Source organism: Lepisosteus oculatus, chromosome 6 (assembly GCF_040954835.1).
Source record: "Lepisosteus oculatus isolate fLepOcu1 chromosome 6, fLepOcu1.hap2, whole genome shotgun sequence".
In the NCBI taxonomy this organism is placed as follows: domain Eukaryota; kingdom Metazoa; phylum Chordata; class Actinopteri; order Semionotiformes; family Lepisosteidae; genus Lepisosteus; species Lepisosteus oculatus.
This window is the reverse complement of record NC_090701.1, coordinates 57,422,739-57,676,662: the sequence shown is the minus strand read 5'-3', so window position 1 is coordinate 57,676,662 and position 253,924 is coordinate 57,422,739. Positions and strand designations below refer to the sequence as shown.

The window sequence follows — 253,924 nt, the reverse complement described above, 5'->3', positions numbered from 1 at the left end:
GCTTTAACTCCTGTTCGCTGTTACTATTCTTTATTAAGCTTTACCTGTCCGCTAGTGAACCACTGTGCAAGACCTGTGTTCAGTGTAACTTCGTCTGCAGGTCTAAGTGGACCGTGAGCAGCCCTGCGCAGGCGCGAAAGCTCTCTTCACACATCAGGTAGATGAGTGTGCTGATGACTGAGCAGGACGATCTTTGAACTGGACAACCTCTGGCAGATGCCACAGGTGTAGGTTAATGGGAGGGTCGGATTGCAGATTTCCTTCATTCCTTTCCTTCCTTTTCTCATGTTTTTCTGCCTCCAGGGGAAGACAATTTTCCTTGAAGTAGGATGAGCCTTCTCTACTTTCTCCCATTTTATGGAATCACATGTACTACACATCTTAGTGTTTGCTTAGAGGAGTTTCCTTCTGGCCCCCCTATGTCTTTTGTCCTTGGCTGAGGTGGGACTACAGCAGTTGTTGTGTTAGATATACATTAGGCAGGGACACAGTGTCCTGTTCACTGTAGCTCGTGTTAAATAATCAACACTTCAGCACTGGTGGTACTGGTGCCAGCAAGGACACTGGCACTCATGTGACCGTCCTCCCACTTTCACAGTATCTTTCAGAAATAGCACTGTTGATGGGGATTCTGGACTTTTGCGTGGTTCTTAAAGGCCACTCATCTTCACTCAAGATGAAGCTGGCACAACAGATCCCACGGTCTGATTTTGGTTGAGAAACAGAAGGGGTGTTTGTACGTCCTCCTCAACCTGTGGATTGACAGCACAATCACAAGCATTCAGGAGGTGAAGGTGACTTTAGTTTTAGCACAAATTTGAGCGAGGCAGAAAAGCTCCATCTAGTACACCATGCAATAGTCATGGATAAGAAACTGGAGGACTGCAGGACCTACAGAGAGTGCAGCAAGTAGAGCTGTACAAACCCTGCTTGATTTGATGTGAAGGATAGGAGGCTGGGGGCAAAGACTTAGTGTCACGGGAGCCGGTACTGACTCCCGTGAAGTGCGTATTTGGGACCCTGTGCAGACGGTATCATCCTGAAGTGACTGGAGAAGGGCTACAGGGAAAACATGGTGAGGGATGGAGGGGATGGCAAACGGGGGGCGGTGCCGACAGTGATCAGGTGCACGGGGGGAGCGCAGGCAAACAAATCCAAAACTGTCCAAGGGGGAAACCCGGGCGCAGTCCAAAATCCAAAACCGGGTGATCTATCCAAGACGAGACAAGAGTAAAAACCTGAACAGGATGTAGGACTAGGAAGTTAGAAATGGAATGGCGAGGCCAGGCGCTCCGAGCCCCGGACTCAGCTGGTCAGGACGCCGTTCGGAAACCTTTGCCTTCAAGCCGCGGGCGTAGGGCGACGTCAACCAGACATTTCCTAAACTGTCTCCCAGGATTCCTAGATTAATTGGATCGAGCATACTGTCCGCGGTTGAACAGTTTGGTCGATCCGATAAAGGCGTCAGACAGCTCCAAGCCTCACAGGGGCAGTGGAAGCCCTGAGGTACAGACAGGGAATGTGGGGGCAGGACGGTGGGCAGAGTCGGGGCGTTGGAACAATTCTTAGCACAAGTAGAAATAAGCATTCTTAGATATAAGCGTGCTGGTTTGTGTCACAGTTCTAGCTTAGTGTTAGGTGCCACACAGAGCAGCTGTTAAGTCTCAGTGGGTGGTCTTATAGAGTAACTGTGGTTGTTTAGCTAATTCATCAGGATCATTCTAGTCTCTTTTTTCTATCACCTCTCTCTGGTCTGTGACGGTCTTACTCCCTCAGTTTTCTCACTGAATCATTGTCGCTTCTTACTGGCTAAGTTCCCCTGCAAGACACCATAATAATCACATTTAAAATAACAAAATACATACAAGTAATTATTTTAAAAACCAAAATAAAAAAAATAATTAGATTGGTCATTAGAATATTTCGGGCTCGTAGACATTTTTAAAAGTATGCTTTTTGAAGAATGAGATAGTAATTATGACTGATTTATGTGTTTGTAATATGAAATAAATGTTTCTCTATTCTCTGTTTTAACACCAGTGAATGGAAATAACAACACTTGAAAAATGGCTGTAATCTATTGAAGAGCAAATAAAGATCACACAGGAATGTTCTGGAGCACAAAAATAAAACTACTAAATTAACAAATGTCCTCATGTTATAAAACATATAATTTGATAAATGCCTGCATTGCTGAACTCCTGAGTCTTTCATCAGTCAGTTATTGAAGATAGAAAGGAATGCACAAAACTGAATGAGAGCTGTGCACACAGACAGACGTCACATGCAGTGGTGCTGGGTCTATGAGGCCTTTTCCTTCTGACGGCTCAGTTTGAAGCTTCCAGTAATTTTCATTTCACTTCGGCATGGATGCTCTCCTTTGGGTTTTTTATGCTGTTTTACTCCTTGATTTTTGAAATAATTGCATTTTTGTTCACAGTGTCTGGGGGGGTTGTTTCTCTTCTTTTGAGTAGCAGTTCACAAAATTAAAACATCTTCTCCCTTGACTCTCAAGCTGGGTGAGTTTGATCTCTGCCTCTGGCTTGGCCTTGGATGTAGCATGAGCCTTGTCATTAAAATACATATTTGCAAAGTGAACCTTCAACAACAGATTTGCGATGTTCTCCTTCATCTAATTCTCCATCTCCGTCGTTCTGAATGAGACAATTATCCATGTTCATTTCTGATTTTGAAGCAAAATTTCAGAAATTTTTAAGAAAAAGTTTCCTTTCTTATAATTTAGAATTTCAAGTTTTCTATGAACTGGTCCCAGTTATCGGTGTAATTTCTTTGGTATTTTAAACAAATTATTTTGAAATCATTTGCAAAGTAAACGTTACAAAAATTATTCTGTTTTTCTGCATTGCTCTCATTTTTGAAGGGATGAAGGCAGCGATGAATATCCGCATATTTGGATATGGAATATGGAATGCTGCTGAGAAGAACAGCTTTTACTAGAACGACACGATAATAGTGAACTGCACCCAATGCTTCAATCTGCAGTGGCGTAATTCCTAGTGCATGAGGCTTTGCAGTGGGATTTATGAAAGAAGCTGTCATTACTAATAAAGCTGTCAGAAGGCAAACACATTGCAGGTGGGGGGCAGGAGTCATGAAAACAATCATGGTTTCCCAGGTTCCACGGCTTCACCCATGACCTGTTTGTAGACAGCTCCGAAGAGCGCGTGACATCAAAGGCGGCCCAGTGGCAGTCTAATCGGGTTCTGTTCCAACAAACATGACGGTTTTACAGCAGAGCTCATTCACATTCTCAGTATCAATGAGTCATATTACAGTATGTACTGTATAGAGAGCTAGAGGCTTGCATTCACGCCTCTGGATACATGCCAGTGAATTATGGTTTCATGCAATTAAGAAATGTTCCTATCATCATGTGGTGTTTTACAATTAATAATTAATTATGATTAATAGCCTTTATTTTCAATAGCGTCTTCCACGGTGCTTTCATTTCAGTTTTTGATTTTAAAGAAAATTTTAAGCAGCAGAGAAATCAGGGTATTTTGGGCTTCACAGCCTTTCTTTAGAATTGTAATGGAGTTATTCTGAAGAGAACTGATTTATATGTTTTTAAATTCTCTGACAAATGTCAATCTACAGTAACTAACAACAACAGTAATTAAGTAAGTGCAGTTACAGTAAGTAATAGAACAACAACAAGAACAACAATACATGAAAAAATAATGTAATATAAAGAAAAATAAATAAAGATTAGACAAGAATGTCCTGAAATAAGCAAAAGAAAATAAAACTAAATTTTCTCACCCCATCAGGTAGTGTTTTGGAATTTGGAATAATAATACTCTTTATTTTATATCCTTCACGGTACATCATTTGGGGAAATACAAATTAATACACTAACCTAAACAGGAAGAATATCTAGTTTGTAAAAATAAGTTTTGGGAAGTAATGGGATTTGACAGTGCTGACTGATATGTGCTGTGAGGTCATTCTACAGTCTCGGAGCCTCGTACTGGGAAGTGAAAGCACACTAGAGACCAAAGAACACAAATTACTGTATGTGTAGGTGTGGAAGCAGTCAGCAATTCACTGATGTAGTCAGGAGCCAAAATGTTCAAGCTGTTAAAGGTATTATGAACTTTATTCTCATCGCAGGGAGTCAGTGCAAGGAAACCTAAAACTGGCGCATTCACTTTCTTCAACTCCATTAAAATCTGACGAGCTGAGTTCCGAGAATGTTGCTGCTTGTTAAGGACGTGTGTGGATACACCAAGCAAGCGCTGTGTTACAAAATCATTTCAGCTGCCCCTCCATCGCCGCAGGACTCTTAAGTGTTAAAGCTGCAGCGTACTGGATGTGCTCGGCAGGCTGGAGCGCTGGGTAGAGCCTGCGGGCGGCTTCTCTTTTCTGTGGGGTGGCAGCTGCACCTTGGCCGACACACAACAAGACGCAAGTGAGACCCTTGTTTTCCTTGGAGCCAATGAACCAGCCAGCATGCCCTAGGACTGTGAGAGGAAACTCGGCACCTGGAGGAAACCCTTGCAAACAAAGGGAGAACATACAAACTCCACACAAGTAGCACACAGAGTCGAACCCAGAACCCCAGTGCTGTGAGGTGGCAATGCTAAGAACCACGCCAACATGATTTATTTGTTCACTTGGATAAAACAAATAAAGTTCTATTCAAAACAGAAGGTGACAGTGTTTTTATCTGAGAAATCAAAAGGTGTTAAAACCTCCTTTAATTTTGAACTCCAGTGGATTGTACAGAACTCAAGGTCTCAAACTCTGCAGCCCAAGTACTCATGTCCCGTTAGACAACCTCACCCTGGACTCCCAGAGGGGGAACTGGAGGAGACGAGAATAGCCATCACGACATCCGCTTCTGCAGATAAATCCTGACTCTGTCTCCCAGAGATGGAGGACGCTCATTGAGTCACATTACATGTAATTTATCAACCCTCGAAACCAACATTGTCGCTTGATTCCACACAATTCTGCAGGCTGTAAATTTTACACACTAATATACAAAAGTGGTTTGTAGGACGTTAAAGATGGAGCTAATTAATCACAGTGACACTGGTGATATTCCCTTGTAATTCCAGATACACACACTATTAGATACATACTTTGTATAGACAAGCACGCTGTGTGTTTGTTCTAAAGGCTTTTCTAAAGGTGAAAAATAATAAATTTTACGTAGTTCCAATGCATTACATTGAGTATGATGTTTATCATTTACTATGTACTATAGCAGTAGCTCCTTGCCTGGAGAGATTATCTAGGAGTGATTTCTATTAATCTGTGTAATATGTTTACATAGATTGAAGATAATGTTCAGAGTGCAGAAGGAAGCACTTATTTGGAGAGCTTGTAATAATGGACTGGGGCCTTATCAGTAGGATCTGAAGAGCACTCTGGTTTTGCGTGTCCTGATATTTTTTTCACTTTGCAGTATTGTTACTTAGCGAGGTAAGAACTTCCTCTTCTAGGTTTTTAACTGAATTTATTATAAAGAAACTTTGATCTGGGATACACTGAATGTGCACTTTCCTTCTTTCTTTGAAAAATAAAAACATGTGGATATTTACTCACCAATGAACATACAGCAAATGCTAGAATGGGTAAAACGTTTAACAATGTCATAAACATTTTCTCTAATAATATGCTATAACAATGAGCATTATAATCCTTATTTAATATAGCACCTTGAACACATCATCTCAAACACATAATCTCAAAATGCTTTACAACCAAACAAAGCAAAAGCAACAGAGATGCATACACACAAATTCATACAGCACAATCAATGGAAGTAAAGTCCAATGCATAAAAGTGAGTTTTGCAACTGGATTTGAAAGTGCTGGCTGACTGGCAAGAAGCTCATTCCACAGCCTTGGACCAACAGAGTGGAAAGCTTGGAGCACACAGCTTCTGGCCAATTTTTTGGCTTGAAGGCTGGTAGGTAAAATAAACAGATTGGCCAGTGTCCCTCCATTTCTGTTCAGGTTTGTGCCCAGGAGGTTAGTATAGTGGGCTGTAATTTCAAGGGCAAGGGTGCATAAATGAGACTGATCTGTTTTCTTCCCAAGCCACACAACCTAAAATGCCACCAAGGGCTGAATTTGTAAAGCAAAATGAAGTCTTCAATATTAGCTGGCAGAGGCCTGCTTACTGATGTCCATCCGTCCACTTTCGAACCCCCTCATGCAGTTCAGGGTCACGGGGGGCTGGAGTCTGTCCCGGCAAGCAACAGGCACCTGGTGGGACAGACACAGACACCTGGGACAAAAACCCACATGAGTATGGGAGATCATGCAGACTCCACACAGACAGCAAACCCCGGGGCCCCAGCACTGTGAGGCAGCAATGCTGACGACTGCACCATCAATCCACCCGCCTACTGAAATAAGACCGCCAAATGAATTGAGGAAGTAAATCTGAATGAATAGATCTGATGTTGGGAAACTTAGTAGGACAGTGTGCTTTATGACTAGAAACCAGATCCCCCAGATCAAAACACAAGGCTGCATGATCTGGGATTCCCAGCTCAAGAACATGCAGGTTACTAACTGGCAGACCACAGGTCAGAACAGGGACCAGCATGTGTCGTTTGTCAAGAGTGGGCATATTCACATGCCAAGTAATGCAATGCATTTTTAAGACCTCTGAACTCTGCCTGAAAAGAAGAGCTTTTAAAGTCAACAAGAATCTGTTAATTTCAGATATGGGAGTTTATATCAAACTGTGATTTCAAATTGGGAGGTTATGCTAGAATCATATAGTGCACAGACTTGTGCAATATTGTGTTACCTGATAGACACATTAAATATGGCACTGGACTTGAATGAGTTCTTTTAGAGCAGCAAGCAGAATTATACTGATATCAGGAATGAAAGATGTCATATATGGACATTTAGTATAAAATAATTGCTTTTGTCTCAAACAGGGAGTGTTGAATTATATAGTGCAAAAGGCTCTGAAAGCTTTATCTCATGTTGAGGTTGCCAAGGAGCTGTATTGACAATATCTCTTGAGAGGGATGGATCAGCAAACTGTTTACTGTAAATGTATTACACTGAATTAGACCCTGGCCTATCAAACTAATCTTAATCCTACTGCACTAATCTTAAATTTAGTATTTTATTTCCTTATGTTTATGTATCTGGATCAAATATTATTAGCATTCACAGAAGGATGATTCTGTACACATAATGGAAAAAAATGTCTTTCTCGCATTGCAGTAGGTTATGTAGAACGAATATCACATTTTTGTTGCAGCTTTCCAACCAGGGCTTCCGAGATGCACTATAAAACTACCTTTGCCACAGCACCAATCTGAAACTGAAACGGAAACTGAACGTGAAGATAAACAGGCTAATAGATGTGTGAAGCAATAATTCAGCAAAACTAAACAACGGAGATGATGAAGTATGAATTTTATGAGACAGAGATTAATCGAATCCCATTACTGCTTGCGATATGGCAGATATTTATCATTTTCGAAGCATTCTTGGTGTCCTCAATGGCAGCTCAGCTATTGCTGGACACAGGCACCCACCAGCACATCAAAAGGTACGAGACGATTTCGGGAATGCAGGTTTTCAGGCTGCCAGAGAGCAAATAAATGCCCGGCTCTGTGAGGTAAAAGACAACACGTTGGCTGACGGAGGCGAAGCTATTTGTCTTAATAAATGACAGGAGGGGTCTGGGCCCGGGTTTTGTTTGTGTCTCTGTCTGGCCAGCGCTGAGCTCGCTCAGTGCTGAAGGGGCTGGGCCACAGGCCGGCGGAGGTGAACCCGGGCCCACCCGCTGGCAGGTCACGCGTCCAGGGCCGACGCCGACCCAGCCCGCTGGCGCAGGAGGGGCGCACAGAGGCCTTGATGGGCCAAGCCGTTGTTTATCCACCCTTTTTATAGGACAGAAAAAAAGTCTACTTGATGGTACTCGCTCCTCTCACTTAAGAGCCTGTTAAGCACTGTTTGGTGATTTATGGGTTGTTGTCAAACACAAAACATTCCACAGATCGGCTTCACAGCACAGCTCAGCGATAACCCGGCTACTTGAAGCTTTTCAGAGGCTTCAAACCCGAATGGATAAAGCAGTCTCGGAGCCTCACGAGATCTTGGAGCATCCTGCAAAGCAGATGCCGCAGGAGGCAGACAGGAGAGGCTGGATACACGCATGAGCCTTCACCGTCCTGCAGACACCACAGATAACAGCTGACTCCTTCAGGAAAATCCTCTTGTCAGCAACACCTATTTATCCATAGTTGTTGTTGTTTGAAACTAAGAAATATCAATTAGAAATAATTAATATTAAGAAAAATTAATAGTTGTATGTGACAACAGTCTATGTGTTGTCATTTTTCATACTTGAAAATGCTTTCAAAACCTATGTGTACCTCGGTCTTTTGCGTCCAGGCTTTCACACTGGTTACAGCTGCAGATTGTACTGATAATATCTTGGCGATTACGGCTCAGGTCGAATATGAAGTTAATCATAAATTTGCCAGTGAGAATGTATCGTCTTAAAACAGCCTTACTTGCAGCAGCAACAACAACAAAGATGCTCAGGTCTTCTGTAGCGAAAGTCTTGTCTGAAATATGCTGCATATACAGTAGTTAGTGTGTTTAACGCAGCAGCTGCGTGTCTTGCGTTGTGTTAAATCCAGGCGTGATCACAAATAAAATGATTCCCCTGGCCATCGGGTGGATTGATGCGTTAGGAAGGGTCCTGTTGGAAGTTCTCAGCGACCTCTCCTTGCTTTATCGCCAGCAGCCCCACGCAGAGCGCTTTCTCCTGTTGGTGTCTCTCCTCTGCCAGGCTGTGGCGGTCAGGCGGAGGGAACTTCCCGACCCGTCGGGATTAATGGCAGTGCCGAGTGTGTCGGAGGAGCCCTGTCCGAGCCCACCCACAGACCCAAGCGCTCACATCAAACGCTGTGCGCTGGGTGATGTATGCCGGCAGCGCAACAACACTTTCAACTGTCTCTCGGACTAGAGGCAGCGAAGAGCAATCAAAGGATTTATCCTTTTAAAGATGAAAGCTGAGAGTCGTTTGCCAAATAAAGAGTCACTTGGCTACTATTGTAGGCCGAGCAGAGGCCGGCTCTTTAAGTGTGGTTTACACAAAGAAAGCCGCCGAGGTGCCACAGTGTAGCGATTTTAGCGTGATTTGTCATCCCTGACGGCTCTCCGCCAAACAGCAGGATTAGACGAGCAAGCCGCCAGAACATTGTGCGCCATGTGGAAACGAGACGCTCATGTACGTGGTGACACGTGTGAGAAAACCCAAACAGAGGACGCTTTAGGTGCAAGTATGTTAACTTATTCTGGGGTCGGAAATGTAGAACTTTAACTGGAACAAAACATTAAAAGTTTAACGTTTTGAAGAAGAAGAAGAAGAAGAAGAAGAAGAAGAAGAAGAAGAAGAAGCACAAACGAGATAAAAAAATTTAAAAAACATTTTTCCATATCCATGTGTGAGTCTTTTTCCCTTAACATTTCTTCCGTGCTCCCTGTTTTGGGTATATTTGATGTATGGTTTCATACACAGAACATCTTTGAAAGAATTAGAAATACATGAGTAGAAAAGAAAACTCAATCTCGTCATCTGAATATTTGTTCATTCTGTCTGGGAATCAGATGAGATAAGCATAGTGTCAACACTCTCCACTCCATCAGGACGTACAGATCGTGGATAGACTAAGTGCTTAGTAGTGAGATAAATAATAAATAGATTTAATGTCATATTTTTTAACTAGTAAAATATGACAATAAATACACAGAGGGCATGTAAATATAAATGCAAGACAAATTATAATGAAAAAACCGTGGAAGCTAGAATCTGTTTCACTGTCACACCGAGTGTTAGCAATATCACCCCCCACTGACGGTCTAACGATATTGCTTTTTAATTCATGCCAGTATGGAGATCTCACACTGAATTTCCAATTACACACCGCAGTTGACTGTGGGACATTATGTGGGCATGAAAGAAAATCTAAAATGGTAAGATAGCAGTAGGTTTCTCTACCTAACTGGCACGCTTACCAATGTAATTACTCCCTCTTGTGGTCTGTTGCAGAGCGAGAAAAAAAAACTGTTTAAAAAACAGAAAAGAATTTTGAATTTTCTTTTTTTATGTAGTCAAACATCATTCCTTCTCTTGCATTCAGCTGTTTTGCTCTCTCTGGCTACCAAATGAAGGCCTATAAAGAACTGCTTCCTGACCCTTTTAAACGAGATGTTTAAGGATACTTCTTTATACAGTATTTTAATTTTTGCAAGAGATCCAGGATTGCTTTCTGCATTCTAGCTTTTGTCTCATACGAAATTAAAATATATATGAAAAAAGAGGGCAGCAGATAGCATCATTAATAGCCTGCCCTCCAGGATACAGAAATACTAGGCCCACTGACTGACTATATACTGTACATGGACTCCTGTATCGTGTTCATCAGTCCGCTGATGTACTTTCAGAATAGTTGGTCCAGAGCAAGAAATTACATTACTTTTCTTACCCTGGAACAGAAACTACTCCACATTAAACAAAAATGACTATAAATTAAACAAAAAGAATGATGGCAGATGGAAATGTCAGTCATGTGGAGGCTGAGGCTAGCGTGTAAGGGAACGGACCTCTCTGCTGCATCATCTTGTTTTCCATCTGGACACATTTTATTCATATAGGGCTTCGCAGTGACTACTGTGAGCTGAGGCTATATTTGATATATTTATTAATATTTTCTGTTTATAGTAAAACTAGCTTGTTCATTTTAAAAAATAAAATGAACTACACCTTGAACTTTTTCTAAATAATAACAGTATTTTCATTGTAGAGGGCCTACATCATTTACCATCATGTCCCTTTTAATTAAATACAGTAAAAGCTCATAATTGATTGAAAATACAATTTAAAGGTTGTCTGGGCTGTAATGATTAAAATTTCAGTGCCGTAGTCCTTATCTCCGCCTACATCCCCTCCTCATACTGCTGTTTTCATCTTTCCAATAACTTTGTCTGCATTAAAAGCCAACTGAATCACTTGCTGAAGGGAGAAAGAGTAACATAAACAGAATTGTTGGGAACCTGGGAAGTTACCAGTTTATGCCTTTCCTAGAAAATATTTGAATTTTATTTCTTGTGAGAGAATCAGGAAACAGGGTGGATGTTTGACCAGAATGGTTTGTAAAACTGTCAAGTTCAAACTGCGCAGAATTAATCAAGTTGTTATTCCCTTGTTTTAGTGCAGCAATTATGGCATTAAAAGCCATTTTATGATATCGTGATTGCATCTTGGGGTCTTTGCACTGGATTGTGTCTCTATATAAATATGGGGGTGGAGGGGAAAGAAAACATTCTCTGCTGTTTACCTCAGTATGAAAACATCGATATTTATTTTGTGGGAGTACATTTCCACAGGCGGGAATAAGGTACAGTGCTGGATGATTCTCACCACCCAGCAGAGTGGGTCCTGCAGGAGCAACTCCACTGGTCTGTCAGTTGCTCAGGCCACAGGAAGTGATGTCTTCACAGCTGAGTCATGTTTCAGCACCGGTTAAGTCTCGTCTAGCTCTCACAATGGAGAACGGATCCACAGAGTGTGAATTACAGTATATTGTAACGCTTACGGCCGACAAGCACTGTGTGTAAGAGCCGGCGTACCAGAGTGGGTGACGTCACCGCCCTTCCCTGTGATAGCAGGACCATAGCTTCTGGGCTGTGGAGAGATCTCTCTTTAGCTCACGGGGCTAGGTCGCTGCAGAGAGACGCGGAAGTCCCGGGTTCGAGCCTCCAGTCGGGATGGGGCCGACCAGATGCGGCAAGGGCGCCCACCTGAGCCCCCGTTGCGTTACAATATTTACCCAGGTCTCTTTGTCACAGTTTGTTCTGTGTAATAGTTATTTCTCCCCCTGCATAACCAGCAGCCAATGTATTGAATGTCTTCACTGCAATTTCTGCTTTTGCCTTTATATCCTTAATTAATGGGACTTACTGTAAGCAAGTATTGAGCAGCTGCAGGTTAAAATACAGTATTAAGTCCATAACGAGCAGGGACGTGTGTACTCTATGTAGAGTTTTTCTCATCATGGTTTAGGGAAAGAGGTGTACTTAGCAAATAAACACAGGAGAGACAGAAGAAGACAATCTGGTACATGTAATTTGGCTGCAAGCAGGAAATTGATTAGAGGATCACATCCTGCTGACTCAGTTATTTGTTTTCAGTACTGTGATCTAGATTAGTTGAATGGCCTCCTCCTGTCTATAAGATTTCTTATATTCTTATTTGCTTAGTGAGCACACACATAAATGCCAAACCTATGTAGTTAAAAGGGAGTTCACATTTTATCTTGTATTTCCACGGCTGAAAGACATCAATTTTGAACTATCAAACATATTCATTCCCCTAGCCTGAAGTATAATTCTTCAACAGATTGTCTAAAATCAAGTTCAAGTTGAATTTTATTGTCATTATACTCATACACAGGTATATGGTATAACGAAATGCTATTTAGCTAGTACTCAGATGGTAAGTAGTACAAAAAACAACAACAATACAATTGTATAAGAAATGAAAGACAGAGACAACAGGCAATGTGCAAAACAACAAGTAACAGGTAATGGATTTGGATACATCCAATAGATCAAATGAAGAAAAGCAGATCTGAAATGTCTGGATGGAAGCCTAAAGGTTTAGCAGCTGGCAGTGAGGGTGGAGAGTTTAGACCCAAATTGCTCTGAGGAGTAGTTTGATTGAGGGTGACAAAGAGGTAACTAGAATGTAACATCTCAACAGGGAGGAGCTGGCCTTATGAGAAAAGGTTACTCACTTTCTATAGCTTGGCCCCACATAGAGCTCCCCCAGGAAATGGTCAAATCCCGATGAAGAGTCTGAAAAGGGAATTGGACATTCTGTGCCACATCAGACCATTTCTTTCCATCCCGTTATCCCAGGCAGGAGTCCAGGACACTGGGCAGGTGAGCCCAAGCTGTGGAAGAGGCAAGGGCTGAGGCCGACCTGTGGCTGCAGGTGTCTGGGACGCAGGTAGAACGCCCAGTGGAGTCGGGATCCCAGAGCCAGCGCCAGGGCTCGACGATGAGGTCCAATGCCACGGGCCTGCAGGGGGGGATGGGGCATCAGCAGTCAGGCGGCTTCCTGCACGAATTTTTGGGAACCTGGGAAGTTACCTGTTTGTGCCTTTCCTAGAAAATATGTGAATTTTATTTCTTGTGAGAGAATCAGGAAACAGGGTGGATGTTTGACCAGAATGGTTTGTAAAACTGTCAAGTTCAAACTGCGCAACTGTGGACAGAGGGAGGGAAAGAGATGAAACAATGAAAGGACACTGCTGTTTTAAAGGGGTGCTAGGTAGGATGCCTGATGATGAAAACTGATGAAAAAGATAAAGCTGAAGAATTAACATCACTCTTGTGTGGTGTATGTGGCCTGCTGTCTTGGGCACAGCTCTAAATACCTATTTGCACATACTAGACAAGCAGAAAGTCCAGCATACCACAAGCCTACCACAGGTCTGGTGTTGAGGGCAATTTAAATGCCTTGGAAGTCCTGAGTATTAGAGTTAGAATTACATTCTCATCTCACACTGAGAGACTGTGCTAAAAATCAACTGAAAACACATTTAACATGAGTTTTAATTTTGGTGTAAATGAGGCTTACAGTGAGTAAGGTATGTTCTTGTAAGTTTAAATAAATCATTACAATTAAGTAGATTTAAAAAACAAATATTAGGCTACTGTCCACTGAAAACCAACAGTGCATTACAATTAAGAATTAAAGGTGTTATCTCATATTATCCCCTCTGACAGTACTCCTAAAGGAGAACTGTGACAAACACACACACTTCACACTGTCACAGTATATCGACCATGAAGACAGAACTCACAGTGAACTAGAATGTAAGAGCTTTAAGGCCCAACATAATTCCCAATGAAAGACTGATGACTGATATGTCTTCTCTTTATAACATTACATTTTTCTTTAATGACAGGAATTTTGTGGGTTAAAAGTTTGCGTGGGACACTGCTGTTGTACCCCTGAACAAAGCATTCCACTCAGATTGCTCAACTAACTATCCTGGAGAAGGAATGGGTCTCCAGTTTATTGTAAATGAAAATTTGCACTCAATGAGAAAGAAAGATATTTAAAAAAGTGCAAACAGCTCCTAATTGAACTGAAGTATTTTTTTTGTAGTGAGGAAAAATCAAGGACAAATGCTTTTGCCTCTGTTTCATAAATAATAGAACAATCAGTACTTTAACAAAGACGTTTTGATGGCCATATTTATGAGAAAAGGTTACTCACTTTTTTTAACCGATATCTGAACTCTAGGAGCCGTTTTTGGGTCACTGTGTTATCAAAACATTCGTGGTGCAAGTTACAGTATATTGTTGTGTGCAGAAGAACTGCTTCAGGAAGATTCAGAGACTCAGCTCGCAGACTTCTGGGAAAGGCCGTTTCCCAAGGAATCTTACTGAACAGGGAGGCAGTGATTTCCTAGCCTGGAGTAAACATTATCCATCAATGCTTATTCATATATTCCAGGGTCAGTGCTGTGCAGGAGCTGTGCTCGCAGTGCCAGGCACCTGTTGGTGCGGGGAGGCTGTCAAGCAGCCATAAACCCACAGTCAGCCTTGATGACTGCTTGGAGTGCAGACTGTAAATAATAAATGTGCTTTTTTTTCTGAGGCTGGTGAGACTGGGAACGGTGTGAGAGGGTAAACAGAATGAATTACACTGGACTTATATTACAAACAGGTGGTGGCATGCGCTCACATAGAACCGAAACCCGTTTACTTGTTCTTAAATGGAATTTTATGGGACTCACTGCCCCCATTGAACTGAAACTGAGGTTCAAAGTTCAATACCCTATATAAAGACATACTGTATAAAGGGTATACAGTGTATAGAAGCATATAAGTAATTTTTAAGGCACATAAATATATATTGAACCCAAAGACGTGTAAGTATACAACCTACCTCTAGATGTGTGCAAAAATTGGAAAGGTGAAGTAATTGCTAACCTATTTTATCAAACTGTTCTAAATGCGACTTTTATTGTGGTTTCTTAACTGAGGATTAGTCCAGTAACTGTCCAGCAGTGGATGTTTAAGAAGGGTGCAAAGACAAGTACAGATATTGTAAACCTGTGTGTCTGCCTCTTGGGAATAAAGCACAAGTTAAGATCCTGCAGCTTGACTCTCACGGGGGGCGTCGGGGGGCATCTGAGGGGAGCAGCCCTGACCTGAGAAACAGGCTATGGGTTGACCCCCGAGCCTGCTCCGTTTATTGAAGAGCAGAGCTGGTGGTGGGGCTCTGAGCACAAGACAGGCACAGGACTACCAGTACCGGGTGAGCTTTCAGAGGGCTCCTTTCAGAAATAAGAACTACTAGTTGATCAATAACTTCTCTTCCCCCTTTTTTCCAGAGACATGCGCAAACTTTGTTTTTGTTTTATAGCTTATTAAAATGCGTTTCCCTTCTAAAATAATTTGTACAAATATTTTCTGAAGTACAAAATTCAGTACTAGTCATTACCTTTGTTTTTAGCCATTTATCTTAAGTTTCATTCTTTAAGAACACTAACAAAAAAATGCATCCCCACGTACTTTATACCGTATGCTCTTGTATTCATGTGTCTTATTCAGAAAAATATGTTTGCGGCATAAATGTATAAACAAGCATCATATGCGTAACTCGAATGGGTCCTGTGAATGTATAAACTATTAAATAATGCTTAACTGTTAAAAAACAGTTACTATATGAAGAAGTGTTTTTTTTTTTAGGAAAGGAAATTTGAAAACAAAATGAAACAGCCACTCGTGTTGTGAGTGATTCATATTTATGATTGGTTTTCTTTCACACAGGTGTGTCTCTCCCACGGCTTCCCTTCAATATACCCAGCAAACATGCCAAACTTCAAGATGACGGTTGTAAAATTTTAAATGAGCGCCTGTTTTCCATTCCCCATTTAGAGATAATTTTTTACTATAAATATTTCCTGGAATTGTTCTTCCATTGCGCCATTCCTATACGCCCAAAACAAATGAATTAAATAAGTGAAACAGAATGAAAATAATCCTCCCTACTGAAGAGCTTCCAGTGTTGCAGACCTTCACTGAAAAACTAAATCTATTTATATGAGGCTGGAACTGAGGGAGGTTACAGTTCACTTCTGTGAGCTAAAAGTGTGTCTCATTTCCTTTATGTGCCTCTGTGACAGCGTTGCAGTTTACAACCACTTTTGTAATGATTAATTAAAGCTTAATTGCCAGCATAGAAGCCCGACATAGGTATAAAATGAAAATACAGACAAAGGTTGTATTCATAAAGAGTTTCCAGTCAAATTGCACCACTGTTCGTTTTCCACGGAGGATGAAGAAAATAGCTACATCAGATTTGATGCAAGATTTGTCACAGTGTTACTCAACATGTACTAACTTATCAATATAAAGTGCATCATGGGACACTTTATAAGACATTATTGTGATTTTGTGTGGAACACATTCATTTTGTGTTTATAGGCCGCCTATGTCCTAAAATATATGCTGGCAACATTCCTATTTCCCTCACACTTTAAATCCTCTTTTTAAGATTCGGGATGAATCATAAAGCCTTGGTGTTTCAGGCTTTTTATGAATCATCAACGAATATTTCTATGAAAATTGTTCAGGATTGTAAATCATCAAAACAGTAATTTATGATGACCCAGTAACTAACACTGATTGTTACTAATGTTTTTCTAAAGTTACTCATATGTTTCTGGACTGTGTCCAATTCATAATATCAGAATTGTTTTTTCTCCGTTTGAATGACTTGGAACTGTTTCACTTGACTTGATAAGACTTATAACCGTCTGCCTATTGTGTCCAGGGACACCTTTAAAACTGAGAGGCCTGGGCTTCTCAAGGGCGGTTTCCTGATTAAATGAATAAATGTGAAATCGAACAGTGCGGGTCTGTTTATTGGATCACTGACAGCAATGGGAAGTAGAAAAATCTTAAGAAAAGCTAAACCTGGAAGGAAGTCTCAGCAAGCTGCAAAACCCCAGCCTAGCCCAGCCCAGCTCGGAAACTGAATTCCACCCTCACAGGGACTCCGGTTCGAGTCTGTAACCTCCCTTACCCTACGTCTTGCTCTTCGCCTCCAAAACCTGCACCCTTCACCTGGCTCCCACTGGTACCAGGGCCATCGCTCCGCCTCCTGCCCGCTGGTCACTCCTTCCTCTTCTGGCAGCCATCCCTGACTTCAGATCTCTCCAGCCCTTTTCCATTACCTCTCTGTATGCCATGTGATACAACCTGCTCCCTGCTGCTGTTGGCCTTCCTTCTCCCTTGGCCTGCCTCCAGGGGCCCCCAGCACATCTGCACTCCTAGAGCCTCAATGCATGTCCTTTCTGTCTCTCCCTTGCCCTTTCCTTGGTCTTGCCGGGTCTGCTCTTTTCCCTTTCCCTCTTTCTTCTCTTTGCCCACCCCTGGGTGTCCTGCCCACTGCACCACAGCACTGCTCCTGCAACGTGAGACGTGTCTCATCTCTTTCCCTTCCCCACGTGCCTGCTGTGGGCCTGCAACTCAGTCCATGTCAGATCAGGGCTCCTTGTTCACGAGCCCTGCCACCCCCTGTGCCTCCTGCACTTTCTCCCCCATTTGGAGGCTGGCCCCCTGTTCCCAGCTGGCGTCCTACACGGTGTGGCGTCCAACCTTCTACTCCAGCCCTTTCCACATGTGATCCTGGACCACTTGCCTAGTGCACCAGTCACCTGCCTACATAATAAATGTTTTGCAGTCATTTGGTTTAGAGTAGTATCTCCTTTTGCCCTTTTGGGCTCCTCCTTGTAATCTGCGTCATTGCTTTTTACTGGAGCTGTACATGGAACCAGGCTCCATAAGCGATGCAGTCCTGATGCCAGCTCTTCCCTGTTCGGCACTTATATTCCAGTAACTTTTTTGTCGCCCTTGGTAGGCGGTAGGCTGCAATCTTCAGAGCATTTGGCCCAAACTCTCTTGTCTCACTGGTTGGCTTGGAAATGATGCTAAGGCTTCCATCAGACCTTTCTTCTCTCGTTTTCTTCATTTGTTCTACTAACTGTATGCTTGTTCATATTCTTTTTAAATTTTATACCTTAAGCGTTCTGCATTTCTGTTCTGGGGTCCAGCTGGCTTCTTTAGGTGGTTCCTCTTACCTTGTTGTGGTTTTGTTTTCTCCCACCCCACCCCAGCTTTGCACCTCACCCTCTGCTCATGGCCAGGCTGTGGTCCTCTCAGCACCGGGGAGATTCGCCAGTAAAACAAACTAATTAAAATCTTGATTGTCCAAAGTACTAAAAAAGGAAAACAAGCATGATTAGAGTATTGGCTAAATGTAAGGCTTTCGGAGGAAGCTGATAATTGCACTTCAAACAGGACAGTGCCATTGTAAAGAGAACTACTCCCCAGCAATGCTGTATGCCCTGAATATCCAAAAAGTCCCCACCTAATTCATTAATAACCTCCACTTTTTCAGATAAACTTGTTTTCTCAATTTTATATAGTAGCCTTACCCTATAATAATATTTTTATTTACAAAATTAGTCCAGCACAGACACCCTTGGTATCTTCTAAGGCACCCTTGGAGTTGACATAGTCCATATATTCCGTATATTCCTGGTCCACACATTCTGAAAAGCATCACATAATAATAACACTACAGGTATAATGTGCGCAGTTTTCCCTCTACCACAATGCCATCCCGCGTCTCGCAGTGCTACACCATAAGGCTGCCCTGCCTGCAGTGGACGACCTGAACTGCTACTGAAAGTATCTCCTTTGAGATGACTTCAAGATCAAAAGTGTTGTTGATCTCACATCTGCTTTACATACTGAACAGGTTTTCAACCCTGTATTCAGAGTTGTTGGAATGCCTGTGTTAAAATTAACGCGGGTTGTGCCAAGTACTGATCATATATAAAGGACTACATGGCTTGAATACATCCTGCCACACATTTTGCTTGTGACTTTTAAACAGAAACGTGTCCACTAATGATTAAAAGATGTCACAAACTACACATGCACAGGAAATCGAAGCTTTGGCAGCCTAGTGCTTGTCTTGAAATGCAAGATGAAATTTCTAAAGGTTTTAGGCAAATGATGCCTAAAAGAGGAAATTGTTAAATATTTCTTAGAGAGGTTGCACACTAAAAACAAGGTTGAACGGATTAGAAAAAACTAGCATATATCCCTGTCATTACATGAGGAGAAACCTTTTTATTGGTACTATCAGTGAATTAAGGGCATGGAACCCATTGTTTGACTTCATTTAGAGTATGAAAGCAATATTTTTGATAAAGGAAGATACTAAGGGGAAATCGGATTGTCTTTAGATAACCTTCTTGTAGCTGGACAAAGGCACTGTCACATTGTTAAACTACACCCCTCTCTTGACGTTGACAAGATATTCAACTTTATTATATTTGCTCTTGGGAGGTACAGTGGTGCAGCACTTAGCGTTGCTGCCTCACAGTGCTGTGGCCCGGGGGTGCTATTGGTGTGGAGTTTGGTTTGCATGTTCTCCCCCTGTTCATGTGGGTTCCCTCCAGGTGCCCCTATTTCCTCCCACTGTCTGAAAACCCAACAGTAGGTTAATTGTCTTCTGGGACAGCTGGCCCTGATGTGAGTTGTATCTGTGTGTGCTCTGTGATGGAATGGTGTATCCTGCCTTGCTCGTAGAGATAGGTTCCAGCTCTCCTGCGACCTTGAGCTGGAAGAAGTGGTTAGAAGATGGATAAATATTTAATCTTGCATTTTTGTACCATTTTGGGGATACCATGTTAGATTGTTACCCAGAGTTACTCATGAATATCAGTTTAAAAAGTCAGGATTTGTTTTATTTTTTTAAGAAGATGGTAAAAAGCAGATCACTGGAGCTGTGGTTTTAATTTCTCCCGTTTTTCCCTGTGGTTTACACACTCTAAGTTTACAAGTTGTTTGTATAATGCTGCTCAAGACTACATACCTCTTTTTTGTTGAGAACAAATTAAAGACCACATATGCTGCTGGGACCACGTTGCTATTGAGATCAACAGTGTCGCTTGGGTGACACAGACAGACGGATCTCTGCCTCGGTGTTTGTCCAACCACTGTTACTTCCCATCCTGTCATGCTCGCTTAGAAATCTCTCATGTGTCTATAAAACAAAGCATTGTGAACTGTACTCAGAGGGAAATGAATGGGGTTTGGTATTTCGTGATTTAGTGAAGATCATTGGTTTTCTTGTTTTATCATATTTTCAAATAATACTGGCTTATATCTCACTTCAATTTGAGGACATGGTACACAAAATGACCTTCCACAGTATAAAGTAATAAAGTATTTTCCATCCTGAATCAGGTGAATGAGGATGTGTTCTGCACTTTATCACTTTATCTGTTACTCTATGAGAAAATGCCCTGTCCAGAATGCTTAGAAAGATCCACTGCAGTTTCTCCTGCCAAAATATTTTTATGAACTGTATGTAATGTGGGCTAAGGGCTTTTCATTGAAGGATTAATTTGGTGAACTTTGAAGGTTCAACGTCTGACATCACTCAAACCATCCATTCTATCCCTAAAAAATGAGTTGAATGTTTAAAAATAGTAAATCTCACACTTAGAGTCTCTGACATTTTTCTTATTGTGGCTATTCCAAAAATCTACCTCTGCAAATGATTAAAATTACAGGTTTGTAAAAGCTACAACGTAAGAACTTTGGACATAATGCCATTTTCATATATTCTGCCACACTGTATCTTATGTGTATTCTTTATCTCAATATGTCATTACTTACACATTCTGTTTTAGTTTTTATGTCACCGAAAATTAAATAAATTTAGTATCCAAATGGTAATAGGTTGTATACTGTATGAACTCTTATCCTGTGATGGATTGGTATCCTGTCCAGGGTGTTGTCACACCCGCTGCTAATCGGAGTCCTCCACACAGACGGTCTTGCCCCAGTCAAGCACCAGCTGGGGGCAAGCCCCGGAAACACCGCCCATCTAACCCTCCATCGGAGCGGAGCACAGCGATGGCACTGTGGCTAAGGACCTGCATGTTACTGTACGTCACGCCCCCGGAGAACTCGCCACCCTTAATCAACTCCTTCACATTCCAGTGCAGTTTCCAATGAACTAATCAGACACACCTTCTTCCACCTGCCTGCTTAAACCAGCCTGACCCACCACTCCTTGCTCAGTATTGGGTTTTAGCCAGCTGGAGCTGCATTGTTCCCTGTTCTGCAAGATTTCTAGGTTTTTGGCTCTGACCCCTGGCTTTGTCTCTGACTTCGTCTTCTGGATCTCGACTTGGTTATTGTGGATGTACTGGTTTTTGTACTGTACCTGGGCTGACCTCCTGACCCACTTTTTTGGATAAACTTGTGCTGCTACTTTCGAGTTCAGAGGATTCTGCTTAGGGTCCTTCTTCCACACTGTAACACTGAGCCTGTGGCTGGAAGGTTCCCGGTTCATATCCCCCGGCCAGCAGAGGAATCCTACTCCGCTGGGCCCCTGAGCCAGACACTTAACCCCAACTGCTCCAGGGGCGCGTATAAATGGCTGACCCTGCGCTCTGACCGCAAGCTTCTCTCTCCCTGTCTGTGTGTCTCATGGAGAGCAAGCTGGGGTATGCGAAAAGACAAATTCCTAATGTAAGAAATTCTATATGGCCAATAAAGTGATCTGATCTTATCCAATCAGAGGGCCTCACTTGCTGACACACCCTCCACTTCCAAACCTACTTAACCCTTCTCTGTTCCACTGAACATCACTCGATATTTTTAGCTTCTTTGTAACTTCTTGCCTCGCTTTGATAAGCCATTGGATCTTGCTTTTGGAGACTCGAACCCGGAACTCACCTTTGACCTTGATTTCGTCTAGCGCTTTGGATTTGTCTGCCTTTCTCCTCCTGCTTTTCCCTGCCTTGCACCCATTGAATGCTGGGATAGGCTCCAGCTCCACCACCCGTGACTTGACGTTGGATAAATCAGTTAGAAAATGGATGGATCGAATAAATGAATACGATAACCATGCACTAATATTTAAACCTTAGTTATTGGTCACACCCAATAACTAACCAAATTCAAGTAAATTCAAGCAATTCAAGCAAACATACCTGCAGTATTACATTTCCTCTCTTTTGAATGAATTTACACATAAGCACATGGCTGTTGTTTGTGTTGTTGATAAACAAGCACACAAAGAAAGGAGGGGATGATTTAAAAGGGTAGAGACAGTTGTGTAAAGATATTTCCAGTGCAAGAGCAAAACACAATTAACCTAATGATAGACCCTTACTGTGCCTGACAATCACAGAGGAGCATCACCAAAAACCTCCTTTCTTCAGCTATATCCTGATCTTTCACAAGTCCCTGGATGGCTTCTGCTGAACAGAGTATTTCAGTGCCGTGCTTAATGAAACCATTCAGCATTAACCTTAGCTGGATCATCCTGAATGGGGATAGTGAAAACAGATACAGCCAGCAATCACTGTGCTTTTCAAGAGCAAGCAGCCAAGCTGTCCGGCTGCCCGTCTGTTCCTCCTAGCAGAAATCCATTCTCCCTTCCACGCTGTCTGCCAGAAAGTACAGCGTTAAGCCTTTGACTGATCGTCACCAGAGACAGACGTGACAACTTCACATTTCACCAAAGTAGTGGCGTTGTTTCAAATCCGAGAACGAAATCACAAAATCCGTTGACCTGAATTTTTTTTCATCTTCACGATTAGACACATCTTCACACTGTGCAGGTTAAATCGCTGTGAGTGTTTGTTTTTATTTTAACAAAGGCTGGGCTTTGAAAGCTCAACCTGTAAGAGCTTCATTGATTAATAACCACTCTCTGACCTCCACCACGATGATGCATGCTGCTACTGGCTGTCTTCTGCCCCTTGATATCCTGGGGAAACAGGAAACCTTTGGAGGCCTCTGTATAGTTCCGGAGGATTGCATTGCACTTCCAAAGAGCAGAGTGTCGCCTTCGTTTTTTATTTTAATTAAAGGAAGACTCAGCAGTGTGAATAAATATGACCCTGTACTTCAATTATTTAAGACGGATATAGTTTTGCTCTGTGCAAAACTATTAAGATTTCAGCGTTACATTTTTAGAATTTTTAAAATGATGAAGGGCATCAAGGCAAACATCCAATCCGTAAATCTTTCTGTTATAAGATGTTTTTTTTCCTGTTTCACGGACGTGGGGGGGGTTGAGGGTTGTTTGTGAATAAATGTGGAGGGCACTGTATGCACTCCAACAACAAAATTTCAATGTCATTGTTTTAAATGTTGTATTCTTTTGAAATTATGCATTAATGAGCATATGAACAAAATACATACTTTTTGCAAAGTAACAGTGAGGTGCTTTTTTAAAAAGTGTACACAGGTGTGGATGTATTTGTCTTCCTAGATAATTGCTTCTTTGTTGTCTGCCAAAGCGTTATTTCTGTGTGGATGGGATCGAGTGTGAATTGCCTGCCTTCTGCCGGGGCTGTGCTGTTTGTCTCTGGGCTCTGCGAGCAGCCCTGGGAGAGAGGCAGGATGAGGGAGCGGGGCTGTCTCAAGGTCAGACACAGTGCGCGAGAGGAGACGGCGCGCTGTTCCGCCAGCTGGGCTCAGCCCCTCCAGCCTTGAGCCGCCCATGCTGCGTCAGCTTTACTTTATCACTCCTCAACTCCCTTTCCCCTTTGGCCCTGCGGAGTGCAGGTTATACACTTACAGTAGGTGAAAATGCGCACTAAATGTGTTTGAGGTGTTGTGGCATCCTGCTGGGGGAACTTACATGTGTCTTAGTTTGGATCCTAGGGTTAACAAACACATTATTACATATTACATATGTGATTGAAGACTTCACAGCTAAAATATTTTTTAATGGTTACACTTTTATTTCAGGGGTAAAGATATCTATAATATTTCTCGTCTAGGCTGTGCTCACAAAGGAATAAACAGCAAATTCTGCTGTCCTATTAGTTATCATAGCCTGAGCTGATCACATCTTTGTAATGTTTTTCTGTCACAAATGTTTTGTGCCTTCAAGAGCTGTAAAGAGTGCCAAGTATAATCATTTTTGAGTGATTTAATGCTTGCTGATACAAGCATAACCTTTCACAATTAACCAAGGCATAACTGAATGAGGGCAAAACATTTTCAAACAAATCAGCAGGTGTATGCATACTGTAGTAAAAAAAGAATTATTTTGTGAACTGTAAAAGATACATTTCTTGCCCAAATAAAACCACGAACGTCCTTTAGTGGAAGCTTTTCTTCATTTTTTTCCAGATACAAGTCTATCTGACCTTGTACTGTACCTTCAGAGCAGATCTATATTAGATTTGGTGGTACACTTGGTATGGAACAACTCATAGTCTAGTTTTAACCTTCAGACATACGTACAGTACCTGCTGTCTCAAATGTTGCTTTACAATTCCCTCAGAGGTACATGCTGTGACGGGCTGGTTTTATCCTCCCAGGATTAACGGCCTGGTGGATGACGGTGTTTTCCGGCCAGGTTTTGCCTCCGGAGCTGCCCTGCAGGGTGGGTTGGATGTGAAGAGAGGCTGGATGACAAGTCCCCCCTCTTGCATGCAGGGCTTCTGTGTTATGGAGGACACGGGCTTTGAACTGTCTCATTATTTTTTGCATTGAAATTACTTTAAAAAAAATTACTTTATTTTTTATAGCTTCATTTTACCACATGCAGCTACTGAGAATAAGTTTTTGCATGGGAAGACAGCCTCTTACATACAGCAGAGCGTGTACCAGCATCTTAAAGTATTTTGTGCCAGTAGCATCCCACCTGGGATTTAAACCCATGACCTTAAGAGTCCAGAGCCCCTAGGAAGCACAGACTCCTGATCCCTGTCCTCGGAAGAAGACACAAGGCCAACTCATGCTAAAATTAAACAATTTGGCAGTGAAAGCATGGTTGATAGGAGAAACCAAAAAAATCTATAGAAAATCCCAAAATATGAAAGATATGTAACTATGTAACCATTGGGCGGTCTGGTGGCTCTGTGGCTAAGGATCTGTGTCTGTGGCTGGAAGGTTGCTGGTTCAAATCCCATGGCTGGCAGAGGAATCCTACTCTGTTGGGCCCCTGAGCAAGGCCCTTCACCCCAGCTGCTCCAGGGGTGCTGTATAAATGGCTGACCCTGTACTCTGACCCCCAGCTTCTCTTCCTGTCTGTGTGCCTCATGGAGAGCAAGCTGGGGTATGTGAAAAGACAAATTCCTAATGCAAAAAATGATATATGGCTAATGAATTGATCTTATAAGTAAGCAGGCCAGACAGCCTCTTGATTTTGCCTTGCATCGTAGATCTACCTTTGTGTAGCACGTATGAAATGGCCCAGAGCTCTATGGTCAGCTCAGCTCTTGGTCACATGCCAGCATCACTCTGCTGTTCCTGGTTACTTTCTTACTGTCCTTCTGCTGTCTTCCTCCACCACCAAGAGGGTCTCCACTGGTTCTCTTCCACATCATCCTGCTGTCTCTCCAGTTACTGTCCTCCTACTCCGCTATTCTGCTGGGCCTCCATATATCTTGTCTTTGGACACTTATCCACCTTGTGTCTGGGTTTACAGTACGTGACTATAAATGAACATTTGAAAACCACTTGAAGCCATTGCTGTAAAAGGACATAAAGTTAAAACGAGAAGATGGTGAGTAAGTCTGGAATCTAATATTCTCCAGAGATTAAAGTTTCTTTCTCAATATTTACATATAGGGTTATAGGGACAGCACTGACAAAAAAAATAAGAGACTAATTTTATTAATTATATTTTTTATTATTATATTTTGTTTATTTTATAGTAGCAGTGTGAGACAGCTACTGTTAAAAAATGCTTTCGTCTTTGTATTTAATTTATGTATGTTTTCCTTCAGTATCCCTTTCAGTACCTTCTCATCTTCTGGTTATGTTTTCTGAAACAACACACTTTATAAATATAGTGTTGAAGAAAGCGTCTACAAAATTAATCAGTTATATATACAAGTTAGTAATGTAAAGGATTACATTTTAAAAGTAGCAACAAGCTTGAGGAAAATACTTTAAAAAAGTAATCAGATAAAGTGATTCAGCATTTATGCACTTATTATATAAAGTAACACATTGCTTTATGTTGAAGTGCATTACATATGATTTCCCTCAGCTTATCAGTTAACTGTTTTACACCAGTTCTTTCTAAGAAGATGGAAACATGTCCTGTATGTGTCTTCTAATACATCACGATGAGGTTTTCAGTTCCCATTCGGGGTCAAGCGCTGTGTGTCGACTGGTGTCTTGTGTGGTCCCTGTTCAGTCTAGATGAGGAGAAGACATTTTGTTGACTGGAATGGGACTATCTACAGGCTGTCCTAGAATGCTTTGAGTTTGATCATTCATGTATTAACAGTACCTGTGCCCAGTACAATAATACAGTATTCCCATAGCCAAGACATGGATATGCCCCGTAGTCCACAGTGGGCAGAGCCACTCAGCAGAGCTGTCCGGTGCCACTCTCATTGTCTGTTCCTCTGTTAGCTCTGCGGACTCAGGCTACTGGACACACATGGGTTCAAGATCCAGCAACATGTCTTCACTCTGGGATTATAATACACTGCTGTTTCTTTCTGATTGTTTAATGTTTTAGGATTGTTTAAGTTTTTAAAATATATATATATAGTGCTTTTGGTAGGCTCTTTGGACCTGAAATAAATTAATCAAAATCGGTCCTAAAGACTTTTATTCCTCCTGCTCCCTTCTGTCCCATGTTCCTATTCAATCACAGTTCTGGTGAGTCCCTAGAGTCCAGAAAATTCATGAAGAGAACATGCTCAAACCATTTTTGACTGAGCAGTCTTAATATGCCATTTTACATGGTTGGATCTCCATTATATAACTAAAGGTACATCTCTGTATTCTTTTCTTATTTCTATGATCCCCATGTTACTTCTACCACAACACCTAGAACAAAATCATTGTATTACGACCAGTTTCATTTGGAAGGAAATTGGCCGAGCCTATTGGTGGCTTGGCTGTATCTAAAATGTTAATTTTTCGGGCCGGTTTCCGGAAAAAATGCAAGCGTGTATTTATTTTCTAATTTTCTTAATTTAACGAATCTTCCTTAATTGAGATGACAATCAAATTGATCTTTAGCACCTGATAATGTAATGGTTACTTGGAAAATCTGCCAGATAAGGTTGCATGGACAGCCTCTCTTTTAATGATCCACAACTATTTCAAACTACTGGATATTTTGAGCAGCGGCTTTCTTGGCAGCCACCCGAATTCTCACGAGCTTTCACAGATGTGGAGTAATTTCCTCTGCTAATTCTCAGCCCTTGTACTACGCACCCTGACCCGCAAGAAGTGTTTATAATTGCGGTGACAATGGCTTGCTCTCATTCCTGATCTCCATCAATTTCCCTTTACAGTCAGACTCCGTTCAGCCCATTGTGCACGGAGGTGTCTGCAGGACCCTGTCGACCGGATCGAGTCTCCTCTGTCCTGCATCTCTTCTCTAAGTTGCCTTCACCTGGGGTAGAGAGCTTGACAAGCTGAATGGCAATCCTGATCACAGTGAAGTCTGGGACAATTCTCCCTCTTCCTCCAGAAACCTACATCACATTAGACTGCTCCTGACACTTCCGGTCCTCCAGTGTGTTCAGTTCTTACCATCATATTTTTTGGGGATATATAGTGATATTGCACATACAGTATGTCTTCTGGATATAACTGCTGTGGCTTTCCTGCTGAGTCTCTCAAGTCACTTTTAACCTTCCGGCACAACGTCTCTTGTCTCCAGGTCTGACTGCTGCCAGAACAGCTATTTTAGGGTTGGTCAGGGCAGAGACTGAGGTGCCCTTCAATCGCACTTGGGTGCATTAATTTGCAGACAGTGCCCTCATCGGGCAAAGTATTTATTCTTCAGCTGGACCACACCCCTTCCTCTTCTCCTGCGGTTTCGTATGCAGTGCCAGTCCAGGCCTGATCAGAGATGCAGTCTCGGAGATCCTAGAACGTTCTCCTCCGAGAGTACCTGCTCGGTTCAGAACTAGCACAGGTGTTCCTCCATGTTACCCATCTCATCGCACCTTCCTGAAGACGACCGCACTCAATAACTGAAAAAGTGTGTGCTTTATGTTCATTTTAATAAACGGTCCTTATTTGCCGTGCAGTACTGTGTTTATTTTTCAACATTTCTGTAGACTTGCACCGTGGTAAGGAGTTTTTTGGTATCTGCTGAGAATTCAGGAACGTATAAAGAGGTCCTTTTTGTGAAGACCCAAAAACTGTGACAGTGTCCCTGTCCAATAACCCCCTTTTCCTGTTTTTCTCTTTGTATTTTTATATGCCTGATATATCTTCAGGTTTTGTTCTCACAAATTAATAAAACTTTGCTAAGAAATCTGTTAATAGTTAATCCCTTACATAGGTAAATTGTTACTGTATTGAATTGCTCTTAAAAGCTAGGTCTAGGCCTTTGGGTTACTGTACATGTATCAGTGTTACAGAAATTGAGTTGTTTTTCTTGAGACAAAAAATCATGATTTTTTTCGTCTGTTGCACAAGAAAAAAGAATAATCAGAGAGAGACCGAAATGTATTAGGTCATGAGAATTGTTCTTACATGCTGTTTTTTTAAAGAATGGAGGAACATAACTCAACATCTACACGTACTGCTGTGATTAGGTCACTTCTATTGACTTGAGAAGCAGAATGATGAATATACGGAGTTCGATTTTTTTCCCTTTTTTGTAACAGGAGAACAAATGAGCAAATCCTAGTGGATAGCCATTGTTCAAATAAGCATCCCGTGTCCTTCTGGGAATTACTAGTGAAAAAAAAAAACTCCAGTCGGTAACTACAGCTATTTCTGGCTGTTGAAATTCAAAATAAAGACGTGGTCCCGTTCCCTCGTGGAGCTTGTTATTTTTCTAATGGCTCAGTAACTTGGCAGGCGGAGGACAGGCAGTTTCCCACTTAACCTAACAGCCAGGAAAGGCCTCGCAGCCTGCAGAGGAGACAGGCTGACTGAGCAGCCAGCAGTCAGATCCACTGCAGATAAGTTAATGTACGTAAGTGGCCACGACCCTCTGCGGCAGGACACTGACCAGGTCCTGTCAATGGGAGGACGAGCGTGGGCCCGCTGTGCAGCCCTGACATGCACAATGAGCGCGAGCCGCAGAAGGGAAGACCTCTTGGAGCCAGGGTTTTCCTCTACAACCGCCGCTCAGTCCTGACACCTCCGACTCGGCCCGCTCGGGTGCCTGATAAACGCGCCGGCCGGCGGCCTGATTGTCCTGGGCTGAGATAACTTCCCCTCTGCGGAGCTCGGTTGATTGGCGGAGGAGGGCGGGGATCAAAACCCGCCGCCTCTGGAACAGTGTGGTCACTGTTGCTACCCTTACAACAACAGACCAAAACAGCATCAGCATGTTTTTTTGGCCCTCTTTGTAAAAGAAAGCTGATCAGGAAAGGGGGTTGGGGGCGGGAGGAGGGGGGGTATACAGTACATGTCTCTCACCTTTGCCATCTTTGTGAATGTAAAATGAAAAGCTAACATTGACATTTATGCGGATTGAAGTGGGCTGAAGGACAGGTTTGATTCTTCTCCGTCTCGCGTGTGTCATTGACCCTGCCGGGCTGAATCGCCGTCAGGAAGGGTGAAATATGTGCAGCTGTGTTAAGGTTAAGAGTAATGTCCAGTGTCTGGCAGTGGATAGCATGACTTGAATGCGCTGGCTGCTTTTGTTTTCTGTGATGTGTTTGCTTTTTATTGTAGGTCAGATGGGAATAATTAAATTTGAAAAAAAAAAATACAGATTCTCTTTCAGGATTTGTGGCCTTTAGTTTAAGTATATGATGTCCGGTAGAAGGTGAGTCTTTTCTCTTGTTTAACCAAAAAAATAACAAAACTTTAAAAACAGGCTCTAATGGCACTCGGCTGCATACGCCTTCCCTAATGTGCACATCAGTAATTGCTACAGTTTTCCGAACGGTACTTCTTAGGTTTATATAATCCTGCTCAATATAGGCAATGAAACTGGAATTGACTGTGTACTAAATTAACTACTGATAGCACTGTTCACATCTATTTAGACATATGTACATTTAAAGCCATGATAAGGCTGCTTTGCACTTTTGTGCTGGTCTGGTTTTCAGGCAGGAAAACACGGTACTTGGTTTTACAGATCATCAGGCTAAACCATTAAACACGAAACGTTCTGATTTTTTCCCACTTCATTCAAACGTCTCGATGGAAACCTGACCCACGCGCATTTTTTCTGGGCTCTGTCAGTGCGCTGACTGCCCTTCTCATCATCAAGCAGGCAGAGGGTGTGTACACGCAGATCTCAAAGGATTACAATATAAAAATAGCGGTGCTTACTTTTTGAGGAAATATTTTGGAGGTTATAGAGGTACATCACCTATAAACCAGTTACCCAACAATGTTTTAGTAAACGGCTTATGCCCTTCTGCCAGCAAAAACACAGCCATGACATCCACAGGGTGCTCGTCAGGTTGTAGATGCTTGTCAGGCCTAAGAGCATCCTGGATCCAGCATCTTCAGTTCTGTGCTCTTTACCAATGTGCCAAGTCGCACAATCAACTGCTTGGCTTCACCAAAGTGGTGGGGGCTCCTGGGGACTGGACAGATTAAAGAACTGGCAAGACTTAAAATGCTTTAAAACCACTGGAATTGCACACTGTTTGAAGTACTGTATATCTAAATGCACTTTCCAAGTGTTATCTCCTTCTGAGAGGATATATTTAGAAGGGTGAAACAGCCTACACACTGCATGGCTCCCCGAAAAGTACAGGGCAGCTGGGAGGAGCAAGGTCACAGAGTCTTAGGAGTATCTGTGTACGTTCTCCCAGTGAGTGCACTGTTAGACTAAGAGTGGCTTGACATTTTGAGTCATGGAAGTGTGCTTTTGAGCATTCCATTTAGCGCTCAGAGTGAAAAACAGGTTTTGTAACCAATAGAAAAAATATATTCAGATTTGCTTCTGCTAAGAGACAGATTACATTGTCATGTCAGTGTTTCTTTGCATTTATTCATATCCTAGAATGCTACACCCACAGCTTATTCTGGGACAGGGGTTTATCTATCTGATGGTTTCAGCTACATTCGGGAAGTGTGGAGTGGTATTGTCACGGTTGTAGTCCCTCCCCCTTAAGGGCGCTCCGGTTCTTTCACTTCCGTGTTGGTTTTGTGCACCTGCCCCCTGTTCCAGCCTCCCTATTTAAGCCAGACACTCACTCTGTTCCGGCCTCTGCATTGGCTCCCGTACCAAGCGAGACCGGGACCTGTAGCACCTGGTCCTGTTCCCCCCTTGGTCCCCCCAACCCTCCACCGGATCCCGCTCTGGTTTTTAATCCTGTTTGTCTTCGTCTCGGATAGACCACCCGACTCTGGACTTTTGCCTCGTCTTGGATTTCCCTTTGGACTCTGTTTTGGACAGTTTGCCCCACACTCACCCCCAAGAACACCTGCGCACCCTGTTTTCATTCCTGACCCCTGCATGCTTTTTTCCCCGTGTTTTCCTCACTCATCCCCGGATTGTGTCGTCTGCATAGGGTCCCAAAAGAATGCTTTCGTGACAGGTATAAAGGGATAAAGGCAGAAAAAAGCAATCAATGAAAGTACTCAAGGTACAGGAATCACCGTGAATGCAGGGCTGAATCATAGAGTCTGAAGGGTCAGTTTGGGACACTACACAGACGTGGTGTTCCTAATATGGATGGTGTTAGAAAAAAATAAAATTTAATTAAAAGTTAAAAAATGAATAATTTCATGCCCCTTTAATTAGGGCAAAGATTTGTTGGAACGTATATGGCAGCCTTCCAAGCATAATTTTAATTTTCGATTTGCTGTTTTTCCTAAATCTATAGTACTTCAGTCTAATTAAAAAAAATATGCTTCAAGTGCTAAAAACTAAATGTTTTCTTTTATCTTTTCCTTTCCTCTATTGTTTCCTCTTAGATTTATGCCTTTGAATTTTACAAATACTTTCAGAAAATGAGAAGCGAATTTTGTTTCGGGGCCCAGCACTAACTCTTTGGGAAAATGGATTTAATCATTTAAATACAGTTTAATACAGTTATACAACTGCTTTCAATGTATTACATGCAAGGTGGAAAGGTCTGATCTCCCCTGAGCTTAACGGTGATGTGAGTTGGAAAGTAACAAAAAGAATCTAAAGATGTTAGCATAGGCGGGGAGAATAAGAGTTACATGATATACAATATATGACAAAAGAATTGTTTCTTAATGTTGCATAATTAATAATGTTCCTCTAGGATCAGTTTGAATAACACATGCCAGGCTAATCACAAGATTAACTGATAAATGTCTATACAAAAATGTGCATCTAACAAAAGCCCACCGGTTCACAGCTACCCCTGTGATAAGAGCTCTGCACAGGACATACTCTGCTTCAGGTTTAAGAATTACCCACTAGTTTAAAAGCAAAATCTCCTCTGTGCATTGGGATTGAAAGACTCAAAAGGCTTGCTAAAAGTTACAAAGAAATGTAACAGATTCCAATGTAGAACTCATGAAAGACTGCAGTACTACAAATATTTATTTTTCTTAAGGGTGGTGAGGGGAAATCAATGACCATTTTCTCTTTGAGTTAATATGTAAACGGAAAAGCTTTTTCAAGCCTTAGCAGATATGCTGCACTGTTATCACTGCTGGATCAGCATTGAGAGTATAGCTGATATCTTTTATTAGATTAAATAAAAATGAGCCAAAGAACTGGCTTAATACACCACTTTGCCTTTCCTTGCCTCACTGCAAGCAAACGATGAACTCTGTAACGTGCTCCCTGTCCCACCTCAGTGGAAACACATTACATCCACTTTAATTTGAAAAACAAATCTGTGATGTTGGATTACAGATGTGTAAAAGAAAATAACCTTTATTATACTGGATGCAATTTATCTCTCATCCAAGATCTCTTTCTTTTCCTTTAATAAGATAAGATCACTTTGTTGGCCATATACAATTCCTTGTATTAGAAATTTGTCTTTTCACACACCCCAGCTTGCTCTCCATGAGACACACAGACAGGAAGAGAAGCTTGGGGTCAGAGCACAGGGTCAGCCATTTATACAGCACCCCTGGAGCAGCTGGGGTTAAGGGCCTTGCTCAGGGGCCCAACAGAGTAGGATTCCTCTGCCAGCTGTGGGATTTGAACCAGCAACCTCCCAGCCACAAGCACAGCTTCTTAGCCACAGAGCCACCCAACTGTTAATGCAATAGTTCATATGATTCAACACCCGTCCCAGAGAGGAATTTTATACTGCACTGTTTTCTTATTTACACTTATTTCATGAGTTTCTACCATCCCCCCCTAAAACTCCTACATTTTGCAAGCTGCCAAGTTTGCAGATTCTTAAGGCATGACAGTTCAATCTAGACATTAGATTCCAGCAAGAATAAAGCAATTTAAAGGTTGCAAATTTAGGGGAAGTTTGCAAATAGGTATTTTTTTATGGCTCTAGCAGTTTTCAAATCTTGAAGCCCTCCTTCTAAAACCCAGTGACAACTTTGTATGTGTTTTTCTGCAAATCTCCTGTTCCTGTTCCTTCTGGGTAAAGCTCTGTTTAGGGGACGTCAGTTTTCCCTTTTCCATATCCTCCTGTCAATGTATTGCTTTTGAGTAGTTGTCTGGATTCTTTGTTCACACCTAGCAGCTTTCTGAAGGAAGCCTATTCTACTTTCACACAGTCTCAAAGAGAGATTCCAGCGGACAGGGGCTTGCTTTGGAAATCCAGTTCTTTTCCCAGATGAAAAGTAGACATGCGTTTGATCCACCCTGACCTAGAGTAACTGCAGGTCTTCCAAATTAAAGTCAGTTTGTTAGTGAAGATGCATGGAGCGAGTTCAGAGGGTGGAGTGAATGAAGAACATGAATCAACAGAAGGTGGAAAGGGTAACCCTGGTCTGGCAGGGAGTGTCAGGCTGGAGCGACAGGGTGAACACATTGCATGAGACAGAACAGATGTAAAAAAAAAAAGGTGATGTTTACCAAAGGACCAACGTGTCTCACTTTCACCAGCGTGCACCTCTGATAAAACACAATCAGGTCTGCCTGACACCAGCAGGACTCCAGTCAAACAAGACAGCGCTCCAGTCCACACCAGTTCTTACAAGCAGGCTGCTGCTCGTGGAAGGAACACATCTATTACGTATTGCCATGCTGAGAGGACAGGGCTGATTGATTCAGGGAGACCGGGTGGAGGAGTGGCTATCCCTCTGGTCCCAGAGCAGGAGTACGGGTTCAGTTATTAGGGGCTCTTGTGCCCTTGAAGGAGGTAGCTTGCTCGTGTTGCTACCTTGCTGTGCAAAGGGGTCTGGGTATTCTCCAGGTCAGGACTCTACCGGAGAACTTTGCTCCCAACTGATGCAACTGATTAAACAAACATCCACTTCAGTAATTTTAGTTAATTCACAGAAAGTATTACCTGCTCCTTTATTACCCTCAGAAGAGATACAGTTGTTAAATAAGTGCACAGAATATTTATTACACTTAACAGTGGATAACATTGCAAGACATAGGGTGGGGTGCTGACATATATATTTAACTTACCGAAGAGCTAAAAGTTTGAAAAAATATTATGTATTTTGACAATACATAAAGTGTATTTTCTTGGGTTGCAACAAACTCTGTAAAAATTACTTGGACCTGACCCATATTTAAAAAATATGTGACAGGAGGTACTGTAGAATTGTGTTTCTCCAACAACCATAATCATGTGCCACGTACTAAATCATTGCGGTGTATATATGTCAGTGTCTATGGGCAGTGAAGTCTCTTAAGCTCCTATACGTTTTCTTAAAAGTAAATGTGCTGCTCATGCTTTATCTTATCACAAATAACTGTTATTATTATAAACCTGGCGCTGGTTTTTCCTCTTCCTCTTCCTGGTGCTCTCAATGCACTTGCTTTGCTTTCACAAGACCTCAAGTGAAACCGTCACTCGTGGCTCAGTGAGGTCTTTAACTGCATCACATACAATAACATGTGAGAAAGCGGACAGGTGAAAGGAAGCCATTCAATCAGTTGGCCTCAGTTGGTTGCTAATTCCTAAGTGCCTTGAGGGTTTCATCTGGCAAGCAGCCAGGAGATCTGCTTTAGCAGTTGGGCTGGCTTGCTTATTCCACACTCCCACAGTCCTTTCAGCCAAAACAGTGTCTCCGGCTATCAGATTTAGATGCATTTCACCTTAGTTTCCACTTATATCCTCTAATGTATTTTGCGATTTTGATTCTGAAATGGTCCGATGGGTTGACTTCGTCAGTGCCTTTGAGGATTTTGAATACTTGGATGAGAGCCCCTCGTAGGCTTCAAGGCTCTTCTTGTACTTTCAGCCTGTCAGCGTTGGAAATTGTTTCAAACGAGGAAATGTGTCTGCTTGCTCTTCTCTGGACTGATTCCAGAACAGCAATATAGTGAGCAAAATCTTACATAATGTTCTTAATAAGCTCTTACTACTGCAGAGCATGATTTCAACATAACTGTGATGCTGAAAATTGAAAACACACCACTAGTGCCCAGAAAACAGTGTAGTAAGTGTGTTTTATTTATTGGCAAAACATAAAATGGCAAGAAGACACAAAAACGCCCAAAGCAAGAAAAAACCTTCAAAGACTTCAAAACCAGTGAAATGGAAAGAAGAGGTTCGGTACAGGGATGGTGCAAAGTGAAGTGAAACACCACACAAACAGTCACTGTCACCTGAAAATAAATCCAGCCCAAGACTCAGGAAATACACAACAACACACTAACCCTTCTCACACAGAGTACTGCACAAACCCTCTGAAAATAGACTCCAGTCCACTTCCACTCCGATCACAGTGAAACACAGTGCTCCTCCCTCTTGCTCCAGCCCTGCCAGGTACCCAGCCAGGCCCTGCCCTGTACACCCCGTTCACATGCACTACCGAACAGGTGAACAGGTGAACAGGTGACAAAACAAATACTGTACAGTGCTCTCCCTAAGTCCTGGAGCACCATGGCCAAAACTGTTATTTCTGTGCCCGTAGCATTTCATAGCGCCTCTCAAAGAGCTTTGAGAAGCCACCTTTAAAGCCACTATAGAAAGTAAAGTTGACTAATATTTGTTATTTGTGGTCTATTACGATTCAGTATAAGTCATAAGTACATTCATAAGCATAGGTTTGATCATATTAGACCAAAAACATTTTTGTTCAACACAGTGATTCCAGCAGACCATAACTACTGTGACTTTTAAGTGAAGTTTAGAATGTAAAAGTCCATATCTGTTTGAATGTTCCTTTGATATAACAGCTGCCTGAAGCTCACCAAATTCTTCGTGAAATCATTGTGATGCTTCACTGCTGCCACGTTGAGTTCAGCATATGAAATAGTGCTCAATTGGGTTTAAATCTGGAGATTAACTTGACCGCCCGAAGAACTTAAACTTTTTTTTTGCCCGATAAACACTTTGGTCTTTGGTTGTAGGTTTTGGGCTTCTGTAAACTTCATGGTCCTACTACCGTCATCTGTTACAGTGATCAATTAAGACACATAAGGCAGCTCCAGAGGTGGTCATGGAGGCCCTGGCTCAAAAAAGAGCTGGAGTTCTTAAGAGCATCCGACACTTTTCAAACGGTATCTGTGTCTGTGATATGCAGATCTAGTTACGCCACATAAACTATTTTGTGAAAATTTGACAAGTTGCCTATGAAAATCTCTATAGGGGAATTAATATAAAGAGAATATGATTAAAGATATGAGAAAAAAAACTGTTTCCAAAAATGTGTTCATATTTCTTTTGTATTCCCCCTTTATTTTTAAAGTTGCGAACTGTTGCTGTTGTTGTCATCCATAGATACTGGTTTTTCTATATGTAAAAAGCAGTATTAAAAGTCTCTTTTAGACTTTACAGCCCTTTCAGCACTAAGAAACAGCAAGAACAAATTCATTCTAAGCAATGAATGTATCAGTATATGCCGTATACAGTATGTTCTCAGGGAATTTTATGTTTGTGACATCAGAACTATTATAGCATCTCACTACACACACACAGAAGCAGTAGAACTCATTGTAAAGTGCAAAACACTTGAGCATTGTGGTAAAATTCAATTGTGAAATGCACAAAACTCATTTCAAAGACTCTTGCAATGGTATGAATGGATCATGAAAGCATTTCCTGAAGACGGGTTTCCAAAACCCTATGAAGCAACAATGGTCTGAATCCTACACTCGGTGATTTAGAAAGACGGCCAGAATGATTTAATGTAAAAGGAGTCTGATCTGAGAAGAGACCTTCCTTCAGTCCACTGATCAAAGAGCTGCAAGGAAAGTTATGAAGAGCGGGAGTCTGAACGAACATCAGCTGTCTGAAAGGACTGGCTGACCTGTAGATTCTTCAGGCCGGAGGCCATTGAATAGGAGATGTGGTTGGGAAATGGGGGAAATCTATTCTGGGCGACCAAATCAATTCTGTAATATGTGACTGATGCAGTAAATCATTAACAGCATGAAGATTTTAATGAAGCCTGTTTTTTTGTACCATTTAATGTTTTTGAGGAAATGTACTTTCTGCTCCTATTATAGAACTGAGGAAGAATGTTCAGATCTGTCCACTGGTCTACATAACAAATACAGATTGTGCTCAGAGTATCACTTACCTACATTTTAAGGGTGGTTAGTTGTTTATTTGTGGTACTCTCATTTATATTACTGCAAATGGATGGTCCCAGTTTAAGATGGTCTGGTGTCTCTAACTTTGCTATTGGATTGTTTTTTGTTTATGAAAGTCACATCAGCTCTGGTGGAATGTAATCTAAATTAGCTCTGCTGTTCAAAGAATTTAGTGTCGATTTGTCTATACCATAAAACTGAGTGTGTGCCACCTTATGATGTTTCTCCACCCATCCAATTCCTAACAGCTTTCGCCAGTAAAGGTTTGCAAGGGAGCTGGAGCTCATTCTGAAAAGCAACATTATCGTTTTGCACCTTACTGGCTAAAATTGAACACAATGTTAATAAGTGATTTTATAAATGTTACAACTTTCCCATTGCCTGATATAAATTCTTGTGTTCATGTGTTCCATGTTGTTACGTCCCAGTGTGTGGTCTGTGTGTGTTTTTTTTTATGTTCCACACTGTTGACCCTTGATTGTTCTCCCTTCCCCATTGGCCCACCATTACACCACACTTTCTGTATGACATCGTGATCAATTAGCTTATCAGCCAATCAGAGTGCATCTTATTCAGGATATAACATGGAGGTTTTCTGAAGGAAAGAGCCTTTCTTTTGACTTCCGTCCTGCTTGGTTTTGGTTATCCCTTCGTTTCGCTTTGCTTTTGGTTATTGCTTCGGCTTTGTTGGTTTGTTGTTTTGCTTTGTGTGTATTTTTGTATAGCTTTGGCTTTGTTGTTTTGTTGGTTTCTGTTTCTTTGTACTTTTGTTTGTTTGTTTGTTCATCCTTGTTTTTGGTTTTGGGTAGTCAGTGGAGGTTAGCTAGGGTGTTGAAGACGCTGAAGACCGTGTGTTTCGGGTTTTCTTTTTTTAGTCAGGGTTAGCTTTCCCTCACCTTCCTAGCCAGCTCCATTTTGTTTGTTATTTTCTTTTCTTTGGCACCACTCTAGTTCCTTACCCTTGTTATCACGCTTCCAGAACCCACCTGCTTCCAAAAGAATTATCCTAAATGTTACACCCCTTTACCCCTAGACACTTGGGGTCGTAACACATGTGATAACTCTGCTCCTCACACCTAACTGAGAGCAGTGGTCTGAGGTGGTGAGGGGACCCCAGGAAAGCAAGCTGGCAGGAGCTGTCAATACATAAGCAAGGTTCATAGCTGGAACGAACGATGAAACCGAAGACGCAGAGACCAGACACTGACACTGTAAGACTGAGCCAGGAAGTGATGCAAGGACTGGTCTTAAATATCCTGCTACTAATGAGGTAAGTCATCGGATGAATTATGCGCAGGTGGAACTGATCTCTTCAGCAGAGTGCATAGTCACGGCAACTGGCTGATAAAGTTGAGTACAGACTCGGCCGGTTGCCTTGGAGCTTCTAGCACATTGTCCAGCATTCTGATGGAAGTGAGGGTGACATTCTAACATTTTATTGGCCTTTCTTATTGCATACCTACATTGTCTAAGAGATGTAAACAATATCAGCATAATCCAGGGATTTGTACTTCATGTATTGTAATGGACACATTACAAAAGTAGTTGAGGTGGGGAGCTGCGTCAGCATGTGTAGGCTGCAAAGGAACAAGTAACAGGTTTATTCTGGGCTGAAAAGCGAAGAAAAAAAACACAACGTTTCGGCTGTGGTGCCTTCTTCCTCACATTCTAAGAAGGCTCCACACCCTAAATGTTGTTTTCTTTCTTCTCTTTTTAGCATGGAATAAACCTGTTACTGAATAACTGGGAAACAGGCTCAAGGAAACATAAGAGGGAGAAGCAATACCTAAAGTTAATGGACTTCATTAGAAACTTTTGTTAACTTGGTTTGGAAAAGATACTGAAATATGTTCCACGAGAAGTTAAATAATGATTAGCTCAATATAGGTTTAATGCATATCGTCATTAGCTGTAACTGCAGAGCATATTGAACTCTGGGTTCCTTCATTTCGGCACAGCAGTCTCCTCTGTCAGAGCCGCAGCGAGCCTTGCCTGATGAATAAGACAGGCAGGCGGATTAGGAGACGACGAGACAAGCCTCCCACAACACACGTGGGACATGCAGTACACGTCAGTTCGCACATTGGTTTGGAGAATTGTACGGGAGGCTGCGGCTGGGCCATGACTCCGATGAAGAACCAGCCTGCGTGGGAGGAAGTCTCTGGATGGATTAGTGTTCCAGTCACCTGTTTCTCCCAGGCGTGTGCTCTTCCTCAGAACAGCCACAGAGGAGGGGGACTGTTCCACCCACCAGGCTCATTTCACTCTACTCCCCTTTAGTCACATAACTTGTGCCGGGTGACCTGAGACAAAACCCCAGTGAGGACGAGCGTGACCTTCGTAACGTTGGAGACTGCCGAAAGGACACTATAGCTTAGTTCATCCAAAATAAGATACCCGTTTTTGTCAGGTGGGAAGAAACCACAACCCAGGGACACTGGAATACAAGCAAACTCAAACTCAACTGAAACCAGTATAAGAACACGGGCTCTTAAAAGTGTTACAAAACTTTGAAAGGTTAGAATGTGTCCAGTCTTGAGAGTAATATTCAATATTTACTTTAATAAATATAGAAAATGTTTCAATTGTTTTCTTGGAATTATTTTGTTTTAGTTCTTTAATTCGGGAAAATAAGTGTCACAAAGCGTTAATCAGGACCCTATGCAGACGGTAGAATCCGGAAGGGAGTGAAACAGACACGGGGAGGAGACGACGAGGAGCTGGGCAGGAAAGAAGAACGGGGGGGGGGCGTGTCGATGGTGCACTGGTGCTCGGGGGGGGTGCGGTCCAGGCGAACAAGTCCGGAGGGAAATCCAGAATATGCACAAATCGGGTAATCCAATCCAAGACGGAGACGACAAAAGTTAAAAAAGGAGCAGGATCCGGCGAAGGGTCGGGGAGAAAAAGAGGGAAGGGGACCAGGCGCTCCAAGCCCTGGACTCTGCTGGTTCAGGACGCCGATAGGAGGCCTGTGCCCTCGAGCCGCGGACGTAGGCCGACTCGGTGGTAGGCGGGCCTCCAGGCGGCCGTGTTCCAATCCAGAGCCCGGAACAGAGTGAGCGTCTGGCTTTTAAGGTGGGCTGAATAGGAGGCAGGTGCCCAAAATCAGTTAAAATGTGAAAGAGCCAGAGCGCCCTTAAGGGGGAGGGACTATAATCGTGACAAGAAGATTTGGTTTGGTTTATATTCCCAAATTGTGAACAATATACTATATTTTAAACTATGTTTAGGACATACTGTAGGACATCATTATCACTAGTTGTTTTCACCTTTAATTTTGAAGGCAGCTAAGAGGCTTCTGTCTTTTTAACCTTTTTAGCACTTTTTTGTATTTTTTTGCTGGAATAATTACAAATACTTTGATTTGGATTTGTTTAATTATTTGTGACCTTAATAATATATTACTTACTATTCTTGTCGCCATTTTTGTTACTATGAAAGCTTGGCACCTTCTCTGGTAAATGGTACAGAATATGAAAGTGTTTAACAAGTTATAAACTATCATTGTTTGACATAATCAACACATCTTTATTCTTTGTTACCATAAAAAATAAACACTGAAAATCTATCCAGTGATTGTTTGCACATGATATACAGTATGTCTAGTACTATAAACTAACTGTATACTGGAAGAGACAGAAAAAATGAAACATACAATTGACAGGATAGTTAATCCAAGTTCTTATTCAAAATCCTCCTCCTGTGTATATCTAAATCTATCTGGGTTATTAGTTACATCATACAGCATATCTTACATACAACGTATAAAACCTATACAGTTCAAATGTATAATTCTACAAAATCCACATTTTGTGTTACTTTTTATAAAATCCATCATTTATAGATTTTACCCTTCCACCCTGCCCTGCCAGAACATACTGTACAGCAACAAAATTCTAAAGATTAGTAATCTTATTAATTACTACATTTAAAAACAAGTTCAAGTAGGTAGCTGTGTCAGCATGCATAGGCTGCAAAGGAACAAGTGAAGATTTATTCCATGCTGAAAGGAGAAGAAAAGAGACACAATGTTTCAGCTGTGCAGCCTTCTTCAGGTGTGGAAGAAGAAGGCTCCACAGCTGAAACATCATGTCTCTTTTGTTTTACAGCATGGAATATACCTTCACCCGTTCCTCTACATTTAAAAATATTTCACTCTTAAAGTATATCTCCTGAGAGCTGCGTTTTGCTTGTGCATATGACTTGGTTCATTTTTTTTAAACGACACTACCTACGTCTTCTTAGCATGAATACTGCCATGTGGATGAAGGCTTTCATATTGCATTATACAGATTGCATATTACATTGTATTATGTTTTATTGTAATACATTTATTGTATTTGTAAAGCAATGTTTTAAACAGTGTTGCAACACACTGACACATGTAAAGGATAGGAAGCATGATTCCACAGTCACATTATTTGTAAAGCACTTATAAGATTTGATTCTGAAAGGTGTGCTTCATGGTGCATCAGATTTGCATAACACAAATGGCGGGCAGTGTTACCTGTGGTTATAGCAATACAGCTCCAAATATAAGTGGCCAACCTGGGCACTATTTTGTATATTAAGGAAAACAATTTGTGCATCAGTATTGCAAGTAAGAGATAATGCAGCACAAACCAGGTTTGCAACAACACGTGTTTCAAGCATTGTGGAACAAAGAGAGAAATAAAAATCATAACATTAATTTGAAGGAATTCATATACACCCATTTCTTACCATGGGACATGCTTCCAGTACTAACCATACAGCAAAATATGAGTACCTGAAAAAGAAAGTTTTAAGGGCCATCTGAATTCTTAATCTTACAACGTGTTTTGAATTTAGGTGGCTAATCTCTTCCTTCAAATATCTTGTGTATATTTGGCCCCAGGAACTCTTTTTTAGATTTTTACAATTTGACAGAAAGTATAACACTTGAACTAAATTGAGCTCAAGAGGTCAAGTGCAGTAGAACCATCTGCATTCTAGCAATATGCAGGAGACAAGTTGGGACATCAATGGGAAATATATTGGGACATCTCCTTATTTGAACTTGTATGCCACAATATGTTGTATTAACTAAGATATACTTTCAATTTGTGAAAAAAACCTTTATTAAAAAATTAGAAGATTATTCTCATCACACATTAATGACGCAGTATGAATTGTTGGCGTCTGGTATAAATCTGCTGGCCCCTCATAAAAGACAGAGGGATTATTCTCATATTTGTTAAAATGTTAATGCTTTATTGTTGTTAGCCCCAGGCTTATCTCAATGCCAAATTTATGACAATTCTATCATGTGAAATGAAAAAAAACTTGTTGAGAATCTGAGGGAGTCAGGAAGGAGACCGATTTCAGGTTGCTGAAAGCTCTTGCAGAGTTGTTGGTGTGGTTGCTTCCAAAGCAAACCAAGTTTGAAGTATCTAGTGTGACCTTTTCAACTGTGATTTCACTGATAAAAAATTCTGACCAAAACTAGAGGCAAAAAGCGTTGGAGTCAGTTTTTGTCTTTCACTAGAAATTTCAGTATTTTGTCTTTTCCCGCACTCCTATTAAGGGAAAATTCATCCAGTGTTTTTTAAAAAAATATTTAGCAATTACACAATGAATGCTAAAAGAACTAACAGAAAATTGAAGAGGAAATAAAATCAACTTACATGTGGTGTATAAGGCACAACACAAAAATCGATTTCACTTCTAAGGCAAAACTATAGTGTGGCCTCACATTTTCACATTGGATTACATCAGAAAAAACACCTTTGTATTCTTAGCATGGAATGATTTTCATTTTCTAGGCAAAGGGTTATGTCGGTAACATCTCAATTCTGATATTCTGAATCTTAGTCTTTTACTAAGGCTAAACAAAATCTAATCAAACTTAATTAATACAATTTTACTAAGAAACCTTCTTTACTTTGGTGGTTATAAACAAGTATGGTAATCTTTGCTCTCCACAACCCCACTGATACAATGTTTTAAGTTATTTAGCAAAACCTGCTAATAAAGACATGAGTGAGTGCACTGTTTCATTAGGTTTTTTCACTTTTACTTCATCTGGTGAATGTTTTTCTACAGGATTGCTGAAGGTGAAAGATACAGTGAGACTGAATTGCTGTTTCTTGGCATATGCAACTAGGTGGTGGTACAGAGTGTATCCATTGTGCAGGAGCTATCACATCATTGGGCACAAAGGCTGAACTTATGGTTGGCGAGTGGCTGCTCAGAAGCACTCATGTGCAATGTCTTCATACTGTATATCTAAGACTACACATACACATTTTGAAATGCCGTTCGACAATTACTCAATGTTTTTATTTAAAAATGATTTTTCGGCAGAATTTGCTACTTGTCAAGCCCGTACCATGGTGTGAACGCTATGAAGAGGAATTGAGGGTGCATTTTGAATCCCATGACTTTGTCACGGTGTGGCAAAGAAGCTGAGTAATCAGTCTGGCAGGCTGGACGAGGGGGCCCTTTAAGAGACAGTCCAGGGAGCTACTCTGTGTGCTATTGGCCTTGGACTAATGACAATGTGAGAAACAACTCTGACTCACTGCCAGTTTGTCTTAAGTGCGGCTAGAATTATTGGAACTAAAGCTGCTGAAAACACATTATCCTAGGCTATGTGCTTGCTATTCTCACATTATTTATGTTTTCCTGCATGTGAGTATCTGTTTTTTTATTTAACAATAACACATGAAGGCTTTTATTTTTTCCGTCAAACAATACATGTCGTCAGCACAGAGACTGCAGTTAAAACCTGTTCCCCCCCTAATGCAGTTCGCCCTAGTTTTCCGATTCTGCTCGTGACACTTTCATTTGGATATGCAAATCCATCCAGATGAACTGCGGCGGTGTGGAGTGTGGGGGGTGTTTGCTGAAAGACGTATAACAACGGTTAGTTCTGCCAGGAGACGAATCCCCTGAAGTTTTTGCTGGGGCACATTTGTTTCACACACATCGATGCACCCGTACTGCACACACACATAATCACACATCTCCATAATGCGTTTCACTAGGTAGAACAACACAGGCAAATGAAGTGTCCTGAAAGGATTATGGGGTGGAACCCTCTTGGTTGAGGACTAGCCTCCTGGACAGGGGACAAGGAGGCTGGGACCCCCCCTGCAGAGTGAGGGGAGACCCAGGGGCAGCTGCAGAGGGAGAGATTGGGTGCAGATGGGATGCAAAACACGTATGCGTGGGAGAGATGGGGTACAGGTAGGTATTTATAGTGTTTTAGGGGAGGAAAGGACGTCGGGAGCGATTTGCTAATCGCTGACAACTGAGTCTGATTGAACTTGGTTGCTGTCATCCCTCCCAAACTTTCATTCCAAACTCCATAACCTGGAGTTAACGCGTGTCCCTCAATACTTTTACAGTCTCAATCTTTTTCTTTGCTGTTTAGTTGTGGTAGATAACGTTTAGCTAATTGACACAGAAATCTAGAACGGTTCCTGTAGAGCACCTGCCCTGTGGCTATTCCATCTCACTCAGGTATTTATTAAAGTATTTATTGGTAAAATTGTGTATCCTATCTTCACTTTCATGTACTATCATCTTATATTTTGTATATGTGTTATTTGTGATCTGTACGGTATCTCTGTGGTCTCGGGCGCACCACAAAAAAACTCCCAACAACGACTTCGAATTTGACAGAAGAGGTGGTGACATCGGTGTGAGCCACTCGTAAAACCTCACAGATCTGAAACATGTCTCTTTCTGTCGAGGACCCTTCAATGTTTAATCCCTGTGGGCCTGCGTCACATCAGTAAAGGTGTTGGGTGAAAGAAGCTTTTGTGTGGAGGTTTGCATGGCAAAGCAGGTCCCTGCGACAGTGGGAAGCTGAGCGGGCAGCCGCAGCCCGCGGTTCGCGCGGAGGGGGAGAGGGAGCAGGGCTGGGAAGGGTTAAGTGCTGAGCGGCTGCCGGGCTGGGGCTCGGCAGGTAGAGCAGACAACGAGGGAGGAAACCGCGAGGCAGACCAGAGACACCCCTGCGCGCCGGGCCTGAGACGTGAAGCCGGTGTCGCCGCTGCGGAACAGACACACCATTCACTCCGCGGCGTGCTGGGAAACCACAGAGCAAACACAAGCCAAGCGTCCACGGCCACCGAGGGGAACAAAAACGAACAAGTCCAGGGCCGCGGGCCCCTGCGGTGGCTGGGGGGTGTAGTGCGTACTGTTCCCCAAAGGTCCCCGGCCTGAGCGCAACAGCTGGCGCCGCAGCTCATGGGAGTGTCATCTGCAGTTTGCAGGCGATCAGAACATCTGCAGCTGGACAATAACCAGCCAAACTGCACTTCTGTAATACTACACGCAGTACACCAGATGAATGGTTATCACCTTGGCAAAATGCTGCTCTGACTTTCATTGTTTTCATTATTTTGTTGTGTTTTATTTTTTTTAAAAGCTGGAATTAGGAACACAAGATGCATTTATAGCTTCACCAGAGGCCTAAACAAATAACCTTGTTTGACCTACAAACATTCAATTACAGTTCCTCATAAATACAAATTTAATACCTTTAAGGTTGCTTTAATGCACACATTGATTGATTAAGAAAAAGAAAGTGGAAAAAAGAGAAAGTGTGTTCTTTCATGTGTGCCAGAACTACAACGGCTTTGTGTGCTTTATTCTCCAATGTTAATCCCAAACCTTTAATGAATGAGGATGACTTGCCCTGAACCCTACTGGAAATACAGCGGTGATGATAATCCCTGCAGATGGATTTTTGGGTCTTGAAGTACACTATGTTCTATTTTTTAAAGATTTTGAACAGGCTAGCATTTCTTTCAAGCCACATACTGTACAATGAGTGTATGCTGGAGATATGCAATGGCAGTGTGAGACTGGTGGACACGAAAAAGATATGATGTCTCCTGGAGCTCCATCACTTTGCCACTCAGAGACCTGGGGCTACTGATACACGGTAAAGCCAGGCAGGGTGTCAGCCAGCCCTCAAGTTTGACAAAGTTTTTAAACATGTACACTGAAAACGTCTGACGCTGCAAAGCTAGTGGTGTACAGTATAGTTCAGTTGGTCTTACTTGTTAAAATTCCCCTTCAGACAAATATTTTACTTTCTTCTCTGTACCCAAGGTCTTACAGTACCCCCCCCCACCAAAAAAAAAAAAAAAAGCTGTTATGAGTCCCTGGATGTGTTTCGTTTTTTATGTTCCTTTTGTTTTCTGAAAATAATCCTCTTTTCCAAATGTTTGCCAAGTAGCTTCCAGGAAAGAACGATGCCTTCCTCTTCTTTTTGGCCTGCACGGTCCTCTACACAGACTTTCGCGTCCCTGTGATCAAATCCAAGCTTTCTTCGTGTTTTTTTTTTTTCCGCGTCCACGGTAAACATCGCCCACAAAACCATGATACCGGCAGACATCCATTACCTGAGTCACATTGCCGGCACAGACCACACATCGAGTATTTACACATCACACTTTTTAAATACACACTGTGGATGCATTGAAATGTCTTTGTTGTTTTCTGGGTACAGATTTTTCTTTGCGGGGACGAGACGACGTTGGTTCCATCCTTCCCCACCCCCCTCACTAATGAAATTATTCCACAAGGAGGTTGTACGCTGACTGATTCGAAAACATTTAGCTAAAGTGCTTCTTGAATGTATCACTGCCGTGTTATCTTGGAAGCTGTCAGCTGAGACTCCAGAGTGGCCCGGCTCTGCTACTCTCACATCCCCAGGGATTTCGGTCTCACAGCAGGAATGTGGGCTAGAGAAACCGGCTCCACACGGCCCTCCACTCACTTACCTACAGTCAAGCAGCGAAGGGTCCCCGAAGGACTGTCTTCTGAAGCAAGTGTCCCGTAAGTAGTCGGAGGTGGCCAGGCTAATTATTCACCAGCCATTGATGCCGCAGAAGCCGTGAGACCCCTGTGCTGCAAGGCCAGCTGAGGGGTCCTCTAGAGCCAGAGGAGCTGCCCCGTCCTGAGGGTTTTGGATCAGGAAAAGCCTTATTGTGACAGGTGCTTCACAAAGTGATAACCGGAAAGCTAACAGCAAAGGGGAAAGTTACTGATACTGACGCAGGGACCAGGCGCAGGCACTGGAGTACTCTTGGCACTTGTTTTCTGAATCCATAAGCTTCTTCCAGTTTCGGGTGTTAAACGCTTGCTGCCACTGAGGTCTGCTCCAAAACTGCAAATGGATCCCCAGCTGTACTTCTGTACTTCGCCATCCAGCCCAGTACAGAAGTGAGACGACCCCAGCAGCGCGGAGACCACACACACCTCATGCCGCGGTCACTCGCCATCCACCGGTGTCTGTGGAGATATGGAACCGCTCGTCGTCTTCCCACACACAGGGAAGTCTGCCTCCTGACCTGCTGTGGCCTGCGTTTCAACCCCTTTGAGGGTGTTTTATGAGCTAACCACTTCCTATAAACTCCTGAAGCTGACACACTTGCCCTGATCTGCTGTCTTTAGTGGTGCACTGACAATCATGCCCCTTGTTACACCACTTACACCAGACATCCTACAAACAGGACCAATCCTCATACTTTACTTTAAAAAGAATGGGGATATAACCTCCTATTAAATTTCAGTGATACTCTCTGGATGCATTCTTTAAGTGTTTTACACGTAACACACTTAATCCATTCTGAGAGCACTGACCTGTACACCAAGTAAACTTGTTATGTAAGGAGCCTATTAACCTTCCCTGGGATTTTGAGAGTATTTGAAGTTTTCTGGTCCTGTGTAATCAAGGTTTTGACCTCTCGTGCTTCAAAATTTCACATTTGTTTAATCTAAAACCATAATATTGGAATGATATAAACCAATCTCTGGCTTTGTGATGAGTGAACTATTAACTTTACAGGCCCAAGCATGAACACAGACATCGACAGCTGGGGATCCATTTGCAGCTTTGGAGCAGACCTCAGTGGCAGCAAGCGTTTAACACCCGAAACTGGAAGAAGCTTATGGATTCAGAAAACAAGTGCCAAGGTACTCTGAAATCTACAGAAAAATGACATGTCTTATCATGCCTGCAATTGCTTTACCACTATATTCTGCTGATTTTTTTTGTTTTAAGGAGGAAAACAGCCAGTCTAAGACAGAAGCCACTTATGCACATGGTTTTAAAAAATAACATTAACACCGCAGCTCCTACTGTACATCATACTGAAGACACCTACAATAACATTGGCTTGAAGCAGTATCAGTCAGTAATGTATATGTTCACCATTACTCTGTTTCTCTGTTTTTCAAATTTGTGGTATAAAAAATTACTTATAAGACAGGGAATGCTCTCTGCACATCCACTTTAGCAGAAATAGTTCTTGTTTTTGTTTCTATTTTAAAGTATGCAATGTGTTCAGTGCAACAGTTTTTAAAAGTAATAAGATTAAACAAGTGGTAGTCCTCAAAGCTCTTCAAATCTCAGGAGTGCACTAGAAATCTGAACTAATTTAGTTCTGATGTAGGGCTCAATACTTATATACTTTCTCACCTGTTGGTTGACATTCAACTTCTTTCACATGTTAAAGTTCTTATAGTGTATTAAAGATTTGATTAAACATTAATTGAAGAAAATTTGTATATGTTTGAAATTAATCAAAATGGGATATCTTTGGTGAATACTTTTGCAAGGATTAATTGATTTTTTAAAACAAAACTTTTTGTTCCCTTTCTGAGTGTTATCATAACATTTTAATATATCTGAGAGAGTGCATATTGTTTAAATGTCCTTTTCAGATACCCAAAACACACCAGGAGTTTGTCTAGTGCTGCGCATCTATTTATATCTGACGAGCCTATGTTCTTTTGTAGTTCAAGTAGGGAGCTGCGTCAGCGTGCGTAGGCTGCAGAGGAACAAGTAAAGGTTTATTCCCTGGTGAAACGCCTGGAATGCATTGAGTCTTAAATGAATTACTAAAAGTCTGATCAGTGGCTGGAACCATGAGCCGCAAACAGCCATATTAAATGTGATGTATCGAGGCTCTACTCAAGATCACTACTCAAGGTCTAAGTCTTATGACCATGTCATCCTTAACGTCTAATTCTTTGCCATGTCATGTGTAAAAAGCTTGGCGCTTACTAGTACTCGAGAATTAAGGCAAGATATTTTTACCGTCAGTATCCTTAAAGCTCCTGACAATTATCAGGCCACTAGGGGAATTATAATTCTGTGTATTCCTGAAACATTTAATTTTAATTTTCCATTTAATTGTAATCAATAGAAGATTTCACTAAGCTTTCTACAAGTACAGATGCAACATTGTGTGATCATCTTCAAGGACCCTCTGTGTATCACTAAGCCCTGCTTTGTTCTCTCCATTTTGTTTTTGAGTCTTTGCTGTATTCGTTGTGGAACATTAAAAAAACAGAGAACTTTAAGACCCACCTCTGAGTGGCTGAAGTTCATTTTGTCTCAGCTGCATGGTAGAGATTGAAGAGAACCAATAGAAAACACTGGGTCAGCTTGCCTGGGAGGTAGTGAAAAAGAGCCTCATTAACAGTGACCACAAAACCTCTACAACATTGTGTGTTTGTAACGTTAATTATCTTTATTTTTCCTCATAAAGTTCAGATCACTTTTTTATTGGCTGTATATAACTTCTTGTATTAGGATCTTGTCTTTTCACATACCCCACCTTGCTCTCCATGAGACACAGACAGGGAGAGAAGCTGAGGGTCAGAGCACAGGGTCAGCCATTTATACGGCACCCCTGGAGCAGCTGGGGTTAAGGGCCTTGCTCAGGGGCCCAACAGAGTAGGATTCCTCAGTCGGCCACGGGATTCAAACCGGCAACCTTCCAGCCACAGGCGCAGATCCTGAGCCACAGAGCCACCAGTCAGCCCCTAAGGGACTTGTGATACAAGGGACTTGCATTCACGACATCACCTGGATCTGAATGCAGAATCAGTCAGGAGAGGTGGATGGGAGAGGTGTGTTGGAAGTGTGTGCCTCACAGCTCCAGTGTGCTGGACTCCATTTTGTTCTGGAGAGTCCTCCGTGCTGAGTTTCCATGTTTCCATGGCTCCACGAGACCTAGAACCGGATGGATTAGGACTCATGTCAGAAATCATGTCTCTGAATTGCTACTGTGTGTGCCCTGCAATGCACTGGCATCCTGTCACCTCCTGCCCTGTGCTTCCATGGCAGGCTTCAGACTGGCACAGTGCCTGGCAGGAGCAAGTCGCTTTCTGGCAGTGGATTAGTGTGACAAGCAAATTAACTTGTAGTTTAGTGCTGAAATCACAAGTTAAAGCAAATATATTGTGCTGTTACCTGGCCCATGATGTCAGCCTTATCCTTAATATGTATTGATCTGGAGAACCTATTTTAATGGCTCGGATCATTAAGCACAGCAGGAGGCCCTGTATCATTAGTTTAGACGATTATATTATCTACGGTCCTTTATTTTAGGGCTGATTAATGCAGGGGGGAATTTGACTAAAGCTGTTTGAGGGAAGCGAGGATCTCTCACAGCTGCCTCCACTCCAGCAGGAACCGGAGACTTCCTGGAGGTCCGAGCAAGATCTCAGACTCGTGGAGAAACTGAGAGTGTGGGCCTGTCTCAGAGGGATGACGGCCTAGTACCTGCAACCTGAATAATCAAGGTGAAGCCGGACACTTCTCTTTGCAGTTGCTCAAGGCAACGCCTGTCACACACACCACTCACAGTCAGCACGGTTTCTCCATTAGCTCCTGGAGACCCACTGGTCTGCGCCCGACGTCTGTGCCAGCTCACCTTTTCTCCTAGTATAGCTACATGGACTTTTCTTCGGCTGTTTAATTATTTTATTTTCTCATAGACATTATTAACAAGAAATGTTCCCATAATGCTTTGCCTTTGACATTTAATTGCTGTAAACGAAAGGTGGAATAAATGTGGAATATAAACAGGAATGTCTGTGCTTCACACAGGAGTGTTTGTTTCTCTCTCGCTTGTCATACCGAACAATTGTGTTTATCTTCGAAACAGTTTTAGAGACATTAATTAAGGATCCAGATTTCATGCATGGAAAAAATACAGTATGAATTAAATAAAACATTAATTTGACAATGGAATCTCACAGACTTTCAGTCAACTGTGGTTATATTATCAGTATCTTACGGAAGCTAAAAAGAAAAAAAAGAATATTCAAACAGTTGATCTGCCATTTTCATTCCTGCCTGAAGGCTTACAAAAATATTGGTAGTAAACAGATCATGTCAGAGATATATTGCAAATATTTTCGTCTATAGATATGGAACCACGGTTGTTAGAAAGCTAGAAATTGAAAAAATGTTCTTGATCCATCTTTCTGGAAGTTTGTACATTCAAATGTCTTTTTTATAATCCTAACTAATTGCTTATTCCATATTTGCTGAACTTACATTATAAAAGCAACAAATTATATTTGTTTTAGTACTTCTGTTTTGCAGTGTTCACACCCTTAGTATCAATACATTTCTGTCAAACAATACATTTCTATCAAACAATTTGTTGTGCTGAGTGATCACAACTCATTCAGCGGTCCTGATGAAAATGATAGCAGTACCATTATGGGGCTATATCAGATCTCAGACATTTGTAAGACCTCCATACACATAAACATATAGGTGCATGTACACCTACACATACATGTACATGTAGACATACGCATATATACAATATGCACACACACACACATATATATATACAGACATGTACACATGCCCCCAGGGAAAAGCAGCTTGCTGCTATAAGAGCAGGTGGCATTTTTTCCGGCGGGACCAGAATTTCCCAGACTGATTCCCCAGTACAGTGACACTGCTGTAGGAGCTGGTGTCCCTGGGGTGAGATGTTTAAGCAAGGCCTTCACCAGGTGGTCCTTAGAATCAGCTCAGCGCGTTGTGAAATAGCAGAGGTATGAACGCTGGCGTCCTGGTACAGCTTGGTCCCCAGTGTCCTGCTGCTGTGCGGCGGGGCTCCTGGAGCCCGACTCAGGGGCTGCGGCGCTTCCGTAGGGAATGATGTGTGTCCATCCTTCAAGCTCAACTGCCCTGGGACCCCTGTGGAGGAAAGGTAAGGAATTATTACCAGGAAACTACAGCAATTCTGTGTTATTTATTTAAATTATATTATGTATTAAATTATTAATTAAGCTTTATGCAGTGGTCTGCCTGGTCAGCCTTTATGATCTCTTTATGTTGACTTCAGCGCTGCTGGATGGAGGCAGTACAAATCTAAACATAGTACTTATAATTCATCAAAACGTGGTCTCATTAACTGGGAGTACATACTTTTGCAAGGCGCTGTGTAAGGAAGAGTCATGGTTTTTGTCTCTGTTTATGTGTGCTACCAGTAATAGGAAATAAGAAAGGAAAAAATGTTCTTGACGGAACGCCTATATGAGTCAAGATAATTTTTTTTGTGGCATTCCTGGGTTAACCTAAATGTAACAGGTGCTAGCTGAACTTCTCCTGCATGTGTGTTACACAGCAGTCATAGGCAAAACAAAGTAAAATATCTACATTTTATCCCTTTGTTTTTCAAAAGAAATAAAAAAACTTTGCCTATATGTACCTTTCTCAGCAGGAGTTAAAGCTAAATATTGTGTCTGAAGCAGAAGGAGCGTTTTGATTAGCTGTTACACAGTAACAGTTTTCCTCTCTTATTCAAAAATCAAAAGGGCCATTTCAGTCCTGCCCCACAGCTGGACTGGCCACATGACCCCTGGCAACACCGGCCATCAGTACACTGGAGAGTCTATCCTTTCCTCTGTTTGCTCACACGCCCATCCAGCCTGCGAAGTCAGCTGCTACAGGCGACACGCTGCCACTCTTCAGATGCCCCATGGGAAACCTGGGCTCATGTCAAGAGCTGAACAAGTACACATAAGCAATCACTTTCTAGGTTCAAAATGTGTAGATCCATTTGTAACTCTGTTCCAGACATCCCCGAACTTCTGAATCTTGTTTACTTTTTTTAATAAGATTGAATTATCTTATGGGAGGCACAGTGGTTAGCGTTATTACCTTGTAATAATCCGGGGGCCCTTGGTCAATCCTGGGCCGATATCTGCAGGGAGTTTGCATGTTCACCCCGTCTTTGCTTGAGTTTCCTAGGGGTGCTCCAGTTTCCTCCCACAGGCGAAAGACATGCTGGTAAATTAATAGGCTTCTGGACAAAGTGATGTGAGTGTGTGCGTGTCCGTGTTTGTGCCTGTCTGTTCTGCGATGAACTGGTGTCCCGCCCAGGGTGTACCCCTCCTTGCGCCCGCTGTTTCCCCTGTGACCCTGAATTGGAAGAGGCGGTTAGAAAATGTATAGATTGGCGCATAGTGGCATCACTTCTAAAAGAGTGTATTTACCCAGCACACAGAAGGCTTTTAAGCACTTGAAGATATAAATAACCTTATATTCAGTTAAAAAAATGTAGTCCCGAAATTCCCCTGCTGTATTGCTTCGAGGGTGAGTTCCCAAAAGTTTATTCACGTTCCACAATTCCACATAAGTCATCCTTCACGTTAAGTCTTTTTTTTCACATAGCCACACAAGCGCAAGTCCCAGTGATTGTCCTTTCCCTGCAGTGTCATCTTCACGAAACGATCTGCCTGTTTTTATTTTTGGAAGTCTATCTCGTGTTTCTGAAGTCATCCGGGTGGGCCTGTGTTGATCAGTGCGGTGGCAGTAGCACTCAGATCCTCGGCAGATTAGACGGAGTAGGTCCGGGCCCTCATTCCGCTCGCGGCTCAGACGGCATGAGTGATACTTTCCAGACCCAGAGAGGTTTCCCCCTTCCACTTTAAAAGGCATACTTTGGAGCTATCTCATTCCGAACAAAGGCCTCATCTGAAGCCGACTATTTATTTTGGTATCCATAGTGTTTTCCTTTAAACAGTAAATTGGGAAAACACGAAGGCCGGTCCAGTGTGTGGGAGAATGCTCTGCGCACAGTCCCAGAGAGGGCCGGAGGACATGGCGGGGGCCGCAGAGCAGCGCGGGGCCTCACCCCTGCTGCTCTCCGCGATGAAGTCAGCCTGAGGGCTCGGAAACCGATCCAGCAGCGGGCTGCGAGGAAGGGGGGTGGGGGAGGGAGAGGGAGCCCCGACTCCGCGCTGGGGAGACTGGGAGACGGGGAGGTGTCAGACTGGGGGCAGGAGAGCTCGTCCCGGTGCGTGGCCGGTGGAGAGACCCAGGCTCCAGGGCTCCGCCGAGGGGGCAGACAGACAGGGATTTCGACATGTTACAGATTGGGTGTACTGTACAGGAAATCTGACATTTCTGCGAGACGAGCCTAGGAACCGTCTCCCCCCTCCGCCTCCTGCTTCCCCTCCTCCTCCCCCAGCCACCTTCCTTTGCTCTTACAAGTGCTGGAGAAAAGGGTTAAATAAATGTTAGCGATGTGATAAGGTGCTTGTTTACTGAGGGACTGACAGATTGTTGGCTCCAGGGCTGTGGCTGCTATGATGTTATCCCCCCCCCGGCTCCGCCGTGCTCTCCCTCACTCTGTCCTCCTCGCCCCGCTGGAAAGAGAGACCTGCAGGGGGCGACGAGTGAATGAGTGGAGAAATAAGAGAGAGAGAATGACAAGGGCAGTGCAGCACGAGGAGAGTGTACTCTTTAACACTGCGCGAGGACCAAACACAAACTGCAGCACAAGCTATTTGAACAGTTACTGTTCGGCCAACCGGGCTCAGGAATAACCCCTGTTCTATTTTTGTACTCAGGCGCCACTCAGGTGTCTCCCTGCGGCTTAAGAGAGCAAACCATTTTTGCTCTGAAAATGAACTTGGCAAACAATTCCATTTGTGTCATTCAAAGGAAAGCATGACTTTTTTTTTTTTACTCTAGAGAGAAGGGCTGGAAGTGCAGGTGACTGGGAGACGATGTTCTGCCCACTAAGGCAATGGTAACCTCTTTTCAGGATTTCTTTCGACGATGTAAGCCAAACTGTTTGTTCAAATGCAAAATGAAGAGAGAAAAATAAACTGAAATTAATATCAACTGCCACGTGGGCAAAGTGGATAGTCCTGCAATGCTCTTCTCGCGAGATTGAGGCACATAGCAGCAAGCCTCGAGCAGGGCCAAAGACAAAGTCTAACTGGATAAGGGCTCGGGCTCCGTCACTGGCATCCAGTGCTAGACTTTTCTCTAAAGGCCATCCCCTTCTTATATATATAAAATGATATTACCATTATTTATATATGTAAAGTTAGATGAAACAGGCCTTCACTTTTGAGACTTCTAAAGACACATTGTGATTGCGGAGTATCAGTTTAAGTCCAGTTATTTAAGTCATACTATATTTTTTTTCTGCCTGGCATGAAACAAAATAGTATTTAGTGCTTCAGGAAATTCACGACCTGTATGTACGTTGTGCTGTTTTTTATTATACTCGCTTTACTGCTGCAGCAGAACAGTGGAAAAGGTCTTTTCTGGCAGCAGGATTCAAGAGGAAACAGTTGAATGAATGAATGGGAGAGAGATAAAAGAGGAATCAATCCAATGCTTTGTTATGCTTTGAGGTTAGCCAGGGCATCAGCCACTATCAGGTATGTGGAAAAACACTCATCATCATCATAAACATTCTGGTATGAATTTGCCACACAGCCATAGTGCAGAAATCATGGAAGAAAGCTTGATTCGGCCTGCATGGGGCTCCCTGGGGCTGGGCTCAACAGTGATCAGCACCGAAATCACTGGGAAAAGGACCGTTCCAATTAGTAATACAAATAAATTAGGGTTTTCAAATTGAATTAAAATGCAACAGAAACACACCAGCTTAACACACGTCCGTAAACGTAAAATACCCTAAGTGTTCAGGGATAATAAATCACAGCAGTTCTGTAGGCTAATGTTAGACAGGCTTGAGACTGTGCACGTAGTTGCTAACTCTACTGTTGGTTCAGTCTGCTATAAGCAGTTTTCTTGCCTGTATTCCCACATTATTGCTTCTAGAACAGGAAGAAATGACAGACATAATTTCCTTTTGATCTAACATTGTTGATCTTTACATTAACACAACCTGATGCAATCTGCTCTTGGTGCAAAATAATTGAATGTGCTGAAACTGAGAACTATTTCTAGGTATTTCCTCCCTTTAAAGCACAGCACAGATTAGCTAATTAAGGAGGAAAAACAGGAAATTTTAAAAGTACGTCAGTAATTAATTGGCTGCTGTGGCCACAGAGCCGTGTGGTCAGCCAATAGATAGAGAGATCAAGTAAACTTGCAGGGCTTTCATTATCACACTCCAAAACTGTTTCTGTTTTCAGAAATGGTACTCAAAGGAATATATATAATTGGTTATTTATACTCAAACTAATGCACTTCTCTGTCCATATCTCTCTGTTAAATAGAGAGGGTGAAGTTTATATTTAGCTCTTTGTACGTATGCCAATCTTTTGAATTTAGAGCTGCAGGTTACAGTTAGTCAGAATGGGGACACCCATATGAACACTGCCCTTCTTAAGCAGATAACCACTGGCGCAGACGTGATCTACAGTGTGTTAGTTTTTTAGCTCCTTTCCTGATCACCATCTGTAACTCCTCAGCAGCCTAAACTGAGTGTCACACCAAACAAGAGCCAGGACATCGAGACTCTGCTTTGATCTGGCCAGACATTGGCTTCTCTGAGTTCTCATCTGCAGAATCACCCCATTAGGCCTGCACTGTAGGAGACACTGTGCCAAGAATAGGCTACAACACAATGTGCAAGTGTGTTACTGCTTTGCAGAAGGTACCACAGACTATTAACCCTCCTTCTCATTGTTCCAGTTGTGTATTATTTGAAAATACAGATACCATTGTAAAGAGCACATTAGCATGGTAAAAAGATCCAAAAAAATATTCAGAAAAAATTAAGATTTGTGCACTGAGCATAAACCCTGGGCTTATACTTAATGTTTAGCTTTGTCAAAACATACTTAAGGTTTAATGCATTAAGATGTTAAAATACGTGCTAAACACCAAGGAACAGAGACAGGTGTACTGTTTTCCAAATTTTTTAACTTTGCAAAAAATGAAAATGATTTCTGAGGCCCATGTTTTAATATCAGATTGCCTCTCCACTGTATCCAAGTTTGCAAGGCATAATTTATATGGGTCTGGGGGTTATTTTTATTATTACCAGTCAGCTGTGATGGGAAATGAACAGTGGTTGTGAGGCTATATTAAACTTCAAAGTAGTTAAGAAATCCATTTATGACAGTGCACATGGCTTTAAAATCTCTATATGTGTTATCGTCCCTGAAGCACATTGCAATTTGTAACTTTAAATGGAAATTTATTGTGTGTCAGCCCTTGAAGGCTAATGATGTTTATACAGACATACCACAAAGCTGGAGTAGCCCTAACATTCCCTGTACTGAGTGAGAGGAGGAGTGACCAGGCCCCTCCAGACTGCGCAACCTGTACTTGACCCCAGAGAGCCTGGCTCTGCGCTGGGACTGTTGCGCCGTGCTGGAGCCAGAGGGGCTGATACCAGCCAGTGACTGATGCTTTCCCCAGTCCAAAATACACTGCTTGACAACACACGTCCACTGTGGCCCTGGAAAACAAAAGGCACTCCGTTGGTGGAGAAACGGCTGACAGGACTTTCCAGGCAGAGTGTGAGAACTGGGCTCCTCCCTACGGTGTTCTCGTTGCCCTTCCTCCGCGTCCGAATGACGCTTCTTCTCCCTCGGAAGGGCAGAGCCGGGCCAGGGGCGAACTCGACCTGGCGGTTGCGGAAAAGAGCGCGGAGGGCCGAAGACAGTGAGAGCGCGGCAAATGCGGACAGGGGAAGCACATGTGAGGAAGGCTGGCAGCGCGGAGCGGAAGGGCGATGAACGCAGAGTGAGGGGGTCCCAGGACAAGATGCAAAGTGAATGAAGGTCCTGATGCCAGCCATGCTGAGGCTGCACTGGCCGTTAAAATGCTAAAAGGTGAAGATGTCACTACCTGCTGAACATGCAGCTAGTGGCAAGAACAGTATTAACCCAGGTTTTTTCACCCTCTGTCAGATTAAAGCTGCATTGTCGTTAAACTATCTAACTTGCATCGAACTGCATGTATCTGGGGTGGCACAGTGGCGCTCTTGGGCAGGCACAGACCCTAATTAATTTACACCCCCTCTTAAAACATACAAACTATTGAGTAACCAAGTGTTTCTTAAAAGCAAACGCCTTCAAAGAGGTGTGCTGTTTTTCTGTTGAGCAGGACTCTTGCCTCACCTCTCTTGGGTCTCGGGCTTGATTCCGGTCGGCCTGGGGCACTCTCTCCCCGTGATCCCCATGGCCTTGTGGGTTTTCTTCGGTGTCTGCGTGTCTGCCCTGCTGCGATGTGCGTCCAGCAGACATCCTCCTGCTCACCTGGACTCTGGGCTTGATTCCGGTCACTCTTGTGGGTTTTCTTCGGTGTCTGCGTGTCTGCCCTGCTGCGACATGCGTCCAGCAGACATCCTCCTGCTCACCTGGACTCTGGGCTGGTGGTTGAAGTTAAAGGGCTATATTGTGGTAGCTATTTTGTCTTATTCATCTGGAAGAAAGGGAGAATGGCCAAGAGAGTCATCTATCTGCCCCTCTCCGGTAAGCGAGTAGTCGTGTGTCGCAGCGCATGCCTGGTGAAAAACGGGCCCAGACGTTGTTGTAACATCCAGATGACTCTCAGCCACTGAGGATGGGTCTTGCTGTTCACCTGCCGCTCCAGCAGTGTGGGCTGTGAAGCTGTTCCTGATGCCTGCTGCATTCCGGTTTGCTCTGGGACGTCACTGGAGGTCCAAACAACTTCTCATCGCCTGGGTCACGGTCGTCCCAGTAAAACAGACCGCTTGGAGCCTCTGCTGGGCAGTATAACTTTATATTTTTACATTTATAACTCTGCTGCCTGTCTTATCATTTTTATTCAGTTCCTTTTCATCTTCACACTGTTATACTGGTATACACTCTAACCCCACCTCACCTCTGAGTCGTTACTGTGCTCACTCAATATCTTCGACATAATATTCTGTATGCCGTTCTGAACCTAGGATACTTGTGTCATTTTACACAAAACTCCACGCTTTTAATTCTTTTGTAGCTCTCAAGCTGGCAGGCTTGAGCAAAATAATTACCTGACCCTGAGACAAGTTGGACATTTGACTGTTTTGCGCTGTGCCTTAGCGTGTCATTTCCACTAACACGCCCATCCATCTACTGTATTATCAAAAAGCTGGAGCACTCTGGTCATGCTCAGTTACCATTCATGCACAAGTTGGAGTTATATTGTACATTGTAGTGAATCCAACAAATAAACTGCAGTTTGGAAAAGCAACAGTCAGCATTTGTAAAGATGTGTAAAATAATTGGGCCATTTAGGAACTTTCCATAATCTGTGAATCAACGCATAGGAGTTTACAACATTGCACAAGCACCCTCCGGCTTTTGCAGATTGTTGTTGTTTTCTGCAATGCCCTTGTGTCTTCTTGCATTCTTTAAACATCAACTCCATCCTGGCAGGGTCATGTCTGGAATGTATACAGAGTCTTTCTTGTGTCTGGAGAAATGGGATACTGTTACTGGAACTGGAAATGTCTTTCAGGCACTCTGTGCCTCTCGTGAAAATACATAATCACTAAAATACATATAATAAGACTTTATTGCATAGATGAAAGATGCCTTGTGGAAGGAATGGTGTCTCGGGTCACCGAATTTCTCTGCCAGTTTAGTCACTTCACACCCCTCCATCCATTGGATTGTGGGGGGGAGTTGCACCCTAACCCGCCAAGCAGCAGGCACAAGGCGTGACACCCCCTAGTCCATCGCAGGGCACACAGACACACACACTCGCACCAGGACTGGTTTTCACAGAAGCCAATTAACTCACCAGTGTGTCTTTGGATTATGTGAGGAAGAGCACCGGAGCACCCAGAGGAAACCCATATGCTCATGGGGAGAACATGCAAACTCCACACAGACAGCACCCCAGGAACTGAACCCAAGGCACCAGCATTGCAATGCAGCCAGTACTTTTTAAAGATTCTTCTGACTTGGCAATTCTGTTTTCTTAGTGGTGTAAAATGATCATAGGCAAAATTTCTTAGATCCCTTATTTTACAGATAATACACATAGAGCCTTGCAAAAGTATTCAGACCTTTTTAAAATAAAAAATTATATTCCAAATCTAAATGCTTCAACAAAAGACTTACAAGGTTTAGATAAGCTGCAGAAAAGAGAAAACTGAAATATGTTGAGTGGAAAAGTATTCAGAACCCTTGAACTCTTGAAGCACCCTTGTCAAGAATTACAACCGCAGTCAGTTTGGGGAACTATGCCAGCAAAGTCTACCAGCTTTGCACACTGACCTGCTGTAACTGCTGCCTGTTCTTCGTGGCAGATTGGCTTCAGCTCTCTCAAGTCTCTTGTGGGTCGCTTATGTAGGACTGTAGTTTCAAGTCTTTCCACAGGTTTTTAATACCACTCGACTCCTCAGGATCTTAACTGGGCCACTCAATGACTTTGCCCTGCTCACTCTGAAGCTGTGCCAGTGTCCTTCTGGCCCTTTCTTTTGGATCAGCGTTCTGCTGAAAGGTGGATTTTCACCCCAGTTTTAAATCTTTAGCAGAGAGGAACATATTTTCCGCAGGCAAATGCCCAGACTTTGCTCCATCCATTTTCCCTCCAATCCTAAGAAGATTTCCAGTGCATTATACACGATGCAGCCACCACCATGCTTGAGTGGAAGAATGGTGTTCACTGGAGGACGTGTTATGTGTGCCTGCTGTATTTGCTGTCGATCAGTCAATCTGACCACTACACCCTATGCCATGTGGCCAGCTGCATGTGGGCTTTGAGATGTCTCATTTTAAGTAAAGGCTTCCTTCATGCCTCCCTGCCATAGAGGCTAGTTTGTGCATTTTCCTGGATATTATTGACGATGCTCTCTGTTGAACTCTAGCTCTCTGGAAGTTACCGCTGGCCTCACAGCTGCATGCCTCAGCAGGTTCCTCCTTGCCCAGCTGCTCAGTTTGGAGGGACAGGCTGGTCTTGGAAATGCTGAGTGGAGTGTTGAGTGGTAGGATACACCTTCCATTTCTTGATGACCGTGCTCACGGGAACTTTCAGAGACTTCAGTATTATTGTACCCTTCTCCTGATCTGGGCTTTTCAATGACTTTATCCCTGACTTGCTTTAAAAGCTCCTTAGTTTTCATAGTTGAGTCCTGCTCGAAATTCACTACATGAACAAGGAATTTTGCTGAAATCTTGAGAAATTACTACCATTGCATACAGACAAAAGCCGTTCAACTATTTGTGTGGATTGTTATTTTGAAACAATCCTAAATGAATTTAGGTTTGCCACAGCATAGGATTTCAATACTTACACTATCATATTCTTTCCGTTTTTTTCCACATTATATATGTTTCTTTGTTTTTATTTATTTTTTATTTTGAATACATGAAAAAGGTTGTGTTCTGTATATAACAAATATTAATTGCCACTTCAAAGTGTCATGACTACAAGTTTAAAAGTAACAAAATGCGAAAACTGTACAAGGGGTTGACTATATTTGTAAGGCACTGTAGGTGTGTGTCATGTTAGGTCTTTTTAAACAAAAAAACAATCCAGACAATACCATTGAAGTTGTAGTTTAGAATGTAAGTGCAGTACAAAAAACACTGCAGTGGAATTAAAGTTGCAGAAAAAAACACCAAAACTCTATTAGAGTATAATATATTCATATAAACCATAATTCAAATAAACTATTTCTAAAAAGTGTTTAAACTAGGTGTTACCAGTCTATGACTATAAACATACCAAGGAGTTAAAGTTTCGTTCTTGTGTTACAGTATAAAACTATTCACTTTAGAAGAAATGTGTTCAGATAAATTCCATGCAGTGCTGAGAAGAATTTCCTAAATAACTTCTGAACTGTGTTCAAAATTCTTTGGTTCCAACTTGATTGTTGAGCTAGAGGGATGGGATGGATGACTGTGACCTTATTTTGAACCCATTAAAATCTTGGATTAAATCTGTGGTGGTTTGGGAAAATACTTCATCCACTTAAATGTGTTACATGATTCTGGAATAGAGTTTCACTTGAAAACCTTGAGACATACAGTTAAAAATTCCTAATCCCCAGTGATGAAATTTCCATTTTAGGAACATGCTTGACCTTCTCAGTGAACCTGCCTTTGGCTTGATGCCGTTTTTAAAACAGATTTTAAAAGGCTAATTATATTATGTTTTTGTTTATTTTGTAAAGGTGACTGGAAATGTAAGACAGTAAGAGTGCATACAGCCAGCATTTCTTTCTGAATCTTTCCTTTTTCATAAATGTCCTAAAAAAGCTTTCGTTGTTTTCTTTGGGGTCTTTCTGCTCCAATATAATATGTCACATACTATGGATTGCAGAGAGCAAAGATGTCTTGTTGCTTGAACAGAAAGCAAAGTATATTAGAACTTACATTTGCTTTCACAAGGTAAACAGAGCCTTTAACTATTTCCAAAGAGCAAAGACCTAAATAATAGACAGAGTGGAGAATCTTTGTAATTGATCCAATAGCCAATTAAACTGCCATATTCATATTTTACATTAACAGACCAAGCTTCAGACATGACATGAATCATCGAGCGAGAACTATTTAAATCAAATTCAAGTATGATCCTCAAAACTCTAACGAATGCATGGAATTGATGGAATGTCAAACACCCTACTGGAATGGTGCATCCAGATTTTGAAGGCACTGGTGGAGTACCTAAAGGGAGTTTTTTTTTCCAAGGCCGATGTGCTGTTAATATGACTGAGAGGCTGAGGCTTTACAGATTTGTATATGTAGCAAATATTCGGCAGAGTTTGTCTGGCAGTGATTTATCACAATCTCCTCTCACAGAAGGGAAGGCTTGTTCTTGTAAAAAGACACCTGTGGGCACACTGATACAGAATGAGAGGTTTCAGTATAACTGTATAACTTGGCTGCAGATCTCATCCACCACTGCGCATTCAGTGTTGCTCAGCAACAATAAAAGTCGCCAAAGATAAAGGCGTCGCTTTTATTTGCCAGGGCTTCTTCAGGAGGACTGAGAAGGCAGTGAGAAGGGTTACATCCAATCCCAATGTAGAACAGAAACATTCCATTCCGCTGCTGCAAAGCGATGGACAAGCACCCACAATGACGTCACTGGCTGGTTGACGTTGCGTTTGACATCACAATCTGTCTTGTTTTCCCGGGTGGCAGACATAAATGGCATGCTCTACATCTTGTACGCATAGATAAGGCCTTCGCGAAACTGCTTCACAAGCTACTTGGGCTGTTTCTGGAATAAATTCGGTCTGGACAGATTCTCCGGCCGGCGGCTTCAAGACTCACTTCCTTCCACACCACGCGTGACTCCGGCCATCAGGCTGGTTTGCTTCAGGTCTGCTGGGTCTTTGATGTCAGTGTGGAATGCCCCTGAATTCAAACATTTTCGAAAGAGAGTGGCTGGAAGTAAACAGTGCTGTTGTATTTTCTGTGGGGTCTGAGGTTAAACCCTTTCCATTTAGGTATCTTTCAAGTGGAAAACAACTCTTTATAATGCGTTTAAAAAAGACCTCATTTCCACCACCTGAAACCACGATCTCTCCATACGTCAGCTGTGCATTATTATCCTGTCTGTGAAGAGGAGTGGACAAGACACGTCCTTTGATGAGACCTCTGCCAGCCATGAATTAACTAATCTAACTGCCGTGAATACAGTTCTCAAACTTCCTACTTTGAAAATAGAAAGACCAGATAGTGTGCAAATCATAGCGTCTCTCACAGCACTTCTCAGAGCAAGAAGACTTTGATATCTCCAGGTGCTAAAAATAGAGGTAGGTTACTCTTATGACCACTCTCATATCTGCGAGACAGCAAATAGACGGTCCATTAAACCACAGCCAAGATGGATTCCACATTGTTCCTCCTGAATCTGGGGTTTGACTAACAGAAAAACAGTGGAGTTTCTTCTCCAGCGCACTGGAGCAGGTGTTGTAGGATGGCTGAGGACTGTGACCGCCCAGCGGCACTCACTTCAGTGGTCATGAAGTGCCTGGAAAGCTTAGTATTGTCATATATCAGCCACTCTATCCCAGACTCCCTTGACACACTTCAGTTTGCTTACTGCCTAAATAGGTCTGTTGATGATGCCATATCTCTAGCACTTCATACTGTCCTAGAACACTTAGACAGGTGGGGTGAACAGTATCCTATGTTCGGATATAGATTACAGCTCAGCCTTTAACACAATTGTTCCCACCAAGTTGGTTCCAAAACTCAGGGTTCTGGGCTGATCTGCAACTGGATACTGGATTTCTTGATGGGTAGACCTCAAGCGGTGAAAACTGACAACAATATCTCCTCCACAGTGATCCTAAACACTGGAGCTCCCCAAGGCTGCTGTCTCAGTCCTAGGTTGTTCTCCATGTTCACCTACTAATGTACAGCCACTTACAGCAGCAACCACATCATTAAGTTAGCAGATGACACCACTATCATTAGGCAGATCAACAACAATGATGAATGTGCATACAGGAGTGAGCTTGAGCATCTTACAAGGAGGTGTATTGACAATAACCTGGCCCTGAATGTCAAATGCAGCAGCTTTAGCCAGCAGCCATATCACCCTGCAACTCACCACTGGCAGCCCACTGGAGCTCAGCAGGTGTGAGTCTGGTCAGTACCTGGATGAGAGACCTCCTGGGAAAAACTAAGGTTGCTGCTGGAAGAGGTGTTAGTGAGGCCAGTAGGGGGCGCTCACCGTGAGGTCTGTGTGGGTCCCAATGCCCCAGTATAGTGACGGGCACACTATCCTGTAAAAAGGTGCCGTCCTTTGGATGAGACGTAAAACTGGCTCCCTGTGGTCATTTAATCCCAGGGTGTTTCTCAAAAAGAGTAGGGGTGTAACCCCGGCATCCTGGTCAAATTTCCCATTGGCCCTTACCAATAATGGCCTCCTAATAATCCCCATCTCTGAACTCACTCTGTTCTCCTCCCCACTGGGAGCCACACCCCAATCAGCGTCGATGGCACAGTAGGGGAACTGTCAGCTGCTTCAGGTTCCTCGGCCTGCAGATCTCCACTGACCTGGCTTGGAAAAGGAACAACAGCGCCTGCAGTTGAAAGTTAAAAGGCATGTGCGTTGAAGCCTGTATATTTAAAAACTGAACAGTAATGTGGTGTCCGTAAGGGCAGGGTTGCTGAACCCAGGTGTCCTGGGTAAATTCCAGTCAGGAGCTCCTGAAGATCCAAATAAATTCCACTGGTAAATCGGAATTCTTTAAAGTCTCTCCTCTGCCATCTCTGCTCTTCTGCTGGACACATCTCTCCAGGAGAGGGTGAACTGCATCCCCCACTGTGTGTATAGCACTTTGGGATCCTTTGGGATGAAAAGCACCATATAATTGTGAGGAATTAAGATTATTAATAATTATTATTAATCAGTAATTATTTGTTAGAACATACTGCTTTCAAATTGCCTGCAAAGCATGTATTATCCATTCTTTAATGTGATCCAATATCTTAAAGAGGTAATGAAAGATTTCAAGTTCTGTTGGGTGAAATCCTTGTCATGGAATATGTGTTCATAAATGTGTGTTTTGTTATTTTACTGTCTGTGTATGAGGTACGGTGCATGTCTGTATCTGAAAGCCTGTTAGCAGATAAGAGCTAGCTCCACCCTGGAGGAACTGATGGGACTGGTTTGAATTATCTATTTTCAGAGCAAAACTGCTTGGAAGTTGTTGTTTTGTTTTGCCATTTTTGCCTTCTCATCTTGTGGTTTATCACTCTTCTTTATGTTTTCACTCACTCTACTCCAATGGTTTTCGTGAGCCGGTTTTCTTCATTGCCCAGGTAGTGTTGGGCCTGTGGCAGTCGTTCAAAGGGCAATACATTCTGTAATGGGGAAGAGCAAAGCAGTTCTTAGTGTTTAAAAAGTACATGTTCATTGATGCCATGAAAACTGTACGTTGGGATATCTGAACGTACAGTTCTGCTCCTTTTCTGCCTTGTGCATTTGTATTCTGCAAGGGCAGGCCACGAGAGAAAGAGTTGGAAATGTGTGTGAAGTTCAGTTGACCTGATTTCTATCTCTCTGTGATTTGGAAGCACAGCAGCTTGGAGTTGACTGAGTCATGAATGAAAAGAAACTGAACCCGTTGCTTAAACAGCACATCTTAGACAAATAACCAAGGTGGTTTGCCTTCCAATGAAAGTGCACTTTAGAACTGCTTTTCAGAAAAAAGTGCTGTCACTTGACAAGTTTTTTCTTCTGTTTACTTGACAAACAAGTGTACCATGTGTACAATAAATGTCCTTCAGTCTGTCACTGTGAACTGCTGTGACTGAGTCAAATAAAATGCCAGTGCTGTGCTAACCAGCAGACTGGTACTTCACTTAAAGAATAATGGGAAGGCAAATATCAGTTTCCTGCTCATGGCAGATCTCCGTCCTGTCTCCAATGAAAGGTACTTATCTACACATCTTTACGGTTTTGTAAATGAGAAATGTGTTTGCTTGCTCAAATATGGATTTGGCAACTTATAACAAAGAAAATAAAACAGGACCTTGGTTTTACCTTCAGACAGTACAGTGCAGTCACAAGGTAACCTTCAAGAACATGGATTAAGTTATGTTTATGTTCAGGGATTTTGAATACACTATGTGAGCAGACATACACAGACATATTGGATGTTTTATGTAAATTAAAATAAGTGCAAGATAGGTGGCACAGAGGCAGAATGGTCAGCATTGTTGCCACGCAGCTCTGGGGCCCTGGGTTCAATTCCTGGGGTGCTGTCTGTGTGGAGTTTGCATGTTCTCACTGTTTGTGTGGGCTTTCCCCCAGGTGCTCCAGTTTCCTCCCACAGTCCAAAGACATGCTGGTATTGGCTTGCATGCAGGTTAATTGGCTTCTAGGAAAGTTGGCCTTGGTGTGAGTGTGTGTCTGCCCTGCGATGGACTGGCGTGCTGTCCAGGGTGTGCCCAACCTTGTGCCTGTTGTTTGCTGAGAAAGGCTCTGGCCCTCCTGTCGTCCTGAATTGGATGAAGTGGTTAGAAAACGGATGGATGGATAAGAAATACATACAGAAGGACACTTAGAAGCAACAACATATTTATTATTGGATGCTTTGAAGCATCCAAAAGCATCACTCCAAAGCCTAGCCCTGCTCCCGCATATTGTCCTCTCATAGAAGATACATTGAATATGACATGGAGGTAAGAACACTAACAAGTAGTTTTCATTATAAAATTAAAGCATCGAGAGCTTCTAGTAATTCAGCAGATAGACAATAACTGTTTACAGTAAACAGGTTATATTTTCTCATGTCAACTACAATGTAAGGCAAAATCAGTACTCAACAAACAGTGAAGGAACAGTTTTGGGTGTAGATCACACTTCCAAATACAGTTACAAGATCAATTCTGACAGTAACCCTTCACACGTCTGTATAAACAAGTCTCTCACTGGAAGATGCATTTTATCCATTCCGTCTTTGTCTCCTTGGCTGTCACTGGTGACTAATAAATGGCCATGTCTTTCCTGTTCCTGTGTCTGGGGATTCTGAGGACTGCTCTTCTTCTTCATTTCCTTTATTTGTGCGTCCGACGTCTCTTTCAGAGAAGGCACAACAAAACAGTCAACTTCCTGTTGAAATGTTCTAATTGGGCTTTCAAAACAAAAAAAACAAGAACAGACTGTCTTCCTCGTCTTTGAGCATTTCCTCTTGTTCTTCCTTTTCCCTACCAACCAATATCTTCACAAAATCACTGCTTAACATTTTTATGGCATGAATTCCTAAGCTACACTCTGTATAGCCTCTGTTAGTAGTCAAAGATGTTAGGAGCCAGAATTCTTCCAATAAGTCAATGTGTTCTTTAAGAGTTCTCTATTTTCGGACAAATAGCACTTAATAGGCGATCAATTGATGATAAAGAGACACAGGTGTATCTGTATCAAACAGTCACACAGTGAGTGAATTGTCTTCCTCCAGAGGCTCTGACACAGCTAAAGGAAAGGTCTAAATGCTAAGATAATGATACAGGATTGAGACCATTTAAAATCCCATTAAACCTTTCAACAGCTAAAACCAACTTTAAAAATATACCCCAGAAAGAAAATTGTAATCAACTGGAACAAAAAACAAAAAACACAGGAGATCCCCAGGACCTGATTTGGTTACAACTGCAAGATGGCCTATCCGCTTCCATAGAAAAAGACTGGCTGGGTATTTAGAATATTTTCACAATGGGATCAGTCTGCTAAAATTCAAAACATCTAACATGCCCAAAGTCATATAACACTTCTTGTCTGAAGACGTCAGAACATCACATAAACAGACATTGAAGAACAGTTCAGTTTTCCACAACAGACTTCATGTCCATTAGCAAATTTAAAAAACTCTCTCTCGATTTGGACAAATAGAACTTAATGTGTTTATTCCTGTGTTTAAAATGACTTGGGTCTTTGTCTTCTGTTTTCTTCTTTTTTTTAAATCATTTTCAAACAATTGGAAGTTAACTGAACCCCACACCCTGCTGGCTATCTCTGCGGCAGGCTCAGCCACAATTACATCACCCTCCCTGACCAGAGCAATGCCCAGATCCCAGTGAAAGCTGGTGGAGGTGGTGGCACAGGGAGTTTGATCTCACACACTCTCACCCAGCTGAAGGAATGGAGAGGAATGGAGAGAGCCACTCTTGCTGCTCAGAAACCCAATGCACTGTTCAATGGGGCGCCTAATATTATGGCCAGTGGTTGCATGTTGTAAAACACATTTGTATGGAGATTAGTCAAATAAGTCAAATTAGTCAAATAAGCTAGTTGCAGAATAGGGTAATAAGGTAATGTGATTGCTGTACAATATAATAAGTAGCAATGGTTTACTGACAAGATGGATTGTGAGGAATTGTACACTGATTTAGATTAAAATAAAGACTCAACACAAATGGTGTAGATAATTCTCTTATAATATAATTGTTTCCTTGGGAGCTCTTTGGGTGACAGACCTGCCCTTCGTTACTTTATGATCCTTTCTCCCAGCTGAACAGTTAAATAATCGTATTCCTTGCACAAGCAGGTTGTGTAGCCTTATAAATGATGAAATACAGCCCACTGATCTTAAAAAACAAACTGGTGGCATAGAACTGCAGAAATTGAAAAATATTGTGAGATATATGATGTGCAAGTTGTATGCTGCATGTAACCTTTAAAACTTTTGTCATTGTTGGCAGCGTCTCTCTTTCCATTCTCGGTGAGATTCTTAATCTTTAGTCTTCTGACTTCTTTCCGAAATCTCTCTGGCAGAGGCAATGTGTTTCTTTTATTATTTTTGATTTTTTCTACAACCAAAAAATAGTAATATCTCCTCATGCTACTTTATATACATGCTCTATGAACCTTACAGGGTGAATTTCAAACCCCTATTTTGGATAATGCTTCGGACACACATTCAAACTAACACTACGAAACATTTTATAGATATTGTAGAAAGCATTAAAGAAAAAGTATTTTGTCAAATGCTCTAAACCACATTCAAGTATGATAGTTAGGGTTTTGTCTGTTTTAAAGAAGATGAGCAGATTTGAAAGTGTCCTGCAATCAAAGGAAGAAAGAACAGAATATACTCATTAAATAAACACAAACAACCGGGGCAGACAGAAATTCCTGGTGTTAGTGTAAATATACTGTATGTGACAGAATACTTCATGAGTGATGACACTGATTATGAAGAGAAAAGATGCTTGGGTTCCTCATAATGAAACAGAAATGTGTGCTGCTTACACATACTGTGTTTGTAGGTTGGTACAGAACAGCACAGCACCAGGAACGATGGATTTCTTGAGCTACAATACAGTATGTACATAGTTCTGTAGTGAGGACGAAAGCCAGGTGTGAAACACAAGCCTGTTACTCATCCACGTAGACCTGGCCACTGTTCAGTGGTGTAAACGAAATAACCCACTTAAACTCACCATGTTTAAATGAGGAGTATGCTGCAAACAAAACAACACTGCTGCAGTGCAACCGGTTTCTGGATATAATTGGATTATAATCCAGTGGAGTACAGATCTACCGTTTTTGACCTGTTTGGGTGGAATCTTTTCTGTTGAGGTCAAGGGCTGTGCAGCCTTCTCTCTCAAGCAATCCTTGCCAAAGTACAGTGACAGGCAGCAGAAAGGAATTCACCCTCATTGTGGGAATCCTCTAAAAGTATCAGGCTTCTATTGATAAAGTATGCCGTAATCTAGGCAATCTTATTGCTGCTGACGCTATTTAGGTTTCCTGCCTGGAGAGAATTCATCACCAACTTTCAGTGAGTGTGGTCACCCACTAAGTAGGAAAAACCAACTAGTGAGTACAAACGGTGTTTGTGTGCAAGTGTGAACCATAAGTCAGCTCAGGATTTCCTGTGTTTTAGAAGCACTGTTATTCAAGTAGCCCTGTCTAAAGCTGCAGCTCTTAACAGGGTAAGTTTGAGGCTCATGCACAGAATTCCCTGACTGCTACTGCTGGAATCATGTGTGCTGTTTTCCATGCTGATTCATCCTGGAGCAGACAGACTATTGAAAATCCCCTTTAAATCATGACTTAATCCCATAATGACAGGCAAAAGCAATCACTTTCATTTCTTTTTCATTTAATTTGCACAGTGTCTAACTTAATAAAGCCAAAAATGCATTAGCCTCTTTTTGTGAAAAACATGATGATTATGCAGGACATATATCCTTGCTACCAAGAAATGTACACAGAAAGATCAAGGAAATGACAGATGGGCATGAATTCACCTCTGCACTGAAGAGGCACTGTTCAATCAAGAGGGACACAGAAAACGCACGTGTTACAAAAAAATTATTAGTGGAAGCGTAAACAGTAAGCTAAGACAGAGATGCTCAAGTTGTGGCCTCTCCAATCCACTACATTATAGACTTTTGCTACGGTTTTTGAAAAACAAACCAGCTCCTTAGTTATCGCATTGCTAGTTGATCAGGATCATTAATGCAATCAAAGAGTGGGTTGCACCAGAGTACAACAGTGGAGGGGTCTGGAGTAGTGTTGGGCTACGGGCTTGTGGAACAGTACTTGCTCTCTAAGCTGTGGCAGCTCAGGAAAGACTGCCAAGGTTCTCTCGCTTAATATCAGTCCTCATTCTGCCTTCAGTGTGTCTCTGTCTGGAACTGGAATGGAAAAAGTGCGCAGAATTCGGGCAGGAGTAATTTATGTGTAATATGCAAATTACTCAGCATAAAACAATTCCAGAATGCCGTGGATTTACACAGGGCATACCCTTCTGTGGAAATTACCTAGTAACAGCCTTTTGTTTAATTGCTGTTCTACATGGCAGTGAGCTAACGTTTTCAGACTGGGTGGAAGTGAAACCAAACAAGCTGAAGCTGACTCTTACATGGCAAAATGAGTTATTGTTTCATCAGAAAAAGGAAGTCCCGAGAGGTTACAACTGTTGTATTAGGCACATTATCAAATCCACACAATATTATTATAGACTGGCCAGAGGAAAGGAGATAAAATATTTTAAAAAAACTGTTTGGACACTTTACAAATTATGCTAGTGGCCTCTTCTGCACACAAGCCATGTACAGATCTGCTGTGAGTTCAAGCCTACTACTCAGAAAGAGACCTGGCCAGATTTGCAGGTGTTCAGCAGACGTGTTGCACAACGATTGCCTGTCAAATCTGAAACCTTAAAATTCAAGCCCATCTTACTTAGGTTTAGGTTCTACTTGAGATGGGAAACCATATTTGCAAGAGTAACATTGGAATCTAGGCCGCTTGTTGATTTATCACAACACAGCAGAATCCTGAATCCCTGAAGTGGGTCGCATTGAAAAAAGCATCAGTAGGGTATCGAAATCGAAAGGTCACAACAGGCCATGTGTATGCATCCTTTTCCTGTTCTCATAAAGGGTAAATTCTCCTTTGAATGAATGGACAATCTCAGGTGAAATAGGTCCCATCTCCAAAGATAGTATCTTCCTTCACAAGTCTGACGTTATTGTTTCACTATCATGTTAGATAAGATAACATGCACTTCACCACAAAATTACTAGAATTTACAAATCAGTGCTTTATTCTCCTATTCAATGAACAAAACAAAACTGAATTAAATGTTCATGGTAATATACAGGATTACTCCAGAAGTCACACAATAACAGGAGTTTTCATCGTGTATCCCAATGCTACATTTCCGCTGTTTTAAATGTATTTCAGTAATGTAGTGATTAAATAGGGATTAAATTTAGTTAAATGTATGCCTTAGGAAAATATTACAAGCACAAAAACAGTGAATTGAATAAAATGTGCAACTAGAGTATACAGCTGTATTAAGTCAACCCTTTTCTGTATGGTTTAGGTACTCACATCACACAGGCCTGGTAAGTTGAACTGCTGGCCTTTGTCATAGAGATACAGTATAAACTATACAACACAATCACAGGCATTAACTACAGCAGACACAAATGGTGCTATGTGGTAGCTTGGCTTTGTGTATCGCACTGCCGTAGCACAGCAGAAAGCTTGTGCTTTATCCAGGCAGTATAAGCAGTACAACACCATAGGGCAATTCCTCTGTATTTGGGCATTCACTCCTTAATACTAAGGAAGTTTAAGTCTGGTATCGATCAACGCAGACATGATATACCTAGAGAAACCAGTCATACTGACACCTGCCTTCGCCAATGTACTGCTACCGACTGAATCCTGCCTTTAGGAAAGAACTGGCATGCAGCGAAACCTGCCTTCAGAAACGTACTGGTATCACCATTGGCTGGATTCCAGTTGCTGTGGTGTTTGTGCAGAAGAAGGAGCAAGAATCCCTCCCATTTGCTGAGCTGTATCTCGCTGCTGGTGAATGGTCAGAGGTCGTGTTTATTAGCAATGAAGTGCGGTAAACACATCGACACACCTGCCCTTTGCTCCGGCCCTTGATCCAGGCTGCAAAATGTGTGGGTTGTTTATGTTTGCAAAAACGAGGTTTGTAATCCCTACAGCTTCCTCGTTGTTGTGCAGACCTTGTGCAATGCAGAGGGAATCATTCAATCTGCAAAGAGGGACAGACAGATCTCCGGTTTCCCTGGCCAAGAAATGTATAAATAATCATAATCATAAAAAACAGATTCATGTTTGCTCATTGCAGAGGTTCCCAGGGAATTTAACGATAAATACACGCATGGTATTTTTTTCTTTCATTCAGTCAATTCTTGCTATTGCTGAAAGCCACAGACATGCTGCAGGTTTAAAAAAAAAGAACAAAAACGAAATTAACCAAAAGCTATTTTCTATTACAAAAAGTTGTTTTTTTTCTAAATATGAAGATTGCCAAAAAGCTGGTCCAGCTTCATAACTTGGTGAATCTTGGTGAATGTAATCAACTTAGTGTTGTAATTTAAATACATTAATGGTCATCAATGAATAGATTTAATTTTTTATTAATATAAATACAGAGAAACATTAAAAACATAACAAAAGTTTTTAATGTGAAATATTATTTTTATGTCTGGTTTCTAACAACATTTTAGATGTGATCCATCCATTTTTTAACCGATTCATCCAAATCAGTGTTGAGAGGGATCCCTAGTCTATCCCAGCAAGCAACGGGCACAAGGCAGGGTACACCCTGGACAGCACACCAGTCCATCACAGGACAATCAGAGAGACACACACTCACACACCAGGACCAGGACCAGGCAGTTAACCTACCGGTATGTCTTTGGACTGTGGAAAGAAAGTGGAGCCCCTGGAGGAAACCCACATGAGTACAGGGAGAACATGCAAGCTCCATACAGACAGCACCCCAGGAATTGAGCCCAGGGCCCCAGCACAGCTAACCACTGCACTGCGCTCCAAGGAAAAGCGGTTTGTTGCTGCAACTGCTGCTGGTGGAGCAGTGGGTGGCGCTGTTGCTGGTGGACAGTCAGGTAGTGCTGTACAGCACAGGGGGAGGTGTTCAGTATCCCAGTGCAGTTTTTGAAAAAGCAGGATATTAACCCTGTATCCTGCACAAAGTACTCTTGGCAAGTACATTCTAGCCTCCCTAAAACTTCCCTTTAGCTCAGTAAACACACCAGCTTCCTCACTTCACTGTCGCTGCTGCTGGAGCACCATGTCTGGGGTCACACAATCCTCCTCTATTCAAAGCACTTTCAGCCCCTTTGGGATGAAAAACACTACAAAGTAGTAGTAGTAGTAGCCAGGAATTAATACCAGTACTGGTCCTTTCATTTCCAATTAGCCACTAGCTAGCACATGGGCCACGGAAATGTTTCTGAGCCCCAAAGATAAATATAGAAATTTCATAGTTTTACCATGACAGCCTTCTTATTGAAAGAAACAGTCTTTATGTAAATAACCAGCAGGACCATCAGTCTGGAAAGGGTTACAAAACTGGGGCTTTTGTAATGGGGATTCCAACAATACACAGTCAGAAAGTTCAAGACACGGGAAAGGTTATCCTACCTAAAGCTCTCCAAGAACAAACTGGAAAATAATCAAGAAAGTTACAAAGAACTGTAAAGTAACTTCCAAGGAACTGTAGGCCACTCTCGTCTTCACTGTTAATGATTCAACTATCAGAAAACAACAGATCACAAATAGTGTTCATAGAAAGATAGCCAAGAGAAAACCATTGCTCTCCAACAAGGACATTGCTGCCCATCTGAAGATTGTCAAAGAGCACATAGATGATCCACTAGGTTTCGGGGACAATGTTTCAATGAGAAATGTTAATAATGGTGAAACCAAACTCCACTTTCAAACAGAAGAACCTCACTGAAACCATCAAGCATGCTAGTGGGAGCATGATGGTTTGGGGCTGTTTTGTTGCCTCAGGACTTGGACAGCTTGGCACCATCGACACAGTCGTGAATTCTGCATTGTATCAGGAGATTCTAGAGGAAAATGTCTGGCCTTAGATAAAGATATAATTACATTTTAGATTTCAAATGTGTGAAAAAGTATATGAAATATATGAAAATCCTAAGGGGTTCACTAAGCTTTCTCAGCACTGTATATGCAGTAAATTACTTCTTTTTAACATTTCTTGACATTACGCCCTACCCGACCCTGATCTCCCAGCCCCGGTCTCTATAGCAACTTAATGGGAGATTACCTCATCAGCTCCAGGATGCTTCAACCCTGCCCTGACCCCAGTCAGGCGCTCCGCCATTGAGCTGCCTACACACACATGGAAGACCTTCCCACACTAACCATCCTGCCCATACAACTCTCTGCTCCTCGCCTGAATCAGTCCGATACCTGTCGGCCAGCCAGATCCCCACCAGTCTCTCCAGCAGCACCAAGCTTTCCCTGTTCTGTCCTGCCCAGCTGCCTGGCACAGCTTCCCCAACTGCACCGTGTGATCCCTGTGCTGTGCGCTTCTGGTCTGCCTGCCCAGTCCATCCCCGGTGGTGCCAGTCAGACCAGTGCATCTCTGTCTTTCTCACCTGCTGGCCTGGCCTGCCTTCACCGGACCTAGACAGTGGATTCCTTTGCCTGTCAAACTTAAGCAGCTTTCTCCAGGCCACGACATTGGGCCGAGTCACAGTTCTAATTAAAACCTGCAGCTTTCTTTGACTAAGGTCTGACACCCTTGCCCTGAAGCGAAGACAGTTTCTGAGATGGTCCCTTTTGAGGGGTGCCTTTCGATACCCCTGTGCATTAAACTGTTACAAATAAATCCTACTTCTGTAGACAAGGACCTCAGGAAAACAACACTACATTTGTGTATTTTTCTTTGCTGCTTTGGAACCCAGTACAGTTGAGTCACAGGTTTCTCCTCTTCCTCCACAGACAGCCAAGCCCCACCTTACCGACAGCAGTGTGAGAAAGTAGCGCTCTACCCTGTGGGAGTTCTAGCTCAGCCCAGTGACCACACATCCACTCAGCTCTGTGACTATTACTTTCCTCATCTCACCATCCCAACAAGCCCTCTCCAGTGCATTTCTTCGGAGCTCATCTTGGCTGAAAATAGTACATGAATGTGATCACAGGTGATAGTGACTATGTGCTTTTATTTTTGGTGCAACAAAAATTTAGTATTATGAGTAGCCCAAATTCTTTCTACAATTCTCTGGTGTATTTTGTATTGTTTTTTTTAAAACATGTTGTGAAGTACAATTGCTTGCAATGATTAATACTTGGATGAAGACAAAGACAAAGACAAGGTATCTTATATGAGATTATTTTATTTCTTCATTTGGAAAACCAAGCAAGAATACATTTCTCCGCATAATTATTGTGTTTCAATTAATAGTTAAAACGTTACGTTTACTATGATGGGTTAATACTGACCCAAGGCTATTGTACCTCTTCAATGTAAAGTGAAATCATAGTAAAAGCAGGATTTTTTTAAATACACAGTTATTAATTTTACAGGCACTGGGGATTGAGAGTTTGTGTATTTTTCAAACTACAGTCCATTCGAAGGCTGATGTCTCTTGGTCTGTGATTTCATGCTGCCACAACAGTGGATCTTTCTTTCTTTCATCATCTTTCTTTTTTTCATTTCTCTCAGGAACTGTGGCTGGAAGCAGCTAAATATCCTTTCACCTGTTGCACATGATGTTCACTCTCTAACACACATTTTGAAGATACCAATTAAACTCTTGTCATACTGTATCAGAGGCTGTACACATCATTGTGCTGTTGGGATTATAAAGATGTTCTTACTCAGAGCATTTGTAGCTTTCATAAACGCTCCTCCAATATATTCTTATCTAAAAACGTATTTAGAATGGATTTTTACACTAGTGGATATACCAGAGATACGTTATATACACAATACATGTACTGTATTGTTTCCACTGTTTCTTTGAATCAGTACAATTAACAACTGCTGAGTGCAAAATGTTAACAAAACATGATCAGCTTTAGCATTAAACCATTGGACTTGAACATCCCCTGGTCCTGGAACTCAGGAATCATTTGACCACACAGGACAGTGGAAATCACTTTTATCATTTTGTATATCATTAAAAAGATCTATGTGAATACAGGCACTAGGCCAGTTTTACCATAATAAAGGCTAGCTGATCCACTACGACACCCCCTGCCCCTGATCTGGGGTGACTCCTTCTACTTGACATGAAACTGGCCTCATTCATTTATTTGTAATCTGCTGTGAGCTCCTATGCCAGGGCCATCGGTTCTTGTAAAAGAATCATTACTTTTCTCTAAGAAATTCCTCTTGGCTCTAGCGTGGTCTCAGGAATTACATTTCGAACCACCGCTGATCGTATTTACCTATTTAAAAAAACACGCTTGTGCCAGCTTGTGACTTTGTGTTGTGTAGCAGTGTTCTGCAAACTAGTTCTGCAAAGTAGGTTATTAAGACTTGATTTTTTAATAAGGAATAAATAGTTGTTGATGTGTTAAAACAGGCTTTTTCACATCATCATTAATGTGCCCTCAATCACAGAATGTGCTTTCATTAAATCTAACCCGACTCAGTTAAACCCCACGCCGCATGTTTTTTAATAGAGCACACTTTCCTACGGCACTGGACACTCTAAACCATTAGCTGGGTGAAAGTGATGAACCAGCATCGGTTTTCGGTTGTTTGGTGGGTATCATTTCTTTTTCTACCGCAGTTACTTCTCTTTCTTGTAATGAATGGAGAGATCTCCTGTGTGTCATGTTTGTAAATCTTACCCAAAGCACCATGGAAACAAGCGAGACAGTTTATTGCTTTGCCCCCTTCATAAATTAGCTGGTCGATAAACATTTTGCTATAGTTTTGGTTTTCAGATGATGTTCCCCTTAAATATTTAACGGGTGGTTTGTAATTCATCTTGTCTACAGCAGAATAACCTCTCCCTCTTTCTGCTGAACGTGTACTTCGCTGCTGAGCAGGTCACACTGTTGGTTGGTTTTACTGCATATGAGACCTTCAGGGGGAGCAGAAGTTTTCCAAAATGAGCAAAAGGAACCCATCAGTCTCAGGGGTTTTTGTTTTGCCTATCCTGTCTCTGCTATGTCAGATGTTTGAAGCGGAATGAGAAGAAATAACAAGAAGCAGCGTCTCACACGGTGTAGGACAACTCCTTGTCCTAATGACTCCTTGGATGTAGAACGGACAGCTTCCACTGCATGTTGATAGCATGTTGTTGTCCACCTCCTGTGGACTGAGAGAGACACTGGCTGCTCATCAGTTCTGTGCGAGGGCGGTCAACAGTCTTTTCAGAGTTTCTTGGGCACGGCCACATGCCGAGTTGCCATTTTGGCAGGAATGTAGGTCCTCTCCAGCCGAAGCTTGCAAGTCCACACAGTCATGGTGTCCATCACCACCACCAGCAGCCCCAATCCAATGCATGCGAACCACGCCCACATGATCACAGGTCTATCTCCGAATTCAAGAATCAGGACATTATACATCAAAGTGGCTTCTGATCTCTGCTGTCCCACTCAGATTATCTCATCTGCCTGGTCTGAGGCTAAATACAAACACATTCACCCACTCAGTACACTACCCACTGGATCCCTCTAGCCATCTACAACAGGTTTCTGTAGATTGTTTGGACTAACAAATATACTCTGTAAAGCTTGTGTCCTCCAGTACAATACATTATCAACAGGGAAACTTGTTCCAACACTTTGTCCTAGAGAATCTGTCTGTGCAGCTTTTCTCAGCCTTTTCAAGGCAACAGGACTAAAACAGCTTGGAAAACTTGGTACATTGGTCTGACAAATGAGACAGGTAGCTGGTTTAAGTCATTAAAGCTGAGCTGGATTGAAAACATAATACCCTTAAAATCTTCCTTTTGCTGATGTAAAACCCTTTATTATGATATACTGCACATACTGTACATTCCATGTCAGGAAGGCTACATGACCTGACACATCATGGCCAGCGAGCTTGAGGGAAAACAGGCTCAGAACTGTTCTGTGTGCAAACCTTAATACAGGACCACTACCTGTCTCTGTGCTCTCCAGGTATGATCTGAATACGTTCTGTAGGTTATAAATGAGCACCAGTCTAAATTAACTTTATAGAGTTGATGAGAACATTACAGTGAAATGTCAAAGGTTCTATGTGATTTATTTATCATTTATTAATTATTTTTGTATAGATTTTATTTGTGGTTAACGTACTGTTGAATTTGTTTTTTATGTTTTTTTTATTTTTATGTTGTCCTGGATTAGCAGGTGTTCTGATGAATTATTGTGCTTCCTTAATACCATATTAATTATCATCTATTTAATTTTTGTATGAAATGATTTTCACACTGAAACTGAATTTGGTCAAGTGGAATTCCGATTCTCCTTGCAGGCTTTGATAGTCTTCCCCCTGTGCTCACCAGGTGCTTGTTAAGACAATCTGTGTGACAAGAACCTACAGACACACAGGTCATCTAGATCCTGAGTTACACCACACTGAAGTAAGGTCAGTTGCCAGTTATTGAATTACTACTTCACCAACAGAACAGCAGCAGCGTAGTGTAGAGGGAACTTTAGTTCTGCAGCCAGATCTATCCTCACCACAGGACCTTAGTTGCACAACCACTCGCTGTATATAGACAGGAGTCTACAGAATACACAGTGAGATTTGGGCCTTCGAGAATTCCCTTTGAGGTTTTTTAAAATGACACTTTTCTTTACGACAGACCAAGACTTCCCGCCCGCAAACAAATCAACACTTGAATAGAAATCAGAAGCCCTAAATCATCCGTTGCCAATTTCAAGTAAAAAATTAAAATTGATTAATATCAGTGATCATCATGAATGATCATTATGATCATCAATAATAAAGTGGCATATAATAAATTAACATAATGTATTGTTATCATAAAATAATAAATTGTAAGGAAATTAAACCAATTAAGCTGGGTACGTTGTGGAGAATATACAGAGCATTCAAATTAGCACTGTAACATTTCCAGTTGCCTGTTACTTCATTAGAGAAAAGTGAGTTACTTTCATAGAACAAAAGCTTCCTGCATACTAAAAGAACAATAACTATTTCTGAATCCATTTTTTTTTAGTCATTTAAACCATGTATCCAACATAAAAACATCCCTTTTCTGTTAATAACATATATGTTTAGATAAGAAATGGACCATGCATGTTATCAAGTACCCAATAAAATCTTCGACAATACATCATAACACTCAACTTAGCTAACAAATATCTCCGTATCAGTATTACAGAAGAACATGATGCAGACCTGGTGCTGGGATGTAGTATAATGCCATTAATGCATTATAAATTCAATGTTTTTCTGCCATATAGTTAATGATTTCTCCAAGACAGCCTAATGTGTATCTTATGATAGTATTTCTCAACTTATATAAGAGGAGACACTCAAAATTCACCTTTTAGTTCACTTGCTTATTTGTGTTAAAAGAGTGAAATATAGGGGTAGCCAATATCATCTAGTTTCAGTTGTTCCTGTAAACTATACTGAGCACTAAAAGTAGCTTATCACTATGCATGCATGGTTTAGGAACAATAAAGTATACAGATTTTGGATGTGAATTGAAATTCTTTGTTGTCATTTTGAATCAGTGGATCACTCATGTCTGTCCATGACACACTTGAGTGGCTTTCATTGATGCATGGGATATTAGAGGTTTGTCTGGTGTACAGTAATTCTCTTAGCTGAAGGAACAGCAGCCTGACTGTAAGACTAAGGTTGACCGCACCCCCCACCACTTTCACTAGGAATGAGCCAGGGAGCTGCCTCAAGGGTGGTGATGGGGTGGAGGGAGGGGTGAGAGTGAGATGGGGAAGTTCAGGAGGTGAGTTATATATACATGAGAGAGAGAGGAAGTATGCCAGATTCGGACCAGCCCTTCCTCCCAACTGTCTGTTAAAAACACTCCACTAAGGGCATCCTGACCTCACATTGACCAAGCTGTGGGACCTCACTTGCTGCCCTTCATGCAGGCTCATCCTAACATGACAGCATTCAAGCTGGACAAGGCACATCCTCGTGCTGGTCATGCATCAATGATTTTCTGGCTATATGAGCTATATGTGACAGCTGTGCTGTAAGGGCCCTATGTTCCCAACGTGAGTACTAATGAACTTTGAGATGAGCTGGGGTGATGTGTAACATCTAGAGTTCAGAGACCAGGGAACCAGCATGTGCTTCTCTAGGCTCTGTGGGCTTAATCAATATAGAACCTTTGACATAGCATCTATCACAGATGTGCAGTGACCAGAGACACTGCTCGCCTGCGACTTTCACTGACTTTCACAGCAGGATTAAAGTTTGCTCACAACCCTGTAGACAAAAAATATTAATCAGCAAGATTAATTGACCTGTATCGTTCCTGAGCAATAAAACGTCAGCGTTCTTTCTGCAAAAATATTTTGGCGGTTCGGTCAAATTCTAATGATGATGAAAAGAGCTGACAGGTACAAGAGACAGTGTTATTTGTGCTCTGGCGGAGGAGTGATGGCACAGGGCGAGGATCAGCGCTGTCACATCTGGGGCATGAGCCAGGGAGGACAGCGGCAGCGGGGATGTTGGGGCGATCGAACGGACGCTCGTGTTCAGCCAGGGAACGGGCAGCCCTGGCCAGTCTGAGACTGGGACTCTGGGGCGGCCAGAGGAAGACGATGTGGTGCACCTCGGCACAAGGGCTACGGGCGGCATGAGCTGCAAAGGAGGAGGCCCAGCTCTGGTGCAGACCCATGCCGCTCACTTGCACCAGCAGGGGGGTGCGGCAGGCAGGGCCCGGGGGCTCCTGTGGAGACAGCGGAAAGGAAGGAACTGGGAAAGAGGAAACAACGGAGATAGCCCGAGGCCCTAGGCGCAGTGGTCTGGACGCTGCTCCAGAAACAGAGAAAGGAGAGGGAAAGACAGGGGGACAGGGGGCGAGACGAGGAGGAGAGGACGGGAAGGGAAAGAGCTCAGGAGACCTGACGGGATGGTGGGAGGAGAGGCGCTCGTTTTCGGTGAGGAGGCGAGAAGGCTGCTCCGGGCCTGGATGAACAGGGCGAAGGGAAGATCCCGGCAGTGCCGAGCGCGGAGCACGTCCGTCTGTATTTGACCAAGCGGATCACGGAGTGCTGGGAAGGATGCTGCCAGGGAGCTCCGCTACGTTGGGAAGCAAAACTGTGGCACGAGAGTGTGACCTCTACCTGAACACCTGCTCAGTAACACCATGAAGGACATTAACGGATCAGTTATTATTTCTCCTAATCTTACTTCATCATCACTCCTCTGTTGTGGTGACCTGACATAGTTAGTCTGCAGCTCTAAACAATTGAAGATTCAAGCCCGATAGCAGAACATACCACTGTTTTCTCCAATCTTCTTAAGTATCATCACAAACCATTCTTTTACCTTCCTCTGGATTCTCAGGCTCTGCCATTTTTCTCAGATGCTTTAAATTCCACAGTGTCTTGGAATCTTTTTTTTCCAGTTATTCGCAACTTTTTTTTTCATTTTTAAAGCAATCCAGAAACTTTTCAATTAGTTTTTCTTTTCTTTTTGTGATTACCACTTGTCCTGTATAATGAACTTAAAAAATATTTACAGGGCTCTCACAAAGAAGGATTCTATCAGGACCTGAATGTAAAGAACAAAACTGGTCATTCCAGTTATCAAATTTTAGCAATTATTCCTCAATCTCAAAGTCACTGTACCACTGTGCTGTTTCAGAGTAAAATAATAATGTAAGAAAACTGCATTTCTTTCTCAAACAGAGCCATTGATTTGAATGTGTTCACATTACGTGCACTAAACCTTGTTAAGTGTGAATGTGTCAATTATTATTTATGCTTAAGGTATGTGTCTTTCAAACGCACTGTTCCTTCAAAATAGTTTTTGAGCATTCTTTGGCCTTTGGAAAAATACGATACAGGAACTTTAATTATGTACTTTTTGTAGAAGCATTAAACTTTCTCTGCTTGATGGAAAATCCACCCAATGCTATTTCTGACTTGCCAGAAAAAAAAGACATTATTTTTTCATCAGTCCTCACAGTGACACAATAGCCGTGGAACAATTAAATCCCTTGTGAGAAATCTAAAAAGATGCAATATTCATATCAATTAATATTACTCCATTTAAAGGACTATGTCGATGTCATAAACAAAAATTGTTTAATTTAACATTGTGCACTTTTCTCTTAAAATCAGTTTTAGATGAAGTACAAATATGCAATTGAGCATCTTAACCAATTAGCACTTCAGACCTCGCATCATGCCAGTAGTGCAGTCCCATTGCAATCTCAGTGGTTACCAAGCTGGAACCCATCTTATCAGTGTACAATTCCTGTTCAGTACACTACACTAGTTATCTGTTCTGTAGTTGACTGAAGAAAATGTTATCTCTGTTGCAGTACAACATGTATACATTACACCACCTAGCTGTTACTTATTGTTTTCTATATGTACAATTGATAATGGGGAACATTATTTATGACATTTATCCAGCATACAGGGATATGCTGTGTGGAAGAATGAAGCCCTGCAGAGAGATACAGACATGTCTCCAAGTTTTTTTTTCCTTTTGCTTGGCTTTGTTCTACTGCCTAATCAAACCTGAAAGCGTAAGTAGAGCTACACACAGTAGATCTCTCAGGAAAAATAATGTATCAAAAACATGTCCCGAGGAATAACAACATCCAAGAATCTGAGGCTTTGTGAACGTTTATTGGGTATTTAAGTATGGTTTTTGGCTTGTCTGCCCTGCGATGAACTAGTGTCCCGCCCAGGGTGTATCCTGCCTTGCTCCCATTGCTTGTTGAGATAGGCTCTGCTCCCCCCATGTCCCTGAACTAGAAGACGTGGTTAGAAATGGATGGATGGAAGTTTTGGCTAAGAGGAACCTCCTGGTCATATTATGAGGCGGCACAGAGGAGGGGTTAACCAGGGGGCGGCTGCACAGGTGGAGATGGGGTGGAGGTGGGATGAGTGCGACAACAATGTGAGCAGAGGAGGGTGTAAGAGTCCTATACTGTTCAGAATACAGAAAAAGGAGGAATGATTGAGATTTAAAACAGCTGGGTGAGACTGTCCTGTCTGTCGTTACCCCTCCTGAACCTCAGATAAGAACATCCATTTAAATTAGAAGATGACAATGGTGTGGAAGATGAAGATGGAATATCTGAAGCACTCAAGAGCGTAAATCACGTGAAATGGCCGATACAGTAGTAATGAAATTTAAAATCTGCTACAGCTCTTTATTTTACAACCTAATGTCACCCGCATTGCAGCAAAGATCAAGAACAAAATAATACTGTAATCAAATAAATTTTATTGAGCGCTGGAAACCAAACTACACTGCAACTAATGGCAATAATTTTCAAAGACAGATTTTCTTTTAGTGTTTTCTCAAGCCATACAATTTCTCCTGGCCCTTTACAACATGTTCTCCACATTTGTCAGCAGAGACAATTGCTTTTGCCTTTCCTACCACCGTTAGGCTCTGCTAAATTCTGGGACTTTTTGCTCAAAACAGAACAGAACACCACAGACTGGCAGAAAAGTTTGCCAGTCTTTTCTCTCTGAAACAAATGACAAACTACAAGCAAAAGAACTTCTCTTGTTAGAAATTACTTATGTTTTAATTAGTTTTACTGAACAAATAACAGTATGTCAAAGACATTTCAATCTTTTGAAAAAAAATGGAAAAACAAAAATGTGGCTTCAACCAAGCTATACATTTGACTATTTTTTACAAACTTTTATCAATAAAAGTTAAGACACTCACATACCTTGGAGTATTTACATATGTATCACTTAGGTAGTAAAGTTTCAGACATGTCTAGAAAATATTGCCACAATGCTCTTTTTCTTTTGCATTTTAAATGTAACAAAAAGACGTGTCAGTAAAATTTTCCTGAGTGAAATTTGTTCTAAGCGATTGTGTGGTAATTTATAATAAGTATTTTTCATTTTATTTTTTTTGAAGCAACTGGACACTTTTTTAAACTCTAGAACATATTTATAGCTCTTAAGATGCCTGGAAAAATGTATTTTAAATTAATAAGTACCATTAAGTTAAGGACTTTTATCCATTGCAAAATTTATTGTTAAATCTGAAACATTTGATTTAACACTGATTGTTGCAACAAGAACACAATTGCACTTAAAATACATATACTGAACTAATGGAAGTTAGTGAATGTCTGTTTGCTACCCTGTATAAAACCATATAATTTCATTCCAACAACTGGAGCTTTCTTTCAACAACTGGAAAACTAAAGAAATATGCAGCTTTATAAAAAAGCTCTACACAACACATTATCAATTTGTATTCATTTTATAAAGGACAACAGGCCAAACTAACATTTAATTCTGCCACATTGCCATACTTTTATTGAAGAAAAAATATTTTTTCACCATTTAAAGGATAATAAATACTACAGCTTTGATTCAGGTAAAATTTCTTTGTACTTCATCTACTATTCCAGTTAACAGTACAGGTACAGTGTCTGTACCACATTTCGGACTTCAAAAATATATGAAATCAATTAACATCAAAATACTAAAAGGGGGAACATATTCACAAATCCATGCTTACAAAACATACTGAGCCAGTGACAGAATACTTCTTACAGTTCTGCGTTTTCATCTCTGTGAAATTCTTTCTTCATCCAAAAAGTTCCACATTACACAAAGCACGCTTGTTCTGAAAGTACCCTTTGCAGAATTATATAGGCCTGTATAAAAGTCAACAAGCTTGATCTAAAACCCTTGTCTAAGAGGCCACCGCACCTGTGACAACTGTAAGTGGCCTAACGTTTATGCGTCTCGCTCTGCCCAGAAATCTCTCTTCCTTTTGAATACTAAAAAAAAAAATCCTTGAGAGAAACTACAGCCCCAGTAGGAGGGCAGAGCTGTGGCTGTCCTGCTCCTCTTCCGTCAAAGCCCAAGGATGAAAAGAAAGAAAACATACTCTTCCCGTGTCACATCTTGCCACCTCGCCTGCGCAGCAGCTGTGAGGATGATGATGATGATGATGATAGCGCCGCCGGCCCACTGGTGAGGCATCTGAAGCCCACGTCAATCTCCCTTTCCAGGGGTTAGGCTAGAGCCAGCGCACACCACGTCTCCCCCCGGACAGCGGAGGCCACTTCAGCCGTGGACGTCAGGCTGACTCCAGTGTAAAGGCCTTCCTGGCCCGAGTACTTCACCGCAGAACTCCCAGTGCCGGGTCCATCTCCCTGTGCTGGCATCGCAGAGGAATTCACCTTTAATGACAAACGAGCAGCGCGGGTTTACTTCCCAGGGAACACCGTGACTCAATCACCACCCACAAGCGACGTGATTCTGAGCTCCTCAAAGCCCCCCGGTTTCATGGAGAAAAGAGGGCAGTCTCATATTTTCGAGTTTTTGGTAATCATCATTCCAAGGTCTAGAGGAATTCTGTTATTTTTTTAATGAACTCCTGTCTACGACCTTGCTTAAAAAAAAAACAATTGGAAATTTATAACAATTTGTCAGTTACAAGTAGCAGGTGGCACTGTGGCTAAGGCTGTGTGCCTGGAAGGTTGCCGGTTCAAATCCTGCGGCCGGCAGAGGAATCCTACTCTGCTGGGCCCCTGAGCAAAGCCCTTCACCCCAACTGCTCCAGGGGCGCCGTATAAATGGCTGACCCTGCGCTCTGACCCCAAACTTCTCTCTCCCTGTCTGTGAGTTTCATGGAGAGCAAGCCGGGGTATGCGAAAAGACAAATTCCTAATACAAGAAATTGTATATGGCTAATAAAGTGATCTTCTTCAAATACAACTACTTTTTACAAAACACATCGAAACTTTCTTAGGCAGCTTGAGGTTCAAGATTATGCACAGCTCTTTGTTAGAGGGTAGTTATTTCCCTATTTTACTGAGAAAATCCATGTCAGAAATAAGACAAAAAAAGGCTTCCGCATATAGCAAAAAAACTAAATCTATATCAAGAATATACACACATTTATCAGCAAATGTCTGTCACTAACTAAAACCTCCAAAAATTAATTATAGGAAAACAGAATATTTTCCATTTGCTCTAATAAATCAATTATTCAAGCATTTTTCATTAAGATTTAGCACACACACTGATACGTTCATAACCAGGTAAGTGTTAATTCCATAAAAGGATGGAAAGGAGCAGACTACAGGTCCCTATCACATAATGTGCTTTCATTTCTGGAAGGAACCACTAACCCTCTCACTAACTCAAACTACACCAGCGGTCACACAGCACCGGCTATGGTGAAAGTCTGTGCATAAAATTCTTCTGATCAACAAAGAATATGTAATGATGTGTGATGTTGCAGCCAATCTCAATGTTTGTCGAGTGTCAGAGGAATCTTTTTCTAGACAGTGAGGACATGGGATGTTTCTTGTCTCTGGGATGTTCCAGTTTAAGCACAAAATGCATTGTGTCCATCATGATGAAAGAAGTAAGAAAAAACAAGTAATTTCTAAAATGAAACAGATTCACAGTACATCAGTGAGGTAGGTCTGTTCTTTAGCACAGCCTCTAAAGGGACATGGATGTGAGAATATACCACCACAATGAATCCTCCACTTATAAACACTGGTATGACTAAATCAGGAACAGTTTTCTGTTCTCACTTGCTTTTAGTCTAAAACCCAATAATATTGATTTCACTGCCTTCCACATTGAAAATGTTAAAATGTAAAAGCCTATTTCCAAATGTAACTTTGTTAACAGATATATTCTCAATAAGTTCCGGTGGGTAGCTGCGTCAGCATGCGTAGTAACAAGTAACAGCTTTGTTCCATGCTTAAAAAAAGAAGAAAGAAAAAGTTTCGGCCGTGGAGGCTTCTTCAGGTGTGAGCTCCTCAGGAAGGCTCCACGGCCGAAACGTTGTGTTTTCTTTCTTTTCTTTCTTCTTTTTTTCGGCATGGGACAAACCTATTACATTTTCTCAATAATGTGCACATCCAAATGGTAGAATGTTCACACAGGACAAAACTGCTTCTCAGAACAACAAATACAAAAAGTGTGGTTTATTATTCTGACAACTGAAACACTATAGTTCAAAAATACATCTAACTTTGGATTTTTGCAAAATGATTTGATAGAAATTTGCAGTCCATTAATGTCATTTGTCATATTTATATGTATATAAGTATATGATTAAAAGTGACTCTGAAGGCACTTGTGTATTTCAATAAGCAGCATGAGGAATGCGTCAGCAAAAAGTATTACCTAACATATATTATATATAATATAATTTCAACTTTTTAAACTTGAACTGTGAAACACTTAAGATACAAATGTCTACTAGCCTAAGAAAATAAAGATACAATGGGTGCCCATTGCTATCTTGTGAAAACAGTCACATGACGATACCGAGGTCTTTAAAAGAAAAACAAGCTACAAATACAAAACCTATGTGCACATTACACACATTGGAAATAAAACACATGACAGACTCCTTTTTAGTTAGAAGTTCAAGGAGGACAGGTTTCAGAGCACAAGACGAGATTTATTTCCTTCCCAGAGTAGGCTATGACCTTGTGCTCTTGCTCCGATTCATTATCTTCGTGTTCACTGTAAATGCTGTATTAGAAGGTAAAGTCGGCAGGCTTTAAATTGCGTCGTTTTTTTTTTTTGCGCGCCTTTCCCTGGCACAAATGCTGAAGTACGTAAAACGCATTGACCTTAAAAAAACAGTTCGAATTCGTTTTCAGAAAGAAAAAAAAAAACTTTTCAGTGTTAAAAAAAATGTCAAATGCAAAACTGCGAGATCTGTTCTGTGTTATACGATGGCCGTAATATCCCTGCGTTTGACAGGTGTGCAATCTAGCTCGGCTCTTACCCCTGAAACGGGCCCGGACGGAGAGACGCTCTTCGAGCAGTCCTCTGAGTTGGAAGACGACGTTGACGTCGGAGTCATTGGCACCGGATTGCTGTTGCCTTCGGGGAAAAACAAGTCATTTAGGCCCCGAAAAGATTAACTCGAACATTAAATACAGAATTGTGCTGCAGGCGTTTGGGTTACCGGACGAGGCCTTGGTCTTGTTCAGGTTCTTCGGTTTTCGCTTCCTCGTCTGGATCCCCTCTTTCTTCATGGCCAGCGGCCTGGGCACCTGTACAGAACAGCTTTATTATTTCTACAGCTCACCCGACACATCATTGTAAAAAATGGTACCGAATTTTTAATAAGCCAAGGGCCTTCAAACACGTCGTTTCAACATTCTGCCGGCACGGTATACGTGGTAATAATTAAACCAAATGAATTAATGCGAAGGGGAGATGTTTGCTCGACCTTCACCTGTGAGGTTATGCTTCCCCGTTAAACCTCAAGCATTACACGGGCTTAATACGCATTTATTCGGTGGTATTTGATTAAAATCTAGGTACATTTAAAAACATAATTCATCTGTAAAAAAAAAACACGCATAGCAATGCCGGTTGGAAGAAATACGCCCGGGCGCGATAAGGTAACAAATCTATACTATAATAGATCTCTTCCGATTACTGAACCTTGCCATTCAGTGCTAGTAATGAGAACATAGCAAGATTACAATTATTATTAACAGATTCAGCAGGGAGGCGATATTATTTCTCTGACTTGGTTGAAGTACACCCATAAATAAATATTGCTTTTATGTGCATGTCACTGGCCTGCTCTGTTTAAAATTTTCTGTTTTAAAGCTAAAAGGTGTTCCAGGCTGTGTTTTCGTTTTGAATCCGGACCTAGCTGCAATTTCAAGTCCGGAGCGTTATACTTATACAGATGAACCCCCCTATATTATATTATAGATTACTAACTTTTCGCCTTTTTTTCGTATCGTAAACTATTTCCTGCACGCACACACAAAGAATCGATAATAACTCCGAATTAGCGAAACTTTTACGAAAGCCGGCCGGCTGTAAGGGCACACTGCGTGTGGCGCAGGCCCCCGGAGCGGACTGCTCACCCCGTGCAGCTTGGTGTAGAGGCCACACGCGTTGCAGACCGGCTCGCCCTCCGCGTTCCTGCGCCACAGAGTGGTCGTGCTGGTGTGGCAATTGGCGCAGGAAAGCCCAATCCTCCTCGAGGAAGACTGCAGACGAGAAAAGAGGATACAGATTACTTTTAATATTAAAAAAAACCACATCAATATAAAATACACGATAAGATTCTGTTTTAAAATATCTAGTTTTGTCCGCTCATTCATGCAGGTGTCCGTGGAAGTGAAAATCTCATCGCCTTAAAAATCCCCCCGCACCAAACTGAAATATCGCACGAAGCAAATATTTTAATTCAAATCAAAAATGGTTTCGACGCAGTTTCGACTTCGATTAGTTAGTTACACGTGGAATGTTATCAGTGCAAATGCCAAATGGCCAAAGGCGTTAATTAACCAGATTCCCGAGAGACAGCTCAGTAAACAATTTAAATTAAGTCTTGGTACTTTTACGTTTGAACAATTGAATATGGGATGTAAATTCAGCTAAATAATGTGTACGGTGTAAAGGATTAAGGAGTTGAGGAAAAATGTTCGGCTTGATAAAATAATTTAAAATATTTAAGTAGAGTTTAATAAAACAGAAATTCAATGGTGTTTAACTTGACGTCGCTGTAAAAAAAAGATTGTTTAAAATACATAATCCAGCCAGTTTCACCATGGTGATTGAAATCTACCGTGAACAGTAAAACGATCCAGGATTGATCGAAAAGCAGAGGACGGAGGGTGCTTTTATTGACATTAAATTCACCTTGAACCTTTCCGTTTCTCTTTATTTACCTACTGCAGACAAGCCGGTAGAACATTCTACAGGGAACAAGTCAGGAAACCAATTAATATCGCAGGAATCTGAATCGCCTGGGGACCGCACTGAGACACCTATGTGTGATTGAGTGTAGAATCGGACACCACAAAACTTTCCATCTCCTTACCATTCGCTTCTGTGGTTTAATAAGCGGCCGACTCAGCCCGTTCATTTTACTGTACAGTCCGCAGGCGTTACAGAGGTAGTGGCCAGTGCCATCTCTTCTCCACAAAGGCGTTGAGATGGAGCCGCAATTCACACATTCTCTGCTCTCGCCCAGATCATCCAGTATGTCTGTAAGGGAACCAAGACAACGAATTATTATCACACACAAAAAGACTGTCGGCTCCAACGATCCCGCTTTACAAACAAAACTCAATATCTTGGAACTGCAAAATATGTTTTAGGTTTTAACGGTTAAAACTGTAATACGCCTTTCTGATCGATCAAATGCTGATTGTTTTTAAACGTAGAAAAAGAGCTGAATTGTTCAATCAGGGTATTCACAACCGCGGTGGCTTTAAAAATAACAATCCAGATAGCCCAAAGGTCATATTTTGACAGCGTTTCCTTAATTCGGTTGATGTTACCCTTGCTGAATTTTGCTGATGGTTTTTAAGTTGTCAATAACCATCAATAAGACAGATTTTGAGTCAACTCGCTTTAATTGTGCCATAGTCCACCTGTGAAGTCACCTAAAAGTGTTAATCAATAAACTGATCAAAAAGAGACGTTCTAGTTAATAATATATCACCGTATCTCTAAACAGGTATCAACCCAAGGGCCGAATTAAAATGGGCCGAATCAAGTCTTTTCTGTTCTTATGCATTGCTAACACCGCGTTATGTAATCCAAATGAAGAAGTCCTAAAGATAAAATGACCCAGCAGTCACCGAGGTGTGTATTTATAGTCTACAATACATACAATAAGACTTAATCCTGTGTCAAAGGGATAATAAACACGTTTTGAAGGTATTATCTGCCAATAACCGATCCCACAAATGTAAGTTAATTATGTAAAACGTAAAGTATTATTTAATCATTGTGAGGTGTCTACTATTAAACTATTAGAAAAGTCTTTAGAAAGAAGGGTCTGTTCGTAAAGATTCCATTAGTACATAAAACGAGGCTTTTCATATACAGGCCTATAGGACAGTCTGGATTTTAGATGAGAATATATTCACCTGTGGAGTGTAAAAAAAATGAACATTTTAGTAATCCTTTTAGGAATCACCTGTTGATGCAGGTTTAATCCCGCTTAATCTGTCATTTTGTTTATTGGTTCGTCATAAACCTGTTTGTTTTTTGTCATTGCAACCAGAGGAATCAGGTAGGAATCAGGTTTGTGTTTTGAAGATGCTATGACTTTTTTCGCTTTACACGTGCTATTTGTCTTCATGGAGCTCCTAACTATTGTACTCTAGGGATACGCCAAATAAACACACGATCAAAGCATTTTAATGATAATATCTTCACCCTCTCAAATATATTTAGGTGTGTTCTTATTTCGTCAAAACCAGGATCTGCTGTAGCAGAAACCGAAAATAACAGTTGATAAATATGTTCTTCGCTAGAGTTGATTAAATCATTATTAGACAAACATAGTTGGTTTTAATTGATATGATTATTTTTTACTTAAACTAAAATAATAGTTGCTAAATATGTTTATTATTAGATAGTTATTGTTCTTATAGTACAATTAAATGGCAACTCGTACTATTCGATCATGCAGAAAATTGAATTGAAAACAAAGTGCTGTGTGTTTTAACATATTAAAAGGAAAATTAAATAATATATCGCATTCAGTTCGACTATATAACAAAATGATAACCTTGCATCTTTGTTAACTTTGTAATATTTCTTGTGTGGTCACTGAAAATCGAAATAAAATCATATAGTCTATATTCCATGCAAAGATAAAAGGAAACTAGGCCTATTGCTATCCAGAAGTATTTTAATACAAACAAATTAATATTGTAATATATTAAGAGTTGGGCTACATTTCATTTTAAACAAAACGAGACTCGGAAAATCGGTAACGATTTTGAATTTTGTTGCCTTTCATAAGAACATGGTAGACGGGTCTGCACATAACTTGGCAAACGCCCCTTTGTTACTTGAACACGTCTTCTGTTAATCCATCTATCCCCACAGTGGGTTTAAAAAGGAGCCTTAACACAAATTTATTAGGACGTGGGCGCGTGCATTAAATGCCACAGACGAGCAATTTTTCACAGGTGAATTTATCGCAGCGCAAAATGCAGAAACCCACAGAACAGTGTGGAGGTGGCTTCGGGCTCCACTTTCAAGAAAACACTCGATCAGGATCAGAGCACTAAACTGTTGCACCATTCTAAAATAGAAATGTGAAAAATGTATAAAGCAAGGAAACATTCGTTTTTAGGATACTGCACTTTTTTGGAATACAACTTCACTCTCGAATACTTTCAACACGGACTTTCTGGGAAAAATATAATTCCAGCTTGTAAATGAGCTCAGCAGCGAGAACGCCTATGGAACAGCCTTCATCTGTACATATATTTTAGGGAGACTTTTGCTTTACATTTTCTGGAGAAAATGATTAATTCTTGAGTTGAGCTGCGATACAAACTTGAAGCGTAAAATACGCCCTTTGACAATGTCGTTGAGTCCCGTGAGCGTAATACACCTTCCTGAACGATCAAATGCTGATTTGTTTTAGAGGTGAAAAGAGAGCTAAATCGTTCAATCGGGAATAAAAAAACCGCTGTGGCTTTTATCAACCTTAAAGGAACAAGATACTGGAACCTCGTTCAAACTCATGCAAAACCTAACATTACTTCGATAAAGAAATATGTTTCTGAATATTTCGAACATCTCCATCGTTGAAGCCTTGTAGTATAGTGCCCATGAACTCTAACTGTATAATCGTTCTGGTCAGCAGTCTAAAATAACAGGTACGTCTTAACTTCACCGGTCTGTTACTTATGCCCAGGTCTAGATTTTGATTAACCGCTATTTTTTTTATATTATTTTCCGAGTTATCGATTAGGTAGGTTAGTGGTTGCACAATCAACACCGGCAGAGGATCAAAACACCTTTTATGTGTCGATCTTACCACGTCCCGGCTTCATCCTTAAAAACAGGTTACATTACCACGCGGTATGGCGCGGAAAAGGAAAAAGGCTTTAAAAACGGCCCGCGAGTGCGTGAGTGGAAGCGGTCGACTCTGCATACCTCCCCCGGGTCCGCGGATGGGCAAGGGCGCTCCCCTGGTCTGCAGAGTGTGCAGCATCGTGTTCTCGAACGGGCCGGAGGGCCACGCCGCGGACAGCTGCGGTCCCACGTAAGGCGAGTACGGGCTCGGGTAAGATCCACTCAGGGAGCGTGTAAGCGTGCTGTACTGCTCTCTGCCGTTCACGTTCAGGGTGTTGCTGTAGCCGCTGTCCCTGGACGCCCCGTTGTTCATCGGGGGGCTTGGGGAGTAGTGATAGCGGTTGGAGGCGTGGGGGCTGCTGGCGCTGTAGGAAGGGCTCTCGGGGGCCGGCTGCGGCCACACCGAGTGGCTGCTGACCGCATGGCCCGGCTGCGAGGAGCCGCTGCCCTGCAGGTACGGGATGCTGGGTATCATTGGTCCCACCCTGGTGGTCGGCACGTACACTGGAGAAGGTGCCGTGGAGTGCATGTAGCTACCGGCGGAAGAGTCGTATCCCGCGGGGCCCTGGGACGCCGCAATAGCCAGGGTCTGGTACATGTCGCTGGGGTCTACAATTAAACTCCCCTTGGACGCCCCACTGGAGATGATGAGCTTGTTGCCCTGGTCCAAATCCGTGAACAGGGTTATGTCCTCCGAACTGGGCAGGGTGCTGTGATGTCCAAAGGGAACGTAGGAGTGTAGTGACCGGCCCTCCGTCAGCTGGTTTCCTTCAGCGTCAAGACTGGTGGCCGACGGTGACCTCAGCTCTCCAGAGGCAGAAGCGGGTCTGTCCCTCCTGTCGCTGCTGCTGCTGAAGTAGCTCTGCTCCGCCGGCGATGACCCTGGGCTGCTGGAGGACTGCCGCTTAACCATGGACCAGCCGCGTTCACTCAGGTCCATCCAGGCTCCGGTCTAGAGAACGGAGTCGAGGAAATTTCGAGGGAATCCCCTGCGAACAGGAGAAGAAACGTAGTAAGGGTGTGATAACTCTCTGAACTCGCTAAAGTCGCCTCAGATGAGGATCACCCGACGACGGCGGTCATCGAAGGCCAAGGGAGCTGATCAGACATTGAGCAATTTAGACCACCACCTTCAGTACAGAGATCACATAACTTAAAAATAGGTATATTACAACCTTGAGGGTTGTTACGTCTCCGCGGAGATAAAGTGGTCGAAGAAAATAAACCAACTAATTAAAAAACAAATCCTAGAAGGCACCTTTTCGAAATTGGTCAAAATGCGAAATACATCATTATAGTCGTGAACCGGTTACGCTACCCCTTCGTGTCAGACTCGAGAAAGGCGCCGGCACGTATTTATAACGTGATCAAGGTTAATGTTTAAGTGATGAAACTGCGAATCACCTACTCTTGCCGCTTCCAGGGGAAATTAGTTTTGACCCGCAGCACGAAGTCAGTTATGAAATTCGCTGGAATATTTCAGACGCGCCCTGTTCTGTTCAGATAACATACCTTATGGAGACACGAGTGCCAGGCAACACCGTTATTTTTCTTTGCCTTGTCCACATACGACTTACTTTCATTTTTAAATGAAATCGCTTGTCTGGCTCCAAGCACTGTGCATTCACGCAGGCTCTGCATTGATTTATTAGCAATATTGGTAAAGGCTGCAAAAACAAAGTCTAATAAAACTCCCCAAATCTCCGATAGATGATTTAGATTCGTGAGACTTTTTGTTTTTTGATGATCAAATAAAAACATTATTAAGAGTCTGGTAGAACGTAATCCAGCACACAGAACCGTGAAATGAAAAGTATTTTCTGTGCCACGACTTTAAGTCCCGTCCCCCTCCTTAGATAGCTTCATCATAATTACCAAAAAACCCACACAGCGTCTATAGATAGGAAACAAAATGCAATATGTCTTTGCAGCAATGAGATAACCGCTTGATAAGACCCATAACAGATAAGAGTTTAACGCAGGATAACCGTGACAAAACAATACCCCAAACGATTTAGCTCCTTCACCGCTGGCGTGTTGTGGAATACAGAAGCAGATGTTGTTTTTTTACACGGTGAGTAAAAAAAAAGAAGAAACGTTTGAGAAAAATAAGAAAGAACTCAGACCTAGTGGTGGTGATCCATCAGTCGCTGGTTGAAGTATTCCACCGTAACTTCAGCTGATCTTAGGTAGAGTAATGAGTGGACGAGCTGCAGGCTGTCGGTGATGTTTATGAGGAGGAGGTGCCTCTGGAAGAAGCCGATGGAAACTGCGAGGCTGGTCTCTGATTGGATTCAAGTTACTCTGAGCAAATACAGAGCGCGCCGCGGGGGTGCTAGTCTCCGAGACCGCACAAAAAAGGGACACACTCTAATACAATCATTCACGTTAAAACAGAAAGCTTTGCACAGGCATTAGCACCTTGATCAAGAGCGAACATGTGGAATAACGAAAGGGCAAATTACGTGCAGACGATCAAATCCTCTCAGCGCTCTGTACGGACGAAAAAGGCTTCAATAATAAATAGGTCCATTGCATTCTGTGGAAAAGCAGAGGCCTACAACAAAACGCATTTCTGTCGCTAATTTTCTCAATTTCATTATTTCAACGAATATCGACGATTATACCAATTTCTTTGTTAAACGAGCTTGTAAAACTCCTGTAGCACACCCAGGAGTAGGACTAGACCCACTGATGAAACGAAATCATCGTATATTGAAGGGATTTTTAGACTTATTTTAATAAGTAATAGTACTTCTAAAAGAAACAAAGAGTAGGTAACAACAAATCAGTCATATTTAAAAAATATATATATATTTCAATAGAAAAACGACGTTACTCAAGTTATGCACAGCAAGCTGTTGTCCTCCCCCTAGGTTCCAGTTTGTTGTGCACAGTCAGTTATAATACCAAGGATTCCACTGTTTTTCAACTGCCAAACATTTCATTAGCACCGATATTGCCCACATAAAAGAATATATTCAACCGACTAGCATTCTTGGGTTTGGCAAGTAACTTAAAATTATTGTTTAGCTTATGTAGTAGCATGAGAGTTATATAATATATATATATAATTTCAGATATGAGTAGTTGGTTCTACATATTAATGCTATTTTATTTTATTGTTGGAAGAATAGAAAGGAAAATGAGTAATCTACTCTCGTTCTCCGATTACAATGAACACAAATCTTGTCTGCTCTAAAGAACAAGTAGAATAATATTGCATCTGATTTTATTTTTGTGTATTTCTTTTTAAAAAAGCGTTTTCGTCGGGCCAGTAATGCAAATCATTTTCCCAGCCGCTAATTAGTTGACTTAACTCAAGCACCTTGTTGCTCTCTTAGAAGAGTTCCAGCCCTGTGCAGCACAAACTCGCCAGCACGCTTCATGTATTTTAAAGGGATTTGCTTTGAACTTGATGCTAATTTACTCAGTGGGTATAAGAAGCGTTGCACTTAGAGGTGACAATACAAGAGTAACAATTACATTATTCATAGAAACAACGACATCGCCGCGCAGTCTCCGCTTTCGATCCAAGTTGCTGTGACGTGTCCGTGTTGGGGAGAACAGAAAGCTGTTTTCTGCCGAGTTCTGAGTCGACAGGAGAATATCAAATGCCCTTTTACTGTTTGCAGTCTGGCTATAAAACAAACTGAAGGATAATCTGTAAATTGCGGTGTTTCGGGGTAAATTGCAGGTCACCGTTGCAGTATCAGTGTCGGGGCCGTGCGTGCCAGCGCCACGGACAAGACATAGCTATATTGTTATCTGCCCTCTGTTTGTCTTCTTTTATTGAGAAGAGTGTTTAAACAATGTTCATTCTTCTTTTACTTTTATTTTTAGAAATCTAAAATGTTAGCAAGCCGTTTAGAAATAGTACGCATTTCTGCAGATCAACGCATTCTTTTAAACTATTTGCCCTTCCTTTCACTTTTTGTAAGGTAATGAAACACGGCGTTTAATGGTCCAGTATTAACAAACGAAATGTACTGCGATCTATTTATTCAGCGAAGTATTCGTTACTCACAGGAAAAAAAATAAAAAAATGGTTAGTCTCCATACTAGACTTTTTAAACTTTATTGGACTATATCCCTGGGCATAGCCCTTCACACACCAATCTTAATTTATTCCTGGCAGTTCCAGTTATGTGATTTTAATGAAGCAGAAAAGCGAGTGAATTAATTCTATTCGAACAATGGCTGTTGAGAGAGACAAGAGAGACATGCGCCCGGTAGATATAAGAACTTTCTTTCGCCCTAATAGACGACATCGCGCAGAGCACACTTTGAAGGTATCAGCTAGGTACACAGCCAAACAGTCACATGGACACAACATTTCTGTCTCTGTTTTTTTCCCAGAAAGTGTGCAGAATGCACGCTGGATTTGAAGTCTCTGCTCCTCTGCCCGTCCAGCTGCACCGAGCTTCAAGACTGATGAGGTGTTGGTCGGTGTGTTGCCATTCTCTCTGCTGCTTTGACAGTAACTGCTAAAGAATGACTCCGAGGAAAGGGAGCCGGACGCCTCTCTGTCTCCTAGCCTGCTATCTTCACATTAACCAGGACCGGCTGATCAGGACTGGCACCAACAAAATAGATAAACTGAGGGAACAGATGAGTAATAATCCAACATTTAACTTCAATTCTCCTTCAGGTCGATGTTGTTTTATTCATTAATATTTGGCGAAAACTAGGTCGGAAAGCACGTGTAAAAAGTTTATTTTGTAGTGACCTGTGTTGATGATCATTAAACGAGCAAATTATTTTTCCCCCCTATTAACCGAGGTTATGTTAAATATATAAAAATCAACAACAAATGTTTCCAAATTGGGTGTATAACCGTTCAGTTTTTTATGTATTTTACAATATTTTGTTGCTGGTTTCGTTTGTTTGTGTTTTAATATTCTATTCAATAATATTGCATTGCCTGCGGTTGTTAAAATAGTTCATACTATTTCCAAATTTGGGGGATAACGTACAATATGGAACAAAACCTGTAACAGGGAGTCTTTATAGCATTTTCTGTTTTCATTGACAAGATAGAAATTCATAACTAAATTAAAAGTATACTAATGGTGTATGCATGACTTCTAACGACCCAGACCTGGTTAAATGTAATAATATAATTAAAACAATAGGGAGACGATTTAAAATATTTATTTTGCTAAATTCAGAATAGAAGTTGTTATCGGAAAAGTAAATTTAAGACACGATACCTAACAATAGACTTTTACTTATACAAAGTCTCCGAATTCCTAATGGAGTATCCTAATGAAGGTAATTATTCATTAGAAGTTTCATACTGACTGAAGTGTGATCTTCAATGTGTTAATGCAACTTTGACAACTCGTGGATGCAGATATGTATTGTGGTTCCAAAGCGCATTAAACAAGTATATAACTCAAGTTAATAAGAAGCACACCGTTTTTGTACCTTTATTTATCGTTTGTTTTGAAACGTAAACTTTTTTTTGCCAGGTACAGGATATGGGATTATTAACATCATTTGTCACAAATAATATCGACTATTAAAAAAACATTAATACGCCTAATGTGGAATTGAATGAGAACATGCGGACAATAATACGCCGTGCTGTGTCACTGTGTTGTGTTCTATTGCTTTTAGAACAATTTATTTTGTGCTTTTTGAACACCAATAAGAGTAATACAATTCGATTGCTTAATAAGAATTCATGTACAGTATAGTTATTAAGATTCCAACTCGTCATTTTGTATTTGATAATCATCACACTAAAATATTTTGTTTTGTAATTATCTTACATACACGGTTATGTGTCCTGCAAATACATCAAGGTACTAAACTTTATTCCGTGTTAGTTTAGTTGCACTGAAAGATTTTAATGTTGCAGTCTTGTATGTACATTTGTATTGATAATGATTATCTGTACAAGGCGTCTTGTATTCTGATACCCGAATGCCAAAAATGGATTTTCGATTAAACTCCAACCGATGTCACGAAATTAAGTTATTTCGTTGTTCAGTATCTGATAAGACAGAATATTTACATGACAGTTCATTAAAGGACCAGTGAATAATCTCCCCCTGATGTTATATAAATTACTTTAAAATATTCACCGCATTAAATTATATATTTTTGTTTTATATCCCAAGAGAAACATTTATCATGATTTTAATTCGGCAAAAAGAATATATTGATGGAATCGCCAGAAGTATATACGCTTGATTTGTGTGCTGGGATAAGTTACACTTTGGCCTATCTGCAAATACACTGAGTCAGCGTGAGAATAATAGTTAAACGAATTGTCTGCTACTTCAACAGATTTAAAACGTTTTGCCATTGCAAGAAAACTATCGGAAAAAAAACATAAATTACACTAACGTATATTTACATAATTTATTACATTGTTTCATGAATTGAAAACGTTAGGTATTTAACGAAAAAAACTGTTTTTTGTAAAGAAAATGCAGTTTCAATATACTAACTTTAGACATTGTAACAGAATCGAGTTTACTATATGATAGTATATCGAGTCTACGATCGCGTCTATACTGAGATGTAAATAACTAAAGACCCTTGGGTATTTTAAGAACTACCAGTTCTAAAAACAAGTTTCAGTTTGGGGAATCCCGCAGTCTGCTGATTGATATGTCAAGATATTGTCCGACAGGACAGATGCATTTTTGGCCTTTTCCCTTTGGCGGGAGGGAGCTGGTAATGTCATTGTGAAAGCAGCGTGGCATTCCGCTTGTGGACGACCACAGCGGAGGAAAGGACACTTTACTGAAAGCTTAAGTCCCCAAATATAGAAATCTAAGCGCCGCACAATCCACTGCCAATACGTTAGACTGTGTGCAAGTGAACGTCAGACATAGAGTATGTATGGACTGCAAGGATAACACAGAGTAGTTTTAGAGTACTATTTTTGTTTATTGTCTACAAGTCAAGGTGTTCTTTCTCGCTCCGCAGACGGGAATCGTGTGTGGGTGAATCTCTGTCCGGTAGGCTGCCAAAATCTTCAGAGATTTTGAAAGACCTGCTTCTCAAGTCGGCAAACGACATATCCTTCAGGACCTGTTGTCCATGTTGTCTGAGAGGGGAACTGTATTTACTGCCCAGTTTTTTTCTCCGCCTTTGCCGCAGTTACGCCTTAGAAATAAAATTATAACCCACCCGGAGGTGGTGGCCCATAGAAGTTCAGTTCCTTTCCGAAGACGCATAAACACAATGACGTGTCTGTGGTTTTGTAATGTACTGACCATGGCCATAGGCCAAGACTTTGATTGACCTTAGCCCTGAGTTTTAACCAGACAGTCCTGTAATGTCCTCAGCTGCATTTCGATAGGAGATTATTTTCTTTTTTTTTAAATTAATGATCAGCTGATGAGATCATTTGCGTCGATCCCATAATATTTCTTTAATTTAAGACGTCACCATCCGACGTCCGCCCTTGAATTCCTCTCTGTCCCCTGCTCATGGCTGTGTGTTGAGAAGCAGCGGTCGGCCCTCTGTGTTGCGGGGACGATGCTCGCACCCCTACCGCAACGCGCAAGTACCCACAGAGCCCGGGGCGGCCCGGCTCAGCTCACCAGAACACAGTCCGGCACAGCACAACGTCAGTCCCCCAAAGTCGCAGGGTCCCGGGTTCTTTTTTAGCTATTAATCATTTTCCAGTTGAAAATAATAAACCGAAATTCCTCCAGGATTCCTTACGGAAGTTGCCCATCCTTGCGACTAGACTGAAAAGTGCACTACCGCTTGGGAGTGAGCTGGCCGGACCTGGCCTCTTGCTCTAGGAACTGTCTGTCAGTGAGATCTGAAGGTTTGGATTCTGTTGATGAGGCTCCAGAACAACGAGTCTGTCTATTTACTTACGTGCATTTAAGCAGATCTTGTGACTTCAAGTAAAAAAAAAACCGAATAACGACTAAAACTGATTGTAAAATATGCTTTCTCTAAAATGACACTAACCCAGGGGCTCAGGCTCGACCCAAGTATCAAAAGATTTTTTTTTCTGTCTGGGACTTTGAATTTCCTTTAGACAAAGGAAAGCTGTCTTCGAGCATTAGTGCCTAGCTCTTTTAGTGAACAACAGAGACAGATCTGCTCTGGAGGAAAAAACCACAAAATAAAATTGAAGAAATACTGATCTACAAATGTTGTAATTGCCTCTGTCATTTTAGAATACGAGAAGAGAATGACAAGATACTTGCAATAAAAAAAAAACGTTTCAGGTTTAAAGCGATGTATAAATTTGCCCTAAAACACAGAAGTCTAAGAGGTCAGTTGCCTGCTTAACTTTGTACTTATTTCTATTATTAAATGTGATCCTCTTGCAGGTTTGATTTACGAACTAAGGGCAGTTACCCTCTGTTCGTGTTAGCAGTCACACAACCTGATAAAGTTCAAGACCCTAAAATGTCCCGGATCCCAAGTTCAAAACTTTAATTCCGATGCTAAACCTCAGATGATTGAAACCGTATGAACTTTATCACAGGGACCAATGACGAGAAGGTTAGCTCACGAGACGAACCGAAACATGCTCAGCCTGGTTAAATATGATCCCCCCTTTCTCAATCTTGCAATCGAAGAACAAGCGTGCACGCCAGTTTCGTTTTCAGAGGATAAGAAACTCCTTAAAATGTCCAATAATAATGAACGGCGGACATGTGATATAATAAGCTTTAGGAAAGCTGGATTTTTTATCATTCGATTATCTATTTTGTTGACATTTTCATAACATTTTTACAGAACATTCAGGATAAAAGCGCAGGGCTCTAATTATTAATAAAATAGTTTGGAAACGAAGTCAGTCTTAGTCCTTTACTTTTTTAAAAATCAAAAGACCGGCACAATCGGGTTTTGTTAATGTCTGTGTATAACAAAACGCATTTTGTTTGGAAATGTAGATGTTTTATTGTGTGATGATGAAGCTGATACATTTCCGCGATACATTCTCCTTATTTTTGAGCATTAGGTTATTTCAGATATCTAGAGAGCAATATAATTCGTGGTAATGTTTTATTTCCCATTAGATCTAAACGAAACATAACATTTCCTTCTGTTTTTTTTTTCCAGAAAAATATATACAGATCAACCAGGTGAAATCGTTCTTTGAAAATAAACACTGTGAAATTAAAATATATTCTACAAATAGCACAAAAATGTTAACAAGCAGTACATTTCTGTTACTCTAAAACCATTATTGTGCTTAACGCTTTTGTTTTTCTTAATGATCCGAATTGCAGAATGTTTTACTTGGCGCAAGAACCCCAACCGGCTATCCGGTAACAGTCACTTAGATCTAAATATTTTTCTAGAAGGGAGTTTATTTTCTATCACGGTTTTAAAATATATGTCCGAGTATAAGAAATGCTGGGACTTTCAACTCGTTAACAAACGAAGTTTTCATTAATGTTATCCCACCCAGATATGACCAGTGATTGTTTTAAGACTGAGCCCACTTTGTCAGTGGCTCTTAAAATGATTAATTGTACGTAGGAGGAACCTTTAGAAAGGTTTGCTGTGGCTACCTGGGATCTCCAAAAGGGCTTCAGAAAGGTAATTTAGTACCTAAAAGGGTTGACAGACATACAGCCCTTATAACAAATTATTGCAAAGCGCTATTGCAAAATGCGTTTTTGGATTTTGGATCGAAAACATTGTATCAATTTGTTCTCAACAAATTATTTCATGGTTAGTCATTAATCTGGACCTATATAAACCACTGGATTCAAAATACATTAGTCGGGATCGTATAAGCCGCTTGTAAGCGATTCAGAGAGACAGGTGGAGTCACCTCTTTGACGCATCTCCAGTCTACTTCCTCTCCAGTTTAAAAATCATGCCGAATCCTTACTTTCACAGATGAGTCTCGTTTTTATATTCACACATTCGCCCTTAGTTTGATCTTAATATCTCGAATTAAAACTGATCTAATTATTAGTAATAAAAATATGCAATTTTTTTTAAATGGTAAAGTTACTTTAAATTATAGAAGAAGTAAATTATTTATTAATTTGCTCGGAAATCAATTTCTATTTGCGTGAAGTAATCCTACCGGTATAACTTGATCCAACGTTCGTATTTTCCACTAAGCAGCTTAACATCTTGGTTAGGGTTTTGACAGACCAAAACCATCGAGTATTATAAGCCCGCGGTTTCTCCCAGTCTCCAATGTTAATTAAAGAGTGTTTTAGGGCATGCATTACTGTCAGCGTAGCCACAAAGGATGAGAAAATGTCAATAGTAGCTGACAACGCGACGTTCCCGCAATGGAAATTACTTTTTATATAAACCAAATGGCGTCTTAAAAAAATCTAAAAACACAAAAAATACTCTCTCGGCTCTAGTGTCAGTCTTTCAGGAGTTTCATTTCGGTGGAGTATAGAATACTAAGTTAAGAAAAAGAAGGAGTCAATGGGGTTCCAAAAATAGTGACAGAAACATGCACACATTTGTGTGTTTCTGCACGCAAGGAGCACCACACTAACGCCCTCAACGAATTTCACTAAGAGGCCTACAAAAGAGACGCGAAAATTGAATGTAAATTTGAAAGTAATTCTGGAGTATGACTCTTGTTCGTCAAAACCGCGCCTGAGTATTGATTAGATTAGTTACAAAGGAATGTTTTATGTAATGTTCTTGTAATTTTCACAGATAGACTGTTAGAGAAAAGAAAAAAAGAAATAAACCCGGCAGTACAGATGTCTGCTTGTTTATTAAAGGCTGCAGTCTCTAAACCAACCGCAATATTGCTGATTTTAAGATAAGAATCGAGGTTATGGGGTGCTCCAGAAATAGCAATCCGAGGAAATGGATTTTACATTAAATTCGATACGCGTTTACTGCTCAAAATGTATTTGAAAAACACGCCTGCAATACATAAGAGTGTTTCGGTGCTTGGAGAGGAAACACTTTTCCAGGCTAGAGGGTTCTGCAGAGTTCAAGTCGGTGTTACAGCAGGAGGGAAGGACCTCCAGCACGAGAAGCGCAGCCGCACAGGAAACATTTAATTGGATTCGGGGAAAAAAGGCGAAAAGAGCGCACTCGTCCTTGTTCGAGACGGGATTCGTAGATCCGCTGCGTGGATATTTACACTTGACACACATATTGGTGATTTATTTAGAAGCAGCTAGGGAGAAGTTCAATGAAACCCAGTGCGCCTGTCTGAGGGCTGCGGGCGAGGCCGGGGCACGTTCTCCCACTCCGATGCGAGTCTGGGTGTTGATTGTGTTTCAGGAACAAGAAGTAGCCCACATCACTGTATGTTACAGAAGGGATTCCCTGCGGCAAGGTGACGGCTCAGTGAGGATGAGTCTTAATGACCACACACAAGCATTAAACTCAATGCTGTCTTGACCTCCTAGTCCGGGCTGGTACTTTACCCTTTAATAAATCCCTTTAATAAATTTATTAAAAACCCTTTAATAAATCCATTTGTGCATCCTGCTGTTTCTACTGTAAAGTGTAAACGTTTTTTTTCTGCTTCTTCGGTTTTCTGTAGCTCGCGGAAAGTAGGCCTTTTGAAAAACAATTAGTTGAGAAAAGCAGCACGGTGAAGAGTTCATTCATTCGTGTGATACCGGCGGGGACGCAACCGAAGCCTACATTTTCAACAGCACCAGATAGAAGTCTGGCGTGTGACATTTCTGTTCCGTTATTGTTGTAATGGCACTGAAACTGCTTTCAGAAGAAAAAAACATGTTCCTAGTGCTGTCTTAATCCTTTCCGTATCATTAGTTAAATGATTAACACTGGTCAGAAGCAACTAATAACACAGTATAATATTCCACTGTCACGGGTTATTGAGGACATTGATTCAAATGTCAGGAACTACGGAAGTTATTGCATGTCTTCTGTTAACCTCTAACAAATACCATAAAGCGTTTGGAATGTTAAATAGTCTTAGGTAACAAGGGTTCAAGTAATACTGAAGAAGATAGTTCTCAAATAATTTTTTACTGTCTTTTAGTATTCATTTAGCTCGAGACTCTTTCCGCCCTTCCCAGAACTAATTTACACCAGCACCTACACGTTTCCGGGAACTGTCGATAAAAAAATAACACATACATTTTCTGGAATTTCAGTAATAAAATGCCAAAAAGGCTAAAGTGGGGTGAAAAGACAGCCGAAATCTTGGTAACTGGCACTGAACAATTCCTAAGCATCAAAAGTAATTCAGGACACTATAACAATAACGCCAAATTGACAAATTAGTGTGTGTGAACATCCATGCATACAGTAAACATTCCCAGATGCATTAAAAATGCATTAAATGAACATAAGAACCAATAGCTTTAGTTGCATTTCAATCTCTCTCGGTATATTATACACGTGCATGACTAGATATACTTCTATTGCCGTTTCCAGTCTTCCTAGAAATTACCTTTAAAAGGGCGGCTTGAGAAATATTTTGAGGTTTGTCCTAGGACGCCTTACAGTCACAAAGATGCGAGAGCCTGGAAGAGTGGGAAAAGGCAATGAGTGACCTTAGTCTCTGTTGTGCTTTATGTGATTGTTAATCTTCTGCAGATACGGTAAAATCATGGTGTGATTTCCATGCGCTATTTCTCTCGGCAGAAATGCACGTTTTGCAGACTTAACTTCATCACGATAAAGTTTTATCCATAACAAGTCACGAAGAAGGCTGAAAGAAAACCGATTATTACCGATTTCAGTTTATAGATCGCATTCCACAGACGGGTGATTTTCTCCTTCTTCACGGAAACATCGTGAAAGCGGCTCATTATTTTTACACCTTGTAATATAAATATGTAACAGAGACCCTTGATTTTGTAAGCTCACACTTTGGACACTCCAGTTTACATTTAACTTCAACAAGAAACAAACCACAGACTCCAGATCACTACAACACTGTTCCAAGTAGGTTTTAATTGTCTTATTAGAATGAAAATGATTTCAGAGTTAAGCCCTTAGTAAAAGTAAGATTGCGCTGTTTGCTTTGTTTTGTCACTCAGTGCACAGCACATAGCATACAAATGTTACCTATCTAAAAATGGTTGTAAAGAATGGTTAATATATCATTTTAAAAGTCCACTTTCCTTTCTTGCCACACTGAAGCCTTTCTGACAGCAAAAAGAATAATGTAGACCTCAGCAGAGATCGTTTTAGTATCCTATGAATAAATCAGCAGAACAGCTTAATTAATTGATGTTCCCTGTAATTTTGTAACTTAGAATCATGTTTGTTAACATTTATTGCTAAAATATAAATCAGATTGTACTGGCTCAGAGTTCAGCCCCTGCATTAAAATATTAATGACTACAGGCATGAAAAATTAACTTTAAGCAAAGCTTCGAATATGGTTTCTTTGGATTACTAATACCCAAATTCAATATCAAGAGCACACAATTCAAAGTTTCCAACTGCACCTCTAGGTTTAAGGCTGTGCATCTAGTTACCCTGCCATCAGTAAAATCATATATAATTAATTCTACTCTGTATAGTTTCCAGTTCATTTAAAGTGATACTTTAGTTTTGCTAAAAAGTTACTTGCAGTCTTAGTCTCATTCTGTACCTGTGTTTAGTAAAAAAATCCAGTCAGTTCCAGGGCCCTGTGTTAGAATGGAGTTTGGTGGAACAAACCTCAATGAGTCATGTCTTACCTTGCCTTAGCTTGGAAGAATTGTTAGTTACTTCCTACTCTGTCCAGTGTGACTCGGGTCAACTGCAAAGTCTCCTCATTATTCAGTTCTGAGTGCGATCTTTACATTAAAACCTTTCCACTCCCTCATTGCACCTTCAGTATGTTTGAACTCTCAAGCTTTCCTCATACACAAACCCAACAACTCTGCACGAAGGATAGTTAATCTCTTCTTTTTGTTTGCACGAGTGATGTATGTTACATTTTGACCAAAACAAATGGCAGATTCTTTGCAGTTTTTTGGAGTGACAACTGTTAAAAGAAATAAAATAACAGCATAACGCATAGTAGAAATATGTGAGAACTGGCTGAAGATTGCTTTGTTTACAGCCCAGCTAATAAGAACCTCAGTTAGGTAAGGGACTTCATTAAACAGACACTTGGAATCAAAGGGCGGCTGTATTTTGCAAATATAAGCAGTGCAATCTCTTTGTTTTTAATGTGAATCATGCAGGTTAAGAGTGCCCTGCAAAGGTATTCACCTACTTCCAATGATACTAATGATTTTTTTAGTTTTTGTTGACATTGAACGTCTTGCACCAAAAACGTATTCAGTCGGGTTGAACATTCAGGTTTTGCTTAAAAATCCTTTACTTGTGAAAAATGTGCTTCCATCATTAGTGACTGAATAAAACGAGGCATAGTTACAAGGTACTGTATATCCGAAATGAGAAGAAATGATTCAGAAGTGATTATTTTGCAAGTTTATATAAGTGTGGTTTACTGGCAGCAAATGCTAAGAGGAATCTGGAAATGTGACAGTGGTGCAGACATTTAGCAGGAGTGTTTAGAATCAATCCATTCATACCCCCTGGGAGACTAAAAAAAGAAAAGAAACGGAGCTTGTATTTGGAGAGGATTTCCCCCTGATTATTTAGGTATGTCCTTGAAATTTATTTTCTATCTTGAAGTGATCACAGACTCTTGTAATACCTCTCGATCCCTTCATGATGCAGACATGATCAATTAATTGCAATACCAGTAACTGCTGGTATTGCAAAGTGCTTTTCAACCCATAGGGTCCCAAAGTGCTTCACATATAGGCTGGGACCAACATTCCCCACCACTGTGCCACATGGGTCTGGGAGATGGGTGGCTTTGAGGACCAGCATCCCCACTGCAGAGTGGGTCAGGTGGAGAGGTGAGAAACTCTCTCCAAAGCCATATCTAGACAGGACACCACAGGACACTATTAACACATGCAGCACTATGGGATCTTCCATGATAAAATAATCAGGACGCCGTTTAACACTTCGTAGGTAGGACAGCTCTGCTGACAGTGCTGTGTCCCCAGCCCAGTCGCTATACTGGGGCGCTGCACTGGAAATTGTGGTCCAGAGTGGGTAGAGTTTCTATTACTGGTCCACCAACAGGGCTTGCAGCTGCAAACTGCTTTTCCTCAGAAAAACCGCCGAGGTGAGCGAATCGTCTGATTTCTGTGGTTAGAATATCTTTCAAAGAAAATGGTGGCTGTAAAAAGTACACTTATTCAGATGTTGAGCTCCTTAAGAGTTAGCTGCCTACCGTGTCTCTGAATGCTGTAATTACAGCAGTTGATTCCAAGCTTCCTGTTCATTCTAACCTGTCTACAATCCTCAAGTAAGAACTCTTAGAGGTGAAGTTACAGTACGGATCGGTGTGATTGTGAAATAGATTTCTCACCAAAGCCCCTCAGCACAGCTAAGAAGAGATATGAACAATCTCTCATTCCCTCAGTTCTGAAGAACAGGACATTTCTCAATGGTTTTGATAGCTTAGACATGCCCATGAACAACTCTGTTACCATGAATGTCGTGTCAGGAGAAGGACACACTTGGCATGACTATATTTCAATCTGAACACAGAATGCAGACACAAAATGCATGTCAAGTAGTCAGATTTAAGAGGCCTGAGACACATAAATAAAGAAGAGCAGGTGCTTTTAAACATACAGGAGTGAAATGTAAATGAATTCTACAGATAATGGACCACATGCTAAATGCTATCCATGACTGTAATTGCTTGTAATTAAATTAATTTCAGAAATGAACTATATCAAAGGTTTGATTATTACCTTGTCTTCCCTGGTGGTTTCCTCAAAAGTACATGGGCTAGGGTGTGAGATCGCTAAGCTGTGTGATGCCCTTTAATAAAGATATAAGGTACTAGCTCATATTGTGTCCCTCAGCTGAATTAATTTTCAGGTTACACTGATCTGCTTTTGCAAAGGCAGATGTGTTTATTGGAGATTCTGTGACTGTAAACACCTTAAAGTTTATATCCAGGTTTATCCAAAAGGTGAGCATTTGACATTGGTCCTCAGTCCTGGTCTTGGGCAACCCCTGTGACCTCTTTGTTTTTTTTCCAGCCATATTCTTAATCACAGGCTACTTCTTTTCTATTTCAGGCCTTTTTAATATTTGCTTCCAGTTTTTAAAAAATAATTGAAGGAGATCCATAACTGGTATGGATTCTTTACTGACTGCTGGGTTTCAGGACTGCCTCTGGCCAGGTGTGCTCACTGAAATAGAACCAATTGGACTTAAGCAGAAGGAAAAGCAGATACAGTGTAAATCCACCTGTGTCTGTTCAATTGACCAATTTACCAATTTACCAAAGGAGCAATGTTTTAATTAAGTTAAGGAGAAACTTTATAAAGCTTTGAGTGTTGGGAAAAAAAACACTTTAATTTGGGTAATTTTGATACCAAGGACTGAGTGCAGAAAAACATCTAAATCAGCAAGCAGATCTGTTACAGATGCTGGTTAGCACTGGTGATTAAAGGCTCAGTTAGTAAAGGAGCCACAGGTACACACCTGGATTAGGATTGAGGCACTGGGGCTAAAAAGCTCAAAGTACAATAATATTCTGCCGTTGCAGAGACAGAAAGCACATTCTGAGCAAGTGAGAATGTGTTTTGTAATGCTAGAAACCCTTATAGAAACCATCAATTTCTACTGTACTGTATATTCAGTGGCCCCTAGCCTCAGACAAAACTCGAGTGAGGTAGTCCTGCTCATGAGCACATCATGTACAACATAGAACAGCTTGGTTTCTGGCAATGCTAGAAACATGCACCCCCACACTATCACACACAACATGCATTTCCACCTGCATTCTGATTCGTTGCACTAAAATATCAGCCTATTCTGTAGTGCCTTTACACTTGCATTGACAAAGGAGTCTTCTTCTTAAAAACGCCCGGGTTTTCTAATCTAAGACACTCTTACGCTAAGAGTTTTGGGAATGAACCATGAATTAAAAAATAATAATAATAAAACAAGCACTTTGAGAAGCCACCTTTAAAGGCGCTATAAAAAATAAAGATTATTATTACTTAGGAAGTAACGAACACTGTAATCCTGAAATGTGTGCCGTGGAGGATACATTGAAATGCCATGTAGTTCGAGTAGGGAGCTGCGTCAGCAGGCGTAGCCTGCAAAGGAACAGGCAAAGGTTTATTCCCTGGTGTTGAGAAGGCTGAAGAAGGCTCCACAGCTGAAATGTTTTGTTTCTTTTCTTCTCTTTCAGCATGGAATAAACCTTTACTTGTTCCATATAACTGCCATGTTTCACTGTTCAAATTGTAGCCATGTCATGTTTATGAGCCTGGTACAGTGAAGTGGAAATAGATGGCTATTTACATTCTGCTTGTAAGATTTGTGAACCATCCAGAGCAATTAATATTTATATTTTTATCCTTCGTAACAGATTGTTTGTTCTTAAAAAAACAACAGAGGTTTTAGGGAAAGAGTAGATCCTCAGTTTACCTTTCTTCTGTCCTATGTGCATACAGCTCGTCATCTGGATTCCTCTTTGCACGTCTCTCTCATCCCTCCACCCCTGCAGCTGCTCCCTGGCTCATTCCTGTGAAAGTGAGAGGGGGTTCACCCAGCCTCACCCCTATGCCCAGGCTGCCTTTCTCACAGCTAGGAGAGGCAAACCAGACAACTCTGAAACTTCCCTCTGTAGCACTCATAAGGATCGAACCCCCCTAATGAAATATGACTTGGTGTACGTAAGATTGGTCTTTGGCCCAACTTGGTTTTACTAGTATTTGAATAATATTAATTCTATTTTTCTTAATTTCAATTATTTAATCAAATTATTTACAAGCTGTTTACGTCACGAATACTGCAGTTCAAGGAATCAGAGATCCCTGTCTTGTTGTCCTCCCTTTTTAATTCAATTTTAAGATCTATTGTGAACTTTTACAAGAGTTGTTTCCTGTGTTTCCTGAAACCGTCCTTTTAATTAAAAAAAAAACGTTAAAAGACCTATTTGCACATCTTTTATGAAAGGTGCTGTAAAATTTTATATGTGATGCTGCTCCTCCATACTGTCCAGGTTATACCCGAGTCGACAAGGGCCCTGTTTGCATACCACTCTTTTTACACACAGGCCTGCGGTGGTAGATGATTAAACTATGCAGGCAGGTGTAAAAGTAACCTTTGTCATTTGGACAGTTTGAGAAATTCCCTTTGGTTTCCTGGCATGTAGCTGCATAACCTGCTGTGTCCTGAGACGAGGCAATAATTCCTCTCTGCAACAGAATTAACACAAATCTTCCAGTTAGAAGGTTTATAGCAGGTACGATTTATAGGCTTATAAAATGTGTTCTGCTCTTTCTCAAGGGTTCACTATATTTGTATATACATATATGCAATATATATATTAACCAGTGTCAACAGTGATTTTCACAGTCCAAGATTTCCCACCCAGAATCTGGTGCGTGGGGTCTCAAAATGTCCTTTATGACAGGAGGTTGTTTTGTCCTGTTGGGCTTGTTGAGTAACAAGAAAAAGACAATGACACGAGTGTATCAGGGTACTCAACTGATTGAAAATGACTCCATTCAAATATGCCGTTCCTTATGCAGGGAATATAACTGTCAGTAATTATAAACTAATAAATCTGTTTGCACAGAAGCCTCTCAAGTGGGATTTCCACTTTATTTCTGACAACTGATGTGTGCAACCATATTACCTTACAATACTAATTCAGAGAAAGAACTCACTGCAAAATATTAGCTCACTAAATAATAACAAAAAATGGGGATTTGTTTTCAGTACCATGCATTAGTTGTTAAATTTGCTTGATGTATTGCAGTGCGTAATCTCTAATTATAACTGTATTTTCTGTAACTATTGTACCGCAAAAAACTTTTATGCATAGGCATATACAGCATCTCACATTGACCTTGTGTCTTAATTGTTCTGATAAACCATAATTAATAACTTATTGGTAACTTGAACAGTAGAGAGAATCAAAGAGAATAGATGTGAAAATGTATCTGGAATTATTTCACAGTGCTCCTTAATGCAACAGACGTGGAGTCTGGCATGCACAGGTACCTACAGGAAGCTTTTAGGCCTGCTTTGCCTGGCCTCTAAGTTGATTTGCAATGGGTGTCTTACGGATTAACATTATTGTTTGGTTATTTGTCATCACTGGGAGTTTCATAACCCCACTGCATTGTCACTTTTGCAGGACAATACTAAATTCTGGCAAACAGACAAGCCTGTGGGCTATTCATTACCCTGGCAAAGGATTCAGGTGGAGAAGAAATTCAGATAAGCCTATATCAGGAGCTGCACAACTTAAATCATGCAGATACTTCAGTGTAAAAATCAATTGTCTAAAAGGCTATCCGAGATAAGAACTGGGCAAATGCTGACTAGGCCCCCCGATAAACTGCAGAATTTTGGATTAGCTGGTTTTAAGCAAGTTGAAGGATAATGCCATGTGTTCTTAAAGTATGTCATGTAAACAAATACAAAATGTTTATTGTTAATAAATAGATACAATTATTACTACTACTACTACTATTATTATTATGCTTTTGAAATATCGTACTAAGAGGTATTGTGCATACGATTTGTCTTCTGAGATCATCTTTGGTGGTCGACAGGTCTATACAATTTCACATCATCCAACAAGCCTAACTGAAACACTACCTGACATTTCTGTTAGATAATAATCTAGTCTTATTGTGTTCCCTGCCTGTTTTAGGGGATGTCTTTTTTCCTTTTTATATATTTTATTTTTATGCTAATATGCTGTCACAGTGCTTTATGTCGTAAGAAATCTGTGTCATATTTACTCAACCTGCAGAACTATTTCACCTTCTGACATGACGTTCGTGAGCGAAGATGGTGTATACTTCTGTCTCTAAAAGTTTGATGATGTTCATTTTCCAAGGAGCTGTTATTGTTTCCATTTTATGTTTGCGATACCTTCATCCTGTTAAATTGTCTCTATGTTTTGTCTGAAAAGAAGGTCAAGTTTTCAGTACACTTTGTCATTTTGCCTGAATCAGCTGTGTAGAGCGCCAATGAACAGGACAGCCTTGGTGTTTATGATGTCACAGTTTATAAAAAGAGTGGAGGGATGGTCCGGTACTTGCAGATGTGAGGCCTTGTGATATGCAGAATGGCTTCTTAGTCAAGGTCTTGATACCGCAGACTGAATTTAAATTGCAGTGAAGTTTAAGACAAACACAAAACAGGCAATTTAATGTGGATTTATAAGATGGCTTTATTGGCCGTATACAATTTCTTGTATTAGAAATTTGTATTTTCACATACCCCAGCTTGCTCTCCATGAGACACACAGACAGGGAGAGAGAAGCTAGAGGTCAGAGCACAAGGTCAGACATTCATACAGATCAGGGGCCCAACGGAGTAGGATTCCTCTGCCGGCCACGAGATACAAACCGGCAACCTTCCACCCACAGGCGAGATCCTGAGCCACAGAGCCACCCCTACTCTTATGCTCTTTAAAGCTAACGAATATTTGCAGTGTTGTAGCTCTTGGTCTTAATCAGGATAGCTGCATCAAGAACAAACTGGCACGACCTTTCTGGGAACCCCAGACCGGTACTGAAACTTACTCTATCTGAGTCAACTTTTGTACAAACTCCTTTTGTGCCTCTTGCAGCCCTTGAAAAAAAACAATGGAAACCTTGTTAGAGCATTTTTAACAATACAAATTGGGGAAACTATAACTCAACTAACTTGCTTTTTTCAGTTTAAAAAAAAGTATTTCACCTTTTTACTCATGTATGATATCTGGGCTCCGAGAAATTAGAAAGAAAATTATTTTCTGAATATAACAATAATGCAAAACTCATACTCTTAAGATGTTATAGATCAAATGGGTATTTTCTTTTCCATTGTAATAGAGAAATAAATCTTAATATTTTTTTCTTGTTTGGTTTGGGAGAGATAATTTGGGCATTTATTGAGGATAGATTCTTGCAGGTCAGCAGCATTCATTGTGGGAATGTTTGCTCACAGCTGTACAGAAATATTGCTTCATTTTCTAATTGTATCCTGTTGTCTCCCCTCAGTTTGTAGTGCACCAGACTTGGACAGCAAAACACATATCTCTCAAATGGGACTAGAGTTACGCCCTGTGATCTCTTACATGAAAGGGCAGGGATTAGACTCCTGCACTTTAAATACCCTTTTAAATGAACAATTGTAACAATAACAACCTCTTATCTTTAGACCTAATTGAACAAGTGTGTATGTCAGGGCACAAAATAAGAGGGGCATTGTGACAAGAACGTTTTTCATTGAAGGCTGTTTTGAGAACTAAGGGAATAAGGTCTTCATGAGCACTGATGTTGATATTGTTTGTTGTGGCGCTTATATCGTTTTCTTGTTGACTGCTGGAAGAGTTCTTTGTCCCCTGCAATCAGTGAAGTGATTTTACTCAAGCAATAAATCAAACTGACTGTCTTTGTAGTTTCTATTTTTTCCTTATTGGGTAGACCTGTGTACTTTTCTACAGTTTTGTTCGGAGGGGATTTTTTAAAATACCTTTTAACACTTCTAAAAATCACTTTACACAAAAAATAATATTCCAATGCTTTTTTTTCTACATTTGCAACTTTAAAATAAGAATAGGAAGAATAATGTAATCATTCACATTAATTATTTTAAAAGTGCATGAATATACTGTATATATACAGTATACACAATCGAAGAGAGAGGGCTGAGCACAGTTCTTTTAAAACATTTTTAAATGACAGAATTTAAAAGGAAATCAGTTCATATCATTCATATCAGATGTTTAGAATTATGTAACACAGCTAAACTGTGTACGTTTGTTAAATAAGAACTTTAAATCGTTTGAAACATTTGTGTTGCCTGAGGCTCTGTTCTGTTGGCTAAAACAGTTATCTTCTGACTTTTCAGTCCAGCAAGAAATGCATTCAGCTGCTGTAATAAATGGACATTTTTCTCAGCTTGAATTTCTGCAGCTATCATGGCAACAGATACCTAGAATTCCTTGATGGGCAGTATTTCTCCTTAAACACCCTTTCATCCAATCATTATAAGAAAGACACTTTCTCCTGTTATGTGCCAAAGCAGCCCAGAGTCTTTCTTTAAACATGCTGTACAAAATTAAAAACTTGTATTTTCCAAGTCTTGAAGTATTTTCAAGGACAGTACACTAAACAAGATATAAAAAAAGGCTTTTTGAAACTCATTTGAAATATCTTTGGGTACCTACTACTTTTAATCAACTTCATGAATCATGAGGAAAAAATATGACTATAGATAATCCAGTATTTTCTCCCTGGAAATTGTGATTTAAAAAAAAAAACATCTAGAATTTAAATAACATAAAATAAATTGCAAAGGAACAGGTAAAGGTTTATTCCATGCTGAAAAGAGAACAAAAGAGACACAAAGTTTTGGCTGTGGATCCTTCTTTGGGTGCGAGTCGGGTGTGATTTATGATCAAATAAATTTCATACTGGTTGACTGTAATGAAGGCTGTATAGTTTTTTGTTTTTAGTTTTCTTTAGATTTTTACGGTCGTCTTTAAGAAGTAAAGCCATGACACAGGGTTATACACAGAGCTGCTGTTCTCTCAAGAGCCAGGGCCTCTTTTCCCAACCTTGACTGTGGGCTCCAGAACCACAGCTGGTCCAAACACTGGTTTATCAAGGTCAGGCAATTCTTTGAGCCGTTTGTTTTCCCTTCAAAAATAAGCTAAAAAGCAAGGTCTGCAAGTTTTTCCATGATCAATAAAAGAGAAACTTGATAACATTATTCTTGCATATGCAGGGAAAACTGCTTGGCAGTCAAGGTCACTAAGGTGTGACATCATAGGGGCGTGAAGTGGGAGGGGCTTTGTTTTCGGTAAACAATGGAGCTGAAGAAAGCTCAAGAGAGAAGACAGGAACACCACAAGAGCCCTTACATTTTCTCATTCACATTCTCTAATACTCCCTCCGTTCACAAAAAATGAAATACCTGCGCATTTCATTGTATCTATGTAATTATGATGTATTTAACTGACAACTTTATGAGACAACTTAACTTATTTAATGACTTAATTCTTAATTTAAATGTGAAGTATATCTATAATTAATACTCAACACAATAAGGAATGCCATTATTGTGAGCTATAGACACGTGAACACAATAGAAATAAACAGAAGCAGTCAGGGGGGTTCCCTGGTTCGGTGAGGAGGGGGATCTCCTGTACTGCAGGCTGCCTGGGGAGAACAGAGGCAGACAAGCCATCAGGCCCCGCGCTCCAACAGTCTTCTTCTGCTCCTACACAGCTGCACTGACTTCACTGGGCTTCACTTAATAATGGAACAAGTAATAGGTTTATGCCATGATGAAAAGAGAAGAGAGAAAACACAACGTTTCGGCCGTGGAGCCTTCTCCAGGTGTGAGCTCACACCTCACAGCTCACCTCACGCTCACACCTGAAGAAGGCTCCACGGCCGAAACGTTCTGTTTTCTTTCTTCTTCTTTTTTTCAGCCTGGAATAAACCTGTTACTTGTTCCTTTGCAGCCTACGCATGCTGGCGCAGCTCCCCACCTGAACTGCTTCATTTAATAATGTTTGAGTGGGGAGCAGCATCAGTGTGCGTTGTCTGCAGAGCAGCAAGTAAAGGTTAAACCCATTCTGAAAAATAGGAAGAAGAAACATGATGCTCTAGCACTGTGTTTTTAGAGTGGAATTAACTTTTTCTTGTTTGTTTAATAATGTTACCGTTGGGAAAAGTGGCTGGCTTTTGACATCCGTTAGAGTTGTTTTTAATTAAACAGAAACTGAGAACCTTTGTTGCCTGTTTCTTAGAGCTGTCTGTTCTTCATTTTAATTTCTGTAATTGTGCAACTTTGTGGATTCTAATGATCCTTCAGTATGACAAGGTAGTTCTCTAATGTTTGGTTTTAGGGCACTCCTGTGCTTATTAAACAACGTCCTCGAAAATGTAATCTTTTTTAAATGCATGGACAAAAAATCTGCATTGTCTGACCACCATCAACAATCCACACAAAACGGATTTGTGGTTATGTGATGAAGGTGTATTACTATCTGATTCTATGTCTTCTGATTGGCTTACAATCAATGTACAACTCTACGTCAATCTTATCTTTCTAATACTCTGCTGTTTCCAATTTACAGACAGTACGTATCAGCTTAACACGCATGTTAACATCAGGTTTTTGAGCTCTCAACTTTCAACAGCATGAAAACATCTACAATAGGGAAATTGAAAAAGGTGGTGTTGCGTGACCATGGCTTTGTTTAAATAAAACCATGCATTCTACACATTGCAATTATGTTTTATCAGGCTTCTATCAAACAGTCAAATCATACCTGCTCCTTTGTGCAGCTTCAGCTCCAGTGTACTGTACCAGGCTGCGCAATAGCTCTGGCCTCACTGTTTGTATGGAACTATTTACTTATGGTGGGAATATGATATTAAAGGTTTGCTAGAGTTTCTAAAAAGACATGAGTTACGAGGAAGAAAATAAACCTGTACCCTGCATTTTCCCTGATGTATTATTTTTTAATGACATCCAGCTCTTTTTACTTTTGACAGCAGGAGATCAACATGGGCACACCTGCTGTTTCCAAGTGTGAAGATTTTCGGTTAGTTTCAAGAAGGTGTGTTCCGTTCAAAACAAACTGAACTGAACTGCAGATTCAAAGCACAAAAAGAATTCTCATTAATGGAGTTTGTGGAGAAAATAGTGAGGAAAATGAGGATTCATTCATATAACCATATTACATATCTCCACTGCTCAGTAGTCGATTGCCTGTGTTCTTTGCACCTCTAGACTTGCGAATGTGTTTTGAGGAGCTTGTGCACTGAACCTGACTATAGTGTCCCAGGCCCTGACACTAGCTTGTAGCTCCCCTAGTGCGAAAATGCATTGAAACTTGTATCACTCTTTGTTCTAAAGAAGGCTCTTGGGTTGACAAAGTCAATGTCTTGGAGGATTTTGAATACCTGGATCAGATCCATTTATAGGCTTTGTTCAAGACTAAAAGTGTTCAGTTCCTTTAATCTGTCAGTGTAAAAATCTGAATAGAACCCAAGAACGTATCTGGTTGCCCTTCTCTGGACTGAATCCAGAGCAGCATTTTATGATATGGAATAGTAGTAAACATTATTTTATATAGCACCTTTAAAGGTGGCTTCTCAAAGCTCTTTACAGAACGACAACAAAAACAAAAATAAATACATAAGATATGCATGATGAGAATACATAGTTGGAGGAGACAATAAATGGTGCTCCTACAGTAAGTACAGCAGGAGCAGAGGGGAAAAGAACAGAACCAGTTAAGTAAAGGCTCTTCTAAAGAAGAAGGTTTTGAGTCTGGATTTGGAGTTTAGAGAAGTTAGAGAGAAGACTCTCTGATATCCTTGGGGAGAGAGTTCCAGAGCTTTGGAGTATAACAGGAGAAGGCCCTGTCACCCATACAACGTAGACAAGCTTGGGGGACAGTTAGGAGACCAGAATGAGAAGAGCGAAGGTTGTGTGGTGAGGAGTGGGGCGATAGCAGTTCAGACAGGTACTGAGGTGCCAAGCCATGCAGAGCCTCATAGGTGAGCATGAGGATTTTGAAGTCGACACAAAACCTGGCAGGAAGCCAGTGCAGGGACTCACTTGCACAAGACCTGGTCAGGATTCTGGCTGCCGAATTTTGAACATTCTGGAGTTTGTTCAATGTGGATTTAGAAACCCCAACAAGTAGAGCGTTACAGTAGTCAATTCTTGAGAAGACAAATGTGTTGATCAACTTTTCAGCCACAGTTAGTGATAACATAGGGTGTAGTCTGGCGGTATTTCTGAGGTGAAAGATGTTTTGACAATATGCTGCACATGTGGGTCGAATGTCAAGCCTGAATCAAATATCACCCCCCAGGTTTTCAATTTAAATGGAAGCTCAAGTACAGTAACATCCACAGATAGGGTTACAGCAAAACCAACATTGTGCTCAGTATTATAAATGAGATTTTACTAATACATTGTGCAATTATAACATAGCATCCCTCAATTCAAATTCTAATTTTAACCATATATCTTAACATTTTGACTCCCGAAGAAGGCTTTCTTTTCTTCTCTTGTCAGTGTGGAATAAACCTTTGCATTCTGCAATTTTGTTTCTCTGTGCTTCTCCACATCAGGTGTGTCAACTTGAATACCTAAAAGCCTCCTCAAGCTCAACGTTACCCATTTTGTGTAGCACTTGCAAGAGGGCAGCAGGTTCAGACAAGATTTCCCAGAAGGCTGTGGGGAAGGAGCGGCTGCCCTCAGTCACCTGACCAGATGCCAGAAGGCAATTGGTCAGGTGACAGTTTAAAAGCAGGAAGGAAGAGCTATGGTCTGCTGTCTAAAGCACAGAAGGCAGACACCCTGTGGTGAAAAATCAGGGAAGTTGCTGAGCGAAGAACAAAAGACTGTGAGTTAATGATTTTTTTGGTGGTTTTACTGAGACAAGACATGGATAAAACTGGAGACTGAAAATTGTTAGTTTTTCTAGCCAGTAAGCTTCCCAGTAGGGAGACACTATTCTACAATGCAGTCCACAGCTGAAATGTTCTTTATTTTTAATTTTTGTGTGGAATCAAGCTCTACTTGCTCCTTTGCAGCCTGTATGCAGATACAGCTCCCCACGCCACCTCTGTGATGCAGCTCTCCATTCTATACATACTGTATACACACAAATATATTCACTGGAAATGATAAAGCAAAAGGTAAATGGCTATTTACCTTTAAGGCTATTTCTGGCTTTGTATTTTACAGCAGGATTTTGAAGAGTAGCTATCCAAAAGTTACATTGCAGCAGTTTAAAAACTGGTCTTCATTAAGTCCTTTTGTGCCAAATCTCTCATTCCTGCAAATACAACCACTAGTATAGGTCAATACTTAACCCCACAGCACAGCACAGCATCCTCCTGCCATAGAAAATATTGGGATGTTTGTTTCTCAGTTCACACTGACATTTCAGCATTTAATGCATGATCTCTGTTTTAAGGCAGCTTGGTGCCAGCTTAAGTGTGTGATAACATTAATTGCATTTGCTCTTTTCTGAGAAACAAAATCTTCCCAGTGATATTACTGGCCCAGCCCACATTTAATTTTTTTTAGAAAAAAATCCATGTACAAATTCATTTTTGCTAAACAGCTAGCTTTAACAGGTCATGATCAAGGCAGGAAATGTAGCATCTAAAACTGCATTAACTATCACTGAGAATTTGCAGGCATGCTGCCATTACTTTCTGGATGACGATGAACTAGCCACACAACAGCTTTCTGTGCTACAGTGTTCAGATATAAATAAGTTTAAAGAATAATGCTAGAGTTTTTTTAATTTTGTGTGCTGCACTGCCTCGTTGATCTAATCGTGCATTGATTGTAGTGTATTTATAATTCCATTAGCATGCTGTATACCTAGCAGAAATGCCAAATAAACATCTTACTTTTGGTAACTCATGGCTGAGGGTACGGCAGTCTGCAAGTAGGGACAAAGCTGACAGAATCCCAAAGAGGGTAAAGGAATCCCTTCAGAGTTCAAGGGTGTGAGGGGCGCAAGCTCTGGGCTGCTGGGGTGGTTTAGACAAGGTAGGCTTCAGAACATCGAGAGACATGGAGCTGGACAAGCGAAGGCAGTAATGGGAGCAAAGAGTCTCATAAGGGCCGATGGCAAAATCAAGCATGGAGTACCGATTGCACTGTAAGTGGTGGCGCACGGCGAATCTGAAGCCGGAGAGGGATTGTGCAGGAGATGAAGGCTACAGCACCTGCAAGCATTTCACCAGCACAGACTGAAGACTGGCCAAGATCGATTGCCATGATCTTGGCGGCAATAGAAATGTGAGCTTTCATGAGCCAAGAGTTTCCTCCCGTCACTTTGATCCAACGTAGATCACGACTGATGGTGGTGTAGCACAGGGAGAAGGCGGAACTGGTATTAACGCTGTTGTTTTTAGGGGTCAGGGAATTACGCAGAGCTGGGAGATCTATACTCATAGTATTAGTGATACTACTACTACTACTACTACTACTACTACTACTACTACTACTACTACTTATCATTATAATAACTTAAGCAGAAGATGGTGTCTATGGCAATGGATGAGGAGAGGCTGTCTGAGGGCATCAAACAGCAGAGAAAATGTGGAGAGGAAAAGCAATAGTTATTCTGGGGGAGCTGAGCGAGTTGGGGAGCACACAGAACAATTAGTGAGAGGCATTTAGCAAGTCCAGTAATTGTTGGTGCTTTTTAAAATGCAGCTATTTTGAGAGAATTCTCATTTGTTACTCCTTCTCTTTTTTATACGTATAGCACATAATACCTGTCATTTTTCACACTTTCACTCAACAGAGGTGTCAGAAAGCACCAATGAGAAATGCATGTGCTCTTGCTGAATTTCATGTGTGCAGTATGAAGATGCAGTAGGTGCAAAATTTACTTAAACCCCTAAGCAGCAGGGGCTAATTCTCACTGAGTAACGGGAGATAAACAGACAGATGTTAGGGCTCTTCTACTAGCTCTGCCTCAGGAGGAGGGGAGGGCAACAGCAGTCTTTGAGTGCAGGTTTTATTTGCCATATCTCCATGTACAGTGGGATTCTTACTCATGCTGATCTCTCAGGATGTGCACAGTACAGCAGGCAATACCACACAATGTGGGCAGTAGTGACCGTATGTACAGACAAACAACCAGAACAATAAATATGGTAACCAAGTCATAAGTGCAGAGAGCAGAGGTGAGTTGAATTCAGAGACACTGCACCGTTAGCTGTTGAGGATGTGCACTGCAGTGGGGTAGAAGCTGTTCTTGAGTCTAGTGGTCTGCGCTTTAACAGTGCGGTACCACTTGCCAGAGTGCAGGGGGAGAATTGTTTGTGGCCGGGATGGCTGGGATCCTGAATGATGGCTTTATTGAAGCAGCAGATGGCATGAATCTCAACTACTGACAGTAAGTCAGTTGGGAAGAAACCAGAGCCCCCAGAGGAAACCCATGTGAACTCTGGGAGAACATGCAAACTCCACACAGATAGCGACTGCTATCCATCATCCTGCCACATCTTTGTAATATGAATACAAATGATTTAATCATTAATAATAATGCTATTTTTGAGAAACTCAAAGTTTGTTTTGTACAGCACTTGATTTATTCAGCATAATTAATAGTTCAGGTGGGTAGCTGCACCAGCATGCGTAGGCTGCAAAGGAACAAGTAATAAGTTTTTTCCAACTGTCCTATCCTTCTTACACCTAACGAAGGCTCCACAGCCGAAACATTGTTTTCTTTCTTCTCTCTCCAACAGGGAATAAACCTATTACTTGTTCCTTAATTAATAGTAGCTTCTAACATTTTTAGAAGGAAAAAAAACAGTTCATAAAAATAGGAGATGAACAAAAGGGATAGGAATAAGTAAAGAAAAGCATGGCAAACTGACCTAGAAACACCAAGTGTAAAAGGAAATTCTACATCACAAGTTACAGTGAGGCCTTTAAGCAAGACTTCAGAATGTTGATGGTCATAGAGATTCTAGAGGATTTGGGCACAAATGATGCTGCACGTGAGACAACTGTATCACCCCCTGTGTGGAGCCTGATCTGGGTAGAGTAGTTCCCAGATTAAGAGCTGGACTGTATTCGTGCAATAAGACCTTAAGATAACTTGGAGGAGAGCGTTCAGTGCCTTGGTCATGAGCAAAAAAAAACAACTAAAATCCAGTCTAAATTCTACTTGGGTGGGAGTCTGTTATTAACATTAATGGGAATAATTAAAAATATTTTCCCCTCCTTCAATACCAATATTAATAAATGATTAAAGATCATTTGAGCATGAACCCTGTGGCTCCCTTTGTCACAGCTGTCGGTAGACTGATGTCATTAAAAACTAGGGATGGCCCCTTTGGGGATTTTCACTTCTTTCCAACAAGTGAATCGGGTTCGAGCTTCTAGCCCTGGATGAAATCCCAGGTTTCTGCTTCTCCACAGGGAAGTGGAATAAGTGATTGTCAGCCCAGACTCCTCTCCTCCCCCAGACACACAACTGCTCGCTCCTGTTTTGATAGCCTTAGCTATATACTGGGGGTGCCAGGGCCAGTCTGCCTGGTACCAGTGTCAATGTTTATGGAAAACAAGAACACGCTGCACACAGCGACGAATGAATGCTCTGATAAAATGGCACTGTGATCTAGAACTAAACGGGTTTGTTTTTTAAAGAAAAGTCTTTCTTAAAAGAAAATAACGTTGCGGACAAAATCTGCATTCCAGTCTCTTTATCTTGGAATGGATTGTTTTGGTTCAGGTTTGCAAATGGCCCGGCCCATTTAATCGCGATATCAATCAAATCATTTGGAGCAAATGTTTTTAAGGCCTTCCTGAATGAAGAAGTGGGACAGGATTGACTTTTTTTTCCCATTTGGATCCAACACAGGCGAGCTGTCGGCTCGCAGTGAGATATGTGGGCAAGTGGGGGAGTGCAGTTTTGTTTTCTGAGCAAAGCAGGAAAGGATGGGAGACCTTATGCTTGAAACTCGCACAACCCCAGCATGATATTAAAGCTTAAAATATCACAGCATGAGTAGGATTCTTTCCACTGTGTCTGCGAGGGGGTGTATCTGTGATTTATGCATGCAAAGAATCTGCATAAACCTAAAAGCATTATATTTGTCTGTTGTGCTCTTCAGATTGTAAGACTTTGGATGTTACTGGACTTGAAAGACCCCACCATAGCCCGCTCCACATTTTGAACTAGCGCACAGTGGGAAGGTACTGAAAAACCTGGTTAATGGTTAATGGTTCTGGCACAGAACTAACAGAATTGAATAAGATTTGCACAGAGATAGATTGTCCTACATTTTTAAACGGTCAAAATGAGTTGTGCCATAATTTTTCTACCTACTTTGTCTTTATTGTGGACGACAGCTGCCTTTCACTGTTCCTGAGTTCTGAGTTTAGGATATAAGAACACAAGAAATGGAACAAATTAGAGGACCCATCTTGCGTGATTGGTTGCCAGTAGCTTATTGATCAGGACAACATATAGTATAACGAGTCTCACAAGGGAAGCAGGAAGGCTGTATAACACGCATTCACAAGAGTAGAGTAGAGGAGTTTCGTGCCATATGTACATGTACGTTGGAATTCATATCGACGCTGATCTCTCTGGACATGCACAGTACAGCTGACAACGCCACACAATGTAGACAGTACATTACAAACATACTAAGTAATAACAAAAGGAAAAATAAGTATGTTGTGGAACACGCTCTGTGTGAGAACATGTACAGCACAAAAACCGTACAAGAGCATACAGCTATGAGAAGATTCGTAAGATGAAGAGACATGTGCTCATCAAACAACAGTGTGTGTACTGGATGGACAGAATGATCAATCAATAAATCAATTCAATCAAGCTTGGCTGGCAGCCTTTTGGTCATTGATGTTTGCCTTTTCCCCCATAGTACCAGATAGTGGTGAGTACATGCCGTTTCAAGACTGCAGTACTCTGAGAAATGGGGGGAAAAGCATATTTATGTGAATCACTGCAAGGAGCAAACCTTCTAGGTTTTGTAAGGTCTTGTATGCAACTTCAAAGTCTCGAGTAATGTTTTTGTTCACCTGAAATGCCACTTCAAACTGCAAACAGTGTTTTATTGCATAACTGCTGTTTTTATACCTTTTAAATTTTTAGGTATCTATTCAACAAAATAATTTTTAGGCTTTGAGTTTAAAAGCTCTGCCAGACAGAGTGCAAACCGCTTGCCACTTGATATTTTGTTTTGTTATTTTTACCAATAACATACAGGTATCTCTAGAACGTTGTGAAAATAATTTAATCACACTGGATATGGTCTTAAAATATGACTTTAAGGCATTTCTAAAAGTTAAGAAATTTTAATGGCAGAGAACTTTCTAAGACTGCCTTCATTAGCATTTTTAACAACTCTTAGAGTTTGCAAAGGAACAAGTAATAGGTTTATTCCATGCTGAAAAAAAGAAGAGAAAACGCAATGTTTCGGCTATGGTGTGGCACACCTGAAGAAGGCTCCACGACCGAAACATTGTTTTCTCTCTTCTTTTTTTCAGCAGGAATAAACCTATTACTTGTTCCTTTGCAGCCTACGCATGCTGACGCAGCTACCCACCTGAACTACTACACTCTTAGTTTGACTCTTTGGGGGTTAAGCTTCATAAACTATTAACCTTAGCAGCACCTGTTGGAAAAAGCATGGCCAATTGTTTGCAAATGTTTACAAGAAAAACAAACCCAGCTTTTCATTCACTTCTTTAACACTTCAAAGGACTGTCACCTGGGAACAATGGGGTGAGATGTTACAACAGTAGCCGGTGTGTCTGTTTGCTGTTACTCAGTAAAGCGTAACAACACAGGTATTTGAGGGATCTAATCCCTTTAGTTGCTTCGGCTCAGCAGGATTGTGCTGACTGAGAAGATGTTTTAACATGGGACCATATCTGACCTTTTGTAAATTGGAATCGTTCTGTGAGTTTTGACAATCCTGTGCAAACGCTAAGGAAGACATACTTAATATATGTGCTGTACATTTTCTCCCACAGAGAAAAAACACATTACATATTCTGTTTAACCAACTGTACTATAGAGACATCTTTTACTGTTCTTTTGAAAAGACTGAATCCTAAACCTCAACCTAACCATCCCCTTACAGCAAACTTAGTGTGTTCTATTAGCTTCTGCATGGACGACAAAACCATGTTTAACATCACAGAATTTAACTTCATCATGATCTTCTCACATCTCCACCCTGCAGCAGTTGGAAGTTACGTCTGGTCGATGTGGAACTAACTCAACCTACAAGTGACATCTTGGCACAACTACATTGTCTTCTATAACATCTACACATGGTAGTGCTGAACAATCGCCAGTGTGCTCTTCTGCGGTCAACCTACTGGTACTTCAGTGAGATAAGCAGGTGGGGGAGCCCGCAGCAGCTCACATCTGGCAGCCCACTGAAGCTCAGCAGGTGTGAGCCTGGCCAGTACCTGGATGGGAGACCTCCTGGGAAAGCTGAGGCTGCTGCTGGAAGAGGTGTCGGTGGGGCCAGTAGGGGGCGCTCACCCTGCGGTCTGTGTGGGTCCTAATGCCCCAGTATAGTGAGGGGGACACTATGCTGTAAAAAATGCACCACCCTTCAGATGAGATGTAAAACTGTGGTCTTGACTCTCTGTGATCATTAAAAAAAATCACAGGGTGTTTCTCGAAAAGAGTAGGGATGTTACCCTGGTGTCTTTGCCAAATTTCCCCATGGCCTTTTAGCAATCATGGCCTCCTTATAATCCCCATCAATTAACTGGCTTCATCACTCTGCTGTCCTCCCCACTGATAGCTGTGTGGTGAGTGTACTGGCCCACTATGGTTGCCGTTGCATCATCACATTGGTGGCAGTAGTCGGATTCCCCATTACCTGTAAAACGTTTTGAGTGGAGTGTCTAGAAAAGTACTATAGAGGTGTAATGAATTATGCCACATGGTTTCTAGAGGGTTGCACAGGGTTTTACATCTCTCAGCCCCATGTATTCTAGGAGCTCAGGGGATTGTTGAGATTGTACTGTCTATCCTGCACAATCATCAACACTTAAAGAAGGAACGAAAGGGTGAACATGCTTCTTGAAATCTGTTTTTTTTTAGGTCCTTTGGCACAGAGTTCCTCATTCAATCCCCTTTTTACAGATTCTGGTTTGTCACCCTTGCTCACGCGTTACTCTCTGGAGCAGCATGTCTGAAACTCTCTTGCTGTTAAGTTTGGAAATGCTCATAAAGTTTACTGTATTAGACCTTTACATTTCCTTTTCACGAGTTCAGTTTGCTAAACATCCGTGTGCATGTTCTATCTGTGGTTTTTAGCTTTAGAAGGTTGAGCAGGGATTTTTTGGCATGTAATTCGGTCACAGAGCTCTTCGCCTCCACAATCAGACATTATTTGGTCTCCAAGTACTGGGTTCTTTGTCAGACATTGTTCCTCCTATATGTGGTTCGGACAGGAGCCATTACTGGGCTTTTCTGTCACCTTTGGCTTCATGGACAACACTGATTAATTATTTCCTGGTCTTGGGGGAGTCAGCAGGTTTGCTTTCCAACTGAGCTGTCAGTCACCAGTGCCAATTCAATTGATCAGCTTGTTATTTAGACTTGTGGTTTAAATGTCGCTGTATTTACTTCTTGATTTAAAAATACTTCAAGAGTTGTTCCAAGAGCTCCAGCCTACAGAACTTTATGCAGTCTCTCCTGAACTTTTCAAAAGCGTTTGCTCCCTTGCTTTTGTCTAAACGGCTCTTAACAACCTATCGTGAACAGATAAAAGGAGATATTTGATGAGAATAATAAGGTTTGACACAATGTACCAATCGAAACCCCAAGTGAGTGTTGGCTTTTTTTTCTGCCAAGGCCCAGTTGGTTACATTCCAGCTGACCTACTGAATCAGGGCAGGTCTGAATCTCAGCAGCCGGTAGGGGGTTCAAACCAACTACAATTCCCACTCTTCTTTTTAAGAGCTTAAGTCAAATTTAAACATTTTCTCAAACAGAACAATGAAAGGAAGTAGCTTGCGATTCAGAATTCAGCTGGAACAAATCAAGAAGACTGAAGGATGCAAGTTTGAAACCCATGGCCTGCAGCTGTGAATGACATCAAGGTGTGAGATTCAGAAGGCATTTTCCTACATATTGCATTTTTTCCATTCTTAGATGTATTGAGATTTAGAAAAGTTCCATGTGGTTTCGTGATGACTACTGACTGCACATTTACAGGGTATGTGATGCTTGTGCAAAATTCAGAATATTGATTATTTATTCAAATTAACAAGGGATTGGTAGATAATGATGATTTTTAAAAATCAGTTGAAGTTATGTGTGCAATGTTACTATGTAGAGTAATACATTACCTCTTAAAAGCAACTTCTTATCGACTGGAAGAAGTACTGTAATCCCTTACAGAGGTAACTTGGAACTGTAATCGATGACCTTCTAAAAGCCCCTTTGGCCAAAATGGTGTTTAGGTCATTTTTGATCTTTTTCTATGGAGTGAAGCACTTGACGAAATTGAAAAACAAAATGAATTTGATTGATTTAGACACTGTACTATTTTGCCAAAGAGTAAGAGCTTCCACCACAAAAAAAGAAAGAAAAACAACGTATTTTTCTAGCTTTGTAACTTCTTAAATTCACAATAAACTAGGCATAAAAAGGTCTTCTGGAACATTTGTCGTACAACGTTTTTGATGCTTTTATCAAACGGGAGCACGGTGCCCCATGATTCTTAGTGTATTCTGAGTCTCTGCGACTTTTTTCTATCCCCTGCGCTCCTTTCAAAACATGTTCCCAAGGTCAGACGCCACCTCTCCGTTTTAACGGTGTCCTTGTAATCCCACACTGAGGCAGAACCGCTCCTATCAGCCACCTGCAGGCCCGGCCAGTCTCCTGCTCCCTGCTTGCACTCTCCCTGGGTAAATACAGCAGGAGTGTTCAAGCCCAGGTCAACCTGACCCTCCTGTGACCTGCTGCCCGGTGCTGCTCCGCAGTCACTCTCGCCAGCAGGCTTATTAATCTCCCCTCTCCAGGGATCCCAGAGTGTAGGGACTCCTCTTTCATGGCAAAGCGATACCAAGTCCTGTCTCTTGGGTTTTTACTCTCTGGAGGACTTGCTGCCAATAAACAGATTGTTTACGTACTACTGGGTCAAGCTGAATGAAAGCATTTCTTTATTCCGATTCCAAACTCTTCCAAATGGAAGTCAGTTGTATTTACATTGCTGGAGACTCCGTCACTCATAAAACAGTTTAGCCATTGTACTATTTTGCAAAAGTAATAAAGAACTCGGAAGAAAAAATAAGAATACCATCTCATTCTCTTGAACCCAAAAAAATATTTTTAAAACTCAGTAATTCACCACTGACAAAAGGAGAACCTAGTGGTGTAAATGTAGCAGTTATGGAATAAAAACATTTGTTTTCCACACATTGTGAGTCAGTTAATTGATGGAGTGGTTATTGCTAGGTACAGTACTTTCTGTCCAATAGATAAGAAGGCGGAGTGAGGAAGAAAAGGCACCAACTAACCTTGCTGAAATCCTGCTGCAGTACTTTCTTTTTTATTCCAGCAGGCCAGTCAATTGGCAGCAAACGTGTGATTCAATTGTTGAAACGGAGACACAGTTCTACAGCTGGGCCTTTATTGCAGCACCTCCCCACTGAGAGCTGGTGTGTGGTGAGTGTTCTGGCGCACTATGGCTGGGGCTGCACATTGGTGGTGGTGGAGGGGAGTCCCCATTACCTGTAAAGCGCTTTGAGTGGAGTGTCCAGAAAAGCGCTATATAAGTGTAAGCAATTATTATTATTATTATTATTATTATTATTATTATTTTATTATTACTACTACTATGAAAGAGGAGCTCCAGGACACAACATCAGGATGTGAGCCAACAGCCCTTCCATCTAAAGCTGCACTCTTACACTCCTGTCCAACAGCCTTCTGAAACCAAGTCACCTCTAGCTGCTCAATCACCCTATACCTCCGCAGGCCCTGCTGAGGAGGAGGTAGACGAAGCAAGGCCGAGACCACCCAGAGAGAGCTCAGCCTGGCTATGGGCCAGGGCGTACAGGGGATGGTCAGGGTACAGAGCAGAGATGTTTGACACGGGGGACACATCTCTCCTTCAGCTTCCCCTTGTGATTCTATGCGATTAGCATGGTGCATTTGGATGCAGTTGGTTTATAGGAGATGGCAATAACCTCCTTTCTGCATGTTAAATTAAAGAGCTGTCAGATGAACAACAGTATCGCATGAATGCAATTATGTAAGTAAGTATGGTCTACGCACCTCCTTTAGAAGTAAGAAAATCAATTCCATGTGTCCAAAGACACAGTATAAGGTTTTTTTTTTACAATCCATTTTTATCCTGGTTTCAGAGGCTTATGTAGGGCAGTGACAATCAGAAACTAGGTAAAAATGATACAAAGATAAAACATTTGGTTCTTAGAATGTACAGTATAAGCCACCCACTTTTGCAATCACTGGGAGGTTTTCCTTCACATTTAGCTAAATTTTGGCAATGAATTCGAAGTATCCCGATGACAAAAATGTGGAACTTTTATACGAATGAATGTCCCAATACAATCCTGACAAGCAAAAGGTGTCTCGGGACCTCAAAATCCGTCGACATGTGGACTTAAAATGTCCAGGGTTTGTATTTCATGGAGAATCTTCAGCCACAAATCGGCCATTGCCTCCACCTTCTGAACTCCGGCGGCATGTCGTTAACCGTGTGTTAAGGTGAGGGTGACGTGTCCCACAATCTCTGGGTCTAATGGGGTGTGACCTGCAGAGCTCCGGACACTGAGGAGGTCTGTGCCCCTGCTCCAGCACGCCGTATTCCGACTCGCTCTGGGTGTCCAGGGATCTCAGGCCTGACTGAAAGCAGCAAACCTGGGATTCACAAACAATTAGCGGCTCCAGCCTTAAACAAACTTCATTCCAGATAGAGAGGAGTGACCTCCCATGGTGTTACCGGCTCTATTCATCACTGCCACCTTTTCAAAGAGACAGAGATATGGCAGCTCGAGATCATTAACCAGGAATGGCTGCTTTGCATTAATGACCCAACGAAACACTAGGTGAGGCTAAGCAGGTTTATAAGGCAGACATTCTTCTGCAAGCAGAACCCCTTCCCTCAGGAGTCTCACGTCATTCGTCATGGTATGAACAGGCAGCCCGAGTGTAATAATTGGAAAAGAATTCTGAGACGACTGAGGCTGAAATGCTGACAGTGCATACACAGAGGGAATTCGCTTTCTGATGCGTGACATTCTGCCATCCAGTACCACAGACAAGACAAAGCAGAGTTTTAGAAATGAGTGCCTTGGTCTGAAAGATATGAGCACTAGGCGATGGGCGAAATGGGTATAATTTATACACCAGTTACAGTTATGTGTATTATCTCTGTATAGATAAGCTCGTGGAAAGATTTCTTGGCAGTGAGACCGAGGTGGATATTTTGGTCATGCAGTTGCCTTCTTCAGTTGTCATTTTAGGCTGGTGTTCCATTGATTTGATTCCCCCACAACACTTCCTGGTGTTTTACTTCACGTGCAGGGCTCCTGTTTGAATAAGAAGTTTGCCTTGTAAGTGCTGCAATAATTTGTTCAGAAATAACAGCTGCTACACTGCAGTGGGGTAGCCAGGGCTTTAGATTTATAACTGAAGATAATTGGTTCAAATTCTACATGGAGTCATGCTGTAGTATCTTTGAGGAAGCAGTATCCTTCTACATTCTGAGTGCTCCAGGAAAACAGCCCTCTGTATAAAGGGGTTTGGGTTGCCCAGTGGTTTACATTGCTGGGGCTCTGTGTTCAGTTCCAGCACAGGTGCCGTTTGTGTGAACTCCCTGCATTTGTGTTTTTTTCTGGGTGCTCTGGTTTCCTCCTACAGTTCAAAAGACATGGCGGTGGGTTGTAAAGGAACAGGTAGTGGTTTATTCTATGCTAAAAAGAAAAGAGATGCACTGTTTCGGCTGTGGAGCTTTCTTCAGGTGAAGGAGGCACAGCTGAAGGCTTCTCAGCCAAAACATTCTCTTTTCTTTTCCTTTTGGCATGGAATAAGGCTTTACTTGTTTCTTTGCAGTCTACTCATGCTGATGCAGCCACCTACTTGATAATGGTGGGTTAATTGGCCCTGGTATGATGGACTGGTGTCCCGTCCGGGGTGTATCCTGCCTTGTGCCTGTTGCTTGCTGGGATAGACTCTGGCTCCTCTACAAGCCCATACCTGATAAAGCTGTTAGATGGGCGTGTAAGTGGATGCATATTCATGTTGCTTTAGCAACCAAAGAAATTTGTAATAACTGCTAAATCATACATCCAATCAGGGCAGAGAGAACTGAAGTGAGCAAGAGGAAAATGCAGACAGTATAAACAGCTCCTTCAGGTATTTCTTGCTGTTATTTCCGATGGGGAAAGATGTAGAAGATGAAGCACATTTTTTTTCAAAACATCCAGCACCAAAAAAGACTTTTCTTCACTCAAGATCCATAGCTTTCCTGACTCGATAATGCTGTATTGTAGGAAGCAATGCCCTGTAGGCCCTTTGAGGAACCTTTTCACTGTTTGTGCTCCTCTGCGCACCTGCCTACCCCAGTGTGTTATCAGCAGCTCCGCGGCCTTTGCCCTCAGAGCAGGCTGAGGCTCTGCAGCTCGCTGGCCCTGCTCAGGCCCCCGAGCTGCTAGGCTCTGGGCAGCAGGCCTGAGCCCCTTTCTTACATGCTAACAGGGCCCCCAGCAGCCCCACCAAGCGCAGAGTTCTCTCGTCAACTCTCACTTACACTGCTACAATTTAATCAGAAGTGATATAACACCGTGAAAGGTGCCTTTGTTTTGATGTACTTAAGTGTTTTATACATGAGACTAACAATCCTAGTGCATGTTATGAGAACATGTATTTTGCAAAAAAAAAAAAAGATCCGATCGCTGTCGTTTCACCTCTGTCTCTCCTGCACACTTCTGAATTTCATCTTTCCGTTTTCTACGAGCTCTCTCTTTTCTTGTGCCTTGAGATCCTGTGAAGAACTTTTTTCTTTCAATGTTTTAATCATGCTTCTGTGTCCAGCCAACTGCCTTTAAACATCTTCTTTAGTCCATTAATACCACAAATTAATGTCCATTCCTTTTTATTAGTGCTGGCCTGTTATTCCAACTATACACCTGGACAGGTTGCTTTTCATTGTTTAAAAGTTTCTGAATGGTTCTTGCATTCAGATTCCTGGGTTCATTAGCTACACTGCTGAATAATGAGTGAGTTCACTTTACACGCCCCCATAAATCATGCAATGTTAGAGATTAGTACAGTAGCCTATACAATGTAGCAGCCAATACGTCAGGATACTAATTTATGCACGCTTAGGTAGTAGGTTTTTCATACTGTTAATAAAAGTACGCAGCATAGAATCAGAATATCTGATGCAAACTCAATTTGCAAGTAAAAGCACCATTTGCTTTTCAGAAGGGTGCCCATTCCTGCACTGAATGTTTTTTCATTGAGCCTTGCTCCTTAATGCCACCCTGTGTTCACAGAATGAGTTTCAGAGGCATCATCAGATGAGTCGCCAGAACCTAGATGAGTTGAAACAGACATCCGATCCTCCTCTTTTCTCCTGTTTCCCTGGATACTGTTGAATGAAACCTCGCTGTGCTCGGCAAGCTCAGTGAATTCAGCTTGTACTGAGCAGCTGCAGTGCCTGGAACCACAGGTCCTGTGCTTCTGGTGTTAATGAGTTAACGAAACCTTATTTTTAGATAACTGGTCAAATGGTCCATTTTGAAGAGGTGTGAATCGGTGGCTAACTGAAAGATCTGTGCATTAGCCTGCAGGATCAGAACTGCCCTGAGCCCTGAAATTTTTTGCTATAGCCACAAGAGAAAGTGTTGGTTACTTTGTGATACAGTTCACCATAATCGCCCACTACAGCTAAATAATTCCGGACCACATTCAGTACTTTCACACTTACACTTTGGCGTATAAGCCAAAGGCTAAGGCTGGTACAACATTCTTCTCTTCTAACATTCCGAGGTCCCAGCAGTGGAAAAAGAAACAAAGGAGCGAAGGGAAAAAAAGCAGAGCATCTGGGCTGAGCTCCACACTGTGGATTCTGACCTTGAAAAGAATGAATTTGAGTGTTGCCATATCATCTGGAAAAAAAACGTCAAAGAGTTTCTTTAAAAAAAAAGAGAAAAAAGAAAAATCAATATTCCAGAGTCCATTATTAGCCTGCCTTTTGTGCCTTTTATCAAGCCCATGTGAAACAAACAATTGACCCCAGGAAAAGTTAATATCTAACTTCTTTATCGCATTTTTACAGCCAAGGGGTTGTACCCTAATCAATATATGATCCACAAATATTTCAGTGCTCAGTGTTCTGGCCAGAGAGCAACTGCAGGAGCATGACATTCTCCCTGCATTTCTGTGGGTATGAGCCATACTTTTTTGAAAAGTCCTTGGCATATTCCAAAAAGAGAGGCTGGAAATTTACTGTCCAGCAGAAATTCCATTTGGAGTTTCAGGGAGGAATGATATTCTGCAATAGTTAAACATGTTATGTAAATGCTGGGTTCGGTTTTAAACAAATTTCAAGAACCACAGACCACGTTCCGTTAAGAATTGTATTTTAAGATACCTGAATGTTAATGGTTACTAAATATGCCAATATAATCAAGTGAACACTTAACAGAAAGACATTTTTCATTTCTGTCACTGGCGTTATTTTATTTAGCTCCTTGTGACTGTGAACTTGCCTCCAAACCCTTGAGCTGTAAGACGGGGATATGAAATGAGCTTCCCTTATTAAATTCCAAAGTAAAGCCATCAGAAAAGAATATGCTGACATTCTTTACAAATTTTAAATTACTTATAAAATCATCTTGTAAAACTGCACATGATAACAAAGAAAATAAGAAAGTTTACAAACGAGAGGAGGTCCCTCTAGCCAGTCTGGTACTCAGGAGTTGAATGATCTAAAGATCTCTTCCACCTGTCTCTCGAAAGAAGTCAGGGTATCAGCTGCAACAGCATGGCTGGGCAGCGTGTTCCACACTCCCACCACTCTCTGGGTAAATAGTACTACTGCCTGAGACTGCAGGGTCTTTGTACAGTGTACATCCCAGGAAACAGAAGAATCCACTGGCCTCCATCAGCAAACCACATACAGTGTATTTATGTTCAAAAACATTCCACATCTAGGAAAAATTTCCTAAGGCCTCCATGTGAAAACTGCAATCATGTTATTGACGCTGTGATAAGAGTATGGATTATGTGCCTCGTGGGTTATTGAATCCAACGGGGTTGGGAGGGTTGTGACCTGACTGGCAGACTCATTTCCGGTGTGTCACTCTGTTTGCCTTTTATCATGTTCTCTGGTATGGTAATTAAATTAGGAACATGCAGCCTTTATTCCTGTCCGTCTGTGGAGAAAGCACTGCAGGACCAAGTGGTTAGAAAAGTTGCAGGTAGTGCAGAATTCTCAGATGCTCACCGAGTTTTTAAGTACACAAACTGACACTTTGGAAAGCAAATTGCCTTCTTCGCTGCTAAATGAAATCTTTTTATGATAATATTAGGTCATAACGTTAACACAGAAGGCTGCTTACTCCAAGTGACTGACAGACGGGTCATTTTGGAATTCAAATCATTCAGCTTTCAAGTCCTGTAACGTGTGAACTGGAGAAACGTTGTTCTAAGCTTCCCCAAGCTGCTCTTTACAGAGAAACCAGCCGTCAAGTGAGGTATTTTTGCATGTTCTGCATTAAGGTGCATGTTCAATAAGAAATACTACAGTATAAAGAAGTTTTTATAGAAAAATAAACTTCTTTATAAACTTCACTGAATACATTTCGTTGAACAAAATGTGTAACAAGCATTCATACTCTATAATCTAACGGTACAGTATCAGTCTGTACTGTCACATGTGTGATACTACAGGTATATGCACATGTAGCAAAGCTGAAATCTCTGAATTAAAAACAGGAGGACTATTTTACTGCCAAGCAAAGGTTGAGCTCAGAGAGGTTTATAGAATTATTAAATAAGCAATTATGATAACCAGCAGTTTTAAAGATAATAAGAAGATAAGATTCTGCAATAATGACTGTATCTTTCAATAAACTATTTTTTTTCCAATTTTAACTAGAAGGTAGGTCAACTCCAGCAAAAAAAAAAATCAATAAGGTGTTTAACAGAGAGATTTGCGTGCGCTCCTGACAGATGTGCTTGGCATACAGGTTTCATTTCCACCCTTGGGCTTGTTTGTGCAATGCATACACGAACTGTAAAACGAACGGCAACAGTTTGTAATGACCCTGCTTAGCAAGTGGCATTTTTATCAAACCTCATAAACCTTGAATGACTATATATTGATAAAGCCTGTTTAAAGTGTCATCTGAATGATAACATTTGCACTGTAAATTTGGCCTGCAGGCTCCAGTCTGATGTTCAGAACTGCAATCATGGTATTGGAGCCATGATAAGGAAACTGGATTATGTGCCGCTTGGGTTATTGAATCCAACCAGATTCTGACTTGCAGACTAATTTTAAGTCCCGAAGCTCTCTCTATGAAGCCCTGGAACAGTTTAGAAATACAACCAGAGAGTCAAAATAAACATGTGGCAAGAGTTCGTAGAGAACAAATCATTGTCTTTGTATAGAGCTCCACGGCTCCATGGCCGAAACTTTGTGTTCTCTTTCTTCTTTTTTTCCAGCATGGAATAAACCTATTAATTGTCTTTGTATGTTTTAGATGTGGCATCACTTTCTTGATAGGAATTAAGTTTCCGACGAGCCCCAAGTCTGAAGTGGTATGAGCTACATGGCACATTCAGGTCCGGTACCCAGTGTAAGGCATTAATAGCTGGTATGTCCATTAGCTTAAACGCAGGCCTGCTCATAGCATGACACAGACAGTAAATCAAGTTCACATGGATGGGTTTTCATTTAAAATGTAAAGCAAATCAGTGAAGTTATTTGGCGTGGCAGATGTGGGTGTTTGCATCTGCACACTTTCCAGTGGAGAGGTGCATTTGGACTAATATCTGGAGAGAAAGGGGGCAAGTGCAGAACTCGAATCTCACTTTGAAGCTGTCATGAATGGCTCTACCCCCATGTAGAGACAAGACCTATTCTACAGAATGAAACACTGATGTTGTTGGTGTAGCTGATATGCGAAGTGAAGCACCCTGCAGCTCACCGCTGGCACTGCCGCTCAGCAGGTGTGAGCCTGGCCAGTACCTGGAGGGGAGACCTCGTGGGAAAGCTAAGGCTGCTGCTGGAAGAGGTGTTAGTGAGGCCAGCAGGGGGCGCTCACCCTGCGGTCTGTGTGGGTCCTAATGTGCCAGTATAGTGACAGGGACACCATACTGTAAAAAAAGTCCATTGCTCTGATAAGTAAAACCAAGGTTTTGACTCTCTGTGGGCATTACAAATTCCAGGGTGTTTCAAAATGAGGAGTGGTGTTAGCCGAGTGTCCTGACCAAATTTCCCCCTGGCCTTTACCAATCATGGCCTCCTAATAACTAATAATCTCTGAACTGGCTTCATCACTCCTCTCCACTGAGAGCTGATGTGTGGTGAGCGTTCTGGCGCATTATGGCTGCCGTCGCATCATCCAGGTGGGGCTGCACACTGGTGGGGGTGGAGGGGAGTCCATTACCTGTAAAGCGCTTTGAGTGGAGTGTCCAGAAAAGCGCTATATAAGTGTAAGCAATTATTAATTATTATTAGATGCCATCAGCTTAATCATGTAAAGTGAGATTATGATCAACAACTTGACACCAACAGCTAAAGATGGTGTGAATAGCTTCACCTACTCCATTGTGCGACCAGAAAAATTCTGTTGTTCCTTTAGTCAGATCTCATTGAGCTTTTCATTGGTTTCCATAACGTTTTTATGCTTTACCATCACCAAAGGGAACACAGAGTCAGGACTTATCCCAACCTTTCACCAACACTGGGGGTTGTCATCCTTGCAAATGCTTTATATTCCTACTTGTGTAGCCGATGTCCTTATCCAGAGAGATTTACTACAGTGTTCACAAGGTTTTATGTTAAGCAGTGGCACCAAGGAAACAACAGACAACAGTTACAAACAAGTACAATAAAAGTAATTAGGTAAAATTGCAATAAAGGCAAGTGCAAGAACGCTGGAACAACAGCATACAGTGCAATTAGTCAACTGCGATGGACTGGCATCCCGTCTGGGGTGTATCCTGCCTGTTTCTTCCTGGGACAGGCTCGGACTCCCCTGCGAGCCTAAATTGGGTAAAGCAGTTGGAAAATTAAGGATGTACAATTAGTCTGGATACAAAGCAGTAAGGTAGACACCACTGCCATGTGCTTTTCCAGTGAATGGGAATTGCGTTACTCAGCGAAGTGTTAAAAACTCCTCGGTGCAACAGGAGTGTCTGAGCCGCAGCTGAGGACTGAGAGGTCACAGGTGAGGGAGTGTCAGGAGGAGGCCAGGGGCCAGTGGGCAGGTCACTGCACTCCTGCGGTCCGGCCGACGCTGTGGGTCCGTCGTGATGCCCACTCATGCTCGTGGCCACAGCCACCGCAGCGTTCAAGCGGTCCCTCTGGTGGTCTCTACTCGTCCGACGATTTTGTCGTTGGGACGCCACACAGGGCTGTTGGGTCCGGCCAGCTGGTTGTGCTGCGAGGGGGGCAGGGATGGAGGCTGGATGGACAGTGACCGCCCTCGTGTCCTCATGTTGGGATGATCTTGCACTTCTGCTTTCTCTTTCACTGATTAAAGCCAGTGGAACCGTTTGCCTTGTATGTGGCAGTAACAAGTCTCCCAGGGTCAAACGACTGTCGATGTCCCTTCCCGCGCCACTGAAGTGACTTTGAATTCCCTCTGGCAGGTAACTGTATCTTTGGTATCCTGGGTTGGGTCGTGGGTCAGAAATAGCACTTGTGTATGAAATGCGCGCAGGGGAAGAATTACACTGTGGTGTCATCTGATAAAGGCCATGACACACACTGCAGGCACCTGACAGCTGAAGTTTAACACAGCGCAGGGTTTTCCATGCAGTTAGCAACAGCAAACTAAGTGTTTCCCATTTTGTATTGAGTAAGAAGCAGCTGCTTAAGTTGAAAAATCATTTACATGTTGTAGTCAATGTGGGTTAGCAATTGAAAAGGCAAACAGTGGTGGGATACAATATATAGCTAAAAGTGCAGAATTTAAGTCAAGGGATATTTGTGAAAATTGTATGATGGGTTAGTCAGGCCTCATTTTGAATAGTCAACTTGTAACTTACTCAATGGTTAGGGTCAGGGTGGAGTGTGGGCACTGTGGCTCAGGATCTGCGCCTGTGGCTGGAAGGTTGCTGGTTCGTATCCCGCGGCTGCAGAGGAATCCTACTCCGTTGGGCCCCTGAGCAAGGCCCTCAACCCCCAACTACTCCAGGGGTGCTGTATAAATGGCTGACCCTGCGCTCTGACCCCAAGCTTCTCTCCCTGTCTGTGTGCCTGTGTCTCATGGAGAGCAAGCTGGGGTATGTGAAAAGACGAATTCCTAACGCAAGAAATTGTATATGGCCAATAAAGTGATTTGCTTCTGTTTTGAGTAGCAAGTCAAGCCAAATACGCAAATCGTCAAATTTTGCTGTATACCTCATACAAAAACCCCCAGACTCTTATGGTGACTCAGGGTAAAAACAGTGAATTCAAGTAAATAAAAGTAGTTAAGATGTCTGTATAGGCTCACTAACTACCTTCCCTAAGCTAGTGCTTGATGCATTATCCAGAAAATAGAGCATTTACACAATATTTTTTATTTTCCGGGGCCGACTGCGTAAAGCTGCGAGTCGACAGTATTGTGGACAATTTTGCTTGAGCCATTAGACACAAGCTATTGCTGTGGTCACTAAGAGCAGACGGAAGGAAGCCCAAGCCCACAGGAGTCCGAGGGCAGGGAGGAAGACTAATCCACGCTGCCGGCCGGCTCGCTCTGATGTGGCACTTCGAGGGCCACTGCCGCCCCTCTCACCCTCCTGTTGTCTTGGTCCACTGCGGCTGTGCAGGAGCTGAACGGATCCTCTCTTCCCGCCGTCTTTCTGGAGCGAGTACAGAGGAAACCTGGAGAACCTGTCATCTTTCCCTGTGAGCAACCAGCCAGGGGATGCCTCAGAGGACATTGCTTTCACGATTGTTTTAATTGTTTATCATTCTCCACGTGTCCTTTGGAGCTGATCCAGCATTGTCAGACAACTCAATATTGACTACCTGGAAGTATGCGTCTGTGTATGCATCCTTATTGACAGCCTGGCTCCAGATTATTTTACAGAATGAAAAGGAAATGTGCAGAGCTAGAGGGGCAGGTGTTTGACAGAAGAGTGGAACTGTGTTCGTGTGCAAGTCTGTAGTGCTGTTGTCACATCCTTGAGCCAGGCGCTTCACTCAGATCATCCCAGTAAATTCCCTTTTGTACACCTGGGTCTCCAGACCATCACCAAAAATGAAAACTTCTCAATTAGCATCATCAACGAAGCAAGAAGCCTCAAATGCAGAATCCTGGATAAAATGAAATTTTAAAAACATTTACATTTACTGAGATGTTTTGCAAGTATAATGAAGAATCATTTTTAGTGTAAACCTGTAATTTGGGTTAAAGGAGTTTCTGTGGAAGTACTATCAGGCCCTGGTACTGTAAAGGTAGAAAGCAGGTCTTTCTGAACTCAAACTGGATGAAACCGTGCCGTTTTGCTTAAAGCTACATTTTGCTTAAAAACCTGCAAGTAATTTTCTTTTACCTTTAAATATGCATGTTCTCCTGTAATAGAACCCAAACACAGAGCTATCCTTTACTGCCAAAGAGCCTGCATGGGGTTCCACTAGGAAGAGAAATGGTTGCAATTAATAATTCAGAATAGTCTGTTCCATTTAAAGGTGGTAATAAATTGCAATTATAATACAATTCTGAGTTTGGTACTTATTTTAATTCATTTATAGTACAATGTGTGCAATGTTTAAAATAAATATTATTTACCTGCTTAAGGTAATCACATTTATCTTGGGTTTCCCAGTCAGCTTTATAAAAAGTTGCAGATTTAGAGTTTGTACTGTGTATGAAAAATAATTGTATTTATCCTGGAAATGGAGTGTAATCATTTCAAGAGATCTTTTCTGTCTTCAAGACACTATATACAATCCAGCTGTTCACAGCGATCACATCTAGGCAGTGAATAAATATGCTGTAGGAAAAAACAGTGTACGGCTATTACATTCTTATTTCAGATGTGGCATATTTCTCTCCTAATTTTCATTGGAATATTCTGTATAAACATTTCAAAAGAATCATCATCAGAGAAGGTACTGTTAAAAAAACAACAATGAATAATTTCTTCGTAATACCCACAGTTAAAAGCATTCAAATATTTATTTATCCACCCTGGGACGTGGATGGCTTTGAACTGAGTGAGATAGGAAAGGTCTGAGGTGGTATTTAAAGGTTCCCTTAATATTTTCAGAGATGTAGTACTCTAGTTAATAAAAAATAGGAATGCATTCATTCGGAATCATACAGCAGAGACTCTCTACTCTGGTTATTACCTTCTGCGTGAAATGCGCTTTTCTTTTCTCACTGGAGCCAGTAGGAAGGAGGCAGCTGAAACTTTGTCCCGATCAATACTAATAAAACAATCTCCGTATCAGGACAATGCAAAATGAAGTGCAGGAGAAAAGAGTGCCAAGTTAGTACTTTACTGAGGGGCGGCTCAACTTTCAGGCAAACTCAGCACAGTTCTCTCTTCTCCAGAGGAGCCTGTTATTTGCCGACAGCTGCTATAAAGCGGTGCACTTCAGAGCACTTGTATTGGTTGGCTACAACGTTCCCCGAACAACACATAGGGGTCTTAAAACATGCAAATTCAACAACTCCGGCAGGAAGGAGACCTGGTACCAGGTGGCAGTCTGGAGTCTTCCATCACACCACGTCTGAAACCCTCTTTGACCGAACCCAATACTGAAAATTCATCATGTACATCATTGGATTTTTTAAAAACCTTTTGCTTGCCGCTCTCTAGATTCTGACAAAAGAGCACCCTGAAGCTGATTTATGGGGGGCTACAATGTACTTCTCTGTGGTCTGCAAGAGGTTGTTGCTCAAGCCAGACACCCACGCGCCAGTTTCTGGAAGCGGCACAGGTCTGCAGAAATGCCACACTACCACCTTGTGGAGCTGGGAAATCTGCACACCTGCCCCGTGTCCCCCCGGCCCTCTGTTTAAAGTTCAACATAAATCATTAAATGCACTTTCTTATCAAATAATTCTCTGTTGGCTATTTCCAGTCATTTTAGTTGTTTGAAAAAGCAATTCAGCATACCATTACCATCACACTACAGTATCTCTGTACAGAACTGGAGTGATCTACAGTGTTACACAGATGTGACTACAATAATCCAAGAAGCAATAATTCTGTAATTCAAATCCATTTGATTGTTTTCTGTTTTCTTTCTTTTGCCCTCTTGTGGCGTAACAGACCCGAGAACAACGGAATTTAAGTGCATACATCATCCCAGTAACTTCGTTTTAAAATAATGAAGCAAATTCTATCAAAGGTATTTGATTTAAGATTCTAATTAATGTTTCAAACACCTCCCTGAATACAAATTTCACAAAATGGAGCACTATTTAGTGTTGTAACATTAATATTTATAAATTCAGTAGTAAAGGCAGGGTAATCCCCAGGGGTGCATGACTATAGTATGCATGATGTCAGTCACACTTGGCAAAGTCTTAATGTGAAGCCGGCAGTCGTGTCCCCTGGACTGATCTTTAATCAAGATGTCTGAAAAGGCTTTTTTCGGCTGAGGAGGCTGTTTGTTTATGCAAAGGCGACTAATTACCCAGGTGAATAGAACAAGTGGTATTGAGGAGAGTTTTGCCTACGTTAATTAGTCTGTTAAACAAAAGTGTTCAAACATGGATTACTTGAGTACAGAGCACTTTGAAACATTACAGTATGCCAAGCTGACTCTAAACTATTTGAAATGGTCCGTGAGATATGCAATACTCTTCATTTGTATCGGATGTATTTGTCCCATTACATAAACGAACAGGAAGAACTGATCAAATTTGACACTTTGTAAAGAAAAAAATGCTCCTCCAAAATGATCTTATATATGAAATATTTTCAAGGAGTTTTAAATACTTGTCCCATGATGATTGCTGCATTAATACATTTTTAACCGAAGTCCAACCACGAATCGCCACAGCTTACACTCCCAAACTATCTGACAACAAACCCAACGCACGTCGGTGCGGAACTTTCCTGAAAGAAAACGTTAAAGAAAACCGTTGCTTCTGTAGCTGGGCGAGGCAGAATAGTAAACTTGACCCTCACCCGCTCTCGGGAGCAGGGAGGGGAGACACATGGTGATCTCCGCGGCTCAAAGCCACTGTCCTGGGGTCCTGCGGTGACCCAGCCCCCAGAGCTCCATCCATCTCAGTCACAGCAGACCGCCACCATCCAAGGGCTTCTGCACAGCGGGGCTCCCGAGCAGTTAATTGACTATTGAAATCTAGAGCTACACTGGTGTAACGACCTGAGCTGCACAGAAAACAAACACAGGCAGCCTCACGGGGCTTTAAGAAGATAGTGTTGTCTCCAGCACCAAATGATGTCAGCCTGCCATCTCGCATGATGAACGACGGCCCTACTCCGCAGCCTGCTGCAAGACAGAAACAAGCCTTTGCTCGATCGCATTGTCACGTCAAAAGGCACGCTTTTGGGGAGCACATTTCTACAAGACACCATTCCTTGAGCTGTTCATTAAAAGCTGGGAACAGATCTCAAATTTTGCATCCGATAACTCTGGGAGAAAACGGAGAGGGGTGGGCAATAAGGATTGAGATAAGATCAGATCACGTTATTAGCCATATACCATTTCTTGTATTAGGAATGTCTTTTCGCATATCCCTGCGTGCTCTCCATGAGACACACAGACAGGGAGAGAAGCTTGGGGTCAGAGCTCAGCACCCCGTGAGCAGTTGGGGTTAAGGGCCTTGCTCAGGGGCCCAGTGGAGTAGGATTCCTCTGCCGGCCGCGGGACACGAACCGGCAACCTTCCAGCAACAGGTCTAGATCCTGAGCCACAGAGCCACCGCTCTGCCCCAATTCGGGATTAACTGTCCCGAAAAAGAGGGTTTTTGCATATTCCCATGGCTGCGGTTCTTAATCTGGGGGAAAACCCCGAAAAAGCCAAGATTATAAATGCTGGGGTTGATAAGTCTCAGCCAGAACGTAGTTCATTATGAAAGATGAGACGATTCACAAATAGATTTTTTCAGTACTTCTTCAGCCACTTTTCACACAGGTGAACCCGCATCACTCTACGTGATTGCAGGTACGTATGACCCAGCTGATTTAGTCACGCTTGTGTCAGCAGGATGAAGGACGAAGCTCCTGCTGTTACCTGTGTGGATAAAGACACATTCTCCTCACTAGGATGCACGAGACCACAGGGGTAAGAACATGAAACCTAAGACAATCTGACTCTTTTTATCCAGACGTGAGGACAACCTGCAGGATGTACGGTGCAGAACTGCAAACAGAGTGAAACACAAAGGCAGAAATGAGGCAACATGATGTTTATTCCCAAAGCTTTAAGTTCATAAGACCGATTCGTATCAACAAGGTGTTTATTCTCGATCATTCAGTAACACAAAGTGAAATAGACAGCTTTCATGTTACACATTCTCTCACGTTACAAACGTTCCTGCCCCCCTCCCCCCCAAACAAAAATAACAAAAGCTGTTAAAACCTTCCAGTTACAAGACCGCAAAAAAGCGTTTTCGGAAAACAAAACAACCTAATAGTTGCAACAAAATAAAAATACATTACTACCAGTAAAGTACATTAGTGCATCTAGCTTAAACGTTAAGAGAACACTTTGAAATAAAAAAACATATCTGCAAGTGAAAGCAAAAGCGGATTTTTAAAAACTAAATCTATTTGCACTGAAAGCCTCTGACACCATGCTTTTTTTCTAACAAGACCGCAGAACTATGCTGCACTTCTTAAAAACAAGCGAAACGGCTGGCTCATAAGTGACAGAGTAAAACTCCTCTCTAAAGTGTTTCTACTGAGTATCCTGATCCGAAAGACACTTTCGATTGGTTACCTCTCCGTGACACATTCTCGTATTCAATGCAATACGATGGATCTACTCAAGTCCTTTCTTACGTAGCGAGATCACACCAGGCTTAAATACATCACACCTGTAGACAAGCCCCAAAACAAGTCTTTAAAAACTTTAAAATGCCTGGATTTTTAGTGTTTTAAATGCATACTTTTTTCTGAACTATTGCATGAACCACACTTTTTGTTAAAGAATTTGAGAGCTTAGCGCCCACAGTCAAAACAGCTACATTTAACTAAGCCCTTACTTCCAGAAAGCAGCAATACCTACAGTCTTAATGAGAGCAGCAATGCGAAAGGAAAAGCTTTCCAGGGGTAAGTCTTAGCATTTTCAGACGACCCGCTGTACTTGACAGCCCCCTTAGAATGAAATGTTTTTTCATTCAGAGATCAGCAGCCAGTTAGGATAAGCATCCATACGTGTAGATGGACACATGGAGGAAACCGAGCAGAACGATCCTCCAGTGTTTTAAAGCGAAGCACACATGTAGCTTCTCACATTACAGCCTAGGACTGCAAAGAACAGCAAGTTATCACAGCTGCCTGCAAGAAGCGGTGCTCTACTTCATAGCAAATATTTTACATTTGTACCAATGTAAAAGTCACATTGTACAAAAATTGTAAATTTAAGACTTTTTTTTTACAGTTAATTGCCTACATTTTTGGCAGCACAAAAATGCTTAAAAACAAACTGTGCTCTAGATCGGCCTGCTATAAAAACATGAAAAGCGCACCGAGTACTTAGGTCAACAATGTATAACATGTTCAGAAAATATGCTGCTTTCAGAAGAGGCCGTCACATCTGTACCTTATCTCTGTTTAACGTACTTAAAGTACTTTTACATGACCGAAGCCCTTAAAGATCAATTAATTCCATGCATGCTTGTAAAGAGAACACTCCAATCCCTTGCTCTGTATAAACTGCCTTACACTTTTATATCAAAGGAAAGATCATCCTTTCAAGTGCATGTTCCACATTTGTACTTTAATATCGGACTGCACACAAGAGTCAGCACCTTCTGCCATCATGCCAGCTTCCTGACTGCCAGTGGCACTGTGACATTGTTATCCCAACCATGATGTTGCATGTTCAGGCTCAGCGATGCTACACTGGGGTTGCAAACCCAGCACATTACTTGAGATACATGAAACTGTCTTCGTTAAGCAAAGCCAGGGCCTTTGGAAAACCTCTTGGTGCTCGTTCTCAGACGCATATCTCCGGAAACACCAGTTCGGAAAGTGAGACACTCATGCAACATCCAGTGGAGGAAACATAAGAAATACAAAGCTTTCTTGACAGAAAGTCAGATAACATATTTATTAATGTTATTTTGAGTATTAAAGAAACATGGCAGTTAAACACAGCCAGAACCGGCACCATCCCCTTTAAAAAATGAAACATTGAACCTTCAATGTAACTTGCATACATGAAAGGGGCACAGATTTTTACAACATTTTGGCCTTTTATTATTTTTCCTGCTGCTATCCTACAAATTCACCCTTTACACGGTTCACAAAGCAAAAAGCCCTTCAGGTGGTCAAGTTCAGATGGATCGGGTTAGAAGTGAAGTTTCTCCAAACATGCTATGAGCTGAAGGACTGAGCTGACCGTGTTCTTACTGTCTGCTCAGACATGGTATGCAGCATTGCTTTGAGAACCAGCTGGGAATTCTGGAGGGGAAATGCAGGTACTGAGAGGTGCTGCAGGCTCAAAGCAGCAGCATGGGTCTGAGCTCAGTTCTCTCAGTGTCAAGAGTGCTTTTCCACAATGTGTGGGAGCAAATAGCAGGAGGTTCCAGGGCATCAGACTAAATTTGCTCTAGAAAAGAAAACAGGAAAACTAGGTAGGGGTGGCTGGTAAGACTGTAAGCATGGTTAAAGTCTGTGCAACATGCCCTTAAGTTAGTTGTTCTGTAAAGTTACCATCCTGACAGAATATCTACAGTGACAGACACTGGGCGAGTGAATCCTGCCACAGGGAAAGCAATTGCCTACAGCTAAATGTGTACATTGCAAAAAGATGATAAAGCAGACGCATTTTACAAAACATTCTGTACATCCGTCCATGAAATCAAACCACCGCAATTAACCAATTCCCCCACCAATCGAGAAGAGAACAGTCACGAACTCCACCTTCACTTGCTCAACAGCCCCCTCTCCTGGGCACCACGGGATGTCCAGCTTAGTCTTGTACAGAGCACTCACACTTTCACAAGGGGTCAGAGCCAAGCGTCTCGCTCAACCCCCTCAACCCCCTGTAAAAACCCCGGGACGACGCTACAGCCACGAGGAGAAAGGTCACTTGACAAGGGAAGCCCCACGTGCACTTGGTTAAAACCTCCGGAGCAACTGAAAAGAGCAAGCAAGCCGTCGGGAGGGGATACACGGCGCACAGGGGCTGCTGGGATTGAAGAAGGCTCTCCGCTCTTGTTCCGGGACTCTTTTCACGCTCCGACCTTGTCGACAGACTGAACACTGGATTGGTCTTTGAATGAAACTGAACGAAAACACACACACGCACAAGAAAGAGAGCGGGCGAGCAGGCAGGCGGGCGGGCGGGCAGGCGGGCGGCCGGCCGGGGGTCTAGTACAGGAGGATGCGCCGCTCGATGGCCTTGCGGCAGATGGGGCACTCGCTCATCCGGTCTCCGCACAGCTGGCACGTGCCGTGGCCACACATGAAGATCATGTTCTTCAGGCGGTCCAAGCACACCGGGCACATTGTCTGGGAAGAGCAGACACACCCACCCCTTCAGACAGTCTCTCGGCAAACCACTTCCTGTCACTTAAGTGCACAGATCCTCTCTGTCTTAACGGGTACTTCAGCTGCAGGCCAGATCCTGGAATGGTGCTAGGGAACTCTAGCTATGTGTCTCCGCTCCGCTGCAAGCCGCCCAAGATCAATACATTCAAAACTGCTTGTACCAATGACTGTAACAGATGGCAAATGATAAGGCTCCCTTCCCTCAGGCAGTTTAGAGGTATACAAACTGTGCAATACTGTAGTACAGTATGTGAGACTACTGTTACAATATTCTATATCATGGGAGTGCAAAACAGGACCCGAAAACTGAAACTGACAAAGTGATTCATGGATGTTTTGTATTATATACATGAAGGAAAGCAGTTATGAGTGGACTGCATTTGCGAAAGGGAAATTAATTCAATGTCGAGTTCGAAACACTGCTTGCCTTCTGAATGGAGTGACTCAGCTCTGTCCTTTCTTCTGAGAAGGGACAGGATACGTATTGATGTGAATTTGTGACTGGCTCCGACGGGCGTCGGGCTGCGTGTTCCTGTGTCCTAGGGAGGAGTGTGGCGCCGACCCCAGAGCTGATGAAAAGCACATGCCTGCAGGTCGTCAGCGGCCACATCCAGGCACTTGAGCTCCTACCTGCTCCTTGATGTCCTGCAGCTGCTGCTGAAGCTTCTGCACGTCTGCGTTGACATTTGTGTTGTCCTTGTCCCTCTGCAGAGCGGGGATGTTTCCACTGGCTACAACGGGCAGAAAAACACATTACAGTCGGGCCAGCGAGAAGGAGACCCCTGAAAACCCTGCAAAGTGTCCGTTATCAGTGGTATTTCAAACAACTCTCCGTTTCGCTACACTCTTCTCCATTCCTGTATCAAGAGAGGCTGCTGCCTGCAGTAACTTTGACACCATCTTAAAACACTTTGATAAACATTAAAAAGCAATTAAACAGCTAATATTTTGTTCCAGACAGGCAGTGCTGACCACATCTGACAGCTGTCACAGTTCAGGATTACAATGTGACAGGTATTTAAACCATATTGGAATTCCCTCAGCAGATTATGAGATTTCTGCAGTGAAGATGAAAACAGATGGTACTCAGCTAACAGAACTGAGTAACATGGTGTAAGCTAGGACATACTGTATACTGTACAAATCTAGAGGGGGGAAATCACAGAGTGCCAATGTGTTTGAGGTCCACAGGATTGTAACTTTATTAATCATGTTTGACAAGACATGTCAGTTTGGTTCTCTGAGTAATGCCATGTTACTGGTAGTAACATCCAACATGTCTGGTCAAAAACATCCTTACTAAAAAACCTCTGGACGTCTAATCTCACGTAAGGAGCGATCTAAGATGCAACTTCCACGACAATTCTAGGACACGTTTTTGTAAAGCACAAATATAACATTGTCAGTCTTCACTGGATTCAAGTATAAAATGTGAAGGATTAGTTTATTTCCCAAGCAAACTTTATCACCTTGTAATGCACCAGTTTATCACTGACCCACTTGTGCAACTCATTGTCATCTGCTGCTTCCGTCTCTTCCTTTCCAGAGAAACTCTTGTGCACTTTAACACTCTAAAAGAAACCTGACTCCCATTTTTCTGTAACTTTCTATACTTTGGAAAATATCCAGGACAAGCTATGTTTTCTATCCAGATCTAAGTCATTCAATGAATGAAGCCCTGCATAAAATCTGCATTTACAAAAAAGTTGTTTTTACAAACCAAAAATTCCTTATTAATTTCTCATAAGTGAAATCTCCCCCGAGAAAACAAGCAGTGTCAACACGCAATCCACAAAACGTAAAAGCCCTGGCAAGTCGGAACTGTTGTTACCTTCCAAAAAACCCAGTGCCTTCAGAACCTTTTGTATCTTAGGGGGTTGAAACTGCATTCTGAGGTGGATGAAATCTAGCAGGGAGTAGACTGCCTGGAGCTTAGTTAGATTTTGGTATGCCTGTTCATCACAGAAATGCGTCCCAACGTACTTTGTAAGAATCTTCAAACTGTGCATCACCCCCTGGTGACTCATAGTACCTCACCAGGCCCACTGAGCCAGAAATGAAAAGCATGTGGGAGAGCCTGGACCAGAACCTTCTCTGCACAGAAAGCCTCAGTCGTCAAACATGACATAAAGGAGATAACCTTTCACAGCTCACATTCCAAAGGCATCTGTTGGTTTATGAGTGCTGGTAGCTTATTTCCTACCCATGCATGTTTAAAGCTTTGTTTCCAAGAGATCTGGTCTAATTAAGCCATGGGCTACAGACCCTACACTAAATCTTCATTGGAAATGGTATTCCCGAACCGCCAAGTTCAGTGAAGTGAATCCGCAAGTTTCCCTTTTAAAAGGAAAAAAAAACAACTAAAATGGCCAAAAAATGCAAAAATGATCTAACTCAAGAAAAACTGTCAAATGGTGACCTTTCAAAAAAACATCCCAAAAATAAAGAGAGATGAATGAACACATTTGCCCCAGTGTATCTTGACATTGTTTTCTATATTCTTTGAAGAATAAAGAAAGTCAGCTGCCCTGCAAAAAAATAATTAAATGAAGCAAAAGTTAAGTCAAAAACTTACCTTTCAATCCAGATTAAATGTCTGGAGTAAACTAGAGAAGTGAACTGAGGCCGTAAGGGACTCATTATATTGCAGATTAAAGATTACATGCTAATCACCTTTCTTACAAATCACTACTGTAAAAAACAAAGGGTCAGATTAGTCAGTCAGACCTGCCACTGCAAGGCTGCTTTTAGAAGCGTGACACCAAAGCACGTTTCCGGCTGGGAACAACACCCGCGTCAACTCCACTTCACCCCCCGCGAGAACAACGCCACAGGTGGAGAAAAACCAAAGTCAAAACCGAGAGCAAACAAAACATGGCAAAGCAAACAAGGAATGAAAAGGGAACGTGTGGAAGATTCACTCACTAAGATCTTCAGCAGAATCCTCCATACCTTTCCCGCCACAGCACATAATGAAAGGTGTTCGGCGCTCCACCACGGCCCGGCACTGCACACACTTCTTCATCAGGCTGGCGCAGTCTGGGGGCACAAGAGCACAGACACGCCGCGTCAGCGCTCGCGGCCTCAGGGCACGGACTCCATAGCCCACCCGCTTTCTAGCCGCATCCCCCAATTCAGGGTGGCGGGGGAGCCCGAGCCTGTCTCGGCGAGCTCCAGGCACAAGCAGGGGTACACCCTGGACAGGACCGCCAGTCCATCGCAGGAGACACGCAGGGGGGGACACACACTCACACTCCCAGCGCGTCTCTGGACTGGTGGGAGGAAACCCATTCAAACACAGGGGAACATGCAGACTCCACACAGACAGCACCCCGGATCCAGATTTCAACCCAGGGCCCCAGCGCTGCGAGCCAGCAGTGCTGGCCACCACGCCACTGTGCCGCCTGCCTTTCTATTTCAAAGGCGGAATTCATCAGAACACTTGTGCACACGACTGTTCCTGAAGAACAGAACCTGATACACATGTGAGTGAGGTGAGCCCTGAAATAACTGTGAAAAGTGATCCTGAAACAGAACCAACAAATCATTTATTTGGAACCCGCAGTGCCACAGCACGCTAAGACAAGAGCCTGGAGCTGTGAAAAACCCGTCGCTGTCATTAATTGTTGTAAACTATAAGCAGCTGAGATTATGACTAGAAAAAAGGGAACGTAAGGGAAACAGTCATCTCTAAAACCTGCAATTGGACCGGAGTGTGCAATTTATATAATACCAAAAACAAAAGCTAGAAAGAGAGAATTATAAAATCCTTTGTGCTGATAAAATTCATGTTTTATCAGTGGCATCCAGCCATCTTTCAATGTTCTAGTAAAAAGTTTTTTTCTCTGCGTCTCATAATATTCAGTGAACAAGCACATCTGGTCACATTTTGAGATCATGCCACCTAGAGCATATTGTTCTGAATGTGGGCATGGTGGCACAGGATTACAATCATACCGAGCATAATCCATGATCAGTCAAATAACTTTATAGTTTCAAGTTAAAGCATTGATTTAAAACCAAGAGATGCGACTCCTGATTTCCACCTGCTAGATCACCAGATCAGCAGATGTAAACCTGATTTTCTATTGAGGTGAGGATTCTCATTGGAGGTAGTGACACCGTTCCTGCTTTTACAGACACAGAAAATGTGCTACACAAAGAGGGGATTTCACAAAAGGCAAAGGTGGGGGGAATGAAGCACAAACAAAAAAAGGAAGGAAAGGGACACTGAACAACAGAAGTGGGCAACGAGAGGCCCCCGAGCCACTCAGCCAGTAAAGGCTCCTGCAGTGCAGGTTGCAGAGGTGTGCAGACATCGCTCCCGGAGAGAGAGTCCCCTCGCGCTGCCGCACAGCCTGGCTCAGAACCAACGGGACCACATGAGCCGCAGCCAGATGGGAGCAGCAGAATTCAAGACGGGTTACACAAGAGGGGGCCATTCAGACCCATCTAGTCAGGGGTGGCTTGCACAAGTTAAGACCAGAGGATGCCACCCGCTATTTCTCTGAAGTAGCAGGATTATCCGTTTCAACATCATGGCCGGGTAGCTCAGCCACATGCCTCCACAACCCTTTGTGTCAAGAAGTGCCTCCTGTTCTTGGTTTTATATGCACTTCCAAACAGTACCCACTTTGTGTGTCACGGCCTGTTCTGAAGAGGTCTACAGGGAGGATGCAGTCGGTGCCCTTGAGGATTCTGCACTCTTTTGTTACCTCTGTCTTCTCTATTCAGGACTAAAAGGTTCAGTTGTTTCAGCCTGTCAGTGTAGGACTGTCCCTTACTCCCTTAATGTATCCTGTCGCTTTCCTGTGGACGGATTCCAAAACAGCAATATCGATACCTCAATACAAGGTGACCACAATATTAGTCATTCAGAATATTAGTACACAATATTCTAAATGAGGCCTTTTAGCACATTGCCCAATATGAACATAATATCGCTTGATTTAAATCATGATCTAGAGAGGATGTAAGTTATGTCAACATGAACTTTCTGTTGCCATAAGTAGTCTCTTCAAGCTATTTCCCATTATTCCTGTCAGCCTGTCACCCAAAAGCACCTCCTGTGCCCCGGAAATTGCCCGTCAGTGTGGCGCGGGGTCAGTGGTTGACGCACTGCCGCTCCAATCAGCCCTAAACCCCCTGAAAGCCATGGTAGTGCCAGGAGTGCCAAGGAGAGAGACACAGACCCTCTCTAAGGCACCATGCAGCACAGGGGTCCTACCGACCTGCTGAACCGATTGCCAATTAGCGATTCCAAACTGGTTGGGTATAAAATGAGAATCAAACAAGTTTTTAAATGAAAAGTGGCTGACGCAACCACTTCCCTTTACGATCTGAGCACAATAACAGGTAAAAAAAAAAGACCAGAGCTTCCACTGACTCAAAGCTAATATTTGTAATTTAATTATGAAGGCTTGTTGAGAATCTCAGTTATTTTAAAACAGACTAATTTGTTCAGCTAAGACATAACCTTCATCCTCCCATCTCTAATGTGCCTGTGGATTTTTATTAGAGACTTCAACTGACCGTAAAATGACTATCAGTTTCTCTTAGTGATTTAGGTATGCATGCGCAGATAATAAACTGTCCTAAAGACTGCAATTAATTTGGGGAAATGATGAGAATACAGCCACCTCTCTCACCGATGCAAAAGCTCATGAATTCCAGAGCCGGTACTGCGCAGAGCACATGGGAGATCATACACAATGGGAAGAACACAAAGCAGAAAACTGCACAAGCAGCAGGTGCCCTGAACCGTCAAGAATTTTATGTTTCATTGGTATCCGGCATGAAAGCGACTCATACATTGACTTTGGTAAAACATCATCTTAATTTCCTCTATTAAAACTTTTTCTGCACGAACGCAAGTTGCAAGACTCCCTTATCTGTAAAAGAACATTGCGAGTAAAGCCCAGAGGTAACAGCTCACAGTTTTACCTCATCGCTGACCTCCCCAGTCACAGGCTCACCGTGCTGCGAGGGTTAATCGTGCCTCCAGAAGGAGAGAGACTCGTTATTCACTTACTCTCACAGGCACACATGTGGCCACAAGGCTGGAAGAGTACAGCTGCCTTCTTGTCCGAGCATACCACACATTCTTCGATCTGTGGGAAGAAAATTGCCAAGGCAAGACCGTTTTAATAATATGCAGGGGAATTTCCACACACGTACATGACCTTGGGCGGAGAAAATTCTCCTGCGGCTCTAAAACCATCTCATTATTTGAACTGATGCTCCGATATTTATGAGCGACAGTCGGTCGCGAAAAGATGATTGAAGCAGCGATTAATAACTCAATTAGGCTCAAATACCCATCGAGTGCACAAAACAACCTTAGTCATCAACTGAAAAAAAAAAAAACACCTTAGATTTTAAGCGAAATTTAAAGTGAATCATAAATCTTAAATTCACCCAAGATCCAAGGAAGTGCACTGACAAAAATCTCAACTACCGTCTGCAGGGCTGACGCACATTCCTTGCAGACCAGGTTGTGCTTGGATGAACCGCTGTTTGTCCTGTGACGGGGTGAAATGGGAACAGCGGCAGCAGCTGCCCAGAAAGAGGCTCTCGGCGCCGCGGGCTCGGTTACCTTGGTTCTGGACTGGACCTGATCCTTGCAGATGAGACACTTCTTGACCCGCGGGGAGCAGAGCGAGCAGGTGGCGATGTGCCCGCAGGGCCCGAACAGGGTGTCCCTCTTCATGTCGGAGCAGACCATGCACTCCTCCAGGGTCTCCGAGCTGTTGCTGATGAGGGAGGGACTGCGGGAGCCCACCTGCCCGCTGCAGAGAGACAGAAGCATGCTCAGGCCAGCCGAGAGCAGCGGGCACCTCACACAGCCTGCAGAGGCACACGGCCTCACTGCTTGCACCCGGTGCGATAGGCAAACCAGCCACAATCACGGATCGTGAGACAATGCGGGAGAGGTGGAGTGGAGTGAAAAAAAACCAGCTAAGTCCGACACAATCGCTGATCTTTCCTTTTGGACTGCACTCCACCGGTCCTGCACTGTTTCAAAAGGTTCTGAAAAGAGAAGTCAAGTCTGGCGTCATTTGCTAATGGAAAAAGATTCCTCACTTGATATATTTTCCCCTTTAATGTAATTCTTAACACGCAACTGCTGCCAACTTCCTCCGCAGACACAGTTAACGCAAAAGCCGCAGAAATTATTCTGCTCATTTATTACCGTGAACAGCCAGAGGCTCCTTCAGAACAGACCCTGAAAGCAAAAGCTGCTCAAGGCGGCTGTCGCGTTCAGGCGCAGCTGCGAGACTTCCACTGCGGCGGTGAACGCACCTGGTCTTCTCCTTGTGGCACTTGGCCAGGGCCTTGCAGAGGCTGGGGTCGGGGCAGAGGTCGAGGGGAGACTGGCCCTTCTTGTTCCGGACGGTGAGGTCCGCGCCGTTGGCGGCCAGGAAGCAGGCGATGGAGGCGGCACTCTTCTTCTCGGAGCCCTGAGTTCCCAGTCCCATGATCAGCTGCGGGAAAGGGGACGGTACAGCACGTGACAGACTGCCAGACCCCCAGCGCCCGCCGGACTTCAGGGGGTCTCAGCGGGATAAAAGCGTGTAGCAGAGTGTGCGCGCACGTGCACAAGACTGGAGGCCCATGCTAAAAGCTGTGCTTGCACACAAGCAGCCCGTCACGACTGTTCATGTTCGATGCCCAGACTTTGTTCCCACAAGTGAGAGATCTGGTTTGAAGCACCACCCAGAACGTACCACGCTGGAAAATATTGAATTATAACAGCCTGTTTGCTCCGACATCAGCTTTGCAAACGCTTTGGCAGGGGTCTTTTGAGACCTCCTCACAACATCTGTGTTTTCATTCATTTAGTCCTCTTCGAAGCAGAAGCAGGAAAAGAGTGCTCGCTCCCAAGCGAAAAAACTTTGGAAGTCCATTCTACACAAAGGACGAGTGATTAAGCTTTACGTATTTTTCATGGTTTTGTTTTTGCAATGAAGAGAATATTGCTTGCGTCTTGTGTTTGTTCAGCTTTGACGGGACCGAATGAGGGAGGAAAAGACAGCCCACCTTCAAGTCATTGCAGACAAAGGCTGAACGGTCACTGAAACAATTTTACATTTATGGATGTTAGCACTGTGTGCCAAATTTCAAAACTGCTTCCGTTCTTAACCTCCTGCGTCAACCCTCAAGTCAGAGGTCAGAGGTTAAATCATAGCGACTGATCAGACAACACCCCTCCCCTGACATCTGAAGGGATCAGCAGGACTCTGCCTCAGCTGAACAGACAGAATCAAGTTTACAACATTCGCTCCAGGGCATTGAACTGTCTGTATGGTGCGTTCCTGGAGGTGGCACGACCCGTCTGTGCTGGCTAAATAATGAATCAGAGGCTACAGTGCTGTACAGAGCACTGCACATCTTTACACAAACAAGCACGAACAGCACTAAAACAACATCATAAAATCCACCACAATTCTCACACAAGACAAATAGAAGACAAATATTTTTTTTTTAAAATTCTGTTGTAAAATTAAAATCCGATTTAAATCGCCTAACTCCATTTTAATTTAATTTAGATAAATACTGACCCAGATTTTTGGCCATATAGGTTTCAGAGTGCTCCCATGTTTTGTAAGCAGACAATAATAATAATAATAATAATAATAAATAATTGCTTACACTTATATAGCACTTCTCTGGACACTCCACACAAAGCGCTTCACAAGTAATGGGGATGTTTACAGTGTAGTGTCCCCGTCACTATACTGGGGCATTCGGACCCACACAGACCGCAGGGTGAGCGCCCCCTGCTGGCCCCACTGACACCTCTTCCAGCAGAACCCTTAGTTTTTCCCAGGAGTCTCCCATCCAGGTACTGACCAGGCTCACACCTGCTGAGCTTCAGTGGGCTGCCAGTTGTGAGTTGCAGGGCGATATGGCTGCTAGTAATGCACGATACACTTCCAAAGCTTTTAAAAGGAGACACCAACATTTGTTTTTTGCACAACGGGAAGCTAAAGGCTTGATCCGCACCCACCCAGTTTCCCCTACACCTGCCCTGGTCATCGCCTGAGCCTGGGCTAGCTCCAGTCTCAAAGCAGAGACGAGAATCTGCTGAATACAGACACAATGAAGGACTGAAACACTACGCTGCAGACATGCTTATGGAAACTATACCACCTTGAGTCTGGCACAGTCCACTGTTTCACACTCTCAATAGTGCTGACGTTTCAAATGGCTCAGGTCTCGCTCTCCTGGTTTTCTACCGTCAGCAGAGCCTCCGAAGCAAATTGCTTGCTTGTATTTCACTAAAAGGCATTAAGATATGGGGCATGTTCTAAAATATGAGTGACAGACTGCAAAGCAGACAAAAACTGCTCTCCCCCGAAAAAGGACATTTTGAAAGAAATCCACTCGAGTCAGTCGTTACTGCAGTCACGTCTGAAGTCACAGGGCCATTAAAATGAAGTTTTTTGCCGTTATCTACCTGGTATTTAACTTTTTGTGTGATAACAGCTGACGCAAGTCATAGTCTTCAGTATCCCTAAATTTGCTTTGCAGTGCAGTTTGAGAGAAATGGATTTACTCGGTTTCTCCTCAGGCAAGGCATATCCATGTTAAGTAATTTCCTGACTTCCCACAGAAAATATTTTTATGTTGGTAAGGATGGGACAATCATGCAGTACAGTTAATTTGTGCCTGGTGGCCACATTTGTTTTGGATAGCTCCTACGGGATATCTCGGCTAACCACGATTAGATTTGTCCGGGTCTTGGACAGAAATCTAACAGTAAGATTGATGAAAGCATTTATTGGTACAGATGACCACTAGGTGCCACTCTTTTGCTCTGGCATTATGTGTGGAGAGAGGTGACAAAGGCTTTGTAATCTGGATATGAAGGTGACAATTTGTTTTTTCTAAGAACTGGGATGCAAAGCTATTTTTGCTCAATCACGTGTGAACAAATCTGTTCTCCCTACCACGGATGACATTCAAAAACGAAGAGACCTTCTCTCTCACTTTGCTGTTGCTGATGTGCAAAGATGGAATTCCCACAGCGGCATCTTTCACAAAGCGCTGCTCAACACGTGCGCTGACCACGTTTCACCAGCAGACCTCGTGCGCAAAGGAAAGGCCCAAGAGAGGAGAGGACGCCGGGGCTCTCTGCGAGGACTGGCACATCGGCGCGAGAGCGAAGCCGGTGCTTACCGTGTTCTTGGAGGGCTCCCAGGGGCTGTCCACCTTGCCCACGTCCTGCATGTCCTGCAGCTGCCGCAGCTGGGACAAGGTGTGGTGCCGCAGGGCCTCATGGAGGGGCGTGTCCCCGTCCTTGTCCTGCACGTCCAGCTTGGCTTCGGCACGGACCAGCAGCTGCAGGGCGGCAGCAGGGGCGCGGTTATCGACATTGGGAGGCAAAGCCGGACAGAGGGCAGCGCGTTTCTCTCCCGCGCACATCTCTCGAAACCTTTCGCGATACCCAGAGGGAAAATTCCCATAGTGCAAGTTGGACGCCACTCCAGCCTTGCAGTGCTCCATGGGAATGAAGACAAGCGCAGTTGTCCACAGTCACTGTTCATCACTTGAACAGCAAAGGGCCTCAGCTCCGACTGCAATCCGTTTATTAGCTTTAATAAGGCAAACACAAAGCTCCTCCAGGAGACAAACATCTTGGCATTGATATTCAGGATCAGGGGCTATTTAGCTCTGCGCTCTTCAGGCCTTTAGGACATGCTTTGATAACTTCATAAAACAACAAAACATCAATAAACAGGACAGGACTAAAGAGCACTCAAGTATTCTAAAGAAGTCTCATTACATAGTGACGCACAATGAAAGCACAGCAGTTTTAAGTTTTACATCAGTAGCTCACTCAGCACATGCACATGTTAATTGCAATTCAAATTGTGAAAAGGTAGATTCATGGAGTAATTTCCCCTGGGCCAACAAAACACTGAGCCCACACAAGGTACTCAGTGGTGGGTTTTGAGCTAAAAGTGCTGAAATCAGTTGACTAAGAATCTGTATCAACAGTCATACAAAGAGAAGATTATATTTAAAAGAAGAACAGCAAAGTGAATAAGATATTCTGCCTCAACAATCAGCAGACTATTCCTCCGAAACCAGCTCTGTGAGAGACAGGACATCCATCTGGATAACTGTTCTCGTACTGCAGCATGCACAGCACGAGAAACTCCAGAAAGAGATGACCCGTGCTTCATCAGAATGACTGTCGCCTGCCACAAAAGTGATCAGCATGGCTGGAGGCTGTTCAGAGTAACACACTGACAGCTGAGAGAGAAAATCAATTGCCATCTCCCATGGACAGAACACATCAGAGGGAGTGACAGGTATTCATTTGTTTTCGAACTGCTTACTCCTGGGCAGCGCCGTGGTGTAACAGGCAGAGCAGGGCAGACCTGACTTCCCCTTTCCCCTGAAACAGCCTGCAGCTCCTCCTATGGGATTCCCAGGAGCTCACAGGCCGCCGAGTTCCTCACCCTGTTGTAAAGAGCAAGGCAAGCAGCCCTGCACAGACACCTCATTTCAGCCGTTTTTCCCCCACAACCTCGTTCCCTCAGTCACTGCCCAGAGCGCGTGACCTTAGGTGAGGATGGGGACACACAGGGGCCTGAAATACAAGAGCTCTGGTCCTGCTCAACCACCACAGTGTGGCACACTGTCTGCTTTACTGTAGCCGCTGCACTGCAATCCACAGGTCAATCCCACGATCCCCTCCGCCCTTGTCCTGAACAAGACCCTGAGGTACCGAACCCCCTCCACCTGGGGCAGCTGTCCCCTCACCTGGAGAGAGCCAGCCACAGTGGAGTATTGTAGTCACTGATAATGCCCTTTTGCCTTGGACAGGCTTGACTGAAGAGTGTGGGGATGTTGTGCTCAGTGTGCTCGCTTTGAATAAGCTGCTTGCAACCAGGTCAGCAGCTGGGTGCTGCTATACAATCGGAGTGTGGCAGAACATCCCACAGCATTCTGTACACAGGCTGATCAGGTCTGTGCATCACCACTGCCAGGATTATGCTAACGCCAAGTGATGCCATACCTAAAAATGACAGGACTACTAATTACCAAGCAAGTGAGACAAGCTGAATGGCCTCCTCTTGTTTATAATCTTTCTTATGAAATGAGAGGGGTAATAGCTACTGAGAGGACGGACAATTTTAATGCTGCACCAAACCCATGAAATGGGGAGAGAGAGCACATAGTATAACCGGTATATTAGATTTTTTAGATGGTAAAAGGCAGGCATTGGCATGCAGGGAAATGAATGCATTGGATTAATAATTGGTTAGTGAATTCAAGGTTAGAATTAGGATAATCAAACCATTGTTATGAGGAACTCCTAGCTAAAGTAAAACATGTTTGTGTCGTCATAAGATTTTTGGGCATTTAATTTAAACTGTGTTAGTTAAGCATTATTATTTTTGCTCTTTAAAGGCCCGATGAAATTCAAGGAAAAAAACCTCAAGCTGTCAGTTAAAGATCTCCAATAAAGCACAGAATAATAAAGAAAATGTATGTTTTACAATTTATGCATTTTTAGGTAAACCATAGCTACAGCAGATTGACACTTACTTTAGAAAAAAGAAAATAATTTCTTAAGAAAATGGACAACAAAGGAAACAAAGAAGCCAGAGTCAGATCTGATATAAGTGTTTGGCTGCGTTGCTGAAGACAGACAGCTGTTTGGTGCATAGGCATTTCATGCAACTGCCAAGCTGAGTTTAGCTTTATTAACGTCATGTCAGCATCAGATACAGGATTCTCACAATGTTGTATCAGTTTTCTGTGGATCAAGAGCAAACTAGAGCTCAAACAGACATGGAACATTAAATACAATCAACCTGACAGCCTCATCAGCGGCAGGAAAAGGCTCTTGAAAGCATGAGGAAGGCTCCACAGATAGGTCGTGTTTTTTCCCTTCTTTATACTTTTCAGCATGGAATCAGCTGCACCTGCTCCTTTGCAACTCACACACTGACACAGCCCCACATTCTAACTCGGATCTCTAACTAGAAGCTTGTCTTCTCTATGGAAACAGAGCTGTCAGGTGCAAAACAACTATTTTCATTCTGAAAGGCACCTCAAAGCATTCGTACAAACTTGCTATTTTGCCAAAAGTCTTACCTCAAATATACTATCCGTTTTCTGCACAAGTGGTTTGCAGTTCTCATAAAGGAAGTTTTTCTAGGACAGTGTTTCCAGTAAAATGAAAATCAAGCTACTGCATTGTGGACTGCTTTATTCTCTCAGTCCCTTATCTGCCTACGTATACACAGAGGAGATGCATCACAAAATCGTCACTCCTTGTGATGGAAAGCATCTACATAAGTAAAGATAAGCAATGTAAGTTAAAGAGAACAAGAATATTCCAGATGTACCCATTATCTAATCTGTTTTTTGTTTCTGGAGTGATTTGATTGACAGTTCGAGTTTGGGAGTGACAACCAGATCCTTGGAACATTCCTGTGATTAAGCAGGCTTCCCCCCTGACAAAGGAATGGGAAAAGCCTTCTCTTGCCATGCGTTACTCACATGTTGTTCTCAGACCACGGTGCTGCTTCTAAACTGGGTGTAACTGGAATTAGACATTCGCTATGAGACAAAATTATTCCTCCCCACACACTAGATCTACAACATAATTCATCCAAACTTTAAACTGCACTGACTTCCTTCCTATGTTCTAAATGGATTCAACTGATAGAGGAGAATTACACTCCAGTCTGCAGCACAGATGTTCAAGCTGAAAAGGCTATTCCTGCTCGGTCACAGTGCTAGGATCATTACCACAGCTGCTAATTGAGCACAAAATCTTAATGGCCCTTTTGGTTTCGGTTCTTAATGTGATTACGTTTCAATTAGTTAGGTCTGTACTTTTCCCTCTTCGTTCTTTAAAATGATTCCACAGTTGAGAAAAGGGGGGACGAATCCAGATCCAAACATTTGAAACCACACCACAGTTCTGGGAGGGACGGACTAGTGTACGGGGGTCAGCCTTGGGGCTCGTAATTGACAGATCGTGGGTTCGAGCCCCTGCTGCAGAAAGTGCCGTTATTCCTTGATGGAGAAGCTTCACTCCACTTGCTGCAGTCCACCCAGCTGTAAAACAGGGGACCAGAATTTTTGGGGGTGCTCCCCGTGACAGACCTATGTTGGGGGTGAAATAATAATAATAATAATAATAATAATAATAATAATAATAGCCTGCACTTATATAGCGCTTTTCTGGACACTCCACTCAAAGCATTTTACAGGTCATGGGGATCCCCCCCACCCCACCAGTGTGCAGCCCCACCTGGATGATGCTCCAGTCCGCTCACCACACACCAGCTCTCGGTGGGGAGGAGAGCAGAGTGATGGAGCCAGTCTTTTTCAGAGATGGGGGTTATTAGGAGGCCATGATTGGTAAGGGCCAATCGGAAATCTGGCCAGGACGCCGTGCGCTCTAATCATGTGCGCTCTAGTCCACTTATCAGCAGTCCAAGACCCAGGAGGAGCTCTGTGCCGATGGGCCCCTGTGGCCCTGGCCTGGGCTCGATCTCCTTCTAGAGCGGTGCCCCAAAACCTCTCTCTTCTTCACACAGCAGGTTGACAGGAGCGAGCTGCTCCGATTTGTTTGCCTTCATCTGCTGGTCTAGGTCTCAAAGACACACAGTGCCAATATCCAAAGTAAATAAAGAAGCACAATACTGCAAGATGACAGATGAGAAAGTGAGAATATTTGCATCTGCTGCTCGCATCAGAACTTCAGTCTCTTGTTACCTCACCGGTACAGACAGACAGCTATGAATCTAGTTCTTAGAATGGTTTTGGCAGCTTAAAAAAATCATTTTATTTTAGCCTTTAATTGAATCATTTTTAAAAAGTGATACAAATCCTAGAATGCATATTTTTATTAGGCCGTTGTTGAAGTAAGTATCAGTAAGGGGTTCTAATGCTAAGAAATTGGATTTGCCTATTTCATTCATCACTGTTTGGTGAGATTAGCCCTGTAAATCTGCATAAATTTATACCAGTGACTTCTTCCCTATCTCCAGGACTAGAATATCTAACTGTACAAATGTACTTACTGTATATCATATCTATACCACTTGTAAATGATTACAAATACTGTCAGGTCAATGGTGGTCGGCTGAGATAAAGTAGAAGGATTATTCAAAAATATGCTTCTCCAACGCTGGGAATGTAACTTTGCAAGGTTACGTTGTTTGTACTGGAAAATGCTTGAATGTCTGGCGTATTAACAGGCTGCTGAGCTGTGTTTTAAACTGTATTTTTTTTGATCAAGCGGAAAGAAATCTCTATTAAAAATCCTTACATCAAACTGGTTTACCATGAAGCCCGATACCCACCTCCTGAAACTGACTTCTGATCTTTTTTGGTACTGAACTTATCAAAGCAGAGAGTCCTGTAGCTGCAGCAGGAGTTTTCAGAGACAGACGGGTGTCCCTGTGACTGATCTAGCAGTCTCAGCTGCCAGGAATTAAAAGGAACTTGAACCCAGTATACAGAAAACAGCCCATCAGCCCTCCTGACCAGGAACACACTGCAGTATCCTCACTCTCCCTGGGCTTAATTCCCAAACCATGAACCAAAGTGAAACACTCAAGGGACAACAAGGCACTTGTAAACATATGAAACGCTCATGTTCATAAAACACATCTAGATTAAGTATCTGGATAATTCAATTCATAGTGTGCACTAACAACCAATTCTTTCAGAATAGAACCCTTTGCAAGTGCAGTAATTACACTGAAACACCTAAAAGCCTGGGGAATATTACTTGTAATTCTCAGTTTACCCATACACACAACATGTAACAAGATTCATTTCAGCATATCTGTTCCAGCTTCTCTAGTTTCTAGCAATATCCTCACACTCAACCAGGTGTCATTTACAGAAAGGGTGTTCCATTCATATCCACAAGATGGTGCTGTTTTGGTAACTTGTTCATTTTTCTTTCACAGCTTTTTCATTGGCACTGCATCAATTTTATCCAAGGCTAAATTCCCACTGCAGAACCCACTGCAAATGTAAATGAACTTTTCTGCCACTTTGATTTTGAGAAAGAGATGAATAGTTATGTCCGATAGGATCTTCAATGAAGAGGAAGCTACTTACCCTGACGATCTGGGTATGCTGGCGTTCCACTGCCAAGTGCAGAGCCGTCTGCTGGTTCACATTCTGAATGTCCAGATTGGCACTGCCCTGCAGGAGCAACACACACACACACACATCAGGCATGGGTGTGCTCGCAGTACCTCACAACGTCACATGCAGTCCCCCTTTTGTGAAATTAAAAACGATAAACCTCCATGAGCAAAAGACGTCTAAGGGAGAGAGAAGATATGGGAAACGTCCGCAAAAGCTGGAGAGAAACAAACTGGTACACACAGACGTGATGCGGTTGGCCCGAGCCCTCTCAAGCTGCTTGTGGTCCAGCAGCTTCCAAGCCTGTCCACAGATTTTCAATAGGATTCAAGTGGGGACTCTGGCCCATGCAATGGCATCTCACTCTATCATTCTTAAGTCACTGCAGTGCAGCTCTGGCCTTGAGCTTTGGATCACTGTCCTGTTGAAAGGGGTTTTGACAGTTTTAGGTCTGAAGCAGGTTTTCCTCTAGGACTTGCCAGTATTTTGCTCCATCTATATTCCCACCAAGTCTTACCAAGCCCCCCCAGTACCTGCTGGTGAGGAGCTGAGCTATAACATACTGTAGTGCTGCTGGACAGCAGGGATGGGGGTGACTGAGCGATGCACTACGACGGGTTTGTGTTAAATTGATGACTATGCATTGAGACGAAGAAGTTCCAGTTTTGCCTTGTGTGACATCATTACAGTGAGAAACCGATCAGATTAGGGAGGACTTGATTTTCTCTTCCCATCACCTTCACAGAACAGATCGACTTCCAACAGGCACGAGAAACGCCACTCGAAAACTACTGAAGCAAAATAATAAAACAAAACAACATGACAGCATGAAAACCATCATAATTAAGCTTTGTTTGAGTTTAAATTTTCACAATGTAAAGGAACGAGCACAACCAGGTTAACTTGATCAAAGATATTACACAGGTTTGAAAAACTCACTTCTCCTGCACTAATGCCAGAAACCAATGTATTCTTTCAGAATGATTCAAGAACCGAGATTTCTTTATTGAGTACTTTGCCACGTTTTTTCCTTTCTTATTGCTATCAAAAGGCACATCTGGAGCAGAGATGTACCATTTCCATACTTCTAAGCTTTACCAAAGATTCACCAAAATCACACCCATAGCAAAAAAAAATATATTTTCTGCAATGGAAATGTTGAGGGTGCCTATCAAATAATGACCATGTACAAGGTTTCCGTGAAACTGACCATGATACAGAAGCAGACCAGGAAAACCATCAGCTCCCCTTACACAAAAGCCTTTTGGACTATACGAGAATGTGTGCAATGGAAATAAATGGAATGGAAATAAAAATTTAATTGACTTCTCATTTCAACAGCATATGCGCTGAAAAACTGAACATATTAATCAGTGTTGTAATTAAGTGCATATGGGCCAGCCCCTGTGGTCCTGGTCAGACCCTAAAGAAGACCCAGCTGAGTGCCGCAACACCTCTCCCTTCTTCACACTGCTAGACTGCCTCAGCCCCCACCAACCCCACAAATTACGGCTTTTATGATACCGCCTGTATTCAAAATAAGCACGTTCATATTTAATTACAAGAACAACTCTGCTGAGGAGCTCAGGTGGGAAAGAGACAGAGAAGACTCCTGGGTTGTGTTTCCTTGCATTTATATAGCACTTTTCATCCCTGAAGGTAACGTGTTTTGCATATACAGGAGGCGACCCACTTCATTCCTCACACCCACATGGGTGACACATGGCAGCCAGTAGCAGCCAGTATCTTTTAGAAGCCTCCTTAAACAGCAGAGCAGGTGAAGAATCACTTCACCAGCTCAGTTAAGGGGAAACCTGGGGCTAGTGCAGATATTACAGAGTGGAATTTAGCCAGGACACAGGGGTTAACACTAACAGCACTGATCCTTCAAACAGGACTACGGGCTCTTCAATGGCCAAGGAGCAAGAACATTGATTCAAACACGGTTAGATGCCGCATGACACTGATGGCATCACCGACCTCCTAGATTCTGGTAAAAGCAGACGTATAGCCTATTTGAAACTCAAGAGCACAATCCCACAGTTCTGTGGAAATAGTTCATAGCAATTTCTCTTCTTAAAAAAATCATCGGAATACTCAGGCACGCAGATGCAGTGCTATTTGAGTCTCTAGATTAACAACCCTTGCCAGGTCTCTCAGGTGAAGCAATTCAGAATTGAAGAGGTGTAAGAGGAATGCAGGTAGCTTACTGTAGGAACACTGTCTTCCCGTACAGCTGGTAGAAATCAGTGATGGGGCTAGTTAAAGACACTTTCGATGCCTTTAGCAAACCTGTCTTTTAGACAGGAAGGAAGGAAGAGGACATGAGCTTTCCCCCACAATGCAGCTGAATTTCAAATTAGGGGCTCAACACCTCAGGCGGCACAGTGGCTCTGTAGTCAGCACTGCAGCTTCACAGCACTGAAGCCCTGGGTTCGGTTCCTGGGGTGCTGTCTGTGTGGAGTTTGTATGTTCTCCCCAAGTTCATGGGGGTTCCTCTGGGTGCTCTAGTTTCCTCACACAGTCTAAAAACACTGGTACTGTAGGTTAATAGGCTTCTGGGAAAACTGACCCTAGTGTGAGTGTGTGTGCTTGTGTGCCCTGCAATTGACTGGGTTCCTATCCAGACGCGTCCTGCTTGCTGGGACAGGCTTTATCTTCTCGCAACCCTGTACTGGATAAAGCACTTAGAAAATGGGTGGATGGGTGTGATACCTTTCCCCAGATGACCAGGGAGAGTGACAGGCCTCCAGCGCTGGGACCGAGGTCTTACCTGGTGCACCAGGAGCTCTGCCACCTCCACGTGATTGTTGAGGGCAGCTAAGTGCAGGGCAGTGTAGCCATCGTCCTTCTTCTCATCCACAATCCAGGGCCTCGGCAGCTTCGAGAGCAGGACTCGCATGGCACTGCGGGGACACAACAGCATTGTGAGAACTGACTGGCACTGCAGGAAGATACCAGCACTGTGAGAGATCACCCTGGCACCGCAGGGACACAACAACACTGTGTGAGAACAGTCTGCCACCACAGGGACACGACAACACTGCATGAGAACAGCCTGGCACCGCAGGGACACGACAACACTGCGTGAGAACAGCCTGGCACCGCAGGGACACGACAACACTGCGTGAGAACAGCCTGGCACCGCAGGGACACGACAACACTGCGTGAGAACAGCCTGGCACTGCAGAGACACCCAGCACTGTAAGAGAACAGCCTGGCACTGCAGAGACACCCAGCACTGCGTGACAACAGCCTGGCACCGCAGGGACACAACAACACTGCGTGAGAACAGCCTGGCACTGCAGAGACACCCAGCACTGCGTGACAACAGCCTGGAACTGCAGAGACACCCAGCACTGCGTGACAACAGCCTGGCACTGCAGGGACACAACAACACTGCGTGAGAACAGCCTGGCACTGCAGAGACACACCAGCACTGCGTGACAACAGCCTGGCACTGCAGGGACACCCAGCACTGCATGACAACAGCCTGGCACTGCAGGGACACAACAACACTGCGTGAGAACAGCCTGGCACTGCAGAGACACCCAGCACTGTAAGAGAACAGCCTGGCACTGCAGAGACACCCAGCACTGCGTGACAACAGCCTGGCACTGCAGAGACACCTAGCACTGCGTGAGAACAGCCTGGCACTGCAGAGACACCCAGCACTGCCTGGGACGCATACAGATGCTAGACAGGGGCATGCATTGGTACATCAGAATGCAGTACAGGCAGGAAAGTAAAAATCAAAAGAACTAATCGCCATGACACAGGTAAACTTCATTAAGGAAGAGCAGCAAATTCCCAGAAACCAGAGAACAAGTTAAAAAAAAATGGTCATGTGAACACCACACAAAAACACAAGAACAACATTCTCAGTAGTCAATTTGAATGGAAGATTTTTTTTTCCCCCGAGTTGGTGTTTCTCTCCACCCAGCAAGTCTCCAAATGCTTAAGTTTAATTAAAACAATAAATCTCCCCTAGGTGATCTATTAAGCTGGCATGCATGCATAAAAAAAACTTATTATGCTAGTTTTCTGCATGAGAAGGACTACAAAATATCTTAAAAATCATATGGATTGCAGACAGTGTATAAAACAACCGATGCCGTTCTTTTCTTACGAGATTGACACAATCCAGTTTTCTGAGGCCCGGTGCTCCGGAGACCTTCCTGCTGTGCAGGTTTGGGTCCGCGGCCAGGCGCGGAGCTCTGCTGAGCGTCGGGGAGACCGGTACCTCGAGAAGGGGCCCACACCCGGCCACAGGCCCACCTCGCACTCCCAACCATGTGGCACCGACACCCACCCCGCGCAGCCCCGAGACAAAAAAAACTTCCTCCCTTTCTAAAATATATTTTTTTTTGTCTGAGATTCGAATTGATCTCAAGCCCTCTTGTTGCTGTACTGGTCTCTATACCGTATGACCACATGATGTCTAGGTGGTGCTAAGAGGATCGCTGCAGAATTCATTTCGCACAGAAAGTGCATGAGAGCGCACTCAAGGGATCGCTCTCAGGAGACCCTATCGATCCCAGCAAACTGGACTGAACCCACATGTCATCCCACGAGCAGGGAGAACAGGTCACACATGGCCGTTGAGTTGCAGCTGTGACTGAGATGAGACTAAACTTCACTTAACAGGCAGCAGAGAGCAGAGAAGCGCAGAAGCATGGGCTTGCAGATTAAAGACAACACACAAAATCCAAGGACAGCTTTCAAAGTGGCTGACCCCTACTCAGAATTCGCTCCATTATTACAGACAAATGCTTCACACAAAAGAATTTATTTAAATAACAAGTAGCTCTCTAATTTCTGTTATGGCAAAAGTAGACATGAAGCAGTGCTGCGTACATTATGGTAAGCAAACTCCGCCTCCCACGAAAGGACTACTTTGTTTAGATTTGAAAAAATCAGCACGTTTTCTGTGGATGGAACTACGAATGCTGACAAAAAACCAACACCTTCTGTGCTGTTACCAGCAGTCGGTAATATAATGCTTCTGCTAAAAAAACAACAGATTCAAGATTCAAGCTGGCATTGGAAGTCAGGTATAGCTTTGGAGATTGAGGATGGGGGACTTGGAGAACTCCTCACTGACTCGGTGAGCATGAAGACGTATTATATACTGTATATGGACACCAACGTTTCCACCTTGTAAGCCTGCTCTCTCAAACTCTTAGTCGCTAAGCAGGGCTGGGACTGGCCAGTACTGGGATGGGAGATCACTGGGTTGCAGCTGCACGTACTGTTTGTGGACCAACAGGTGGCGCTCCTCCCTCTGAACCAGACTCTGCGATCCAGCTCCCCCAGTACGGCGACTGAGGACAATGTGCTGCTTGATGTTGTGTCTTTCAGATGAGACACAAAGCAATGTTCAAAGGAGTGGGGGATGTTTACCCCTGCGACTCGGGTAAATCCCACTCCTGGATGACAGATTCCAGCCTCCCTTAAGTTCCTCCTGCAAGGAATTGTGAAGCAGTCTACTGTGTAGTGGGTCTGCTGGTACACAGCTCTTTTCACACCCTTTGGAATGAAGAACGCTACATAAATGCAATTATTTTGACTATCACATGTGTACCCTGAAATATAGTAGCATTTGCATACCACCAGTGCAGAACAATAATTGTCTGGCATTAGGTTAGAGGACTCGAGCTCTAGGACCTTTTAATGCTCAGTATTACATTTCTCTGTCCTCTTGTCACTAAAAAACATCTCCTGGCATCTGCTGGTTCACATCCCAACCTCGGAGAACACACGCCGTCCCCCTTCTCAGATCCCCCCCCCCCCGAACTCCACACCAGACCCCTCTCTGCCTCTCGCTGGGGATAACCTATCTAAATAATTTTTTTAAATTAAATAGATATGGATTGATAGTCTCTATACATACACAGCGAATGGCTGAACATAAATATTAATGCAGATTACCGATGGTGCTGCAATGCAGTTTGCCGCTTGCCAGAAAAGCAAAAAGGAGAACCTTCTCTCTATTATTTAAAAATAAATTCTATCAGGCTTGAATCAAATCGGTCCATTATGGAGGGGCCCCTGTAAGCATTTTCGGGTATTTAATTATTGACTTGCGCCAGGCGTCAGCAGAATGACACCAGGGTTCCTGGCGCAGTAAGCGGGGTGTTTCACCTTGCGAGAACGCTCCAAACACAGGAGGCACAGCCCCATTTAACCGGCTCATCCTGTGATGCACTGGGCTCCCGCGGGAATCCAGCGCAAGCCGAGGCTCCGGCCGGACGTCGGGGAGAAGGCGGAGCCCCCAGTCCCTCGCTCCGGGCGGACGGGCCCGCGGGGCAGCAGCAGCGCTCGGGCTCCGGACTGCGGCGGCAGGCAGGCCTGACGAGAGGCAAGGCCGCCCGCCCCCCTCGGCGACCACCACGCGTCCAAAACGAGCCGAACTTGGGGGAACTTCCCTGGGTCCGTCTGGGCCTGCTGTCTGCTTTTTTCTCCTTCCTAAGCAGTTTTACTTTTAAACTCTGGCATTCGCAGCCAGCTGTGTCTTACGCTGTGTGCAAGAGGAAGCCCACATGGAGTTCAACGTAAATGAACAAAAACGGGTTCCGCCACCCAGCCCTTCCTTTCTCCTGTGGTGATCTGTTTCACTTTGATTAAGTTTTTTTTAATTAAACCACCACAGTACAATAACTACACATAAGAACTCAACTCTCAACTCTTTACAAGTAGTAAATATCTAAGCAAATCTGTTCAAGACCCACTTCTTCAATTACATTTAACAGAGACAATCGGTACCGAGAGGACAAAACCACCACTTTGCACATTTCATTGTGTTTTCAGTTTGACCCTATTTCTCCTCTAGCCCAACGGCTTAGTGCACTGGCCAACAAGTCGTTTCTTATTAACCGTGCGTGAGGTACTGGAGTCTGGTTTTCATGGCACATTTCATCAAAATCCAGCAGCACGGCGTAAAGTTCCAAAACGGCACGCTGCCCATACAGAATTCATCACTCCTGCAGGTGGGCCTGCAGCCTCATGCGAGAGACAATGCTCACGTTCATGAACGTTGCCCTCATCTCACGGCACCGTGGGCGAAAAACGAGCAGCTCCGCTTTCAAAGACCCCTCTGGCTGGCGAGCTCTTTGGTCTGAGCCAAGACTGCAGATCTTAGCTCCTCTACCCCTAAAATATCTCAAGACACCCTGGAGAGCAAATCACTTAGCATCCCCTTCAGAAGGGGGACACGGGCACTCCTTACAGACCAGATCAGTCCTTCCTTCCTCTCCCTACGTCTGTAACGAAATGAGTCCGCAGGCAGGGAGGATGAGCTCTGCAGCAGCAACCCCAATGGTTTGACTCCTGAGAGTTGGCCTGCGGGCTAGCAAGATGACAGCTATTGCTTCCCTCCACAGTGCGGCCGCACGAAATGAAAGATCGGGGGCGCGACATGGCCTGGCGAGTCTGGGCCGCTACACCAGCCATGCCCAGCATCGCCCCCCAGCTGGTGGGGGCAGACACGCAGGAGGGCGGCGGCACAGCCCGCGCTGCCAGCTGTTTGACATGGGAAACAGGAAGAAACGCAAGGGGAACTGCAGCATCTACACACGGCCACGCCGTGTAACTCAACGCTTATTAAAAGCAATGCTGCCAGCATCAAGTGCGGCCAGCACGCTGAGGGAAATCAGACACTCGTTCAGACCAGCAGAAAAGGACCACAAGGCTTCAATCCTTATGTTTCTTTTTAACACAGATAAGACCTGAAACATGGCTCAGGTACAGCTTACACACATCAATCAGACGTAGGTAATCATGAGAACGTGCCGGACCCAGGAATCGGCTTAAAGCTTTCATTCAACTTGCACTTTAATACTGAAAACTAAAAGTGACGGATATGGATGTGCCTTTTACATAAGAAAAAATGACATAGACAGATTCAGGTCAACACAGTTGGTATTGTAACACTGCACATTTAACAAATACTTTTACATAACATTCATGTAGAACTTATACCTTTGTGTAGTGGGAGTGTCTTTAAGAAGCTCAAAGCCTGACAAAAACATTATTTTTGTTTGAAGTTTTCAATATGCTGGCCGAGAGGCAACAGTGAAAAACTGAGATGGTTTGCCCATTGGATCTTAAGAATTACAACAGTAATAATTAAAACTGCACAGAGCAGCTTGAGCTGAGTTTACTAAAATGGTTTTCCCAGCATTTCAAACCACCAGTGACTTGGATCATCATTAATGTTGAGCCCTGAGGATAAAAAAAATGATTGTCTGAGAGGCTGGTAAGACTCTCTTTCAAAAAAGTAAAGACTTCTTGTTTCTTTTCCAGTCGATTTAACTCAGCTCAAAGCAGATGTGGATGCATGTCTACCGCAGAGCTCATGCTCTCTGGGCTCCTCGGGCCTGCTGTGTCCTCCGAACACAGTTCACTGCTACACCGCTTCGGAAATCCCATCTTTAACTGAGGAAGGATTAACATGACAACATGCACCGAGGCAGCCTATGCAGAAACCCGACAAGAAGATGGGACAGGAGCTCCTACTGCACAATCATTGCACCAGCCTGCGCTGACAAGTGAACGTGACGAACAGAGAAGAAACAAAACTGTCCAATAAGAGCCTTTTCCTGACGCGTCGCGGCCCGAGAAAGCTCTGTCCACAGTGACCTTCGCTGGCTTTCCCTAGTTAGAATTGTGTGCATTTGTGAAGACGAATTTACATAAACTGGAAGCTAGACTGCCACACTTACATGACACTTCATTACCTGCATAAGTGCAGACCTTTATTTACATCTTTGCCAACTGCTACAGAAGCCGAGGGGGAGAGAACACACTTTCACACAGACAGGCTGCATTTTTCATCTTCCCGAAAAGCAGATATTATACTTCACTTCAATTAACCTTAATTTATTTTGCATTATGAAGACTCCCTTTTAATACCAATCAATTAATACAATGGCAGAGAGAGAGAAGGACCCAATGGCACAACATTATTTATATCCCATTACTTCTAGGTGACCTAATTCTTCTCTTTCCTTCAGCCATTTTTTTCCAAGAGTAAGAAGAAAGGTTTTCTACAGAAATTAGCCGTGCTAAACCAAAGAACAAGAAGGGAATCTTTGTTGTCTGAAAAATCCTTTAGAAGATGCACTTTTACATAAAACAATGCAAAATAATGTACTAAAACATCACAGATATATCACTCAGTCACCACTATCTCAACCACCAGTTTACAATGTTTGACTTTACAGTATTATATAAAGAAAACAAAGCTATTTTGAACTGTTTCTGTGATGATGTATGAAAAGTCTAACATGAGGCTCGATAGCCACCAGCTGCCAGGGCACATTAAGTAATTATTTTATTTAAGTAGCAAAAGTTTTGGTTTAAGACAGCAGACAGCTTGCACCCTGCACCTCAAGCTGTTGATTTGAACATAAATATTATAGATTACTCTGCAATAAGCCCCATAAATCTGCTTAAAAAAACATTCTCTCTTTGTGCAAGAAAATGTACACAACGTGAACTTTACTGGGATTTTGAAATGAAAGGTTGGTATTTACTGATGCTTGACTTGTTCAGAACGAGAGAAAACTGTTTTGATGTGAAACCTGCTTATTCTGTGACCATACACAGCACTGCCAAAATCTGAACAGGGTTTCTTCACTGCAGTGCGCTCCTTGCCTCAACAAGGTTGCTTATCTGATTCTGTGTAAATAGTGAAGTCTTATTTAGACTTGAGCTAACCAAGACAGACTACACACACACTGCAGGAGTCAGTCATCTTGACTGATAAACATGCCTTCCCTTATAGATTAATTTACAGCGACTACAGCCTTCTGCTGTGCTCAGGAGAGGAGATGGCAGGTCAGGTTTTATGAAGTACACTACTGAATCAAGAGGTCTTAATCAAAGATGAGCTAAAGGATGCCGAGAATCTCCTTTTAAATCATGGACACAATTTATTTGGCCCTGCCTTCCTGCTGAACGGCTTACACAGTAGAACTGATTATAGGGTGCTTTATTAAGCGTCCCATAAAAGCTGCACAAACTTTAAAAATTGTAGTCTGATGTAAATCTCTGTAAGTACCCTTCGCCATAAAATCTCACGCCTTATATACTTTATTTGTAAATTCCCAAGCAGCAGAAGGACACTACCATATAAGGAACAGGCTATTTGACCAAGCCTGCTGCTTATGCTGACTAACGGTTAGTGTTTGGTGTCTTATTAGCCTGACATAAACTTATCAGAGGCTCAGAACCACAGTCCCTTAAAGCAAAAGTGTTTAGAAGGGTTTCTTATTGCACACAAGCATGCATTTGTGTTCGGCAGACCCTGAACCAATACAATGGCAGTCATCTGACATGTGTCTGACCTCCACATCTAGGCTGGTTACACACACAGTCTTCCCCCGACCACCAAGGTCCATTTCTGACTTCTCCGATAACACAGCTGGCGTCCCTCTCAGACCCGACTCACCTCCACATGTCAAGTGTCAAGGGCTCGTCAGCATGAGGCAGCCTCTGAAGTACACCTCGTTTAATCACTTCTTAAATGCAGCAAAACTAGGAATGTTATCCCACCGCTACACATTGCTACACAAAAACCCTTCACAGGCCCTCGACTAATTGCTGAATCTGTGCAGGCTAGGCTAGTCCCTCAGGTTAGACACATCCTGATGCCTTTTCGTTTTAAATAAGCCTTTTAAACTCCTCTCCAAGCGGAACATGCTAAAAAGATTATTCATGTAACATTACTCATGATACATTTAGTTTACTTGGACAGAACATGTTTATGGCCCGTTTACTGTTTTTCATCTGTGTTTTTGTTCTCAGCGATGTGGTTTTGTTTGGTATGTGTTGTATGTTGCGCTGCTTGCTAATTAAATTGCCCCCACTGGGGATGAATCAAGTATTTTGACTTGAATTCTGATTGTTGCAAACAAATCTATTAACGCTTGGCCTTATAATAAATGTTAAATCCATTTTAATCATGAATGTGACAATCCTAAACTTTGTTCCAGCCAGAAAAATGTATATATTTTTTACAGTTGCAGACTAAGTATTTAACCCTCAAAGAAAATGGGTAGGATAGCACTGTGCACGTTTTTGTTATGGGAAATGAATTCCAAAATAAAATTAGTAACTTGAAATGGATCTTCATTACTTTACCAATATGAATGATAAAATAAAAAAGGGAAAATAAAAATCCATTTAAAACATCTGCTCTTTGTTGCCTCCATAATCAATAAAATATGCTGTGGGTTGTAAATCACATTTATCTACAGCATTTAGTATTACTACTGCACTAAAGAAAAGTGCTGAGCTTCGGAGTTTGAAGGGGGCATCAAAATTGAATTCAACTCCTTCCACGTTTCGCAGTTCCTGCGATCAGCCACTGCCGAGCCCAGACCAGGAGCCACCCCTGCTATACGTAGACTCGCCATTTTCCAAGACCCCCTGCAGCCAGGCTGGGCAGCCCCAGACAACCGGACCTCCAACGAGCCCACCCCTCCGTCCTGGCGACCAGGCGTGACTTGATAGAAGCCCGGAGGCACAGCCGCAGAGCTGACGGAGAGACGCGGATGTCTACAAAACGCAATTGCAACACCCATTAAAAAATAAAGTTTTCTTTCCGAACACCGCTTCCTGATGTACCCAGACAAGTCCTGTATTTCAGCTTGCGTGCTCCCCTTGCTTCGCTCTTCACTCAACCTCGCGGTCTCCCCCCAGGGTTGAGGAAGCCATCGCTGCATCAGTGAGTCCCTGCGCCCCCCTCTCACCTGCCTACAGGAGCATCAGTGAGTCCCTGCGCCCCCCTCTCACCTGCATACAGGAGCATCAGTCAGGAGTCCCTGCGCCCCCCTCTCACCTGCCCACAGGAGCATCAGTCAGGAGTCCCTGCGCCCCCCTCTCACCTGCCCACAGGAGCATCAGTCAGGAGTCCCTGCGCCCCCCTCTCACCTGCCCACAGGAGCATCAGTCAGGAGTCCCTGCGCCCCCCTCTCACCTGCCTACAGGAGCATCAGTGAGTCCCTGCGCCCCCCTCTCACCTGCCCACAGGACCACAGACACACTGAACCAGCAGGAGCGCGGATGAAAGCTCATAGCACGTGGCCGGGGCCGAACGGGCCGAACGGGGAAACCGCTGATAACCGGAGCCATTCGACGCTACCCGGCCCCCCGTGAGGCAGCAGGCGGCGAGAGCAGCCGAGCTCTCCGATCACAGCCATGCGGCCCTCTTTGGAAACCACAGCCGCCTGGAGGAAGAGCAGGGATCGAGCCAGTAAGCTCTGCACGGGTACCCTGGGAGCAGCCAGGCAAGTCTGGAGGCTAGAGTCGGGATGCCCGAGGGGAGAAGACATTATTCACAATTCTGGTACCAATCCGCAGTAATTCCTTGCATTTGCACAGTGCTTTACACATCAGAGGGAGCCTCAATCAAGCAGCACTGACGTGCAGCAGCCAACAGCCCCAGTACACAAGCTATCAGGTCGAGCCGTGAGAAACAGCTACACCAGATGAACCTCAGTAGGGCAGATTATACCAGCAAGGGCGAGAATTTAGCTGCCCCACTGGGGTTAGCACACTTACTTTTAATCACAACGACGTGGATCCTCGGTTTAGTGCTCAAACTAAAGGCAATACCTCCCGCAGCACAGTGTCCCCAGTCCCTTTAGTGGGACAATGGTTATGAGGTCCAGAGGGAAGAGCACCACCTACAGGTCCACCAACACCACTTACAGCAGCACCACACTTTTACCCAGAGGTCTCACATCCCACTAGTGACCTCTTCACCTTCTGAGAGCTGATGGGTTCGGGCTCCAAGGTGGTAAACACTGTTACGTCTTTCAGCAGGCCTTCCTGTGTGCCACTGCTGAAGACAACCTCAAGCTTTCCGTCCAATATTTTATAACACGACGAATTACTGAAGTGAAACTAGAAAACATCTTTAACGACAGAGACCGCTACAAAAGAACAAAAGAACTTGAAATGAAGAGGAAGTGAAGGTAAGGAAAGACAACTGCAATTCATTATGAGGAGGAAGATCTAAAGACAGATCTACAGACAAAAAGCACTCCAAAATTTCCATCTGATTTTATGTCAACTTGTAAGAAGACAGGTGTTTAGACTTCTAATCTTGTCTAGATTCTGCACCCTGAGCTAAAGATAAAGATAACTGCAAAATCTCTGCTGATCTTATAATGAATTAAAGCACTTATCATCCTTGTTATCATTGTCCTGGCACCGTTCATCTGAATTAAATTCTACTCTTGGGCAAATATGCCACCACTACACAACAGCAAACAAGCATCATTCTTTTAAAGAATGAAGAAGTGAAGACAAACGCATATACAGGAATCCCGCTAGCACGCCACTGAGACATAAATCATTTTTAATTTGTGCAGGCACTGAAAGCAGCATTTTATCTTTGAAGTCTTGACACTCAATCCTAAAATCAACATTTAATAAATGATTAAAAAGGCCTTTCCTTCAGAGCTCTTTATCTAGGTAAATACAAACGCAAGCTCTGAGGCAGGAGTACACATATCAAACCAAGTGTCTCCCATGCTGCTTCTGTTGCACCAAAATTTCTTCAGCCGACGCCTTTGTACATAATACATTAACATAACAACCGCGGCTGTGTCTTGAGCACGCTCTCGGCGGTGTTGAGAGATGGCTGGAAGGCGCTGACTGGAACCCTCTCCTCGTGGAAAGAGAGAGTGAAAGAGCTGCGTTGCACAGCGGCAATGCATCAGCGGCTGCCTGGAGACACCAGGCCCGGCCACGCTCAATCACGTTCCCACCACCCGCCGCGCAGGGGCCCGACTCTGGATGTGACAGCCTTCGAAAAATAAGAATTAAAAAACCCTCCCAGGCAGGAACCTCCAGTCTGGTCAACGGAAGACGTAAGTCATGCCTTCTGACACGCACAGCGAGAACGGAAAGGCTTGCTTTTGTGCTGAGCCAAGGATTTGCAGCAACACACCACAGAAGTGGCATTTCATTCACGAGTCTGGGTTTTATGATCTCTCCTTGATCGTACGTCCGAACGCTTTAAATTCCCGAGGACCACAAAAAGTGCACCTGTTGGAAAAAGCTCTTTTATACTCTGTGAGGAGGGGTGTGAGAGGGGCATTGAACCAGCCTCTTTATCCAAGTCAAATGTCAGAAGTGAAAATGCTTAAATTTAAATTACTTACAGAAGAAGGGAAGAAACATTTCACCGGTTCTTTCGCAAACACAACCCAGTGTTTATCTGTGCATCTCCTGGGATGCCCAGTATACTGGCACAGCATGACATCAGGAATATTCAATTTAAATATACCTGAGGAGCAGGAAAGTAAACGTTTTTTTTTAGAAAATTACAGTGCTTCCACTGACACTAGACAGAAGGTGGTAACAATAGCAATAATGCTTTGCATTTTTATTGTGTTTCTGGCATCCCAAAGGACCCCTTCACAGATGCTACACTCTACAGATAGCAGGGAACCCACTTCATCCATCACTGAGAAGTGCGGCACCTAACTGGGCGAGACACAGCAGCCCTTCTCCACCAGCAACCTCACGACACAGCCCACCAGAGCCAGTGTGCCCCCAAAAACTGGAGTTGAGCCAGAACCCTGGGGCTACCGCCTACTACCAGCGCCATGGGACCTTTACTGACCAAGTACGTAAGACTTCTGGTGCAATGTCTCATGGGAAGGAGGGTATCACCTACAGCTCGTGCCCTCGCCGCTCCACCCCGCCGGTTCATCCCGCGACACCTGGGACGCGAACCCGGGTCTCCGGCGTAACGCAACAGGGAACCAGCAGCATGAGCTAAAGGAGACCTCCCCCAGAGCCCAGGCGGCTGAGGTCCCCGCTACGCGCAGGGAGAGCGATGACGTCACCGCGCCCAAACTAGCTCCGCTACAATGTCAGTCACCCTACTGTGGCATTCGTTTGGAAATTAGAGGGAAGAGCGCCACCTACTGATCGACCAACACAGCTTGCGGTTGCAATGGGATTTCCCTGGAGGTATCTCACCCAAAAACTGACCAGACTCAGCCTTTCGTAGCTTCTACGATCTCAAGAGATCAGGCTCTGTTTAGATTCTGACTGAGGGGAGCTCAGTCACAAGCCCACAGATGGTGCCTTTGCACCACTGGCTGCTCAGCCAAGGTGACAACACTGCTCTTTGCACTGGTGTTCAGGTGAAGCTCAGTTACACTGAAGGAGCCGCTCTGACAAAAGCGTCATCTTCACCAAAACCGCCCGACACAACCATGCTGGGTGAAAGTATTTTACACGAGTGCAACTGAAAGACAACAAAACATCTGAGCCTCATTGCATTTCCTCATTTTAATTGCAGTGATTTCAGAAAAAATCCCACTTCACCGTAGCAGGCTGCACTCAAACGACTCTCTCTCTTCCGGTAAAAGAAAACAAAAGTTCCCGACAAATATGGAGAAGGAAAAAAAAAAAGCACTTTCTTCAATTTATTCCATCTTTGCGAGTCTGTATTTCTCAGTTTTATATCTTCTGAATGACATGACTATTAACGGATACCGCCTGCACCAGCTCGGCCTGGCAGACACAAGGACTTGGGGACCCGCCCGACTCTGGATCACAGCTCGGCCAGAACGGGAATCTACGCCTTGTGGAAGCGGAGCATTCCTTTGCAACCGCGGAGACGCAGCGTGGGAGCAGCAAACTTGGGGAACCAGGAGATGAACATCCTGACGGGGTTCTGAGCTGCAGTACTTTTCCACTAAAAGGCATATAAGAGACCTTTAAAGCGTCAAAGCAATATACCGGTCCCTTCAGAATTACAGCATATGATATCATTAGGATTGTTTCATTAAAGTTCTACACAGCCTCCCTTGAAGGCATTTATAACTGCAGATGTCTCAAGAGCAGTATGCTTCGTTCCTGACAGAACCGAGATGGGTAGATATTACTACTGAGTAGCTCATATCTTTACTGACCTTCTACTGAGGTCCCCGTCGCCCACAGACATTCCCAAGAGCCCGGTCCGTGATCACAAAGCTGTCACGACCCTTACGGCAGTATGAGGCTTTTCGATACCGTGGGGGGGATGGGGGCGGAGGAATTCTGGAAAACCTCAACTTGCAGAGTAACGGATTCTGCAAATCCTCATGGTTTTTACTCGTCTTCGACCGAACTGCACAGCAGCTAAAAAGCTCTGTAGAAAACGACTCTGCAGAAAAAAACATCTAAACAAGAAGTAGAACAGATGAAGGAAGGCTGCGCCGCGGAAGAGACGTTCTGCACCTTGACCGTGGGGACAAAGCTAAACTACGTGTCAGAACTGGGGTGTCCAACTCATTTGCTGTGGAGGGCCAGATCTTAAATGTACTGCAAGAGTGTCATACATAACACAAGCTGCTATCACAATACTAGACAACCATCACACAGTATCATTTATTTGAAGTGTTCTGCGTTCTGGGCTCAATTTTACAACATACCACCCTTCAAGGTGCAATTAGCAGTCACGGCCTCTTCACTAGATGTCAGTTTAGGAAAACTGACTCATTACCCCGAGTATGGGATGTTATTTATCACTATTAACTGACACTAAATAGTGGTGTTTGTTGTACACTATGTAAAACACGCTGTTCTGTTGAAAAGAATATTTGTCAGGACAATATATTGTTCAACAAGTGGCAAAAATGCACATCTATATGTAATGTATACACACCCACCCCTCACTATAGAAAAATAGTTGATTCACAAATTTTCAGGATAATGAAACGTGTATTTTAATACCTGTTTTTGCTGTACACACCCATCCTAATGCAGGCCAGTGAGATCGGTGACTGCTCTCCATACAGACACCTCTACTAGGCTAGTTCACCAGATCGGTACCCTCTTTTGACACTGATTAATCCACTGATTGTAGGACGCCTGTGCCTCTAGCACATTACATCGTACTATTAGACTGACCTCTTATAAAAATGAAAACAACACGCCTTTGCAGATCTTTGTCAAAAATGGGACTTCTAGAAATACTGATGAATTTCAATCTTCTGGGCCAGAAGCAGCGCTGCGTCTGTGGAGCTCTAGTTGGGAAGAACTCGATGGAGCCGGCAGCAGCAGAACTGTGAAAGCCTTCATGTGCCCATTCTGTGCTTCACTTGGGGCCTGTTTGAACAGGGTTAACAACCTCATTTGCTGAACTCAAGATGGTTGCAAAACAAAACCAACAATAACACGCCTCCTTGTTTATGCCTAAATAAATCTGCAGCCAATAACATTAAAATGGCCATTTTTCACTGTGTGCAGGGCATTTCGCAATTAAAAAAAGCTGTTTGAAACTTTCACAAAATCATCCACTAGCACCATGCTTATTGTAACAGGCAGTTATTAATGATCTTTGTTGTGCATTCATGCACAATTAAAACTTTTTGAAAGTGCTAATAAACTCGGGTATTAACGCTTATTGGAAACATCCAACGTGATATTTTTTAGTCACCAAGGCATGAAGAAAGACCAAGTACAACAGAAACAGATGTGACGGGTCAGTGATTCATTAGGAAACGGAGGATCACAGATACCACTGCTTTATTATTCCTACCCAACAGCATCTACAAGTCTCTAAAGCAGGCCTTTTAATTTAATTAAACTTCTAAGAATAGCAATTGCTGCCTACTGCAACTGCAAAGAGGAATACAGCATGCTTCCTTTAAACGCTTCTAAATAAGTAAGACTACCTTCAGATCGTCAGTATATTTGCAGAAGAAATACATATATAGCCGATGTATTCCTTATAATTGTGGGCATATGAGGTAAATGAATGTTACGCAACAATGAAACACATTTAGCTACACAGAAATGTTTTAATTTGTAGACATTTTATCAATCGATTATCTGCCTCGTTAAACGTATCGAATTAACCATTAATCACGAGGAACTGTAATGCCGAAACGTTTTTGCTACTTCCACTCAGATCCAGAATCTAGGGAGGGCGGTGCTGTTCTGTGAAGAGTGCAGGCCTGCGCAGTCCGCTGAAAGCCCCGTCCCTCCAACCCAGAGCTGTTTGGGAACATGCGCCTGTCTGGGCACCTCGGAGAGGAAGCATCGCTGCCACAACCGAGGACACCTGCGGCAACATACCGCTCCATCAGGGAATAAACAAATTACCCCCTACATAGAAACATGGCTGCCTGACAGAGATAACACATTACCCTTCTAGGTTAGCTAGACATCATCCCAGTGATTTTCAGGACTGCACAAACACAAGTACTTGGGTATATGTACAATCATACTGTATGGCAGAGAACTCCCATACAAGCGGTCAGTAACCTTCCACACCTATTAACTTAGTTCAGACAGACGGTGCCAATACTTCTCTGCAGCTCCATACGCCAGCAGCACTCCGCTCTGAACGTAATTAACTTGCAATTCTTGCTGTTACCGTCCAAGACGACTTGGTACGCAACTCAAGGTGTTACTGAGACCTAAGCAAACAACGTGTATTCGATGAGGAAAATCAGATTGCGCAAATGAAAGACAAGGAAGCTATTAAACGTGTCCACCAATGTAAGTGCATGTATATGTGTTCAAAACGCATGTGAAGACTTCTATTCACTCACAGGAAGGCTGCAGCAGAATAGGGAAGATCAATGTCAGCCGATATGCACAAGGTCGTTGACCTCTGTCCTAAAGACTGGCGTTCAGATGCCCGCCGGTGAAGCGGTGCCCAGGAGTACAGAGCAGCGCGCTCGAAAGATGAGACCCCATTCCGCCCCTGCTTGACTGACACCTGCTGGCCGGGGCAGGAACACGCACTGCCGGCCCTCTCGCGGCCCAGCGGGGGAACGCCTTCTCCATCGCGGTGCCCAGCCAGCACCCGGCCTCCCTCCCGCCGGGGAGACCCCTGGGCTGGACTCCCTCTCGCCTGCGCCGCACCAGCGCCCCCGCCTGGCCGAGACGGCCTCGGGGCAGCAGCACACAGACGTGGGGAGGCTAGAACTGCTCCACAATACAGCCCCAGACCACCGCAGCGAGGAGCGCGACCGCGGCAGCAGCAGGGGCCCAACCAGCCGCTTCACGGCAGGCCTGAGACTTGATTTAACCACAAAGCAGCCACCACGCTTCTTCTTCACCAGCAGCCAACGTGCTGAGCTGCGCAACAGCCCTCGGAGCTGAAACCACCTCACGCCCGTGTTCGGACGGCAACATGGTCTCGGAGCTGAAAGAGATGATCAATTATAAATGACCGGGTCAAAAATAGTCGATGATTCCCGCATTGAGAAATCAGAGCTTTTCAGGACTTCCCGGTTCTGAAGGCTCAGTACCTTAAAAATGTTTATGCATCTGGGGTTATGAATCTAACAAGCAAAAAAAACCCACAAAGTTGGACAGTTCTGCGTTCAGTTTTGGCTGGTATCTGAAAAAGCACATGATCAGAGAACAAGCTTGTGTGCTTGAGACAGTGAATAGACATTGTGTATATTCACAAGAGATGTATGGAGTGAGACAGTACTGCACACAATCTAAAGTGCACTGTATATCTTTATACAGTTGCAATTCTGGTCATTTTATTGGCCAAATAAGATGGAAGGTCAAATTTTAAGCAGACTCATTAGGCTGGAATCCATTAGATACTTGGCAAATAGTCAATTCTTGTAATAGCCAAGAAGATAATGTAATTGAATAGCAATACATTTTAGTGACACCACCACCACTACAATAATTGAATTGCATTTCTAAATCCATTCAGATTTTTTAAAAAACAATGAGCACATGCTTTCTTTTTTTTAAAGAGCCAATTACATTTTATGCCTTTATTTTGATGAGGGTTCAAGCGGCGCAGCTCCACATTCCAGTGTTTTTCGAATCAGAAGCGAGGTGGCTGATGACCTTATAAGCACACGTTTCCTATATCGCGTTATCAGTCGTAACAAACACAGCTGAGAAAAAGGAGGGCCGCCTTTTGAAAAGTCCAATTTTGTTCTTGAGCTTCACCAGACCTCCAAGATGTCACTCGTGACCACCTACTGCTGTAAACGGGGATAGGAATGTGCCCAGGTCAAAAACTGAGGTAACTTGAATTTTGGAAAGACAGAGGGAGGAACAAGTTTACATCCCTATGTCTGAAGTATCCTGCAAGGAATGTAAACACTCAAGCTGCAGCACGGAACAATATATCGAGTGCAAAGGAAAACAAAAACTCTACATGTCAGACTTTATGAAAATTGCTCAATTTATACACGGGGGGCTGGCTCTTGCTGACTCCATGCGTCACTTTTGGCAAGGAGGACACAATTTATGCTTTCTTCCTGTGCAAAAAGTGACATCGCAAAGGAAGAACGACAATCCCTGCTCCTCTCGAGTGGCGTCTGGGGGTAATAAAGGCGACATTCTGCACAGGGAGAGTGAAGGAGAGGGACTGAAGGAAGAGCTCAGCTGAGAAAGGGTAGAGCAGTGCGCTCGGGGAGGAGGAAGGGAATCCCCTCAGCGCATGTGTGCTCCGTGCTGGCATTCCCTGCGCTTTGCAGCTATGAGGTAATGGAGTGGAGCAAGAAAACAAGACATGACACAGGCTCCTTCCGCCACGCAGCTCCCCTGTAGCTGTCCCCAGCAGCATCAACACTTGTGGAACGCGCAAGACTGAGGCAAACCTTTGCCCGTTAATGTCTACAACACCCTCTTTCTGGCCAAAGACCATGTTAGGAAAAACTTGCACAATGCCTAATTTCCCTACCGGCTTGGACCCTGGAAGATCTTACTGTCAGAAGATTCCCTGTATGCAGTTTGTTCAGAAGAACGCTGAAAGGACTGGGAGGGGGGGAAAGGTGAAAGCACTCCCGCTGCTTCTTTGCAAACCCAAAGATAGCTGCTAAACAGTATTTGTGGCTTCACTTTGAGCCAATTTGTAATTTCACATCTCCGCACGGTTTTGATTCTGAAGCTGACAAACCAGCTTGTAGGCACTGGACCTCTACTGAATGACAAGGCGGCGTCACAGTAATTCGAGTAGGGGGCTGCGTCAGCATGCGTGGGCTGCAGAGGAGCAAGTTGGGGTTTGCTCAATGCTGAAAAGAGAAGGAAGGAAACACGCTGTTTCGGCCGTGGAGCCTTCTTTGCTCACACCTGAAGAAGGCTCCACAGCTCCACCGCTGAAACGTCGTGTTTCCTTTCTTCTCTTTTCAGCAGGGAGCAAACCCCGACTTGTTCCTCGTCACAGCAAGCCCAGGGCCTTGGAGAACAGAGGGGTAAGAAGAGGGGCCTTCAGAAAGAACAAGGTACCGCAAGGCAAGCACCTCTGCAGAAGGGTTGAGCATCCAACTGCAGGAGCACAGGACACTGCATGAAATGTGTACCAGGAGCAAAGAGAGGCTGACCTGGATGGGAGCACTTTTAAACATTTTATGGGGCGGGGAGGGGAGAAGCTAGCAGATGACCCAATGTTGGCATTAGTGAATTCCCTGTCTTACCCTTACATATTCATCACATTTTCAGAAATGTGGGAAAGTAACCCGACCTCTGAGGGGGACAAAACTACTTGACCCAGGGGCCCCATGTGCCCCTCTGACCACACACTGGCCCCAGCGCAGGATCCTGTCAGCTGTCAGGACAGATCGGGCACTTGTCTTTCTGCAGGCCCCCATGACAGCCTGCTGTGGAATTCCTGCAGCCCAGCCAAGTGACCTCAGGTCAGACCACGGCTTTTACTCCTCGCATTCCTTTTCAATACCCAAGCAAGCCAGCCAATCCTATATTTTGAATATTGGAAGCAGAACGCCTACTCAGTGGGGGGGAAAAAAGGTTAAAAGCAAATGCCACTTCAATCACTACAATACATAAAGGAAAAACTCAATTTTATGGTAAGTGCTTTTACCAGCATTTTCCAAATACACAATGATTTACCATGTTCTCTCTGTTTTTACTGTACTGTTTTTTTTAAAGGTAAATGTATATGAATCTAAGTGTAACTGACTTTCATGGCCTCAATCAAAACCTAAAGCACAAGAGTTGCTTCCAACACTACAGGAAGAAAAAAATTCATTAGCCTTGGGATTTTCTAAATACCGAAGCGCAGTCATTTCAATGAATAATGCTCATATAGGATGCACCTATAATGCTCCTCTCAGTTTAGCTTATAGCACATGGTCATTGGAGAAGAACTCACTCTCATTTTTGTTCTTTTGAATTCCTTAAGTTTTCCTGAATAAAAAAAAACATTGCTTTTTTATGATAAGTTTAAAGACAGATCTGCGCATATTAAGTTTCTGATACAAGATTGAAAGGTGTTTCAGGTCTTTAGGTGCTGTTTTAACAATGCAGGTCTCCTGCATACAAAACACAGCTTAATTCTTATTCGTCCAACAGGTCTTCTGAAAGACAAACGAGCAGCTCCAGCAGTGGAACAGAACCCGCAGTCACAGCAATCACTGGCATGACAAAGTAGTAAATACTGATGTCAGTCAATTACTTGAATTTGTATGGCTCAGCTGTCGAGAGCAGCCTGACTCCGCGTGGAGTGAAGAAACCTGTGGAATGCAGCAATCTTCCCATTTCATTTCCGAAACACCTCATCCCTCACTGCTTAGCACGACAGCTTTCAGCCTTCTCCACTGTTCCCGCAGCAAGAGCTGCACGAGCGAGCAAACAAAACGTGAATCTCAATCACAAACGCAAAATGTTGGCCTTTGTAAGGGAAAATAAGGAAACGGTTACTGCCCTCGAACCTTCTCTTCCTAGGAAATCAAAAAAAAACTTAGATCAATGTGAGTCTTCGCACGAAGGCACTGTACTGGCTCCGTACAGTACTCCTGCATCACTTATCCCTGCTGGGGCTTCCTGGTCGCCCAGGCTCTCGTCCAGAACTCCACATTTAGAAAGTCACGCCAACGTTTCTGCTGTCTGTCTTCAGACTCTCTCGGGCCAACGCACGTGTCCTCACACCAGCCCTTGGAAACCGTGTCAAACTGACTTCACCATTATAAAACACTGCCACCAGGACTTGAAGGCCTACATTAACAGCAATCAGCGCAATTCAAGGGGAGAGACGTACAAGCAGGGTGGTCGTGCATCGGCCTTCTGCCTTCCCCCCGTCATTCGTTCACTGCGAGTATCGGAGTTCTGAGCTTTTGAGAGTCATAAAAACAGATGTCTGATTCCTTACAGTCATTAAACATACTCATGCTGCAATTCCGTCTGCACCATTAAAACTGACTGTAAAGCTCAATCTCATCTACCACCCACATCACAGTAGGACAAGGCCCAATTCCAGGAGGAGGTTTGCAGTCCAAAACCCAACCTGCAAGCTGCAGCCAGGCTTCAGTCTCAACACCAAAGAGCCCAAATGTGGAGAAAGTGGCCAGTTACTGATGCTGCCTAATTCTATTAAGCTTGTTTGGAAAAGGCTTCCCTCACTCCCCTCAGCTCATGGAAGAACGCCTCAGTGACAGATCAGACGCGAAGAGAGCCTCTCTCCGTTCCCAGGCCAAGGCAAACCGAGAACAGTGGAGTATTTTTCAAGAGCATGTTGAAAAGTTAACGCTAAACCAACAATGTGTATTTACGTCTCTGTCGGACGTCACCGTAGGGAACCTAGACTCTCTGCAAGCTGAACAGAAAAAGAAGACAAATGAGGCATACCGCCATGCGTTTCAGATGTGGAAATTCACAGCTCTAGCAACTCGCAACAAACTGCACTTCTGCGGAGACCTAAGAATCGGTCCGGCATTCTCGCCTGCTGCTCCTGTCTGCCCCCAGAGCTGGATGAGCGGATTGCGCCACTTGGGCTGTGCCCACAGCCCCTCTCTGGGGACCCTGCAGCACAAACTGAGGCACCGGCGGCACCGGACACCTAGGAATTGAACCAGCAAGGTCCACATCCGGAAGACATGCGTCACTAAAAGCGCCCAAACTGCTCTCTCTTCAAATTCTGAGTGCCTGCCTATCGGGGCAAACTCTTCGCACAGAGACGACGACTCAAGGACACCTCAAACTGCACCCCCAGCTTCTACTCTCCTGTGGGCATCACCTGAGCCACTCAGTGGTACAGCCGATGCATAATTCAACTGATCAGGTTAATATGCATAAGTTCTGACAGCTCATTGGCCTTGCAGTCTCTCATGAATAATTAACTCAGTATTTGTATGTCAGCTGGCAAGCTACCATTTGTATTTGCATACAGAAAGAGCTCCTTCAATAATGCATTCTTCGCACCTTGAAAGAAATGGGGGAACAAAGGGATCAGAAAGTCAACGTTTTTAAAAGTTTTAAAGGGCTTTTTAAAAAATTACAGAAAATTAAGATTTTGAATTAGACATGTGAAAAGACGGCTGCAAAACAAAACCCAGAGAAGAGGAAGTCAGTTTGTGGTCTGAGACAATGTCTGCTCACTCACTGTATTGTACTGTGGGGTAATTATATGTACAAGATACAAGCCAATTAGGCTTCTCACCCAGGTTATAGCGAGAATCTAAAATCCACTGGAACCTTAGATGCCCTTGAAAACCCGGGAGAGCTGAAGGAAGCCGCTGCGGAGACCTGAATGACAGTACAGTGCGTTTACTGGCTTCTGCTGCGCTTGACAAAAGCTGAGGCATGGAGCTTTGACAGGACCGAACAGCGCACAATCCCTGCGGAAGCCCCCTTTCTGTGGACTTTCTGCTCTAATCGAGAGCCGACTGCCACTTCACAGCTCCCTCCCAGATCTAAATCTCACGTCAACCCAACGCTGTCGAAGCTGGAAGCGAACTTCTCATCTGCATGAGGTTTTTCTACCCCACTGCGGACCTCCCTATACATACTGGGTTAATAGAAGACACGAGGTTGCGCACAATCCAATTTGTTCACACTGCCTGAAGGCGGTTCCGCATGGAGGTACACGAGTCCTCCTCTCCCACCACGCGGCCGGCGAGCCGCTCCGCGAAGCGAGGGCACTGCGGACTCCCGCCTAAAGAGCGTGCAGCGCCACCTCCAGCACGTTCAGGGAAGTGCTGCAAGCCTGTGCACCACTTCATCACGAGAAACGAGAGGTCACTGTTTAGAGGTGAAATCTCCATTTCTGGCTTTTCCTTGTATTCCCTGTAGCAGCAATGATACCGAGAAAGAAAAGTCACAGGCTGGTCATTCATGGGGTCTAACTGAAGAACAGACCAGACAGTCCAAAAATGCCTGTGGACCTAAAACCAAAAAAAGCACCATGTCCGCCATTTCACTGGCTGTGTTTGTGGGGCACGCTTTCCTGACAGAAATGGGATATAATTGCACTGGGGAAGGTAGAAAGAACAGCAGCCAGGTTAATCCAAGGAACAAATTACTCGAGATCAGAACGCTGATTAAAACAATCCGCTCTGGAGGTGAGAGACACAAGGGGCTGGAACGGGAGGAACACACCGCAATTCCATCTAATCCCCAAAGAAACCGATAAGGTGTTTCAAAGGAGACAAGCCCGACAGTGAGACTTGGACTAACAGAAGCCAAAGCAGGATGGAGAACAGGAGAATTCAGAGACAGATGGCTTCACTTCCAATCCTGGAGGCTCACATTTGTATCTTTTCAGTGGTCCCTGTAGCTTGCAACTATTACTTCTATTAGCTTGCAACTTGCCAGAAGTAAAACATTTTTAAATCGGCATAAGACAGAATTAAAGGGTCCAGGAAATACAGTAAAACATGAATATACTGGCGGAAAAGAAAAGCTTGATTTTCAGACTATTCTGCGAAAATCTACTTAAAACACCAGTGGCAGAGCAGGAGGAAACGCGCCGACAATTGTTTGTGTTTTTTCACGCTGTGACTTCACCTTGTGTATATTGCTCACTGCGGAGGAAAAAAAAAACGGTTCTGTACTACATTCTTCATAGTATGCTGACGGCCCCACTTCACCTTTCCAGAGCTGAACTGGTCAGCTGTCTCGTTTTTCAAACGAAACGTGCAAAGACAGATATATCAATCAATTCCTTTAACCCTTCTGAGCTCGAAAATGCTGTGAAAAGCAAAACTGTCCAGTGTATAACCTAAGTGTCGATCTGCGGAAACACAGAGTGCAAATCATTTTGGCACAGAGGAATATGAAAGGCCTACTCTGTGGGACCATCCAGTTCTTTAAACTTTCCGATAAAGTTACATGGTAGAAGAAGCTTCGGGATCCTTAACTTTCCTTACCTTCCCAAAAACAACACAACCCAGGGGAACCAAGGCCATTCTGGACTGACAAGACATTCGGACATGCTTGTACATCCTGGCTTGGGGACACCCCTCGGGACATTCCTCTCTCTGAGGCCGCAGCGTGGTGTGCTAAACAAGTCTTGCGCTATGCATGGCGATTCAAAAACTGTATGATTTACAAGGCAAATCAACAACAATAAAATCAAAACTAAGGTCATGAAAAAAAAGTTGTTAATACTATGTACAGGATACATTTTTCATTACCAGGAATTGAACAACCTCCAGTGCCTGCTTTTCTTCTTTGGTCAGTCCATTGTTAAATGGAAAAAAATCTATAACCTTCACAGCAAAGGCTAATATAACCCAAAAACAAAACAAAGATATAAGCCGTGGTAACTTTATGCCTTTTAATATAAAGCACTTGGGAGTGCTGAGCACAAGCTGATATTGCCTAGAAAATGAGGACAAATGCATCGACGACCACTTGGAGCACATGCACAAGTGTGCAGAATATTTTCAGCAGGCAAAGCCCATGTGCTGGATCCCCCGTCTCAAAATAACAGAATCGCACAGCAGGTTAAACGATACGCTCCGTTAGAAGTCAAGCTGGAGGTCAAGGGCACACGGAGGCTGCAATGACCACACTCCGAAATACGGAGATTTGTAGCACGCGTCCGCTTTGCTGTCCAGGACTTCGGCTAAGGATCCAGCACATGGACAGAAGCCTGGGACGACACCTGCCTCTTCTCCAGGTGCAGACGAGCGGATTTAACCTCCTCCGCACGTTAAGCGGGCGCTCTGAAGAATGATACACTCCAGCATTCTTCATTCCAGTCAAGGAGAGGTCAAATTAATTTCACATTTTAAACTCTGCGCGTCTAGTTCTGCACGGCAACAGAGGATGTCATGGGAGGAGGGCTCCAGTTTTGGCTTCTGAAGGCCTGTCATTTGGTAAGAGGGCTGTGAGTGGTAGTGCCACTGCACATCTTTGTGAACACGTGGTGGAAAGGAGTTGCTCTCAACGCAGTATGCTAGAATTTGTGGATATTGGAATTGGTTAATTCATAAAGAAACTCCAGAGATTCATTTAAAAGCACGTGTTCTTACATGCTCTAGAGGAAGCAAACAATCTAGCACATTTAGAATGGCTGAGAAACCTATGAATGAACCAGGAATATTTTTTGCAAGCATGGCGTATAAAGACCTGAGGCCTGAGCGCTTGTCTGCCCCCCTGGGCTTACTGGGAAAGGAAGCTGCCACACATCTTGCTCACTCAAGGGCAGCAGGACGCCACTCCTCTTGCACTCTCCAGATTTCAGAGGGACATGACACCACTTCTGTAACTGACACAGCATCAGGCCTGTTACATAAACTTGTACTTAAAATGCCATTTAGACCAAGAAATTAGCATTAAGAAAAAACTGTGGACTTAATTACTCTTAAAATTCTTCCTATTTATGCCGTTTCTGTGCCAGATTAAAAGTGTGAAACCTATAAACCTAGAACATAAATATTAAGAAAATTACTTTTACCAAAACTGCTGATAGGAAACTGAGGACAGTAAATCAAGCCCCAAGTTAGAGGCTCTCGGCCCGTGAACAACCTGGGACAGGCCTGTGAGATGTGCTTCAACAAGATCCAAAACGTAAGTCAAAGTATTCTAACCTGATGCTAAAGCAGTATGCCAGTTGACCGTTGTAATACCAATTAAACTCATACAAATCTAACATTGTAACCTGGAACAATAAGATAAAATTTTTGTAAACGGGTTAAGAAACCTTCTTGAAAATGAAGCTCCAGTGACGCTTTTTGCCTGTGCAGAGATGTAATCATTCTGCGCAGTCAAGTTCGTCCTCAAAGGACACGGGGATTTCAAAGCCAACTTCAGTGTTGGCCCTGAGGAGTCGGATGACTATCACAGGGTTATTAGCCAAAGCATGGGCGAGGCCGAGAGCCGGACTGACGGGAACTCAACAAACTGCAATCAAACAGAAGGGGCAGGTGAAACATGTCTTCACGAACTGCGGAGCGCAGAAACACAAGCGTTGCTCTTGAGGGTAAAACACACTAAAAGAAGGACACACCAAGCTAACGAAGGAAAGGAGGCCTGCCTAGCCTGTTTGATAGTCAGTGTTAACTGATCCAAGGACCCACTCCAGCCATTTCTTGAAGGAAAGCATCGATAACACCTTGTTCCACATTCCCACAACCCTCAGTGTGAACAAGTGCCTCCTGTTCTCGGTTATTAAAAGCACTTCCACATTTTCCACTTGTGCCCGCGAGTTCGAGGTCCACTGTTCATTCCACTACAGCGTTGCCGTTGTGAAAGCCTTCGAGTCCTGTGAACGGTGGAGCAGGTCTCCTCGCAGGCTTCTCGGTCGGTGCAAGACTGCAAAGGTTCGGTTGCTTCAGCCACTCAGTGTGTTATTTTACTGCCAAACACAAGTCCTTCGCTTCATGTACTGTGTAAATGTCACTTGACCTGAAATTCCAAACTCATTTGATAGTTTCCCTATAGTTATTCTTGTAAAACAATAAGACCCATCTAGCCAGATTGTTTTTCCAAAGCTGGTAAGTGAAACTGTCAGGACATCATCTCCAGTGACCTGCGGCGGACCGGTTTTTATTTTTTCTCCCCATGGAGAATCTAATGAAACAGCATGGAAATATTGCTTTAAAAGACACCACAATCTCCTCCGGCAACATAATTATACCAGGAGAGAGTATTGCCACTCGCGCCGCAAAGTGTTTAGCTGAGGACACAACTGTGATTACTGCTTCACAGCCTCATCAAGTCACTGAAGGACGTTCTTAGCAGAACCGCGTTATTTACTTTGAATTTTTTTTATTTCCTAATCAAATATACATTTCAATTTCCATGCTTCAGAAAGCCGGTGCATTCCACGAGGTGCCAGGCGGAAGATTAATGAAGGCGCTGGGAAATGGGGGGGGGCGAGGCATCCCCCCTGGGAAATTCAGGATGACAATTCCTGCGTTTTTGGCCCACGGAAATAAAGGGCAGACAAATACGAGACCGGAAGATCAGCTTTTGTAAAAAGGTGGCAAGGGGGGGCCCAGCCGGAGGAGGAGGGAGCCTCTAGCCCCCCGACAGAAACTCCTGACCTGCAGGCAGCTCGCCCGGAGGAGGGCCGATGCCCATTTATTATTATTCATGGCACTTTTCGGCGATCAAGAAATCAGGTTACACAGTCTTCTATCGCAGTACGGGGATATTTATTGCTCTCTAGCCCCTACAGACTTTGCTCCAGCACTGGCGGTTTCTCTCTCTCTCCCTCTCTCCCCACTCCGCAGTGTTTCTAAGTATAGTGTCAGCTGCGTCGGACTCTACCATATGCAGTGCAGCTCAGTTTAAAGAACTGGGAGAGGTGGGGACGGGGGGGAGCCAGGAAATATAAGTGGAAACATGAGAGACCACTTTATTTGGCTGTGCTAAAAATAGCTGGGCGAATGGCGAGAGGAGGCCGGGGCTCACTGCAGGACGAGTAATCAATAGGCGGAGAGCAGGATGGAGGCTCCCCCACACTCCCGAATCGGCAATTGACAGCTGGAAGCCTATTTTTTGCTATGGTTGACTAAATATGGTCAGGGAGCAGAGAGACACCGGAGAGGCTGCTCTGCCGGCGAGCGCGTGTTTCAGATGCTTAGCTGCCTATAAAGCTCTAACAGTTTTGCTTGTGCCCTCTGAGTGTGAAATGCCAGCCAGCCTCCCTCCCTCCCTCCGCAGCGTGTACGGGACCCCCCACCCCTGACCTCCGCCCCCAGCAGACGTGACCCCTGCAGAGACTAGGAAGCTGCTGCCTCCTCACAGATGTTCGACTGCGCTGCTGCTGCTGCGTCCCCAAACCGGACTTTTCTTTTTTTCTTTCTCAAAAGAGCAGAAAGGCGAAACGGAGCAGGATGAGGAGGAGGGAAAAAAAAGAGCCAACTAAAACGACTGCATTTGGCTGAAGAGACGATGCAGTGCAACGCTGAACAAAAAAAAAAAGGGAAAACTTATGGAACAAGCATAAAACGAAGAGTCCCAGGACCTGCCTCCCTTATTGGTCTACTTTGCAACTTTTTCTTCTCTCCTTCTCTCCTGGCAAGTTTGCGAACGCAGGAAACTTTTCGACCCCCAGCGCATAGCCGAATTTACAAAGAGACACCAGACAGGATCTCTCCAGCTTTACCGTGTTAGGCCACGTGAGAAACAACAACAACAACAACAACAACAAAAAAAGCACTGCCTTGCTCTTCCACTTGAACATCGATTTCAGCTCGGCGTCCTTAACAAAAAGCTACTCCCCCAAAACACACAAAAGAAGGTGCAGGTTTCCATCAGTTTATTTTTTTTAAAAAGGATAGAAAACGCCAGGGTCTCAATGGCACGTTTGTGGGAGGACAGCAATGGTCTGCCTTTAGATCGTCTTCTAGGAGTCCTTTACAGAAACTGTGTTTTTACCCCCCCCCACCAAGGTAAGGCAGAAGCGTGCTTTTCCCCAGCTCCCCACCCCCCCACCCCCTCTCGCTGCTCAGAGAAGCTGAATCAGCGAGTAGAGTGTGCACTCTGGATGTGATGGCTGCTGCAGATGTAGCTCTCTGTAGGTCATTAGCTCGGTCTCAACTGGAAAGGCTGCAAGATACTAACAGGACAGGTAATATCCACTCTTCTGCTTGGGAGGGCCTGCGATTGCCTCGGCTTTTCTTTCTGGAAGCGACTGGTTATTAACTGCATGACTTGCTTGTGTGTATCGTGCGGGGAGGAACGCGCACCCTCCTGCAGCAGCCGATAAGTTACGGTGATCCCTTTTCTCTAGCCGAGGAGGAGAAAAGAGAAACCCGGGGGGTGGTGTTAAAAATGAATTAGAAAGTTACTATAGCCACTCTGAGTAGCCTTTTGTTTCATCCCCGGGGCTGATCAGGCTTGTACTGCGGCAATGAATTGTTTAGCTCATTAGCTGTTGATGTTAAGTCGCTGTCTAATGATAGGCTCATTAACTTTTAAGTTGTCGAATTGTGGAGCGCATTTATTGCCTGTAGTAGAACTGCGATCCTCCAGAGCTCTGTGCGTTGTCTTGGATTACATACGTGGTTATCAGGGTAAACCTACCCATAAGCTTGTGTTTTTTATGTGTTTTTTTTTTTTAAGTTGCGCGCCAGTGTAAAGTTTGGACAGAAAAGCCCGACCACTGTTCCAATTCTAGCTGCTCAGAACATGCTATTGGTTTGAGCCCAGATCTAGATGCTGGTGTTTGGGATTCTGTGCCAGGACAAGAGGACAGGACATTAAGGGAAAAAAGCTGAAAAGAAAAGCAGCAGTGATGTGGGAATGGGGGAGAGGGGGTGGATAGCAGCGCTGAGCTGAGTGATCATTCGGGATGTGTGTCATATTTAACCCAAACCGCTCAGGCTAGTAACCCAGTTGTGTCTCCACAGTCTGCATGCTGTAATCGTAATGCTGCATTGCTGTTTCTCCCGGTGCTGCTGTGTAATTCTCCAGCTATCCTCTGATTTGTTCTTGATCAGCTGCACCAGCTTTTTATCATGAGCTGCAGGAATTTTACTCTCGCCGCTCTCCCCCTTTCAGCAGCAGACTGTGAAATTTCCTAAACGGGATGTCATACTTTCGACTAATAAAAGACACCCCCCCCACCACCACCTTCTCACACAACTTAAACATTGTCATTTTTTTTGCCATTTCAAAAACAGATGACCACCCCCAATACAACCCACATCATCATTCATTGTTTCCCCCTCTCTTCTCACATCGAGTGAGATTTCACACTCGCTGATCGTCAGCTAGGATCTCCACTGCCACCGGGAGCAGGGTGCAGGGTGCAGGGAGCAGGGTGCAGGAAACACCCCCCTCCCCCCCCCCCCTTCAGTGTTTCCCCAACACCCATCACAGGTCAGTTTGCAGCCTCTGGGCCAGTGTTGACTTGTGGAATGTGAGGAGAGGGTAAAAATTCATTAGCAACCTGCTGAACATTTCACATTTCTATGCAAATGGGTATTGATCTGTTGCGCCTGGAATAGACTGGTGGCCTAGGAATAAACAGTGGCAGGTGAGTGGCCGGAGAGGGAGGGAGGGCAGGGGGGGAACCAGCACACCATTCCAGAAGTGCTGAATGGGCATTAGCTCTCACATGTGACCTCTGGCCTGCCTATAGCCTAAATCCTGCTCACAATAGCTTCCTGTTCTAGTTGGATCACCCCTTCTCAAACATCAGCACCGCTCTGACATCCTGCCGGAGAGCTGGTTAAAACCACAGGCTGTGTATCAGATCACAGGCGCAGAGGGAGCGAGAGGGAGAGGGAGAGGGAGGAATGAAGAGAGAGCAAGCCGGGGAGAGGAAGAGGACGGAGGAGGAAATGAAAAGTGAGACCTGGCGCTGCGCAGACGGAGCCGCTCAGCTTGTGGAAGAGCCCCCCTTATTCCCAGGACACCGCAATCAAGTTTGCGAAGGACAAGGCTGAGAGGAAGGAGCAGGGAGCGAGCCGGTGAACAGGCCAGTCGCAAGAGCAAGAGGGGATAAACACCGGGGCTCTCTCTTCTTCTCATCAACCCCCTCCCCGTGATGGACTCCGCAGACAAGGACAAGCCAGCCCACCGTTACAAATCCCAGCCTTTCTTCATCTCAGATCATTTCTTTCAGCTCTTTGGAGGACAGATGGGGTCACTGGCTCAGGCTGCACGGTATGGACTGTCACAGATTTAATGTGCACAAGAGACACGGGACATTTAGCCCAGGTGGGTGGGAACGAAAGAACCTTCAAGACTTCCCTTTATTCTGTGTTGGTATGAAGGTGGATTAATTTAGGGAACGTTCAACATCACCTCATGGTAATGTCTCTCATGCTGTTCTTTTTTTAAAGGTTCCTGAAGTCTGGTAGAGAACTGTAATGCAGTGTAGTGTAAACCAGTGTTTATCTGACGGTTTTTCTCAAGCAAAACAAGAGTATACAGCCACTGACAGGATGAGAGTAGCATATAATCAGTACTTTGACTCGGGCTGTCATTTATCCGCCTATCCGGAGTACATACTTCTTTATGTACCCATATGGACATATGAAAGCTATGGAATGTAAAGAAGTATGTATTTTTGATCAGGCACTGAGCGACGAAGCCAGAAGTTTGGATTTCAGGATTTTGGGAATTATTGTCACTGTCAGGAGTGTAACTAGTCGTAACAGTAAGTTTTGTAATTCCTCTGAAGCGGTGTAGTCGAAAAACACACCTGGCTGATAAGAAATGTTGTAAAACGAGCGGCGCACAGCCTTGGGTGTTAATGGTGCAGTCGGTGCTTTTTTAACGTTCTGTCCATTGTTTTACATTGAATCGGACGTCTTCATAGTAAGTTAGTTAGAAGATCGCGCAGTGCACCGGCCCCTGGCCTTGTGGGGGTGTAGGGAGTACGATCAGGATACTGCTGCAGTCCAAGAGCCAGGGAAACTAGAGGCTGGAAAATCCGCTCTTGACGGAACAGTAAAACACCCAACTGCCCTTACTAGGCAACTGAAAACCCTCCTCGTGCTGGGCCACCGACCCCGAAACTGAAATCAATTTACCAGCTCCGAACAAGTGCTTTTCGCATTGCTGGGGGAAAGGAGCCCTTCCAAACAGGCCCTCTTCACTATCTGGCGCTGCACCGCAATGTGCTGGTTTGTTGAACTCAGGCCAACAGTAACTTAACAGCTAGTTTTGTATAAATTGTAGCATGCCGGAGCTGGTCAAAAGATTAACGTCATAATCCTTCCAAAGGTCCACCACTTTTGGCAAAAACAAATGAGAACCCGTTTTACCGAGGGGGGAAAAAAGGGGTTGTGGAACGACCGCAAAATTGACATTTGTACTAATTGCGCAGATCTAATTTGAGGTCTGCGAATCCTCACGCAATCGGATCTCGGAGCTGTAGGACAGCGCCATGAAAAGGGAATGCTAATCTACAGTTCTATACCATATCCCTGCTGTTTTAACCCCTTTCGCTCTCTGCTTGCTCTCCTGATCCCACCCTATTGTTCATGTTTGCTACGCTTGCCAAATGCTTTGCTGAAGTGCAGTCAGATTAGCGCATGGAAAAGTGACAATGCAGAGATTTCTGGACCAGGCCTGCCAGTCAGCTGCTTTCCATTGTCGACAGCTTCATAAAAATAAAGGACAGTGATGATGGATTGCTGCCTGCATCCACCGCTCCTCCTCTGGAGCACTGTGCAAAGAACAGGGCAGTTAACTGAACGGAACAATGGAGGTAAATTCCCAAACAGGGATTGTCTGACCTTGGGCTGGTCACTTCAGCTTTATGTGCCTTGATCAGCCCCTGCCCCCCTGCTTCATGGCTACACTGACCCTTTCCCCAGGTGTGCACAAAAATACTGTCCTGACTCTCTAAGAAAAAGGAGGAAAGAAATGTCCACAGATACACAAGCTGTTGAACTTGGTTTTAACTGCTTAGTGAAAAGAAAAGCGGCCTTTGCTGTCAGGGTGTATTAGTGTAAGCAGCATCACAAAGCCTCAAGCGGAGTTATATTACTTCACATCTCAGCCAGGGCAAGTTGCTGGACGTGGCCCCGGAAGGAGTCTAAACCGGCATCGTGCTTCTTAGTTCTTTCAAAAGGCACATGCAGGCAAAACCCAAGCTACCATTAGTGTAATAAATATTACACTATTATTTCTTGAGGCAAAATATACTTACAACATTCCAAAAAGTTACACATAAAAAAACATGTCCAAGTACACTTTGGCTAGGAAGAAGGTAACCTGACTGATTAGATACGTTTTAACTAAGCAGCATGGGTCTAGTCCTAACCCATACTGTTGAAATCATATTTTTACCAAGATGGTTCAGAACCATATGCAAGTCAGTTAAACTAAACGTGAAACACTGTGTCAATGACTGCAGTGCACTTAACGGCAAAGCACGGAGTGCTACAGTGTTCCTAAGAATATCTAGATGAAGTAGCCCTTGTAAAAAAAAGCCAAGATCATTCAAGCTGCTACACAGCCCGGCTGAGCAGGCCGAGTCCAAAAAAAGAAATGACAGGGCACATTTTCCCAGCTAAAGGAGCCATCATCAGAGGAGGACAAGTGTCCATCACTGCTCTGCAGTAAACCATCACCCTTCGCAGGCCTGCCCGGATCTCTGAAATAGCAAATCCATCACTGGGATCAGCTGTTCCCTCTGTTTTCTCTCCCTGTTTTTTTTTTTAAATCTGACAGCACTCCGAGTCTGACCCCTGAGCATGTGCTGACACTGATGTAACTCGGGCATTTCCAAGCGGCTGACTGACACACAGAACAGATGCTGACATTATCAAATACGGCGCTGATTCTTTCCATTGCCTTCTCTTGCCCTGATATGGCCAGCGCGTGAAAGGGAGAAGCCATCCAAAAACACACTTGAGCAGCTGGACGTGCCCACGAGCCCCAGTATGGAGGGGCAATAAATAGAGCTGGGCTTACAGCCCCCGGCCGCACCTGCTGTGGCCTCCCTCTCCCCTGCCCCTCCCGGGACAGGCCCTGCACACGAGCACGGCCATCGCCCTCCTGAGAGCGGCCCACATCGGGGCTCAGCCCCCACCCCGAAATGCGGCCAGCGTCTCCAGGCGCAAAGAGCACAGTAACGTGCTGAGGGCCTTCTCCAACGCTCATGAAAGGGCCTTCAACAATATCCCACAATGCATTTATATCGGGATGTCAGTGTCAAAACGGAACGTCCTTTTAGCGTGGTTACTTGGTACCAAAGTTTCCCGACAGGGAAAACCCGAACAGCTTTAGGTTGATCTGAAAAGCCCGGACAGGACTGAAAAGCAGCGGTGCAGCAAGCGGTGCAGGTGTCCTCGTTTAACCCGTATAAAACCAAGCCAAACCCAGGAATGAGAGATACCAACGATAAGGACCATCATGCAAATGAGTGAAGGAGTCACCACTGCATGAGCTGCCCTCACTGAAGCCCCCTGTCCGGGGCGCCGCCTCTACCCCGCCGCCCAGAGACCACAACTCTCGGGGCTCTGGCTGTGTGAGCCAGAGACACAGCCGTGTTGGGGACTATCAATCAGGGGCTGGAATTGCTGCACGGCTTGAAGACATTTGGCTCAAGCGTGCGAGGCAGAGTACTATTAACAATTTATCAAAGAGCATTACTCTTCTTTTAACAAAATCCTGACGAGGCTCTTTTCCCCCCCCTTTCGGGGGGAAAAACCCCTCTGGAAGAACGTGCATGTGCTTGGTCCTGTGTGCCTGCATACAATGCTGTCTAGGGACCAGTCCGAGCCAAGCTAGGGGAAGAGATCAAACCTGTCCAGAACAAGAGAGTTCTGGGGAAGGATGAAATGACGCCTCTCCAGAGCTTGCAGGGTACTCTTAGCATCGGCAGTGTTCACAGGCGCCACAGAGAAGGGTTCTTACACAGCACAGGAGCTCAAGGCCCACTGCCAATGCTTTGCTAAAGCTGGTAAAATGGAACCAAATCACCTTTTCAATGGATTTGGTCCCCTTCAACCAGCTGTAGCTATGCATTGATGACTACAGGAGCAGTTTTTGTTTTTCATTTCTGCACAAAATTAATAAGTTGCTCTCTCCATAGTAATACAAAATTGCATCTGTAATTCATAATCTTTTTAGCTAACTTTGCATACGTGCCTCTGAAACTGACAACATATCCGTCTCTAGAGCTAGGTAGGAATTTTCGACAGACTGCTTTAAAACAACATTTCTATATTTGATGGTTCCTGTGCCTGAATGCTATACTTGATCTACAGTGTTTGCTTGATTCAGTGTTCAGTGTTATATGGCTGCTTTACAAATAAATAAGAAAAACAATCAATGCTATTGTCATATTTCCTGCCAAGTGTTTTGTGGAAATGAATATTTTATGCTCTTTATTGGTTAAACAATATCTTCAAATATACACTTAGCCCGCACTTGCTACTTCATGCAAACATTTTCTGCATTAAGTGAAAGTGTCTCTATACATCGACATGTATCTGTACAACTTCAATGCACACTGAATGTAATATGTTGTAGTGAGATAAATATCATAAACCCACAACACGTTTTCAACATCTAAAGACAGCAAAGTCATCCTGGGAAATGAGACCTGACTGCACTATGGCTGCAGCTGCAGAAGTTTGCAGAAATGACAAAAATAAGTCTTTGACATTAATTCACACCTTCCACAGCTCGACTTTCTTTCAAACAGCCCCACAGACAGAAGCCAGATGCCCTTTTACCCCATCCTTCAAGTGCAGATCACTGCCTCCTGCCATTAGCACGAGAGCAGAAACCTCATGTCTCTTGTACACCTCTCAGCTACTAGAGCCCCCCCCAACCTAAACCCTTCTAAAACCTGACCAAAGAGGACAGCTGTGTCGAAGAAATGACCACATCTGGGACAATGGAGCACTATCACCATGACTTGTGCCGTGATCACCCTCTAGAACAAAAAAGGAACACCACCTATCCACTCAGTGCCCAAACCCTTCCTGTAAGAACTGCAATCAATATACTTCACATACGGTGAGCTTGTCCTTTAAATAATTGATTGCTTTTTCTGAAAGGTAGCAGACTGTCGCTCCTTTTCATGTCAACAGCGCACATCAAACATGTCTAAGGGCAACAGGGAAATGAGCAGCAGACATTTCTGCTTGCCTGCACTGCCATTTCGGCAAAAAACAGCGAAGGGGGAAATGAATAAGGCACACTCCAACCACATTACAGTATTTTTAGTTCCTCATCATTTGGACCATTAATTGCCCTTTTAATTAACAATTTTCTCAATCACAGCTTATAATATGTGAAATATCATTAAAGCACTAAGCATACTGTGTACGACTTCATTCAACATTACAACCACTCTTGCTAGGCAAGGCGATTAACTCGGGCAGCACAAGCTATGAAAATGGTTTGATTTTCTTAATTGCTGCGATGGTTATGACGCTGCGGGCGTTCATGCCTCTTGTGCAGAAAGGGGAATTTCACCTGGGAGCCGGCAAGTTGATTAAAATACAGGTTAACAAATTGTGTGAAAAAGAAATTGCGGGCAAGCTGCTACAGCAAGGCCTGTCCCTGGCATTTCGAAGTCACGGGTAATTAGCCACACTGTTTACATTCCTCTCACTGCTGACCGTTTCAGGGGGAAAACCGTCCACAGGAAACAGAATAAGGGAGCAGGCCGTCCTCTGGAAGAAAATCATAGGCAGGGCAAACAGAGAGTCCCCATGAACACACAGGACTCCCTCTGCCTGCTTCAGCTGGGAGCTTTTCAGAGTCCACAGGTTCAGGGGAAGCCAAAGACATTTGAGGAAATGGGCTTCCCACAGCTCGACACACAAGCATCTGGCTGGAGGTCCGAAAGCCCAGCTCCTCTACGCACAAGCATGCAGGCCCTGTTCATGAGGTACACATACATGTATGCTCATGCTAAGATCGCTTCTGCCGACGATTCTGACCCACCCCTTCTACCAGGACTGCAAAGAAACGATCCAGCAACTAGCTCCTGCCCAGACTTCATGCTGTGACACGCCAGGACCCTGGTACCAGCCCTGTCCAGGAGACAGTGGGTCAGTCTGACAGATGGGCAACACCTGCAAGGTACTGATGGACCAGGCCAGTCATCTGATGAATGAAGAGAGGGCTGAAGAGTGAATTAAGAGAAAAGCTTAGTCTGAAATTATCTGTAAGTGACTTAATTGAGCAAATTGCCTGTTCTATAATCTGTAGAAACTGGCAATATAACAGTGACCTAGAATACCAGGAGGATTGGGGCTCTCTAGGTCCTGGGTTGGAGATCCCTGTTATACACGTTTCTCACACAGCAAATGGCTTTGAACACCTATGGCAACCAAACCAAAGTCCTACATCTTAATCAACAGGTACAAGGCAGTATACACCTCGGGTGGGACGCCAGTTCATCACAGGATACACAGACACACTCACTCACACCAGGGCCAAATTTTCCCAGGAGCCAATTAACCTACCAGCATGTTTTTGGACTGAGGAAACCCACATGAACGCGGAGATAACATGCAAACTCCGCACAGACAGCACCCCAGGTCCAGCACTGAGCCCAGGGCCCCAGCGGTGCGAGGCAGTAATGCTGTCCACTGTGCGGCCTCTACTAAATATCTAGTAAAACGAATCTGGGAGATCAATGGCAGGATTCAAACACCAGAGTCTTGACATAAAAATAAAACCATATGAAAAGGGCAAACGGGCGGAGGCCATTCCGTTCATTACATTCGTTTAGGTCCTAGCAGCTAATTGATCTGAGGAACTTGTCCAAGAACGTATCTTGAACATTAACTGTAGCCTCATGGCGTGGCAGCTTGTCCCAGACTCTCACTCCTGCTCCAGGCTTTAAATGTACTCCCATATAGTGTCCACTTCTGTACTCTGGTTTTGTGCTTCACGGTTGATTCTGATTCCAAAGTCCCTAGGATTCACTTTTTCAATCTCGGAGGATTCTGAATACGTGAAGCAGGTCACCCCAGTCCACTCTCTTCACGGTTAGTAAGGTTCAGTTCTTTAGACGTGTCAGTGTTGGTCATTCGGGCCAGTCCGCAGCTGGAACTGGCTGCTCTTTTCTGGACCAACTCCAGAGCTGCAGTAATGGTTTTATACTGCGGTGACCACAACTGCGCACAACCTCCTCCTCAGGTATTACCAGTGCAGGCACAATTCTAACAACGCTTGATGTAATTTCTAAACCTTTAATTGGATACCCCACCATTTTTTACCTCTTTCACTCTGGTAGGTGATCTGACGAACTGAGTAACAAAGCAGATGTTATCAATGTCTACCATTTCAGTGTCAGCTATTTACATCCCTATTAATCCTTCCCAATCTCTGTGGACCATTACAACCTTCTATGATTATGTCTTCCTTTACACATTTCCCTTAACTTCCCTCTGTAATACTGCTTAATGCATCCGAAGAAGGCTCCGCAGTCGAAACGTTGTGTTTCCTTTCTTTTCTTTTCAGCGTGGAATAAACCTATTACTTGTTCCTTTGCAGCCTATGCATGCTGACGCAGATACTAACCTGATACACTACTGCAGAATACGCCTGAATTCAGTGGTGTGTAACACCATTCTCCAGCCTTCTCAGCTGAACCCTTAAAGGTCTGAGACTTTTGATTCGTCTAGGTTAGGTTCTTGTGCCTGAATGCTATTGTATGTGTAAAGTGCTACTCCTACCCCTCTGTCTTTGTGGTGAAAGACTATAAATACTGTATTCTTCACCACAATGCTGTTAGCCCTGCTTCTGTCTCCAATGACATCACAATCTCATGTAGCTTCCGGGCTCCTAATACTCCTGGCATTTTAGCATGAGCACTTAACTATCTGACCCTCTGCTGGTTTAGCTTTCCTTTGCAGTCCTTTGACTCTACTTCCTGCACATCTCCCTCGCAGGTGGTTTCTACTCCTTCCTTTCTAGACCTCCAGTAGAGCTTAAACTTGAGACCCTTCTGTACTCACAGGGAGACCTCTCTGTCTCTCTCTCTCTCTCACACTCAGTGAATGATGAGAGCTGTGGTCCACAGTAAAACACTCATTACCCACAGCCCTGCGGGTTCGATAGATTAATCTGCTGCTCGTCTGTCTTGAAGGTTCTTTGTTTTCTAAATATGTTTGGTTTTCCCTCTCCACCAACCCTGCGAGCCCTTTAACACAAGTCACACGGCGAACAATAATTTAGCTCAGTGGTGCTGCCCACAGCTAGCCATAGATGTCTGAATTAGACATCACAAGTGATGCAAGCACTGTTCAAAAAGCAGCACTACTCACAGACCTGGGGCAAATATACCACAAGTGTCTTATAGTGTAGCGACATCGATTCACCACAGACCCCTATGAATTAAAGAGTGTTTAAGGTGGAGGCAGACGAAATGTAAATTAGATCTGACAACATGTCACAGAGATAGACCTGAAATATCAGAGTATATATGATAAACAGCTGACTTTATAGCATCTTATGGTGGCTATACTGAGTACTGTGCAAAAACTCCAAAAACCACTCTTCATTTATTCCGAAGGCATTTAAAACAACTCAGTCTTCCTAATAATCCACGAAGAGACGGTACATTAAAGACCTGGGATGGCTTAAGAAACAACAATAAAAATAAAAATGAATTTCAGCTCATTTTGTGGTGGTCCTAAGGGGACACTGAAATAAAATGCAGCATTTGAAAACTTCACAAGTCAGCCAAGAAATAAAAAAAAGCTGTGTAAGGATATATATCTAGGGCTTTAGGTGGCCACTGTACAGATCACTGGGGAAAATATGTTTTTATGAGACCGTAATAAATATCGATTATTGTGCTTTTACAATTTCAAACCCAGCAAATATTTCACAGAATTCACAGCAGCTGATCACGTTTTGACTTCTGGGTCTACAGAACTACTGAATAACAGATGGTTTTGCGACTGGGTCAGGCATTATTAATGGCTGCACAAAGGCATGGGCAAGACTCAAAATAAAACAAAAAGAAGCCTTTTTTAATTTAAATAAGTCAAGCCCTGTGTGATTTCAGAACAGCTTTATTGCAACTCTTGCCAACTGCCCTGTAACACAATGGAGAGCGGAAAGGTGCATTTGGTGCAATTTATCAGCGACACGTGGGAAAATGGCAATTTCCTTGCTTCTTAGCTATGCTTTCTTAGCTAAAATAGCTAAAAAACAAAACTGCTGACCCCAATATTGTCGAAGTAGCAGTTGTATGATTGTGTCAGTGGCATAACCACTTCAACTCACAGGATCTGTATTTAACACTGAAATAAAACCCGCAAGTAAACCTATACAGAACACTGACAGAAGAAAACTTTGTTTAAAAAGACATTGATGATGACAAACTATGTATTTTACTAACAGAGTTTTCTCTTTAACATGAATTCGACCAGGATGACAAACAACATTTGTATATTAATTTGTATAGAACCCGTTAGAACACAATAATGACAGAGCTAAGCTGCAGACTAACTGGAAGACAATTGCAATACAGGTTTACCGGATTTAGAATCAACCCAGCCTGCCATTGATCGAGTGCCCTCAATTCAATAAAAGGCACCGTACTGCACACTTCCACCAGTACAGTCCGACTTGTCTGAGACATCACTGGGCTGCGTCCTTGCATCAGCCAGTGCAAACTTCACACAGAACAAACCGACCAAACCTCTGCTTTGGTCCCACAATCGCAAGCAATTCATCACTGCGCACACTCCCAGCAAAGCCATAAATAGCTCTTATCAAGGACGACGAGACCACCTGACTGTTCACCCCATTTCTCAGTCTGTAATAACTAATAGCGATGCCGTGAGCAATGACAAAGAACACAAGGGAGACGGCCCAAAGTTAGCAAGCAGTTCACTCGTGAAGCTGCGCAAAATACACCAGCTTAAAAGGCATTAAGACAGAAAAATTAAAGATTCACAAATAACCTAAAACATGATTCCAAGTTGATTTCAGGCACACGAAGCATGACTGTGGCCAAACACTATTACATCAGCACGAAAAATAACTTATTCAAATTCACATACCAACCCAAAAATAATGCAATAAAAGAATGTATCTGTAACATGCAGCTCTGATCTGAACTTAAGATGGCCAGTTCACTGATAGTCTCAGAGACCCAGCTCCTGTCTTTATTTAAATGATGAAGCAGTTAAACAAATGAACCACACCAGGCAACAGGTTTCCAATGCTTAAAGGTTTGTACACCGAAAATCACATCCTAATAATAATCACTTACGGAAATTCATCAATCAAGAAAGACCAAGTCGGCCATAAACACAGGATGTTTTACAAAATGACAGCATTAATTAGTTTGGATTCTCTGGGAGCAACACGGGCAGCTAATTCAAGGCAGGGGTGCCACCTGCAGACCCGGCTCGCGGCCACACGATAACCCCACACCTACACGAGGAAGCCGGGAGTGCCGCCGAGGTCAATGGAGGTGTTTTGTTGGAAAGCAACACTTTCACCAACGCTCTTCCTGAGAAAACACATCTGTTGCGTTGGTGAGCAGGGTTTATAAATACTAACAGAATATCCCTCTCTCAAACAGCCGTGGGCTGCAGCTGTGCTCCAGCAAACAGTCCAAGCGATAATTCGACACACAAACTTAGAAATACTTTTTGTTGGCGCGCGCCCTCCGAGTCAGCCTTTGATCAACAAACAATCTCCCTGAAACTTCCCAGCTACCGCAGCCAAACGTAAACCAGTACATGGGAACTTGTACTTGCTGACAAAGCTGGGCAATTAATCCTGCTGTGACCAATCGCGAAACGACTAAACAGCAACACACACGCAGGAGGACGGCTGGCAAGCGGGCGGCGCTGCCGGAGCTCGCCCGGGGGAGAGAGCCGCTGTCTCACCTGGGGTTCCCGCGCAGAGAGGCGTGGTGGAGGGCGTTGAAGCCGCTGTTGTTCGTGATGGTGACATCAGCCCCAGCCTCCAAGAGCACGGACAGCATGTCGTCTCGCTTCTTGCTGATGGCGTCGTGGAGAGGGGTGTCTCCTTCCGAGTCCTGTCCGTACACGTGACGGCGTTAAACAGCCCTTCACCGCCTCTCCCAATACCCCCCCCACGGGCCCCCCACTGCCCTTTCTCCCTACAGCAACGTGGCTGGAGTGGGGCAACAGTCTGGGTGAGCTCCCCCTGCTGGCTCCACTAACACCCTCAGCTTTCCCAGGAGTCTCCCCTGCAGGTACTGGCCAGGCTCACACCTGCTGAGCTCCAGTGGGGCTGCCAGCGGTGAGCTGCAGGTGACATGGCAGCTGGCTGATCCTATGTGCCTAGGATCTGTATCACTTGCCATTTTTTGCAAAAATATATTAATAAAGCACAATATCCTTCTGAACTCCATAAGTGGTGAAACTAATAACAGGTAATGACAATTAAATGAATTGCAGCATTTAAGCTTGAAATGCAAGTGGCTCCATCTAAAATGTAATATTTCCCAACTTATTCAGCTCATCCATAAGCAAAATGCTTCAGTCAGCAGCTTAAGGCACAGCACATCTATTCGGTTGGCACTATAAGTTTTCTCTCATTCTGCACTAAACTGAGAATCTGCTGTACAGAAACTTGTAGAAGATTAGAACACTTGTTTGATATTTCTAAGCAAAAATGACAAGCAACGCGTGTTACTGGACCAGTAACGACAACTCGATTCATTTCGCACACTGGTTAGCTGGGCAGCTGCCCAGATGGACAAAGTTGTTTTGAGAGAGAGTAACAATCACAGGAGGGAGAAAGGAAGAGGGGGCAGAAAAACTGTGACGGCTGGCTGTTAAAAGAGAATATCTAAAGCAAGCCCACCAAGAGCTGCAGAAAGGAGATAGGAGGGACAGCCTAGAGAAATGAACAATCTTCAAATGCTAACTCTAATAAATTATAATATCCGGGAGTACTGAACAAAACCATGGTTTTATAAAAAAAAAGAAGCAAGGCCTAGTCTGTACATTACTGTCCACATTAATAATAAATCTATCAGGCAACAGGGAAACAAGACATTGAAACTCTCTCCCTTTCAGTCAATAAAATGTGCTCAGACCCTGACTGGATTCCAGAAATACCACGTCAAAAGTAAACGGACACAAACCAACTCGACATCCTGACAAGCTTCTCCAAACAATCACATATCTCTGCTCTACCCTCACTTCTTAATTCTTCTCCTCAAGTCTTGACTGTCTTTCACAAGTAAAGAGCTTGCTAATTTGTTAACTATGAGCCCAGCGCCAGAGTACACAGCTGGGGTAGGACCTGCTCGCGGACGGACAGCACATCTTGACAGCTCTTTAAAAGGGAGCAGAACAAGCAGGAGAAGGAGGCAGTAACCAGAAACCGCAAGCTGTCGCAGTGGTTTACAAGAAAAAAGGGCTCTTCTTAAGAACCAGGCAGAGCACAGGTTTCCCAAACAACATTGCTATAAACCGTACAAAACCGCACATCTGTATTTCGTCAAGCAAAGTTAGAAGAAAGTAAAGCAGCTGGTTTCAATCCAGAAGAGCTGTTTGAAGCAGAGCTACAGCGGACTGGAGAGCGATGGGACAGTTTCTAATCCGCAACACGGAAAATCAAAGGTGTCCTTTCTAAGACGCTCTGCACCAAGCCACAAAAGGAAAGGCAGAACGAGAGAAATAAGGCAGTTATAAAATACTTTTCTGTCTATAATGATGTCTAAAATGATCTATATCCTTACAATCACAGGCACATTCTGTATATGTTATAGATGCATATTATATACAACTATTTAGCAATGTATTCATGGGGGGGGGGAGGGATTACAAACCACCTATGAACTGGAAATGAACCAATTTTTCTATTTTTAACTGCTCGGTGCAGAGAGGTACGCAAGCTGTACAAGATGTATTATTATTAACAAGATGTTTTTATAATCGTTTTCACACTGTCAGAGAGCTGCTCATTCCTGGCAAGGGGCAGAGCAATCCCGAGAATATCTCGGGGGCACAGGGAGTACGGCAGGATGACACCTGGGAAAGAAAGCCAGACCTCCCAGGAGAGAGACCAATTAACCTAGCCAGCGTGAGGTGGCAGATAAACCCAATCACCCAGCACACACACAAGTGAGCTCAACGAGAACATGCAAGCTCCACACAGAGGGAGCTCCTCTCCAGTGTCAGATTCAGGACCCAAGAGCTCCGAGGCATTCATTGTAAAAATCGAAAATAAGAATGAACGATGCTGTGAAAACCTGGGAAAGTCTCCCAGAAAAGAAAGGGAATTGGAATTGACAGCCTTTACTGTACCTGAAGACTGGGATGGCAGCCGAAGTCCAGCAAAGTCTTTACCACCTGCAGGTGCCCTTTATTGACCGCAATGTGCAAGGGGGTCTGTCGGCGCTTGTTTCGAGCATTCAGGTCCGCTCCCCCTCTGTGCAGAACCTCGATGACCGATCCTTCGTCTCCAAAAGAAGCGTGGTGCACAGCCCTGTCTCCGTCTTTGTCCTACAACATGGACACCACCGTTGAACTCCCACTGGCCGGGCTAAACAGCCTCCTCGTCCAGACATGCAGCACAGGAACAAGCTCGGCACCGCTTATAACATTTCACTGGAGATTACGGCATCCACAACAAGGTCAGCAGCAAAAGGTCATTTGGGTAAAAGTAACATCACTTTTCAGCAGAGGTCTTCATCAGTGGCTCTCTACCACTCTCAGGACAGCGCTAATGGAAAAGCTTGCATTTTATGGTAAGCCCTACAAGAGAGCTCTACAGCTTGGCTTTAATCATGAAACGTAAAAAACAAAACAACCCTGATTGGTTGCCCTGGTGGGCAACTCATTCATTAGAAACAAAGTTCGAAAAGAAAAACGCAAGTTATGCGTCACCTGCATCATAGAATCTGCAACACTGATTCTCTTCAGTGAATCTGTGCGTTGCATAAAGAAAAGGCTTTGAACAAACATAAAAGCAGAATATTCAGTGAGGAGAAAACATCAGACTTGCTTTCATCAGGTGCAGTCTGTGTATTTTATTTCTAGCAATGATCAGAAGCTGTTAATGCTGCAGTGCTTACCTTACCTACACACAAACTGGCATCTTTTATCACTTCTAAGTTGTGTGCATCTAAATCACTTTTAGAGGGAAAAAAAACATCATAACATACTCCTGGTTAAAAGTTTAGTAAATCAAGACTACTATTGAGATTTTTAACAGTCATAGTGCAGATCTCTCATATCTCAGTGGCTTACTTTTAACCAGAGATTCTGCATTACAACAAATGGGAGAAATGTATAAAATGATCTCCTTCTACTGCCTCACAAAACCTGACTTTTAAGGGAGGCAGTTCCTATAGAACAGCCTATATCCTCATCAGCCATCAACAAGAACTGTCAATAGCAACAGATTTAAAGGTGGTCCAATAGCTTTTTTCCCCATGCACAGACACTACACAAGAGCATTACGCCAGAAATACTTAACACTAAACACAGATCTCCTAAAATAAGTGATATGAAGCCATAAATGACATAAAACCTTGGTAATATGTAGTTAAACCTTAAGAAACTTAGTGGGTCAATGAATAATGATGCTCGTTCTCCCAGCAGTGTACTGTTTTTTAAAGTGAATATAAAAAGCTTTTCAGAGCACAGTTGACATGATGCATATTAACAGCCTGTTTCTTTTATGATGCTTTTCACTAAGGTTATGCCATGCATATAAAAATACTTCATTCATGTTAAATTTGTTTCTTTAGTAGAAGCCAACTTAGCTCCACTGCTTTGGAACTTGATCAGTTTTAATTGAACCGATATTTAACAACACTATTATTCTATTACACTGTAGATTACGCATGAGGATGAAAGCCAGCAGTAGATTAGCATATGAATTTCCCGTTTTACAGCATTTTACTTCAACACAGTCGGAGATTAAAATGCTGTGAGGGTACCATGATTCTCAGGTAGCATGTAAAGAGATGAACATACCTCTGCTTCCAAGTCCACATTATGTTTGAGAAGCAATTTCAGCACATCCACGTGTCCATTCTGACTGGCTGCCTGCATAGCTGTGTGCCCAGCACACTGTCCATTCACCTAAAAAATATTACCAGCAGCAGACAGTGCAAGTTAGAGCTGAACTCCATGTGAAGCACACAACACATGAATATTGATGCACCTCTCAGGATTTATGGTGCGTCGCATTGCCAGTGTTTCTTGAACAAGGAACCATGTCACTTTGCAATTTTTCTTCTGGAAAGCGTGAGGCAGTCTGTCAGGCCGCTGAAAAACTGACAAGGGCCATAAACCCGTGTGAGAGACTAGGCTTCAGGCTATGGTGACCACCATGCCATAAAAAACAGAGCACTGCAAGAAGATAAACAAAAGTACCAATACAGCCGAGGCTTGGGTCTAGGAACTAGGAAAGCTCAGCTGATCCTCCATGACTCTCACCCTCTTCAATCCCATTTCTGACTACTGCCTTCAGGGAGGCAGTTCAGAATGACTGTGGCCAAGAAAAACATCTACAAGACTACTAGTGTTCCCTGTGCAGTCAGCTTATTAATTGCAGCAAAGTGTCTGTTTCCCGTATGAAGCTGTTGGGGTATGATCAGATAACATCAGATCAATTTATTAGCCCTATACAAATTTCTTGCATTAGGAACTTGTCTTTTTGCACACCCCAGCTTGCTCTCCATGAGACACACAGACAGGGAGAGAAGCTGGGGGTCAGAGCACAGGGTCAGCCATTTATACGGCACCCCTGGAGCAGCTGGGGTGAGGGGCCTTGCTCAGGGGCCCAATGGAGTAGCATTCCCCTGCCGGCAGCAGGATTTGAACCTGCAACCGGCGCAGATCCAGACCCACAGTGCCACCGCTCCACACCGTAGTGTAAAATAGTCAGAGTGTGATGTGTGTAAATGCACTGTTGTATGGCTAGGACTGTTTATTTTTAATGTGTATTATATGTAGAATGGTGATGCCAAACACAGATTTCCACCCTTTTAGACGAAGAATAAAGTGAAAAGAGCACCAATCTATCTTGCTTTGTGCCGGTATTATTTTTCCCCGGTGTCCTGGTCGTTACGGCATGACTGCAGACTGGAAGAAGGGAAAGAACTACCATAAAAGGAAAAGCATGAGGATACATTCAATTTCTTTGTAAATATGTTTTCTCTAAGTAGCACCTGTGGGGAAAAGGAACAACGTTAACGTTTCCAATGACTATCAAACACAGCCCTGGAATCCAGACCTAAGAGAGAGGTTTGGCGAAGACCGGCAGTGGAAGAACATCAATCCTACAGTCCTAACATGTTGACAACCTCCTGCTTCCTTTCAATCACTGCCACACACATCTCTTTGTATGTGTGGATTTCCTCAAATTCGGCTTCACTGCTGCTACAATAGAGTTAATACCAATTTGCTATTGGTCTGGCGCTCACAGAAAAGTTCATGAAGCACCTTTATTATTCCTGCACATAACCAAGTTCTGAATATACTGCTGCACACAATTAACAGGGGTTATTAGGCTGTAATAAGTTAACATTTATTAGTCTCCTGCCCCACACTTGAGCTGAAACCATTAAAAATGTCAGTGCAGGGAGCTTTCAATGGAAACAAACTGGCCTTTCAAAGTTGTTTAAACTCGAACTGTGCTTGCAGTGGCCACAAGGTATTATTCTGAACACTGAAGACGCGTTAAGTCAAAAGCTATTACTGAACTAAATTAGAAACTGCAAGTCACAGAGCTGGACAATTTTCTTCTGAGTGAAGAAAAGCACCATATTTGATGACTGTGAACTGAAATTAATCAAAAAATAACGTACAACAACCCCACACTCCATTTAATGAAACTGAAGATAGTATCGTCAAGATGATACCATCAATCCTTTCAGCAGCAGTGTTGTCACAACTAAGTCAGAGTAAAAGGCTTTTGAACTTTGATTTTCTAATCCTCACAAGTCATAAGGCTACCCAGTGTATTCCCTGCTGAAGAGAATGAGGTCCCAGTCTGAACACTTTCAGGATAGGGCGCATCTCGCAGTGGGAAAGATGCCTCCCACCATTCCTCCCCGTCGGTGGTGCAGGCAGCAGCCCAGCTGTACAGCCTGTCCATCTCCCTGCCAGCTGCCTTAGATAAGCACCCTAGTTAAAATGGTAACGTTAAAGACATTTTGCCTGGCTCAGTCACAAAACATCACTTTATCAATTTACAGAACAGGAACCGGTTGCCGTGGCTGTCAAGCTTTTGGCTGCTGTGACTAACGGCTCATATTTTTAAGGCCCGGAAAACAATGTTGAAATTGAAAATGTCCACGTTACGATTTTATTTTTCCCCCCATTTTCTTCCTGTATCCAAACGAATAGATACTTCTCAGTCATTAATAAATCTAAGCAAATCTGGCAGAAAATAAGCAGACGGCGCAAAAATAAGTAACAGCAAGAACAGATTTAACAAAGGGTTTTGTACACTTAACAAGCTGTGCAGCTGTCTGTTATTTTTTTTCATATGGTACTGCTCATACTTAAGCCAGGAACCCCAGGATAAAGGAGGGACATCAAACACACCGGGAGAAAGGGCTTTCACACAGGTGTGACTTGTGTTAGGGAAGCAAGTGACACCCCTGCATGCTCAGGGTCATGTATCAAAATGCTGGAGAGGCCTTGTTTCCATAATTATGATGATCGTGGCTGCCCAGGGTGACCTCGGTGTCTGTGAAAGAGGGGTGATTGTTGGGGTGATTTGGGCAGGAACTCCAGTGACCCAGAAAGCTCAACTGCGCGTTTCACAAGCGATGGTATCTAAGGTGAGGTCAACATGGAAAAGCACTACCAGAGAGGGGCATCAGTGGGATGAAGTGCATTAAGTACAAAGTGCCATGATCTATGATCCATAAACAGATTTATATTTTTGAGAAATATTCTACATTACTGTATTCTACACTCTTGAAAAAAGCTTGTTAACCTCATAAAAAGTAAGCAAATGCAATTGTAATTGCATTTTGAAAAAAAAAAAACAACAGCCAATCAACTAGATTACTCTATTCAGGACAAATGCTGTTTATAAACTTCTGAAGTATTTTGGGAAATTTGAAGATTTCTCAGGAACCAGTTCTCATCAGGTACACGTATTTCAGTAGAGCAGCTAAGGATTCAGCTAAATCTTAGGTGTTATCTGGGACATTTTAATACACAAGTGATTTATTACAGTGTGTTATATTAATTGGTTCATATTTTGCAATATGACAAATAGAGCTAGTCTTGACATACAACTACACAGTGAATCACACCTGTGGATGTTTAAAAACAAAAGACATTTGCCATCTGTCCACAGGCAGTCACACACAAGAATAGACTTTCCTGCTTGTGTGGTAATTAACTTAACTTCACTGCTATATCAGAGCAGATCTGCTCTGTGGAACAGTCCTGAAAAAAGAATTGGAATCCACTGACAAAGACATCACTTCTGCTCGACAAATCACAAAACCGATACAAATGTGGATTGTGAAATTGATAACAAGGGCCAGGCCTGTGAGAAACTATGAGATGTTGGGGAAAATACCACACAACCTAACTTTTAACAACTGAAACTCGGCAGCAAAAAGAAAAATAACAGCGCGTGACATTAAAGTTTCAGGAAGTCAGCAGCAGATAGAATGTTAAGGGAATCCTAATGGCCACTTCTCCGAAGAAGCAACATCCACATTTCCCAGTTAGATCAAGAGCACGCAGGCCCAGGCAGTGATATTTGTGGAATGGGACGCTTGGTGTGCGTGTGGCTGAGGAGATGTGCTGCAGAACACACTGGCAACCCCCTGCTGCAGCACCGAGTCCGGCAACAGCCACGCCTGTCCTCCAGGGGACAGGCCACCTCCCGGGCACGGCGCTGGAAACCGGAGGCTGTTCATGACGCCTCCACAATGAGAAGGGAAAGCAGCAGGAGGGCCGGAAAGCAAGGACCTTGCACACAGAAGAACAGATTCGTGCTCCCACGCTCGTGATGACCTCTCCCTCGTGTATTTACTCTTCTACACGCCACGGGAAGAAAACCTGACACGGGAGGGGAAAGTGAATTTCAAATACTCGCCGACAGATTTTAAAGGTGATGGCTTATGAGCCGTTTTGGCTTACGAAACGGCCCTTTGCCTCCTGAGGACTGCCTCACCAGTCTTCACAACGTTTCCTAGAAATGAGTAGGCCGGTGAAGAAACGTTCCCAAACTTGGCACTCAAAAGTACAGTAAACCCTGTGCACACGCATACAACCTCTAGGAGGTTATCATACTGCCTGCAGTACGGCATACACTTCCTTTAAAGGAAATCCCTAAATCCACGAGCACAGACAAAACAAAATCGTCACTGCTAGCCAATTGCTTAATTTGATAGATAAAAGACTGTGACCCGCAGCCCAACTAGTAAAAGTGCTTGAACAGGCCAAGTCCTGATAAACACGTTTCACCCGTTCTGTTTTGGGCTACCAGCCGGCTGGGGCGATGATGGCTCAAGCTACACTGGGGCGATGATGGCTCAAGCTACACTGGGGCGATGATGGCTCAAGCTACACTGGGGCGATGATGGCTCAAGCTACACTGGGGCGATGATGGCTCAAGCTACACTGGGGCGATGATGGCTCAAGCTACAACGCATAATCAGATGCGCTCCTGATTATCAGGTGGCTGAGGCATCTCCAGCTTGCTACCTCTGCCCCCTTAGACTGGGCAGATGCCCGTGAGCCTGCAGTGCTGTTAGTAAGAGCCGCGCCCGCTCCTCCAGTCCATGCCAGCTCTGTGCCATTCAGAGTGACCCACTGCAAGCAGCCCCACCACAGGCCTGTGGGAAGACCACATCCACAGCCCCTCACTACCCTGGACACCAGTGCAATAGCACAGTCCTGAGTACTCTGGCCAGAGACAAAAAAAACATTCACCTGCCCAACAGGAACCCTAACCTTAATGATAATCCTGAAGGCTACTACAATCGATGCTCTTCACAAAGTGTGGAAGTGATAACAGTCACTCACACACACAGCTGGACAAAGAGCTACTCCGCCACATTAAAAAATGATAACCCTTTAGTCGTCGCCAGAGACTTCAAGTCTTAAAACTGCAGATCACAAACCAGGCATCTGATTAAATATGTGAGAAAGCATTGTGTCTAAAATACTAGGTGCAACAAATGTCAGGTGTTCCTAAAGATTAATTAATTAAACACTGATAAATTACTGATGCAACACTCTACTCTAGAAGTGGAAATTGATGCACCTCAATTTGGAGAGTTGGAGTGCTTTAAAAGTTTTAAATTTTTCTTTTGTTGGGCGACAGGTTTTGTTTTCTCTGGTGAATACTATGACATTATTTTCCGTTTTTGCACAGGTGCATTAGGGATCAAATAGGGTGTTTGAAACAATCTCAAGATGAGCAAGTGCAGTACATTCATCTTCAGTCAAGCCTGGATCAGATCACAGAATGCAAAGCCTCAGCCAGCTGCTCTCTGCCTGTATGGCTACTTGCCTGCATGGCCAAGTGCACCTCTGTGGTTTCGAGTCTGAATCCCGAAGTAGGGCTCTAAAGGTCACATTCTGTGCTACACTGCAATAACTGTGAACAAACAAACCCTTCAGGCATAAGGATGAAGCCCATGGTGCCATGAAATGAAGCATTTGTCATTTTTAATAACCTAATTGTTTCCAGAAGTTGAGGACTGCATATAAATAGCCCATTCTCAGATGCAGAGCAAACTCATTTCCCTGAAGTGTGTGACTCAGGCCCATAGCAAGTTGCAAATGGTTCAATAAAACCTCTCCCCCTCAGTCCATGCAGTATCCAGATACCAACATCTCGCAGCCAAAATAAAAGAGCTCGAGAAGTTATTGCTCCCATCAGCTACAGCGAACACTCCCTTTCGGCTTCTGAACGCGGGGCATAAATGGATTCAGGAGGTTGCCTTTTCTGTCTTTTCTACAACTTTTTCTATGCTACGTGATGCAAAACAAAAACAGCCGCGCTCTATCACTGCGCAGTTTTAGTTCTGGCCTCAGTCTGCTGTAACTCCGTGGCTCACCACTATTAATTAACTTCTGTGCTCTTCAACGAGGTCTCGTATCTTATAACATTCCCCAGTAAACAAAACCTAAAAACAGCTCAGTTCTTGCAGGTCGGTGTGGAGACCTGTCAGGCTTTACAAAATCCTGCCTGATTCATGGTATGTCAAGAAGAATCATCATTAAGAGGGGTAACAAGGGAATCTCTGGAGCTGGCCTTGGAGCTCACAGAACAGTGTCAGTAAAACAAGAGCCTTCAGCACAGGTGAGAAATGATGGATGTTCAGACCAAGGGCTCACCACATCAGATCAATATCCTCAAACAACGATTGCATCTCCGCCAAAACCACCCGCAGGGTCCCTTGCCCACGCTGCCCCTTTGCTCGTCCTCCACCTCCGCTCCAAGAAAACCAGCAGCATGTGCAGCCCGCCGTGAAGGGGGTGGGGGAGGAGCCAGGCGCTGGCGAAGGCGACGGGACAGCCCCATTCCCGGAGGGTCTCCGACACGGCCCAGACGGAGGACTCACGTCGACGTCGGGCCGCTTCAGGATGTCCTCCACCTTGGCGAGGTCCCCGTTGGCCGCTGCCTTGACCAGCTCTTCGTTAATGTCACCCGACTCCTGGGTCTCGAAGAGCTTCTTCAGGAGCTGGGACAGGCGCTCTGCAGGAAAGCACGTCCGCACATCGTCTTCACCAGCGTAGCGCCCTCCTGTCCTGGTACCAACAAGCCTAACACCACCCACTCCCCGACCGCTTCATCCAGCGCGGGGTCACAGGAGAGCCGGAGCCTATCCCAGCAAGCAACAGGAGCAAGGCAGGGCACACCCTGGACAGGACGCCAGTCCATCGCAGGGCACACACACACACACTCACACCAGGGCTGACTTTCCCAGAAAACAATGAACTTACAGTACCAGATTAACCCCAGTCTTGGTACACAATGACCTGACTGGCTGAGGTCACTACGATTAATAGGGCTGGGGAAAACAGCAAACACATTTCAGAAGCGTCTACTCTGGGACTCGTAGCTTAGGGTGCATTTCAATATCTTTGCGTTACTTACTGCATTTCTAAACATTTGTGCGAGAAAGTACAGAATTGACGTCTCTTCCTTGTTTTGCTTTGTCTTAAGCTGCATCCAGAGCTGGAAGCTACGATCTGCCCGTCCCCACCAGCGCTCAGCGGGCCCTGCCGACACTGCGGCCTCATTCGCCCCGGCGGGCCGCGCCGCCCGTTCCCGCGCCACCGCGCCCAGCGCCGCCCAGCCCGTACCTCCGGAGGCGTTGGTGACGGCGGAGCCGGCAGGAGCCACCTTGGTGACGGCCGCGGGGTTGTAAGTCCAGGACGTCCCGCACACCTCCACCTTCAGGTCGCTGTCCGAGTAGATCTGCTGGACCCGGCCCACCTTCCCCAGCGTCTGCGGCACACAAAAAGAGCGAGCTGACCCGCCGCGCAGGGACCCTCGGCCCCGGGGAGGGGGCGACTGCCGGCGCCAGGAACGGCCGCGCTTGCAGGTCAACCGTTTCTAAACGTGCGCGACGTCGTTTGCCGGGGAGGTGCTCTGCACACAACCCGGAGCCAGACCGATCCCGGCACTCCCTTCCACAGGAGCACAGCAGCTCCTCGTTCAGGTCTGCCACAGCCCTTCAGAAAGGACCAACGGATAACAAGCCTCCCTCCTGTCACACCACAGATCTCAAATGCAAAAAGGGGGCATTAATGTGCAGTGCCCTCCACAACGTCAATATCCAAGCTGACATTCTGAGGGGGAATGTCTGGACCCAGGTTAATGCCTCTTATCACATGGAAAAAGGCCTGATTACTGAATTTCCAGTGGTCTGTTAAGTTTATCTAGCAGCTGCCAACATACAGAATAACTGGTCACTTTAAAGTGATCCTATGCATCTTATAAGAGGGAACAGATATCCATCCCAACCCCCACAAGCATAATTATGCTCTGGGCTGACAGGAGAATAGAAAAGTATTACAATAAAACCCAAGTTTTACTGCATAACTAAAACATATGCTCAGTGCTAATTAATGGGTGAGTATTCATGAGTATCCTAGTGCCCTTACATTACAAAATATTCATGGTTTCTTTGAAAAGTATACAAGGGGCCGTATTTCTGTCTTGCATGCTGATAATACAGGTCCTTCAAGCATCTGAAGGATAACCAGTATATCTTCCCACTGAACATAAGAACTGTTTGTCCTCTAAGCAAAATCCAACAGGGCACTGAAAAGAACCATTCTAAATTCAATAAGGAAGAAAATGATCTTCCTGTTTGAAGCGTAGTCAGAGAATCCAAATGGCATGTCAGACCCAGAAAAAACTAGACTGCAACTCCTCAAATACTCAAACTGAAGGAGGACTGAGAACAGAAGAATAAGATGTTTTTTTGCAGGGCATTTCTTAAAGCATTCATATGAAGGCACCCTGCTGTTTTGCAAAAGTAAATTGATTCTAAAATATGCCTCCGACTCAAATCTAATTCAACAGTGCTATGAAACACTGTGTTGCAATGAACTACCAAACTGCTAGTATAGTAGCAAATGGAGCAAGACACGACATGGAGAAGGTTACCTTACAAGAGTTAAGACGGCTTTCACCTGTCTCTGCTGGGTTTTAAGACTGCTTATGAAGGAGCCCGCCTTCCATGTTTTTCGTTCTGCACATAAAAATGGGCCCTAAAGCACTTCGCCAAACAGAGAGCGGCTTCTGCCCTACAGGAGGCGCTCTCCTCTGCAGCAGAGAGACATAGACAGACCCCGGGGCTCATCGCCCCCTCCCCGTGCCCCCTCTGCGGCAGGACAGAGACCCCGGGGCTCATCGCCCCCTCTGCGGCAGGACAGAGACCCCGGGGCTCATCGCCCCCTCTGCGGCAGGACAGAGACCCCGGGGCTCATCGCCCCCTCTGCGGCAGGACAGAGACCCCGGGGCTCATCGCCCCCTCCCCGTGCCCCCTCTGCAGCAGGACAGAGACCCCAGGGCTCATCGCCCCCTCCCCGTGCCCCCTCTGCAGCAGGACAGAGACCCCAGGGCTCATCGCCCCCTCCCCGTGCCCCCTCTGCAGCAGGACAGAGACCCCAGGGCTCATCGCCCCCTCCCCGTGCCCCCTCTGCGGCAGGACAGAGACCCCAGGGCTCATCGCCCCCTCCCCGTGCCCCCTCTGCGGCAGGACAGAGACCCCAGGGCTCATCGCCCCCTCCCCGTGCCCCCTCTGCGGCAGGACAGAGACCCGGGGGCTCATCGCCCCCTCTGCGGCAGGACAGAGACCCCAGGGCTCATCGCCCCCTCCCCGTGCCCCCTCTGCGGCAGGACAGAGACCCGGGGGCTCATCGCCCCCTCTGCGGCAGGACAGAGACCCCGGGGCTCATCGCCCCCTCTGCGGCAGGACAGAGACCCCGGGGCTCATCGCCCCCTCTGCGGCAGGACAGAGACCCCGGGGCTCATCGCCCCCTCTGCGGCAGGACAGAGACCCCGGGGCTCATCGCCCCCTCTGCGGCAGGACAGAGACCCCGGGGCTCATCGCCCCCTCTGCGGCAGGACAGAGACCCCGGGGCTCATCGCCCCCTCTGCGGCAGGACAGAGACCCCGGGGCTCATCGCCCCCTCTGCGGCAGGACAGAGACCCGGGGGCTCATCGCCCCCTCTGCGGCAGGACAGAGACCCGGGGGCTCATCGCCCCCTCCCCGTGCCCCCTCTGCGGCAGGACAGAGACCCCGGGGCTCATCGCTCACCGGCAGCATGGCCTCCGCCCACTCCCCGTGCCCCCTCTGCAGCAGCTTGATGCGGTCGATGTCGTAGCAGATCTGCACCAGGTCGCCCACCATGAACTGGGAGGACCCCCCCTCCGCGCCGGCGGCTGCGTCTCCGCTGCGGACCACGTTGGCCTTGGTCAGGACCGCGGGGTTGAACGTCCACCTGCGACACACGGGGGGAAGAAGAGGGGGAAGGTCAGCACGAGCGTCTCCAATGAGACCCCGTCACTATACTGGGGCATTAGGACCTACACAGACCGCAGGGTGAGCGCCCTCTGCTGGCCGCACTAACACCTCTTCCAGCAGCAGCCTCAGCTTTCCCAGGAGTCTCCCCTCCAGGTACTGGCAGGCTCACACCTGCTGAGCTCCAGTGGGCTGCCAGCAGTGAGCCGCAGGGGGACATGGCTGCTGGCTAAGCTAATTCGAGCTCTTTAAGTCAGAAGTCTTAAGCTAATTTAAGTCATAAGCAGAGAAAATATGTAATACATTCAAAGAATGAATGCTACAGCACAGAGAAGGTTAAAATGTAGTTGTGCAGTAATACAAATGAATACGTTTCACCCATGTTTGCTAGATAAGGGCGATACAGCTTGCCTGATTCATGTGTGTCTGAAGTCTTGACTGGCTTTGGAATGAGGCGAGAGCTCAATGGAGTTAGACCGAGCACATCAACGTATGGCACGCTGTTTAAAGCACAGCATATCATCTTTGCTACAAATGTAGATAAGGCCATGAAGAGTCAGTGTATTTTTGGAAAACCCCACAGTGCCATTCACAGCACATCTGAAAATAAAGCAATTCAGGAATTCAAAATCCCTGTTGGTAAATCCATGTGGCTTCTAAATGTTTTCTACGGAGTACAGTGAAACTTAATATTGAAAAAATCCACGATTCTCTGAGGGACAAAACTACTTGTTGGTTTTGTTGACTTTTTTGTTGAGATTTTGTTCTGTAAATCTGGGAATGGGAGATGTTCCAGAAGAATGTGTGTGCGACACACGTCATGAAGATGCAAATACTGTATTACTTGACAAGCATCGGCACAAACAACAAGTATTAGGAGTATGTTTTGCTATCCAATGCTGGAGCAAACTGCACACCTAAACACTGTGGGCAGAAGCTCCTGGTTTGGATTTGAAACACATTGCAGAAACTGGTCCAGGCATCTAGTGCTTACTGATGCAGCAAAGGCAACTGATATTCCTCTGTGTCTGCGAGTTATTAGGTCAGCATTTTTGCTTCTTTACCTTCTGAGACAGAAATGATTGGGGGATGAATTAAATGCTGGTTACATGACGTGCAACATGCTTTTTTCACAATTTTTGTGTCTAAAACAACCATCAGTCCGAGTACAGATGTTTGATCTATGAGTAGAACTCGGGTTTCATTTTAGGTCAACGGCAGAAATTGCTGAAATTGAAATCCAAATGCACAGAAGCTGTATCCATATTCAAGAGGTTCTCGAGTTACACAGCAGAAGCGGTAACTCAAAAATGCCTAAAATTAGAAACCAGTTTCTCATAAGAATGCATAAGGCACATGGAGGGGCACCATGTGCAACCAGAAGGAGGAGCTACCAAATACAAACAGTCCTGCACACAAGATGTTTCTGTAGGTTTAAAGTTATCTAGGTTTGATATTCAATGACAATTTCACGTAAGCTGTGCAGAGCAGACTGGTACTAGAAATGGAATGGAGACATGAATCCTAAGCCTACAGACACGTCTGAATTGTACAGTTATTCTTTGTCCTTTTCCTCTCACTGACCTTTATTTTAAAATTATTCATCTTATAATAAAATCTCTGAATTTGAACTTGATGAATCTTTTTCCTTATTGGGGGTTTTAGCCAATTATTAACTGTACATCGTTCTGTTTAAGTGTTTTAAATTTTAAATGTTAAGGGTGACAGGGTTATTTTCTTTTGTTTTTTTTTTTAAAAGGATGAGTGATGTTTGATTTACAAATGCCGTGCAGTGATTTCATTTATGATTTTTCCACATCCAGACTAAGACAAGGCCATTTTGTTTGCTTTGCTAAGTGTGAGGGGAGGCAGCCAGTAGCTGGAGACGAGGCTTCTCATCTGCCTGTGTGTCACCTGAGTGATTCTGCCCGCCCCTGCCCACAGTGTGCCCATCTCAAGCGCATGCTCACACATCACCTGTTGCTAGCTGTGACAAAGCGCGTTAAGGTGAGAACTTGTCCTGAATCATCATTCGTCATCATTCATTCATCACTATGAACTGGCTTCATTACTCTGCTCTCCTCCCCACTGATAGCTGATGTGTGGGGAGCGTTCTGGCGCACTATGGCTGCTGTCACATCATCCAGGTGGGGCTGCACATTGGTGGTGGAGGGGATCCCCATTATCTGTAAAGTGCTTTGAGTAGAGTGTCCAGAAAAGCACTATATAAGTGTAAGCAATTATTATTATTAAAATAGTCTCTATCCTTACAGTACTTTAAACCCAAAATGTGCAGATTAAGTGCGTGTACAGCAACACATGCATGTGTTGGTAAAATGAGACATTAAACCTGTAATAGGCTGGGTAAATTGGTAAATATAAGTGGCAAAATAATCGGGATTAATCAAATCAACTTAAGCATCCTTTACAAACAGAGGGTGACTAAGAAAGCTAAAAGCATCAGGGAGCGTGTCTCACCCCCTCCATTGTGAATTCACACTTCTCCCATCTGGGAGACGCCTCTGTGCCCCCAGGTGTAAAACCAACAGACTTAGGAAATCTTTCATCCTCACTGCAATCACACTCTTAAACAATGCAAAGTAACTACCCTGTCTCTTGTTTCTTTCTCCTGTAACACTGCTGTATTCTCTTCCCTTTTGCTCATGTGTATTGTCATTGTGTTGTGTTTGACTGTGCTGTAAAACAAATTTCCCCTAGGGGACAATAAAGCTTGAATTGAAGTCCAAACCCCCAGCAGCCAGGAAAACGTGTCGTTGTGAGTATAAGCCAGTCTGAGCCCCAGGACCTCCGTGGTTGTGCTCCACTGGCTCATCACTCCGAATCGCACTCATCCGCCACGCTGAGCCATGGCTCTTAGTTAGCAGGATCAAGAAACTCCAGGGAACCGATAACAGATGTTCATGTGGTGTGAGAAGCTGTGTGCCGCTTTGTTTTATTCCGTTTTGGCTGGCAAACGTCCCGATTTGTACCCTTTGAGATGGCACCTCCGAGCCGTCGGCACCCTCTCCCTTTCACAGGCCGCTGTGGGCTCGGGGACACCGGTCAGGTCTGGACGATTTCATTCCAGGTGACTTTAGAGCGCAGGTGCTGTACGCAACATGACCCCCCGCTGCAGAAACCTCGCCCACAGCGGTGCCCGCCTCTGCCGAAGGCTCTCCAGCCCCGACAGCCGGAATCCGGCGCGCAGGAGCCCCCACGCCACGCCTCCTCCCCTCCGCGCACGCGCGCGAGCCGACGGCCGCGGGGCGGGGGCGGGGGCGGGACGTGGCGCCCTCACCGGTTGCCGCTGGGGTACTGCACCACGATGTCGTGGTCCTCGTCGATGCCGCACACGGTGCCGGTGGTGGTGAGGGTCTCGAACATGCCGTCGGTCCAGCCGCCGTGGCCGTGCTGCAGGGACTGGACGATCTCCAGGTCCAGGTCGATGTTGACCAGGTCCCCGATCTGCAGGCCCCCCGGGTTCCGGTTGCCGTTCTGCTCTCCTGTGGGGGGGGAAGCAGAGCCGGCAGCCGCGGCGGCAGAGCCATGAGGGCCTGGAGACCCGCCGGGACCCAGAGACACAGCCCGCCGCCCCGCGCAGCGGCCTGCACTGCGTCACGCTGACTGGCGCAAAGTTGGGGCAACATGACCTGCAGCGGACTGAACGTGAACCCCGCTGCCTAGTGGGGCCTCCCCGGGTCACGACAGATCTCACAGAACATTACTGCTCAAGTGAAAGACGCATTCTGGGGACACCGTGATCTCTCCAGTATTCATTAAAATCCTTAGCCTTTATTCTCACGGCGGCACCGTCAGAAAACATTAAGGGCATAAATCTGAAGTGCTTCCCCATGCAAGCAGCACGTTTTAAAATAAATCAAGCAGCTGTTCCACCGCCCCATGACACAGCTCTCTCCTGCAGAGCTAGTATGGACAGATTCAGGCCCAATTACCACAGTCAGACTGCAGTATCAGAGGTGCTGTGCTGCAGTATACAGTGCGTTCAGCTACAGAGCCATGTTCTTCAATTGACAGAACCCACATCACTGCAACAACAGCCTGTCTAGTGACATGGATCAGTGTGGGATTTTACATTAGCGCTCTTTCAAAAGGAAAAGACCTATGTCTTAGGAGAAGGAACTGTAGTGCAGTTCAAGCTAAAAGGCAAAACCAGTGTTCACTGCAGGGACTCAAGGAATGCATCCTGGCTAACACTGGCATCTAGTGGCAACATTAAACACAGCAGCCAAGAAAGCACTGCGCATCCTTCGTTTCTGAAATTTTCCGCACCTTCCCTACCGGTGCATCTAATTAAAGGGTAGTCTGTATTTCTTCACTTTGGCAGGCTACCAACAAAGCTTTAGCTAACTGCACATTAAAACAGCTCAGGTAAACTCATGCCAAGCAGGGGGAAGGTTTTAAGTGCTATTTAAAAATAAAATTGCCCGCCTCCCCTCCAAAAAACTGATTCATAGAATTTGAAAATCCACCTTTGCATCTCTTTTCGTGCTTTTAGTGTCTGTCTTGCTGGATAGACGTTTGGAAATCAGTTTTAGAAAAATTCTCCCCGCTTTCCCTGAAGCTCAGACAGCTCTGTCCCCACACGAGCAGAGCATGAGACACTCTTGCCAGAGCTTCTTTTCTGCAGGATATCTATCTAGACCACAGATATGAGGGAATTCAGTTTCTCATAACCTCTAGCAGATGAACCAACACTACAGATTAAAAAAAATATCAATATAAAATGCCACTAAAATATTCACATTGCTTTTGTATAAAGCTTTACCACTCCAAACACACATATGAGGGGAGACATGGCAGCTACTATGAGTGAGAAATTACTTCACTGGTTGAATTAATTCATTCTTGTAGCCAGTACACCCCCAGTCTTATGTACAGTGCCACTGGACCTTAAAACCCAAACAGGCAGGACCTCAAGTTCCCATCTGATCCAAACAATGCCAGAAATCCAGGTGCAGGTGAAAGGGTCGCACCTACTGGTCCACTAATGCCACTTATAGCAGCAACACATTTCACAGAGGCCTCCCAATACAACCCAGTACTGACCAGGCCCAACATTAATTTGCATTGGAGATCAGACGAGATCAGAATCCAAGGTGTTAATGCAGCTGCTAAAGAAACACTTTGATGTAGCAATACTTCAACAATTCTACACATAAGTGCAGCTGTTATTTGTTTTAGCACGTGGTAGGCAAGTCTTTATGCTTTGTTGTTCGAACCGACAGTCTAATTTTATACCAGATCTGTGAGAGAACAGAATGAAGAGTGAATTTCCTGAACAAGGTGCAACGTCGACTATACCAATCAACGCCTGTAATAAATACTGACAAGATGGAGCAGAAGCCTCTAACTTTTCCAAAACGGAAAAGAGCTCACACACAATGACACTGGTTCCTCGATTGAGTTTCGGTGTTACTGTCAGCACCGTTGACATGGTCTTGAGACTAGGAATAGGCCGTTCATTCCAAAGGCTGTTTTGGTGGCACGTCAATAACAAGGTTACTTACCCAAGACGGGGCAGTGGTCTCGATAAAAGGAACCCCCCTTGGCATCCTGCACACACTTCAAGTCAGACTAGAGGGGCGAGAATTCACAGTGACGGAGTGAGATTACGCAGGCGGACTAAATGTGTACTCTGCTCCCTAAAACCCATCTATTACTCCTACCGCCAAGACCCAGATAAGACTGGAACATATGAAATTACTCATTAGCAATTAAAGTCTCCTTAATACTGTTTCTGAGAGCACTCCTAACACTGTCGGGTGTTTTTCTTTCCCTTTTTTAATTAGATGAAATGGCAGTCGCTTGAAAATGATAGGCAGACTTTTCATCCTCTGTTGCCTGTGCAGTGTAAATCCCTCTTCAATCAAGCCTGCAGAACAAGTGCAGTTAATTAGAATTAATTGCGCCTCATGTAAAGTAATGAGGAGTCTTCCTTAACGCAAGACAATTCATAAAGAGCCCAGTCCGGGGTTGTTAAATCTATTTAACACAGCTTATTGCTCCAGTTGCATGAAGTTGCAGTCAGCAAAAACAAAGCCAAATGCTATAAAGGCCGAAAGCACAAGGCAATTTAACCGCAGCTTTTCATTAGGACTCCTAATTTTTAACATCATTGGAAAAAAACCCACGATCTGGGCTCCGTAACTGCGGTGGTTCGGTCTTTCGAATGCAAGCCAGCGGCCATAACACTTTCACTCAGCTAGCGCATGGCTGGCTGGCAGGCTTGATTCCCCTTCAACACCCCCTCCCCCCGAGAACAACCAGGACAATCTGTTACTGAACGGAACAAAAACTTTACGACTCGGGTTCAAAAGAAGCAGCCTGCCGCTCGGCCAATGAGCTGGCGAGCTCCTGTCCTGCGGCCGCCGCGGGCCCCCCACGCCCCCCCTCCCTTTGTTCCCTCTGAGGCTTTGCTCTGGGGGCAGGGGGCTTCCTTTATCACGGACACGCAGCGCGGTCCGCCCTCCCAGCTGCTCGGCGCACACAGGGAATGCACAAAGGCCCGGGACACCCCCTCCCCTCCCCGCCCCGCTCACCATTCCCTCAAAGCCCACTCGGTACAGGTTCTTGGCTCCGTTGTCCCACAGGACGTAGGCGGCGCTGTGCGGGCTGGCGGCGCTCCAGTCCTGGATCTCCGTCACCTGCACGGGAAGAGGAGCGAGGGCAGGGGTCAGAAATGGCGCCGCAGGGCTCCAGCCGAGCGCTCGGGAGCCCGCTCGCTGCCGCGAGGCCGCTCAGAAACTCCCCCCAGCCCCCTCCCGAGTTCGGATCGGTGCCCAGGCCACCTTACAGCCCTCGAACCCGAGTAGCCGCGGCCCTCCGGGACGACTGCTTTAAGGCCACGATGCCTGGGTGCACGATGGTGAAAGAGGGCGCATCCAGCATTTATTACAAGTGGTGACTACTTCTAGATCGTAGGAATAAAAATCACAAGATGACACTGTTCTACAGTCCCACTGCATTTCTGATATTGCTGGTATATTTCTACGCGCTCGCCAAGAGAAAAGCTCATTAAGAATACAGTAAAACCTTATTTTAATGGAGTACCGGTGGGACACCGCGTCTGTTATTGCTAAATGTCTGTTAAATTTCACTTTTTTTAGCCCAAAAATTAATATTTACTACATACATATGTGCTTGCTGGATCTATTGACTAATTTTGTAACAATTGTAAGCAACGCAGGGAATTAAAATTATTCCTGTCTTTATCATAAATATACAAGCACTTTATTTGATGTGCTGTCCGTGTACCACATAAATTCACTTAAGCACATGAAACTCAAAGACTCATCGTAAGCAACTGCCCCACTTCAACAGGGCACCACCGGCATTCCTGACTGCTCAGCTTGCGTAGTATTTCATTTGACCTCGTTATTTGTGCATTATTTCCTCTTTACTGCAGGGAAAGTCTGGTGTTTCTGATTTTACAGACAAAATTCCCCTTTTGGTCGTTAAATGGAGAGTTTACTATAACAGCAGAATGTAATGTCTAATGCTGACAGACGCTCACACTGGAACTTGCTATTGTGTGGTTTCCTGTAACAAGGCAAGAGGACAATGAGATCGACGGAACTTCACAAGAACTTGGAAAACACCGGGGCTCAATTCACCCCACCAGCCTAGCACGATAGGTACAGTGCAAGCCAATCAAAGAAAAATTTCACAAGTTTTTGTGACTGACTGATTTGTTCCACCCAGTATGTTTCAATTCTCAGTGGTCTCAGTAGGATAAATGTTTTCCTTGGAATGGAGCAGCTTCCTGTCTTTCTATGAATATCCCCACAATATCGCTTTACCACGTTGCTATCGTGTTGCTTTGACTGGAGGAGTGAAACTCTAGAATACTCCCCAGGAATAACACAAATACAGCTCATTTCAGCCTTGCAGCCATTCCTTCCACTACATCTCCAAGTTCGCCCAAAGCCGCTTATCCACATGGTACACGTTGTCTCAACTTGCCCACAACATTCCAAGAGTTTCCCCGTCCTGAAGCCATGCCGCACTATTCTTCCTCGACTCAAAACAGAGGCTGCACTTTTTTTTTTAAAACTCTTCTGCTACTCCTCCTAAATTTTCATCATCTCGGAGTCTTCCCGACTACCATGCATCAACAGGCCTCGGTCACGGATCCCGGGATGGCTCATGCTTGCCAAGTGCAGAAAGGAGCAAAGTCGGACCGGGTCCGTTGCAGGGCCAGACCCAGAGGAACCCCTGGACTGGCCGCTGGACGTCATCCCAGTGTGCTGTGACGCACCTCTTTCTTTCTTATTAATAGCCTTAACAGCAGCAATTCAGCGTTCTTGGGAGCAATAAATCAAAGACTTTGAAATCAAAGAATCAATGGGAAACATAACCAGAACAAGCCCTATAATCTGTAATGATCATCAGTTTAAAAAGCACAAGAGGATAAACATGTGTTTGTTGTTACCGTAAATGGAGCTTGGCATTTCTGCGTGCTCCTGTCATCTGCTTTCATTTGTCCAAGTCACTGGCTGGAAACAGTAATGGGCTGTTAACGCAGACATGCTGTTAGGCTCTATTAGCAGTGCAGCACAGAACAATGCACCAAAACCCACGATACACTGCTATTTTAGAAGACGGCAATTCAGCAGATCTTTCTACCAGCTGCACGCTTCGGACTGTTTTTGCGATACTCCTATGTAGATGCTGGTGACTGTTTTTGAGAAAAGAAAAAGCAGTTTTTTTGGACAAAAATAAAAACTCAGAACAAGCTCCCCACTTGGGACTCCCCAAGTAAAAAGCACTCCCCACTGACAAAATGGCACAAAGTTTTACTTCAGCTTGAGACAAGCAGAGCTGTGAGCTGTACGTTTCCCCCAAAGGGTAGGAACTCATTCCTTTCTCATCTTTAAATCTCACACAACCTGACAACACTGAAAGCCGAGATGCAAACAGGATGAGCAGAAAAGGATCAAACTCCTACTACAGAGGCACAGGGGAACTTGCCCGTCCACTCCACGGAAGGGACAACCCCCTAACGCAAAACCGAGGCAGCACTACCGCAGAGAAAGAAAGCCGATGTCAGACCACACACCAGGGCCTCTTTTCCCATAAGCCCACTGACCTACCAGTGTGTTTTTGGACTCTGTGGGAAAACCTGAGCACCCGGAAGAAACCCACGCACACACCAGGGAGAACGTGCAAACTCCACACAGACAGCACCCCAGGAACCGAACCAGGCGCTGTGAGGCACACCATGACAGAAACTGAGAACTTGTTGTAGAAGTAAATTGATATATAACAATTGTTTTTCAGTGCACCGGAGATAATTGAGTAAAAGGCTGATTACTCAGACTTCAGGCTCCCATAGAAGCAGCATGACTATATGACCACATCCTGTTCTTTCTTCAAGGGAAGGATGATTCAAGACCGCCGGAGCCAGAAGAGGAAGAGGCCTGCCTTGTAAACAGCTGGGGGCGCAGGCTTGACCCCCACAGAGGTGGCGGAGGTCACGAGAGGGAGAAAGCGTGGGAAAAGGGGATTCTTCCAAAACAGAACAGAAAACCGCTGGGTAAGCAGAAGCTGGCTGGATAGAAGCCATGTGCCTACAACGCACAAAATAATGAGCTAAATCTGGACCATCAGTTTATAACTGTTATAACATTTTAAATAACAAATGCATCCTGATAATAGCTACAGTATGCACTTTCAGGTTGCGAATATTTAAAAGCTTTCATTTCTGATCTGTTATTATAGCATAAAACGTCCATCAAACTCCAAGTCTACACCATGCACTGGGGCTACAGGGAAATACTGTTTCCAAATGAACACTGGATTATGCATTACGTTTCTATATCATTACCAAACTGTAAAAACCCACACTAATTCTGCACACTAAGCATGGTGCCATTGTTAACATTAAACACCTGTTCTGAATTACTTTTTGTAATTGTACTATATACTATAAAGTATATATAAAATATACTTATTTTATACGTTTTACTTGTAACATATCAAATGTTTCATGGAGATAAACTCTGACATTTGTTCTGTATTAGTTTTCTAAATGTCTGCATAACTTAAGAAACTGTAAAAAAATGAGTGAATACTTTTCCTATCCGTATTTATGGGTGAAAATAAAACTTTTTAATAAAAATTGGTTTTACTTGACAGCCACTGACAATTGTTAACTATCTTAGAAGTTACATATAATTATGACCACTCCGTGTTTGTATGTTAACTCTCTTTAAAATCCACAACATAAAGAAATAAAGCTTTATGAAACGAAAGCTTATCAATGCTTAAAACAAATGAGAAAAGATCCATGAGACGATGACAGCTAGTTAGTCATGGTTAACGAAATGCCTCTATTATCTTTAAAGATATGCTAACTTGTTAGCCAGCCCCTGGTGTGAAGATTAAAAGCTAAACACCTTGTAAGAAAAAAAACAAGCATTTTTGTCCTGTTCACTTCGAGGGAGTATTGCAAAACCAACCACCCCACAGCGATGAGAGAAGGCATGTTCTGACTGAAACCAGAACACGGACCCGTCAAGTGCTGCTGACCGAGTGAGTTACCGCTTGCTGTCGAGATACAGATCGTCAGCTGAACGGGACAATCAGACCAGAGCGACTCATGATGCATCAGGTGCCAGAGACGCGCTCTTGCTGGGCCTGTATTGACGACTCCCATTGCCTGGTGAATGGAACCCGTATGCCGGTGATCCCCCGAGCTCGTGTACTGCGGCGGCTCTACCGCGGGCCCCGTTCCAGACGAGCCCTGCGTACCTTCCCCCGCCTGCCGTTGCCTCCGTCCTGGTCCTCCCACTGCCAGTCCACGCCCCTGACCACGCGGCCGCCGGCGAAGATCCCCCGGGCCGTGATCTTCTTCGACTTGCGCCGGGACTCCAGCAGGACCCTGCCAGCAGAAAGAAAGAGCTCCACACTTAGCACTACTGTCCTACTGGCACCCGAGATGTCGATCTGAGAAGAGGGAACTGGAGAATTTTTTTTTTTTAAACCGTGGCCGCGACCTTCTAAAGTTAATGAAAACAAATCACTTTATAATGTACAATCCCCCCTCCCCAACAGACATACACTCAATCATCAAAGCTGTTTGCCTGTGAAAAGCCAGACGAACACAGATAAAACCCTGCTTGTCATCTTTCTGAAATCCTAAAGCCTTGACGTATACTGTTCTAAAACTCTGACAAAGCTTTAACGCCAAACACCAACCAAAGGACTAACACAACAGAGATCAGGTGTCTGCTTCTCCATCTGGGATTAAATCTCTCTGCCTTCTTTGCAATACGTCTATACATTTATTTTTTCAGAGATCAGAGGGTAATATCGGGCACGAGGAGAAAACTCTTGGCATATGCAGTCTACTTGGATCACATGGTCCACAACAAAACGAGGGATCCTTCTTCACAACCAGGTACGAGCACAGCAGACAGGGGGTGTGGCCTGTATTAAGAGTCGAGCGATGTCAGCTCCGTGGTGGGTGAAAGAAGGAAAAATGGATTTCCTCTTTAAGTAAAAGCTATTTAAAAAGTAACGAAAAATAAAGTCACGAGCATTAGAAAGTAAAATACAATAGTCACTCAAGGTGCAAGACAGACTCATGGACAAATCGTGTGTGTTTATCCTATGAACAAAATCTCAAATCTGAGCACTTATAAAATGTTTTTCCAGAGCGAGCTGGGAAGTTTCCGAATTGTGAAGGCCTCACACAAAATTAACCTGTTTACCTCTAACGGGCAGCATCAGCTCCTGGAAAGAGAACCATTCATTTCCACTGAGATAACACACCGGATAAGTCCTCTTGGTTTTATGTGCTCTATAAAAGATTTACATGGAGTTTCAGGGCTTTATGAAATTATTTATTAAAGGAATCATCACAGAGGCAGTAAAGTAAGATATATGAGTGTTTAAGCAACTGAAATCTAAAATGTAAATGAGCACTACTGAAACATAATTAGAATTGCCAGATGCTATCCAGATTTACAGTGTATGAAGAATATCAAGCTTTAAAACATTTACTATTCTATGAATAATAGAAAGGTTAATTAGCATGTAAGTATAAATGTTAGCCTAACTACAGATAATAGGGCTACTCAAAAACCCAAGAAACAGATTTTTACATGCTTTATCATTTTGTTCAAAATCTGAATTTCTATTTTAAAGGCTATTCTGTGATGGGAAAAAGCAAAAGCAAGCACACATACTCGGATCTTTGAACAACTGAAAATCTGAAGTAAATCTAAGGCAAACTAGGCTCCCATCCCTCTCATTGGATATTATTTTACTATTTTATTTGCTACGTTATACTGCTGACCAAGCAGTTTTTGAACACTTTACCCAAACAGATTTGCCATCCAGGCTTACTGGCTCCGTCTCTTTATAATCATTATAACAAGGCTTATAAACTTTTTAAATGACCAAGAAATTTTTCTGAATGAATGACTCAACAATCGGCAGACGTGTAGGAGCAGGAGTGCTTGATTACATTTCGAAATCCCTTTTGGCATTTTTACTGCAAGCCCAACAGCTCGCTGTAATTAAACTGTGCTGCGTCAGGACCTACAGTGGAGTTGTGACCGGAAGTGCAGCATCTTGTCACTGCGATTCCTTTTAAACTGTCGCTCATCGGCCTCTGCTGCTCGGAACAGTAGATCCACAGACTGGCACCAGCCCAGGGACTCTTGCAGTGCGCACACGAAATCAAGGATTTTCCAAAATCCTTAAAAAATATAAATATAACAGCTGATCTCCCTGGTTAAAGTTTTGATTTTACTTCCTACTCTATCCTACATATAACCAGCATTCCTTAGGTTTAATACATTTTTTTAAAAGCAATCAGGCTCCCTTCAAGGTGAAGTTTCATAGTAAACGATCATAGTAAATCAAAATCATTGGCTGTTTTTTGGCTTGTCTCCCACACAAAGCACAAATGTTGAGTCTACAGAATGACAATCTGTCTCTCCACAGAAGCGTGGGGTAAAGAGACCTCTACTCTTGGTAGTCAAGACTTAAATATTATAGAACACTTAAGCATTATGGCATTGGGCATGCTTTCCAGATCTAATATTGCTTAGGTTAAGCAAAAGGTAAAGTCTGGTTCTTGTTGTTTTATGTAGCGTTAGGTGCTAAAGTTAATCATTCAATACATGTTTGCAGCAGTCAGCATAAAGAGGTTTGTCAGGTTTTACACAGTTTATTTTGGCTCACAAACCTGCATGCAGTGAGGTGGTCAAACAATAAAAAAAAAAATCAGTGAACAGTGATCTGGTTCTAAAGCTCTGTATAAAAAACACAACCTGTGTCTCACGCAACTCCACACGTTTTCCTAGTACGGCCCGGTTCACCTGACTTTCTCTGTACTGAAGTGCTCAGCTTTGATGGAATCCCAGTCTGTGTCCTTTCAATTCACATAGACACCTCAGGTCTTAGTTAAAGGTCACAATCTAACCACAAACCTCATAATACAAACGGCCTGGACTGAGGACTAAATACAAGCATTTATGACACCAATGAAGTTGAGAAAAACTGCTCCGTTTTAAAAACAATGTATAACAATCATCTATTAATGTTTGTACCCATCTACTTCAACAGCCTTATCTTTGGTGACCTGAAAGTGAAATATGTTTTTCTGTAATGTTCGTGGAGTGCAAACTGATCACATAAAAAGCAGTTAATTCACAAAGCACTGAGTTTACAACAGATGTAAGGGCATTCCTTTGAACCCTTGGAGAGTAATAATACAGGGTGAATCATTGTGAAATATTCTTTTAGGCCAGACAATCTTGAATGTTCCTTATTTCTGGCATGCAAATGTGTCCTCTGGAAGACGAATCTGAGGCACAATTTCACATTGAAATCTCACATACTCCGAGATATGACCATGGTCAGATTGCGATAGTGTTTCTACCTGCCCAGGCTTCCTTGAAGGCACAATAACCTACAATCTACACACGAAAGAAACTTCAAGAGGGGTCCTCCAGGAGATTACAAGCTTTCACCAGTTACACGATGAGCGTGGGTTTGTCATTCAAGGAAATACAACACTAAAATAAATTCCCCATCCATCACCTGGAACCAAAATGTGCCTTTGGACAAAAAGAATGCTAGAATTCAGTTTCTCTTTTAGGAACGCTGAGAGCCCATATTATCTTGTCGTCCTACTGTACAATATTCCCAGAGCTTTGCCCACCCTTGTCTCGGATGTGCAGGAGTGCAGGACAAAAACGTTCTTCCCAACGATCTACAACTGTCAAAACCTGACCCCCCTCCCCACCACAGGAGATTCTAGGATGGAGAATGAGAGAGCAGCTTGACGGACGAAGCTCACTACAAAGAGTGGGCGCTTCACGCTGTCCTCTAACAAATAAGACTTATACAATCGGCACTCAGGGAGACCAGGCAGGCACTGGAATCAAAGCGCAGGCCGGTGCACAGCGAGCCTAGGCAGCAGAGGCAGCACTGGAGCTACACGGAATGATGGGAGAGGGATATCCTAGGACAGAATCCAGAGGGAGTTTCCAAAGCAGTGGAGTTCTGGACAGCGAGACGGGCAAGATTCACAACCCGACAGAAGCAACGAGCCAGGGAGGATCTGGGGACCTGGTAGACTAAGCAAGGGGTCGGCACAAGCAAGCACAGCACAGCGACCCCGATGCAAACAGGAATCTCAGCGGAGAACCCAATGACAGAGCGCTGGATCGGGGGCTGCATCAGATCGACTGCATCTACCTTCAATTCTTTGAACTTTTTTAAAAGTAAAAAATATTTTTCACTGATGCAAGATTAAGTTCAAAAATGGCACCTAAAATTAAACATAAAAAAATTAAATCAGCCCATAAACCAAGTGGTTTTGTGTTCAATAATGGGGAGTATTGTGTTTCAAAAGTTACAAACCACTGAATTAAAACCTTGGAATTATATCTGCATAAGATACAAACAATGGTTAAGATTCTCCTTCACACCAACTGAAATAAACTTCCTGAAAACTGCAACTAGGTTTCTACAGGACCTATGAATATGGAACCAGTGCTGTTACAAATCATTCTTGAGAATTACTCAAATCATCTGTCTTCTCCGATTCTTTCATAAGCTAGAGAAAACTGTCCAATTCTAATTCAGTTGTGGTACTACTAGTACAAACTCTAGATTGATAAATAAAATTTAGAATTTAAACTTTTTTAAAATGACTACAAGTTACAGCAGCTCTTCTTCTCCCATCAGTTATGGTATTCATACGCATGTGAGAGGGATATATGCGTGTTGAGAAGGCAGAACTGCATTTAAAAGACCACAGTAAAACGCTGGTGATAGTTTTCCCAGGATTAAAAAAAACGAGGCCTCTGGACATGACACTGCTGCAAATAATCCGGTCAGAGAAAGCATTCCTCAAAATCAGTGTCTGAAGTATTGTCAATAGTTCAACCTGATGAAGCAAAGATGAGCTGTGGGCTGAACCAACCAGGCTAGGCCATAATAACACACCACCAGCAGACTGTGGTCAAGGGAAGTCTCAGATAAGGACGCAAGATGAAGCCATATCTTTATTCAGAGGAAGATTAAGTCCAGACCTGTCCATTCATATCCAGTGATTTCTGAACAGCTCTTAAAATGGGGTTTTGTTTATGTGTTCTTTCACATATTAGCAGGAAAGCCAGATCCCCCCCCCCCCCCAAGTCTGATGTTTTGTCTGCATTGATATTTGCTGGAAGCACACTGGCTGCTCGAGAGCAGCAGACCAACAGAGGCAGAGAGCGTCTGTCAAAAGAGCAGCCTCCAGCTCGCTGCCTTTGACACACACGCAGTAAAGCACAAGCACCGCACAGCACAATGGGCGAGAGGGAATGAGGCGACAATGGTCTATTTTTAAAAGACAATCAACGAGGAGCAGCGGGAAGGACCAGCGCCAGCTGTCGAAGGGTGAAAAGTCAGCGAAACAATGAGCAAGCCGGCTGACCTCTCACTCCCTGGCGTGGTGATTCTGTAGAAGCGGTGGCGCAGATGATGCTTGTCTCCATGGTAACAGGTAGTGCACAGGTCGTAGTTGGTACACTCTGCACACTTCCAGCGGATGCCGATGATGGGCTGCTGGCGGCAGGTGTCACACATGGTCCCGTCATGTTTGATACCTTCAGCAGAGACAGACGGAGAGAAGGAGAAGGAGCAAATGAGCCACAAGCCTCAGAAGCACTCGACTGAATCTTCAGTAGATATTTCCAAACCGTCTCCTCCCAAAACTTTCAAAGAAAATGGAAAAGTGCACGCGAAAAGAGCCGAATACAAAACAAGAGAAAGACCGCACACACTGTACAGAGATCATTTGAGTAAAATAAAAAAAACAGTGATAACTGCAGCATCACCCTGGTTACACTGCACGTGGGAAGATAGAAAAAGAAATCTGACAAACTACTATCACCCAAAATACATTTTCTCTATTACACTTCTGAAAACAAAGCCTTCATCAGGATGGAATTGCCAAAATGTTGACAGGCGTTAAAGAAAATGTATCTTGGAGTCGAGATTCAAGCGTCGGGTTTCTCCTGCCGTTTTCCCAGGTGCAATGTAACCAGGCTCTGCATGCACTTGGAAGTACTTTTATCACCATTTTTACAAAAATTCACACCGTGCTGATTAATGAAATGCCTTAAATGTAATTATGAAATTTTAAAAAAGCACAGCAGTTAAGTTCTTAATACGAAGAAAATAACATTTTCCATTGAAATCAAACCATTAGCATCTGCAACACATCTTGAGAAATGAGCAAGCGCTTCTGAACAATCCTCAAGACTCTCTTTACTCACTTTTTCATAGGACAGACAGCTATGTGGGGCTCACTAAATGGGTTTAAATTTCACTTTAAGGCTCACAAGGCAGGAGGAGGACACAGGAAAAAAACAAACAGTGGAAGGACGTCCTGATGTGGGTGAATTCCAGGTGGCACCCTTTGTCCTTTCTTGACAACAACGCAATCGGAGGCAGTCCTTTTGCACAATACCAGGAGACAGAAGCATTGGAGGACACAGAAAGGATGCTCTGCGAATCTGGGCTCCCCTACAGGGCGAGACAGGGGTCTGCAGGTACAGCACAGTACTTCTCAACACAGGAGGGTTCATCAGCACCCAACACAAGTACTGTACCAAAGCCGCTGCGATTATATAATAACTCTGCTCTTTCATCCGCGCTACTGCACAGAGGAGAGTAATGTGATCTTTGTGATCTTGTAGCTAATCACCAAACGTGGCCTTCTGGCATAAGATTCACTGCAATGAACAAACTCTGCTGGCGTTATCTTCAAACACAGAACGGGCAAAGCTAATAGGAATCCCACACGCCCACAAACGCGGTCGCCGCCTTCCAGAAAGGGCTCTGAAACGTGCGCGACGTGCAGCCTAGAGAGGGACGTGTTGAGGACGGGGGGCTTTATGTGGCCTTTCCTGTCCTGCAGGTCAGAACGGCCTGGCCTGCCCCAGCCCTGGCACTGGCGCCTGTGTCTGCTGGCTCGGGCCCAGGGCTCCAGGCCAGCCCCCCGGCTCCCAGTCTTGCCTGGCGTGCCGGACCTTCCCAGCACCGTCTCCCAAGGCAAGGCCGGCCCTCCCGGCTCCACGGAGGTTCAAGGACAGAGATCAGAAGACAACACCGGCAGCACCTCCCGACTCCGACTTCCACTGTGAGCAACGCAACATGAAACGGCTCACTCGGCAGCTTCTCTAGCTTTAAAGTTTGCTTCAGGCAAAACATCAGAAGAATGATACAATTTTGCTTTCAAACTACAGTACAACAACACACATTGTAAAAAATGAAGTACAGCAAACTTTGCCCAGCAAAGCCATGAGGAAAACTAACGTAGACATTACAAGTTGCAGTGAAAAGATTTTTAAACGAGCAGACAAGCAGTTTAGCAGTCTCCTGATTGGATTGGGGCAGCATGTTGCTGGGCCAAAACTCTGTGAGCAGTGACAGGGCTCCAATACCCACCAGCGCCTGGGCTTCAGCGGAGCACAAGATCAATTTATTGGCCATATTCAATTTCTTATATTAGGAATGTGTCTTTTCGGTTAAGGGCCTTGCTCAGGGGCCCAGCGGAGTAGGATTCCTCTGTGGGCCACAGGATTCAAGCTGACAACCTTCCAGCCACAGGCACAGATCCTCAGCCACAGAGCCACCGCTCCGCCTCAGGGACTGAACCAGCAGATCCCTGACGAAGAGCTGGACTGCCCTCAAGGAATGAGCCCTAAAATACCCTGGAGTTATGCTACCTGGTGCCCTAGTGGAGAACCTCAAACTCCAGTGTAAAATTCATAGGGAGCCCTTGAGAGAGGATAAGTATATGCTGGCACAGAGCCCCTCCGGTGTGAACGCAAGCCACAGGTTCTGAAAACACTCCGATCTGATGAAATAAAGGCACTACTCAATTTTACAGCATCAGGGAGAGTGGGAGAGCAGGATTTTAACCAAGCAATGTCACACAAGGGGAAGACAGTTACCCTTGCAATGCTGCTGATCTGTGCTGCTTTTGACACTGTGTTATCATCTGTAAGGCCAAAGCTTCTAACATCCATCACTGCTTGATTTCATCACTGTCTACCACAACTGGAGTGCTTAACTGATATTGGGAGCATATAAGCGTATTCTTAGTCTTCCATCACACAAGACACCAGTGCAGTACAGAAGTAGTAGCTGATTTGATGTACACTGACAGTGGGCAACACAGCAGTGAAGCCCTTGTATACAGCGCCTTGCAAAAGTGGTCTGACCCTTCCAATAACGTCTCATTATGTGAAATTATAAAACAACGCACATACATTTTTTAATTTTAATATTTGAGTCAATCTGAATTCTCAAACTGTAGACTTCCTTGTGTAAGATAAGTTACAGTTAATGCCAACAAATACTAAATAAAAAATAGGAAAAAATCTGAAATAGGTATTCAGAACTGTGAACTGTGTATTTGGTGAAAGCATCTTTGGCAGAAATTACAACCAAATATCTTCCTGAACACATCTACCAGCTTTTCACAGCAGCCCTGCGCAATTTTTCATTGTTCTCTGAACGTAATTTAGGTTTGCCACAGCTTTTCCATTTTACTTCCACCTTAATAATTTACTTCTTTTTTTGCTTTAAATGCACTTTTTAGATTAAAGCAATAAAATGTTCAAGGATATAAATACTTTTGCAAGGCAACGTAAAGACAGGGAGGCACTGTGGAACAGTTTGCCAGTGCTCAGAGCTCCAGTCTCGTAAACACAAGGTGGGCCAGGTGAGACACTGCTGTGACCTGACCAGCATTGCTCCAGTATAAGTCCCTGCTGTATAAATGAGTGCAAAAGTAAGTCACTTTAAATAAGAGTGCCAGTCGCATTTGTAGAGGCCCCAGCGTGGAACCTTGTGGAACGCTCTGAGTAAGTGCAACATCATCACATTTAAAACAGAGAGGAATTTCAAATTGTCTCCAGGGAGCTAAAGAGGGGCCAAACCAACAAAGGATTTCTGCTTTTCAGTGATCTCTAGATAATCTTCCATGTGACCAAGCAGGATGCTGTGCTTGACAGTAGCAACACTGGCGCTATTCAGAAGGAGAAGATTAAGTGACCCAATCAGAAGCCTCATTAAGCAACCTAACAGGTGCTTAGGTTTCACTGCTGTGATCTGTCTAAACTGTGAGTGAAATGATTAAGAGCATATTTGATGCAAGATGTTATATGTTTATAAACAGCTTCCACCAAGGTGCGACTTTTGTTTTGAATGTTAAACTCTCAAATAGTTATCTGTTTTGCCAGGCAAAGCAACCACTTTTAAATCAGAGTTTTAGGAAGAATTGTATCTAGACTTGCTATTTCCATCTCAACAACAAACCTGTCATTTTAAGGTTTTGCACTTGAAATTACACATGCAGGAAACTCTAATCATTTTATGTCTTGAAAAGAATGGGGATTTTCAAATAGGTAAAAGGACATTTTCAAAAAAAAGTTTCAATGACAATGCCTTCAGGCTGTCAAATCACTAAAAATAACTCATAAAAGCATTCTGGTTTGCGGGTGTTTTCAAAACTGCTGGGCCAGGCTCTCCTTTGGAACTAAAGTGGTACTCGGGAAGATTGGCTGTCTGTTCTAACCAGACAGATAACAAGCATGTGGCTACTCGACTCCAGATGCAGCTGGAAGAGAAAAACAATCTATTTGCAATACACAATATAGCTATTTTTACGTGCCTGGAGTTTCCCTGCAAAACGCTCCAGAACCATGTGGCTGAGCCTTGCTGCTGCAGGAGGTGTAGCTCACTTGCGAGTCTCTCGTGCTGCAATCAGCAGTTTCCCTTCCAACGCGTCGCCCAGCGTCACCCCCGCCGAGACGCCTACTGGGGTGTGTGACCCCATCCCCGCCGCAGAAGCACGCCGACTTTTAACACCGTCTCCCTCGGCAACAGTGGCCAACAAAGACAGCAGGCGTGCCTGCCTCCACACGGGCAGCTGTTACACAGTGAATGAGGAGGCACGGATTAGGAGTAAAAGAGAAAGCCTGCAGTCCAACAAAGCATGACATCTTTCAAACAGGGGGTTCAATAATACTACACAAAAAAAACGTTAGAAAGGATCATTATATAAAAAGGTGCAGAGGGCCTTCTTACCACAGTACTTAAGCAGTGAAACGTTTAGAAAACGTTTCTTTTTTAGCTCCTATACAAAAGACTAAAGGAAAACAAGCTCAATTATTTTACTTTCATGTTACAGGCTCCTAACCACAAGTATGGGAAACATTACAAATGAAAACAGAGTTTCATCTAAATTAATGCCCCAACTCTTAAAAGAAATGTTCGCTCTGAATATTATTTACAGAATGTACTGGCTCTCCAAAGAGTATGTTAGGACACAAGACGTTTACAAGCAAATTCAGCCGAGGGGTTCCCCCCCGAATACTGCCTTCGAGGTCTCCCCCGAGCCACTGAAAAATGTTCAGCCCAAAACCATCCTGCCAGCCCGCCTGGGATTTCTTCATGTTTCAATATTTACTTCTTCCATTCAGATCTAAAACTGGCACAGCCCCTCATCCCGTAAGATTACCGACCAGAGCCAGGAAGGCACAAATATATCTATTTTAAATTTAAAGTTTTTTTTTCCTAATGTGCATAATATTTTAGTTCTTTAAATACCAGCCTGAGGTAGGTCTATAATTCATCATTAGCAGCATGCAAAACCCACTACATTTCCATTCCACTTGCAGGCTGAATTGTCACCAACCCCCAGCTCAGCTGGAGTATTTCACTGCTTCACTAGTCCTACAATTCAATAAGACGCATGTGTTCACAGCCCTTTGGCCTGAAGCACAGTCAAAGGCTCTTTTATACCATCTCAAACGTGCCTGCTTTTAAGAACCCCTAAATCTAGGTTACAGCTTGTTTATATCATAAGTGCTTTATAGCCTGGAACTTAAGTCTTCATTACAGCCCAACCAAAAGATGGATGTTACTCCAGTCTCCTGCATCCATGAGAGACAGGGTGAGTGTGATTTAAGATCCTGAAATGTTAAAAAGAAATAAGACAATACAGGCAGAACAGAACTCTCAGCTATGGTGACCACGTAACAGCAACCAGGACAACTCTAAAAACAGCTCTTAGTCCACCCAGCATCATGAGTTGTAAAAAAGCATATACATAAATACACAGGGCAGCTATTAATTCTTGCAGTCACCTTTGAAAAGGTACCCACTTCCTAGAATTCTGTTTTGTGCACATACCTTTGACCATGCCTGTATATCCTGTGAATGTCAAGTTAAGGAGCGTTTCTTTTCCGAGGTCAGTGCACGACAAATGTACAGTAATGCACTCACATAACATTTTGTGTAACTGTACTGTAACACATTTACAGAAGCCAGTCACCTGCTCCTATCAGGTAGCTTTACATCCTTCAGGAAATAAGGAAGTTATTAGGGTGTCTCTTTTAAAGTAAGACCTAAACAGTCCTCAGGCTCAGCATACAATCAGAAACAATGAACGCACACACTAAACTACAATCTGGGCTCTCAACTTGCAGGAATACAACACGAGGTCTTGAAGGGAACTTTAAATTCCCTGAGAGGACTTCAAGATCAACACTGAAACACAGACCAGACCTGCGGACAACTGGAAATTCAGAGGAAATGCGTTCAAGACTGAAAAGGGGAGGCTTTACTTTAAACAAAAGGGTGCAGGAGTCAGGAACCCTTCTAAACCACTCGACAGCGCTGCTCAAGATGACCTCCCCACACCCTTCAAGAAACGGCTGGATGAGATCCCTGGATCAATCAGCAACCAGAACAGCTATAACGACCCAAAAGTCTTCCCTCCCTCCTCTATCGTGTTCTCAGGCTCACAGTAGGAAGAGCAAGCAGGGATCTGGAGGAGAGAGGCTCACTTTCAGCAGACTGTAATAATAATTAACTGCTTACACTTATATAGCACTTTTCTGGACACTTTACAGGTTATGGGGTTCCCCTCCCCCACCAGTGTGCAGCCCCACCTGGATGATGCACCAGTACGCCCCCCACACACAAGCTCTCAGTGGGGAGGAGAGCAGAGGGATGAAGCCAGTTCAGAGAGGGGGGTTATTACTGGTAAAGGCCAGGGGGAAGGGAGGGTCAGGCCAGGGTGATATGGCTGCTGGCTAAGACTTGAATATGTACACAGATTCAAAAAGCTGGAACACAGGTGCACATTTGGATGTTTTTCTGAAATACAGACATAAAACAATGAATTGAAACCACTTCAGGACACTCGGGGCTGTGAACCCGATGTCAAACACTGCTACGCCCTGTACTAACCTATCTAGATGAGCCTGAGGAGTGACACAGCCCTGTTTTCTCCTCCATCTACCACGCCTTTCTTTATGGAACAGGGTCTGCACTGAGAAGCTCGCACGCATTCCAAACTGACCCTCCTTCCCCCGGAGCGTCTCGGGGCGCAACGCAAACCGGGGCGCAGAGCTGGGCGAGGAGCCGCCGTCTGGGCCGGCCCAACACCTGCCAAGGCTCTGCCGTGAGGCGCGCCCCGCCATTTCACTCCCCCAGGGCCTCAGAGCACCACATCACCCCAACGACCCCTGGGGCACCCCAACTCTGGCCCACCACTGCAGGGAGCGCGCTGGCGCTCCTCGAACCTTCACATCACAGCCCTCTTCCCAGGAGGAGCTGACCGCCCTCGCTGTGCTGGGAGTGGACCGCAAACCACTCCTCCTCGTTTCCTCGGGACGAGCAGGTCACCGTCTCCGGAGAACATCAGACTGCTCCCAGACAGGAGGCTCGTTCAGACCTCTGGTTCACCGAGTGTTTCCAACAGTTAACAGACTCAGCATTTAAGCCCCTATAAAAGTGCCCAGGGGACTTTTTAACCACCTCACCTACAGTGTGTTTCGCGTCAGAAGAAAAAAAAACTGGCAGGCCTACCAGACAGAAACAGATGCAGGCTTGCAGGAGTTAACACGCAAGAGACAACGAGGACAAACATCACACTTTTAGTGAGGAGCCATTCAATTTAAATTTCCCAAAGCTGGCTTAGCTCCGAGAAAATAAACATCCGTTACACTTCCAGCTGAAGACCCTGTGTTACAGCCCCAGGGGACTGGATGAGCAAAGCCTATCCTGCTGCAGAGGCTCTGGGAGACAAAACAACGCAGCTGACTTGGTCTTCAGCGGTGGGTGAAGCCGCGCACCATGTCCCAAGCTGAAATGGGGCAGCTGATTAAGCGATGCTGTTTCTTAGAAATGACAGCAAATTACAGCCGGCTGTCCTAGACGCAGCTACCTCAGCGTCACTGTGTGACAGACAGTGCTTGAGGAAAGCTCTAAGCATCATCAAAGACCCCACACACCACACAAAGACCCTCTATCATCTGGAAAACGGTAGCGGAGCATTCGGGCCCGGACTATTAAACTCCCAGCCTCTCTCACCTCAGATCTGAACCTCACAGTGCCTTCTTTCTTACCAAAAACTCAAACACACATTGAAGTCTACCTCTACCTCACATGTCAAGAAGCTCACTCCCCATCATTTTCTATCCTTTATTTCATTCTGTTGACGAATGATTTTTGCACATCTGATATTGTTTTGCACATTGCCTGTGGTCTCTGTCTTTCTTTTATTATAAAATTGTATTGTTGTTTTGTTTGTACTACTTATCGTCTGAGACCTAGCTAAATAGCATTTCGTTATACCCTATACCCGTGTGTGAGTATCATGCCAGGAGACTTTGAGCTTGAACAAGAAGGCCCTCTCTAGCTGCTGTGACCGAGTGTCGGGCCGCTTCAAGCGCTTCAGCCGGCTCCGGAGCTGGCCGGAGGAATCACGGAGCCGCGACGCCACGGCCTGGACCGCACGTCCTGTTTGTCTCTCCTCAGCCACACATCCTTGTGAACAATGGGAAAGGGGGAAGAGAGCTGTCGCCGCTGGCGGATTTCCCCCCAGTATGTACACTAGCTGCTCCTATGCCCTGTAGCACAGCGGCGGAAACGTTGCGCAGAAGAGAGCGCCGAGGATGGGGTAGCACTATAAAAAGCCAGTGGAAACAGGAGCCTGCCAGGTCCCAACCCCAGTCCTGAGGGGCTCCGTACCTCCTGGTTTCCATGCCCACGGAGCTGGTAATCACCCCAGCTCTTCACTGCCTTTGACAGAGCCCCCACCCGAACCATGACACCTCTGGTCTCCAAAACACCCTGCCCCTCGCCCGCTCCATCCGCCCCACACAACACAGCGCCGCGCAGCGGTCTCCTCGAGCCCCAGAGCCCAGCTCGGTCTCGGCAGCCCCGCACACGCAGGCCAGGGCGTCAGGGGGACCCCAGCGGGGACCGGCGGTGAACCCCACTCAGCCCAGCTTTCCGCTCCGGGACAGATCTTTCCCATGAGGGGGCAAACAGACAGAAGAGATAGAAGCCCAGCACCAGACTGGGACGTCAGCTGGAACACAAACTTGGGGAGCACTGGGGGGGGGTGCCCCAGGACCAGAGTTGGGGTCCACAGCTGGAGGACCTCAACCCAAGGCGAGTGGTGCCAGACAGGTGTCTCAAGCTCCACCGCCCGACCGGCTAGTGTCTCTGGGTCCTTACTCCAACACCCAGCCAAACACTAATGCATGACTGCCAGTTCGAAACCAAGAATCTTTTCTTTCAATGAAGGTCTTTTGATGATCGGGTACCCCCCATCCCCCAAAAAACACTCGCGTTCCTACCCACAGACCCGGAGCCCACTGGGAGAGGGGGGGGTCCCCGCACACCTCCGCAGCGAGCCCCCAGAAGCCCCGGGGAGGGTCACCCCCGGGCCGCCCGCCGCGTACCTGTGGGGGCGCTGTCGAAGATCCGGACGTCGTAGGCCCCGGAGCAGCGGTAGTTGGCGGCCGTGCCGTTGTCCCAGACGACCACCACCTCCTCGGGGCTCTCGAAGCTGCGGACGGTGCCGACGTGCCCCTCGCCGCCGTCCTGTTTGCCCCACTTCCAGTCGGGCCCGCGGAACACCCGGGCGCCCACGCCTTCCATCATCACCCTGTTGTTCCTGCCGGTGGTCATTTGGCGGCGGCCTCTGGCAAACCACACGGACGGCGGCGGCTATTCAGTGCGGCTGCCCCGCTCCCCGCATCGACCTCGGCGGGAGTCGCCCGGGCAGGGGGGTCGTGCCGGTCACCGGGATCGGCCCGACGGCAGTGCGCCCGGGGGGGGGTCACCGCTCCTCCTAGAGCTGGGGTCCTGACGGGAGGAAGCGGCCGGCCCGGCGCTGACACACGGAGTGGGCTCGGCGGTCCGGCAGCACGGCGCCGAGACAACAAAGGGCCCGGCCGGTCGGGTTTCGTCTAGACCAGCGCTGTTGTTTTCTTTTTTTTAAAAAAAAAAAGTGCAACTTAGAAGCAGAGCAGGGATCAGCCGGGGAGGGGGGAAAGCAGCCGCCCCCGTTGCAATAATTGCTTGCAAATCGCTGCTGTTGTTGTTAAACCCCCTGCCCCCTCCCGGGCAGGAGACGGAGACACGGAGAGAGAGAGAGAGAGCCCTTTCCGTCGAAAGTTTAGAAACTTATCCTCTTCATGCGGACGGGGGGTCTCCTCTTGCAGGACAGGCTGATCCAAAAGTTAAAAACGAGTCGGCAGACAAAAAACACACACACAACCAAACGAAAGGCGATCAACAGATGGGTCCAACTTTTGCGGCGCTTCTCTCTCGCCCCCTCGCTTTCTTACCACGACACCTTCTTCTGCATTAAAAAAAAAATAATAATAATAATAATAACGGGCTTCTCGAAACGGAGACGGCTTTTCGAGCTCCGGAAAGCGCGCACACACGCAGGGAGAGAGGGGGAAAAAAAGTGAACGTCGTTTTTGAGAAGGATGGTGAAGCTACTGGAATATTTCTAAAGTTGCGTCTCTTTTCAGCCGTCTCCACCTTCCACCATTCATCGGAAATCCCCTTTTTGTCTGCTTTTTTTTTCTTCTTCCAGGGAAAATCCTGCGCTCTTTGTACGCGTTGTGTTTCTACTCCAGCTCCCAGCCCGGTGGGGGATCTTTGTGTCTACGGCGCTTCCCACACAATCCCTGCCCTCTTCACTCACTCGCTCCCGGTTGTCCACAGAGCACCCTGCACGCTTGCACCACGCTCCCGATGCGGGCAATCTCGTCTCCCGAAGCTCAGTTGTCGGTTTTTTTTTTTTAAAGCTGGCTGGTTGCAACAACTCAGAGCAGACGCGTCGCCATTATTGTCAATCAGAGCGCAGCCTAGCGGGGGAGGAGGAGGAGGAGGAGGAGGAGGCCGAGCGGCGCGGCGCAGCGTGTGACGTCGAGGCGCGCAGGCGGGGCTGCGTGACACGCCGGCAGGCCCAGCCAGTCGATGACAGAAAACGCGAGCGGGGAGCTGCTGTTCTCTTGGTTTCTCATGCGCGAGTACCGTAATTAAATTTGCTCTGCAAGACGTCATTCTTGCCTTTTTTTCCTGTTTGCGGGCTGCGTATCATATATCACTTCTTAGACTCACATCTCCTTTCTTCATCTTCTTGCTATTGGTTTCAGTTTGAGTGATAGCCTGGTATCGAGTATTGCAAAAGTTACATGTTTTTATTTTGCTGTCTGAGCCTAGACTACTTTTTCATATAGGTGTTGTATATTTAAATTATACACAATCTACTCCAAATTGCTAAAGCTACCAAAAGGCTGATAATAGGAAAATAATTGTTTCATAAGTATTCCACCCTTTTTAACCAGAAACCCTCAATCAATTCAGGCACAAAAGAACAGTTTGGAAGGACACACAATTAATGTGATTCTCTCTCTGTGTAATCAGAGCCTTTTAACCTGATTCCAGAGGGAATGCAGCTGTAAGATCCCTCAGCTAGCTATCGAATTTCAAGCCACAGCTAACACAGTGAAGTGAGAAACTGACCGAGGCCGAGGAGCTTCAGACACAAGCTGGGGATACAGGAGCAGGGGGACACAGATCAGGAGGAGGTGACCTGTCCCTCGAGCACAGTGTCCATCATTCAGAAGTGGAATGAGCACCATACCACCCTACACCACCTGCACCAGGCCACCCCTCCAGACTGGCTAAGGATGTCACCGAGAAACTGAAAGACCTGCAAAGTTTTACATCTGAGTTAAGAGACGCTGTCCATACACCCACCATATATGTGTCAGTATATCTGAAATACCACTGGCCTGTTGGGTGAGTGGACAGGAATAAAAGTCTCAATTTAGACCTCATCTGACATATATTTGATTTTAGACCTCATCTGACATACATTACAGACTTGTGGAGGAAGGATTTATGATCAGACAAAACAAAAACCTTTGACGTTTTGACCTGCATACAAACCATCACGTATGGCACAAACCAGTACAGCCCTGCTGTCAAGCGCCTCGGTGGTGCCAGCTTGTTACTGGGCTGCTCTTCCTCCGCAGGGAGACCCGGGTTCGTGCCCAGGCAGTGAGGGACGAACTGGCAGGGCAGGAGCAGCAAGGGTGGAAACCCCCAGAACCGTCACACAAAGTTCAGGCAATCTTTGAAGACACCCTGTTTAGGTCCCACTGGGATCTAAAACTGGGCTGAAAACTCCTGTTTCAGAGCAGCAACGTCACAGTCCTGACTTGAATCCAATGGAACATCTGTGGTAACTTGGTGATGTTGCCAAGAATAATGGGCACATTTACGCCATCCAGCTGTGCCAAACCGGTGAAGACCTGGCCATCCGTGTTTGCTGCCAAACTCCACATTGGATATTCAATCAGTAAATTTCAATTTGAGTATCTTCTTTGCAGGTTTTGCCTTCATTCAACTTCCATTGGATGTAACAGTATTCAGCAATGATTGTTGCATTTCTGAATAAAAAAAAACTCAGTTGAAGACAAATGATATACGGAACTTGTAATTAATTTTGATGTGATATCACCCTGCAGCTCAACGCTGGCAGCCCACTGAAGCTCAGCAGTGTGAGCCTGGTCATCGAAAAAGACGAATTACTAATGCAAGAAATTATATATGGGCAATAAATTGATCGATCTATCTACCTGGAGGGGAGACTCCTGGGAAAGCTAAGGCTGCTGCTGGAAGAGGTGTCAGTGGGGCCAGCAGAGGGCGCTCACCCTGTGGTTTGTGTGGATCCTAATGCCGCAGTATAGTGACGGGGACACTAGACTGTAAAAAGGCGCCGTCTTTCGGACGAGATGTAAAACCGAGGTCCTGACTCCCATAAATTCACTGTTATATTTTATTTTCAAAATTCAATTTAACTTTTGTAGAAGAGAATACTCCCAATGTAGTTTTCTGTTCTTAGTAGGTTTTCATGAGAGTTATACGTGGCCCCTTAAAAAAACAGGCATGAACAATGGTATCTTTTCTTGTGCTTTGTATTTTAGTCAAATATCCCCTGAAAATTCTCAGTCTTTAAAGATGCTTTTCAAGATCAAAATGTAAATAACGTGTTGGAATTTGCTTTTTAAAGTCTGTGTACTTTTAAGATTGTGGTTTATACAAGAGAAAGTACACTCTGTATTTATATCCTCAAGGTGGCAGCATCATCAAACTTCTAAAATTCATTTGACCATTATAAATTATAGAGTAAAAATTATCGGGGTTACGATCACACGTTGAAATGATTAAACAAATCGCGTTTACATCGAATTAACCATGAAATAAAGTAAATATAAATGACAAAAGGCTGGATTTATCTAATCATGCGTTAATTGAAGTGTCTGTAACCTTTACATTATGGAGACTGTATCGATGTTTGCTTCGTGTATTACGGCTTTTTTCACTGTTGCTTGACGTCACGCGAGCTTATCTAAAATATGCCCTAACTGCAATTTATAGTTTCAAGTGAGATTTTGTACCTTTAGGGTACTTTTACATTAAATGAAAGTTGTGTTTTCCTTGCGGAAGAAAAGAAGCGGTATATTGCGAGGATATTGAAAATATACGAGTTGTCGTCTGAATCTATATTGAATTCTCATCCTGTCCTTAGCTACAAGGTCTCGCCTGAGCAGCCACTGGATCTGTTAGTACTTCAGGATTTCAATTCCTAATACAAATAAATAATTTAAACCGACATTTGACAGATTGACCCTTAGTTTTCCATCAAATCAGATCTATTGAGAGAAAGGGACGTGAGAGTGAAGGGAAAGGAACAGTTACATTTAAATTCATTGCATTTCTGGACCGGGCACAGTAAACACGTTCAAGAGCAGGGAAGAAAATACTTTAATCGTAATACTGAAAACACCCTCGGGTGCAAAGGCAGATAATTTCAGCTCACTGCAGCAGAGCTGAGAAATGCTTTAACCACTTGACATATGTGGGAAAATACCCAACTAATGCACGGAGAGCCTCGTAGCGTGTGTCAAATTCTGGAGACATCCTCTTTGCTCATATTGTGAGGCATTTAATGGAATGTTCTCCCTCGTCCTTGGGTTTGCAAACTAATTTAATCACCTGCTGTGGGATTAGTCAGTGCATAGACTATACTGTATCTCATCCTGCACAGCTGACGATACAGGTTATAGATTAGATGGTGTTTGAATGCTGTAAAAAACGTGGTAACGGTGATGCACCGTGTGAAAGGGTGGACACAAAAATATACTTTTTGTGATTAGACCAGATGTACTAGAAACTTTCCACGTGTGGTGTCGGTTTTTACTGATCTTTTCTTGTTGTTGTTGTTGTTGTTCCTTCTCTCCTTTCCGTTGTGTAAAAATGGAGTAAAAGGACAGTTTTAGATGTGACTTCAACTTTTGATGTGACGTCAGTGAAGAAAACGCGGCTCCTCTGTGTGTCGGCCAACAGTCACGTGTCACCGAACTCGCTCTCTCCTGAGGTCCAGCTGGTTCCAGGGCTGACAGGGTCTGGTCCAGTTCAGTACCCCTCGGCCCAGTTGTCCCGCCGCCCAAACCCGTCGTCAAACAGCGCTAACGATTCTAAAGTGGCTGACTGGGTGGTAATTAGTTAATAGATTGGTGTGAAGGGTTTGCGTCCACATTTATACGTGGGTTTAATTAGTAGTGTTTAGTGTATAAATGGGGTTAACAAGGGAGAGGAGGTCTGAGAAACAAAGAGTGGTTGTTATTTCCTTTACCCTCAGGTATGGGACAAGTAGTCCAGCGATTAGATGTCATAATCTTTGTATCGGTTACCTACCAAAATTGTTTAGATGTGCCGGACTAGCTACTTTTCTTAGCGTACTGCCTTGTTAAAACCTGTGAAAGTATCCTTTAAAGGCGCAAAAGCAAAACCATCTACACCTACCGTTATGGATTGCAGATTAACCTGCACAGGCGTGTCTGACGCTTGACACGGTGTGCGAGTTTAACTTCCAATGTCTCTGTATGCGCGCTGAGTGAGCGCGAAAGGCTGTCCTGGCTCTTCTGTCGCCTGCTCTCTGCGCAGACTCTAGTTCCCTAGAGCACTAATTGGCGCACTGCTGTATTAAAGCGACGATTTATATTGTGTTAAACTAGCGGTTGTATCTGTAGTATTTGACATCTGTAGTGGCTGTAGATAACTATAACTTGATTACAAGCGTTGTCTGTCGGTAGCTTACTTGCACTTGCACATTGTCTATTACTTGCACATTGTCTATTGTTCGTTTGTACATTGTCTTGATGCACTGTTTGCACTTTGTTTTGTTTTTTACACTTGTTTTACAATCGAGAGACTTTCTGTCAGTAAGAATTCCATTGTACCAGTACCGGTTACATATGGCAATAAAGTTCAAGTTCAAATTCAAGTTAAACGGCTTCATGGATTAACTCGTGCGTGAATTACATTTCCAGTGATTTAACGAATGTTCCGTAGATGTGGGGCAGTGATTTTTTTTATGTGAAAGTAATTCACATTTATAAACTTCTATCGAGTGTGTCGATGAATTTATGGGGAGTTGATTCCCTCTCTAATCCCGATGGGCTTTGTCGGCTGTACTGACGTGATAACCATCGACTTGGCGCAACAGATGCGAGGCCAC

General features: G+C 43.7%; 2 protein-coding genes and 5 long non-coding RNA genes across 10 annotated transcripts; 4 read left to right on the top strand and 3 right to left on the bottom strand.

Annotated features, from left to right (window-relative positions):
• Nucleotides 1-47,272: 47,272 nt before the first annotated feature.
• Nucleotides 47,273-51,548, top strand: LOC107078129 (uncharacterized). Its single transcript, XR_011189956.1, has 2 exons — nt 47,273-48,627; nt 51,131-51,548. It is a non-coding gene; the product is annotated as an uncharacterized lncRNA (long non-coding RNA).
• LOC138239457 (uncharacterized) lies at nt 51,470-54,550 on the bottom strand. Its single transcript, XR_011189957.1, has 2 exons — nt 53,630-54,550; nt 51,470-52,663 (listed from the first exon to the last, which is right to left on the bottom strand). It is a non-coding gene; the product is annotated as an uncharacterized lncRNA (long non-coding RNA).
• Nucleotides 54,551-84,780: 30,230 nt separating this feature from the next.
• gata6 (GATA binding protein 6) lies at nt 84,781-96,633 on the bottom strand. Of its 2 annotated transcripts, none has more exons than XM_006633860.3 (7): nt 96,523-96,633; nt 94,478-95,385; nt 91,389-91,555; nt 90,427-90,552; nt 89,505-89,592; nt 89,322-89,419; nt 84,781-86,739 (listed from the first exon to the last, which is right to left on the bottom strand). In XM_006633860.3, exons 2-7 carry the CDS (start codon nt 95,334-95,336, stop codon nt 86,572-86,574), a joined length of 1,506 nt encoding a protein of 501 aa, XP_006633923.1. In that variant the 5' UTR covers nt 95,337-95,385; nt 96,523-96,633; the 3' UTR covers nt 84,781-86,571. The 2 variants fall into 2 exon arrangements, with proteins under 2 accessions (XP_006633923.1, XP_015209206.1); XM_015353720.2 differs by lacking the exon at nt 96,523-96,633 and adding an exon at nt 95,909-96,269.
• Nucleotides 96,409-99,169, top strand: LOC107078139 (uncharacterized). 2 transcript variants are annotated; one of them, XR_001479129.2, is made up of 2 exons: nt 96,409-96,470; nt 98,756-99,169. It is a non-coding gene; the product is annotated as an uncharacterized lncRNA (long non-coding RNA). The 2 variants fall into 2 exon arrangements; XR_001479128.2 differs by lacking the exon at nt 96,409-96,470 and adding an exon at nt 98,180-98,337.
• A 19,342-nt stretch (nt 99,170-118,511) lies between these two features.
• LOC107078140 (uncharacterized) lies at nt 118,512-130,665 on the top strand. The gene is made up of 3 exons (XR_001479131.2): nt 118,512-118,931; nt 120,475-120,749; nt 128,876-130,665. It is a non-coding gene; the product is annotated as an uncharacterized lncRNA (long non-coding RNA).
• A 14,794-nt stretch (nt 130,666-145,459) lies between these two features.
• On the bottom strand, nt 145,460-249,226 carry mib1 (MIB E3 ubiquitin protein ligase 1). Of its 2 annotated transcripts, none has more exons than XM_069191639.1 (21): nt 247,776-249,226; nt 238,436-238,607; nt 233,248-233,377; nt 229,035-229,139; nt 228,003-228,069; nt 225,773-225,977; nt 222,271-222,454; nt 219,803-219,947; nt 219,058-219,191; nt 212,480-212,587; nt 210,803-211,000; nt 208,406-208,557; nt 167,701-167,833; nt 164,898-164,984; nt 158,970-159,131; nt 156,090-156,271; nt 155,383-155,575; nt 154,819-154,897; nt 151,740-151,826; nt 149,418-149,518; nt 145,460-148,748 (listed from the first exon to the last, which is right to left on the bottom strand). In XM_069191639.1, exons 1-21 carry the CDS (start codon nt 248,002-248,004, stop codon nt 148,608-148,610), a joined length of 2,994 nt encoding a protein of 997 aa, XP_069047740.1. In that variant the 5' UTR covers nt 248,005-249,226; the 3' UTR covers nt 145,460-148,607. The 2 variants fall into 2 exon arrangements, with proteins under 2 accessions (XP_069047740.1, XP_069047739.1); XM_069191638.1 differs by having other exon boundaries at nt 151,713-151,826; nt 247,776-249,225.
• On the top strand, nt 194,699-201,858 carry LOC107078136 (uncharacterized). Its single transcript, XR_001479121.2, has 2 exons — nt 194,699-195,511; nt 197,240-201,858. It is a non-coding gene; the product is annotated as an uncharacterized lncRNA (long non-coding RNA).
• Nucleotides 249,227-253,924: the final 4,698 nt, after the last annotated feature.

Bases quoted from the DNA above. Each gene is read 5' to 3' on its own strand.
- gata6 (XM_006633860.3), bottom strand. From the start codon at position 95,336: ATGGACCTGAGTGAACGCGGCTGGTCCATGGTTAAGCGGCAGTCCTCC. The intron at 89,593-90,426 runs GTGAGCAGTCCG...TGTTCTGTACAG, and splicing joins TCTACACCAAGCTGCACGGG to GTGCCCAGGCCGCTGGCCAT. The intron at 89,420-89,504 runs GTAACCCAAACG...TTTTCCCCGAAG, and splicing joins CAAGACCAAGGCCTCGTCCG to GCAACAGCAATCCGGTGCCA.
- mib1 (XM_069191638.1), bottom strand. From the start codon at position 248,004: ATGACCACCGGCAGGAACAACAGGGTGATGATGGAAGGCGTGGGCGCC. The intron at 211,001-212,479 runs GTATGTTCATCT...TCCATGTTGTAG, and splicing joins ATGTGGACTTGGAAGCAGAG to GACAAAGACGGAGACAGGGC. The intron at 154,898-155,382 runs GTAACCGAGCCC...TTCTTCCCACAG, and splicing joins AGGTCCAGTCCAGAACCAAG to ATCGAAGAATGTGTGGTATG.